This window comes from Gorilla gorilla, chromosome 19, assembly GCF_029281585.2.
Source record: "Gorilla gorilla gorilla isolate KB3781 chromosome 19, NHGRI_mGorGor1-v2.1_pri, whole genome shotgun sequence".
Classification (NCBI taxonomy): domain Eukaryota; kingdom Metazoa; phylum Chordata; class Mammalia; order Primates; family Hominidae; genus Gorilla; species Gorilla gorilla.
The window spans coordinates 80,945,061-81,204,163 of record NC_073243.2 but is presented as its reverse complement, the minus strand read 5'-3'; the positions used below and the strand labels follow the sequence as shown (position 1 = coordinate 81,204,163).

The window sequence follows — 259,103 nt, the reverse complement described above, 5'->3', positions numbered from 1 at the left end:
AGTCCCCACTGGGGCACTGCCTAGTAGAGTTGTGAGAAGAGGGCTACCATCCTTCAGACCCCAGAATGGTAGATCCACTGATGGCTGGCCTCCACCACATGAGTTGAAAAGCCACAAACACTCAGTGCTAGCCATGAAGCAGCTGTGAGTGGGGCTGTACCCTGCAAAGCCACAGGGGTGGAGCCACCCAAGGTTATGGGAGCTTACCTCTTGGATCAGCATGACATGGATGTGAGACATGGAGTCAAATGAGATCATTTGGGAACTTTAAGGTTTAATCTCTGCCCTCTTGGATTTTGGACTTGCATGGGGCCTGTAGCCCCTTTGCTTTGGCCAATTTCTCCCATTTGGAATGGGTGTATTTATCTAATGCATGTACCTCCATTATATCTAGGAAGTAACTAACTTGCTTTTAATTTTGCAGGTTCATAGGCAAAAGGCACTTGCCTTGTCTCAGATGAGACTTTGGATTTGGACTTTTGGGTTAATGCTGGAATGAGCAAAGACTTTGGGGAACTGTTGGAAAGGCTCGATTGTATTTTAAAATGTGAATACATGAGACTTGGGAGGGGCCAGGGATAGGGTAATATGGTTTGGCTGTGTCTCAACCCAAATCTAATCTTAAATAGTAGTTCCCATAATCCCCATATGTTGTGGGAGGGACCCAGTGGGAGGTGATTGAATCATGGGGGTAGTTACCTCCATGCTGTTCTCATGATAGTGAGTTCTCATGAGAGCCGATGGTTTTATAAGGAGTTTTTCACCTTTTGCTCAGCACTTCTTGCTGCCACCATGTGAAGAAGGACATATTTGCTTCCCCTTCTGCCATGATTGTGAGTTTCCTGAGGCATCCCAGTCATGCTGAACCATAAGTGAATTAAACCTATTTTCTATATAAATTACCCAGTGTTGGGTATTTCTTCATAGCAGTGTGAGAATGGACTAATAGAGACACTCTTGGTGCTTGTTTGTTGCTGCAGCAGTTGGATTGTGTTTTGGTGATTGTGTGTGTTTGATACAGTCATGGAAAATTAGAATTTGGTAAACTGACATTCTTTTTGTAATACTGTTTGGCTCCAGTTTTCTTTGGAATCTGAAGTCTGTTGTTGAATGGGAAAGTGAGATGGATTTCCCATAAAAGAACAGGCTTTTATGTTGCTGTTCTAAGCAGGGTTGTATCTGGTTAGTAGGTTTCAGGTGGTATTCTTTTGTGGTGCTCTTTGGCCCCAGTGCTCTTTAGAGTTGGAGAGATTTGACTTTTAAAAATCAAACTGCTATGGAAACTGCTTTTCCCAAAATTTTGATTCACAGACTTCACTGGATTATCTATCAGGGCTAACAAAGTTCAGCCATGTGAACATGTTTACAGACTGGTGAGTTTGTATTGCTATCTCATGGGTAGAGTTCCAAGGTAAAAGCTATTGGATCTTTGGTTCATGTGCATGTATACATATCTAGATGTGTTTATGTGTGTGTATATTTACTTTGTTATATATTGTGTCTACCAAATTGGCTTATAAATAAAAGAGTGCTCATAAATCAAGTAAATAAATCCAAGCAGTTTTCAAATTCATGTTCTTTACCAAACAAGTTGTCTTTAAAATTATTGGTAAAATAAAAATAGAAATGTCTTCAGAATTGTCAGCATACATCTTTGTCTGGATTTTATGTTTGTCTTTGCTAGATATTTTGAGATATCAAGGTTTGCCACAGAAGATTGTAAAACTGTAAACCCAGCCAAAGCAAAATGATCTTTGTGTGACTCTTTTGATAACTAAGTCTAATTAATGTTGTTGGCTTAATGAAAACAGCTGAATATTCTGAGTTATTGGTGAAAATGTCCATGTAGTTAACTTTAAGGTTCTTATTTAGGTGAATACCTGATATTGACAGGTTATCAAATGGTTAACACAAATAAATGATGTGTAAATAATCTAGATAAACTGATAAAATAAATAAAATGTAAATGAGTAAATGCTATAGGTGAACTTTTTGTGTAATTTAAAATCTTAAAATTATTTTTGATGCTCATTAGATGCCTGAGTCTTTTCCAATTAAGAAAGGGTTATGATATGGGGAAATGTGTTTCTAAAAGTTGTGAAATTGTTCTTATCTATAAAATGCTAATGTCTGATAGTTCAGGATTTCTTGCTTCCTAAGGATTCCCTGAAATTTAAGGTTACTAAAGATAAAAATTCTAGTTAATATACAATTCTGTATATAAAATGCGCCAAAGAAAATGTGTTCTTAGTGAGAAAAAGAATACTTTTGACTAATTCAGAAGTTATCTTAAGGTGGATTCAAATTATAGACTTGAAAAGGTTATTTATAAAACAAGGTAGAAAGAAACCAGTAAGTAGAGGAGACAGATGTGAAGAAAGTTATGGATATGAAGTTGTATTTTTAGTAAGAAAGGTCATAAAGAAAATAGAATAATTTTGTATGAGAAAGGATTTTGTACGGTGAATTTTTGTCCTAAAGTAAAATGACTGGTTATTTAAAACAGAAAAGAAAATTTAAGACAAAACAGAAAGTCCAAGCATACCACAGATGGTCTGTGTAAATGATATATAGTTTTTTCCTGTTTCTCTGTGTGTCTATCTTCATGCACATACAGAGAAAATAGAAAGTTGAAAAAATTTAGGTAGTAAAATATTATTTAAAACCTGATAGAAAATTGGAGAAATTTGGCTAATTAACATTGCTTGCAGTTAAAGCTTTTAGTTTTGATGAAGGTAAATTAAGAAATATTGTAATGAAATATATTGGCAGTCAATTCTTTTTTAATATAGTTAAAGCATGAAGCCAGATTTAACATGGAGCCCAATTTCACATACATGCTTGCATTACTTTTTTTCACACTGTATTTACACTTCTGCATAGATAGTGTTAGCACTGAGGTACTTACTGGGCATATACCTAAAGTGAATTTCTTAATTGCCCAAAATGCACAGTGGTATTGGTGGGCTTAAATACATTAATTTGTGTATCAGAAGTGAAATATCTGTCATGTTCGTTTTTTAGGCTCTGGGTGGCACTTTAGCTTCCAAGGTTAACTGAGTAGGAGAAAACTTTGGGGGTGGTTTCCTCTTTATTTGTTTTTGCTTTTAATTTTCATTTATTTGCTGTTTGTTCTACTTTGTGTTTTACATATATATATGTATATATACCTATATATACATACCCATATACATACTAATATGTGTATATATTTATATATATGTAAAACCCATATGTGTGTGTATATATAGGCGTGTATATATATGTATGTGTATATACAGGTATATATGTGTATATATGTGTGTATATATATATATACTAAGCTAAAGGGATAAGTCAAGCTGGGAACTGCTTAGGGCAAACCTGCCTCCCATTCTAATCAAAGTCATTACTCTGCTCACTGAGATAGATACCTATATATAGATATATATACCTATATATATACACACACACATAGATGGGTTTTACATATATATAAATATATTCATATATTTTACATATATTACATAAATATATACATATATATTTTACATATATTACATATGTAAGTATATACATATATATTTTACATATATTACATATATATAAAACTGGGTTTTACCTATATATTACATATATAATTCTAGATATATAAATCTAGCATTCTAGATATATATGAATTATATATGTAATATATAGGTAAAACCCAGTTTTATATATAAGTAATATATGTAAAATATATGTATATATTTATATATGTAATATATCTATCTATATATAGATAGATATATATCTATATATATATAGATAGATATATATCTATATATCTATATATAGATAGATATATATCTATATATCTATATAGATATATATCTATATATCTATATATCTATATAGATATATAAATATATTTATAAATATATATATAAATATAATATATATATAAATATATATAAATATATTTATATTTTAATATATAAAATATATAAATATTTTTATATTTATATAAATATATTTATATATGTAAATAAAATATATATATTTTATATATATATTTTATATATATATTATATAAATAAAATATATATAAATATATATATAATATATATTATATATAATATATAGAAATATATATATAATATATAATATATAATATATAGAAATATATATATAATATATATAATATATATAAATATATATAAATATATTTATATTTATATAAATATATATATAAATAAAATATATATAAAATATATATATGTATATATATAAAATAAAAATAAAAATAAATATAAATATATATTTTTATATATATATTATATATATTATATAAATATATATCTATATAGATATATAAATATATATCTATATAGATATATATTTATATATAGATCTATATATCTATATAGATCTATATATATAAATATATATCTATATAGATATATATTTATATATATATCTATATATATCTATATATATCTATATATATCTATATATATCTATATATATAAATATATATCTATATATATAAATATATATAGATATATAAATAGATATATATAGATATATAAATATATATCTATATATATCTAGAATGCTAGATATATATCTATATATTCTAGACATTCTAGATATATATACATCTCTATACATTCTAGATGTATATATATCTAGAATTCCTAAGTTACCTTTGTCAAGCATGCAAAAACTGATAGAGCACACCAGTCACTTAAAATTTGGTTGGTTTTGCTTACCTCTGATGATCTAGAGAACTACAAGAGCTTTAAGGTTTGTGACAAAAAAAAATAAGACTTATTTTTGGAAGTTCTGAGCAGAGATAGTGTATTCTTCATTTTGTTATTTGAAAAAGTAGGTGAGAAGAAATATGTTTAAATGGTGTTTATTTCCAAGGTAATTTTATTCAATCAATAGTTTGAGTTTGTTTCAGATCTTTTCCTTTAGGTAATGAAGAAAAATTGTGATGTGGGTTCAAAGTTTTAATGTTCAGGAAACATTGGCCTTGTTCTTAAGGAAATTATATTGATTGATATTTTTCTCAAACTAATTTAGTTGTGTTTACCATTATTAAAATTAAGTGACATTCACTTAACTGGTTGAACCCAGGAGGCAGAGGTTGCAGTGAGCTGAGATGGAGCCACTGCATTCCAGCATGGGTGACAGAGAGAAACTCTGTCTCAAAAAAAAAAAAAAAATTAGTAATCTTTGGTCCCAAGCTGTTTATCACTGATGGACCTTCATGTGTGTATCTGAAAACAAAATATGTACAAGTGTTGTACTTGTTTGAAGATTTTAGTGATGAAAGTTATCTAATCAGTTGTCAGTACTGTATCTAGAAACTAGTCTTGGAAATATGTGATGATGGCTGAAATGGCTGAAAAACTGAAAAGAAATTACTCTGTGCTTGTTCTTATTTTGCCTTCTTTTTGTTGTGTGAAAGGAAAATAAATATCGGGGTCCCAAAATCACTAAGCTAAAGGGAGAAGTCAAGCTGGGAACTGCTTAGGGCAAACCTGCCTCCCATTTTAATCAAAGTCATTCCTCTGCTCACTGAGATAGATGCATATCTGATTGCCTCCTTTGGAAAGGCTAATCAGTGATTCAAAAGAATGCAACCCTTTGTCTCTCACCTACCTGTGACCTGGAACCCCCTCCCTGCTTTGAGTTGTCCTTCCTTTTTGGGTGGAAATGTACATCTTACATATATTGATTGATGTCTCATGTCATCCTAAAATGTATAAAATGAAGCTGTGCCCCAATCACCTTGGGCACATGTTGTCAGGACCTCCTGAAGCTGTGTCACGGGCCATGTCCTCAATCTTGGCAAAATAAGCTGTCTAAGTTAACTGAGACCTGTCCCAGATATTTGGGGTTCACAGTTGTATAATATTTAAATGATAGGAGATTATTTATCCTCATATTGAATTTCCAAAACCCATATTTGCATTTGCCATTTTTTAAATGATGGAGATAAAAGTTAGTTGCCTTACTTTGATAAGTTTGAGATAGAACTTATCACATTTTTGATGCTTTTAGTCACAGTTCTGCCACTAGAATGCTAGCAATTAGATATATGTAGAGAGTAACCTAACTACATTAATACTGTGGTTTGAAGTGCCTCAGACAGTAACTCTCAAAACACAAAATCACAGTGTTTTAATTTGTGACATGTTAGAATGATAGGACTTTCTGCAGTATAAATATTCTATTAACTAATCCTTGTGCTAAGGTTAAAGGGCTTTGATTCCTGGGTCTGAAAAAGGCACTGACCCCTGCTAAATCTTGAGCATTGACACCAGTTGAAGCCTCGTCTTCAGATCAGGGAGAAGATGACAATCAAAATGAACTGCTTTTGTGAGACACAGGGCCAGAAATTAAAACCATTTAATCCCTCTAAGTTCAGGGGCATTGAGAAAGAGATGGGCACATGAGACTGTAAGGGCCAATTTTGAGGCATACGATTAGTTCAGAGTTTTTCTATAAATTAAACATTAATATCAAAAGCACGCTGGTGCGAGGCCAGCATCTAGGCCTGTGTGTCAGAGTAACAAGGTTTTCTTGGAGTCTTGATCTGCTCTTTAGTAGAAAATGGTAAAAGGTCATAAAAAGTTTATGGAAAGTATTCCGTCCTCTTTTATATTTTGGAAGAATTTGTGAAGTATTGGCATTAATTCTTTAAATATATGAGAGAATTCTTCAGTGAGGCAATCTAGGCCTGGGCTTTTCTTTGCGGGAATTTTTGAAATTACTATTTCAACCACTTTACTTGTTCAGGGTTATTCAAATTTTCAATTTCTTTCTTGAGTCAGTTTTGGTAGTTTTGTATCTTTCTAGAAATTTGTCCATCACTTAGGTTATCTAATTTGTTGGCATATAGTGGATCATAGTATTCACTTTTATTATTTTTTAATTATTTAATAATTCCTTTAATTATTGTAAAGTCAGTAGTGATGTCTCCTCTTTCACTCTTGATTTTAGTAATTTGAGTCTTCTCTCTTTTTACATGGGTGGTCTAGTTAATGGTTGCTGTCAATTTTGTTGATTGTCTCAATGGCATGTCTTTCTAACCTACTATATGTCTCTCTCTCTCTCTCTCTCTCTCTATATATATATATATAATCTCATGGAGAGGAGAGAATAGAGGAGGGCAATATCTTGTTGACAGCATCTGTTCAAGTCAAGTCCCATTCTAATATCTGATTGAAGAAAGCATTACAAATAAAAGAATCATACTTTAGTATTCTAGTATGAATAAGTAGAATCACAGAATCAATACAGGAAGAGGTGAATCATAGAGCAGATGATGTGATTTGAAGAATTACATGTCGTTCATGGGACTTTAGTGAGATTGAAAATCTCTTACTTCACATTGTGAAATACTCATAGATGTGCCCATGCAATAGAGATCTGTCTTCTTTGAAACTGGACTCTATTTCATAGAAGCTACAAGTGTGTTGGAAAGCATATTTGACCCACCAGACACTGCGGCATTCTCTTTGGGTGTGAGGGGTTGAACGAGATCATTGCGTGGTTGGATGAATGGGGGCTGGCTCTTCAAGGATGTGGTAATAGGCAATGGGTCTACTTGTGTGGCTAAAAACCAAGTTTTAGTATTGATAGACAATTGGCATGCTTTGTTTTATTTAAGAAAAGAAATAGCTGATGTGCACATGTAGGGAAAATATGGGTACAGATGCCAAGAGCTTGAGTGACCAGAGAAGAAACATAGTGAGGGACTAAGGAGAGTGGGATGCTGCACAAGTTGGCAGTGACATATGCCATAGATCTTTGTGTGAACTGAGAGTCCTGGGCTATCTTACTGTGTGTATTGTACCACATAACAGCCTTGCTCCAAATTCTCAAAAAATCTGCAGTAAAATCTATATTAGTGCTACATGTTAAGAGAGAGAACAGACAATAATAACAACCATGTATAATAGAAACTATCCTATCTGACCTTCGCATAGCTGACTCTTCGGGCCTGCTGACCACCCAAGCCACACTGCTCTGACCAGTGGAGTTGTTTATTTACCAAAGACAAATTGTGTTTGTCTGCAAACTTGTTTACAACAGATGTAATTGTTATTATAATTATACAGGTAAGTTAAGTACTAGATCAACTGGTGAACCATCAATATAAAATAAAAATGATCATTTCTATAAGACATGTTTGAATTATTTGAAAAGTAAAGTTGAGGCCGGGCACAGTGGCTCACACCTGTCATCCCAGCACTTTGGGAGGCTGAGGAGTGTGGATCACCTGAGGTCAGGAGTTCAAGACTGGCCTGGTCAACATGGTGAAACCTCCTCTCTACTAAAAATACAAAAACTAGCTGGGCATGGTGGTGGGCACCTGTAATCCCAGACACTCTGGAGGCTGAGGCAGGAGAATAGTTTGAACCTGGGAGGCAGAGGTTTCAGTGAGCCGAGATCGTGCCACTGCACTCCAGCCTGAGGGACAAGAGTGAAACTCCATCTCAAAAAAAGGAAAGAAAAAAATTGTAACAGATTAAGCATGAGAGAATTTTTAATGATTAGTATAAAAACGTAAACATGTAAATGCGCTATTCACTCAGCTTCACAACAGGATATTACTCCACTTAAGAGAAAGTTAAACTATAAATTATTAGATGAGGCCTTATGAAATACAGGGAAAACAATATCAATCTCCAGTAAAAGGAACTATACTAAAAGAAAAACTATTTAGTCTTATACCAACATATTAGAAATGAATGCATATTAAGTAAAAATGTTCAGGTTATGATTTTTTAATGATTTTACTCTTTATCTTATTATTTTCAGTATACTGATCAATTTCCACTTTGATAGGAGCGTTTCTGCAGCAGTAGTTTTTGTTGTTGCTTACTTTGTGCAGGTATTTATTGTTTTATTTATGCGTCACTACAACTCTTGTAAATTGTAGTACTATTCCCATTTTACAGGTGAAGTATCTAAAACTTAGGAAATTTAAATAACCAGCTCAGGCATACAGTTAGAATATACATAGCAAGAAATAAACAAATAAAACAATTTTTAAAAACCTCTGTTCTAAACAAAATTCTTAAATTGTAGTATTCAATTTTTTTAAAAAATTTACTGTACAACAGGGACTAGATTTCAAGGATATGCAAACATTTTAAATATCTATCTGCTCATGATACGAGGGGATGAAGCAATTAAAACAGGTAACCACAATACAACATGGAAAAGGCTAATTACCATTGGAGAGCTATCAATCACATCAGAGATCATTTACAGGGTCGTAGAAAGAACCTGGCTGTGCAAGCCACTCCACTCAGTGCAAGCCACTCCACTCAGCCTCAGTTTTCTCATTTCAAAAATGCAGATAATAATACCTTTGTAAAGGGCAGTTATGAGCCTTAAAGCATTTAGCAGGAACCTGGCATGTAACAGGTATTCAGCAAATGGTGGCTATTATTGCTGGTTGGTCCATGATATGTGCTTTCTTTGTTGTCCTCAGCATCAAAGGTTGATTTTCCTACTTTGCTCCCTTTATTTGATTTCATGCAAACCCGGGCTCTTCTAGTCAATCACCAAAGTCAGTCAATTCAAAATACTAACTATCAAACCAGTCTTTCTTTGGAGGTCAGACACACAATGCACTGAACTTTTCCCCGGTCAGCCACCCGTTCTGGTGTTATGTGGATAGAGCACCTGCACTGTGTCCCAAATTAACACAGTCCTAGGAGGCTGCAAGAGTGGGTGGCCAGGGAAGAGGAGCAAGGCTGCTCACTCTCCAGACTCATTTCAAAAACGCATCTTATTGACGGATGGAGTATATAAAGCAATCAGTCTTCACTGTGGTCTGAGTTACATTGATCTTTCTTTTTTATATTTTGTGAGTTTTTAATTGCCTCTCATTTGGTTAAAAAAAAAAATAGATGTTTTTCACTGTCTGTTTCCCCGTACTTTGCTGTAGTGTTTTTCCCCCTCTTTGTGTTCACACCGATCTTGATTCACTGTTGCTCAGAACTTTTTCTCCTTTTTGGTAATCAAGATGATAACTCATTGCTATGTTTTGCATTCACAGATGAACTAGGATATGAGATCTAAGTGCATATTTTATGATATTTAAAGTTAAAATTATTCAGAAATTTTAAATTTCATCACTTGGCATATTTAAATTTTAAAAATTTAGTCAAGATAATAAAAAAGAATGTCGGAAGTGTCTGCTTAACGCTAACCACAGATTCCAAAGACTTCAACAACTTGAATAGTCTCATTTCTTCAAAAGTTTAGTCATAAAGCATCACTTTCAGTCTTTCTCTGATTAACACTGAAAAAAGAAACCATTGCCACCACTCCTTTCCCTCAACTTTCTAGGTAGATGTTTTGCAATTACAAGAAATGTTTGTTTATGAGGCATTTGAAGGAACCACTATGATGCTAAGTAAGAATTTTAGTTATGAATGCCAGCAAATAATTTGGAATTGCTATGGCTGGAATTGAGGAAGAATTGTGAGAATGTTTATCAAAAGAAAAATGTGAAAGTTCTAAATCGTAATGGAAAGGACTCCAGGCAGTAGAAAGAAGTAACAGCTCATGGCCAAAAAGCTATCAGTGAAAAAATAATTGCCAAAGGGCTACGTTACAGTGAGAGAAAGGCGACTCTTAGTAGGCTTAAAATTGGCAACAACCCCTTAAAGAGCTGAATGAATATATGCATGGACATGCGGCTCACTATCTTTCACTGGCATCCTCGTCATCATTGTCATCATCATCATCATTATCATCATCATCATTGCTAACACATGCTGGGATCTTCATCCTATTTCATTTAATTATTACAACAACCTTATTTCCTAGGAAAGAAAACTGAGGCTTTGAGATTTAAATAATATTCCTGGAGTCACACTGCCATTTTAAGAAAGATGTAAGTTCATATGATTTCAAACCCAGGCTCTTCATGACTACATGAATATGTCTCTGAGAATACAACTTCGAAATTATATGTGTAGGAAGCAGCCAAACCCTAAAAGTTAGTCTGGGCCTTGAAAAGACTCTTCCAAAATCATCTCAGTAAAAGAAAACTCCCCAGTCCTGTGTCCAAGGAAGAGACTCCTTCGGCTCCCTGGCATTCTGCTCTGATGTGGCATAGTCCACTGTGGTGCACATTCTAGTTGCCCCTCTGCTGCATTTCCATGGCCTGTTGGGGACTCACTACAATGGGGATGGGTGGGCAATGACCTGTTCTAATCTGTGTCCTTCAGTAAGTAGGGAGTTCACTGAAGAGAGTCTTGATGTCCGAAACTGCCTGGAGCTTCATTTGAGGTCTTCTAGTTCAATCTCTTATAAAAGTTGACTGAATAAAGAAAGCTTGGGCCGGGTGCAGTGGCTTAACGCCTGTAATCCCAGCACTTTGGGAGGCCGAGGTGGGTGGATCACTTGAAGTCAGGAGTTTGAGACCAGCCTGGCCAACACAGTGAAACCCCATCTCTACTAAAAATACAAAAATTAGCCGGGAGTGGTGGCATACAGTTGTAGTCCCAACTACTTGGGAGGCTGAGGGAGGGGAATCGCTTGAACCCGGGAGGGGGAGGTTGCAGTGAGCCGAGATTGCGCCACTGCACTCCAGCCTGGGTGACAGAGTGAGACTCCAACTCAAAAAAAAAAAAAAAAAAAGAAAGAAAAAAAACTTGGAAGTAAAGCTAATTCGTTTATGCAGTAGTTTAAGTTCATTTTCTTTTGTTGAAGTCAGTAAAACATTAAAAAAAAATGCTACTCATGGCTTTTCAGAGGCATCTTCACATACATGAAAAAACATTACTAAATTACACACACACCTTTCTTTCAGGAAGAATAATCTCAGATCCTCTATGTTTTTATTACTGTGTCATCTCTCAGCCCTCTAGCTATCTGAATGGTTCTTCTCCTCTAACATTTCTCCGAGTTGTTCTGCCCTGGCTTAGTTTAAGATCATGGATTTGGGATGCCAGCAAATGTCTTTCAGCACTGACTCTCTTGAGAGCCCTACCATGTTTTCTGTAATCTGAAAAAGACTCCTGTACCTTCTAGGAGAGCAAATGCACACGCTGATGCCACTTCAGTGGAACAAATCAGAAAAAAGTAATCTTTCAGGTTTTCAGAAACAAGGTAGTTTCTGATTTAAAATTTTCAAATAACGAAAATGGGTTGACTTCAAGTTTTAAAAGCTTGGGTTAATTAATCATCCTGGTTCGATTTACCCTCACATTCTTATTTCAGTTCTCAATGAAAGGAAGCCATAATCTTGAACATGCTTTTGCCCATCTTTCTTCTTCCTTGGTCCCTTCCTCCTTTTTTTTGCAGGTAACGCACAATTGGCTCAGTTCTGGCTGGCTATATCTATTCCTTTCTTGGTTATATTGTGGTAAGTTACTTTGTCAAAGAATCAGTATTTTAACCATTGCAGGCAGCATCTTGATGTTTCCTGATAATATATCAACATGCTTGTTTGAACAACAACAACAAAAATGTGTTCAAGTAGGAAACTTTAGAGAAATTAGGTTTTCCATTTACATAGTTTAGATAGCAGTTCTGTCTTGACACATCAGCTTTTATTTTTGTGATGCACCAGAAGTTCACTTTGTTTTAACCACTTTGAGGTAGTGGTGCTCTGTGAGACTGAGTTTTCAGATAAGTTGAAATTAGTCTTGTTTTCCCAGGCAATGAAAACACAATAAAAGTCTTGAGCCAATTTTGCATTGAAATAAAAATGATTTCCTACACCCCTCTTCTGCTTGGTTTCTGAAGTCCAGTTCACCCTCAGCCTTTTATTTCTGTAGACCCACTACCTTCTGAGCTGTGAGCCCACATATGTTCTAAGTCAGCACTTTGGGCCAGAATCATGCTGATAGCAACTTCTGCTTACGGATACAGTTGGTCTTGAACAAATTACGGGAACAAAGAGCTTTGTTTAATCTGACACTCTACTTGTGGTTTATAGGTGTTAAAAACATTTTTCCCAATAAGGGAACACCCAAAATACATGTAATCAGCCCATTGGCAATTATACAATAAAAATGAATGGATGTATGGTTTATCTGGATAATTTTAGATATTATAAATGATAAGATCCTTCAAAAGCTTAATCGAGTGTCATTTTGAGTTGCATTTCCATATGTCCTAAATAAAGATCATTTTATGTGCAGCAGCATTCAGTACCAAAAACATGATATCCAGGCAATGTTACAATACTTCATAAAACACCAGATAATCTGATAAAATCCTACAAACAGCTTTTTAATTCAGAGATTTGTTTAAAAGTTCGCTTAGATATGAGTCATCATTGTAGTAAAAAGGATTCAATTGGTTATTTGAGAGGAGATGAGTTTACTAAAGTAGCAACTTGATTCTTGGTGATAATGAGTCAACACTCAGGGAGAAAAAAAAGAGGATCATGGAAAAAGATGACACTATCTGAAAAACAGAGGATAGGATTTTGTAGTAGCATTTTCTGTCATTTTGCTCTTGTTTGATTGAAGAGACAATTCTATAATGATTTAAATTCATGTTCCCTCTTGATAAGTGTTTCAGAGAAACCTTATATGATTGAAAATAGGTCAGCCAGTGTTGGTAAGTGATTTGCAATTGTTCAACACATTCCCATCGAAGTAGGTCAGATTAGTGTCCTGCTAAGCACAAGTATATTTGTTTAAAAAGGTGTTCAGTTCTAACAATAAAAATCTATGTAACATTTGAATGAAAACAAGGAGAAAAAATTTAGAACTACATAGTTCTCCCTTTATACTGGTTAAATATAAGTTACAGTCCATTCAAATGGAATCAGGTACAATGAGAAGACCAGGCAGCTGGGCTTCAAGCCAGGATAGAAACAGATAAGATGATTACAATAACAGTAGAAATTGCCTTTAAAGCAAAATATCATTATTGTGGCATCAAATAATTCAGAATTTTAGTAAATCAGGTAACTTAGAAGGAAGTTTAATTAGGTACTAGCAATAAAGAAAACGATTCCAAGGTTAAAACATAGTTAAACCAACCAATAAACAAAAAACATGATAGAGCATGATTAAGAGATCAACTTATTTCACAAGTATTTGCAATTGCTTTAGAACCAACAACATTGATATGTGAATTTAATATTGTTATTTACTGCATTTCACTAACCTATGATGACATTAATTGTAAGGTTCATTTCAATCTCAAAGATGTTAACTTGTGAAAAGAATAATCTTCTGAAAAAATGTCCTTTAATCAGAAAGCACATTTGCCATCCTAGTTCTTATTATCATATATGTTTGATGTTTGAAGATAACAGAATTGTACAATAGAATTGTACTTCTTGGAGACTATTATATTGCTTATGCCATTGCTGTGAAGTTATGAGAGAGGGACACACATGTTGCAAAGCATATGTCTCGTGTGTGACAAATTTGATGTTTTATCACAGGGTGTCCCGCCCAATCTGTGGCTCACACTATGTCCCCAATACTGTTTGGCTGCATTTCCAGAAGCCAGCAACATGACTAGAATCCATGTTTCCAATGGACCCTTTAATTCTTGAGAAGCTGTGGAGGAGATAGAGTGACACTTTATCTCTTTGGTCTCTTCTTAGCTTGTAGCGGCTAATGCCTCATGAGGGAAGGGTGAGCCTGGACACTTACTGCCTAGTTCCAGGTCAGTATTTGGCTGGAAAGAGAAGTTACTATGGATCAGAGGCTATGGTTCTCCTAATTGCTCTTAGTAATGGCCATCACCACTTCATCCATGCAGGCTTGGGTACTTCCTGTCTACTTGGTGGATAACATTTGATTCCTAAAGATGGAGTGAGAATGACATAAAGTTATTTGCCAAGGAAGAGCAAATGTTTACACTTACTTGACACCTGAAACCCTTAGAATGCTAACTGAAGCAGACTTTCCTTAGCTAACTGTAGGTAAATATTATACTACCCACCAACACTGTTGTATGAAAAATTACTGCAGGTAACAAGAAAAATGAGACAAGGAAGACTGTCTTTGTGCTAATCCATGGTTAGAACCTTCCTTTAGGAAGGAATCTTCTTAGAAGAGAAGGAAGCACATAGTAGATGTTTTGGATATCTAGATATCTTACTACTTTTCAATTTCTCATCAAAATAAACATTTTGGGTGACAGCACCTGATGTATCAGATTACGTATTTGTTTAGATCAAATAGCTTTGTCATTGAAGTGAACTAAGATCTGTTCTAGAGCTTCCAAAGAGAAAGAATTGGAAACCTATGCTCTTTTTCATTTCTGAAATGGTTAAAGCATTGCCCTGGACTATAAAACTGGGACTGTGGCTTGGAAACAATCTTTGATATTATCTGAAAATCTTCAAAACAAAATGCAAGTATGGCCGTATTTTTTTTTCTAGCTTATCTGCCATATGTGTATTTTGGCTGTCTGTCTGATTGTGCTCAGATGTGGGTAGTGGTAGGGAGGAAAAAATAATGTTTCTTAACTCTGAGGATAAAAAGACTTCAAACTGTGTGCCTCTCACATCCTTTGGTAATCTGCCCCACATTCTGCACCGTGATGTGGGATATAGATACTGCTAATTTGGTGTTTATTTCTTCGGAGTGGGGGTTGGGGAGTAAAGTAGGGAGAACAAGCATTAAAGAGGAAGGTGTTGCGGATAGGTGGCAGTTTCTGAGCTCAATGAAGAGGAGTCAGGTGCTAACTCTCAAAGCAGAACTCAAGGAGCTTTAATCACTATTATTACTTAAGTAATAATAGGCACTATAAGGTGCCTGCTGTTAGAAGTAACTGATATGGGGTGATCCCAGATCATCACCTTCCTGGTCATTATTAAAATATCAATCTTCACTGTCATTTCTTTTTTCTACTCAGAGGAATGAAACTGAGAGATACCATGTAGGCAGCAATGATCTAAGCAGGAATTCTCAAACCTTCAGCTCAAAGTCATTTGAAGTAAGTCAAGAAGGAGGACATGTTTTGAGGACATTGAAGTCTCATGTTTTACCTTAAAATGTGTGTGTGTGTATATATATATAGTGCTTGATGGCATATATAGGTTTCTTAAAAATAAAAATATAAGGTGGCTGGGCGCAGTGGCTCACTCCTATAATCCCAGCACTTTGGGAGGCCAAGGCGGGTGGATCACCTGAGGTCAGGAGTTCGAGACCAGCCTGACCAATATGGCAAAACCCCATCTTTACTAAAAATACAAAAATTAGCCCAGCAAGGTGGCATGCGCCTGTAGTCCCAGCTACTTGGGAGGCTAAGACAGGAGAATTGCTTGAACCCAGGAGGCGGAGGTTACAGTGAGCTGAGATCTCACCACTGCACTCCAACCTGAGTGACAGAGCAAGACTCTGTCTCAAAACAAACAAACAAACAAAAAAAAAACACCGAGGTTTTCCAATTTCTCTCTCTTTTTTTTTTTTTTTTTTTGAGTTGGAGTCTCACTCTGTTGCCCAGGCCGGGGTACAGTGGTACGATCTCGGCTCACTATATCCTCTGCCTCCCAGGCTCAAGAGGTTCTCTTGTCTCAGCCTCCTGAGTAGCTAGGATTACTGGTGTGAGCCACCACACCTAGCTAATTTAGTAGAGATAGGGTTTCACCATGTTGGCCAGGCTGGTCTTGAACTCCTGACCTCAAGTGATCAGTCCACCCTGGCCTTCCAAAGTGCTGGAATTACAGACATGAGTCACTGCACTAGGCCCTCAATTTCTTTATGTATAAAGATACACATACACCCCTAATTTTACATGAATGTGATATTAAACATGCTATTCGAATGCAGTTTTCCTCTCATTTTTTTTGTTTGTTTGCCCTTTCATGCACAATAATCTTTTATCCTCTAAATTCAGGCTAATAAGTTAGAGTATATCTTACATATTTTTCTATATGCTCACAGAATCATATATAGCATATACACATCTATGAGTGTAGACACTACACACATTCATATATGGAAAGACAAACAAATGCATTTAATTTTTTGTCTTTTATTTTGCAAAAAGAGGATTATATAATATATACTTGCCTGAGTCTAGCTTTGCACACACAACAACAATACATTGTGGAAATCTCTAAACGAACCAGTTATCTCTGAAATCTTACTCTCTTTTTAAATGATAGCACAGTGTCCCATGTGTTATTACAATTAACTCAATTGCTTCCTTTAAGTAGGGCTTTGTTTTCTACTTATTGGGAAAAAAGCATTGATAAATATATATGACCTATATATTTATTAATATATTTATATCTATCTATCTATTGTTTTCCTATGGATTAGATCCTCAGTAATGAGATTTTTGGGTTGAAGACTTCAAATATTTTTGATTTTAATGGGATTTTCTAAGCTTGCTTCCAAAAAGCCTGTATTAATTCACATTTCTACCAGCATGTATTAGAGTAAATATAATGTTTAAAGTACTTGTTATTCAAAGTATCGTTCATGGACCAGAAGCAACAGCCTCAGCTGGGAGTTTGTTAGAGATGCAGGCTTGCAGCCCCATTCCAGACCTATGAATCAGAATCTGCATTTTAATAAGATCTTTGGGGGATCCATATGAACTTTACCATTTAAAAATTACTGTTTTTAAACCACTTGCAATCTGTTAAGTTGGGAATATATTTATTAACTGTCTTCTCTGGAAGGATAATTAAGAAATTACTAACAGTGGTTGACTTTTGGATGGAGGATGGGAACTGACAGACAGACTTGGATGGAAAGTGTTTTTTACTAAATATTTGTATAATGTTGAACTTTTTCATGTGCATGTATTCCTATTTAGAAAAATTTTAAGAACAGCTCTTCGCGAATGTAGTGATTACTTTCCACCCTCAAATCTGCAGGCAGATAGTAGACCGTGGTTCACGTGTCCTCATCACACACTAATGCCCACATTGTCAGTTAGTGTGTTCCAGTTTAAAAAAATGCAGTGGTAAAGGAAAATTCTCCAAGCAACATGGCTTGCTTTTTGAGGATATGAAAATGTAATGATGTCAATGAGGGTTTTTCTGACAGGGAACATTTGACAAGGCAGACGGTGAGTCAGTGTTACAGAACACTTTCAAACTTTCCTCCGCAACATTCCCATAGTTTGAGTTGTGATCACCATCCCACTGTTAAATTTTTAATAACCTAAGACTTCCCCAAATCAGAAAGTTGCACAAAAAATTCTGACTGATTTATCTTCTTGGGATATGGGGGTTCTCAGGTTTGCTGTGAATCAAGGAGTTGGCAAACAAGTATGGAACATCTTGGTTGCAGGGTCCACAATTAGATTTGTTGACACCGAAGTGGGAGTGAGGTGAGTAGGGTAAGTAGTCCTGCTTTTTTAGGTTAGAAACGGAGCATCCTCATCACACGGATCGTTCCTGTAAATCTTCCTAGGACAAGAATTCCCCTTCTACCTCAGTGATGCATTGTACATACAACTTATTCTTAGGAAATATTTTATGCAGGCTAAATTGAAAATATATGCAAGTTCTAAAAGGTCTCTGAAGGTTAAAATATATCTGTCTTTGAAATCTAATTTCTCCAAGAGCCACAACCTTTTGGGTCTCCATAGCTTTACATTAAGAGCAATGATGCAAATTTATTTGGCTCATGTACCCAAACCCACCCATTCTCTCAGGACCACCAGCCTGGAAAATGTTGCCTAACTGTTTGGGGGATTTTTTTATGGGGTGGGGGGAGTTGTACTCATTAATGTTCACAAACATCTGGTTGGCCACCAAATAATCTGCCATTTCTTACTTTTCATTGGCTTTGCTCCCTGCTTTCAGGTACCTGCCACTCCTGCCAGGATTTTTTTTTTCTTCTACAGAGCACCTTCTTTCTCCCAATGGGCATCTGTCTCCAGCTGCAGCTGGGACACTGGAGTTCTAGCATGTGTGTAGGGTGGAGGGGACAAAGCTTGCATGACATTCTTCTGGATGAAGTCAAATAACTTAGTCTCTCTTCTTTAGGGGTATGAAGGGGCCAGGTCCCAGGATGCTAGTGAAACACCACTTTTGGCATTTACTTAACAGGTTCCTCTCTCCTGAGGCCATGGGCATAGGGGGCTTTGCTAGAAGACAAATCCAAGTATCAGAAAACACACTGTGGCCATGGTCTTGTCATAAAATCTAGCTGCTGGGCTCTGTTTTCTTTGATGTTCAAGGTATATTTTGTCTCAGGATTATACCTCCTGCATGTGGGCATCTGAGTCCCAAATTAAATTTATGCTGGAGTTCCTGCTACATCCACAGCCAAAAATCTACACTCAAAAGAAATAATCGTTTATTGTTTGGACTTCTCTGAGCTCTAGTACCTGAATCAGAGGGTTTCATGGCAAAGCAGATACGATCTGCAAAACTCTTGAGGGGCTTCCAGGGGCAAGAGTCCAGCCAGCTGTTCAGTCAGTGGCTCCACAGCAAGGTCAGTCCTACCTAGACCTTAATCATCTCTTCTTGCCCTCTCTAGAGTGGAAATGGAAACCAGTTCCATTCTGCATGGGAGAGAGCAGCACCCAGCCCCTCACAGGATGATGGAGTGAGGAGGAGGTTGCTCTCTGTTCTCAGGTTCTGTGATGCTGCATGCTGCCTTATGCAGCTCAGCTCTGGGGAATGTCTGGTGTGGAAGGTTGGGTCCTGGGACAGAAGGAAGGGAACAGAGGTTGGGAGGAGAAAAAAGGGGATGCTTTCCCTCAATGCTCCACTAGAATCAGTAATGTGGTTCTCAGAAGACACATTTTATTCTCAGTAGAAATCTTATTTTATTCCCCAAAGAATAAAAAAGATGTGTTGGTGGCCATGAAAGGGAACTGTGTGTGGGGTGGGTATGGGGAATACATTTTCTCCCCATGCTCTCTTGTTCCTGAGAATTTCTATGAAAGGAGAGGAGTGCCTTGTGAAGCGAGCCTGGAGCCAATTTGGAAATAGATCCCCCATCTGTGATTTCCAGATCAACAGTTTGATTACTATTGATAGGTGGGTAGATGGTAATCACCATCTCAGTGACCGTAGCCTGAAAATAGTGGTAGGGGAGGGGTGGTTACAGGAAACTGTGCTGGCTTTTCCATTTCAGTTTAGTCTTGCAGATTAAATTGAAAGTTTCACAAAGATGCATTGCTAAACACTTTCTTTCTTTCTTTTTTTTTTTTTTTTTTGAGATGGAGTCTCGCTCTGTTGCCAGGCTGGAGTGCAGTGGCATGATCTCGGCTCACTGCAACCTCTGCCTCCCGGGTTCAAGCGATTCTCCTGCCTCAGCCTCCAAAGTAGCAGAGACTACAGGCATGCACCACCACGCCCAGCTAATTTTTGTATTTTTTGTAGAGACGGGGTTTCTCCATGTTGGACAGGATGGTCTTGATCTCTTGACCTTGTGATCCGCCTGCTTTGGCCTCCCAAAGTGCTGGGATTACAGGCATGAGCCACCGCAGCCGGCTTAAACATCCTCTTAATGCCAAGGAATTGTGGGCAAATGAATCAACAGGTTGTGCAATGTGTTTGCAGGCTTATTCTTGGGGCCTGTCCTACTCTGCCACTTATAGGTTTCTTCAAGGCTCAACTTCATCCCACGTATCTGTGCAGTATCTCACTTCTAATCTTCTGTGTCTAGCGTGGGCCAGAGATGCAGGTGATGGGAAAACAGGCTGTCAAGAGGCTTGTAGCTCTGATTTTGCCAACTGTGCACCCCTAGACTCCCAGGGATCAAATGACTGGCAGCCTCGGAATTGAAGAGCAACAACTAGAGAACTTGGCTGCTGATTGTCTTCCTTCCTCAGATTTTTAAATTTTTTCACCCATATGGTTTGAGTGTCCAGGTTTGCTGGCTGGGGCCACCTAAGGCAGCTGCATGTGGTCGGGTGGCTTATGCTCTGCAATAAGGTAACCAGCTGAGAGGAGAATGGAAGCTAACCTTTGTTAGCCAGTCTGTTGTTCCCTGCCATGTGCTACATCAGTCTGAAGGAAGGGATGTCTTTTTATCATTTATCCTCCAAGAGAGTGCCTTGTGAGGAGACCCAAGGGCCCTGAATGAGCTAGTGGTGGCCCTGGGCAGATAGTTTTAAACTGTGAAGCCTTGACTTGAAGCCTGTCCCCTCACTGCCAAGCCCAGACCTTCTCGGACTTGCTTGAATCTGACCTTGAAAAATTGGTAGGCCACAGGCCATATATACAAGCTCCACAAACGTATTTATTTGATTTACACAAAGCTGGACCACATAGTGTTGTGAAATATTTGAATTGGTTGTCAATACTTAAAATTTAAGAGATTTTACATAAATGTCTGAGTTTCTGGCTTCCCACAGCACTACCCGGTAACATTTGGTAGCAGCCAGTTAATGTGTGACAGCCCTTGCCATGCCCTGTGGCCTCTCCAGCACTGAAAATGAAGGTCAATTGCTGTTTTTGTTTGTTTGTTTGTTTTTGTTTTTTGTTTTTTTTTTTTGAGACGGAGTTTCACTCTCATTGCCCAGGCTGGAGTGCAATGGCTCAATCTCGGCTCACTGCAACCTCTGCCTCCCAGGTTCAAACAATTCTCCTGCCGCAACCGCTCGAATAGCTGGGATTACAGGCATGCACCACCATGCCTGCCTAATTTTGTATTTTTAGTAGAGATGGGGTTTCTCCATGTTGATCAGGTTGGTCTCAAACTTCTGACCTCAGGTAATCCGCCTGCCTTGGCCTCCCAAAGTGCTGGGATTACAGGTGTGAGCCACCGCGCCCAGCCATTGCTGTTTATCATAGTGCTTGTGCTCTGTTTTCTTCTAGAAGAATTAAAAGAAAATCAAAATCTATCTTGTGCTCACTTTTTAAAGTGGGAAGGTTTAAAAATAGATTGAGAAGCCATTTGTGGAAAAATCTAGCCTGCTACATATTTTCTAATTGCCTGCTAAGTCTTCATCATCTGTGTTTGCAGCCCATGTCCCCGTGTCTCATAATCATGCAGTTGAAGAAATTCAGTTCTAGCACATGCTCCTCCGTTGGGCCATTACAAGCAGGTACTAGGCTTACAGAGGAACCTGAATTTATCATGACCCCTCTGCAGCAGAGAGGCTGATTTGGAGGAGCGTATTCTGGGGGCTCATCTGTTCTGCTGTCATCAGTCTAAAGTGTTTACAATGACAAAGAGTTTAGACCCTTCTTGCTGAGCTGGGAGGCTAGTCAGTGAGTGGATGACCCAGGGCAAGGTCAGATGGTCAAACAAAGACCATCTGTGACCAGAAATATGAGACCAGAATCAGGGGGTGAGGATAGGGACATTAGGAACACAGGTGACAAAAGCCAAGTAGCTGCAAAAGAGGTACATAGCTCAAGAAAATCAGGTTTCATAAGCTAAGGCCCCAGTGGCAAAGTTTTTTTGAGACAGTGTCTCACTCTGTCACCCAGACTGGAGTGCAGTGGCTCGATTTTGGCTTACCACAAACTCTGCCTCCTGGGTTCAAGCGGTTCTCCTGCCTCAGCCTACCGAGTAGCTGGGATTACAAGCATGTGCCACTACTGCCCGGGTATTTTTGAATTTTTAATAGAGACAGGGTTTGACCATGTTGGTCAGGCTGGTCTTGAGCTCCTGAGCTCAAATAATCCACCTGCCTCAGCCTCCCAAAGTGCTGGGATTACAGGTGTAAGCCACTGTGCCTGGCCATGCAAAGTTCTGTAGTAGGGAGCAGATGCTCAAAATGCAGAGGGTCAGGAGGCTCAGTCCTTAGCTCAGAGACGCTCTTGGGGACTTTACATGCCTGGTCATACCTCATGATGCCTGTACATGGCCCATAGGTGACAGAGAAGCAGTCTAGTCAGATGGTTAAGGGCAAAGAGTCTGGAGATAGATTCCTTCCTAGGTGAGAATCCTAGCCTTTTGCTGGCTGTGAATCAGGTGAGCTCCTTAACCCCTTCATGCCTTAGCCCCCTTTTCTACATAACGAGGATAGTGATATACTCACCTTTTAAGGTTCCCTATACATGAGGATTAAATGATCTAATTCTTACAAAGTGCTTAGAGTAGTAGCTGGCACATGCAAAATATCCAATAAGTGTTTATTATTGCTCGCTACGTCTCCCAGCTTCCTTAGGAAAATGCAGTCTTTAGAAACATGTTTATCAGCTTGGAGGAAATTGCCCTCTGAAAGAAAAAACAGCAATATATGCATCTTAGTATTTTAAAGGAACTTGCCAAGCATGCACCTGGCACAATGGGCAAACTTTATAAAGGGTAGCTAAATTCCGAAATAATTTGTAAAGGGCTCCTGAAGCATCAGAAAGCTAAATGATGTTTTCCGATTGAGGATGCTATTCCCTTGGATACTTTTGGAGGGAGCATGGTGCAAAGCTCTCCTTAATTTAAAAGGACATTACCGTGAAATGGGCTCACCGTGAAATCTGTTGGGAGAAGAGTGAGCCTCACTCTCTGGAGTGCATGGTGGAGTCTGCCATATACGAGAAGGATGTTGTGGTTTCAGCCAGGTTTGTGGGGGCACAGCAAGGTGAGGCTGTCGCTGTTTTCTCCGTGTGGTTAGTGTGAAGTGAGCAAAGACACAACAGCATGTGTTTGGAGCTCGAGTGCTCAAGGCGCTGCTTTGAGCCCAGTGCGGCCCTTTGGGGCTTTGAACTGCAGCCACAAGACTCTGGTGGCATCTCTTTCCAGATTTGTTTTGAAACAAGCTTGAAAGCAAGATTTCACCCAGTCCTTATGCTAAGATCTGCGAGTGAATGTGCTTGTGCATATTCTTGTCCCTGGCTCAAAAGAATGTTCAGCGATGTATCTAGTAAATAATAGAGGATGCCCTGCTAAGTCTTATGTCTTTGCCAGAGAACACGGCAGAAAAGCTACTGGAGACAGTAGGAGCTATGCCAACAGGCAACATGAATTTGTTATTAAGTCAAATTCAGTAATGTATGAAAGGAGATAAAATAATTTGCAAATGGTGTTGAGGCAGAGTTAGGACACCCTTTGTTTAAGTAAGAAATGGGTAGACACAGCCTGGATGTCAAGCTGCAGGGCTGACCTGTTTAGGATTAGATCAGGCTCCAGGTCCTAAAAGCAGTTGATTATAATAGACTTTGTGGTTCTCATTAGCTTTCATGTAGTAGACTAGAGCTTTTCAGCCTCTAGTAGATGTACCGTCATGGTGCCTAGTCTCATCTATCCTGAGCTACAGGGGGCCAGATGGGGAGAAGAAAAGTGACACTCTTTCTACCTCCACACACTCATTCACACACACACACACACACATGCACACACACACACAATCCTGTAAACATTAGTTCAATTATCTCTATAGATCTAGCATAAGGTACATATAAGATTATAGAAACATCTCTGCTCTAAAGAGTTCATCTCCACTTCCTAAAATTTCCTTTAGTGGGTGACTTCCCTCTTCATTAATTAATTCGTTCCAAATTTATTAAGTATACAACAAGTGCCAGAAGCTATACTGAGTGAAGCTGGGTTAGGTGTTCAGTGTAAGAAAAAGATGAGTAAGCACTGAAAGATAGATTAGAGTCAGGTTCTGAATAACATTCTACGAAATCCAAAATTCATTTAGTAGGGAGGGGTCAGAAGGAAGGGTTTTTTTATGTTTTTCCTGAGACAAGGTTTCACTCTGTTGCTCAGGTTGGAGTGGAGTGGTGCAATTATGACTCACTACAGTCTCAACCTCCCACACTCAAGCAATCCTCCTGCCTTAGCCTCCTGAGTAGCTAGGACTACAGGCATGCACCACCACATCTAGCTAACTAAAAATATATATATATATTTTTGTAGAGACAGAGTCTTGCTCTGTCACCAAAGCTAGAGTGCAGTGGTATGATCATAACTCACTGCAGCCTTGATTTCCTGGGCTCAAGTGATCCTCCCACCTTAGCCTCCTTAGTAGCTGAGATTACAGGTGCGTGCCACCACACCCAGTTAGTTTTAAATTTTTTTGTAGAGATGGCATCTCACTATGTTGAGCAGGATGGTCTCGAACACCTGACCTCAGGCAATCCTCCCACCTTGGCTTCCCAAAGTACTGGGATTACAGGTGTGAGCCACCATACTTGGCCTCAGAAAGAAGGTTTTTTAAGCAAAAATGTGACATGCTTAATCAGAGTTTCAGGAATATTGCATTGAGAGTAGTGTAGAGACTGTATTGGGAAAGAAATTTAGAGGATTGGGGAGAAGATACAGAAAGCAGAGGGGGTCAACTGAGGAGTATTTCAAGTCTAGAAAAAATATTTTGAGAGCTTTTGAAATACAGTAGTGACCGTGGGAACCCAAAGGAGAGGAAAATTGTGAGAAATATTTACAAAGAGTAACCAGTAAAACTTGGGTATGACGGGAGAGAGAGAATGAGGAAGCAAGGACAGCTCTGAAGTTTTGAGTATGGGAGACCAGAAGAACCACAGATGTTGCCATTAATATAGAATGGGAAGTTAGGAGGAGGAGCTCTTCCTGTAGAGCCTCAGAAATGGAGGGGGCTAGAAGGTCATCCAGTCAAGTGCCACATCTGATGTCGGTATCCCCTCTTCTCCCACTTTAATCGTCTGTTAGGGAACCATAGACTGGCCTGGATAGGACAGCAACTAAGTGGCTGGGTATGGTTTTGGGCTCCGAGGCCTGGAGTTCCAGTGCAAGGAAATCTGGGATACTCACAGTGTGATAAGCCTAGTCAAAGTGTTCTAGAGAAGTGAGAGAACCACACATGATAAAGGATAAGCTGAAAGGGCCCATTGGGGAGATAGAAGTTTGGGTAGCACAGCTGAGCAACTGATTCAGTAGAGATGAAATTTCTGGAGGAGCAGGACAAAGAGGTAAAGGACTGGGCTCCTGCCACGGCTGTCAACTTCCCTGCCACAGTGAACCCTGCCTCTGTCAGAATACTTCTGCGCTTTTGGAGAAAGGGAGCTCATAGCTTTCAATGGTCAGCTGAAATCTCTCATGCTTTATCATTCACCACTAGTGTTAGTTCATCCCTGGAGGCCCGGAACAGATGCTTCATCTAAACAGTTTTTCAAATGGTTGGTGATAGCTCCCCTAAATCTGAAGTAAGTTTATCTTCCTTGTCCCCCAAATCTGAAGTTTCTCTTCTCAAAGATGAAGTTTCCTCACTTCAGTCACACATGTATGTGTATAGAACTGACATATATCCCAGTTTATCTGCATAGAGTGCACATATATTAAAGTATGAGGCCATGAACTTTATCCAGAACTGCAGTTGAGGTCTGACCACCACAAATCAGAGGAAAGTCAGCACCTCTGTTATTGGAGCTATTGTATTACCTCTAATTCTCTGAAGATAATGGGTTCTCTTGGGGCCACATAACACAGCCAATTAGATTCATTTGACTTTGAACAAAGCCCTTTGTTTTTATTTTTAAACACTGCTAAGCCATGTTTCATCCTGTGTTTGTGTGGTGGGTTATTTGTACCTGAGCATAGGCAACTGGGTAAGAGGATGGCTTTTGGGGTTAGTATTGGTTTCTTAGTCTGTGTCTGTTTTTTACCAGCTGTGTGACTTTGGGTAAGTTATGTAACTTCTCTAAACCTCATTTCTTCATATATAAATGGCAATCTTAAGGGTACCTACTTCAAAGAATTATCAGAACTAAATGAGATAAGGAGCATTTAGCACAGTTCCCAGCTCACAGTAGACCCTCAATAATACTAGCTATCATTATCTATTGTTACCTAATATTAATATCTCAATCTTGTTAGGTGGGACTCATCCTTCAAGAAATTGTTGGGTCTTCTTTCTCTTAGTAAACATAATTTAATTCCAATCTCTTTTAACTTTGTGTCAACTACAATTCTAATTAACATAAATTCTATACCTCTTTTTGAGTATCTTTGTTGTTGGACTGTATCACAGAGGTGAATAAGACAGACGTGGTCAGTATCCCCTATAGTCATCAGTCCATTGAGAAAGACAGTTAATGAATAACTCATGTATGAATCTTCTGTGTTTGCTAAAGTTATTTCACCAGTTACAAATTCACTTGTTTTTGCATCTAGCCATATTTGTTTACCTCGTTCCCAAGGATATATGGAGATATGAATAACTGTAAAATGCCCCATTGATGTCCAAATGCCCTGTATCTGGAAAGAGATGAGTAGTGACAATGACTCAAATTTGGAGATTATATCTAAGAAGCCCTGCAGGATTTTCAGGCTAGTAGGTAGATGTGTATGAGCTTCTGCAGGTCACTTAAGTCAGAGATGAAGAAAAATATTTAAGTCCTTTACATACCGATGAGAATGGAAGATAAGTAGATGGTTGGAATACTCAAGAGAGAATGGGATGAGACATAGGAAGAGAAAATAAACTACGTAAGGAGAAGTAATTACAGAGGTAAAAGGACAGCAGAGTTTGTAGTCTCTCTTGTAATCCAAGGGAGAATAAAATTTTAAAAACGAGGCAGTGATTAATAGGATACAAATATGGAGATAAATTGCTACCGTGTTTGTTTATTGAAAGGCCATTTAGGACATTTCTGAGGTAAGTTTCAGTGGATTAGTAAGGAGAAAGCAAGATATTTTACAGGTTAAAAAATTGGCTGCAAAGCAGAAAAATAATAGATAAAAATTAGTAAAATTAAAAAGCTGGTTATTTGAAAAGATGAATAAAATTGATTAATCTCTAGCCAAAGTGACCAAGAAAAAAGACAAAAAACGTCTATCAGGAATAAAAAGAGGTCATCATTACAGAACCTACCAATGTTAAAATAATAAGGGAATATTATAAATTTTTTGCCAATAAATTTAGGAACTTAGATGTAAAGGACAAATTCCTTGAAAGACACCATATCTCACCCAAGAAGAAATAGATAATAATCCTATAGCTATTAAATAAATTGAATTAGTAATTAAAATTCTTCCAACAAAGAAAACTCTGGTTCAGGAGGCTTTATTGGAAATACTTAAGGAAGAAAAACTAATTCTACATAAACTCTTCTATAAAATAGAATGAATGCATACTAACTTATTTATGATGCCAGAATTAACCTTCTATGAACACCAAGTATATTATAAGAAAATAAAACTATAGACCAATATCTCTCCCAAACCCAGATCAAAAAATTCTCAAGAAAATATACATATGTAACAAACCTGCACGTTGTACACATGTGCCCTAGAACTTAAAGTATAACAAAAAATATATAAAAAAAGGAAAATATTAGTAAATCAAATCCATTTTTGTACAAAAAGTGTAATACATTCCTGGAATGCAAGACTGGTTCATCACTCAAAATTAAACAAAATAATTTCCCATATGAATATTCTAAAAAAGAGAAGACATATGATAACTTTTTAGATGCAGAAAATAATTATCTGACAAAATTGAATATCCGTTCATAAAAATAACTGTCAGGTGGTAAAGTAGGAGGAATGAGGGCAAATTATTATTTTAAGAAGTCTGACAGTAAAAGCAAACAGAGAGAGAAAGAGAGAAAAGTAACTCTAGGCATAATTAGAGTAGTGTTATGGGAAGGAGATTTCCCCCATATCTTTAAGTCTTGAACAGGTTTATATGCTGAGGGGAAGTGGCCAGAGGAGAGAGACCAAAAAAAGAAAGTATTGGAAATAATGATGGACTAGAGTTTTAGAGGTTGGGGAGGGATTAGGACCTATAGCATGATAGGAGCAAACAGACTTTAAGAGGTTTGGTATTCTGGGACTGAAGGGAAGGACGAGAGAATAAGTATGGATGCAGAGGTTACATGAAGCAGCAAAGTTGGGCACTGTCAGAGGTAAGAGGAAAAGTGAAAAGGCTCACATTGGACATTCTTACAGCTCTCAGAGATTCCCATCTCAAAGGGAGGCAATGTGGTGTGGAGGAAAGAGCATGGGCTTTGGCATTGGTCTCTACTGGAGTTGAATCACAGCTCTGCCTGAGCCTAGTTGGGCAATCCTGTGCAAGTCACCTAACCTCTATGATACTCTGTGTCCTCACCTGTAAAGGGGAAAGTAATAGCAAACCCAGAGCATTGTTACAAGGACAAAATAAGAAAATTATGCAGGCAACATAGCACACCTCATAACCCATAGCAAGTGCTCAGTACATGCTATTCTCATTTCTGTTGCCTTTATAAAGAAAATAGAGGTGGGACCAACATTGTGGGAAATAAAAAAGACATTTGGATCAGAGCTTGTGGGAAATGCAATGAGATGTTTACTAAAGACGTGTGAAAATAAGTGAGTAGTAGCAAGGTCAGATAAGATTGCGGTTATGTGTTAAATAGATCATGCTATGATAAGCAAATAGGGGTAGGAGATAAACGTGCAAACAGTGGAAGAAGTGAGAGAGACTCTGGCTCATGCCCAGTCACCATACCTGCTTCATTCTGATGATGATTAAGACACTCTGATCTGGCAAAGACTGACCAGGAGACCCTTCGTGTGCTGGTTGCCATCCCACTGCTTAGAGGAGTTAATGAGCCTCAAAAGAAAGATTCTACAATTTTCCTATTTAGCAACATTGTGCCACAAAATTATTATGGGAATGCTGCTTGCTCTGCTTCAGTGTTCTTCTACTGCAATGTATTGTCGCCTTGTCTCATTCAGTTCTTAATGAAATGTGGATTCACTTACTGCCTATGTCCTTATGATATTTTATTGATTTGAACTCTGTTTTCAGATATTCTTCTCCTCCCTTCTCTAGAATTACTAGATTACCCTGTTGGTTCACATGTGAATCAGCTAAATTGAAATTTTGTAATCTCAGGTAGGGCTTCTTCTCCATCTCCCAAGCACACGACTGGGTCAGTATCCTCCATTAGCTTGAAGACAAGTGCTCTTGGAGTAGAGCTTCAAGTGAACTTTAGCCCACAAGAAGCAAAATTAGGAAATGTGTCCCTTTGTAGAATTAGAATTAGAATTCCCACTAACAATAAGAATTGTCTTGGGCTGCTCATTGACTTAGTGATCAATTTAAATGTGATTTTCCCACATATTTTGCACAAATGTATCAAGATAGAGTTGCTATGGTTTTTAGTCTTAGGTTCTGGGGCACAGCAACAAAGCAAATACACAAAACTCTGACCTCACAGAACTTACAACTGACTGGAGTGATAGATGAGAGAGTAAATATACTGTAGTTTGTTAGATGTTGATAAGGGCGATGGGAAAAAAAGATAAGAGTAGGGGTAAGATGTGGTGAGTTGCTTCTATTTTGTATGAGGTAGTAAGAGAAGGCTTTGTTGATAAAGTGACATTTGAGCAGAGACCCGGAGGAATTTGTGGGACAAATAATGCAGAGATGTGGGAGGAAAATCATTCTAAGCAGAGAGAATAGCAAGCACAAAGACCCTGCGGCAGGAGTGTACCCGGTGGGTTCTAAGATGGGCAAGGTAGTTTTGTCACTTAAGCAATGAGAAAGGGGAGAACAGTAGATGGGGTCAAAGAGGCAGCGAGGGTAAGATCAAGATGGGACTTGGGCTGGATTCTGGGTGACACAGGACATAGAGGGTTGGAGCAGAAGTGTGACACGGCCTGACTTGCATTATAAAAGGCTCCCTCTGGCTGCTGTGCTTAAAAATAGCCTGTAGGGGGAGCAAGAACAGAAACAGGATCACTGGTTACCCGGATACTGCAGTAATCCAGGGAAGAGATGGTGAAGGCTTGGACCAGACTTCCTGCGACAAAGGAGTAAAGAAGATCACATTCTAGATGCATTTTCAGGGTCTGTCCTACCTGATGTACTGATAGGCTGGAGGTAGGATATGAGAGAAAGAGGCAACTCAAGGATGACTTCAAGTTCTCTGGTCTGAACAGCAGGAGGACACAGTTGCCTAAAGTGAAGGAGGACTTAGAGGAGCAGGTTTGAGGAAGAGGAAAATCAGAAATTCACCTCGGACACGCTGAGTTTGAGATGACTATTAGCCATCCATGTGGAAAATGGGGGGGCCATTAAGACAGAGAAGTTTGGATTTTGGACGAAGGTGGGAATAGAAATTTCAGTGTTGGGAGCCTCTGTAATACCCATGAAGTCATGGAAACCGATGAATCATCCAGGGCTTGACTGCAGATGGAGAAGGCTGATTCCTGGGGCCCTCCTAACTCAGAGGTTGAGCAGAAGAGGAGGATTCAGCCAATGAGGAGACCCACAGGGGTTATCATAGAAGCAGCCCAGCCACCAAGAATACATCACCATTCTTGAAACAGTTTATTGATAAGTGTCATTGAATTTGAGTCACCAACTTATCAAGCGAAAAGATGAAATTGTACATCTATCTATGAAGGAAATATATTCTATTAAGAAATAATTATGAATAGATGATGGGAACAAAGCTTTACTAGCAGTTCAATAATGCAGCCTTCTTCGTGGCTATTGAAATAAACTGGGAAATTTTACTGCATATGGAGCAAGAACTATAAGATGTACCTAGAAGCACTGTGCTGATGTGGAGTTTTGGGGAAATTTTCACTATATCTGCCTTTCATAGGGAGTTTTCATGACTTATTTTTGAACATCTTGTTTTGGGGCCTTCCATTTTCAGAATCACTTCAAAATGCATTCCTGCTTACTTTGGATTTTTACTTTGGATTCTTTTCTCTCTTTATTATGAAATATTCTCCAAGTTAAGGAAGGTTCCCTTTTCAATGCCGATAATAAACTGGTAGGGTTCATTTCTATACTTAAAATGGTAACATATATGACAAACACCACGGTCACATTTAATTTTTGGAAGATTTATTGCAGAATTACAAAAATCACACTCTTTTGTCTTCATTTCTTTTCCTCTGTATGTCTTGAAGGTGATCTCTCTCCATCACTTCCTTGTACATGTTCACTCCTTTGGAGAATTATTTTAATATCCTAAGACAAAAGATTCAAAGAGAAGTTACAAATACTAATAAAGGATGATCAATACTATACTATACAAATACTAATAAATGATCATATACTACATGGCAACCATTAAACAGTTTTTATTTCTTTTTTTCCACTGAGCAAATTTCTCCATTTAGTTTTAATCCCACCCTGAGACTTACTACTTGTATGTTTGGAAAATTATCTAAGATCTTGGACCCTCAGTTTCCACGCCTAATAATGGCGTTGTCATATTAGGTTAATTAACATTTGTAAAAGCAGTTACACAGAACCTGGCATATAATGAATGGGCAAGTTAAAAGATTGTTTCCTTATGAATGAACAAAAAAACCAGTATTCACCCTCTATGAAAGTAAATGCTAATGCTAAATTAATCATGTCTATAGATTTGTAGAATTTTAAAACAAAAGATTACTTTCCTGAAATTGTCTCATTCTCTCATTGAAAAAACATCAGGGAAAGAATGACCTGTTTTACTTTTGCTATACAGCTATCTTACATCTTAAATCACAGATATTTTTCAAAATATATTTAAACTATTATCACAATGTAGAAGGAGTACCAACATGTGAAAAATACAGAAATGCATTTAGGTAGCTTTTAGGTTTTTTTTTTTTTTATTTCACAATTTTAGAGAAGTATTTTAACAATATAAGTTCCTTTTCCTCAGAGCTGAGTTTCAAAGGCTTCAATTTGACTGTGATCATTTTAGTTGAGAAGACATGAGTTTGTTCACCATCTGTGCTGACCCTTGCCAATTGACATATGCACTGCTTCTATCAGTCACTGCGAGGAATCATAGTGAATCATTTTCTTTAGAGATCTTGTTCCTTGAAAACACAGATCTCCTAAAGCCAAAGGTCAATGCTAAGTGAACCAAGTGGAAAAGAAAAGCTGCTCCCCATTGACTTTTCTAGTCTTACCCAGTATAATTCTTCCATTTATTATTTATTTTTTTTAGAAATAGAGTTTCGCTCTGTCACCCAGGCTGCAGTGCTGTGGCATGACCATAGCTCACTGCAGCCTCAATCTCCAAGGCTCAAGAAATCCTCCCACCTCAGTTTTCTAAGTAGCTGGGACTACAGGCACATGTCACCATGTCCAGCTAATTTTAAAATTTTTTTGTAGAGAGGAGTCTTGCTCTGTTGACCAGGTTTCTGTCAAACACCTGGCCTCAAGCAATCTTCCCACCTCAGCCTCCCAAAGTGCTGGGATTACAGATGGCAACCACTGTGCCCAGCCCACTACAATTCCTAATAACATGTCTTCTTTATATAGTATGTTTATAATAACTAATGTCATTTTAATATTATCAAAAGTTAATTTGAGGATTAAGGAATAAGCTAACTTGTGATTATCTGACACTCCATAGCATGGGGAAAATGATAAGCTCCAGATATATTTAAACCAGTCTTAGCTAAATTTATAGCTGAAATCAGGGACCACAATTTTCAGTAGCAGTGAATGGAGAAGAGCCTGTGAAAGCCAGAAAATGTTTGACACTGGTGCTTTGAAAACACAAAGCACTGAAGCAGCTATCATATTTTGTTATAAAGATAAAGGAGAAGCTTAGAGAATATTTTAAAGTCAGGTGCCTTGAAGACAAGAGGGATGAAAGTCTCCTTCAGTTCGCGCTTATAATTATAGGTATGTTATCCTAATGTAATTGGGTCCTGATTCATTTGTTTATAAGATATTTTCTGGTGATATTCTAATGTTAACATTAAAAGATTTCTTGCTATCTCCCATTGAATATAAACCTCAATTATAAGGTAATATGCTTGATTTACATATCTGTTTTAAAGAATGTATAATAATTGAGCCTGCGTTCATCACAAGAAACTAAAGTTATTAAGTTTTTAGAGAAAATTGTTTATTCATTTACATTTATAAATATATATTTATCACAGGAAATTGACTTTGTTCACCAACAACCCAGTTCCAATATCCTCACTGATCTTCTTATATTTATACAAATCATTTTCTTAATAATTTAGGAGCATTATTTGAAAATAACTTTTTTGTACAAGGTCTATGAAAGTGGAAATTAAATAAGTGACTTTAGCTGAATACCTATAATGCCCAGTGCAAAATCTGGAACTTCCACATAGGTATGGACCAGAGGCTTCCTGGGACTTCAGTTTGGACCCTTTATCATCATGGCACTGCACCAGTAAAAGTCCTTCTTTTTTTCCAAAGACAAGACATGTGTGTTCAAGAGATTAGATGCCAGCTCACTAGTCCATCCACATATAATTGCACATGATTCAGAATTATTTCTTGTGCACGGTAACTACTACAGACCAGCAGTAGTAGAAGTAGGTTGGTGCAAAAGTAATTGTGGTTCTTTGCCATCGAAAGTAATGGGAGGCCAAGTGCGGTGGCTCATGCCTGTAATCCCAGCACTTTGGGAGGCCAAGGTGGGCGGATCATGAGGTCAGGGGATCGAGACCATCCTGGCTAACACATTGAAAGCCCATCTCTAATAAAAAAAATAAGGAGAAATTAGTCGGGCGTGGTGGCAGGCACCTGTAGTCCCAGCTACTCGGGAGGCTGAGGCAGAAGAATGGCATGAACCTGGGAGGCGCAGCTTGCAGTAAGCCAAGATTGCACCACTGAATCCAGCAATCCAACCCTCCAGCCTGGGCGACAGAGCGAGACTCCGTCTCAAAAAAAAAAAAAAAAAAAAGTAATGGCAAAAACTGCAACTACTTTTGCACGAACCTAATAATAGTAGTAGTAGTAGTAGTATCTCACATATATTGAGTGCTTTCTATCTTCCAGGAACTGAGTTAAGAACTTTATATGTATTATCTCATTTAATTTGTACAAACCCCCCCCCCCCCATGAGGTGACTATGATAATTGGCCCTATTTTACAGATGCAGACACCAAGGCACTTTGAGGTCACTTGCCTAAGGCCACACACTTCATAGGTATGAACCCAGTCAGTGCAGCTCCAGAGCACACTCTCATAACCAAAAGCCAGTACACCTTAAATACATTATTACAATTATACATACTTATTTTTTTAAATATGTATCTTAAAATGTTGTCACTTCTAAACAAGAACCTTGTAAACATAAAGCTGTTAGGCAACAACCTTCACTTCCCACTGTTTATAATAGCAAACAACATTTTAACCTGAAAAACCACACTCTAGCTTTTGCTCTTCTTATCTTGAAAGATCTTCAGATGACATCACTGTGGTTGAAATGTATTATAAAAATGTGATCTATTTACTTGTACATGGATATCTGAAGCAAAAAATGACAGGACGAGTGCAGTGGTTTGAGTCTTCAAAGATTCTTTTCTCTCCATCCCTTCATTTCTTTTGTTTTTATTTTATTATTTAATTTTTTTTTTATAGCAAAAATGAGAATAGAACACCTTACTGGAAAGGGACCCTTTTTCACTGTAAATATTAGAATGTAGACTTTTCAGGACACAGGCACAACTCTTCTTGATGGACCATCATACAAATGAGTCTCCCGGGTGGTAGTTACTGGCCTCTAATTAGATTCCTTGGTGGAGTGACCAGGAAGAGGTGTGGAGGACTTGAGGAGGGACAGTTAAAGTAGATGACTCAGGTATATCTTAGAGAAGCATTCTGGCAATGAACTAACTTACTAACTAACTCTCTGCTATGAGAATGTCAGGTGCTACAGGTATTGTGAGACTGGTTAACAGAAGACAGACACCCTGCTGCTGGGTGGCTTTCAGCCAGAGGGGTACTGTGCATCAAGGAAGGCTTGGCAAATGTGCAGGCAGAGGTGGTTTTGGAGGTCAGTATGTCAGGATGTTCCTGGAATACAGGGGGTAGGGCCTGAAATGTTAGGTATTCTGCCACACTTGGGACAGTTATCCTCAAAGAGGAACTATGCTGCTCCAAATGCCAGTAGTACTTCAGTTAACATTGCTAGTTGCTGACACTCCTTCAGAAGTGAGGAGAATGTGTAACTTAAAAGGAGTCCTCCAGCACTTTGGGAGGCTGAGGCGGGTGGATCGCCTGAGGTCAGGAGTTCGAGACCAGCCTGGCCAACATAGTGAAGCCCCATCTCTACTAAAAATACAAAAAATTAGCTGGACGTGGTGATAGGTGCCTGTCATCCCAGGTACTCGGGAGGCTGAGGCAGGAGAATTGTGTGAACCCAGGAGGCGAAGGTTGCAGTGAGCCCAGATCATGCCACTGCACTCCAGCCTGGGCAACAAGAGCAAAACTCTGTCTCAAAAAAAAAAAAAAAAAAAAAAAGGAGGGGAGTCTTTTGGATGACAGCTTTCCCGGGAAGTCAGAACACCTATTCGGAAAGGCTAACTCTTGAAGGCAGCCATCTGTTGGCTATTTTCTTTTCTCAAGCAAAATGTCAAATAGAATCTTCTTTGCAAGTTCATCATATTTAATCACTCTGCTCAGAGTGAAGATATTTTCAAGTCATACTGATTTTGTGGGAGTTTTCTTCCCAGTATGAGAGGAAATAATTGTGGCATCATTTTTATGCTCCTACTTGTAATCAGCAATATAAAATAAGTCCTAGTTTACATAATCCCAAAGGATTTTGCAAATTATTTTATTGGTTCAGTGCAAGAGAGCTGTTCCCTGATATGTGGAGCAGGGAATGTAAGCTAAAATGCAGTCTAGAGAGATGGGCCTATGGAACCCACGTTGTGCAGGATGACATCATGGCACAATACCCCCAAGGAATGCTTAGGGATGAAGAAATTAATGTCATATCATGCTCTGCTCAGCAGCCTGTTCATTCTCTCTTGCTTTTCAAATGGAATCCACATTTCCCTTTGTGACATCTGGGTTCTTCGCAATCTGGCCTGATCTGACCAATTTAATGGGATCATTTTATACCTTTCCCAGGCTATTCATGGGGTGGGGCTCCTGCAGTCCTTCTTCCATGCCTTCCCCAGACCTTGCCTTCACCCAGGACTCTGCTGCCTCCCTACCCCAACAGCAAAATCCATGTCGACGTCCCTTTCCCTCTCTCCACTTTCCGAAACCCTGGCCATCTTTCAACACCTAGCTTATTCCTTCTTGGGCAGACTCCCTCCACACTTCCAGCACAAAAATGTCACGTATTGAATTCCTATAATTTTGCACTTGGTTGATTTAACTTGTATCACTTTCTTGCAATTCCTGCATGTAAAAATTATCTTGCAAAAAGGAGTTAAATTTTTTTAGAGCAGTGACCAAATTGTGTACTCAATTTTCTCTCTCCTGTGGAAGCTTATACTACGGGTCTCAGTAGTAGGTGATCAGTATTGAATAGTACCCCTAACAGCCATCATTTCTGTAGCACTTCCCCTGTGTCAGATAGCATGCCAAGTGCTTTACATGCATGACCTCACTTAATCCTCACCACCAGCCTTTGAATATGAATGTCTCATCCCCATTTAACAGACGAGAAAGCCAGGATTAAGAGAAAGTTAAGGTCAGGGAGTTACTGAAGGGTAGACCTGAGATTCAGTCCCATGACCTGATTCCAGAGCCTGTGTCCTTAAATGCTGTAATCATATTTCACTACTGCATAGGCTTTGTGCTGCTAGCTTGTTATCTATCTATCGATCTATCTATCTATCTATCTATCTATCTATCTATCTATCTATCTATCTATCTATCTATGTAAAACCCAATAGCAAAGACTTGGAACCAACCCAAATGTCCATCTATGATATATACACTGGATTAAGAAAATGTGGCACATATACACCATGGAATACTATGCAGCCATATAAAAGGATGAGTTCAAGTCCTTCATAGGGACATGGATGAAGCTGGAAACCATCATTCTCAGCAAACTATCGCAAGGACAGAAAACCAAACACCGCACGTTCTCACTCATAGGTGGGAATTGAACAATGAGAACCCTTGGGCACAGGAAGGGGAACATCACACACTGGGGCCTGTCATGGGGTGGGGGGAGGGGAGAGGGATAGCATTAGGAGATATATCTAATGTAAATGACGAGTTAATGGGTACAGCACACCAACATGGCACATGTATACATATGTAACAAACCTGCACATTGTGCACATGTACCCTAGAACTTGAAGTATAATAAAAAAAAATCAACTTCAGTTATACTAATACAGGCAATAAAATTAATTTTAATATTAATTAATAATTTAATATTTAAAAGGATCAGCAATTTAGAACAAAAACATTTAGGCACACAAGAAGATATTTAAGTCTGAATAGTTTCATTTGTGGGTATAGGAAGGAAACTGCAAAATGTAACTTGTTATCATTGAGAAGTCAAGATACACAATCTACATTTTACCAAAGTGAAAGTGCTTTTATTTTCAACTCAGCAAACCCTTTGTAGTTCAATACAAAACTCACAGGAGTCAAACAAGGACACTTCATGTTAAACTGGTATCTGAGAGGGATGTAATGCTACAGTATGAAAGGGGGTTGGTGTCAGCCTCTGCCTTCCTTAGTCCCTGCTGTTAAAGGCCTGGGACTCGCCATAGTGGATGCACATTTGGCATGTGTGGTCCAGACCTGCTTGGTGGTTATGTGATTTCTGAGTTGCAGTTCTTCCTTTCTTCTGCTGGGTTTGTCCAGTTTCTCTGGGGTTTGTCCTTAGTTTCTCCATCTTGCACATTGTTTTCCTGATGGAAGTGGTGCCCAACCTTTTGCACACACTATCATTTCCACTACATAGATGATGTGTACCTTGCGTGATTAGAGTACAATGAATATGTCAGCACTTGGCTGGAGATCATGGTCTTGGTTAGTTCTCTTTGGCAGGAGGAATCTTATTCTCCAAACTCTTCAATTACAGGCTAGGGTCATTACATGGCAACAATGACAGTCCTAACACTGTCACCCACCCAGCTTTAACTACCACCTATCAACTGTGCCTGAGCTTGCTGCCCTTTGGGTATTTCAGGCTGACCTTTCTGGTCTGATGTGATTGCCAGCTTAGCTTCTCCAGATTCTGGCCTGGCCTGGCAGAGTCCAGCTTCTTTCTCTTCCATGCCAGCTCACATTTAGAAACATCCTAGCATGCCCTGAACCGGAGCCCAACCAAATTAGAGCACTTTGGGGTAATACTCACAGGAAACTTATAGTCTGAATAATTTGAAATCAGGTCTTGAATAAAAGGATGCTTCAAGAGAACAGCGGCTTCAATTGGCTCCAGGTTTTTGGCACCTAGGTCTTGAAATGTTTTTATGAAGCCCTTTAAAGAAGAAAAAAATGAAGTTAATCAACCTCACAATCCAGTAGATGTCAAAAAAATGGTTGTATTTACTAAAGAGATTCTGTATAATTTCTATACAATGACATATTTTGAGAGCAATTCCATAAAAATATGCTCAGAATTGAGGACAACTTCTTACAAAATAATTTAACCAACCTCTGCATAAATGTTCTCTATCTTTAGGTGGCTGGCAAATCTGTTAGAGTCCTGTGCTTCACTTCCCCCTTTGAACACTTTGAGTAGTGTTTCCATGGACATCTTTTCATTGTTTGCATTTTCAGGGATTTCTTCATCCTTCTGTTCCCTTTTCTCCCTGTCGTCTTTTAATTTCCTTTCTTCTCTTGCAGCATTTTCCTCAGGTTCAGGAAATTCCTCAGCTGGACTTGCATCAGTTGAGGAGGTCTGCAAAGTTAAATGAAGAGAACGTGAAGTTAAACTGAAGTTTTTTCCACCAATGGAGACTTTTAGAATATACCAATTTCATAATCACACACTTTTCATGAATGACAGAGCCTACCACAAACTAGCTAACCAGTCTAGAGGGGAATACACTAGCTGCCTTGAAAATCACAAATCTTGAATCAAAATTCAAGACCAGTTTCACTTGTAGTGTATAGAAGCTTGCATAGTGTGGGGTGTGTCCTACACATCTTCATACATTCTTGGGCTGACTACCCTGCCAGGTACTTGTACCCCTGTATATAGATATAGATATATACATGTATATAGATTTTAAACAAGATTTGCTTTTGAAATTGAATGCAATTGAGAGGCTAAGGCAAGTCAATTGCTGTAGCTTGACAGATTCTAAGAGCTTCAGAAACATTTCTTTGGACACTGGAGGATATCCCAACTAAACACTCAGAAGGCAAAATAAAAAACAAATCCAGTATACAAAATCAGGTTGGGATTTTTACTGCTGCTCTTTGAAATTTGGCCAAAAGCCATGAACTCAGGCACTCATGAGTACAGTGAAGAGTAAATTGTTTTGATTTCTTATGTATCAAAAGCCTGAATGTATATATTCTTCTTATGTATCCTACCATTGACCCAGTAGTTACAGAACTAGGAATTGATCCTGAAGAAATATTCATTTGCCCAAATACTTTTGTATATGGCTGTTCATTCAGTGTTACAGCAAAAATAGAAAACCTAAGATTCCAAAAAATAGGGGAGTGGTAAAATAAACTCTATTTCTGCAATGTAATATTACATTGCCATGAAAAATGATGGTTTCGCAGAATTCTTAATAACACAAGAAAACACTCATGATAGAATAAGTGCAAAAAGCAAGCAGAAAACAAAGTAATACATGCAGTAGGATAGTTTGCTTATATATCTATTCTATTGATGAAAATGGAAAGCAGACACATTAAAACGTTAACAGTGGTGACTTCTGGATAGCGGAACAGACAATTTCCTTTGCTTTGTGCTTCTTACATTCTCTATAGTAAATTTGTGTGTATATGTGTCTGCATACATGTGTGTATGTATGTATGTTTCAATATTTGATAATTTGCCAAGAAAGAAAGGAGCATTTTGGCACTTTTGGCTGGCCAGATGTCACAGAACATCTGAGATCTGATCTCCTTTATTCCAACGAAGAAAAAAAATGCTAATTTAGGAGGGTGCCAATGCTGTAAATATTCAATTCAGTACAAGTATCAAGTCTATAGATTGTGCAACTTCTTTCTAAATAGTCATGTAAATCTCATGTATAAAAGGATTATGATGCAGCATAAAATTAAGCCTCTGGTGGTCATATGTCCCTATAAGGAATTTGGAGGGACAGTGGGCAGTGTAATGAAGGCAGGTTACATTTGCTATAGCTCTGTATGGTCACTTTGCCTTAGCTGGGTCTCTATATCCATTGTGAAGTTGGGAATTTAAGCTTGAAAAAAGAAAGAGAGAAAAAAAGACAGAGGGAAGGCTCTAACAGGTGAAGATTTTGGAATCAAATATACATATTTATATAATTTTCCTCCAGGCTTTTGTCCACTTTAAACATTTGGAAATGCTACATGGCAGAAATGTAAAATCAGCTTTAGTATTTCCACCCAGGAATCTTGGGGATTATTGCATTGGCTACCCATCAATAATTTTCCAGGGCAATGAAACAGTTAGTGTAGTGAAATGAACATAGTTGTGATGGAAAACATCTTTCTGAGTGAGTCCAGGATGAATAAATTTCTATTCAGAGTGTAGCATAGGTTCTGTGTACCCAAGATAAACATAGAACCTGTAGGCAAGCAAACAACTAGCTGCTTAGATGAGCAGATGATACCAAAATTAAGCAAAGAAGGAACCTGGGCTCTCTGTAACTATTTCCATAATTAGGGGGAGAAACTTACTTTCCAAAGGCCTGATGTAAGCATAATGGAATAAATTATTTTTTTAAAAATTTAAGAGGTAGCAATGTAAACATTTGAAATATCAGAGCGAATAATCCTTAACTTATTAGTGTCAGAGGACGCTTTTTACATGTTTGCTATTTTTGCTCTCTAGGGGTTGGTATAGAATAGGCTTAGTGGCTCAGTGGGAGGTGAAGGAAGGGAGAGAGACTGAGATTGAACTGAAGAAGTTGGCATGGTCCTGCAGAGAGGGAAACGTGTTCAAGAGGAGGTGGTTCTCTCCAACAGAGTCTCTGAAAGCCGGTGATGTTGAATGTGGGTACAGGAACAAAACCAGTGAGGCCAATTTGGAGAAAAGCCAGTACTTTTGAATGAGCAATTATCAGTGGTATCAAAGCTCTACAAAAGTCACAATATTATCTAAGCAGGGGAACAGATTGTGGTGCTGTCAGGCACTATGTCACACTTGGCTAACTCTCAGGACTCCCAACAAATGTGTCCCCAGAGTGCTACCTGTGTGTCTTCCTGACCATGCATTTCTATCATTCAATCAGCTCAGTCCCACATCTCAGATGGCAGCACAGAGGTCTGGTCTTGGATTAATGTGGGCAAAGCCTCAAAGAGCAGAAGAGCATAGAAATGTATGTGTTTTCTACCCCAGGGCCTCAAACGCTCCTTGCCAAGATGTTTTTACAAGACTTTTGCAATGTGAGAGATTCAAGTTCACAATTTACTAACCCCACGCCATACAGATGGCAGAACGAACCATTTTCCCAAATGTCATTTATTTAAAGATCCACCTAGACTAGGGCATTACTGATGAATGCCTCGCTTTTAAGTTTCTTTTAAATTACCCAAGAAGCTGTGGCTTTAAACAGAAGGCCTGAGCCGCATTGAATAAAATCAGCATGAATAGCAGAAATAGAGTAAAGAATGAAATGCTGGGGAGATTTCCAGTTGTTTGTGGGGAAAGCAAAAGCAGAGATCTGATTGAATGGCTTGGGAGTGAATATGAATCTGCTGGAGGTGTTATTTCTGAGCATTATGGCTTCCTGGCACAGGGTTGCCCAGGAAACTGGAACACATTGGAAATGGCACAGAAATGGAGTGCCACAGTTGGAGACAGTGGGATGAGGAGTGAGTGAGAATGAAGGAGGTGAGTGGCTTCTGTGTTCCAAGTGCTCCTAGGGTTCACTCCAAGTCAGGAACAGGCCTGTGTGTGAGAGAGAGCCCTGTGTTCCATCCCTGGCTCTACCTCCCACCCACTAGCTTAATCTCTGCAGCACAGTGTTCTTGGTTGTTCCTCCACAGTGTCCTTGGATTTTAAAGGAGCTCTTGAGAGCAGCACTCAAGGAGAGCTGCTTCCCGGGTAGGAACACTAGCATACGGTGAATGCAGCACTCAGGGATGGAAGGCATTAAGTGTCTTCCTGTGCTAGCTAGCCTGGCTGCCAGCCTCGGGAGACAGCTGTCTGTTGCTATGGCAACAGCTCTAGCACAGGCTTCCTTTCTCCTGGCCTTTCCTGCTCATCTCAGCCTCCTGGCCTCCGCTGTTGCCTCTGCCTGCCTGGAATGTCTGCTTTCCTCCTCTCTACCATGGAGACTAAACTCCATTCATTTCACTGTCCCTCTCTTCCTTCTTCACTTCTTTCCTGTCCATGTTCACAAATACTAATCGAGCACTAGCTATGTGGCAGCTACTTCAGAGGCCGTGAAGATAGGTAACAAGGTGTCCCAAACTCAAGGCAGGAACCATTTAGCAGTAGAAATAAATAGATAAGTGGTCCCCTGCCTGAAGGCCTAGGTCTCCTTACTTCCCTCCTTTGCCCTCTATAGTCTCTCCTCAACACAGAGATCCTGACTTAGTGAAGCCAGGTGACTGCACCCTTCCAATGACTTCTCATCCTGCATAGAATTAAAGCTAAGGTCCCTGCAGTGGCCCTCAGGGTCCTCTCCCTCTCACTTCCCTTCCCGGTTACTCTCCTTCAGCCTGGTCCTCTCCAGCAGCTCTGCTGGCTAGCCCTAGTTCTCAGAGCACACCAGTCATGGCTGCTTTTGCACTCACTGTTGTCCTCACTTCAAGTGCTCATGCCCCAGGGACCTGCAAGGCTCTCCCCCTCACCTTCTCTGGGCCTCTGTTTATATGTCTCTTCACAGAGAGGGCTTTTCTGGCCACCCTAATGAACATTGCAACCCCTCTTCCAATGCCTGTATTTTCCCCCTGCATTCTTTTTTTTTTCCATAGAATTTATCACCATTCGATGTAGTCTCTGTTTTGCTTATTTGTTTATTGCCTGTCTTCCTCCTGCCTGGAATAATTTTTGTTCACTGCCATACCCCTGAATCAAGAGTGGTCCCCAGCACACATAGGTGCTCAATAAATGTTTGTGGAAGCAGTGAATGTGTGTGTGTGTGAATGTGCTCTGCCCTGCCAGGGAAGTTCTGGTTATAACCTGGGCCTTGCTGCGAGAGTGCTCAGTGTTGTCAGGGGATGCTTCGTGAAAGATGTGGCATTGTTGTAGGCCTTGGATAATGGGGAGGCCTCGGATCCTTTGAGATGAGATGAAGAGTATGCCAGGTGGAGAGAGTAATAAGAGTAAAGACAGAGAGGCAGGAAAGGAGAGGGCATCCACACCTCTTCTGGCTGGCAAGGCCTCACGTTACTCTGCCTTTTATTCCATGCTCCCTCCCTGTTTGGGGCATCATTCATTCTTTTCTGTATGAATGAGGCCAATTAAGAGTCCCTTCAGGAGAGCAAGTTTGGCTTCTTTTGTGTTCCTCACGGGACCATGCAAAAAGCATAATTTACAAAGTGAATGAACTAATTAATTTATCTATTAATGAATGCAATGTTTACTGAGCTCTGTACCAGGCCTTGCCTCAACTTCAGGGATGCAGAACAAAACAGATGCCTCCTCCCCACCAAATTCCTGGTCCACAGGGTGCTTAGAGTCTAGAGAAAAGCAGATCTCAAGGAAGTCATTGCCAGGTGAGGAGTATCTTGTAGGGGAAGCAGGGTGCACCATGGGAACATATAGCAGCGGGTCTGACATCATTTGAGGTGAGGGAAGACAGACATTAATGAGACCTCACAGCATGCTGTGATCTGGGCTTAGATCATAGATCCAGAGTTAGTTTAGGGAACTCCCATCTACAGGGAGATACAGAAACATCCCTGGGAAAGTGGCAAATGCAGTGCCCGTGAATGCACATCATACCTACGTCCTCACTTATTTGGGAATTTTTTTTTTTTTTTTTTTTGATATGGAGTCTTGCTTTGTCACCGAGGCTGGAGAGCAGTGGTGCGATCTTGGCTCACTGCAACCTCTGCCTCCCAGGTTCAAGTAATTCTCCAGTCTCAGTCTCCTGAGTAGCTGGGACTACAGGCACACACCACCACACCCAACTAATTTTATTTTCAGTAGAGATGGGGTTTCACCATATTGGTCAGGCTGGTCTAGAACTCCTGACCTCAGGTGAGCCACCCGCGTTGGCCTCCAAAAGTGCTGGGATTACAGGTGGGAGCCACCACACCCAGCCCCTTATTTGGGAAACTCTTAAACTGGGCTTCTACTGTCAAAGAAGGCAGAATTCTTGAATGGAAATACACACTCCAGGCTGAACTTTCTGCCACTGTGTGTTGAACCAGTTTTTACAGCACACTGGTTTGAAGAGTTGTTAGCTCATTAGATATGTATCTGGCCTCACTCTGGCTCTAGTGGAATGTGAAGGAGATCTTTCTGTCCACACGCTCAGGGCCAAACTTGAGGGTGGCAATTAAGCGTTTATCTCTTCCCTCCCATGAATGCAGTTACAGGAACCTCCCATTCCTTTCAGACTATTCTACTTTAACAAGTATGTGTGAAAAGGGTGGAAGTGTGTCTGGAACATCTGCGGAGTCTCGACTGGGCAGCAATCTTTTCCCCTCTGTTTCTACAAAGGAAAAACAGAACCAAGCATCCCATCAGATGGAGCCACTGCTCCAGCCCCCAAACAACAGAACCAAAAGCCAAGCCAAGAACAAACGGGCACCTAGGAAGCACGTTACCTAGCACCCTGTTGGAGACTATCCCATCCCAAAAGCCAGGGAATGCCAATGCCTGAGAGATCTCAAGGTGAAGGTGAGGTGGCATCTTAATCAGATATTAAGCTTCTTTGTCCTTGGCCACAGGTGATATGAAATGCAGGTTTCCAGTGGCCGGGCTTTGGTCTGAAACACTACCAAGCCACATATATGTGGTGTGCATGTAGACCTGAACCTGTTTCATCTACAGTTTCCATACAGAATCCCAAATGGATTGGGTTGATACCCATTTCTGTTTCATTTATCAGGATCAGCACTCATGCCAAATAAAGGCCATCCTTTACAGAGTAAAGTTTGATTCCACCAAGACACTTTGAATAAATCTTGATTTTACTACAAAAATGTTTGATGGCAATTGGGTCCCCAGGTCTTAATCCAATTGAGTAAGGCTTTGTTGAAGACCTAGTATGTGTAAAGCATCATATTACACACCTAGGAAAATACGGAGATGAAAAGAATAGAGTCCTTGTTGTCAGTTTAGGATCTTCAGGCATCCCCTCTAGACTCTATAGTTAGTCTATTTCTGGAATGCAATTACCTTTTCTGCACTTGGAATGGAAGCTTTGACTTGTTGGAAGACATGAGTTCCAACAGCCACACTGAGGGCCCTGTAGACTCCTTCCACGGTGTCTGGGTGGCAAGCAAAGTAAAGCAGCATCTGTGTGTAGTCAAGCTGGGGTGGATCCTTCTCATAGTCAGCAAATAGCCTAAAGAAAAACTGCACACAAAAAGAATTCCAAAGATAAAATGGGTGCACTGTCATAGTCAGTAGTTAGTCATGGCAATGAAGAATCCCCCCAGGAGCTTTGGAATAAGGTTGCCTTCCGAGGATTGAATTAGTAAAGCTAACATATAATGAATGGTATGAACTGAATAATGTTAAGAAAAAAAGCAGTAAAAGTGGGGCCCTGAAATATTGTAAAAGAAATATTGTGCTAATTAATGCTACTAACATATTTAGGAAATACTGTACTAATTAAGGGTAGTGGGGGACTGCACATTAAATAGGAAAAGAGAGCCACAAGCACAAGGACCCATCTATCTGTCCTCAGCATTCTCCGGACAAACTAGGCCCTGGTCCTAAATATGAGGCTTCTGGTCCATCGGTCTCTGTGGGGAGTGAAAGGAGGGAAAGAAAATGATGCCTAAAGCCACTGGGATTCTAGCCATTAAAAAGTCTTTAAACTGGTTCACCTGCTCTGGACTTCATACTCAAGCTACTGACCCTAGTTGACTTCACATCCAGGCAGAGAGTATACTAAACACCAAATATCAAATCAGCAATTTTCTCACTCTGAATGCCTGAGCTGACATTGACACAGGGTCTTGTGCATTTGGCAGCATGAGGAGTTAGTGCCTGGGAGTCAAATATCCTCTGGGGCCCTCCAAAGCAGAGGCCCAAGCCCTGGAACACATAGGCCACACCCAGGCACATAAGCAGCCCTGTCTGGGGAGACTGCTACCTTCTAGCTTTTCTCAAATGTATATTTATGACCTGGAGAACCTTTTTAAAATGTGAATTCTGGTTAAGTATATGGTGCTGGACCTTCTAAGGTTCTGCATGTCTAGCAAGGTTCCAGGTACTTTTAATGTTGCTGGTTCTGGCTCATACTTTGAGAAGCAAGTTCCTAGAGTCAGAGGGTATTTCCTCTATGTTATTTGTTACCAAAAACCCTTACAACTATGAACAGGTTTAACTAGGCATAAATGAAGATAACAGGTGGGAAAATAATTTCTGATATTTGGAAAATCCAATAAAAATTTAAATAATGTCTCAAAGAAATGAGAGAGGCCAGGCGTGGTGGCTCATGTCTGTAATCCCAGCACTTTGGGTGGCCAAGATGGGCAGATCACTCCAACTCCAACAGAGCTGGAGACCACTCTGGCCAACATAGCAAAACCCCATCTCTACTAAAAGTACAAAAATTAGCCGGGTCTGGTGGCGGGCGCCTGTAATCCCAGCTGCTCGAGAGGCTGAGGCAGGAGAATTGCTTGAACCCGGGAGGTGGAGGTTGCAGTGAGCTGAGATCGTGCCACTGCACTCCAGCCTGAAAAAAAAAGAAGATAAAAGAATAAATAAAATAAGTAAACTATGTAGTGATTATGAAAACACAGAAAAAAGAGCAGGTCAAGGAAAGGGGAATTGAGAGTGAAGAGTGGAGAGGGGCTAGACAGCAAGATTGAGATGAAGTTTGACCAATGACGTGGAGGAGGGCAGGGAGTTAGCTGGGGAAGACATCCAGGGGAAGAGCATGACAGACAAAGGGGCTGCTGAGGCTGAACTCCCAAGGTGGGAGCAGGCCTTGCATGTTTGTTGATCAACAATGAGCAGGTCAGTGTGGCTGAGCAGAATTGGCAAAGGGAGCATGGCAGGAGGTGAAATGAAAGAGGCAACAGGATCAGAATACACAAGGCCTGGTTGGACATGTAAGGATTTGGGCCTTTCCTCTGAGTAAAACACAGAGCCACGGAAGTTTTGAGCAGGGGATGCTGTGATTTGATCTGCAAGCTGGGTGAAGACAAAGCATAATCAGGGAGACCTATCATGAGGCCGTTGCAGTCATCTACGTGAAACTGACTGTGGCTTGTTCCAGGTGATGGCAATAGGGCTGGGAAGAAGTGGTCTCGTTCGGGATTTACGCGTTTTGAAGATAGAACTCTCAGGATTTCCTAAGGTATTGGATGTGGAGTTTGAGAGAAGAGAGGAACTGGGGATGACTCCTGGGTTTTTGACCTGAGCAACTGGAAGGATAGGGTTGCCATTGACTGAAATGGCAAGAGGTTACGGAAGACCTGGAGGTGCAGATCTGTGCAAGTTTCCACAGCAAGTCCTGGCAGCACTGGGAGCAGAGCCAGGGCTTCTGGCCTCCAGGATTTCTAATGTGTCCATTTCTCTCCGATTTGGTATTTCTTATTCTAATCACAGCCAAATAAGTAAACAAACATCTTTTGTTGTTTGACGTTTTATCTTTGCCCACCTTTCTTTAGCAGGTTAACCATTAACCACTGTTTAACCATGTATAGTTAACCTGTTTTGCTTGTTGACTGACACATAGGACTTATTATGTGCCAATCGCTGTTCCAAGAGTACCACACACAGGAACTCCCTCTGCACAACAGCCCCACCAGAGAGGGATAAGAAAGCAAGGCGCAGAGAGGTTGGGTAATGCCATGGATACCTCACAGCTTGCAAACAGTGAAATCTGTGCTTTTATCCCAGTGTAAGAACATTGAGATTTATGTAACTTCTGAGCATTGAGTCTCAGAGACACCCATGGGGAGGTTGGAAAACACCACTTCTTTCACCTTTTCTGTCATATGGACATCACACACACACACACACACACACACACACACACACACACACACACCCGTCAGCCATCTTTGTTCCATAACAACACGTTTTGCTCAGTCTCCACAGTCCTGCCTCTGCTGCTGACTTTGTTCCTTTCCTCCCTGTAATCTTCCAGCAGCAGGTGGGAGCCACCTGCTCCAAAAGTACTAAAAGGTCCTTTTCTGTATTGCTGCCAAGTGAGCAGCTCAAAGATTCTGCCTTTGATTGACATTTCTAAAAACTTCTGGCTGAAAATGAAAGTACTTTTCACTCGGCATAATATTCAAACTGCCAGTTGCTTCCAACTAATGAAGAACCTGTTTATGTTGATGGCAGATTTGTTCATAAAAGCACATACAGACCATTCCAAAACGCTCCAGGATAATTGGTTTTCAGTCCCCCAGTTTCACATTAAAAACAACACACAAAATACTGCCCCTGCAACTGCCAACCTTATGTCTTGGACTTTTGGGTAACTCTCTGACCCTTTCTCTTACCTGCTCTCCTGCTAGCATCTGGCAGACGTGCTCAAAAAATATGCATCCAGTTGAAGGAAATTGCTCCATTTAAGGCTGTAACTGGAATCTTGCTCAATTTTGTACTGCAATTTGGAACTAATGGCTGGCTAGAAATTGAACAATCTATACATTATACAGAGTTCACTGTGATGTCTAAATCTACCATTCAGTTTTTTTCATGTCTTACTGAGGTCAGAGTAGCATTGAGATTTTTTTTTTTTTTGAGACAGAGTCTCGCTCTTTCGCCCAGGCCTGACTGCAGTGGCACTATCTCGGCTCACTGCAAGCTCCGTCTCCCGGGTTCACGCCATTCTCCTGCCTCAGCCTCCTGAGTAGCTGGGACTACAGGCGCCCGCCACTGCACCCGGCTAATTTTTTTGTATTTTTAGTAAAGACGGAGTTTCACCGTGTTAGCCAGGATGGTCTCGATCTCCTGACTGACCTTGTGATCCACCCGCCTCGGCCTCCCAAAGTGCTGGGATTACAGGCGTGAGCCACCGCACCCGGCCGCACTGAGATTTTTAAGGTCTGGCTTTTTATTGTGGCCTCAGAAATAGAGGCTCATAAGATGCTATTATTGAGTATAATAATAATAGTGAGAGCAGCAAGCTCTGATGGGCTATGGGCAATGCTGTAGGCAAACCCTTGCTGTATTAGTCAAAATCAAAGAGAAATGGACATTGGTAAAATGACAAATTTTATCCTAAGCTTTTAGAATTGGAAGGAAGCTTAGAGACAAATGTGTTAAAACTTAGCTAATTTGACAGATGAAGAAGATGAATTCCGAGAGGATGGAATTGTCCAGGATCACATAGAGAGTTAACAGTAAGGCTCTGAGATTCTGGCCCCTGCCTCCTCCCCAGAGCTTCTCTACACTGCCTCCTTAGTGAGCTAACTAAGTCTGCACTTTGGAGAGACAGCAGAGGAATTGAGGGGCAGGGGTGCAGTCCACAGCCAAGTTACACAAGTGGAAGAAAACACAAAGAAAATGATTAGTGCTATAATGCCACATGTTTTAAAGATCTCAGTCATTACCTCTATAAGATGCTCCTGCCTATTAAATGGAAGGGGTTCAAGAGGATTTCCTGGAATTTTTATATCTTCATCTCCTGTAAACCACAGACCAGCCTACATAAAAAATAAAAATGAAAATTATTAAAGTATGTATTTTGCTGAGATGTTCCTCTAAAAGCCACAGAGACTGAGCCAATCTTGTCTCTAGAGCAGTTGTCTCCCAAGTAGGATGCAGAAACCACAGGGGTGTAGGAGAAAATACTAGAACTTACTTCCATTTACATTTCTTTTTATCTCATTCTTATGTAATTTTTATTTTTACATCTTTGATTATGTTCATAATGTATTAGTGCTGTAGTATATGTATATAATTGATAAATAAGTATCCACAGGTTAGGAGTGCTGGCTATTTTTAACGATTGGATCGTGTGATGATGCTTGGAGGCTGCTACCCTGTATTAATCTTGCATTAGTCATATTTTGGAGGAGTCTGTGCCCCCATTAAAAATAGCTCATATTCCTTATGTCCTGTTCATGTCCTATCTGTTTGTGGAGACTTGCATGGTGCTGGTGTACATTGCTAGTTTTAGAAAACTCTTTGTTAAGTAACTGAATGACTGACTCAAGATCTCAGTGAACTCTTGTTCATGACGTCCCTCTGTCTCAGTGTATAACTGACACCAATTAGAACTTCATTTCCGCAATGCAAGCATACTACTTTACTGTCCTAATGGGGCGTTTTTGACAAATCTTATAAAATTTTGACCTAAAGTTATTTTGATTTTTCCACTGAAACAACATTGAGGGGGGAGGGGCAATGAGCTGGCAAGTGCTGACAATCTGTGAAAGGCATGCAGGCTGGTCAAGTCGGCCTTTCCAAATGGGGGTTTCAGAGGAGGGGGACCTGAGGGCGGAAGGGGAGAAGGCAGAGCTCAGAAAACAACTGTTCCTAAAACACAGGTAGTGTTCAAAGAAGTATTGCTGAGTTTCTCTTAAACACAGCATCCAACTTTCTCTAAGAAACTCACACCTTTGGTAAAATAGTTTTCTGGTTTTAGCTCAGCACTTTGGTGAAAATTGCCAACACCCTTTGTTCTTCTCATGTTGGTGCAAAAGGACGTTCAAATTGATATCCTATGTTAATTGCCACATACAATAAAAGCGAAGGTCAGTAATTTCATGAGTGCGCACTTTTAAAAATCTTAAGACAGCTATGGAAACAGAGTAAGTTTTGCTCTGCTGCTTTTGTTTTCAAACAAAACCACCTTAACAAATTGTAAATCTACTTGGAAAATAAATGTAGCAGAGCTCAAATAACTGAACACCTGTCTTGATCAGCCCTGAAAGAGCCTTGTCATAGTTTGTGTTTTTCCTTCTAGCTCAACTCTATGAGCCTGGAAACCTCAGAGCTCTCTCAAAAAAAGAGGCCATGAATTAAGGAAGAAAAAGGAAGCAGGAAGGGGTATGATTGGTGAAATTCATGTGAGATGCCGGCACCTGGAAAGTATCACTCTGTTTCAAAGTTAGCTCCTTCTGAAAGTCTCCCTATTTCATGTCTACCAGCAATGTGAAATGGTGTGAGCAATATAATGACATTAATCAAGTAAGTAATTCAGGCCCCTCTCAGTTATGAAATTTTGTTTTTACTCTTGTCTTACTCAAACTTCTCAAAAATCAGTTGACTTTTCTTGTTCTCACTTCCTAAAGACCCATTCATTTCCTCAACCATCTGCCATCTAACTTCTATACTTATTATTCGACCAAAATTTCTCTAGCACAGGTTACCGGTTACATGCCACCTGCCACGTCCAGTGGCCAACTATTACATACCCTACTGGGTTATCCATTATTTTCCTTGAGTGATCTCATACATTCATAAATTCAATAACCACTTACATGATATTGACTCGTGATCCCTTCTGTATGGGCCATATTAGATTGGACATTTCTCTCTTCATTTCCCACAGATATTTCAAACTCAACTTCTCAAAAATAATCTCATCATTCATCACCCTCTCACCCCAAAGAAAAAAACCTGCTCCTTTCCCTGTGTGTGTATGTGTGTGTGTGTGTGTGTTTTAATCACTGTTCTTTCTACGCCGGGAGCTTAGAGTATTGGACATTGGACCTATTAAAAGCTTTGCAGATGATTCTAATGTACAGCCAAGGATAAGAACCACTGGTTAGGAACTCAGGAGAAGAACAATAAAGTTTATGTAACTGCTTTCAGAACCCTTTGTTCTCCTGGAAGTTCTGACTTTTTCAGATCTTTTCCCTGGGGATGGAAGCCAGGCTTCTGGCTGGGGCTTTGACACTGCCTGTGCTGCCTCTGGGTGCCTAGACATGGGGAGCTGAGAAGCAATGCACTGGCCTGAGACCTGTCAATGTAACATCAGTGAGTAATTCACTTCTTAGGTCACAAGTGTTCTGGTGTTATCAATGCCATCAGGTGCTGGTAACAACCTGCATATACTGCTCGAAAGTGATGGTGCCCAACTGCTCCTTATCCACAGCCTTGAACTTCTGAAGGGTCTCAAGGAGCTCCTCCTCCAAGGGAATGGGCCAAGGCATTGAGGTTACTAACAGAAACTTCCGCCAGTCCACGAACTCGGAGTTGACTGTTAATAAAGATGTTAATTCCTGTAACTAGAAGAAAACAGGAAATATCTTTGGAATATCTACATGAATCTATCTTGATGCTCTACTTGCTCATATTTTCATAGTGAGAGTTTCCCATGAAAGAAGTAGGACTTTTCACTGGCACATAGAATCAGTTCTGACTTTTGTTTCCTTTATTCTACCAACCAATCCACACCAGAGAGCACCTAGAAAGTGTTTCATTTTTTGCTTCCTTGACATTTGTGATTTTTGCTTACCATTATACCATCAATTACACACATCACTCCAATTAACTTTGTACCTTTCCAACAGAGGAGAGACAAAAATTATAGCTGTGCCTGTGCAAGGGCTTTGTGGCCCATGGGAGAATGCTCTTTAAGCATTTTGTTTTCTGAACATTCTTAAGGAAAATGTTATGATGAAAAGCAAGAACAACCAGAATTATCTACTATTACTAGTTAGGATCATTCCATTTGGTAATTTTAGATAGAAACTCACTGGTTGAACATCACAGTCTCTATAATATTTCACTGACAGATCATCACTTATTCTTCAAATATTGAGCATATGCATATTATATGTTTTAATTGGAAGTTCATTCATTTTTCATTCACTCACATTTCATTGATTGCCTACTAAATGTCAGACACTATGCAAGTACTCGTTATTTTAGAACTATTGATGCATTGATCAAATAAGAATGCTTAAAGCTTTACAACTCAAACAACATAGAAGCTTACTTCAGGTTGGGTAAGGTGCATCCAACTACTAGGAAAGTTGTTTGTGCCAAGGTTCAGGGTCACCAAATCGATCAGAATGTCAGTAAATGCTTTATTTCCTATTATGCCTATAATACAATGAAAAATATTTTGTCACTTGGTTTAGGTGATGGTTTTTCTCTTCTTTTGCTAAAATAGAAGCAATGAGTATTTGAAAACTCTCTTTATTCATATTATATAAAATCGTAAGTTTTAAAGAAACAGAAGACATTTTGGAAATATAAAAATTATAATTTCCTGATGCTCTCTCATTATTGTTTCTCAACTAAGTCAAAATGCCTTTTTTGGCTTAGTAATAATTAAATCCAGATTGAGAAAAATTATAAAACTGTATACTTTTTAGTTTAGAGTCTTCTTTGACTTTTCACTCAGAATAGGCTGAATTTTTAAAATATATATATGATTTTAAACTACTTTAAAGTTCATATGGAACCAAAAAAGAGCCCGCATTGCCAAGTCAATCCTAAGCCAAAAGAACAAAGCTGGAGGCATCACACTACCTGACTTCAAACTATACTACAAGGCTACAGTAACCAAAACAGCATGGTACTGGTACCAAAACAGAGATATAGATCAATGGAACAGAACAGAGCCCTCAGAAATAACGCCGCATACCTACAACTATCTGATCTTTGACAAACCTGAGAAAAACAAGCAATGGGGAAAGGATTCCCTATTTAATAAATGGGGCTGGGAAAACTGGCTAGCCATATGTAGAAAGCTGAAACTGGATCCCTTCCTTACACCTTATACAAAAATCAACTCAAGATGGATTAAAGATTTAAATGTTAGACCTAAAACCATAAAAACCCTAGAAGAAAACCTAGGCATTACCATTCAGGACATAGGCGTGGGCAAGGACTTCATGTCCAAAACACCAAAAGCAATGGCAACAAAAGCCAAAATGGACAAATGGGATCTAATTAAACTAAAGAGCTTCTGCACAGCAAAAGAAACTACCATCAGAGTGAACAGGCAACCTACAAAATGGGAGAAAATTTTCGCAACCTACTCATCTGACAAAGGGCTAATATCCAGAATCTACAATGAACTCAAACAAATTTACAAGAAAAAAACAAACAACCCCATCAAAAAGTGGGCGAAGGACATGAACAGACACTTCTCAAAAGAAGACATATATGCAGCCAAAAAACACATGAAAAAATGCTCATCATCACTGGCCATCAGAGAAATGCAAATCAAAACCACTATGAGATATCATCTCACACCAGTTAGAATGGCAATCATTAAAAAGTCAGGAAACAACAGGTGCTGGAGAGGATGTGGAGAAATAGGAACACTTTTACTCTGTTGGTGGGACTGTAAACTAGTTCAACCATTGTGGAAGTCAGTGTGGCGATTCCTCAGGGATCTAGAACTAGAAATACCATTTGACCCAGCCATCCCATTACTGGGTATATACCCAAAGGACTATAAATCATGCTGCTATAAAGACACATGCACACATATGTTTATTGCGGCACTATTCACAATAGCAAAGACTTGGAACCAACCCAAATGTCCATCAGTGATAGACTGGATTAAGAAAATGTGGCACATATACACCATGGAATACTATGCAGCCATAAAAAATGATGAGTTCATGTCCTTTGTAGGGACATGGATGAAATTGGAAACCATCATTCTCAGTAAACTATTGCAAGAACAAAAAACCAAACACCGCATATTCTCACTCATAGGTGGGAATTGAACAATGAGATCACATGGACACAGGAAGGGGAATATCACACTCTGGGGACTGTGGTGGGGTGGGGGGAGGGGGGAGGGATAGCACTGGGAGATATACCTAATGCTAGATGACGAGTTAGTGGGTGCAGTGCACCAGCATGGCACATGTATACATATGTAACTAACCTGCACAATGTGCACATGTACCCTAAAACTTAAAGTATAATAAAAATAAATAAAAATAAAAAAAATGAAAAAAAAAAAAGGTTTCCTACATGCTGTAGGGCCCAGGAGTAAAATATTTTGGCAAATATTAGATAAAAGTGTTCCAAATGCAGGCAGATCACCACTACAATCAAGGTAATACATTTATCCACATCTTGCCCTTTGGATCAGACCATATTTGCTTTTGTAAATCTAGAGAAATTTGAATTGTTAAATTACTGGATTGAAAGTGCTAATTTAGTCACCTAATTGGCTCAGTATTCTTAAGTATTTCATGAAAGACTACTAACCTTTTAAAATCTTTGCTCTTATGAACTAACCTACTTAACTCAATTTAAAAGAGATGTCTACCTTGTTTTTCACTTCAAATTGCATGCACACGCATTAAGAAATAAATAAGAAAACAAAATAAATGAATCTGCTTTAAAAAAAAAAATGTCTGGCTAACCAACACAAAGAGGTACCTTCTAGAACAAGGAGAGACTCCTAATGTGTATCCAGGGATCTTTCAGGTCCAGAGTACATAGCTATTGTTTGTTTTAGGAATAAAAAGAATGAAACATAGACACACTATCCCAAGGTTTTCTTTTTACATCTAAGTTTTTAGCATTTCTAAAAGTCCACATGAACTTTATCATTTCCTCTAACCTCCAGGGAAATGCAATAATCCTTCTAAAATCTCAGTGCTTCGAATCAGATACACAATTTTGAGATCTGGAAGGTAATTTTCTGGGTAGCAAGAGTGAAACCTTTCTTCTTTGATATAATTGGCCATCCAGCAGGCTGTTCAGAAATACATTCTGTATCCTTTTTCATCAAACCCGAGTATCCAGTTTTATAGACATGAGAACATTTTCCCAGATAGCAGAATTTTCAGTGAACGGAGGTTTATAAGATCCTATGTGGGTTTTTAGCTAAGTCAGACATAAATCAGTCATGTTCTTCAAGCTACAGCCATAAATAGAATCTATTGAAACCGTGAAGAGGCTCAAAGTATTTTAAAATTCTTGTAATCTGCAATACATTTCCACAATCTCTAATGGATATGATGCAAAACAAAGTGTTATAAGACAGTACTTACAGTTTACATAAGAATTGTTTACCTGAGGATTTAGCATGAAATGTGAAAACTGTTTTAATATTTGCCTTTGTTACTTAAATAGCCAAAGCATGTAGTGATATGGTTGCAATAACATAATTATATAAACTTATAAATTTTGTTCACAGATGAAAAGAGAAGCTCTCTTTCAATTTGACTCTAAGTTAATTACCTAATGCAACTATCACTTAGAATTATCGAGGAAAAATAATGAATTGTATGCCAGGCCTAAGGGAACTCAGACCGTAATCATAGTCTGGTCACCCTTAGGAATAACTAAAAAAAATGACATCAAAATAACACCATTGTGTAGCAGCATACAGCTCCACCAAAAGAGTGTGAAAGAACACATGAATACATAAGTGAAGTTAGAAAGCTATAGAAGAAACAATCTTGGGCTTTTTACTCTGTATGTTTGGAAGAAGCCAAATGCCTTTTGTTTGATGTGAAGAGAAGTTACTGTTTTACTTTTAAATTTCAGGCTTCTGGAAACCATTTATTTTATTTTATTTTTTACTATGCAAAAGAGCTACATTGCTAAGCAACAAAAATGTCAACATTTGCATATTGCTAATCACTTTCATTTTCTGAGTTTGATGAGCAATCTGAATTAGATCTTGTGTCACCAGTTGAAGATGGTGTTCTTGCATTCCATAAACGGATAGCTTTCCTAGGGTCAAAATTATTAATGTCTGGAGAATTCAACTGAATAATTAGGACATCCGTCATAATTTCAGCCTTGATTTTTGCATGCATATGTGACTTGGTCCATTTCATCTGACTAAAGCCACGTTCTGCTTCAGCTGAACTTGCAGGAAGGGTCAACACTAGGTCGACTAGTGTCAGGATATTTGGATACTTGTGTAAGTAAATGGAATTCACAAAATCCCAGGTCAATTTTGGAATGTTCTGAAATCTAGGAGGGAGGAGAAGAAATGTAAAAGATTGAGACTCCCAAGTTTTACCCAAACATTTATAAATATCCGCCACTTTCCTCAGCTTGCTTTCTTGCTTACCTGGCATAAATCTCTAATTTCAACATGCTCCATTCAGTATCCACTTCACTAAGTTTCACATTGGCAGCTTCTAATACTGGTTCATAATGTGCAGTCAGGATGGATACCTCTTTTTCTCCAAATTCTATAATCAAGATGCCAAAAATAGTCACATATATAAAAGAAACACACAGACCATGGGAAAATAATAGGTTCAAAGTCAGCACATATAGATTACCTTGATTTATCTTTGTGGGCCACAATTTAAAACTTCCAATCACAGTAGCCCTCACCACATTTTGGCTGGCATCTCTGAAACAGCCTTGAAGTCTCTTGATAAGATGTGTTAAAACAATGTTTCTCACAGCACAAATGTTTTCTTTCCCTCTGAGGCAGTTACCATGAAAGTGTGTGGCTGAATCCACCATGCGTTCTTTTGGCCCTAGTCTGGGGAGAAAAGAAATCACCCAAATAACAACTAACAAATTAAATGAAGAAACATCTGGCAGATAATTTCGCAAGTCAAACTGTCTAGTTTGACAGACCTCAGATCATCCCAACCTCTCACCTTGTTTGATACATTTGGAGCATTTCCAGCGTTGACTCTAAAGTGGCAAATATGTCAGCAATTGAGGAATTTCTATTCTTATTGACACAGGACAGAATGCTAAGGACATTCATGACATCCAACAAGAAGTGGGCAAATTTAACAATGTCAGCTTGGAGAAGGGACTCCAGAAGTTCTTTGGGTTTCTTTTGACTGGTGTCACTTTTGCCTCTGCCTGCCTGTAACACAGGTTGGGAACAACATAGTGGTTATCTTTCCCAAAATTATTATTCCAAGGAGCTCAAGGAAAGTATTTTCTGTGATTCTGAAAAAGTAAAATAATACGATATTTCAAAATTACTTACTGAGTGCAGTTGCCGAACAATTGCAGGATATCCCTTGAGAAAGTTCTGGAGGGCTGCCTGTAATCCATGAAGCCACTTCCTGTCTCCTATTTGAGAAAGCATCACAGGTCGAAGGTGAAGGCCTTTGAAGGCAGTTCTCAGAGCACTCTTATGAAGAGAAGAATTGTGATAAAAGTGATAAATGCTGTGAAGGAGGTCTTTGACATCATTGTACAGAGGAATGTTCTGGAACACCGCTTTGTAAGATAGTTCAAGGTGATGTGCAAAGCAATATACAGTTTGTACACATGGTTGTATTTCTCTTAGTAGCAGGGCACCTCGTTGTTCTCTCCCTCTATGCTATGGGTACCATCACTTCCAAAACCAACCAGCTTCTTTGCCCAGTCTTGGCTCGACAGTCTAAGTTGAAGATTTATCTCTAGAGTTTTCTCAATGGCATTTTTTATTGCCAGAGGATCATTTCTTTCTACTGTCTGTACCCCAACAATTTGACAGTGCACCTTTCCTGCATGTGCAAACTGCACATAGACAAGTTCGGCTTCTTTGATTAAACTGTCTATGATTCCATCACTGATGACAGAGAAAAATTTACTTTTTTCTAGTTTCTCTCTTAGATTTTTTCGTTCTACTTCAGCAATAAAGTATGTAAACATTCTTGCTGATTTTTTAGTTCTGAATACTGGGCCAATATCAACACCTTTCATATAATCTAATTTGCACATCCAAATAAAATCTTTGAGGGGACGTCCGGTCTTGGCAATAGCATGGCATGATCTGAATAAGTTCTCTACTCTCCCGAGGGTTACTTTGCTCATGGTCCTCATCATTAGTTTGGTGGTGGCTCTGTTCACTGGAGAGCTACTTGTTGCTTCCATTAATGAGGCCTTGGCTTGAGCCTCGCTGAGATGATGTGCACTGAGAAATTCAGTCCTAAAGTTGTCAGTACCATAAAAAAAATTCACTTGACTTCCCCCTGACTTCACTCCATGCTTATGAAACAAGGCGCAGAACATAAGATTTAATAGCTCATCATATATAAGCCATGGATATTTTTTAAGCCAAATTTTCAAAAATTGATGGCTTCTTTTTGGAAGATAATGGTCAAGCTTCTGCGGCCTTTTCTGCTTTTCGGTGACTATTCACACCATCCGAAGGATTCCTGCCTTTAAAATAACTCCACATTGTTATTTTAAGTAATCACAATTTCTACCCTCAGTTTTGCTTAATCTCTGACCCCTACATTTGCTCACTATTTTTGGAAAAATTTTATGGAGTTCTTATTAATTACCAGGCATTCTGTTAAGTGCTTTAACTAGTTTATATCACAGAATCCTCACAAACCATTACCCCTATTATATGGTTCAGAAAATGCACTGACTATTATTATCACCGTTGTATGGATAAGAAAGCTGGCACACAGGGAGGTTTATTAAACTGTCCAATGTTGCAGTGCTTGTAAGTGGTGGAGCGGAGATTCACCAGTAGCCCGACACTCCACAGCCTGTTTGTACACTTCCCTCTTACACGCGTCTTGTATGAAGAAAGGAGTGCTATGCTCTTCTTCACTTTAGAATCCATTTCTCCATACATAAGAGTGACATGGCTTTTAGCTAAAATTTTCTTCCCTTGGTGAGAGAAAGGAATAATAGAGCATACATGGTAGTGTGTCTGCAAGATCTGCCTTGGACATCCCTTCCCTCCTGCCTAAGTCCTACCTTCTGTTGCAATGCCACAGCAAACTTGTTAATTTACCAGAAAAAAAAAAAGGGTGTGAAGCTTTGAAATCCTTGCCAGGTGGTTTTGTAAAGGAGCTATGCCTCATGCCTTATCTTTTTCTTTCCCCCAAAGGTCTAATTTTTGAGACATATTTGATTATTTGTCAGACAAGGGGACATATATTTATCTGAACAGAAGGATAAAAAACTAAAAACTACACAAAACAAAGTCCTCAAATACCAGTTTCTCCCTGAAGGCAGAGAGCCTAGATCACATATATGTGTCCCTTCTACACATTCTTTGATGCTACTAATCATTAGATTATGTTGTCCTGTTTTATCATATAATAAAAAATTGAATATGTGTTTATTAAAATATTTCATGACATATATTCTTTTTTTTTTTTTGTCAATACTTTATGGTTCTAGGGTTTGACCCCTCTGACTAGAACTAAATAATGTGCTTCATAATGTCTGGCTGACTGCTAAGCACTTGGTAGATGTTTAAGAAAATTAATCTCCTTTCCTACTTGGTTTTCATGATTTCATATCTCAATCTCTTTTAACTGAAAACCTTGACATTAGTTGACCTGCCTCTGCCTTTCATACCTTATTTGGGTCTAACTTCTCCTTTGCTTTTTTTATTTTTTTTGAGATGGAGTCTCGTGCTGTCGCCCAGGGCTGGAGTCCAATGGCACGATTTTGGCTCACTACAACTTCCGCCTCCTGGGTTCAAGCAATTCTCCTGTCTCAGCCTCTTGAGTAGTTGGGAATACAAGCAACTGCCACCACGTCCGGCTAATTTTTGTATTTTTATTAGAGACGGGGTTTCACCATATTGGTCAGGCTGGTCTCGAACTCCTGACCTCAGGTGAACCACCCACCTCGGCCTCCCAAAGTGCTGGGATTACAGGCGTGAGCCACCATACCCAATCTCTCCTTCGCTTTTTAATCAGTCTTTTTGTGGCTCTGGTTAAAATAGACCCCATTTTTGCGATTCTAAATGTTACTGTATTTCATTTAAAATTAGTCTCCTTGTAGTTGACAGCTATTGCCTGCATTTTCTTACTCATGCATTGGGCTACTTGTCAATCTTCCATATTAGGCCAGTTGCACTATGCCTGGGGGCTGCTCACATAATGCTGGTGAATAAATGAATAAAGAAATGAAAAAATAAAGTCTCTTTTTGTTAAAGTCTCTTTTTGTCTCTGTCTCAGAGACAGAGGGTACACATTCAGAACTCTGGGCTGTAGTGGTTAAGCTAGATCATTCAGCAGCATGGTTTTTACAGGAGTTCAAAGGCAGAAGTAGCTACTGCTGCCTATGTGAGTCAGCGTGAGGGTTAGCCCAGAGGCTTTTGAAACTGAACTTTCCAGGAAGAAAAGCAGGGGAAGGGTATTCCAGGCAAAGGGGAAAATGGAGCAGCTGCGCAGATTTTGAAATTGCATGACACATTGAGGGAGCATGGTAGCTCATGGCTGTACTCTCAGCACTTTGGGAGGCCGAGGTGGGAGGATCACGAGCCTAGGAGTTCAGGACAGAATAGGCAACACAGTGAAACCTCATTTCTACAAAAAAAAGAAAAGAGAAGAAAATTAAAAAAACAAATTAGCTGGGCATGCTTGCAGGCACCTGTAGTCTCAGCTACTTGGAAGGCTGAGGTGGGGGGGGGTTGTGTTGAGGCTGTAGTGAGCCATGATTGTGCCACTGCACTCTACCCTGAGCTACAGAGTGAGACCCTATCTTAAAAAAATCATAAAAATTTAAATTTAAATTAAAAAGTAAATTTAAAGTTAAAATTAAAATTAAAAAAATTTAATTTCCAATACTGATTTTGCTAGTTTCAAAACAGAATTTTAGTTCTATGGACAGATTTTCCTAAAGATATTACCTTGAATTCTGAGTATATACTTTCATTTGTCTAACGTAAGTTGTCTGGCTTCAGGAAAATACCTGTGTGTTTCATTCTGAAGACACATTTGAAACTCTACTCATAAACAGTTTTAACAGATCTTAAAGCCTTCTAGATTCACTACTGCATTTCTGCGATCTGAATCTGATCTAGTGGAAAGAATTCACCCATTGAAGGAAGCAAAGGCAGGTGGGGGCCATAGACCTCTTTGCTGTAATCCCTATATTTTGCCACTTGCTGTGATAATTCTGTCAATAACACCTATTCTTCTATATCATTCCCTTCTCTAAGAAATCTTTCTGTACTTCTTGATTTGGGTAAATGTCAGACTAACTTAGACAATTTTCAGATCAAAATACTTACCTGCAAATACATAATATTGTATTTTTATAATTTTCTCAGAGGCACTAAGCCTGGAAAAATCCATAGAACTTTCTAGTTACTCCTTTCAGGCAACCAACTACTCAGGTGCCCTTATTCCTGCCTCTGGGTTCTTTGAGGCTTTGCAGAGAGACTGACAGTGCCTGCCACTCTCTCACACATATAGCCTCTTCCCTGCTCCAATCCATTCTCCATGACACTTGGCTCTAAATGCCTTTGAAAATCCTCTCCTACATGTCCTTTGCAAGCCACTTGAGACTTCACAACCTGACCACAAGCTCTCTGTGGTCCCACCTCCTGCCTCTTTGTTCACAGTTCCCTCAATATGTCATGCAACCTCCAAATCTCCACAGCTGCTCATCCCTTTGCCTGGAATACCCTTCCCCTGCTTTTCTTCCTGGAAAGTTCAGTTTCAAAAGCCTCTGGGCTAACCCTCATGCTGACTCACATAGGCAGCAATAGCTACTTCTGCCTTTGAACTCCTGTAAAAATCATGCTGCTAAATGATCTAGCTTAACCACTACAGCCTAGAGTTCTGAATGTGTCCCCTCTGTCTCTGAGGCCAGTCATTAAATCCATCCATCTCGGCCGGGCACGGTGGCTCATGCCTGTAATCCCAGCACTTTGGGAGGCCGAGCCGGGCAGATCACGAGGTCAGGAGATGGAGACCATCCTGGCTAACATGGTGAAACCTTGTCTGTACTAAAAATACAAAAAAATTAGCCGGGTGTGGTGGCGTTTGCCTGTAGTCCCAGCTACTCGGGAGGCTGAGGCAGGACAATGGCGTGAACCCGGGAGGCAGAGCTTGCAGTGAGCAAAGATCGCGCCACTGCACTCCAGCCTGGGCGACAGAGCGAGACCCCCTCTCAAAAAAAAAAACAAAATCTATCGGTCTCCAAAAGGGGTTCAAAGAAGGGGTCCTTGTCAGCTTCTTAGAGCAATGTTACAGGCCTTGAATAAATAAATGCTGCATCTTTTGAAGAAAAAGAGAGGGTGTAGAATTTGCTAAACTGTTCTCTTCAGGTAGGTTCTCAGCAGAAGCGAAAATAGCTATGATCCAAATCTCTGCAGGCATTTCATTGAGTACCGATGGGCTTACAAGGAAAAAGAGTTCTTATGGCTTAAGTGCAGACAGAGGAACATTGCTAAAGTATTCTAGTTTCAACAGAATCCAAATTGCTTCCATCAGAAAAAGGCTGTCTTCCTTATGTACTTGGCACTTGATGTTTGGAGACAAGATGTACCTAGCCAGAACTTACTGGAGCACACAAAATGAATGTTTTTGTTTGGAATGCTTGTACTCCCTAGGAAACCACATTACTTTATGATTTAATTCTACCAGGTGGTGTGCATTTTTTTGGAAGCACTCAGGGGTAACATTGCAAATGCCTACTAGGGTATTTCCATCTTCAAGAAACCAAGCTAACATTTTGGATAATAGAATACTTTGTATCAATATTGTATATTATATACTAATATGACATTACTATAATTATATAGTCAAGTCACAATGGCTTATATGATTACACTTAAATTGCACATTCTATGTGCTATACTCTTTCTAAGCATTTTACATATATTAATTACTTTAATCTTCATAACAACCTTATTTCAATACATGGAATAAGTATCATTATTATTCTCATTTTACAGATGTGGTAACTGAGGCAGAGAGAAATTTAATAACTTGTCCAAGATCATATGACAGTCTTTTGACAAGAGGTGAACTTGAGAAAGAACTGTTTGACTCTAGCCATCCCATCATAGACTGAGGTGGATAATAAGGGAATTAACATATGAAAATGTTAGCAAAGGGTCTGACACATAGTGACCATGCCAAATTGGCTATTGTTATAATTCAGAAAATATTCACTAGATCTAACTCTGCCGGGAGTACGCTCATAGGAATGATTCCTAGGATAGGTGATGGAAAGAATGGTTTGCTTTCTTTTACTCATACTGTTCTTATGCTTCTAAAGTATGGATCTTTGTTAAGTGGCAGGAAAAATGCAAGTGTAATCAACTGTTTCATTGCATTTTGCATGATCTAATGTGATTATCATGTATAAGGTCATTATTTTTTCTGGTATATTTGTGTCAATAATAATCAATAAATAATATTTTATGTCTAATCATTACCTTTACCAAAAGAGAGGTAGAATCATCATAAGTGGCAGAATTTGACCAGAAAAGGAGTGTTGAATATGTTACAATATATGATCCTTTTCAATTTTATGTTATCTTTAGTAAGGGCTATTTTAATGGAGACTTTTGTTTTCAAAGGGATTAACCAATACTTAGCAGAAAACCCCTTAAGCTTTAGTTCTTTCCATTTACATCTTGATACTATCTAGTTGCAAGTATTTAAAGCATTCAGTCATTGTTCTAATCAAAGATTAAATAATAATCCAATAATTGTATTTGTGTGGCATGATTAAAACATGCAAAGTGTAATTTAGTAACATCAGTGCTTTTTATAAATCTGCTAAAAAATCCTACCATGGGCCTAGTAACATAATGGCTGTTATGTGCAAATAAATATGTATGCTTCCCTCCCAAAAAATCCATCTGTTTTAATATATCTTAGTGAACTTGAAAGTTGCATCTTAGATATTATGGATTGCATGGGCATATATGAAATAATATAGGAAAATGCTTTTATTTCTTGGCATAGGAATAATAGCAAGTTTGAGCAGGAAGTTCTGCAGGATCACACATTTGAAACACACATGTTCAGCCAGCTCCTCCACACTTTCAAACCTGCTATCACTCACTAAGATTGTGTTTTGAAATTACAGAGTTCTAGGGTAAATACAGTGGAAGGTATCATAAAGGATGGTTTTCCATTTCTTGGAAGAAATACAACAAAAGCCTTCATTTAAAAGACGGATGGGTGTGTGTCATGTTTCTTAAGTGAACAATTGCCAAACCGGGGTAGAAAAACAAAAAAGCCAGAGTATACTTTGTGGGGCCAGAAGAGATGGGGAAAAGGGGTGAGTGGCAGTTAATGGGTTTCCTCAGGCAGGGCCATTGTCAATGTTTGGAGCCTGATTTCAAGAGTATCAGTAGAGAACCTCCAATTCTGTGACTCTGGGATGCAGAAAAATGGAGTAATACTTTTCCCTGCCCTCTATAAGAATAGCAAGAATAATAACAATGAACATTACTCCTGTCAATCAAATTCCCAACACTTATTAATTATTTTAGATATACCTAAAAAGCAATATATGCAATACATATTTTTTCAAATGGTATAATTAAGCTAATAGAGAAAAGAGTTTAAACTGTTCGCCCATAGACCATACATAACTCACTTTGAGTCATCACAATCCCCAAATCCTACCGTATTGTATAGCCTTGTAAATTCTGTGGTAATTACAACTGTTATTCTTGCATATGGGTTAATTCTCCAGCTTGGGTGGGAGGAGGTGGTTCCTCACACAGAGAAAGCCTCCTCTTCTACTCGGCTGGAGTTCATGCAGTTGGAGAAAGAAAAGCAGAGCAGTCTCCTAAACATTTCCCAAACATCATGCTCCTATCCTCACGCTTCTTGCCTACAGAGTTTCCAGCAGCTGTTCCCCTAACTGTAAACATTCTCTGTAGCCTTGCCACAAAATCTCTTTACCCTCTTCAATTTCTCCCTCGTTTTGCTCCACAGACTTTTCCCTGACCAATTTCAGGGCACACTGATGCTTTGCATTCTTGAGCACTTGAATAACATTCATACTGTGTCCCAGAAAGAACTCAAACAGTTGTTCATATTTCCTTCCTTTTTGCTTGCCTTTTCAAATTAAACTCTCAGCTCCTAGGGCAAATGGTTTCCTTTTACTCTGCTTTTAAAAAAATAAAAATTAAAAAAAAACAATTCCATTTCTCCCTCCCTCCCTTCCTTTACTTCCTTTCCCTCCCTTCTTATTTCTCCCATAGTCTGAAAATATTTATCTGTTGACATCTTTGTGTCCCAAGGGTTTCTAGAGTTAATCTTCTGAGACACATGTCAAGTTATAGCTGCTATTTTTTATAATTTATTTTTAAACTTTTAGTGGAAATATGAGCTCTGGATTTGAGGTTGGATCCAAGAAAGTATTATGATTAGCATCATGGATACTAGGGTCCCTGCTGAAAGATATATTGTAAGTGGATGATAATTTTCAAAATCCATTTCTACCTATTCAAGTGTCCCCAGATGCCTTTAGTTTTCACCTATTAATTGAGTGATTTCCTCCCAGTCACCAGAGTGTAGGATTAAAGCAAACCACATGTCATGTTTAGAATCCACTTACACATATCTTTTTATTTTATGTGTAAAATAATGGCCTGGATAAAATGAAGAGAAAAAGCAACTCTGAAGAGGGAAGTACATAATAACAGGGCATTGTGGAGCTCACACCATGTAGAAGAGGGTGCACTCTGTCTGACTAAAGGACTGAAGGAATTTCATGGGCTGATTTGTAAAGTCGAGATTTTTTGTACCTGCTGATGGCCATGTTTCCTTTGTGCCCAAATGCTGCCAAACAGCATCTCCGTCCCTCCACAGCTGAAGTGTGGGCTTTTATACCTTGGAGCTGTAAAGCCTGCTCTAGCTGATTTGATGAGCTGACACATCAAAGCGCAAGGTTCACCCAGGCACACACACATACACCAATTTCATCTATTGGGCTTGGCAAGGAAGCTTTCGGACTTAGAGTAATGCTCTTTTTACTAATGATATATGATGTGAATTTCTGGAAATACTGGACTTTTTTTTAAAGTAACATTGTATTACTACTAAAGTCAGTTGACTATGCTACAGGGAAAAGTAATAATTTCCCCATAAGTAGTATATGTTGAAAAATAAAAGAAATCTGCTTATGAGAGGCAACTTAGTTCAGTGAGAAGGGGCAAGAACTTTGGATCTGCAGAGTTCTGAATGATATATGACCACAGGCAAAAAATCTGCTAAACTCCTCTGTGAGTTAGTATCTAGACCTTTAAAGTGGAGATGATAATCCTATGTGATCTGTCTGAATTACTTGTGCTATCAATCGACAGAACTCATTGAAGAATATCTGGAAGTAGGAAAAGGCTGAATAAAAAAAGCCTGTGCAGATGCTGTAGGTCCATGCTGATAAAATGTGAAAGAGATAAAATTGTTGTGTGCAGAAAACATTTACACATACATATGAACAAACCGACTAATTAATTAAGCAAACATTTTCTAACAACTTATTTGATTCTGCTTATGGTCTACAAGCACTGAGGGAAAAGGCCAACATAAAAGGGAAATCTTCTACTGCTTGGTCTCCCCTCACAGAAACACAAACTCATAATCTCAATATAAAATCTAAACTAGAAGTATGCACAAAGTCTTTCTGTAAGCTGCCAGGTGGAGTAATACTCAAATATACAAACTTGTCATCAAGGGTCGGGGAGGACAGGAGAGAGGAATTACCAGGAATGAAATGAGGATCACCACACTGCTCAGGCATTATCCACAGTGGGTACTGCTTGTTTAATCAGGGTCTATGTTGTATGAAACAAATATTTAATAAACTAGAACAAAGCAAGGGCATGTTTTAGTGCCACACGATCCCATAGAGCTGATTTTACTTGTTGGCAAGTGATTGCTGTCCTGGTTAATCTTAACCTTTTTTTGTGCTCTTTTCATGATAATTATTTTTTCCTACCGTTAGGTGCCATATCTAAGAACTGATCTCGAAGACTGTCAAGCTGTTCAATGGTCAGGGTGCCATCTTCTTCCTTTTCTACAGGTGGAGGACGTATCGGTGGGGGAGGATCTGGGAAGACTTTTATATTGCCATTAATGAAGAAGTCTTCTTGGCTTAAATAAAGTTCATTCTGAATTTTTGTAGATGTTTCAATGTGATAGCGAGCTACGTCAGTTAATTTTTCTATACTGAAAGTGGTAAAATGGATAGCGTTAACCCCATGAAAGATACTATTAGATTAATAAAGTTTGCTTATAAGACATATACACAAAAGTAAACAGATTATATAGCTGTTAGACAACTCCATCTGCATGCTTATAAATTTCAATTTGTCCCCAAATCTATTTTGTAAAAAGGCAGGGTATAAATAAATGCAGATTAAATAGAAAATGCATGCTTATTAAACAGCTAATAGTTACACATTTTACACAAAACTGAACTTAAAGAGAACCTATTAAATATAGTTTTTATTAGTATTAGAATATATTTTACTATGTAAGCAAGACTATATCAAGGGTTATATTTAATACTAAGTATGAACCAGAATAAGGTTATATGGCATAATACTCTGTAAAACATGACTATTAGAATTACATTTATTTGGAATTAGGATGAATTATAAAGTGAATCAAGTTCAATAATGTATTTCTAGAAGAGTGGCTTTTCTCTATTTCTGTCAAAGAAGTTTGATGTTATCTAAAACAAAGATGTCAGAATAGCCTCTGTTGCATATAATCCATTGAAATTGCTTTGCTATCTTCATGAAGAATAACAATTCCTAGCTAGATCACATGGTAAAGCAGCAACAGCTGGGAACCACTATGATGCGGTAGAAAGAGTGCTGGAATCTGAGTTCTCATCCTAGGACACTCGCTAGCCACAGATCCTGGGCTCTCTGAATTTCCTTGTCTTTGCAATGGAATCAACAACGCAACACTCCCTAGCTTGTGGTTATTAATGTGAACTCATATACGGCAAAGATTTAAACTGTACTGGGGGTATAGTTAATGACCTTTTAAAAGTTATTTTAAAGGCTAGAGAAGTTTTATACATGAATAAGTGCATTATCGCTGTATTGAAGAAAGGATCTTGTTTATATATTACAATGAAAGTGAGCAACACAGAAAAATGCATATTTGATCTCATTTTATATAATTCATAGGCACCAAATATACCATATACTGAAAATATAACTGAAAATTTAAAAAGTAGCATTAGTTGCTGTCTTTCAAAAGATACTCTAGAATTCAACTCCAGAATGTTGTCTTTGTGAGTGTCCATGTAATACGTGTTAGCCAATTAGTTTATGCTTTTAGGGTGGTTGCGTGCTTGGGGACAGAGGAGGTCACTGGATAGCTGCTGAGTTTACGTGAGTGAGGAGGGACTCCAAATGTGGATTGAGACCCGACCATAACCCGGCACTATACTCTGTAAAACATGACTAGTAGAATAATACCTTTACTGGGCATCAGGATACTAAAACAGATGCGCGCCACCTAGTGGAAGGTTACTAAGAGTAATCTTAACAACGGAAAGAAAAAAGTGCCAGGAAAATAAAAGCAGGATTTGAAGGTCAAAGGGATCTGCCAGCTATTTATTTATTTATTTATTTATTTATTTATTTATTTATTTATTTGTATCACATTTCTAGGTTTTAACTTCTTGTGGCCACAGTTCATGACAGCATCTGTAGATTCACAGGGCAAAGACATATACAATATAAATCTGAGAAATATGAATACATCTGCTAAAATATGCATTTACACTGGATGGCCACATGGATGGGAGCCATGAGTCCCAAAAATGAAGAAGATAGACTTTCATTTCAAAATAGCAGGCAGAGAACAGAAATGAATATTATTACTGTGTGATGCTGATGAGTAACTGACTTGGTTATCCAGTAGCAAAATGATTTTAAGCATTACTGCAGTAAGCTTACTTACTTATGCTTGTGTTTGTATTTTTTATTCTGTTTAATGTTTGTTTGTTTGTTTTACTATGGAGCAATAGTTCTAAACAACTAGGCTGAAGACTTTACAAAAGAACTTCACTATGAGACAAGGACCAGAGAAAACGAACCATAACAGCTGCTTTTTACATGACAGTTGTTGCTTCTAAGAATAATTGCCTTTTGAATACTGTTTGTGTAGCAACTTCTAAGTTTTCAGTAAATGTTTATTGTAAACTGTAGTGCATCTTGGAATCTAGATCTAGGGTAAACTTCTGAAATAGCCTGGCTGGAGTGTTTCCTTGTATAGATGAAGCCAGTGAGGCCCAGAGCAAACAAGCATGCTACTAATTTGTGGACAAGATGGGGCTCCTGGTCTGGACAATCATGACTCACTCTGCTGAGCTGCCTCTTTGTACCTTTTAAGGGTGAACTAACAGGATGAGAGTCATTGCCCCTCAGTAGCAACGAAAGTCTGGGAAGTCTTTGGAACTCAACAGAAAAGTAGAACTTGGGGTTGGTCTTACAAGAGAATCAGTCTAGCTGGTAAAACATTCCAGTGAATGACTTTTTAATCTCCCCTTAATTGGCTCTGACTGATAATAAATCTACCATTGGAAAAGTATCAAGGATTATTTTACTTCTGAAAACTATTTTTAAATTACCTATAATCTTACCTTGTAAAATAAGGTTCTCATTGATTAGTATGACAGCTAAACTCATAAATATTGTGCAAAGTTTAATATAGCAATAGAACCCTTTGATGCATGATTTACTGTTAGAAAAGCGTTAATACAAACATGATAGTAAAGCTCATATTATCTGTTTATACACGTGATTTCCTAAAAGGCCAAAATTTATATTTGTAACTAATTTAAATTTGTAAATACCTTAAAAATCTTCATCAATTTTGGTACTTAGAATACACAAAGCATATTTTCAGAAGGTCATGTAGTACTTTACCTGGCCATTTCATTCAAATACCTCTCACCAAGCCATTTTTCCATGAGTTTATATACATCAACCACCTTTGTTACTAAATCTTCAAGAAGAGCCAATGCTTTTGTCTTTATCAGTTCAAGTCGAAATTGCATGGCTATTTCTATTTGCAAAGAGAAATAAGAATGTTTTAACATATTGCAGTGCATGCATTTACTAATGAACAGATTCACTTTGAAACCACTGGTGCTTCAATTTGTGAAGCTTTAGGTGCACGTTTAATATACCAGAATAGATAAGCTGATATCCATCTCACTGAAAAGCAAAATGTAATATGTGGTAGAGTCATTTGAGAAATTATCTGAACCAAAACTATAATTGAGCTTTTTATCTATTGCACTTTATAGCAATCTACGCTTTGATAAATGAAATGTGAAAACACACATAGGTAATTTCCGAATTTTGAAAAGGGAGTGGGGACCGTGCTCATCTCCTTACTTTAGAACCTGGGGTGGCATTGCCATTGTATTTCTCAGCACCATTAAAATCAGGGCAAACTCCATGTGCCCCTGGGCCTATTACTGATCCTGGCACATAATCTGGTTGGTGGATTTTACCTCCAAAATTTTTCCAGTTTCTCTTTTTGGCTTTTTTCATCATCATCGCCTAGTTTGGGTGCTGATTATCTCTCACTTAAACTGTTGCAATAGCCTCAATCCTACTTTTTCTAACTTTCTTCCCCCACCTCAAATCCAAATCCACCTCCACACTATCCAGAGTAATTTGTCTTACCTGCAGATGTGATCATAATCACTTTACTGCTCATAATTTTTCACTAGCTCCCAGTTGCCACCAGGGAAGAATCGAACATTCTTGGCAGTGCCTAGATAACCCTCCATGGTGTGGCCTCCCCATCTCCCAAGTCGCTCCTTCCCAGAACATGCCTCATGCTCCTAAGCTACTCACAAGCTGATATGCCTCTTACCCCTCTCTCTGCCATGGCACGTAATACTCCTCTTCATTCTCACGCCAATTTTTCCCCTGGAAAAACTTATCCATAGTCTTCCAATTCCGCTCAAGAATTAGTTCCGTTGGTAAGTCAGGAACTCCCTTCATGTCCCCTTTGCCCCATACGCCCACCACCAATATCACATTTTTTTTGAGACAGGATCTCACTATGTTGCCCAGGCTGGATTCAAACACAATCGATCCTTCACCTCAATCTCTTCAGTAGCTGTGACTACAGGCCCAGCTGTCAACAGGTCAACATGCAACAGTGATTGCATTTCTCTTCCTTGAGACTGAGTTTTTTATTTATGTTTGTACATATAAATGTGTGTCTCCAGCAACTATCACAGTACTTGGCACAGAGTGGAAAGTCAATAATCATTTGTTATATGCATAAATGAATTTTGCTACACTAAGGATCATGTATGGAATGAACTGAAAGATGAAGTATACTGAAAACCACTGAAATCAGATGCAGGGCAGGCAATAGGGGAGATGCATCTGTCCTGGACTCGCCTGATGCCACAGTCTCCCTGTGTTCAACTGACTTCAGATTTTATTGTTGGGGTTATAGAAGTGGGTGGTAGTAAGATGGGAAGGACAGGGGAGAGAAAATGAGAGAAACAAGGGATGGAAATCATCCTTAGTAGTTAATAGTCACTGAGTAGTTAAAGGTGTCTCGGCATACCCCATGCCACATTTTTGTGGTTTTGTCATCTTGTATATTGACCGTGTTTTTTTCCCTTAGGATATGTTTGCTCAGTTTCCTGATCTTTTCAGATTTCATTTAGAATTGCATTACAAGACAATTCGGAGAGCCATAAGGAGAATATGTTTTGTGGAGTCATTGCTCCTATAGAGAAGAACACCTGTGAACATAATAGATATAAGACTGGCTCTCCTATGGCCTTTGTTCCCAAAAACTCATTTTCAGGGCCTGTTAGCCTTTAGTTAAAATTTATTTTCCTAATGAGGGACCTAAATTATTCTTCCTGTAATATAAAACCACTTACTTTAGGTAGTCCCTATCTAAACCTGTAAAATCATACGAACTTTCAACATTTTCTTTTTGTTTCTGTTTTATGAGATTTTAATTATTGCTATTGCTTTTTCTAACCCATTCCCAAATTCTTTTTGGTTCTTTTTGAGATCGTGCCATCAGTTAAGACTGATTAGGTAGTGCCAAAACATCTGACTCATGCAACACTCAAATCTAGTCCTCATGTGGTCAAACGAAAACAGTCAACTGAATATTTTGCTTTTCAACCTCTTTGCTGTATGTTCTCATGGACATGGTCTGAGGCAATTGATGAGCCAGTTGTGGGCTGTTTGGCTACTGGTCTCCTTTCTACTGAAAAGCATCATCTTAGTCGTTTCAATAGCTACCTTCAAATTGCAAGGCGGCAAGGTGTTCTTCTTTTATTTTAACCCTCAGTTCATTTTTCCTTTCGATTTCAGCAATTTCCTCCGTTGTTACTATGACAGGAGTTGCTTCTGCCATAGGTGGTGATTTACCTGAAAGGGCAATGAAACATGCTGAGTAAACTAACAAAATACAAAGGTGTGCACATAGTACTTGGACAGAATGAGCACAAAGCAAAATTTGTTAAGCTATAAACCTCTAGTGATTCGGAAACAATGAAACCTTGGTCCTCCCAGCATCCGTGATGAAATATTGAATTTTTCCTTGAGAATTCTCTGTATGGTTCCTGGGCTGGACTCATATAAAAACACCCCATTTGTGTAGTATAATTAAAAAATAAGGTATGTAGCAAGTGCAAAGATGGTTACAGTTTCCAAACATAGTGAAATCCAGAGTTTAGGGACAGAAATTAGCAAATCCCCACATAGTGCTGACCCCATTAGACACCTGCAGAATTACCACTCCATAAGGGATAACTTCTATTAGCAAAGTGTTTCCTAGATCTTCACCAAAAAAGAAGATACGAGAATAACCTCAAGAAGATGTGGGTGAAATGCGGGTGATGGTCAAGAATCTATAATCTCTTTAAATATGATTATTATTTTTTGAGACAGTCTTGCTCTGTCACCCAGGCTGCAGTGCAGTTGCATGCTCATGGTTCAATGCAGCCTCGACCTCCCAAGCTCAGGCAATCTTTCCACCTCAGCCTCCCTAGTAGCTGGGACTACAGATGTGTGCCACCACACCCAGCTATTTTATTGTATTTTTTTTGTAAAGACAAGAGTTTTGTCATGTTGCTCAGGCTGGTCTCGAACTCCTGGGCTCAAGCAGTCCACCTGCCTTGGCCTCCCAAAGTGCAGGATTACAGGTGTGAGGCACTGCTCCTGGCTAATTTAATTATATTTTAATTAGAACTTAACTATAAGTACATCAGTGATTATATAAGAGAATTAGAAAATATAAATTTGTCAGTACTTATCAAAGGATTTACCCATGTGCTATGGCAATATGATTCTAGTTGCAGGGCCCATTTACATAGCTCTATTTTCAGTTCAACTAATCTTTCTTGAGGGTCTGACTTTGAAGGGTTCAAATCTTGTAAAGAAGATACTGTAAACAAAGAAATTGTAATATGTTGCAATAATAGATGTATATGTAAGTTACAGATGAAGGAGAGATGAATCTCTCTGGATTTCTGTTTTATCATCTGTAAAATTAAGGGATCAGACCCCAACAGTTATTCCATCAAAGTCAACAGAAGCACTTCCCTTATTCCTGCCACTTGAGATGGACTAAAGTGGTGCGTTCTTTATTGAGGTAATACTCTTCCCTCTCCTTCAAGTGCCACTGACCCACTCCTTCCTCCATCCTCAGCGCTTTCCTTTAACTCCCATTCCTGGCTGCTTGAATATTCTCCATCTAAGAAGCATCTTCTACGCCCTCAGATGGAGAAGGGAGACCTTGTTCTTAAGGTACCTGTACCTCCCCTAACAAAGCACAATGGTCACATGTCTCTCTCTACTGCAAGACTATAGCTGGATTAGGGCAGGGATTGTGGTTGTGATTTTTGGTTTTGGTTATAATTTACTATTGTGTTCTTGGCATCCATCTAGAGCATTTCACATAGCAGGTGTATAATAAACATATCACAGACAATCTATGAGTGGAGTGAGTTCTGCTCATTTGCTTCCCAGGATTCCACTTCAGAGGGGGAGGGTAATGTTGATGCCAAAGCTATTCATTCCTAAGGTTAATTAGGGATCTCTTTCAAGATGTATTTTCTCAACTGTTTGTTTTCCCTCATGCTACTGAGCCAGGGATTTAGGCAGGAGGCCTCCAGGAGAAAAGGACTTGCCCCTGAAACATACACATAGCTTTTAAAAACATAGCTTTTAAACTTCTCTTTGTTACTGCAGTGTTAGCCTTTCTGCACAGACTTTTCAGATGACATAGTACCATCCTGGAAGTTCTTTTAACATTTCAAAACTATCTTTGAGGTTTATTTTACCCTGAGTACATCTGGCTATTTGGTTAAACAAGTTAGGTGGGCTTGGTATGCAATATGATTTGCCACTAACACCACAAATCATAGAAGCCTGGGTCTCTAGTTTAAACCTAATGAGTAGTATTTTAGTGGCTTAGAGGCTAATAATGTGTCCAGTTAAATGCTCGTTTTCTATGAAGGAGAGGTTTAGGCATCCAGGGTTCTGAGTGCTAAAACCATAAATACCTTTGGGTTTTTTGTCTTCCTGTTTTTTCTTGGGTGGCTCCTTTTTGACTTTTTTATTTGCACCCATCTGAGGAGATTTTTCTTTGGGGTCTGCTGGCTGGTTTTCTTTTTCTTCTTCCATAAGCCTCTGATGAATTTCAGCAGCCACCTGGTTGCGTAACAGCAATATTTCAGTTAATGTCGCATTTATAAAATATGGCAACCATTTGGATGTAGTCATTACTAAATTCTGCTGAAACCTTAATCCACTGTAAACAATTGTGCCCATGTACTCGAACTTTACAAAACACACCCCACCATGTTTTACTTAAGTGGAAACCTGGCCCTGTCCCAAGATGCGGCTTCCCTTCCACCATCTATGTGGAGGCTGCTCACTTTCTCAAGCCCCACCTGCAAATCATCCTTATGTTTCCTCACTGCCACCTCCAGAGTGTCACAACTCCATGGTTATGCAAAAATTCCTTTCTTTTAAATCTCAGACACACATTTATACTTCTCAGTTCCTTTAATCTCTTGACTTCCAATCCAGGGTATTTCTCTGTATCAATGTTTCTTAACGTTTTTTGATAACTGATCTCCTACAGAGTTTTTTTTTAATTTTTTTATTTGCATTCATAAAATTTTAATACTGCAGAAGCATATTTGTTTATGTTCTGGGTGTATGTTTGTGGTTTCTTCATACATATATTCATCACCCTCGGCAACAGCCAATTTTTGGGACTGCATGCCCTGTGTTAATCGGGTCATGGAGAGTTGAATCCTGGGCTTCTATTCTACTTGAGCACTAAATATCACCCCCAAAAGACTGAGTATTTGTGAGGTTGACCCATTCCACAGGCTAACCCCAAGGTTCTTAGCTTCCTCTGCTGGGCTGACTTTCAGCTTCTCTCCATTCCACCAAGCACCTCCTTTCATTCTCACAAGTGTCCTGGCTTGAGATTAGTTGTTCTGTCACCTCATTCTAAGTGCTGAATGGAGAAGCTCTGTCCTTTCCCACCCACGGGGTCAGGAACTGCAGGTATCCCTCCACCTCTCCTCTGTGGCTGGCTCTGCACTTCAGGCAGCAGAAAAACCTTGTCCCATGACAACACAGATGAACCTGGAGGACATTATGCTAAGCAAAATAAGCCAGGCACAGAAAGGCAAATAATGCATGATCTCACTTATTTGTAGAATCTTAAAAAGTCAAAGCATAGAAGTAGAGTGTACAAGAGTGGTTACCAGGGGCTGGGGTGGGCGAGTATGTGGGACAGGGAAAGGGGAGATGTTGGTCAAAGGGTACTAAGTTTCAGTTAGATAAGAGGAATAAGCTCTGATGACATCTTGCCCAGCACGGTGACTATAGTTAATAATAATGTATTGTATATTTCAAAATTGCTAAAAGAGTAAATTTTCAATGTTCTAACCACAAAAATAATAAGTGAGGTAATAGATATGGTAATTAGCTTGATTCAGTCATCCCACAATGTACACAGACATCAAAACTTCACAGTGTACTTTATAAATATATGCAATTATTATTTGTAAATTAAGATTATATATATGTACACGCTTGTCTTCAGGCTTGTGTCACTGGGGTTGTACTTGCAGTTAGAAATACTGGACATTTTGCAATAAGTTCAACTGCCCCTGGGGAGGCGAAGGTTGTTTATGAGTGTCACCCCAAGAAATGAGAACCCAGGAAAGAATCCCAAAGGTAGAAACAACACACACACACACGCACGTGCGCGCGCACACACACACACACACACACAGATATTATGGAGGCAGTAGCAACACAGGGTTTAAAACTCTAAAATCTCAATAAAGCAATTGGTGAAAAATGGGGGTTATTGAGGGCTTATTTAATTATTTATAATTTCTGGGGAGAATGGGGTGAGGGGATGAGAAGACAAAGATTAATGAAGGTGAATAGAAAAATGAATAAGGCATAATCTCTATCCTCAAAGACTATTACAGTTTTGTGGGTGAGATAGACCAGCCAGTTCCCACCTTCTCCAAAATTCTGCCACACTGCATACCCCATGGCAGCATGTAACTGTTCCCAAGTGTTCTATGAGTGTTAAATCTTGCCCCATCGTCCAAAGGGGCCTCGTGCTTCCCAGAGCTAAACCAATCCTACTTCTTTGTATTCTTCACAGCTTTGAGTGTCTGTGCTGTGCTCAAAGGGGATGCCCAGTAGGTGCTTAATAGTCAATGGACTTTCTTTCAAAAGAATCATATTCCACAGAATGCACCCTCAACTTCTTCAATATCAATAGAATCTTGGAGGAATACAGAAAGGTTTCAGAGAGCAAGCAGATTTCTTTGTGTTTTTTTCTTTGTCTTTTTCTTTCTTTCTGCCTTTGCTTTTTCTTTCCTTTCTTTTTTTTATCAGATGCCCTTTTGATAAAAATGAATACCAAATACTGTACTTGCAAGTTCTTAGTAAAGCTGAAAGCCAACTTGCTAAAATTCTTCCCCTAAATTGCAAGCAATTCAATTTTTAATCGGTTCCTGCAAAGCACTGTAAGTTAGCAATTTTCTTCAAAATTGGATTTTTCTCCCTTGTAAACAACTTTGTGATGATGATAATTATCATAATTACCTGCATAATTATGCATCATAATTGTCTGAATTTTTCTGGTCCACTTCCCTCAAAGACCTCTGGGTTGCTATCAAAAATTAATGTAATTCCCAATTCATTCAGCAATCTAGCTTATAAAGCTGGAGAGAACTTTAGACATAATGCCTTGACATTGTGGGTGTTAAAAATATGACTTGTTTCTTTGAAATCACTGCATACCCACTAATTAGAAGAAAGTTTTGCCAAAAATTAACATAGTCTACTAAATGGATAGCTCCTGGTAAAACTGCGGTGTAGAAAAAAGCCTATGTTAAAGTGCTCTCATTTTTAGTTGCACTAATCTCAGCTGGTGCTGTTTGCCCCACAACAATTTAGTGAATCACACCTGTTTCATTAGAAATTCAAAGTTGCCTTAAGATTGTGTGATATCAAAGTCAAGCAGTATTCAAATACGATTGTTAGTAATATTAATTACTAAGCAGTCCATTTTCCTATGCTTTCTATAAGATTTTTAAAAGTCCACAAAGAAAAGGGTACAATGTTTGATACATTTCTTAACGTAGAGATAAGTTAAAATTTATAGCTTCTAAAACACTTTACATACATTATTTCATTGGATTTTTTCAGCCATTCAATAAAGTAAAGATACACTATCTCCAATATTACAGATATAGCCTAAAGAATTAGAGAGGTTAAGTGATTTTCCTAAAATCATATCAGCTTAATCAAGAGGCATAGCTATATGATCCTCCCTTTCTAAGAACATACTATTTTTCAGTGTCATTTTCTCAGGTAATTTTAATGGGATTCATAAGACTTGTAGATTATGTCTATGTTGCTCATTTAACAATAAGAATAACTCATTTTTTTCTAGAGCTTCTACGTCTGGTTTCCCACTTTCTGGTGCTTGGTACTTGTTGTGGTCTCTGCTACGATCATCATTGTCACTAACGTCATCACTAATATTGACATCATTATCATCAGCATAGCAGCAGCAGCACCTCAAGACTATATTGAGGGCTTATTATTATATTATGCTTGATGTGGGCATTATACTAGGTCCAAGGTATACAAAAAGTTTTAGAATCTAGTTAAGTATTCAGACTAACAACTAACAAAATACAAATTACAAAACAACAACAACAATAACAACAACCACCTAGATACTAAGAGCCAAATGAGTAGGAAAGACAATAACTGCTATGAGACTAGAAAGAGCACACGATTACAGATGGCTAGGACTTCAGGAAAGAGACAGTTAACTGGTCAGGAATCAAGATAGAAACTAACGCTGAAGACCTAAAGAAGGTCAAGGGTGTGAGATTCTATGATGGCAAGTGGAGATCATCACACTAACCCCTTCTTCTCTTAGGTCAATAATGAAAAATCATTTTAGTATCCTTATACACATCATATCCCATTTATAAAAAATCTAATACTTATTTTATTTTATCTAGTTCATTTTGCCCATTTAAATTTAATGTAGTTGTAGATATATTTGGGCTATAAATCTACTATCTTCTCTGTACTTTCTATTTGTATTGCTTGTCCTGAATATTTTTTCTGCCCTCTTTTCTTTGCTTCTTTTGGATTGAATATTTTAAATTTCATCTTCCCCCCATGTTAGCTTGGAAATAGCACACACTAAATCACTTAGTAGCTACCCTAGAAATAACACCATGAATTATTGACCAAATAATAGACTTTGAGGAGCCACTAATTCATGGTGTAATTCCTAGGGCAATTGCTAAGAGACTAGTAGCAGAATACATGATGACCAAACTTACAGAGGGGGAAAAAAAGCAGAAAAGAAAAGACACAGAGAAGATGAAAATGAAAGGATGAAAAGATATGACATATAAACAATTTCTAAAAGTATAATTTACAAACAAAAGCACTATATATACAGAAGATTATTTCATAATAAGAAAAGGTTCAATCCACCAGAAAGATTTCACAATTTAAAATCTATATTTTCCCAATTTCACTGTCTCAAATATATATAAAGCAAATTGACCAAAGTACAGATGATCTTATTATAACTCTCTTCATAATTCAAAGGAGAAAACAAATGAGAAACATAAGATTTAAACAATGATATTTAATATATATTTAAAATACATAATAAAATATCAAAATATTTGTACATAAACTATGAAGTGCAATACGTACACTAAACACTTAAATGAATATATTTCAAGTACACATGTAACACTTCAAAAACTGACCATAAGGCAACTTCAAAAACTTTTATGAGAATATGTTCCATGAATAAAATGTAATCAAGCCAGAAAACAACATATTATTTTGAAAATTAAAAATATATTTCTAAAATGCTTTGAATTCGATGATAAAAGTAACATATTAGAAACTTTGAGATGAAGCTAAAGTAAGTCACAGAGGAAACTTTAGAGTAGCAAATGTGTTATGTTAGAAAAAAAAGATTGGATACTAATAAACTATGATCTATCTCAAATCCCTAGGGAAAGAATGGCAAAGTAAACCCAAAGAAAATAGCACGAGAAAAAAAATAATATTAAGAAAAGAAAAAAAGACACATAGTAAAATAAATGAATGAAGTTAAAAGTCAGTCATTGGAAAGCCTGGTATAACTGATAAACATCTGGCTAAGCTGATTTTAAAAAAAGAGGAAAAGCACAAATAATAAACATCAGAAGTGACAAAGTGAACGTCACATAGGCACTGCAAGTATTAACACAAATGCAGGCCATTTAAAATAACTTCATACCCATAAATTTAAACATTTAGAAATGGAAAAATTCTTAGCAAAATAATATCTACCAAAACCAACTCAAGTTTTTTCTAACAAGAAACAAACCCAGAAACATTGCATAATCTATTAAAGGTAATGAATTCTTGGGTGAGAGGAGGGCAACAAAAACTCCTGCTACAAACTTCCTATAAAACTTTAGTTCTAGAAGGCCTCTTAGTGAATGCTACCAAGCATTTCAGAAGAAATAATCCCAACTTCCACAAAATTTTCCAAAGTATAGAGAGGAAATATATCCAGACTCGATTTATTAAGCTAGTATTATCTGGATGCTCCAAGCCATCAAAGATAGCATGAGAAAGGAAAATTACAGAACTCGCTCACTTTCATTATCTCATTCAAAGACTAAAATTCTAAACAAAGTATTAACAAAACAAACCCAGTAATATTTAAGAAAGATGACGTCTCATTAAAATGTTGGACTTACTCCAGGAATGTGATGTAAGTTTAACATTAGAAAATTGGTCAATGTGATTTTTCATATTAACAGAAAATGCAGAAAAAATTATATAATACAGGCAGAAAAAGCATTTGAGAATACAATTCATGAAAAAACCTCTAGAGTAAACAGGATATGAAAAGGAATGCTCATAATCTGACAAATACTTCCTTAAAAATCAGCAGCCAACATTTTTGTGAATCTTGACAAGCTGATTTGAAAATTAATATGGAAAGGCAAAAAAGTTAGGAAAATTCAAAATGTTCTTGGCAGATGACAAGATGGGAAGATTTGCTCATTCAGGTAACAAATAAATGGTATATTGGTGTGGTGTTGGTATAAGCATAGACAAATGGAGCAATGCAACAGACTTACACATAAGTGGTCATCTAATATATGACAAAGATGATAGTGCGGTGAAACGGTGAAAGGGTTTAGCACTACCTATGAAAGCCGAGGTATTAAGTGTAGTATTGTCTACTAACTTTGAAGATAGCACACACTGCTAGATGTGTACCCAACAGTTATCTATGCACATGGGTACCAGTAGACATGTACAAGCATTCATAGCAGCAGTATCCACACCGACACCAAATTGGAAACCCAAAGGTATTATCAAAGCAGGCTGGTTAAATAAATTGTGATACATTCATATAATGCAACACAATACAGCAACAAAAAATGAACAACATAAGATGAATCTCACAAAGAAAGTTGAGCAAAATAAGACACAAAAAAGACAAAAGATATGAGTCCATTTATCTAAAGCTCAAAAGCAAGGAAAACTACACATCAGTGTTTAGAGCTATAGACTTGGGTAATAAAACTCTTAAGAACATCAAGGAAATGATTCCTAAAAAGGCAATATGGTGGTCCCCTTTAGAGAATTCGAAGTGGGTTAGAAATGGGAAGGAGCAAAGAATGACTAGGTAGGTGCAGCCCTTATTCTATTTCTCTCCAGGTAGTGGTGCCATGAGTATTTACTTTAGGTGGGTTCATTAAGTCATGCAATTATAATTCATGCGTTTTCCTTATGTATGTGAAAATCCATACTAAAATGTTTTTCAAAAGAAGCAGAAACAATGAGAGGAGTTATCATTGCTTCTGAGAGGGAGAAAAGAAATAAGTGGGGAGAACAAAAGAAAGAGAGGGAGGAAGAAAGGAAACACAGGCTGCTTGTATGAGAAGGTCAGAGAAAAAGAAGCCTGAAGGCAGAGAGGCCAAGAAGGGACTTGGAAAGCGCCCAGTTGGAAATTTTGTTTGCTGTGAGATCTGTGCTGCAAGGTCCTCTTCTACCACTTTCACAAAATCTTTTGGAAAGTTGATGCTGCTTTCTGTTTGAATGCGATATTTCATGGAAACTCAAAGAAGGCTTGGCATGTTGTGAAAAGAGAAGACATCTTGGTAGACCCAGGACTTGGCAGATGAGGGAATAGCAATTGATCACCTGAGTTAAACTCTGTGTGTATCTTCATGGTGTGGCACTTCTGCTTGGATTAAAGTTATGTGTATGCCTCCCCTTTCCCTTTTGATTTGGGTAGAAATGATATAAGCTTTGAAGTCATATAGACCTAGGTTCAAATTTCATTTGGATATTTACCTGCTAGGAGAACTTGGGCAAGTTTCTTAGCCTTTCTGAACCTTAATTCTCCATCGTAAATTGGATAATAATAATACTTACCCCATAGGTAACTTAGGAAAAATGCCTAGCAGAGGGGTTGCCAAATAGAGCCCTATAGGCCAGACTGTGATTTGCTTGACTCTGCAGAATATTTTTTAAAAATTTTTATTTCATTTCTTACATGTTAAAATTAGTAGTTTTACATAAAAATCTGAATGTCTGGCTTTTCTTGGAAAATTGGAAAATCTGGCCATGCCAGACCTCATTTTTAAATGGCAATTGCATGTGCCCCTGCAAGCAGGGGTGTGACTTCTGCTAGGCCCCAGACCCATCCCTCCTGATTGTCTTACACTTGACCCACCTCATTAACATTTCCTGACTGCCTTTAGGCCCTGCACGTGGAACCAGAGCCCAGCACAGAAAATAACCTAAATGTTGGTTCGTTTCATGATCTCAAATATTTATTGACTGAATCACATTTCTCTATTTCTTTCAGAAAAAAAATGTTTCGAAGGTACAACTTTCTACAGTGCTTGAGAGCATTGTGTAAATTTTCCACTTATAGCATATTACCAACCTTGGTACTTAATGAATGTGTATTACTAACAGAAAATATAATGAGCACTGCTTACCATGTGAGATACTGCTAAAGAAGCCTGCTGCCAGGTGTCCATGACCAACTTTTCATCGGCCTCAAAGTTGGACTCAACGTTTTCTAGGGAGTTATCCATCTTGCCCTTCAGTACTGATTTTGTTTTTGGTTTGGGTGTAACTGTTTCCAGAGAAACGGATATTCGAGGAACTAGAGGAATTCTTTGAGAAACAAACAAGCAAAAGGGATATAAAAATTTTGCTTAACAAAATTCTGTTTTTGTGACCATGTTACTTTGTAAATTTTACTGTCTTGGTTTAATCTCAATTTTCAAAGTTTTCCTGAAAGAATTATTTTAATGGAGAAAAGATTATAAAACACTGCATTCAAATTTTTGTGGTCTAGAACATCTTGTTAATAAGAAGAGACTCAAAGCAAACAACAAAAACCCATAATTTTCAGACTTAATTCTCAGTAATTATAAAGCAGAGGATTAGACAGTGGCCATTATAAAGAAAAGCAACTTTGGAATTTGTTCCAGAGCATACACTTCCCATGAAGGATAAATAAAAAAGTCAGTCGTGAAAAAGCAAACCAAACGAAACTGGGCATCACTTCTCTAAGGTGACAAGTATCATTTGGCATCCCGGAGGGCACAACTGAAGGTAGGACATGACTGTCCATGGCCATACCACATTGAACACACCTGATCTCCTCTGACAGTAACACATGACTAATACTAATGTGAGGTCTGAAAGGGGGTACTGCACAGAGGCAGCTAAGTTTTGATGGTGGGTGGGGGTAGCCTACAGCACCACCCCCACAAAGGTTTTCTCTTTGTTTTATGAAGTGCTGTGGGGACACAAAGTTAAGCTCTCCCTCCCTCTTCCCTTATTGCTGCTCCTGTGTAAAAATTTTTGAGCTGCCTCTGGGAATATCTTATCCCAGAAGGATCCCAGGATCTCAAAGGTTAACAGAAGCAGGGAAAGATCTACAAGGTAGAATGCTTAATGTGACTGGAATCCCCCTTTAGTAATAGAAAGTGCAAAGGGCTACTTATCAGCTTGGGGAAGGAATGAGAAGAGAACATCTCCAAGGATGTCTCTGTTGAAACTAGAGGAGGAGAGTCAGAATCGGTAATCTAGGAACAAGCATTTGGTTTTGTAGACTCAAGTTGCTGGAGAAGAGAGCAGTGATTCAGAAAAATGAATCACTGGTACAGTATCATAGGCACAGTCTACCGTGCCTAAAAAGGCAGCGTATTGAGGATCTGCTACTCATTTACCCACAAATTAAACTACATTTTAAAAATCAAATAAGGCTAAATCACTGTCACTCCAGTTTGACTGTGATTCATGTGTTCAATAAGTTAGGGTAAGGCTTGTGCGATCACTTCTAAATGTTTAATACAGTACAACATGTATTTTTCAACATCTTGCTTTGGAGGACAGCAGTGGTGGCATATAACTTAGAAAAAGAATTTGCATTTAGAATTTATTTACTGGAAAGAACTCTGATGTAGGTAGCTCTCTCACTATTAGTAGGTATAAACTTGAGCATGTCATTTGACTTTATGAGGTTCAGTTCCTCTTGGAATAATACAAATATAATAATTATTATGATAAGTATTCATTATTAACTAAGAGTTATTACTATCATTGTGAATAATCTTATGATACTACTACTAATATTATTATTGCTATAGGGTTGTTGGGAAGAATAAAGCGGACAAAATATATGAAAATTTTTAACATTGTTCTTGTTTCCCTTTATATATGACAGATTGATAGGTTAGTTGGTTGATATATTGATTGACTGATAGTTCCAGTAGGTACCCAAAGCTGTGATTTGAGACTGAGACTGGTGCAGAGCTATTTGCAGGAAATAAGAACTGGATGTTCTTTTGCCAGTTTCATTCTACTAACCAACATCAACAGCTTACCCATTATGCCTAACTTGCTATTGTGTGCTGAGAACAGAATGTACTGCCACTCTCGACATTGAAATTCGGCCTCTTTTGATGGTTCTAGTGGTTTATACTGCCTTTGGATTTTTTTTAATTGTTTTTAATCTCAAAGATCTCTTTCAGCAGCTTGCTGAACATTTTCCTTCTATTTGTGTCAAAAAGAGGGGACACATTTTTACTCTTAGATATTCTTGTGTACACACGGGCCTGACAGGGATGTGATGGGAGTAGATGGAAAAAGCCAGGAGAGAACAGAAATGGGCTTTGGATTGCTGCATAAAATAATGTGTTCAGGCCATCTCAAATTCTTTTTGGAACAAGGGAGGGTAAAAGAAACAAAGCAGGAACATACAATAGGTAATAATCTACATTTATTGAGCATTATTGGGACTCAATCTCATCTTCTGATACCACAATATGGTACTAAATGCTTTGTAGATTTTATTTTCCATAATCTTCACAACAACCCTCCTTTACAGATAAGGAAACTGAGGCTTAAGAGAGATGGAGTGACTTGACAACAAATAAATTGTCTTAATTTATTTACATACAATGATTGAGTAACAGAACTAGGATTCAAACCAGATCTGTCTTACTTCAAAATATATTCATTATCCTGTGTTTAGTTTGTGCAGCTCCTGACACCTGCATTGACTGAGCAAACTGCCTTCAACATAAAATATATAGCTTATCCCCTTGGAGATTTAAATTTAATCTTCAGTGCCTTTATATTATTTTTTTAAATTTGACTTTCTTTTTCCCCTCCTCATATCTGATATAATGTTTTTTGTTTCTTATCGCCTGCCTACTGATTATTAAAAAGGATTGTTTTAATTCTTCACTATACTTTATTTAGTTCAAATTAAAATTCATTTAATTTTTAAGGATTTTGATTTCTATTTTTTAATTGCTTTATTTTAATTCTTACTTTTAGCTCTCTTAAAGTTTTATAGTTGGAAACCATGCCACAGGAATCACCACCACTCCTAACTCTCATTTCTAGAAGACATTTTTCTATCTGTTCAGAATTTCTCAGAGTTTGGGATCTTGCCTTTCCTTTGCCCCTACCCATTGGATCTACAAAAGCAATGACTTACAGACTTTTATATTGCACAGGATTTGCTTGGCTGAAAATAAAATTTTTCTTCTATCCTACCACCAAATTTATTTTTTTGCTGGCAGAAATCTGATGTTAGACTATTAATAGGTCTTTCAGTCACTCTCATAAGGTCATTATCACATACTACTGAGACTTTACTGTTTCTCAATGTCTTTATCGGTAAAAGACTCAAAACACCTTCCATTTTCATTTTCATTTATATAATACAATAGGTACACATACACACCTGCTTTGGTCCTTTCATAAAAGTGTTAGAGGCTCATAATTTTTTTTTTTTTTTTTTTTTTTTAGACGGAGTCTCCCTCTGTCGCCCAGGCTGGAGTGCAGTGGTGAGATCTTGGCTCGCTGCAAGCTCCGCCTCCCAGGTTCATGCCATTCTCCTGCCTCAGCCTCCTGAGTAGCTGGGACTACAGGCGCCCGCCACCACGCCCGGCTAATTTTTTTGTATTTTTAGTAGAGACGGGGTTTCACCGTGTTAGCCAGGATGATCTCAATCTCCTGACCTCATGATCCGCCTGCCTCGGCCTCCCAAGGTGCTGGGATGACAGGCGTGAGCCACCGCGCCTGGCGGAGGTTCATAATTTCTTACCAGAAACCGTTGGGGCCAAAAGTGTTTCAGAATTCAGAATTTGTGTATATCATATATTCCCTAATACCACGTGCAGAGTCTGTGGGATGACTCCGTCATAAAACACATTTTATCTCTGCAGCAAAATGAGTAAATATTCCCTATAAATTGGATAATGTATATTAGTAGTCTTAAGTCAATGACACACTAACGTTAAAAAAAAAACATGTTTGGTTATTAGAGCTTTTTTGGATCTTGGATTTGCAGATAAAGGAGTGTGATTTTTATTAGTGGTAATTAATTTTAAATCACAAATCTTTATGTTCAAAACAATTACAGTGTGATATAATAGCCTGCCTTACCTAAGCTGGCTTTCGGAATTGTCTTTACTATCCAGTTGGACCAAAGGGATTCGAGTAAATCTCTTGTTGTCCTCTACTGGGATTTTACTTTCCATTCCCCAGTAATAATCTTGAAGGAGTCTCTTTGTATCTTGGAAACGGTTCAGTTCTGCCTTTAATAGCAAATGTGAATGTTAATATCCAAGAAAGAACAAGCCAATCTGTACATATTTCCGATAGAAGCCTCTGAAAGCACTACTTTGAAAACATTTAGATTGAAAATAATTTTCTGGAAATAAGAAGGAGCATTAGTTACAAGTCTATATCTAAGATTTTCATTAAAATTAAAGATAACTAGTGACTTTGCATTCTCTATATTTACGGAACATGATTCTATTTAACAAAATGACTTTTCTGTGCCTCTTGACATTGTGACAGTTACAGGATGTATGATGTTTCAAGTAGTGCATGCTATTTACTATTTTAACATTAGCAATTCCTGTGTCCTAGATTCAATCAGCCAATATAGTAGCAAACTTCTTTGTCATAGGTAGCATATGAGTTGATTTGGGAGATAACAAAAAACACTATACATACAAATACAAAATACAAATACAACAAAAAAACTCTGGGTTCTGGTTCTCTAGAACAACTTAACTAAGCTGTGGAGAAACAACAAAGGGCAACATAAAGTTTTTTTTTCTTTCTTTCCTTTACTTTTTTTTTTTTTTTTTTGAGACAGGGTCTTGCTCTATCACCCAGGCTGGAATGCAGTGGTGTGATCTCAGCTCATTGCAACCTCCACCTCCTAGGTTCAAGCGATTTTCCTGCCTCAGCCTCCTGAGTAGCCGGGTTTACAGGGCCCTGACCCCATGCCCTCCTAATTTTTGTATATTTAGTAGAGATAGGGTTTTGCCATGTTGGCCAGGCTGGTTTCGAACTCCTGACCTCAGGTGATCTGTCCACCTCGGCCTCCCAAAGTGCTGGAATTACAGGCATGAGCCACTGCGCCCAGCAACACAGAGTTTAAAGAATAGTTCTCTTTCCACAATTTCCTTTCTTGTTCAATATGTGGAGAAGAGAGATAATTCAGCTCCTCTAGTGCTCACAGCTAAACCCTTCTGCTTGCTTTGCCAGTAAGTACCTTGTGAAAAATGTAGCAACCCAGAAGAGCTGGTGGCAAGGTGAGCATCGGTCATTCCCTTGTTGTGACTCCCTGTCAGCACAGGTCATTTCCTTTTGTGGTATGCATATGCTGAAGTGTGTGCATAGTGAGATTTCGCACAGTGCCAACAACACAAATGTAGAATATGATATTTTTCGACCTGGTCTCCCATTCGGTTTAGGACAATATGGTGTATATCTGTGCTTCTCTTTGTTAGTGTAAACATGACCTCCAGACTTTGCTTTAGTCACTTGGGCTACTTAAATCAGTACCTGAGGGCCTAAATATTGAAGCTCCTGATACAGATGAATTCCATGGTATCTAGTTAATTACAGAAAGCATCTTTGTAAAAAGAAAAACAAAATTGACCTAATGTTCAAAGCCTTATCTACACCAAACCCAAAGATATTTATGAAGGGATCCCTACATTTATCAAACAATTATGTCACCATTTATTTTGTAAAATATCAAGAAATATTCTCTTACTGCCATATTCACAGTTCAGAACAAATAAATGTCTGGTTTTTTGTTGTAGTCTACAACAAAAGACAAGAACAGTTTCAATAAGTCTGTATTTGATATAGAAAAGGTTAAGCCAAATTGCTCCTGGAAAAAGCTGTTTTCTGTGCTATTCGACTTTTCTAGCTAAATGACTGAAACAGGAAAAAATTAATTTGGTGAACTTGAATCTAAGTTAAAAAATAAAAGTACCATTTATGTATTGTCCCACATTATAGAACATTTTTAATAGTCTCCTTGGATTTTAAACACAAATATATTTTTAAGTAGTTTTTAAACTAGCATTTTGAAATTACAAGAAAAACTAAACCTTTTTCTCTTTCCTTGCAAAACAACCAAATTAAGTTTTAAAATATTCATGTATGAACAAATCCTACAGTTTGACAATAAGTGTTTGCACCTCTCATGCTTAGGTTTGGTAAAACAGAGGAGAAAAATGAGTCTTGTAAATTATACTTATAAGAACTTGCAGAATGACACATTTATGGTGAATAGGATCAAATAGAAACCCAATTTGTACAAACTGAATATCGACAACTTTGGAGAATTAAAATAAGTGTGTTGAGGTTATAAACATTATTAGTCATTAAAGCATAGCATTGTATTATTTGGTAAATAAATTTAGAAATCAGGAAATTATTTCCTCCTTAACTTAGAGAACTAAACTATTTAATAATGATTAGGTTTAGTAGAGCTTCTTTTATACAATTGGTTTTTGGGACAGTGCTGTTATCTGTGCCTTAGGCTTACCTTATTATAGTGATTATCTTATATAAAATACTAATTTATTTTTAGAAGGCATAATTTAATTAACTAAATCTGAATAGGATGCCATACTATATCCAAGATTTTCATAAAGGCAGAATCAATCAAAATTCCTGTTACATTTATGATAACTAGTAAACAATATTTTTATGACATTATGATAACTAGTAAATGATATTTTTAATTGTTATGATAACTAGTAAACAATATTTTTAATAGTTATTTAAAACAATATTTTTAATAGTAAACAAGATTTTTAATTGAGACAGAATCTTAGATTTAAAAAGAATTTTAGAAAATCATCTAGCATAGCATTTTCTAAAATACATTTTGTACAAAATTTGTCCTATAGGCAGTTAATGAATACCTTGTTGGGGAAGAAACAAAAACTTCTCAAGGTCAAATAGTGTGGAAATAGAAATAGAAATAGAAATAGAAATAGAAATAGAAAAAGGATTTCCTTCCTGCAGGGCATCTCGATGTCTAAATATGTCGATACACTTGTCAATCTCCCAGGGAGAGGGAAGAAGGCTAGAGTAGATAGCACTTCCCAAAGTCATTTGATCACAGAGTCCTTGTTTTGTGAAACATCTTGTAGGACTAATGTCTACGGAACCCGCTGTGGGAAACATTTATCTAGCTGTCTGTTGTTACCCAATACCACAGATTCTTGATGGCTTTCTCTAGTGTACTTTCCACCGGTCCTCCAAAACCATGTGCAAACTTTTGCTTTTGAGCATCCTGGACAAAAAGCTCATTGCCTCCAAAGTCTGTTACTTGATGGGCTGTTCATTAGGCTCTTTCTTTAAATATTGAACCGAAACCTCCTCTTTTGTAATTTTCACCCCGGGTTTTTATAGGATCCTGTTGATCAGTGCAAAATAAGGCTCTCTTCAGTTCTATGTGGCAAACTTTCAACTATTTGAACAATAAATCAGTGGTTAGGAATACAGTAGACACTCCCTTATCCATGGGGGATAAGTTTCAAGACCCCCAATGGATGCGTGAAACCTCAGATAGTTCCAAACCTTATATACACTATGATTTTTCGTCTGATAACGAAATTGGCTACTAAGTGACTAACAAATGGGCAGGTAGCATCTACAGGGTGGATACACTGGACAGAGGGATGATTCACATTCTGAGCGAGACAGAATGAAACAGTGTGAGATTTCATCACACTACTCAAAATAGAGCACAATTTAAAACTTATGAATTATTTATTTATGGAAATTTCCATGTAATATTTTCGGACTGTGGGTAACAAACTATGGAAAATAAACCTGAGGAGAAGGGGGGGCTACTGTACTGGCTTTGAGGTCAGATGGGCAAATTGTTTCACCTGTGTTTGTCTCAATTTCCTCATTTTTGAAATGAAGATAACAGAACTTACAGCAGGCTGGGTGTGGTGGCTCACTCCTGTAATCCCAGCACTTTGGGAGGCCGAGGCGGATGGATCACCTGAGGTCAGGAGCTCGGGAGCAGCCTGGCCAACATGGTGAAACCGTGTCTCTACTAAAAATACAAAAATTAGCCAAGCGTGGTGGTGGGCGCCTGTAATCCCAGCTACTTAGGAGGCTGAAGCAGGAGAATTGCTTGAATCTGGGAGGCAGAGGTTGCAGTGAGGTGAGATCGCACCATTGCACTCCAACCTGGGTGCAAGAGTGAAAACTTGCTGTGAAGTTTTAATGTATTCTACATGAAAATCTTTAGAATGCTGCCTGGCATGTACATAGTAAGAACTTAGTAAATGTTAGCTTTTATTTACTGCTTTTTCCTCTTTATTCCTTGTTGGTCTTAGATATTGGTTCAGTTTCTCAAGATAAAAGTCCTCTATCTAGGGATTGTTGGAATATTGAGTACTATACCATATACAAAGGAGGTATGTACTGCTCTGAATCAAGAATGATTCATAAAAATTATCTGTTCCCTACGCCTTCATTATTGGTTTTCAGCTATTTCTGCCATAAGCTTTTGATACGACTGTTTATAATACTTGATTTTTGCTTGCCCAAACCAATGTCGTGCGGATGCTATCCAGACTGGTCTAGGCTGCTTAGTCATCTCACTTTAATCTTTGCATACAACCCATGCCATGTGGATCTGTCCTCCTGGTCATGGCCCGGCTTTGTCCTCTGCTTTGGATGACATCTTTCTAACTCCATCTTCTCTTTACAATCCAGATTCCTAACATGGCTGCATGGGGTCTTCACTGTCCTGGTATCCTGATTTCTTGAAACCTCCTACCTGAGTGGCTGCTCCTGCCTCTCAGATTTCTGCTGATATTTCAGACCTTCTGTGGTCTGGCCTATGCCTGACCCATGAATTGTCCCTTTGAAGGCTGGAAGTACCAGCATGTATTGGTCCTTTGAGGAAAAGACATTTACTGAACACCTATTACGCATTAGCTGTAGGGATTGCCAGATAAGTACTCTCATTTCCTGTAGTATCTCTTTATCTAAGTTAATCAATTAAGGATCAGAAATGTACCCTTTTCCATTCTCTATCTTCATTCCTGTTATTTTAGCTTGACTTAGCTTTAGACAGGCTGCTTCCTGACTCTAGGGCCCACCTCCCTTTTGTTAGGGCATTTGCTTTAAGAAAACTTGACATTGTAAATCCTTTCACTGTTCCTTTGAGATGTAAATCTTTTCAAAAGCCTCCTACCAGTTGTACAACCTGGGAAAGAATGTCTTTCTCAAGGACCTAAAAACCATCTCTTTGTAATATAATTAATCATCAAGGAAGACAGGGACTCTATCTCCCAGTTCCTGTGTGAGACTAGGAGCCTAATTTCACTAGGTGCATTGCTTCAAGTCCTAAAACTACCTCCTGTGATGAAGTTCGTAGAAAGTTGACTTTTCCTTCTGGTAATGTCAATTGGCAAACACAGTTGGCTTATGACCCATACCCTCTAACCTACTTCGGCTCTTAAAAACTCTCTAGCCCTTTGTCTTGGCAGAGCTGGGTTTGTGCTTTCTCCCCTATTGCTGACAATAGTGTCGAATAAAATCAGCACCTGTCTTCTAATCTTGCCCTGTGCAATTTTTTAAAATTTAATAGGCTGCAAATATAAGTTAATCGGGTTGCATTGATTATGGTCTGTTTTTCTAGTCCAGTATTGGAAAACTTTTTATTTTCAGGAATCAAATGTCTGCCTGGTCTGATCTTGCCTATGCTTGTTGTGGCCAGGCTGCTTTCCTGGGCTTTCTTTGTCCACTTAAGGGGTCTGCTTTGAGAGTCTGGTGAGACAACTCAGTTGTAAACACTATTTCTACTGTGGCTTTCTACATATCTAGGCCACCTGGAGCAAAGCTGGTGGGTAGTTGCTTGGGATGCTTCCAATTTGGGTGCATATTTGGGCTGGGTCAAAATGTATTATTTCGGCTAGCTTTTTTGGTGAGTTGGAGCTCATACCAGGCATAGTGCTATACCAAAATGAGCCCTGAACAGACCTCACATATTCCCAAGAAAGTGTCATATGAAGGACTGAGGAATGAGGCTGTGAAGGGAAGTGCCTGGGTCATTGTGACCAGCTGCTCTTACCTGCATCAGGGAAAAGAAATGGTTCATTGTCATTCCAAGAGTGTCCTGTAACCAGCTCTCATTAATGATGTCAAGCCGCTCCTGCTCTGCCTCTTCCTTCCGGGCATCACAAATGTCCCACAGGCGGTCTCGCAGATCCTGAACAGAAAAAACAGGCATGGTGGCTATGCTTTAGACTGCTGCTCAAATCACCTAGGTGCAATAAAACTAAAATCCTTTGCCTCTCTTGAAAATGTCTCTAAAGAAATTTTACACCAATTGCACTCCCACATTGTATGTGCTCATTCGACCAATATTCATCTTGAGTCTACTCTGTCAGTCCCTTACGTTTGAAGAGGACCTCACCACATCATATGTCTATGTCTACCAGAAACCCACTACGTTTTACTTTATTCATGAATGGCTATGTTTTATGTGCTTTAATCCTTCCTGAAAAAAAAAATGTGTTTGGTTGAAAAAGCCCTTTCAGTGAATTTTTGGGGGGAAATGGCAATTGTTGGTGGAAAAAAATATGCAGCTGTATTAATTAACATAATTAATTAATATAAACTTGTTAATTAATACTACAGGTGGAACATATTGTTCACCAAAAAATGTTGTCTGAGTTTAATGGGGTGATCTAAAAGTAAGCTTTGTATTAAAGAGATAGGAGCAAAGAGATTGCCGTTGCCAGATACTGGGCAATAATCAAGATGATAAATATAAATATAATAATTTATGACATACTATTTATATATAAATATATAATAAACAGTATGAATGCATTTATAGTATGATGATTTATAGTATAGTAGAGTATGAATATATAATACATTATATATATTTAATAATTTACATATAAATATAATAAAAATAGTTATCACATAGAGTCCTTTCTGTGTGTATCTATGTGTCAGAAAATAAGTCACTATACTTGTATTGGCTCATTTAATGCCTCACAACATCCTTAAGCTAGGTAGTATTATTATCTTCATTTTACAATTGAGGAAACTGAGTCACACAGAAGTTACTTTCTAAGGTCACACAAAGAGTAAGTGGTGGAGCCAGAATACGAACTGGTGGTCTTGAATAATATATACTACTATATTAGGCTTCAGTTACTTTATCTGTAAAATGGACATAATACTACTTACCTTTTGGATATGTTATGTAGAAATAATTAGCTGGTGCATATAAAGCACATGCAATAATTCCTCAATTAATGAAAACTATTATTATCTTATTCATTGCAATGAAATATTTATTGTTTAATAAGATATCCCATTAATGGAACATATACAGTCAAATAAAAATCGACAGTTTTTGCAATAATAATAATTCACTGAGGCCAGGCACAGTGGCTCATGCTTATAATCCCAACATTTTGAGAGGCTGAGGCAGGAGGATCATTTGAGGCCAGGAGTTCAAGACCAGCCTGGTCAACATGGCAAAACCCCCATTTCTATAAAAAATTAAAAAATATGAAAGAAGTCACATGAGGAGGAGCCATGATGGCCGAATAGGAACAGCTCCGGTCTGCAGCTCCCAGCGTGAGCGACGCAGAAGACGGGTGATTTCTGCATTTCCATCTGAGGTACCGGGTTCATCTCACTAGGGAGTGCCAGACAGTGGGCGCAGGCCAGTGGGTGCGCGCACCGTGCGCAAGCCGAAGCAGGGCGAGGCATTGCCTCACCTGGGAAGCGCAAGGGGTCAGGGAGTTCCCTTTCCGAGTCAAAGAAAGGGGTGACGGACGCACCTGGAAAATCGGGTCACTCCCACCCGAATATTGTGCTTCTCAGACCGGCTTAAAACACGGCGCACCACGAGACTATATCCCACACCTGACTCGGAAGGTCCTACGCCCATGGAATCTCGCTGATTGCTAGCACAGCAGTCTGAGATCAAACTGCAAGGCGGCAGCGAGGCTGGGGGAGGGGCGCCCGCCATTGCCCAGGCTTGCTTAGGTAAACAAAGCAGCCGGGAAGCTCGAACTGGGTGGAGCCCACCACAGCTCAAGGAGGCTTGCCTGCCTCTGTAGGCTCCACCTCTGGGGGCAGGGCACAGACAAACAAAAAGACAGCAGTAACCTCTGCAGACTTAAATGTCCCTGTCTGACAGCTTTGAGGAGAGCAGTGGTTATCCCAGCACGCAGCTGGAGATCTGAGAACGGGCAGACTGCTTCCTCAAGTGGGTCCCTGACCCCTGACCCCCGAGCAGCCTAACTGGGAGGCACCCCCCAGCAGGGGCACACTGACACCTCACATGGCAGGGTATTCCAACAGACCTGCAGCTGAGGGTCCTGTCTGTTAGAAGGAAAACTAACAAACAGAAAGGACATCCACACCGAAAACCCATCTGTACATCACCGTCATCAAAGACCAAAAGTAGATAAAACCACAAAGATGGGGAAAAAACAGAACAGAAAAACTGGAAACTCTAAAACGCAGAGCACCTCTCCTCCTCCAAAGGAACGCAGTTCCTCACCAGCAACGGAACAAAGCTGGATGGAGAATGATTTTGACGAGCTGAGAGAAGAAGGCTTCAGACGATCAAATTACTCTGAGCTACGAGAGGACATTCAAACCAAAGGCAAAGAAGTTGAAAACTTTGAAAAAAATTTAGAAGAATGTATAACTAGAATAACCAATACAGAGAAGTGCTTAAAGGAGCTGATGGAGCTGAAAACCAAGGCTCGAGAACTACGTGAAGAATGCAGAAGCCTCAGGAGCCGATGCGATCAACTGGAACAAAGGGTATCAGCAATGGAAGATGAAATGAATGAAATGAAGCGAGAAGGGAAGTCTAGAGAAAAAAGAATAAAAAGAAATGAGCAAAGCCTCCAAGAAATATGGGACTATGTGAAAAGACCAAATCTACGTCTGATTGGTGTACCTGAAAGTGATGGGGAGAATGGAACCAAGTTGGAAAACACTCTGCAGGATATTATCCAGGAGAACTTCCCCAATCTAGCAAGGCAGGCCAACATTCAGATTCAGGAAATACAGAGAACGCCACAAAGATACTCCTCGAGAAGAGCAACTCCAAGACACATAATTGTCAGATTCACCAAAGTTGAAATGAAGGAAAAAATGTTAAGGGCAGCCAGAGAGAAAGGTCGGGTTACCCTCAAAGGGAAGCCCATCAGACTAACAGCGGATTTCTCGGCAGAAACCCTACAAGCCAGAAGAGAGTGGGGGCCAATATTCAACATTCTTAAATAAAAGAATTTTCAACCCAGAATTTCATATCCAGCCAAACTAAGCTTCATAAGTGAAGGAGGAATAAAATACTTTACAGACAAGCAAATGCTGAGAGATTTTGTCACCACCAGCCCTGCCCTAAAAGAGCTCCTGAAGGAAGCGCTAAACATGGAAAGGAACAACCGGTACCAGCCACTGCAAAAACATGTCAAATTATAAAGATCATTGATGCTAGGAAGAAATTGCACCAACTAATGAGCAAAATCACCAGCTAATATCATAATGACAGGATCAAATTCACACATAACAATATTAACTTTAAATGTAAATGGACTAAATTCTCCAATTAAAAGACACAGACTGGCAAGTTGGATAAAGAGTCAAGACCCATCAGTGTGCTGTATTCAGGAAACCCATCTCACGTGCAGAGACACACATAGGCTCAAAATAAAAGGATGGAGGAAGATCTACCAAGCAAATGGAAAACAAAAAAAGGCAGGGGTTGCAATCCTAGTCTCTGATAAAACAGACTTTAAAGCAACAAAGATCAAAAGAGACAAAGAAGGCCATTACATAATGGTAAAGGGATCAATTCAACAAGAGGAGCTAACTATCCTAAATATATATGCACCCAATACAGGAGCACCCAGATTCATAAAGCAAGTCCTGAGTGACCTACAAAGAGACTTAGACTCCCACACATTAATAACGGGAGACTTTAACACCCCACTGTCAACATTAGACAGATCAACGAGACAGAAAGTCAACAAGGATACCCAGGAATTGAACTCAGCTCTGCACCAAGCGGACCTAATAGACATCTACAGAACTCTCCACCCCAAATCAACAGAATATACATTTTTTTCAGCACCACACCACACCTATTCCAAAATTGACCACATAGTTGGAAGTAAAGCTCTCCTCAGCAAATGTAAAAGAACAGAAATTATAACAAACTATCTCTCAGACCACAGTGCAATCAAACTAGAACTCAGGATTAAAAATCTCACTCAAAGCCGCTCAACTACATGGAAACTGAACAACCTGCTCCTGAATGACTACTGGGTACATAACGAAATGAAGGCAGAAATAAAGATGTTCTTTGAAACCAACGAGAACAAAGACACAACATACCAGAATCTCTGGGATGCATTCAAAGCAGTGTGTAGAGGGAAATTCATAGCACTAAATGCCCACAAGAGAAAGCAGGAAAGATCCAAAATTGACACCCTAACATCAAAATTAAAAGAACTAGAAAAGCAAGAGCAAACACATTCAAAAGCTAGCAGAAGGCAAGAAATAACTAAAATCAGAGCAGAACTGAAGGAAATAGAGACACAAAAAACCCTTCAAAAAATCAATGAATCCAGGAGCTGGTTTTTTGAAAGGATCAACAAAATTGATAGACCACTAGCAGGACTAATAAAGAAAAAAAGAGAGAAGAATCAAATAGACACAATAAAAAATGATAAAGGGGATATCACCACCGATCCCACAGAAATACAAACTACCATCAGAGAATACTACAAACACCTCTATGCAAATAAACTAGAAAATCTAGAAGAAATGGATACATTCCTCGACACATACACTCTCCCAAGACTAAACCAGGAAGAAGTTGAATCTCTGAATAGACCAATAACAGGAGCTGAAATTGTGGCAATAATCAATAGTTTACCAACCAAAAAGAGTCCAGGACCAGATGGATTCACAGCTGAATTCTACCAGAGGTACAAGGAGGAACTGGTACCATTCCTTCTGAAACTATTCCAATCAATAGAAAAAGAGGGAATCCTCCCTAACTCATTTTATGAGGCCAGCATCATTCTGATACCAAAGCCAGGCAGAGACACAACCAAAAAAGAGAATTTTAGACCAATATCCTTGATGAACATTGATGCAAAAATCCTCAATAAAATACTGGCAAACCGAATCCAGCAGCACATCAAAAAGCTTATCCACCATGATCAAGTGGGCTTCATCCCTGGGATGCAAGGCTGGTTCAATATACGCAAATCAATAAATGTAATCCAGCATATAAACAGAGCCAAAGACAAAAACCACATGATTATCTCAATAGATGCAGAAAAAGCCTTTGACAAAATTCAACAACCCTTCATGCTAAAAACTCTCAATAAATTAGGTATTGATGGGACATATTTCAAAATAATAAGAGCTATCTATGACAAACCCACAGCCAATATCATACTGAATGGGCAAAAACTGGAAGCATTCCCTTTGAAAACTGGCACAAGACAGGGATGCCCTCTCTCACTGCTCCTATTCAACATAGTGTTGGAAGTTCTGGCCAGGGCAATCAGGCAGGAGAAGGAAATAAAGAGTATTCAATTAGGAAAAGAGGAAGTCAAATTGTCCCTGTTTGCAGACGACATGATTGTTTATCTAGAAAACCCCATTGTCTCAGCCCAAAATCTCCTTAAGCTGATAAGCAACTTCAGCAAAGTCTCAGGATACAAAATCAATGTACAAAAATCACAAGCATTCTTATACACCAACAACAGACAAACAGAGAGCCAAATCATGAGTGAACTCCCATTCACAATTGCTTCAAAGAGAATAAAATACCTAGGAATCCAACTTACAAGGGATGTGAAGGACCTCTTCAAGGAGAACTACAAACCACTGCTCAAGGAAATAAAAGAGGATACAAACAAATGGAAGAACATTCCATGCTCATGGGTAGGAAGAATCAATATCGTGAAAATGGCCATACTGCCCAAGGTAATTTACAGATTCAATGCCATCCCCATCAAGCTACCAATGACTTTCTTCACAGAATTGGAAAAAACTACTTTAAAGTTCATATGGAACCAAAAAAGAGCCCGCATCACCAAGTCAATCCTAAGCCAAAAGAACAAAGCTGGAGGCATCACAGTACCTGACTTCAAACTATACTACAAGGCTACAGTAACCAAAACAGCATGGTACTGGTACCAAAACAGAGATATAGATCAATGGAACAGAACAGAGCCCTCAGAAATAACGCCGCATACCTACAACTATCTGATCTTTGACAAACCTGAGAAAAACAAGCAATGGGGAAAGGATTCCCTATTTAATAAATGGTGCTGGGAAAACTGGCTAGCCATATGTAGAAAGCTGAAACTTGATCCCTTCCTTACACCTTATACAAAAATCAATTCAAGATGGATTAAAGATTTAAACGTTATACCTAAAACCATAAAAACCCTAGAAGAAAACCTAGGCATTACCATTCAGGACATAGGCGTGGGCAAGGACTTCATGTCCAAAACACCAAAAGCAATGGCAACAAAAGCCAAAATTGACAAACGGGATCTAATGAAACTAAAGAGCTTCTGCACAGCAAAAGAAACTACCATCAGAGTGAACAGGCAATCTACAACATGGGAGAAAATTTTCGCAACCTACTCATCTGACAAAGGGCTAATATCCAGAATCTACAATGAACTCAAAAAATTTACAAGAAAAAAACAAACAACCCCATCAAAAAGTGGACGAAGGACATGAACAGACACTTCTCAAAAGAAGACATTTATGCAGCCAAAAAACACATGAAAAAATGCTCATCATCACTGGCCATCAGAGAAATGCAAATCAAAACCACTATGAGATATCATCTCACACCAGTTAGAATGGCAATCATTAAAAAGTCAGGAAACAACAGGTGCTGGAGAGGATGTGGAGAAATAGGAACACTTTTACACTGTTGGTGGGACTGTAAACTAGTTCAACCATTGTGGAAGTCAGTGTGGCGATTCCTCAGGGATCTAGAACTAGAAATACCATTTGACCCAGCCATCCCATTACTGGGTATATACCCAAAGGACTATAAATCATGCTGCTATAAAGACACATGCACACGTATGTTTATTGCGGCATTATTCACAATAGCAAAGACTTGGAACCAACCCAAATGTCCAACAATGATAGACTGGATTAAGAAAATGTGGCACATATACACCATGGAATACTATGCAGCCATAAAAAATGATGAGTTCATGTCCTTTGTAGGGACATGGATGAAATTGGAAATCATCATTCTCAGTAAACTATCGCAAGAACAAAAAAACAAACACCGCATATTCTCACTCATAGGTGGGAATTGAACAATGAGATCACATGGACACAGGAAGGGGAATATCACACTCTGGGGACTGTTGTGGGGTGGGGGGAGGGGGGAGGGATAGCATTGGGAGATATACCTAATGCTAGATGACGAGTTAGTGGGTGCAGCGCACCAGCATGGCACATGTATACATATGTAACTATCCTGCACAATGTGCACATGTACCCTAAAACTTAAAGTATAATAAAAAAAAAAAAAAAAAGAAAGTTACCTGGTTAATAGTTCAAACCATTTTCTTTCTCATCCTCATACTTCACAAAAGTAAGGAGCAAATGAGTTGGGGTTTTGCAGGACAAGATATGAAAGCCAGCTAACCCTGTCCCAATAGGTCACTATTTCCTTACATTCACTCGTTGATGTAGTTCAGCCTTTGTTTCCTCATCATCCCACAGGTCATCAGGAAGGGAGTTGAAATCAGCCTGCCATTGAGCTACAAAATCTTGCTTGTGATCCGGACGCTTTAGAAACTCCTGGAAACTTGTTCTGTAGACATTAATAGAATGAGATAAATTTTATATGTCATGCCTCTAAACTGTAAAATTCTGACTTTGGAAACATTACTTACCTAATCTCATATAAGTAAGCAAGCACAGTATGCTGGTCTTCCCTCAGATGCCTGAGTACTGTTTTGATGGTGTTTATATAGGAATTTTCTATCAGTTCCCAGTAAGGTACTAAAAACAAAGGCATTTCCTGTTAAATGGTAAAGTGTAGAAACTGTTACTTCAAAATGAAAGTTCTTCTGAATAATAGCGTCAAAAGAACAGTCCCAAGCAAAAAGGTCAAGATGCAACTGCAACTACATAAAGCATTCCCTGTGAGACTTCTTGCTCCTCTTCTCTCACACGCCCCCCACTCCAGCAAATTCATATTCCAAATAATCCTCCATGTCTCAGCCCAGATATTATTTATTCCAGAAATTGGGGGCGGGCGGTCGTGGTGGTGGCTCATGCCTGTAATCCCAGCACTTTGGGAGGCCAAGGTGGGCAGATCACCTAAGGTCAGGAGTTCTAGACCAGCCTAGCCAACATCAAGAAAGCCTGTCTCTACTAAAAATACAAAAAATTAGCCAGGTGTGGTGGCATGTGCCAATCCCAGCTACTTGGGAGGCAGAGGCAGGAGAATTGCTTGAACCTGGGAGGCGGAGCTTGCACTGGGCCAGGATCATGCTGTTGCACTCCAGCCTGGGCAACAACAGCAAAATTCCATCTAAAAAAAAATAACTATTTATTCCAGAAATCCTACCCAGATACAACAAGTCTGCAAGGTCACCCACTGAGGTTCTGAGGTTCTCCCTTAGTATCCTGTACTTTTCCCATCATAACACTGATGACGTTAATTGTAACATCATCATTTACTTGTCTATACTCATCTCTAGAATGGCAGTCCCATAAACACAGAAACTGTCTTGTTTACCATTATAAGAAGACTCTTCAAAAAGTTTATGAAACATGCATATTATGAAAAAACTATGCACGAATTTTGAAATTCAAAATTCAAAATTTCAAAATTAATGCATAGTTTTTATAACATGTTTGAACACATCTGAAGATGATGTAGTTTCAGACACTGAGAAAGACGAGGTATCAGTTTGAAAAGAGCCTCTATCTGAGCAACATGAATTCTGCAAAAATTGAAACAAGAACAAACATCAAATTGCTGGTAAAGCTTGGGAGGAAGAATGGTGAAATCACTGATGCTTTACAAAAAGTTTATGGGCACAATGTTCCAAAGAAATTAGCAGTTTACTAACTGATCTTAAGAAGAGACGAGATAATGTTGAAGATGAAGCCTGCAGCAGTAGACCAATCCATATCCATTTTCAAAGAAAAAATTAACTTTTTGTGCCCTCACTGAAGAGGACCAATGATTAACAGCAGAACAATAGCCAACCCCACAGACATCTCAATTGGTTCAGCTTGCGCAACTCTGACTAAAAATTAAAGTTGAGCAAACTTTCCACTAGATGGATGTCAAAACCATTGTGCCCAGATTAGCGGCAGACAAGAGCAAAGCTTTCAATAGAAATTGTTAACAAGTTTTGACAAACTTGTTAACAATTTCTATTGAAAGCTTTGCTCTTGTCTGCCACTAACAATGATCTTCGACAAACCTGACAAAAACAAGCAATGGGGAAAGGATTCCCTATTTAATAAATGGTGCTGGGAAAACTGGCTAGCCATATGTAGAAAGCTGAAACTGGATCCCTTCCTTACACCTTATACAAAAATTAATTCAAGATGGATTAAAGACTTGAATGTTAGACCTAAAACCATAAAAACCCTAGAAGAAAACCTAGGCAATACCATTCAGGACATAGGCATGGGCAAGGACTTCATGTCTAAAACACCAAAAGCAATGGCAACAAAAGCCAAAATTGACAATTGGGATCTAATTAAACTAAAGAGCTTCTGCATAGCAAAAGAAACTACATCAGAGTGAACAGGCAACCTACAGAAGGGGAGAAAATTTTTGCAATCGACTCATCTGACAAAGGGCTAAGATCAAGAATCTACAAAGAACTCAAACAAATTTACAAGAAGGAAACAAACAACCCCATCAAAAAGTGGGTGAAGGATATGAACAGGCACTTCTTAAAAGAAGACATTTATGCAGCCAAAAGACACATGAAAAATGCTCATCATCACTGGCCATCAAAGAAATGCAAATCAAAACCACAATGAGATACCATCTCACACCAGTTAGAATGGCAATCATTAAAAAGTCAGGAAACAACAGGTGCTGGAGAGGATGTGGAGAAATAGGAACACTTTTATACCGTTGGTGGGACTGTAAACTAGTTCAACCATTGTGGAAGTCAGTGTGGCGATTCTTCAGGGATCTAGATCTGGAAATACCATTTGATCCAGCCATCCCATTACTGGGTATATACCCAAAGGAGTATCAATCATGCTGCTATAAAGACACATGCACACGTATGTTTATTGCGGCACTATTCACAATAGCAAAGACTTGGAACCAAGCCAAATGTCCAACAATGATAGACTGGATTAAGAAAATTTTGCACATATACACCATGGAATACTATGCAGACATAAAAAATGATGAGTTCATGTCCTTTGTAGGGATATGGATGAAGCTGGAAACCATCATTCTCAGCAAACTATCGCAAGGACAAAAAACCAACCACTGCATGTTCTCACTCATAGGTGGGAATTGAATAATGAGAACACTTGGACACAGGAAGGGGAACATTACATCCTGGGGCCTGTTGTGGGGTGGGGGGAGGGAGGAGGGATAGCATTAGGAGATATACCTAATGTAAATGATGAGTTAATGGGTGCAGCACACCAACATGACACATGTATACATATGTAACAAACCTGCACGTTGTGCATATGTACCCTAAAACTTAAAGTATAATAAAAAAAATCATAAGAAAGACAAGGTGAAAGAAGAGAGAACAGTTGTGAGTAATGACATTTAATATATGTAAGTTTAATAAATGAGGATATGACAAAAAAAAAGAAATTGTTAATAAGTGAGGTCAAGATTCTAAAGCATTTCTTCAAAGAATTTGTAATAGGAGATGACATGTGGCTTTATCAGTATGATCCTGAAGACAAAGCACAATCAAAGCAATGGCTACCAAGAGGTGGAAGTGGTCCAACCAAAGTAAAAGCAGACTGGGTCAAGAGAAAAGGTCATGGCAACAGTGTTTTTTTTTTGTTTTTTTGTTTTTTTTTTTGGATGCTCCAGGCATTTTGTGAAGTTTCTGAGGGGCCAAAGAAAAATAACATCTGCTTATTATGAGAGTATTTTGAGAAAGTTTGCTAAAGCTTTAGCAGAAAAACAACTGAGAAACTTCACCAAAGAGTTCTTCTCCACCAAAACAATTCTCCTGCTCATTCCCCTCATCAAACAAGACCAATTTTGTAAAACTCTTGATGGGAAATCATTAGGCATCCATGATATGGTTTGGCTCTGTGTCTCCACCCAAATCTCATCTCAAATTATAATCCCCATAATCTCCATGTGTCAAGGGAAGGACCTGGTAGGAGGTGATTGGAGCATAAGGTGGGGTTTCCCCATGCTGTTCTCATGATAGTGAGTTAGTTCTCATGCGACATGATGGTTTTATAAGTGTTTGACAGTTCCTTTTTCACACACACACACACACACACACACACACACACTCTGTCACTTGCCTCCATGTAGTTAATATGTGCCTGCTTTCCCCTCTGCCATGATTGTAAGTTTCCCAAGGCCTCCCCAGCCATGTGTAACTGTGTGAGTCAATTAAACCTCTTTCTTTTATAAATGACTCAGTCTTGCGTATTTCTTTATGGCACTGTGAAAACAAACTAATACAATCCACCTTATATTTCTGATTTGGCTCCATCTTTCTTCTTTTTCTTAATCTTAAAATATCTGTAAAGGATATCCATTTTTATTTAATAAATAATGTAAAAAAGACTGCATTGACTTGGTTCAACTCTCGGGACCCTCATTTCCTTAAGGATGGACCACATTGTTGGTATTATCTCCTACAAAGGTGTCTTAATCTTGAAGCTTACGTTGAGAAATAAGGCTTATTTTTTAATTTTATCTTTTAATTCAATTTTTCCACAAGCCTTTTGAAGTCCTCTCATGCCATCTTTTCTTTAATTACCATAGTGTTTGGGACATAGTAGTCCCTGAAGGAATAGTTATTGAATGAATAAATTGAATCATCACAGGTGACACATTTTGTCTCAGTTAGGAAACTGTCTAGCATGAAGAACACCTAGTGTTCATATCAGTGTGATGATGAGTTATTTCTCCGATTACATTTAGAAGGTTCTTTCATTGCTGTGTGCATAATGAAAATCAGAAAGCTTCTTTTATATTTTCTTTAATAATGCAAATAAACAATCGAAACCAAGAAATAATCTAAATGAATAAAGCTGAGGATCCATATTATATTTAGTATATTCTTGCTGTACTCATTATTCCCTTATTGGCTGCGCATTTATTCACTCAGGGAATTACACATGGAGACCTTAGAGGTCATCTGGGCTAATTTCCTCTCCAATCAAGAAATGCCAAATGCTACAGATACATTATCTAATCTCCCTGTGGACCTCATGTATGTATCAAGCACAGAATTTCAAGGCAGCCTCCTTCAGTGTTGCACAACTCATGTTACTGGAAAACTTTTTCTTCTGTTGAGCAGAAATTTGTCTTTCTGTAATTTCCACTCAGTCCTAGCTATTCTCTTTGGAGAAGGACAGACTACATTCACACTAACTTTCTTATGGCAGCCTGTCAGATATTTGAAGACTGGTAACGTTAGTGAGGAGAGAGTAAGACTGGGATTCAGGATACATGAGATCTGATCCAAGTCATTCTATCATTACTTATGTGTCTTACTTTGTCCAAACCAATGAGTAAAACAACCAAAAATTATTCACTAAGTGGTCACCCTATGTAGGTAGGTACTTTTCTAGGTACTAGAAATTTTGTGGTGAATAAGGCAGAGTTGCTGGCTTTAGGAGCTTATATTCATATAGAAGATAGGAAACAGTGAAGAAGTATTAAGTAATTAGGAAAATCAGTAAGCAGGTAAGTAGTAAAGACCTAGGCAACTTAATTAGCCAATAAAAAAGCAATTCATGGCTGGGCGTGGTGTCTCATGCCTATAATCCCAGCACTTTGGGAGGCCAAGGTGGGTGGATCTTGAGGTCAGGAAGTTGAGACCATCCTGGCCAACATGGTGAAACCCCATCTCTATTAAAAATACAAAAATTAGCCGGGCGTGGTGGCATGCACCTGTAGTCTCAGCTACTTGGGAGGCTGAGGCAGGAGAATCGCTTGAACCTGGGAGGCGGAGGTTGCAGTGAGCTGAGATTGCACCAGTGTACTCCAGCCTGGTGACAGAGTGAGACTCTGTCTGAAAAAAAAAAGAAAGAAAGCAATTCACATACTAAGTGTTGTGAAGTGACAGAGGTGCTGCTTTGTTTAGCATGGTCAGGAAAGGCCTCTTCATTAAGCAGCATTGCAGTTGGCATTGAGAAGAAGGAAGATTTAGGGCAAGCTTGTCCAATCCATGGCCTGTGGGTCACAGGCAGCCCATGACAGCTTTGAATGTGGCCCAATATAAATTCGTAAACTTCCTTAAAACATTATGAGATGTTTTTGTGATTTTCTTTTTTTCAGCTCATTAGCTACCATTGGTGTTAGTGTATTTTATGAGTGGCCCAAGAGAATTATTCTTCCCTTGTGGCCCGGGGAAGCCAAAAGATTGGACACCACTGATTTAGGGGAAGAGCACTCTGAGCAGAAGGAACAGCAGATGCAAAGGCACTGTGGTGGGAATGTTCTTGGCATACGTAAAGGAGAGAATGCAGGCTAGTGTTTGCAGGGCTTGGTGAAACAAAGTAGGACTGGAGAAAGATGACATCTGAGAAGTGGGTAAGACCCAGTTTCTGAACCATTCCCAGATTCTATCCCTTCCTCCCTCTTTCCCTATGTCATTGCCTTCCTTCAAGCCTTTATTAGTTCTTGTCTAGAGCAGTATAGGGGCCTCCAAACAGGTCTCTGTGATTCCTTTCAATATCCTTGAATTACCTTCTATTCTTAAAACAATGAACACTTATTTAGAACCTACTTTGTGCCAGATTCTGTTTAAAGGGCTTTATGTGGACTAACTCATTAAAGTCCTACAACAACTTAAAAGATATGTTTCTATTACTCTTACTATTTAAAGATGAGGCAATTGAAGCAACAGAGGTTAAACAGCTTGTACAAGGTCATGTAGCTGCTGAGTGACATAGCTGGGATTTGAACATAGACCAGTCACAATCCACTTTTTTTTTAAACAATTCACTGTACTGTCTCTCTGAGTTACTGTAGTGAAAATTATTCCAACATGTTACTTTCTTGCTGAAAAACATTCCATGGTTTCCACTACCATGCAGATGAAGTCCAATCACTTCAGCACAGATTTTAAGATCCTTCTAAATCTGGCACCTGCCTTCCTGTGAACTGCCTCCTAAAGCTGTGTCCTTAAACCTTCTGCTCCTGATGCACTGAGACAATCTCTCAGACTGGGAGTCTCTCTTCCTATAATATTCCCTACACAGTGAACTCATACTTTAAAAGGTAATTTGCAGTGAGGGCCTTTTTTTGATATTCTAAATAAAATGTATTATTCCCTCCTCTAAGTTGTTGTGACAGTTTACAGTCTTGTTATAGAGGAAACTACAAAACTGTGTTGTAATCCCAACACTTTGGGAGGCCAAGGCGGGTGGATCACGAGGTGAGGAGATCGAGACCATCCTGGCTAACACGGTAAAACCCCATCTCTACTAAAAATACAAAAAACTAGTTGGGCGTGGTGGCGGGCGCCTGTAGTCCCGGCTACTCAGGAGGCTGAGGCAGGAGAATGGCATGAACCTGGGAGGCAGTGCTTGCAGTGAGCCGAGATCATGCCACTGCACTCCAGCCTGGGTGACAGAGCGAGACTCCATCTCAAAAAAAACAAAAAACAAAAAACAAAAAACAAAAAAAAACCTGTGTTGTAATTGGTTGCTTACAGAAATTCCATTTGTCAGGGGGGATATGTTCCCAGACCCACAGGGGATGCCTGAAACTGAAGATAGTACTAAACCCTATATGTACAATGTTTTTTCCTATGCATATGATATAATTTAATTCATAATCAGGCACAGTAAAATATTAACTAATAATAAAATAGAACAATTATAACAATATACTATAAAAAAAGTTATGTGATTGTAGGCTTTTTCTTTCTCTTACTCAAAATACCTCATTGTACTGTACTGTGGGTAGTTGAAATCATAAAGTGAAACTGCAAATAAGGGGCAACTATTGTTTATGCCTCTGTCTCCAAGTAGACTGTGTCCTTGGACATGGCAATTGCAGCTTGCTTGCTTTCATGTTCCCAGAACTGAGTACAGCATTTGCACATAATGGGTGCTCAATAAATGTTAATATGGATATAACCAGGCTCATTTGAACCCAGTTTTATCATCATATTAAATTTTTTGGAGACTGTATGGCTCCAGATAGTTCTAAAAGCCTAAGATCTTATGTCTAACCATACCTTAAGGGTTCATGTATCTAAATTAAACATTTACAGTTCTTTTAATGCCCCTCTAACATTATTTCAACACCCTTTCCTGACCTACTTCTCTCTCTGGTTTCTAGTTTGTCATAATCTCTCTTAAAGAAAGTGATATCCATAGTGGTGCTAAAGACCATTTTTAAAAAGCACACCACTAAACCTCCCTCCTGGTCAACGTCAATCCATTAATCAACAGTGTGTGCATGAAGAGTTGCCTCCTAAGAATGGGTCGAACTGAATTAATATCCTGCTCACAGCCCTCATTTCTCTACAATGATTTCGTGAAGAAATTGTCAAATACTATTTTGAACTCAAGAGATACTACGTCTATGGTACTCCCTGATCCCCATATCCAGCCTTGCTCTCAAGGCTAGAGCAGGAATGGGTCAGCTCAACAAGACTTATTCTTGCTGTGCAGGCTCCAAATGATCATCTTTATAAGTGCTCAAAAGTAATGTGTTTAATAATTTGCTCTTAAATTACAACAATAATTAATGTATAAATTATTGGTCTGTATGTTACTAAGTCCCACTGCCTTTTCTTAAGTATTTAGGCATTTGCCTGCATCTAGTTTTCTGGAATCCCCTGTACCCTCTGTGATTTCTGTGAGTCATGGATAATGTAATATCTGTAGGTTCTTCCAGCCCCTGAGATGTAATTTTTCTGGTCTTGGAACTTGAACTTACAGATGTAATGAGGTGCTCAGAGCTGTACTTTGCAATTAAATAGTTTTCCCTTTGTTAGAGAACACAAAATCATAGTAGGAATTCAGTAGCCAAGGCAGTATTCTCTGGAGTTTCAGAGACCCTCACTTTACACAGGCATCATCCAAGTTCCTGAGAGGAGCCTAGTAATTTGCTCACACAAGCAACAGATACATCTTCAAGTACCACTGGTCAGGTCTTCTGTCTTTTTCCAATTTGACTTCCTCTCTGTCACATTTCCTTCCATAATGAGTTATGAAGCTAAAAGAAAATGTTCTAACTATCAATACTAAAAAATCCAATGAAGCTTGCTAGAGGGAAGCCTCAATTATCTTTCTGTTCTCTCTATAGGAAAATGAGCTTACAAAATCATTGTCATATGTAAAGACCTGCAAAGATAAAGAATAACAGAGGGGTACTGGGCACCTAAAAAGTGTTTGTGTGCTTGTCTGTTTCTTCCAGTTATAAAAATATTTCTTAACTGAATACAAATCAGTTCTAAATAAATACTGACTTCATGACTGACTCTGTATTTGCAATTTTGTGCTTTTTTTCTTAAAGAGGGTCCACCAAGTCTTTAGGACTCACAAAACCTTATTACTACCGTTGATTTATTTGACTTCATTTCTTTTCTCATTTAAGATGATTTCAGGTTACCCAAGCTGGGTTTCCATTTTCAGTCTTCTATTATCTTCTTAGACAATGTAACTACAAATCTTTTCATTTTTGGCATTTTGGCAGAGACATCTACACATACCCTTGACTGTATTCTTTCAATGTTCGAGTGCCTACGATGGGCTAGACACTCACTAAATTCCTATCCTTTCATAATTTTCTCCAATTTTTTGAGTATCCCCCGCCCACTGCTCCTCTCCCCTGTAAAATGCCCTGGGATCACATTAGTTTCTTTGGTACATAATTGGGATTTTAAGGGCAAATTTTCTTCTGATTTGAGCCCATCCATTTCTCTTAGAGCCTTATTCCTGTTTAGAGGCCAATTATGATTTCACTATAGGTTTGAAATATGCTTTCCTGATAACTAGGGCACATGTTTCTTATGTTCTGCCAGATCCTTCCTTTACTATTACACCTCCTTTATTAGTACTTTCTCCTAAATTATTGATCATTTCCATTTACCTAACTGTCCATGTTTGTTGGTCAGTACTAAATTCGAAGCAGAAGTCCTCCACAGCCCCTTCTATATTTTGAACGTTGAAATTGTCAGCAAGGCCAGTAGAGAATTGATCAAAAGCTATGCTTTAATCTGAGTTATACTTTTGGCCATAGAGTCCTATGTCTGTCAGCCTCCTGAAGGAGGACAGGTTTCCATACTCAGCACACATGGCTCTGTGGCCCCTGGGCCCAGTTTCAGGGAGGAGTGCTGCTACAGGTTGGTTGAATGTGAGTGAGGGCACTACATGGGCCACATGGCCCGAGGCATGGCTGCCTCTTTTCGTGGAGTCCTGGCCTTGGGAGGCTGTTCTTGTGACTCCACAGGCTGGAAGCAAAGACCTCTCACTCTAACTGCCTTCTGTGTTCTCTCTGCACCTTCCCTTGTGGCTGGCAAGGGGAAGAGATCCCAGGATCTCCTCACATTTGGCTGCTACCTGAATGCTATATGGAAGCAGCCTCTCTTTTCAATCTCTCTCCCACCATTTGTCTGTTGAAGTAAGGTTTACCTGGGGCCCTTAGAAGGTCTGGAAACAGGGTTACCAGATAAAGTACAGGATTCTCAGTTAAATTTGTTGTTTAACTGAAATCCAAGTTGAACTGGGCATCTGTCTTCCCCTTCCTTGGCAGGTGTATTAGTCCATTTTCATGCAGCTGATAAAGGCATACTTGAGACTGGGAAGAAAAAGGTTTAATTGGACTTACAGTTCCACATGGCTGGGGAGGCCTCAGAATCATGGTGTGAGGTGAAAGACACTTCTTACATGGCAGCAGCAAGAGAAAATGAGGAAGAAGCAAAAGCGGAAACCCCTGTTAAGCCCATCAGATCTCGTGAGACTTGTTCACTATCACGAGAACAGCATGGTAAAGACTGGCCCCTATGATTCAGTTATCTCCCCTGAGTCTCTCCCACAACACGTGGGAATTCTGGGAGACACAATTCAAGTTGAGATTTGGGTAGGGACACAGCAAAACCATATCAGCAGGTAAACTCGGCAGTTCACGTGTGGGGAGTCCAGAGTGGAAACGAACTAGACTGGGCATGTTTTGCTGTAGCAAAAGGTGTTTGCTACCTGGCCTTACATAGGAAATGAGAGGTCTGTGCTGCACATCTTCCATGTCCCTCCACACCAGTTTCCTTCATCTTGCTTAGTGCCTGGGGAGGCTAATGTACGTAAGTACTTCAGGAAACTCCCTCGCCCTCCATCTTCTTGGCCAGAGTATTTTTCTGCTCCTGTTTGCAGGGTCGCACTGCATCCCTCTGGGGAAGGCCACAGCTCTTGTCAGATGGCCCTCTAAGAGCAGAAGTTCTCTTGAGGCCCAAGGATCTACTTCCTTTCTGCACCTCCTCAGCCTAGGGGCCATAGTGACCCCCAGCTGTCCCTTGTTGGAGGGGAGGGAATAATCTAATCCTTGTAGGTTGCCATACTTATTGCCTTCACATGTGTAAATAGTCTTTTATTCTACTCTCCTCAAATTATCATGTTTTCTATAGAATCCTGAATGCTGGAAGATCTACATGGAGCTGGTGCCATATTTCAATGTTAATTTTGTTTTAAAAAAAGTCCTGTTTTTTATTTCTCTCTTGTCCTCTATAGATTTATTTCTTACAAGGGCTTCAAGTTTTGGAGTTAAGGAATGAATTTAGGTGTTTTTGCCCCTCATTCCCCATTACTTACCATATCGTATCATTTTAATTTTATCTCATCCCTAACACCCACTTCTATATCTTGCTTCTATGGTAAGTTTTTGAACCTACATATATATTAATATTAATATGTATATTAAAGTAGCTTCTGTTTGGCTGAGTGAGGTCAATTACATACCTCCATAATTATGTCACTTAATGTTCTCAATTTTAAATATTTTCTATTCTAATTTCACTCTCAATGCTAATTAATCAATTAGAAACCTATCAGGAATCTGTTACATACTCTGTACTGTGTTTGTGTTGAATACATTGAATTATTCCATGTTCCTACCCTCGCCAAAGAGTTTATAATTTAATTGAGAGAGAAGACATATCCCTAGGAAAGCTCAATAATAACAGCAACATCACAATTGTTGCATTTCATAATTGGGTCTCAAATGCCTGGCACAGATGGTTGCTACTGAGCTCATCAGAGTAAGAGATCATTGGGGACTGGAATGAGGGAGAAGGAGACCTTGTCTTTTAAAAAGCTCTTTGCTGTTTAAAAAGTTTCAAAGGAAGGACCATTCTGTGGACTTTCTGAGAATTCATCTGTCAAGCCAACTAAAAATAGTAGGTGGCAACTGGGCCTTGCGAGTTGAGCTAGGCAGAGCTTCCAGCGCTCCTCTGAGACATCTCCTTGCCTTACACCAGCATACCCATTAACGTTCCCAGGTCAGATAGCTGTCTGTTCTTTCATGGGTTTAGTTAGCTTCAAAAATATTCTTCTACTTCTAAAAAGTCGAAGGTTAAACTTCATTTAAAAGCACTGTGATGGGGATATTAAAACATGAATAGAAGGCTAGAAATTTGCTGGATATGTGTTCTGGGGAAGTCATTCTTCCAGGAATCTGCATCTCTGTGTGTTCTTGAGAAGAAAATTGTTCCTCACAGAACCCATTTGTTCCCCCCATTTTAGCACTCAATAGCAGTTCAAAGCATGACTCAGAAACTCAAGTAGGAGAAAGGATGAGATATGGGTCATTGAGTAGTCTCTAAAAAAAATCTCAGATGGATAGATATATATTACCTGCTGTAAAAGGCCTTCAGGATGTTGCAAATGACAGTGTGAATCTTACTATATGCAGGAGAAAGAATGAATTCTGCCAGCTTGATTCTAAATGGCCATACCTCAGGAACTGGTTCATTCACATAGACCCATTCTTCTGACCCTGGCTTAGGTGGCTGTGGCACTATTGCAACAGGTGATGTATCTGTAGAGTCAGCAGGTGATTTCTTTACTGGTACTTTTCCTCCTGATGATTTTCCTTTAGGAGAACCTTAAACATGCATATCAAATTATTCCAATACAAGTACATGAAAGGGACAGAATTCTGGTGGATGAATACATCTATAATTACCATGGACTTCAGATGATTCATTAACTACTTTTTTAGCTTTTTTGAGGAGTCTTACAAAAAACCCTTATTCTCCACAGCCCCCAAATTAACCAATAATATTAATAATAGTAAATGTTTTAAAGCAATCCAACCTATCCAAGTGGCTAATATATTTGATATTTTATTTTCATCTCTGTTCTTGCTTTCAGAATGAACATGTGACTTTTATAAAGTTTAGACTCTAGAACAAACTGTATTCCACTTACTATTTCAAAAACTGGCAAATTAAACTCTCCACCTTGAATGAGAAAGAAGGTAGCTAGAACACGAGTGGTGCTCTTGGTATCCCTTGGAGACCAGGTAAGAGGGCAAAGAGAAAGGAGGATGTTATAAGAGTCAGCTGGAGTAGGTGAGGGATGCAGGGGAGGAGAAGAGGGGCTGTTGTAGCCCCTGAACATTCTCTGCACATGACACAGCGTTTCTGTGGGGAAATTATATTTCTTGCTACAGTTAGGGAATAAAGATGAAGGTAGTTGCTGTGCCATAAGCCTGGCAGAATCAAGTCATGAGAGAAAGCAAAAGGAAAAGAAAGGGAAGCAAAGGAAGGGGAGGGGAGGGGAGGAAAGAGGGGGGGTGCTTGGGAAGAAAACGAGAAAGAGGAGGTCTAATTTTCAATTCAGAATCCAAAAAGGACATTCACTTCACTTTCCCTGATAACACCAAGAGGGGAATCTAGATCTGTTAAGTGGTGCCCTATGGTATGAACAACCTTGGTCCTTAACTCAGAGAGCACTAATATTCCCTGAAAAGATCAAGTTATTACAGTTTGGAAATTCACTCCGTTTAAAATTCCACTTACCTTTAGATTAATTATTGAAATTTTTAGATGCAGTTTACAGACACCTGTAGAACTAGGAGCACTTTCTTCCTCCAAAATATATCTTTAATGAGTATTATTTAATGATAATGCTGTTTAGAAACGCAAATACATCTTCCACTTTTATGTTAGTTAAAAATAAGTAGATTATAAGTAGAGGAGAAATTGTTAATTATATCTTGTGGGCAGTTTAGGTGATCTCTACTTGTATATTTAAAAACAGTATCTATTATCTATAGATCTGAAGTTATATCTAAATTATATAAAATTTAGAAAAATTTAAGAAAGTCTTTGTTTAGGCAGTAACTGACAATTTTCACAATTTGATACATTTTTCTATATAATGATTTTCCTTTGACCTGAATCTCTGGTGAAGTACAAATAATAACTCTATGACCAATTTAAAATGAATTTATCTAAGCAAAATTCCTAAGAAGAAGAACTTTGTAATGATAAATTAGAGACTGGAATGAGTTTCTTTTTCTTTTCTTAAATATCATGATCGTTCAGTGAAAACTGAGAGAGTCAGGGAATATTTCTGGACTATTGTGCTTTGATTCTGTACAACTTTTGTGTAACTTTTAACAATGAAAATGCTGAAGGGCAAAATATTTGAATGAATAAAAATGTATCTCTGCGTTAGTGAATATTCACTTTTGAACAAAATCTTTATCAACATCTTAAATGTAACAAGCTGCATTACTTTTTAAGTACCATCCATGCAACCATATGAAGGCTTCATTTTCTAATAAGATGTTTGCTTTCACTTGTAGAGTTGGATCATTGAGTCCTCAGTATAACTATTCCTCATGCTCATGGATGAAAGGTTTGGAAAATAATCTATGGATTAGCATATGGTGAAGGTACATATTACCAATTTTTTTGTTGTAAGAACCTGATAGTATCACACAGAAACCCATGGCACTGCAATGAGTATAAATAAAAATAAAATGCAGTAAAAAGAGAAATTCAATTTTAGAACACTGGATTTTAAAAATCAATGTATAAATAAAGAAATAATCAGAGACAAAGTGACACAGCAGTAGGTTTGAGCAAAGAGATAATAATAGGAACTCAGTGAAGGTCTGAGTAATTAAAAGTCAAGAGCTGGAACCAAAATTTACAACTAAGAAAGTAAACAGTTAATTCTAAGATAAGACGATCAATTGATGAGAGGACATTAGGAAAACCAGACACTTTCAAATTAAATTGGCCTTCCTCAGGGAGGTGAAAGGATTGGGAGGTTAGAATTGTAGGAGGGAGGAAAAGATAGGGAAAGTCTGCTTTATGTGTTTGTTGTTGTTGTTGTTGTTGTTTTCTTTTAAGAAAGGCATTATTTTTACCTTTCTGTTGCAAAATATATCCTCTAGGACTTAATTTAATTAACAGCTTCACTAGATAGAAACCAGATCAGTTAACAGTGATGGCTTTCTTATTGCCTTGGGGGTCAACCATGTTCAGCAAAAAACAACTTTTTATTAACAGTGCTAATGGCTGCCTGGGCTGCCAACAATGGCAATCAAAGTGGAGATTTCGAGTGTCTTAAGTAAGATGAAAATTTTAGCTCAGAAATGGACCAGACTGAAGCAACATGACCAGGAAGAGAAGAGGTCCAGTGTTAGGCAAGGAGCCAGAGACTGAACATGTGTTCTCAGAACTCACGGTTGAAAAACTATTCTGAAAAAGCTCATGGAGGGAAAGCTTTCTCTGCTTACTGTCTTAAAATTTATGCTGTTACTCTGTGTAGAGCTGGAGACACAGAATGTGGACAACTACAAAGTAATGAGACTGGCTATCTGGGTTGCTTATAAAACCTAATTTAGCACCTTTATAATCAATGACAAGAGGGAACTTTCCAGGTCAGCTTTGCAAAGGATTCCCCTTTCTGCCCTCTGTCTTCAGTAACTTGGTCTGGGGCCAATAATAATAGTCCATATTTATTTACAGTTTATTCTGAGCCAGACCCTGTACTATTTACTTTTTTGCACGTGTACTTATTCTCTATAATAGCCACATGAGTAGATACTCCTATTACTCCATTTCACAGATGAGGAAATTGAGGCATATTAAGGTACAGTAACTTTCCAGAGGTAACCCATATATGGTAAATGGCAGAGCTAGAATTTCAGTCTAGGCAGGCTGGCTGTAGAATCCATGCTTTTGATTGTCATACTTCATTGCCTTTTAGTGTCTATTGATGTAGTTCATATTGATAAATGTTCTTTTGATTCATACTTAGAAGTTTGCAAACTCAGAGAAGTTCTTATACTACTATTTACTTGGCTCATTGATTTTAAGATTATTTTTATTTATATTGCATACCAATTTTCTTTTTGGTAAATTTCTGGTAAAATTTTTTAAACTTCAGTCTGATAAACAGATTCATTAAGAGACTCGTACTTAAGAGCAGAAATATTATTTATTTAATTTATTTAAACAATTGTAACATTATTGAGGCAAAAGCCAGGGAAGTTATGAGCAATTTAGTGTGCAAATTAATGTGGGAGGATAGATAATATTCTCCAAAGAGTGAAGAGGCTTTTTGTTTTCTTCTCATAGGTTAACAGTTCTTAACAAAACACTTCTTTATTCATTTTGACTCTCAATTTCCTCATCTTTGACATGGTAAAATGATAATTTCTACTTCATAGATGATTGTGAGAACTTAATGAGATTATATATGTAAATTATCTTGTGTAGTGCCTGGTACATAAAAGGTACTTTATAAGAGGTAGTTTGTTATTATGCTTATAAATTGTATTATAAAAGAAGACTATGGTTGAATTTCGCTACCAGAACCGTGATCAATCATAAATTAATTGCCAGCTTTTGTATGTGTGGCATCAACCTTCCAATGAAACCCAACGTATTTTGCATTTGCTATAAATCTATGACGACCTTGCATATTGTGCCACATACTGTCCTCTGTTAAAGGTCTCAGGTGATAAAAATCTATTTTAGAAATGAATCCTGTTAAAACTTAAACCCATCATACTTCCTTCATCACCTTGTCAGGTTGTTCTGATTAAGGAGTCATCACAATAAGCATTGTGTCTTTGAGCTGAATGTGCTAATTTCCTCATTTCAGGGCTTTGGATTTTTATTTCTATTTCAACAGCATTATTATAAACATGTTTTTTATCATAATCTAACTTAAATATTTGGAGGAAGAGGTATATTATAAATAATACACCAGAAATCATTGAATGTTTCTGGTTTTCCAGTGGCTACATTAGAACAGTCAGCCTTGGGCTCCAGTAAAGTAGTTCTCAAATGTTAGTGATCATCAGGATCCTCTAGTGGGCTCGTTAAAACACAAAACTGCTGGTCCCCACTCCTGGAATTTCAGATTTAGTAGGTCTTGGGTGGGGCTGAGTATCTATATTTCTAACAAGTTTCCAGGTGATGCAGATGCAGACGCTGCTGGTCCCAAAACCATACTTGAAGAGCCTCTGCTCTCATAGATGATCTAGTTATTTCAATTTCCTTTCACTGTTGTCTTTTTTCCTCTGTTCTTCCAGATCCTTCAAATTAAATGGCATTAATGAGACAGCCAGGTGGGAGGGGGTCCCTGGACCAGCCTGCTCACTGGGGTGGAGCCTTGGGAAGTTCATGCCATTTGTGGTGGGGAGGAGCCTGGCCCCTCTTTTTCCTGTGTGGAACCTGGGATTCAAACTGCCTGGCCCTGCAAGAGTTCCTGTTTCCCTGTTTTTTCCGTTTTAACCCAGTAAAACCCTGCTTTACTCACCCTTTAAACCATCTGTGAGCCTAAATTTTGATGGCTGTGGGCAGACAAAAACCCCATTTTAGCTGAACTAAGGAAAAGTCTTGCAACATTTTTGGCACCCAACATGGGACTTGAGAAGCAGTGAGTGAAATGGGGACTCAAAACCATGGAATACTATGCAGCCATAAAAAATGATGAGTTCATGTCCTTTGTAGGGACATGGATGAAATTGGAAATCATCATTCTCAGTAAACTATCGCAAGAACAAAAAACCAAACACCGCATATTCTCACTCATAGGTGGGAATTGAGCAATGAGATCACATGGACACAGGAAGGGGAACATCACACTCTGGGGACTGTTGTGGGGTGGGGGGAGTGGGGAGGGATAGCATTGGGAGATATACCTAATGCTAGATGACGAGTTAGTGGGTGCAGCGCACCAGCATGGCACATGTATACATATGTAACTAACCTGCACAATGTGCACATGTACCCTAAAACTTAAAGTATAATAATAAAATTAAAAAAAACTTAAAAAAAAAACAACCTCTCACTGTTGCTTCTAAGCCTTTTCATCCTTGGACTTCTGAGGGTGGGGGAAACCAAGTCCCCAACCCCCATGAATCCCAGGTCTTTTCATGGCCTTTTCATTTTTTCTACTGGATAGATCGGTGAGCATCAGCTCCCTGATGCTCCCTGCCCCATGCCAGGGCTGGGACGCATGGTCCCAGGGTCCTGACCAGCTGGATGGCTGGTTCCCAGCCACAAGCCACCACAGCCTTCCCCTTCCCAGCCAAAGGGTTTTACTCCATTGGACAGTAATGGAACACATCTCCCTGGTGGAGGAACAACTTGCATAAGAGTAAGAGGTTCTTTCCCAGACATTTTTAAACTGTTTTTTTTTTCTTTCCTCTTCTCCACCCTGTCAGCAGTTAACCTTTAAAGTTTTTACCCCCCTTTACTAGGCCAGGCCCTCAACTAATACTGTTCATATTTTCTGTAAAGCTTTAATTCTGAAAAAGGATTTGTGGGGCTAGTCTTGGGCTGTGGCCAATCTTGTGTGCTTTTCATGTCTGTATGGTTTGTGCTGCAAGCCTCCATCTTGCTTTACATCCTAGGGGCATAACCACTTGGCAAGGCTTTGTTTAGCAATACTGTGTTAGGGGATGAGCCCTCTCTGGTTCAATGTCTGCATGTTTTCCTAACTCTGTCTCTTAAAGGACCCCACCCAGCAACTGGATTTTCTTCTGCCTGTCTATGTATGTACTGTGTGTGATGTCTGTGAAAAGATCTCTAACTAATTCAGCCTAAAGAAAGACAAGCACTTGGATCAAATACTTTTTTTAAGGGAAGTTAAAAGCTGCGGTACCTTTCATTTCACGTGACTTTAATCTTTAAGAAGTAAAAACAGCCCTAAAGACTATTGGTAAAATCCAGGTCAGATGCAAGTTTTGCTAAGTGTTTTAAGGTTACAAACTGCTTTTTGGGTTTTGAGAACTATTTGACATGCGGCTTCACAATTGGTAAGGTCTGGGCACATATGGAACTAACCACACCCTTAATTAAGAAGGCAAACCTTGGCTACACTTAGCCCACAATTAAAGCAACTCACCAAGCTTTACCTTAAAGTTAAAATTGATAGGAGTTAATTGAAACTACTAGAAATAGATTTACATGCAAGATGTGTAAGAACAGTAAAATGTGTGTTTTAGTAAACAGTTATAAGAAGGCATGGAAATGTAAACCTTTGCCTAGGGTTATAGGATTGTATTGAGTGAAATTAGGAAAAAGCTGAAGGTTCAAAGAAGTGGTAGAATAATTGTGGAAATTAATCTTGCAGAAAAGGTTCTCTGTGTGAACATATTAACTAAATTCCAAAAAGGGTATTATATGGCTTTCCTGTAAATTGAACACTGAAATAAAAGCATAACAAGGTTTTCCTAAGGCACTAATCTGCTCTTTGGCAAAATTTGTAAAGGGATATAAAAGGTTTTTGCTTCTTTAAAATTTCTGAGTCATCATTTTGGCAAAATAAATAGTTTATGGTAATCTGGAATTCTATTTAATAATATCAAGTGCTTTAAACATATTTAAAAGGCTTCCCAAAATCAAACTTCAGTATCAAAATTATCTTCACTGGCACCTGGCTTTTTGAATACTTCAGAGGGCCCCTGAAGTGTCCAGAAAAGAGAGGTAAACAGGATTGTTTGACAGGTTTAGGTACGTGGGATTGCCAAAATGATGCTCAATCTTCTTTAGGTTATATCTTGATGAATAATGCTAATATATGTTCCAAAACTGTACAAAATTTCTAAAATTCTAATGTCTAAGTATATGCTATCAATCATAATTAAGGTTGTTACATTAAGTTATTGAAAACCATGGAGAAAACCAAACTTCTTTGTCAATCGTGTTTCTAACTGTAACTACCCTGGACATTTTGCTATCCACAGACAATTGTTGTCTTGTTTTAATCCTTTTCACAGATAGTTTATAAAGAGCTATAGAATTTTAACAGATGCTCTCAAACACAGGTTTCTGATAACTTTGGAGATTGTGACACTGGAACAAAAAAACGTACAGGACTCATGAATTGCTGAAATGTTCATAAATATCAAGTGAAGCAAGAACTAAATGGACTGAACTCAGAAAGCTGAAGCAAACTTTTTGACTTTGCTTGTAATATTGTTGATCCTTATTTTGTTTTTCAGAGTCAAGGAAACTTATTTTGACTATTTATGGCCTTTAATAATTAAGAAGTAAGCAAGGTATACTCCTATGATCAAAATTTGGAGCATGTTTGTTTCTCTCTGCCTGGTTCCTCCAGAATTTAGAACCTATCTATGAGTATTCTTATGGCAATATAGTTGTTTGCATCAGTGCAATAAAAATCCATTTTTCTTTTGCAACAGGACACAATTGGAGAAAGTGGTTATTTTACCTAGGCTTTGACTGGAAGGGTATGCTTCCCTTTAAGGAGTAAATCTCTACTTGCAGAGCCAATAAAAGGCTCATACCTTCATCTACGCAGTCCTTGTACAGGGTTCCTGACCTGTGGTCAGTAAAGAATGTCACTCTCTGGCTGGGTGCGGTGGCTCACACGTGTAATCCCAGCACTTTTGGAGGCCGAGGTGGGTGGACCATGAGGTCAGTAGTTCCAGACCAGCCTGGCCAACACAGTGAAACCCTGTCTCTATTAAAAATACAAAAATTAGCTGGGTGTGGTGGCATGTGCCTATAATCCTAGCTACTTGGGAGGCTGAGGCAGGAGAATTGCTTGAGCCTGGGAGGTGGAGCTTGCAGTGAGCCAAGATCGCGCTACTGCACCCCAACCTAGGTGACAGAGCTAGACTTCATCTCAAAAAAAAAAAGTCACTAATGCCACTTTCTAACAGGTTCAGGAGCTCCAACTTTATCTTGGGACCATAAGAGAAGAGGGCCACCCACCTCACAGGTATTTGAGGATACAAACCCATGGTTGGGTTTGGCTTTAAAAGGTCTTATCTGAGATTCCTTGTGGAACAGACTTCCATCAAAACCAATCCAAAAGGCTTATACAGAAATAATTATTCTTGCTGCACTTTATGCAAATAATCAGGCCAAGTATAAGACTAAAATCTATTTTGCAAACCATTCAGTCCTGTGATGATTTTTTAACAAAAATGAGGATGGGAGAGAGAGAAATCATGTTTCAAAACTTACACATTTGTCGTTAAATTCTCAAGTCATTAGTTGTTTTTAAGTTTTCACCTACATTTTAGACTAACCGTGCTTGCTCCTGTGAACCAACCAGCAATTTCTGGCTCCAGGTCAAAAAGAACAAAAGGGATGAGTAATGTAAAAATCTGGATCGATATTCTAGCTCTAAGCAATTATCCTGCAAATCCTCTGAGGTGATGGGAATAAATAGGATGCCCATCACTCAGAGGTTTCCTTTTTGGGAAAGTAAGACCAAGGCAGCTAACCAAAGCCAAGCATCATGCACCCAAATCTTAGTAAGCATAACTATAGCTACCAGTTATCTGGGTGTGTCACAAGACATTCTTTCCTCTCCCTTGTTGGAGGAGGACTCAGTTCCACAGTGTCACCTTAGCATTCGGCTTATGATAAGGAGTCCATGTAACTCCCTGAGACACATTTTTGTCCCAAACTCAATTCCAAGCTTTGGGTCAAAGCCCTAGGCAGGAAAACTGGATCTAGGGGATTCAGGGGCAAATGACAACAGAGGTTAAAAGGCACAGCAAAACTGAGAGTGGCTGATTCCTGCTGATTAAGCCAACCCCAAGCTTCCTGTTTCGTGGATAAAGGTCACGTTAGTGTCCATGACATAAATGATATCTAGGAAACTCCAAGGCTACTGGCAGCAGGGGAGATAAGGCATACATGGGTAAGAGCAGATAATTCCTGTTCTCTAGGCCCTCCCTGCTTCATGGGTGCAAGGTGCTTTGGCACTCATGGTGGGACCTGCCAAAATCACTCAGATGCAAGTATGGAAGAGGGAAAGTAGACACACTTCCCTCTCCCTCATGTACCCTGGTTATTTGCTAGGAAGAAATGGGAACCAGGGATGCCTGCTCCCCTCTTTCTAGATGGGTGGCCATTCATCTTCACTCTGTATTCCTTTCAAATGCATCCTGACCCTCTGGGACTCCTTTAAAAGATGCTACTTTTTTCTTTCTCCTCCTCTGTCCTCTCTTCACAGATAGGTAATTGCGTCTCTGTACTATGGGACACTCCCCTCAGATGCATCCTCCAAACTTGAAAGAGTTTATTTCCCAAGCCTTAAACTGGTTGGCTTAGGATTGGGCTTAGGGGAAGGGAACCCAGAAGCCTGACATGCCAGCAAAAGAGTAGAGTTTTTTTAACCAGTTGGGGTTTTGGCCTACCTCTCCCTGTGCAAACTGGTAAAAGGCCTCAGAATTTTTGAGCTGTCCTTATCCCTCCCCTTGTTTTGTTTTAATACATGTTTTCTAATAACTCCATTTGTCTGCTCTTGCCTTCAGGCCATCAAACTATAAACAGTCATGCAACTGGAGCCTCTGACAATGGCCCCTTCTACTGGGAACCCTTAAATAGGCCTCTGAGGGAGCTCTGACTGCCAGTCCCCCAAAACGGCGCCCCCTGTCAGCAGGAAGCGTTAAGATCGGTCTTATTCCTTATCCTTAATCTAACAACAGTTAGAGAGATGTACTTCTTTAGAGAGGGGAATGAGACAACCAGGTGGCAGGGGGTCCCTGGAGAAACTCCAACCAGCCTGCCCACTATGGTGGAGACTTGGGAAGTTCACATCATTTGCGGTGGGGAGGAGCCTAGCCCCTCCTTTTCCTGTGTGGAAACTGGGATTCAAACTGCCAGGCAGGAACGGCTCTAGTGGAGGGACTCTGGCCTTGCGAGAGTCCGTGTTTCCCTCTTTTTTTCCCTTTTCACCCAATAAAACCCTGTTTTACTCACTCTTTAAGCCGTCTGTGAGCCTAAACTTTCATGGCCATGGGATGGACAAGAACCCCGTCTTTAGCTGAACTAAGGAAAAGTCCTGCGACATTAATGCTTATAACATTGATACTAAATTTATTATTTTAAGTGGCTTGGTAGCACCTACAATAATTGACCCTGTAAGACAAATCAGAAGGCAAGCACTGGAACAATACTAACACTAATACATGTGGCAAAGCATCGGAACTAAAGATGGCATGATTTCCAAGTGTTTGTTCCAGAGAACTCTGGTCCCAACAGATATTCCTCCAAGGGAGAAGAATTCTGCAGCCAAAATGCCCTGGGATCTTACATATGGTGTCTCCTGCTCCCTTTGAAATGCACATTGTTATAGAAAAAAAATCCTGTAATTAAAAACATTTTAACTTGATGTAACTTGGCATTTTCTGAATTTAGTTGATTATTGAAAACTTTCTTCATTTGGCTCCTAATTAACATCTCTCCTGGGTAAGGCTATATGTTTGAAAAGCCATTGTTTAATGAAGAAACATAATGGGACAGTGGCAAATGAGTTCAAGAGGAGGTGAAATCTTTTTTAAGAACACTCTAAGTGCCATTGTTAATGGCATCTCAGTGTCAAGACTTGGGAGGGAGAAGGGTAGAGATTGATCTAATATGCAGAGAAGAATATAAATGAATCAAAGACATCGACAGCAGGAATTAATAAGTTTGAAGAAAGGAAAAAATAAATGGTTCCTCAACTAAGAGGCTCTTTAAATATAATTGGTATCAAATGGCCCGTGAAATAAACAGATGAACAATTAATGGTGCTCACCTGCAATGGTGTTAATTTGAAATATTAAGAAATAAAATCATTTCTTTCACATGAAGGAAGTCCAAAACCACATGATTTATATGTAACATAAAGATGTCTAAATCTTGAGAGTTCACCTATTTCAAATATTATTTAATGCAATATGATAGTAAAATAAAAGCAAAAAATATTTGGAAGTCTTTGTAGTTAATTCGAGCTAACTACATGGCTCCAATGTATATATTTTGCTGTTGAACTTGTGTTTGCTTATGAATTGTTTGGAGTCCGTATGCTTTTATTAAGGATGCTCTTAGAGCATGTGTTAATTATGTCTAATTTGATGCTTTGGTACCTAATATACATGTCTTTTTCATTTCTATTTTCGATGATTCTATAATGATGCTTCATTTGCTTTTTTCATCCTGATGAGAAAAAAGGGATGAATAATGTAAAATATGAAAATTATTCTATTAGTAAACAAGTGAGAGCTGAGCATAAATTATAGCCCTTAAAATTTTAAGTAAAACTTTTATCTCAGTGTTAACTCACCAATTAGCTCTAGTTATACAAACCCAACATATCATATAATTAGAGAAGGGTGAGATTCTCTTTGAGAATCACGGTTATGATTCTCAAAAATGTTTGGACATTTGAGAATGTCCAAACATCTATTTTAGCACGTTATGTTTTGAACAGTACACACTCTTGGACTGCAACAGCACTGGCAATTTGTGATGAACAGTTTAAAAAAGACACATACTTCATGACAATGCCACTTGAATGAACCTGGAAGAAGTAAATTGCATGCATGCATACTGCATTTCAATCTTTAATTTATTGCTACAGCAGCTTCAATATGAATCTAACTGATACGCTTTTTAGAGCCTGGGATTTTCTTTCACCAGCTATCAATTACTTTAGATAACTGATATCCTCAACAGAGCAAGACTCTGTCTCAAAAAAAAAAAAAAAAAGAAATTATATCCCCCTATTTCACAGAAATAAAGTAAAATAGAAAAAAAGCATAAATGAAACTAGGGTCAGGAAATATATAACTTAAAATAGAAGTTCAAAATCAGGAGAGGAATTAGAAGGCAGACATGGAGATCTAGGTCCTTGCACAGATACTAAACCTGAGCCATGAGTTTTTTTCTGAACTTCTAGTCAGCCAAAACACAAAGGAAAATGCTCTCATTTTGAGGCGCCCATTATCTAATCACCCAGAGGAAGAGACATTTTCCTGTCCCTTGATTCTGAACGAAATTTATCACCTAGGATTTCATATAGGGGCCACGGAATGATGTAGTGGGCATAACATTCCTTCAGAAAATATAATACCAGGTTATTATTGGTATAATAAAAGTTTCACCTCCACTGCTATGTTAAGCTGTGGAGGACTTTTTTTTTTAAACTGGAAGTTTTATTTCATTTCAATGGACATTAAAGTTGGCCTACTAAATTAGAAAAATAAGGAAAGTCATTAGTGAGTTTTGAGTGAAAACATAGTCTTCAGAAAAACTGTTCTTAACAAAATTCTTTACAATAAATAATTATATAAAAACTTAAAATTGGCCAGGGGTGATGGCTCAGGCCTGTAATCCCAGCACTTTGGAAGGCTGAAGCGGGGAGATTGCTTGAGCCCAGGAGTTTGAGACCAGCTTGGGCAACATGCTGAAACCCCATCTCTACAAAAAAATACAAAAATTAGCCAGGCATGGTGGCATATGCCTCTTGTCCCAGCTACTCGGGAGGCTAGGGTGGGAGGATTGCTTGGTCCTAGGAGGTCAAGGCTGCAATGAGCCATGATCACACCACTGCACTCCAGCCTGGGCAACAGAGTGAGACCCTGTTTCAAAACAAGAAACAACAACTTAAAATCAAACATTATTGTTTCATAATCAAACATTATACAGAAGAAAAACTTTGCAAGGCTGATATTTTAGAGATAGTGTCGCATGGATAAAGCCATAGGCATTTACAATTAACTGAAAAAGGCAAGCAATGCAACGCCACCAGATTAATTTAAGTTGTAAGATACCTGGGCAGTAGGGAAGCAGTCAGGGACAATAAATAAATAAATAAATAAATAAATAAATAAATAAATAAATAAATAAAAATAAACCCAAAAGACAAACCAACCTAACCTAAAAACAAGCTGGACTTAATAGCTTGCATTTCAGAACTGAGGCCATGGAATTGTAATATTAAGAAAAAAAATACAAAGTAAATACCAAATACGAATGTCAGGTCAAAAGAATTTTCAATAAAACAACATCAATAAAAATAACCTGTTAATGCTCAAATAGATAACTTAAAAGTACCTGACTGTTAAAAAAATAGTTACAGAGTACATATCCAAATACCATAAAAGGGACACCAGCCCTCATAAATAGGCTTTTAAAAGTTCACTTATTGAGGGTGTATGCATGACATAAATTTTCCAGGGAATTTATGACTCTTTAAAAAAGCAGGGAGTGGGGTTGGGGGTGGGGAAAGTAACTCAAAGTTCTCTAAAATATTTGCAAGGTTCTCTTTACTCTTTGATGGTTGAAAAATTCTCTGAAGAAACTCAAACAAGTCATAAGAATTAAAATCCCTTGCATGAGATACAATTTAGAACAAAGTAAAACCATTAAAATCCGTTGCCAGTATGTAGTTACACCAAGAAGTTACATCAAGCTGTAAACATTTGTTAATTCAAATTCACATATATATAAAATATATAATACTATATATAATATATATACTATATATAAAATATATAATATATATACTATATATAAAATATATAATATATATACTATATATAAATATATAATGTATATATTTATATATACTATATATAAAATATATAATATATATACTATATATAAAAATATATAAATATATATATATATATTTTTTGAGACAGAGTCTGTCACCCAGGCTGGAGTGCAGTGGTGCAGTCTTGGCTCACTGCGGCCTCCGTGTCTCCCGGATTCAAGGGATTCTCCTGCCTCAGCCTCCTGAGTAGCTGGGACTACAGGTGTGTGCCACCATGCCCGGCTAATTTTTGTATTTTTTTAGTAGATATGGGGTTTCACCATGTTGGCCAGGATGGTCTCGATCTCCTGACCTCAGGATCTGCCCACCTCAGCCTCCCAAACTGATGGGATTACAGGCATGAGCCACTGCGCCCAGCCCCAGTTCATATTTTTAATTGTTTATAAATTACTGGCTTAAAGGATTACAAAAAAATGTAGACAGGTCTCAAAAACTTCAAGAGTTCCACTAAAAATAGATGGCAAAAATTAAATGTTCTGCTTTAGTTAACAGTATTGTACCAAGGCTCCTTTCTTAGTTTTGTAAATGTTCTAAGGTAATGTAAGATTTTTATTTTATTTTTTACCAAAGTGCTTATCAGTGAAGGAAATTCAATAAGGGGTCCAAGGAAACTTGATTCAGTATGTAGCTTTCTGATGGCACAGCTTAGCCCAAGGATAACAGCTAAAATATCTCTGATAAATGGATATTCTGTATATTAGATATTGTCTAAATTATCCCTGCAAGCATCACTTTTCTCAGCAGGGCCTTTGGTAAGCGCCAGGATGCAGAAAGTTTGCGACTATATTCTTTGGCAAGGGCTTATGATTTACAAATGCCTGAGAGAAGTGGTCAATGTATACTACTATACAAATCTAGCTATTTTCACTGAGATAGTTATAAAATGCAGAATTACATGTAATTATATCTATTTTTATCTGCTGTACCTTTTCTTTTGAGTGCGGTCTCACCTTTCTTCCCTTTTCCTTCCTGAAGAGATTCTTCCTTACCATGTGGGGCTTCTAAACAAAATTCAACACACAAAAATCATTGATGATTTACTTCAATAGCCTGGGCTATATGATTGTAAGCAAGCTAATGCTATTTCCCATAGGTAAACAGTTACATTTGTGAACTGCATAAAATGGCTCAGGTCTTTACTTTGAGTTAAAATTATCCTGAAGACAGACTATGGGTTGAAACTTCTGGAATGATAGCTCTAATAGCAGCATTATTCTGTCACACTGAGATGTTTAGTCCTAACTTTAATATAAACATTTGGTAGTGGATTTGATCATAAACTCTTTAATGGAACTAGCTGTGGCATTTTTAAAAGATAATCACAAATCCATTTGGAGCATATGGCTGTATTTGGATTTATTTCAACTGAATGTGCCTATACAACAAGACAACTATATCTGTAATAAAAATGATGCCAAAGCCAGGTACAGTGACATGCACCTGTAGTCCCGGCTATTGATGAGGTTGAGGCTAGAGGATGGCTTGAGCCCAGGAGTTTGAGTATGGCCTGGGCAACAGAGTGAGACCCTGTCTCTAAAAATTAAATAAATAAATAAAATAATAAAATAAAATAAAAATAATGGCCAAACACTTTGAAGAAGAGGTAAATAACCACATTATTTTGATATGTTGCACCCTTGAACTTCTCTTGGTCACACGCTTGGTTGCCTTGTGACTTCTACATTTTTCATTGACTGTAATTGTAATACAAAGAATAATGTGAGTATATTTATCTTAAATTCCCTGGGATATAGTTCAGAAATATATTGGAAGGGAGAAATTGGAAAACTGATGATCTGGAGATGCCCCAATTAATGAGTTTGTTCCTTGAAAAAAAATTCACTACATCCTGCATTATTTACCAAATGATTTTAATTATTTTCCTCCCTGGTCCTGGGCTATAGTTTTCTCCTTCATTTTAAAGGATGAACCAGTATGGCAATTGAAATGCCTGTGATGGAGACAGACTCCCTTTAACCTATTTTTTTGTATTTAGAAGTGATAGTTATAAGAATGTATAAATGCCTAGCAGATTTCACTTACATTTAAATATCACAGACGTGATAACCAAGATTACACAGAAATAAGACAGGTGACTTTGTTAATCTCTCTAAATGAATATTTAAAATTCCAAGTAGTTGACCACTAAATTTGGAAGAAAGAGGGGGGATGATAGCGAGGGAGGGAGGGAGGGAGGGAAGTAAGGAAGGAAGGAAGGAAGGAAAGAAGGGAGGGAGGGAGGGAGGGAAAGAAAGAAAAACCTAAATAGAAGTATAGGTAGTATTATTCTATTGTGCCATACTAAGAACTAATTCTCAATTAAATAGTGACAATTGATACTGCATTTGATAATAGACCCTTCAATGGAACATAACTATGGAGTTTTTCAAATTTAATCCCAAGTATAATGGAAGCAGATATAAAATATGGAACTGAATAAAATATAGAACAATTTTTTAACAAAATCACAAAATTTTTAACAAAATAACAAAACAATTTTTTAACAAAATTTTAACAAAATAACAAAATAACAAAATTTTTTAACAAAATAACAAAATAGGATTCAATGTACTATGCCTACTCTAGCCCTTTCTAAAAATTTCGTTTGGTTTTTTAGTGAATAATTCCTCTTTTCATCTCAACTTCTGCTGAAGATTGTAATTAGATGTTTGAGTAGGGCATGTTGAGAAGCCTCAGGCTTTCAGTTCTAAAAATGTTCCATTTTGGAAAATTTGTAAATTATTTACACAAAACATTTTAAAAACCTGTGATAAATGTTCCTCTCTCAAATTGCCTAACCAAGCTTCCCTGAGCTGCAGGGGCAGTGCTGTCTGCTTTCCTGCCCTATCAATGTCCATCACAGTAAGGTTGAGTGGCAGCAATTAAGACTCTGGAGATTAACCTTTCTAAACATTCTTAAATATCAGGCACTAGCCTTGACCTTGGTGGGGAAAAAAAGACAAGTACAACCACTCTTTAAAGCAACAATAGATTTATTATTTCTTCAATGCACAGTATTCAAGAATATAATTATAAAATAGCAAACAAACTTCAGAAACTTAAAGACTGAGCTGGTCCTGATCAGAAACACTAGAGTCTGGTTTCAGGAAATGGCTCAAATACATAGATACTCTTGACTGGAGCAAGCTGAGGAGGAGCTTTAACCTAGAACCATAGCTATAGGTTAAAGGACCATATTCGATAATTCTAGGCTCACCTGACCCACTGTGAAAACTGTCTTCCTCAGTTATTTTTCTTTTCTTTTTTTTGGAGGTAGAGTTTCACTCTATCCCCTAGGCTAGAGTGCAGTGGGGCAATCTCGGCTCACTGCAACCTCCGCCTCTCAGGTTCAAGCAATTCTCCTGCCTCAGCTTCCCAAGCAGCTGGGATTACAGGCGCCTGCCACCACGCCCAGCTAATTTTTGTATTTTTGGTAGAGATGGGGTTTTGCCATGTTGGCCAGGGGGGTCTCGAACTCCTGATTTCTGGTGATCTGCCCACCTCAGCCTCCCAAAGTGCTGGGATTACAGGGATGAGCCACCATGCTCGGCCTGTCTTCCCCAGTTCTAAAAAGCATTTTAAATATTTCCATTTTCCTCCAGACCTCTGAATTGTTTTTTGATTTCCTAATGAGACAGCAGGGAAACGGTGTATGTTTAATTCATGTCTTTGTGTTTTATTGTTGACATGATAAAAACATTTTTTAGGATGTGTGTATTTTGCCTGTAGTTAATTTCTAATTTCCTGGAGCAGAATGGTCTTTAATATATCATAATATATCTTACTAAAGTCTTCAAATGTCTTTGTTTAATATGAATAAGTTTAATTTTAAAAATTCAGACCTATCTCAAATCTCTGTGAGGCAGAAAGACTATAGAGTTTAGAAATGTGGTCACGACACAGTATCAGAGATACTTAGGTAGACATGGTGTAACTGCACAGTCAGCCATTTATAAAGCTGAAACTAGAAACCAGAGCCTCATTTGTTTTATATACACACACAAATGGATACCGACACTCTACCAATATCATGCATTACAACAATTAAGCACTTCACTTTTGTCATTATATTCATTGTCTGCCACTTAATGCTAGACTTATGGTCCATAGCGGTTAAGGATCTAGAACAAACTTAAACTAAAAGTGTTCTCTATCTAGGCTCTTTATCTCTGTGTCCATAAATATATGTTTACTGAGATGGCAGGAGCTTGTTTCTATACTTTTATAATCACATAGTCCTGAAGATTTACAATTACATATAAATTCTAGTTCTAATGGTTGCTGTTAATTTGTTCCCTTATTCTGGTGGAAAACCAGCTATACTCATTCTTATTTTATTAAGATGTTCTTACTCATTACATAAATGTAACTCTATAGTTCAGCACACAGACGTGTATCCTCTTGATCTGCCTGAAGTTACCTGTTACTCTGTGCCTTTTCCTCTTCTCGTCTGTGGTCTTACTCTAATCAGTAGACCTAGGTGTGATGACTCCATGTCTCCTCCTACATGGCAAAGAAGTTGGGCTTTGTAACAACTACGCTTTTAGTTACTCCGAGGGCTTTTCCACTTCCATCTGAGTGTAAAGCTTTGTTTCATATGATTGAAGTTGCCCGAAGTCTGAATGTAGATAGACTATAATTTATAATTCTTTACTGAGTAAAAATAAGAAACTGAAAACAGGATTATAAATCATTCTGTCAATCACCTGATTGAGGTTTTCCTTTTGCAGTAGGAGTTTTTGAAGGCACATGGCTTTGATGAATTTCCTTCTCTTTTTCTGGTTCAGGAGGAGGAGCGGGAGGAGGTGTAGGAAGTGGAAGCTCAGCCAGGGAAGCTGCTGCTTTTTTCTCAGCTTCCTTTTCTTCTAATTTCTTCTCAACTTCAAAAGGATGATAAGAATTGACCTTCATTAGAGACTCCAGACATCTACTATTTCACTTGAACTAAGAGAAATCTAAATTAATATAAAACAATCTTACGTATTTAAAGCTAATTCATGCTTTAGGGCTTTCCCTTAAATCATCTAGTCCTTAAAGCTAAGATGTCAAGTCTTCTCTCCCTCGTCAGAAATATGGTTGCCCTTGCCTTTTGACGGCAGTGGTGGTAATGTTGATGGGTAGTGGTGGTGATGATGGTGGTAGTGGTGATGGTTGTGGTGGTATTAATAACAGTGGTGTTGACTGTGGTGGAGGTGGTGATGGTGGTGGTGGTGCAGGTAGAAGTGGTGATGGCTGTGGTGGGGACGGTGGTAGTGATGGTGGTCGTGGTGATGGGGATGGTGGAGGTGGTGGTGGTGATGATAGTGATGATGGTGGCAGACGTAGGGGTAGTGATGGTGGTAATGGTGCTGGTGGTAGTGGTGGTGGAGGAAGAGCTGGTGATGGTGGTGGAGGTGGTGATGGCTGTGGTGGGGATGGTGGTAGTGGAGATACAGGTGATGATGGTGGTGATGGTGGTGGAGGTAGAGGTGGTGATGGTGCTGGTGGTAGTGGTGGTGGAGGTAGAGCTGGTGATGGTGGTGGAGGTGGTGATGGCTATGGTGGGGATGGTGGTAGTGGAGATAGAGGTGATGATGGTGGTGATGGTGGTGGAGGTAGAGGTGGTGATGGTGATGGAGGTAGAGGCGGTGATGGTGCTGGTGGTAGTGGTGGTGATGGTGGAGGTGGTGATGGCTGTGGTGGGGATGGTGGTAGTGATGGTGGTGTTGGTAGTGGTAGTGGAGATAGAGGTGATGATGGTGGTGATGGTGATGGAGGTAGAGGTGGTGACAGTGATGGAGGTAGAGGTGGTGATGGTGCTGGTGGTAGTGGTGGTGATGGTGGTGGAGGTGGTGATGGCTGTGGTGGGGATGGTGGTAGTGATGGTGGTGTTGCTAGTGGTAGTGGAGATAGAGGTGATGATGGTGGTGATGGTGATGGAGGTAGAGGTGGTGATGGTGATGGAGGTAGAGGCGGTGATGGTGCTGGTGGTAGTGGTGGTGATGGTAGTGGAGGTGGTGATGGCTGTGGTGGGGATGGTGGTAGTGATGGTGGTGTTGGTAGTGGTAGTGGAGATAGAGGTGATGATGGTGGTGATGGTGATGGAGGTAGAGGTGGTGACAGTGATGGAGGTAGAGGTGGTGATGGTGCTGGTGGTAGTGGTGGTGATGGTGGTGGAGGTGGTGATGGCTGTGGTGGGGATGGTGGTAGTGATGGTGGTGTTGGTAGTGGTAGTGGAGATAGAGGTGATGATGGTGGAGATGGTGGTGTTGGTAGTGGTAGTGGAGATAGAGGTGATGATGGTGGTGATGGTGATGGAGGTAGAGGTGGTGATGGTGCTGGTGGTAGTGGTGGTGGAGGTGCTGGTAGAGGTGATGGTGGTGGAGGTAGAGGTGGTGATGACTGTGGTGGGGATGGTGGTAGTGATGGTGGTGGTGATAGTGATGGTGATGGTGTTGGTGTGGTAGTGGTGATAGTAGGAGTGGTGATGGTGGTGGTTGGCATGGGGGTGATGAGGAATATATGTGTATTTGTGTGTACGGAGCAGGTATAAAGGGTTAGCAAGTGGTGTCAAATGTAAAAGTGATAATATAGAAGTAGCTAATAAAGATGAGGAGAAAAATAAAAGATTGTTTGAAAATGTCCAGTGGGAAAGCAAAGTGAACAAGTGTAAAAAGACGGTAAAGGGAAATGTAATACAAGAGGTGGGGTGAGGAGGAAATGGAAGGGGAAAGAAATGTGTATCACTAACTTTAAAAAGTGAATACAAAGCACTTAGAATACTGCACAGTACATACATCTTCAATTAAGCCTTAGCAATTCATTCATTCCTGCAACAACCATTTATTGAACCTGAATTATGCCTTGAAGAAAAGGAAGGATGACAAGAATAAAGTAAAACTACTACTATTTCTAATGATAATAATTATAATAATATTGCAAACAATAGTTCTGATTGCTGGAGATACAACAGTAAAACAAAACAGAAAAATCAATGGCCTTATGAAGCTTACGTTCTAGTGGTAGGAAACAAACCATAAATATGATGAATAAGTTAATTTATACAAGAGTTAAGATGGTGATAAGTGCTATGGAAAAAAAATAGAACAGAGTAAGGGAGATCAAAGTGTTGTGGGCAGCTTCTTAAGTTTTAGATAGACTGCCAGGGTAAGTATGCCCAACCATAAGGTGACATCTGAGCAAAGACATGAAGCAAGCCAGGGAGTGAGCCTCGTGTATTTCTGGTGAAAGAGTGTTCCAGTCAGGGGAGATGGTTAGCCCAGATGCCTGGAGGGATGGAACATGGCTGACTGGAGTCTTTCTAGGCTCCCATCATTGTGATGACCCTTTGCCTTGCATGATGCAGTTTCACCTTTCTTGGCACACCCCCCATGACTGCCCAGTCTTTCCATCCCTTCACACTGCGGAGGCCCACAGCTCTACTCAATGTACCACTGGCGATGATTGCCTATGTTCTTGCATGACTATTTCTCTTTACATGTGCTTACTCCACCCTTAGATTACTCTCTTCAATTCAGCAAGCTAGGAGGCTTCATTCTATTAGATGTTCTTTTGAAGTGGAAATTAGGGGTTTTAGTTCTGACTTAAGTTATTCATAATTATTGCTTTAAACATCCAAGAATTAAGACAAGTAGAAAAGGGAATTGCCTGTTAAGTCTCTTTAAGTCCTATCTCCTTCCCCACCATCAAGTATATATATGCTGCCAGACTCTTCTGTGCATATGTATTTAATACATAATTATGTACACTTTCCTTAAAAGAGACTATTTCATATGTAACCTGCTTTTCCCTACTTAACAGTATATTGTGGTCAGAATATAGAAGTACCACATTCTTTTAGTTTTTTAACTTAGTCGGAAAGTTTAATACAGAGCACTGGGCTAGGTGAATGTTTATTGTTTTAATTATTAAACATTTGTTAATTACCTGTTTGAAATATAAATCTTAAGTGATAACTGAGTCTATTAATGTAGTCAGTGAATATTAGAATGCAAACTCTTTAGGAAAATGTTGAAGTTGAGTCTAATAGTTGGCAAAAACAAACTGATTCTAACCCATAGCTTCAAGCCTTTATGAGTTAGAATTGGTTTGTTTTTGCTTCCCAACCAAGACTCTGTAAGATTGCTATTCTGTCAAATGACATGTTAAGCCTCTTAAAATACTATATGATTATTTTTTGTTTGAAAGGTTCATGCTGGTAGTTTTTGGAGTAGGCATTTAGATGTAGGAGTTTGTCTTTCTAAGTATGAGCTCCTGGATTTCCATGGTGATTGTGGTTTATGTCTATGGGCTATTTTAATGTTAGTTAACTGGCACATTATGGGAGTTAGGTCACAAATTTAGCGACAGGAGACAGTATGCTATCAAGGCAACTTTAGAATCCTTTTGACACTATTAACTTTGACCATTTTTTATTATACCAAGAAACAGCAGTTGCCAATATAATTTGGGGTAATTGATAAACAAAAAGGAAAGATTTATTTTTCAAATCTTGTCTCTAAGGTAAAATCCCAATGGAAATATGATATTGGACTGAAGTTAAAATCTCTTTCAATAAAAAGCTTCAATAATAGTACAAAAAGTTAGTGGGCAATTATCATTGGTTGAATGAAATAGGAAGGAGATCTGTGCAGTTTTATGTGGGTAAGATAAAACATGAAAGCAAGTTAATATATAATTAATAATCAATTTAATAATAATAAATAAACTTATAACAAAATAGGTGGATGTGAGAAAAAATTGCCTGGTGTGTCCATCCTAAAAGAATTCACACGGTTTCTTTATAATGCTAAAGCTAACAAAGTAAAACCTTTACCTTTATCTACAATATCTCTAATTTTCATTATTTTTTACTTAAAAATATCTAATTAACAAATAAGGATTGCAAATATCCAGAGAATAAAATGTGAATTAACATTTAAATTTAACTCTGCTGGGTTTTTTGTTGTTGTTTTTATGTGAAAACAGTGCTTTCAGAGAGATGGTTTCTTTTTTATTAAAATAAGAGAGAGAAAAATCTTTTATTCAGAAACATATACAACAGAAAGCTAAAGCCAGAGGCAGAATATACTTGTAGATAGTATAAATCCAAAGATAAGAAAGAACTTTTCAATCACATCTTCATTTCCTACCAAACTCATTAAAAACCACACATTTTAGTTGCCTAAACTCAAAACTATAAACAAATGTAAATACCTTTATTCTTTTTTTTTGCTATTTCAGTCGTAAGAATTTCTTTTACTTTTTCACATAAAGATTCCTTATCTATTTCAGCATTGATTTTTATCAAAATATTTTCTGGCTCTGAAAACCATTGCTCCAATAAAGGCCAGTTGTCCAAGAAGCCTATAATTCTGCAAAATCAAAATATGATATGAATATCTCATACTGATCAAAAGATTAGAATGACATTAAGCATAAATTATCCGACATGCGTAATGAAAAGACATGCTGCCAATATAATTGCATCTGAAAAAGAAACAATGTTATTTATTTTAGATTAAAGAAGAAATTACTTCATGTCATCAAGACATATTTTTTGAGATGTATGAGAGTAAAAGAGGAAAATGTCGTTGATTCAGGAAAACTTTTAGTATGAGTACAGGTCTCTAAGTGAAAAACTGAGAAAACATCATCTGTGCTCATAGTAGAATAACTCTGAACTCTCTTCGGATGGTAGCTACAGCCTGATGCACCTAGGCCATCTATTTTTTTCTCAGAGATAGAAATTGAAGAGATCTTTGAGTAAGTATAGATGGTTTAGACTTATATACTTTACTCAAAAGTGTTATTGGAATAATTCTTGAAACTGTTTTTTTCTTCCTGGAGAGTAGACAGCCTTAATGTAGCTCAAATTACTCTTCCCTGGTTCATTTCATATTGTTAAACTTTTCAGGGTTTCATAAAATTGTATAATTTTGTCTAAATTTCCCTTTGCAATGGCAAATTGCACACAACCAGAAGAATAATTTTATTTTAGCAAAATAGAAGTAGTTTACACTCCGATGCCTAACTTTTTGAAGTTCCACCATCGTCACCAGCATTTCCTTAATGAGTGCTGAATCAGGATTCCATATAATTAACTTATAAGTTCATGTAGCCATAAAGGGAAGTATTGCCTGATTTAATTCTTCTTTTTTTCAGACTATAATGACTTGCCCTCTAAATATGAAAGCTAGCACATAAATATTTCACTTATTGTCAAAACTACTTAGTTTTCTTTTACCTGTAAAAGATTGAATGCTAAGAAATAGATATTCTTCTAGATCTGATGATTCCAAAGTTGTTGTCAATCTATTTAAAAAGCATGAAACAAGAAGCAGAGCATTTAGTTAAAAACTAACCTATGTTGTATCTGGTCTCTTAAATTTTGGTCTCCATCCTTATCTTGGTTTTCAGCAGCCACACGTTGACTGATATCTTCGTGAGCAGTTTTATAGGACAATTCTTCAGCTATGGTATAAAATTTATTTAATTAGATAATTTTCAAAACCAAAGTTGCTGCTTACTGCTAAAATATACTGATGAAAGATGCCAAACAGATACGGTCCTGTATTTGGTCCAGTGTTACTTAAAAATATTTTAAAAGATGTTGAAAGAGTATAGTTTTGAGATAAGAATTCGATTGTTTTCTTGGAAATTGGGGAAAATAAGTAAAACATTAAAGAGAAGCTGTAGTTTCAGTGTAGAGGATCTCAGGATTGTCTATGATAGATGAGAATGAAAAATGATGGGTCATCATGAATAACTAACTCGAAAAGAATAGGAAAAATTAACACAGTGATGTAAAAATTAAGATGAAAGAACAAGGTGGCTGGAACGTCAAATATGCATACAAATTATTTCTTGAAATTATATGCAATACAATAAAATTATTGTTTCTTTCTAGAATTTATGATCTCCCTGTAGAATACACATAAAGGAATAGACCCGAAGAGACCAAAACCAAACAAACAAAAAAACCAATCTCAACAGCTCTGATTGAGTCCTATTCTGGATTAATGGTACAAAGTCCAGAATACTTACCAATTTAGAATAAATAAAAAATCATAAAGAGGAAAGAAAGCCTTGAACCAGATTAAAAGAAATTAGAATTACTCAATGCAAGAGAACATTGAATAGCGAATTAATAGAGTTCGAGCAAATGAAGAACCCTCACAGGATATAGTAATCAGTTGTTCTTCATCTCCATTCATAACAGAACAAGGTGAAATGAATTTAGAATACAGAATGATGCTTTAAAATGATTCATAAAACCCAAGGATCACATTGGAATAGGTAACTGAAGAAAACTGTGGGAGTGCTCTTATTGGGAGATGCCCACGCACCATCTCATGGTCGCTACTTCGCCGCTGTCAGGACTTCAGTGCATGGATCAGCATTCCTCTCTCTCTCCAACCTCCCAACCCCCGAGCCCCAGGCAGTGCTCCTTCTGCTTCCCTTCACTCGTGGTACTCTGTACCATGGCCAATGAATTTTGTGATCACCCTGAATGGCTCCATCTTTGCAATCCTAAAGACCTATACTCCTACCACAAACTTTCCAGCACTCCTGTATAGTTGATGAATCTCTTTACTAGCATCCAGCCCCTAAATTCCTACCTCCTTTTTTCCAAATTTATCTGCATTATCCTGACTTCACTTTATGCTTTCTAGCAAACCTAAACTGCATGAATGAACACTTCAAGTTCTCCCTGCCTCTTAACAACTCCAATTTCTGTGTCCTTTAGCTGTACAGCCTTAAATGATATCATTTTTTTAAGACTTATGCTGGTAGGCATCTTTGAATAAAAATACACAACCTTTATTCTTACTAATTCCCTAACTAAAAAAATCAGTTGAGCTCTTTCATATATATATATGTGGACCCTTTTCTAAAATAAATAAAGAGATAAATAAAAAAAAAAAGTAACAAATATCCTGTGACCATGGCTTTTTTTTTTTCTTTCAGAGATAAACTTCTTGGGAGTTATCTCCACTCACTCTCTATCTCTGTCCCTCCCACTCACACCTCAATACACTGCAATCCTTCCTTCTTTCTCCCACCCTCCATGAAATGGCTCGCATACCAGTCACCAAAAATGCCAAAGGACACATTTCAGTCCTTATTTTGGCTTCTCTGTAGTACTTATAGGTAAAATTTAGTGTACAATTCTTAAAAGCTGTTACATATATTATGTCATTTTATACTCAACAAAAACTTGTAATTGGGATTGAGATTCTATAATTGGCTCCAAATTGCGCAGTTCATAAATGGTAGCGAAGGGATTTGATTCCAGGCAACGTGAGTCCAGGTTCTGGACTTCTTTTTAATTTTTACAGTCTTTGTTGCATTATACTTGCCAAAAACCGCATACACTAATATACATCTGCTTGAATTAATGAACCGAAGACAGTCAGCACCCAGCAACCAGATATACAAACATTATCAGTCCCAGAAGCCCCTTTCTGTTCTTCTTCAGTCACCATTAGCCACAAAGGGTCAGTATTTGATGCCTGAACTCAAAACCTGTCTGTACCTCTCACCAGATGTGAACATTACTGTTCTGTCTCAGGCTGACCAATGGCTAAACAGTGGAGGCAGCCACCTCTTCTTCCATTCCAATGCAGCCTTTTACTCTCACAATGGCCATTCCACCTTCTTACATCCCCCAGTCTCCTGTCCATTGGCTTTGAGTCTGGATCATTTACCTCAGCCCAGCCCTGGCAGGACTTTGTAGCACAGGTGGCTTTGGATGTAGTTGTTTCTCTGTGAAGATGTTCTTCAGGTTTCTCCATAGACCCCAAGCACTGCAGAACCGCATGCTGCACCCAACCCTAGTGGCTAGGCTCCCACTCAGCCCAGGATCCTGCTGGTCTGGAAGGGGGACTGGATGACACATTTGCCTTGAAGATTTGTCCTCCCTTGGCTTATGAGACACTACTCTCCCAGGCTTTCTTCTTCTCCATTAGCTGCTGCTTCTAAACACTTATTCCTTTGCTCTCCCCACTAAATTATGGTTATTATCTACAGAGCAATGCAATTTTTTTTGGAGACAACGTCTCACTCTGTTACCCAGGTTGAAGTGCTGTGGTGTGATCATGACTCATTGCAGCCTTGAATTCCTGGGCTCAAGTGATCCTCCCACCTCAGCCTCCCATGTAGCTAGGATCACAGACATGTGCCACAATGTTGGGCTAATATTTTTATTTTTTGTAGAGACAGGGCCTTGCCATGTTGCCTAGGCTGATCTCAGACTCCTGGGCTCAAGTATTTCAAATCATCTTTTTTACAGTGTGGAAATTGTCTCAGCTGAACCAAATTTATTTTCATTTCTAAGAACACGAATCATTTGCATTACTATCAATTTCCTACTATTTATAGAGTTATAGAAGAGTTGAGTCAAAACCAGGGAGAGGCACAGACCCCTATAGAATCAGGTACCCCCAAGGGTCCAAGAGGCAATATTCAGCCTTCTAGTAAAATGATGTGAAGGCAATCATTTGTTGATTTCAAAGTCTTCCATCATTTTTCCCTGATGTATTTACCACATGCTTATCATCATGTGCCAGATTCTGTCCTAAGCATGTAGCTCTGATCTCATTTAATATCCATAACAATACAATGAGCCATTTTCTCATATAGGTTGTGACACCGAGGCTTAGAACAATAAGGTAACTTTCTCAAGGTCCAATACCTTATATGTAAGAAAGCCAAGGCTCAAGAATTAGTGCTTTTACCCATAAGTATTTAATTTGTGGAATAAAGGATATTTTTCAAGGTTGAAAAACAGTTAAACTATGATTTTTTGCAGGAAGATTCAACCCCATCATGTGAAGTTTTCAGCCAACTGATACTGCTCTTTAGAGTTAATACTCAGTCCAAGAAAAGGATGTTATCAGATCCTTTCTTACAGCCCAGATATGGTTTATGACCCTGAAGAGGGTGACCCACCAAAACATGCTAGACAGTCACAAAGCACTCCTCCATAAGTGCACGTCTCAAAAAAACACGCCAATGCCAGGGGAACTCCCAAGTTGATGGAAAGGTTCAGTGAGATGCTTGCAGTTGGACTGGAATTCACTAGTTCCCGGCTTTGCCCACAGTGCTGAATGCTAACAGTCAAAGCAAGAGGCAACTGTGCTCAGCTAGATAATTATTTGATAGGCTGAAGTGGATTATTTTGTACTCACTTATAATTGTAAATGGGAGTATTCACTGATTCAAAGAACAAATAAAGAGTTTTCGTTGTAAAAAGAGTGTCAAAAAAGGTGTCCAGCTTACCTATAATATCATTCATGCGACTCATTGAGGAAGTATCTGAAACATCTAATAATATGACAAAATCAAATGCAGGAGAGGGAAGAGGTATTTCTTTGGAAGTCGCAGGATCAATAGCCAATGTGGATTTTTGTGCTTTTTTTCTTTCCACTTCTGTGAGGTTTCTATTGCAGCCTGTAAGAGCTTCTTCCAGAAGCTGTGCTTGGTTTAAAGTCATTGGAAAACCATCTAGGATACAGTCTTGATTCACAGGTATCTCGCTAAATTGAAACAGGACAACTCATGAATATTTTGTTAGACACAAGTACTTTGGAAATACTATGATGAATCTTTCCTTTTTCTTTCAATTCCACAATAACTTCCTACTGCATGAATTTCATTACTTCATAGCTAAAAGATTAGGTTTACCGATGTGCCACAATCACTCCCTTGCTTAAAATACTTCTGTGGATACTGTGCTGCCCTCCAAATCTATTCCAGAGGCTTTAACACATTAAAATTAACTGGCCACACCTGTATTAGTCCCTTTCCATGCTGCTGATAAAGACATACCCAAGATTGGGCAATTTACAAAGAAAGAGATTTAATTGGTCTTACAGTTTCACATGGCGGGGGAAGCCTCACAATCACAGCAGGAGGCAAGGAGGAGAAAGTCACATGGATGGCAGCAGGCAAATCGAGAGCTTGTGCAGAGAAACTCCCGTTTTTAAAACCATCACATCTTGTGAGACCATTCACTATCATGAAAACAGCATGGGAAAGCACCGCCCCCATGATTCAATCATCTCCCACCAGGTCCCTCCCACAACACGTGGGAATTATGGGAGCTACAATTCAAGATGAGATTTGGATGGGGACACAGTCAAACCATATCAACACTTTATTTCTCTATAACTTGTTATCTCTTACAATTTTGAACCATTTACTTCAAACAAACTCATCTCCTCAATGTTATATGAGTATGAACTGCATTTTCTATATTGTGTTCACAGACTGTTCCTCCTTTGCACCTCAGTTTCCTAATTTATACAATGGGGTAACATAACATACCTCGTAAGGTAGTTGTGAGGATGAACTGAAATGATGCATTTTAAAAACTCAGCACAGAGCTTAGCACATACTGGATACTTGTACTGCCAACCTGGAGAGCTCTTCCTATCCCACCCAAGCCTGTGTAGAGTCACAGTATCCTGATCTGAATTTCTCTGACTTCCACTTTGCCATGCAAGTGGTTATATTTCTCTGCTTAACACAAATTCAAGTGAGTCTTTTTAAATCTGTTAGATTATAGGATGCTGAAGTGCAATTGGGTTTTTGCACTCAGCACAGTGTCCTCTTTAGAGAGTGGGTGTTGAATAATTATTGTTTTAATTTGCAGCTGGAAAACAAGGTGAGAAAGGCGTAAACTTTGACTTTGTTCTTCTAAGCCCTTAAATTATGCAAAATTGTGTTTTTGGCCTTTGGATTAAAAGGTATAATTTCATTTATTTCTGTCAGAACTCATATTAAACAATGGAATCCCCTTTCCAAAGGTTTCTGAGTCTACTTTGGGGCCTGCATGTGATCCTTCCAATAGTGTAACAAGGAAGGAGGGGGAAAACAGAAGTTAAAGGAAATTTCATTATTGTTCAAAGTCATGAAACTAAAAATCACCCAAATCCAATGATCTTTCCACAGTATCAAGCTGTCTTCAGGTCACTGTCTATATTTCTCTCATTAGGTTATTAAGAGCAGGAAAAGACTTCATTTTGGTTTTATAACTCGTCCAGAGCTCGGTGAAGCATTCTGCCTAGAATACATTTGTTGATTCATGGGCCTAAGATGGGAAAGAGAATTTCCTTGAGTTCCTTCGTCCACCCACAGTCACAGGAGCCACTTCAGAGGAAGGGGGAGGTGAGGGCTACCCTTGTTCAGCTGTAGTTTGAGGACATGAGATGATGGGGAGTCAGGAGACCTGGACTTTGGCTGGGGCTATACCACTAGCCAGACATGTAACTGGAGCACCTCACTGAACTGTCATGTGCCTCCCTTTCCTTATAGAAAAACGATAGATTTAGACTGGATCAAAGATTTCACACTGATGACTGTCATCTGGAGGAGCCTCAGGGGCAATGAGGATGGTACTGGTGGAAGGAGGGTAATGGAGTTCTGACGATTGGGTGTGGAGGTTTCAGTTCCACTGAAACTAAAGTGAAGAACTGCTTTATATCTGATGCTTTTCATATACATTTTTATTTGGAGCAGAAGCAAAGAATCCCATGGCTGAAACATGCTTTATCGCCACTTCTGGGAAATGTTACAACTATTAGAGTGAGGCCCCTCCTAGCTCTGGGCAGCCCTGTGATCTGATTTCTAGACATATCATCATTGAGAAGCAACTTAAATTTTTAATGTCATCTTTTAAGAAAACACTAAGGGGAAGTCCATTCCAGATGCAGAGTGGAACTCTCAGCCCTCCTTCCTCATCTCTCTTGGTCTCACTGTTTCCACATCCCACATCTCACTACTCAGTTCTGCTTCCTCACCTACTCTAAGTTGTCTGCAGCTCTTTCTCAGGGGGCTTTTTGACAGTTTTCTCCCCTGCTGGCCTTCTCTCTTTATTACATTTGTCAGCCAAGTCTCTATGGCTTCTTTTTTCCGTGTGGTCTGTGACCACACAATTGAGTCTTTCCCTTGGCTTTTCCAATTACCCAATTTCTCATTGAATTCCCCACAGGTAATAGAACCTGACTTTATTCACATCTGGGTAAAAGAAGTCAAGCTTGGTATGGGAGAAGAAGTGGAATATAGGCACGTAAGTCACAAAATAAATCTACCTTTTCATTGCTGTATATTTTCATATACAGATGAGTGAAATGTATGAGATATTAAAACAAAAAAATCCATATTATTCTTTATACATCTTTGTGTGATAAAGAATACACTAAATAGATGAGAGGAAGAAAAATGCAATACATACTTAATAGCATTTACCATGATGTCAACAAGCAGCACATCAGGAATGCTCTTTCCTTTCTTCAGCAACTGTTCTGATTTTGCACCAAGCTGAGCACGTGTAGTGAGCTGGGAAAATAAACAAGAAATGACAGAAGATGGCTAATTTAAAAGTCAAATTCCAAACGTTTGGAGGAAAAGTTAATTAAATGACCAGGCTCTCTGATGATGACACTGATCATGTGGCACAGTTCGGGAGTCAGGGAAGCATTTCAGGAAAATGTGTGCACAGAATTTGAGGCTCTTCCTTCGAGCCTCCCTCCCTTCCAAGATCGTACTCTTCAGTTGCAGCAGCTCTTGCATCCCCAAACTTAATTCTCTAATACCTTAAATCAGAAAGATTGAGCTCTCTGCTTGGGCTCTAGCCACTCATGCCATGCAGACAGGAGCATGCCCTCTAGGGAAAACCCATATAAACATGGCCCTTGACCAGTGAAGTTCTCATCTTTCCATGGTCAAATTCCACAGATTTTCTGCCTGTTGTTTGCTGCTTCCTTGTTTGATGTCTTCTTTTAGCCCTCAAATAATTATCTTTTATATTTTGCCTAGTGTTTATACTTGTTATTTGTAGGTTAGTCCAATACAAGCTACTCAATATCACTGAAACAGGAACTTCCCTAGAGTCTATTCTTAGCTCAGCCACCAGAGTGAGAATTTTATGTCAAATGGTATGGCTCTATTCCAAACCCTGCTAAAATTCTCCCTTTTACTCCAAATGTCCTAATAATTGCCTGAGGCCCTGACTGACCTGATTCTTTTCCTTTCTCAACCATGTCTCTAACCTCATCCCTTACTAAATACTCTCTGGCCCCGCTGGCCAGGCACCTTCCTGCCTCACTATTCTCATGGCCTGGAACACTTCCCCAGATCCAGTGGGCTGGTTCTCTCACCTCTTTCAATCTGCTTAAGGCTCCCTTTCCCAAGGAGGCCTGCCCAATGTCATAAGGTGACCAACTGTGCCTCTTTTGCTGCCCTTGGCCTGTGTTCCTGCTCCCCTTCCTCCACTCCATGTTTCCTTTTCTCATGACACTCATCATCATCTTCAATATCATATTTATCTCTATGTTCATAGTTTATTATGTCTCTCTCCATTAGAATGTAAACACCATAAGGGCAGAAAATCCTGTCTTTTGTATTCACTGATATATCCAAGTTATTAAAACAGTGTACAAAACAATGTATGCTCTTGGAATTGAATTGAATATGGAATTTGTGAGATTTTAAAATCAATAAATGTAAATACAAAAACATACTTTCTGCTAATTCATATTTCAAATTCACAGAGTAAAAATTGTTAAGTCCCCTTTTCCTGTTTTTTCTGAACCCATTTCCCTTCCCATTGCTCATCTTGTTTACAGTTTGGTGTATATCCTTCCAAAACTTTTTCTATCTTTAAGCAGTTTTGAAACCTAAAATATTATAAAACTGTTTTTCATGATGAGATGCATAATAAAAAAATCAAATATAATACAAAAAATAAAATTCCACTTGATTTAGTCTGGTCATTTTATTTGATGACCAATTAGTTTCCATTAGGAGAAATAGTGAGTGAACTGTTGTAAACAGTTTTTCAGGAATTAATAAACAAATTCTGAAGAGTCACCAACAAGAGTAAGGATAAATTCTGGAAAAAATATTTAAAGGTAAAGAGGGTATGAGCGAAATAAAAGTCATAAATTAAATGGTAAAGATGAAATGAATTTGGTCTCAGTCTACAAGTTTTAAAAGCACAAGTTTATCGCCCTGGCAAAAGTGAAGAATAATTTCCACTGCTTTCAATATAAATATTGAGAATACAAAGAATGCTAAGTAAAGTCGGGTGAGCTAATATTATACCATCAAATTAACTTTGAAACCAAAGAAGAGCACATTGCAATTTCATTGCATTTGAAGACACTCCAAAACACCATTAATCATGACAGGTTTTAATATGCTAGTAGCTAAAATTAGATCATAATACTTACTTTTAAGAAACTATCACTTGATTTGACCTCTTCAGCTTTTGGTGTTTTATCACCATTAGCACCTAGCAATAGGAAAAGTGGTAAGAACAAATTTCTGGTATTTACACCTAACAACCAAAGCAGTATTTGACCATCTATGGTTTTGGACATAAGGGTTATCAGATCCAGCTATGCCTGAGATGCTCAGAGGAAGGAAGTAATAGAATCACCACAGCATAGCTTTTACCTTCACTCACACCATTAAGATCCTGGTCACTATGTGTCTTGGTGTTTCCCCTCCCTCCCTACCTCCCTCCCTTCCCCGCTCCCTTCCTGCATGATCTGAGCTCATAAAAATATCATTAGGAATACTTTAACATAGTCGGGGTTCGCTTTTCAGAAGACGGTCAAGTTTTTCAAAAAAATGTTAAAATGATTTTTTTTACACTTTTATTTTCCTGGATTACCAAGTTACAGATAAACATCTTAAAAGCAGATGACTCTAGAAGTCAGAGGTGTTTTAAGTTAAATTCTATGAAAAAAAAAAAACCAGAAGTTTTAAGAGTTTGTTTATAATTACTTAGACTAATGTATAATAGAATATGTAATAAAACACTTATAATAGTTTTAAAAATCAACTAAAATTATCTCTTAAGAAACAGATAACAGGAATAAGGGACAGATAGTGTCCTCTTAAGAAAGGCAAGTCCAACCTCTCTGGAGTGTTGTATGCTCATAGTAAACGTGGACATTGTTCAATGGTAATGGCAATAATAATGATAGCACAGGAGGAGCTCGGCTTCATGCTAGAATACGAGGAAGCTATTTAATAAGACAAAGACTTCACTAGCACATACAGGAAAAAATATTTAATACTTAAAATTGTTTTCCTTCAATGGTTCTACAAAGGATCTGAAGGACTGCAGCCCAGATCCCAAGGGAGATAACTTTTTGTTATGTTTGGGAAACTTAGTTGTACTGGTAGTGCCCAAGGCTGAGAATAAACTTAGGAACCACTGTGCATACAGGTTAAAAAGACCAGCCCCTACAGCCTTCTGCAATACAATAAACAAAGCAGGAGCACGTAGAAAGCCCCAATTGTACTCATACACCCAGTCTTACACACAGGTGAGAACAAGAAAAGACTGTCTGTCTCCTTGCACAGACAGGAAGAATGAGGATGATTTATCCTGGATTATTTCATAATGGCAGCAAAACTAATCAACTATTCGAAGGAGGCTGAAAAGATTGCCTTGTAATTTTCACCTTATCCCCAGCTGTAGGCAAGAGTGATCTTGCTCCCTCTGTCAAATGGCCATATGTAGACAACTATGTAAAACTCCCCTTGGTTCCCATTTATTTCCCTGAAAGCATGTTTGTGCTCACATATATGTGCTCTCATTGTTTCTCTCTCTAATGTAAATAATAGATGATTTGTTTTGAGATCTTACTAAGTATTGTTTCACCTTCTGTTTCTGGTAATACTTCATCTGAAACTGGACCAGCTGAAAATACATGTTGTGGATCCTTTGGAGAGAAAACACACACAGGGAAGGATTTTACCATTGCTATATTTTAATAATCCTCCTAATTTTATATCTATAAGTAAAGGTTTGAGAACAAATACAATACTTTTTGTCTATAACATTAATGATTTTAAAGGAGATTAAAGTTTCAGTCCTAAATTCTTATTTCCAGAAACAAACAATATTGAATGATAATTGCACTTATAGAAATACAGAGCAATCTGTGATGTAATCTGTCTTTTGAATGGTCTTCAATTACTATGTAAAATATGCCAACTACTATTTTGAAAAGATAGTGGAAACTGAGGAAAGGGTAAAGTTTATGGAAAACCATCTTGAACAATCCTAGAGATGTCAGTCACAGCCATAAGGTAATTTTTTTAAATGTACATTATCTATTACTTTATTGATTAAAATATAAAGATATTACAACATGAAAGAAGAGATAGCCCACCATAAAGAAAACTTCTCCCAGTTATTTTCAGAATTAATTGTTAAATGATATTTATTTTTGCAGGCTATGCAAATGATCTGGATCAGATTATCAGCTAATTTATTCAATTGCAGAGGCAGCATAAGGTAGAGAGAGGAAAGAGTAGTGGACTTACAATCTGGAAACTTAATCATAGAGAAGCTATTGACAAGCCTTCTGACTACAAGCAAACCAATTCACGCTTAGGGTCTTTACTGTGTGCTCTGCAGAATGAAGGAGCTGGACTACATCAAGGATTCTGAAGGTGGGGCTACATTTTCCTATTCACCCCTCCACCCCAGGAATCTTCATGCAATAATGAAATGAGATGCAATATTGATGGGAATATGATACAGGTAAACCTTTCAGAGAGCCATCCCCCAATTGAGATCTACTCATATAGATCAGGTGTCAGCATACTACAGCTCATAGACCACAAAGGCCTGCCGACAGTTTTCATACAGTTTCTGAACACAACTTAAGCAGCCGACCACTGTGAGACTGGAGACAAAGACAGGAGTCCTCCTCTACCTCTGTACCTGCTGGGATTCAACACCTGCCTCAGCCACTGCCCAGGGCCAGCATTGGTCCCTGACTATACACTGGGGACTTTGATGTTAGCAACTGCCAGAAGCTGAGTGGGAGGATCTCGGTCCAGGAGTTGGTGGCTTCTTGAGTTCCCCTAAAGCAATCATATGCCACCCTCCCAACCTCCACAATTCAATCACTTCACCCACCCCCACTTACCAGCTAGTGGCTCTTTCCTTGGGAGAATGGCTCCAGCTGATGGCTACTAGACCCAAAGGGGGCCCATCACACAAGACAGTCCACCCAGACAAACTGGTGGGAAGCAGGAGTTTTCTCTATTGTTATACAAGTACCCACATAATATCCTCGATTTTACCTCTTGGCCTAAAATTTGTCCTAAATATTTAACTTAAATATTTATTCTCTAGACTTTTGCAGAACCTAAACTTTTACTCTCTGGGTCTGTACAGAAGAAACTTCTGGTCTAGAGAAGACCTTTTAAATTCCATCCAGCTCCAAATCTCTAATGTACTAGGCGCAGAAGAGAAAACTAGAATCACACTTGCCTGGCTTTCTTTAATCTCCTCTTGCAGAACTGGTAGAGCATCTTCTTCATCTTTTTTCTGAATTGGTAGAACCTCACTGACTTTTTCGTTGTCATGAAATGCTTGGATAGCTTCTTGGACAAGAGTGTCAATAGAAAGTATCTGTATAGGAAAGTCTAAAGTACAAAAGATAATTTTATAAATAGCTTTTCCTTTGGGAAATGGAAATTGTTGTCTTTATGTGCTGGTTTTGCCCTACAACACTGTCTTTCAGGCCCACTAGAACAGTCTTTTGGATCAAGTTTCTTTTTTGTTTTGTTTGGTTTGTTTTGTTTGAGATGGAGTCTCGCTCTGTCGCCTAGGCTGGAGTGCAGTGGCATGATCTCAGCTCACTGCAACCTCCGTCTCCTGGGTTCAAGCAATTCTACTGCCTCAGCCTCCTGAGTAGCTGGGATTACAGGTGCATGCCACCACACCCAGCTAATGTTTGTATTTTTAGTAGAGATGGGGTTTCACCATGTTGGACAGGCTGATCTCAAACTCTTGACCTCAGGTGATCCATCCGTCTCGGCCTTCCAAAGTGCAGGGATTACAAGCATGAGCTACCGCACCCAGCCGGATCTTCTTTTTAAAAAACGTGATAAGGCCGGGCGCGGTGGCTCATGCTTGCAATCCCAGCATTTTTGGGGGCTGAAGTGGGTGGATCACGAGATCAGGAGATTGAGACCATCCTGGCCAACATGGTGAAACCCTGTCTCTACTAAAAATACAAAAATTAGCTGGGTGTAGTGGTGCGCACCTGTAGTCCCAGCTACTCAGGAGGCTGAGTCAGGAGAATCGCTTGAACCCGGGAGGCGGAGGTTGCAGTGAGCCGAGATTGTGCCACTGCACTTCAGCCTGGGCCGACAGAGCGAGACTCTGTCTCGAAAAAATAAATAAATAAATAAAAATAAAACAAAGATAAAAATTGTGATAAAATTCATAAAATATAAAGTTAAGCACTTCCACCATTTAAAGGATACATTTCAGTAGCACACATTCACAATGTGTGCAACCATCACCATTATTTTGTTCCTGAAATTTTTAATCACCCTAAAAGGAAATCCTAAATCAACTGCTGTCACTCCTCATTCCCCTACCCCTGACTCTGGCATCCAATAATTCCACTTCTTTCTCTATGGATTTGCCTATTTTGGATATTTCATACAAATGGGCTCATACATTATGTGACCTTTTGTGTCTGGCTTTTTTCACTTAGCATAATGTTGTCAAGGATCATCCATGTTGTAGCATGTATCAATATTTCACTCATTTTTATGGCTGAATAATCGTAGCCTGGAAAATTCCAAAACTTTTGATGATAAGAGATTTCCCAACATATCAGCAGTGCTTCTTGTATGTTTTTTATACACATAGACATTTGCAGCTACAGTCAGTGTAAATAGGATCTAATGGCAGGGAGAGTAGGAGAAGAAATTCTACCTTTTTGTAGAGACCTTAAAATGGTAGTTTTTCCACTTAATGTTTTCCCCAATAAGCATCCTTTAACAGCAAATGAAGGTAATTCAGGTGTTGTTGATTCCGCTTGAGGAGGAAGAGATTTTTCAACTAGCCTGTGAAGAATATGGCCCAGTATGCAATTGGTGGAGGGTGGTAAATTGTCAACCATTTCTTCTGGTAAGGCCCACTCTCCAACCATGTTCTGTAAAAATAACAATCAAATAAACAGAAATATTCTGAAAAGTGGAATTTAGGCATATGAAATCCTTAAATGTTAAAAGTAAATCCAAATTATAGCCAACAAAAGCCAATCAATACTTTAATTATATTATAAAAATGAGTAATAACATTAATAATAGTTTCATATTACAGGGCAGAAAAATACTTTCTACATAAAAGCAAAGAAAAAAACTAAAAAATCTTAGCTTATGAAAGTGAGCATATAAATTGAGGCATTTTGTAATCTAGGTTGAACATTAAGACATTTAAATTGATGTTATCACCAGTAAGCAGATAAAAGACAGTAATCATTTCTCTGCTATCTTATGCAAGTATTAAATTTATTTTGTAATATTTTAAAGTAATAAAAGAGAATTTTCATGCTCAATATCTCTAAGTCTACCGTGTTTAACTCCCGCTTTATTCAGGCTTCTTGATGAAATGATCAAATGATTAGATGGAGGGAAAAAACACTATATGGATCACATTCTCTGACTTCCATGTAATATAATTGGAAGTTGATTTTAGAAATATAGAAAAAATAAGTATTTAAAAGGAAAAGCATTATTTAAAAATAATTCTTGTATGAAAGAGTAAATTGAGATTATAAAGTCTAAAAGGAACATTAAAACAACAGATTTATTAAAAATATGGGGTCAGATCAAACTGTACACATAGGAAAATGCCCCTTAGCCTAAAATGCCTTGATTGAGGTGCAGTGTTCAATAAATCAGTAGAGTGACCAGAGTAAATAATAATCTACTGAATATTTCAAAATAGCTAGTAGAGAACAATTCAAATGTTCCTAGCATAAAGATAAATGTTTAATATCACAGATATCCCAATTACCCTGATTTGACTATTACATATTTTATAAATGTATCAATACATGTTTTTATTATGTATCAATAAAAAATAAAATAAAAAAGAAGGAAAATAAACAAAGTAGCCATTAAAATAGGGAATAAAAGTAATTTTAAAGTAATCAAACTAGGAAGAAGAAACTTGTAAAAATAAAAACGGAAATTAATAAATTGCAGAGTAAAACTATCCAGATACTCTTTATTGATAAAATTCTAAAACCTATCCTTATTAATAATGGATAATGAAATTTCTACTACTTTGACACAAAAGAGAAGAATAGTAAGTATCAATATTGTAACATAATAGGAAAAAAGGTAACAGCAGACACATGTACCCTCTGTTGTTCATCATAGTACTATTCACAATAACAAAAACATGGAATCAACCCAAGTGCCCATGAAGGGTGGAATGGATAAAGAAAATGTGGTATATGTACACCATGGAATAGTGCATAGCCATAAAAAATAATGATATTTTGTCCTTAGCAGCAATATGGGTGCAGCTGGAGGCCATTATCTTAAGCAAACTAATGCAGAAGCAGAAAATCAATACTGCATTCTCACTTATAAGTGGGAGCTAAACATTGAGTACACATGGACATAACGATGAGAACAGTGAACACTGGGGACTGCTAGAGGGAGGAGATGGGGAGAGTGCAAGGGCTAAAAAGCTACCTATTGGGAACTATGCTCACTAGCTGGGGACAGGTTCAGTCATACCCCAAACATAGCATCATGCAATATACTTCCATAACATTTGTGCAATACACCTCTGTAACTATCTGTAACAAATGTTACAGAAGTATATTGCATGGTATAATTTTAATAAAAGCAGGAAGCGGGAAGAAAAAGAAAATGTTAGGTACAACTATAGTATAATAAATTTGGATTTATAACTGTATGGTAATAAATGATATTCTAAGATAGTGCAAATGAATAAAATGAAATAAAATCTTTGAAAAGATAAAAGCCATGAAAGAAATGAAAAAGATGCCATAGAACTATACTTATTAAAATTGAAGACACTAATGGTTTACAGAAAAATTTTCTTTCCTTAACTGAACAGAAATGTAAATGTTTAAAAGTCTTCTAGAGTACAGAAGAAGACAGAAAGCTTTCCTGTTTATTTGGCAAGACTAATATAACCCTTATACAGAAAATATATCAAAGATAATTGACAAAAACAACATCCCAAAAGAAAACTACAAGCCAATCTCACTTGGAAATATTTGGCACAAATCATGTATACAATACTAAAGTCAACATAATATTAACAGACAATGAAGATACTAATTGACATTGACTGCATACTATGTAGCATATACTGTTGTTTTCATGCGTTATCTCAAACGATTCTCACACAACTCTTACACAAGTATTATTATTATCTTCCTGATTTATAGAAGAAAAATCTGAGTATTGCAACGACTAAGTTATTTTCCCATGGTCATAATAAAGAGTAATGGCAAAATCTAGATTGGAACCCGGGCAGTCAGATCCCAGAACATGTACTCATATCCAGTATATGATGTTGACTTTATCCCACCATGACTGAATAAGAATTATTTCATGAATCCAAGGAAGGCTAAATACTAGAAAGCCTATGTACTATATGCATTAATAGGTTAAAATAAAAAAAAAGCATATGATCATTTTGACAGTGAAACAGCTGATAAAACTCAAAATTTATTTCTGATTTGAAAAATACAAGAAAAATAAACAAAATAAAACAATATCTTAGTAAATTATGAATTGAAGATAACTTTCCTAACACTCTCTGGATCAATGGTAAATCAAAATAAACTACACATTTTTCCATTAAAGGCAAGAACAAGAAAAAGTTGCTCATCATGAGTACTATTAGTCACATTATTTGGGAAGTTCTAGTCCGTGCAACAAAATAAGAAAAAGAAAGAAGCAGCACTGTCTCTAGAAGTAATAGTGGCTGCTGAAGAGCAGAGTTCCTGGTGCAGAGGGGGCAGCTATAACCTGAACTGCTGCTAGTACTCTGGGGTGGTGGTGGCAGTGACAATTTTCTTGTCAGACTTTGCTATGATGGTTCCGGTGATTTTCTCTGGAAGTTTAACCTTGAGCCTACTTCTTGAGCTCACCTACGGATTCTTTGAACCATCCACCATATTTTGAGTATTTTCTTTTCCTGCTTATTCAACAAGAGTCCATTTTTTTGCCTGCAAATTTTTTGCTTGCAAATTTTTTTGCTTGCAAAAATTTTTTGCTTGCAATTTTTTTTTTGCTTGCAATTTTTTTTTGCTTGCAAAAGCTGACAAAATCAACGGAATTAACAAAAAATGTATAGAGTCTGTATATAGAAAGCTTCAAAATTCGACTATTAAGAAAAATGACTTGAATAGAGGGTGAGATAAAAAGGTTCAAAATTATAAACCATTTAATTCTCCTCCAAATTAATCTAACTTAATGTTTAATGACAACAAAAGTGCTAGTGTCATTTCCCCCTAGTTATCGCTCAAAGGTTGATATGACAAATGATTTGAAAGTTAAAGTGGACCTGGTGCGGTGGCTCATGCCTGTAATCCAAGCACTTTGGGAGACCGAGGTGGGCAGATCACGAGGTCAGGAGTTCGAAACCAGCCTGATCAACATGGTGAAACCCTGTTTCTACTAAAAATCCAAAAATTTGTGCCACTGCACTCCAGCCTGGGTGACAGAGCTAGACTCCATCTCAAAAAAAATGTTAAAGTGCAGGAAGAAATATAATGGGCAAAAAAAAAAAAATCCATTAAAAATACTTTAAAAGGGAAGTAATGGGAGTGTTGCCTTGTAAGTTACGAAAGCACTTTTTAAAAATATGGTAATGAAAAGAATGAGTTGCAGGGACAGAATATTCACTGTGCAAAAATATAGATTCCAGAAACAGATCTAATTATATGTAAAAGTTTCGTATGTAATAAGGTTTATACTTCACATTAGCAGCGAAAGATTATTTTACAACTGGTGTTTGAATAACTAGTTATATATTTGGAAAAAATAATGTTAGATATCCTTATACTTTCATAAAAATAAATTGACACCAGAAGAATGAATGACATAAACAAGAAATCTAACAGCATCAAAATTTGGGTGAACACTTATGTGCTCCACGTTTGTTTTTCCAAGCATAACACCAAAGCTGAAAACCACAAAGGAAAAAGTTGGTAGTTTGATTATACTCTATAAAAATAAAATCTTCTGCACATCCTCAAGCACACACACACAAACACACATAACTCACTCACACACTTCAAAAACAAAAAACAAAAGCAAAATATCTGCAATATATATATGTGTATATACATATATATTTGATGAAAGGTTAAGGATTTTAGTGCATAAAATATGTAATCAGAAAAAGAAAAATAACAGAAAAATGGTGGAAAGGCTATAAATGGGCAATTTTGACAGTAGAATAAAATGGTCAATGAGTTTATAAAGAAATGTTCAAGTTCATAGTAATAAAAGATATCCAGATAAAGCAATGATGTACCATATTTTGCCTAAAACCAAAAGATTGAGTCATATTTCTCATTCACCACTATTGAGAAGGTAAATTAGTATATTGATTTATTGTGTTTTCTAAAGTGTCCAAAATTGCTGTAATAGTTCTGTCATAACAATAAAAGTAATTAAGACATACAAGTCAGATAAGAATTAAGATTTTTTATTTACATACACCTATAGGTAAAATGGTATTTTTCTGTAGTCACTTGAGGATCTTTAAAAATTATCTTCAGTGCACATAAAATATATTTAGTAACATGATTATGTAATAATTTCATTACCTAGATATTATTCCATTTGCACTCTATCAAAGACAAAGAATAGAAATACATGTAATTTATATTTTAAGATTGTTTGGAATTCGTACATATAACCTATTTATTAAACTATTCAAACTTCAAAAACCCCAAAATATTGTTTCAGCAGTGCAGAGATGTCAAATCATAGTGGAATACTGAAAATTAGAAATTCCAAGATACATTAGTATTTTTTTAATCACATAAGTCTCCTCAAAATTGTATCTCAGATGATCAATTCTATTAGCACTTGTATTATGTCACTGCCCCTACTCATCTTAATGTAAGTCTTTTCAGTCCAAAGATCAGGGATAGAGAAACATAAGCAATGCCCATTTGGGGAGATAAAGGAACTCCCTCATCAAAATAGGTGCTTGTGAAATCCAAAGAGGGAACCAAAACAAAAGACAGGGTACATTGTATTTCATTATATTTCTTTAAGAAACACCAGCCAACTTCTGCTAGTCTGGATTGCCTTAAGTCAGTTAGATTTTTTTTTTTTTTTGAGGAAGGTATGTGTCTTTGTCTTGTGTATAATTTAGCTTGTTTCCTAACCATTTTCTGGAGGGGAACTCTTTCCTAGTTTAAAAATTATTGGCCAAATTTGACCACTAATTTGAACGACATTTTTTTCATTTTAGTCAAATAGATGATGTGTGGTTTATAAATATTACTACACTATCATTAAGAAATGTGCAAGTCACCTTTTTGGCTTATAAATAAATGCCCATATTATATTTTTAATCCTTAACTCTTGATTAATATGACAAAGTGGCCCTTAGTAACAGATTAAGTCTACAAGTGGAGTTATTTATTTAAATAACTTGAAGTAAGAAAAGTTTGTTTAGGCCACTTTTGACAATATTTCTATAATTATGCTATGTCATATATAAATAAGTATATCCCCGTGTTCTTGCTTTTCTTTCATCAGTATTCTTTTCATACCCATTATCTGACAAAACACACTTACTCAGAATATAAGTTGTCAACTTTGGTAAGTGCTATGAATGGCTTGTCTGGTTTGGTGCCAGAATTTCTGATATGAGAACACTGCAGATAAGAAAATACTTTTTGAAACAAATTTTTAAAACCCCAAAGCACTCGTAGTAAGTTTTTCTTTAAAATTGGTGTAATGTAGTTATACATAAATTTTAGTGTATTTAGTATATAAATATAATCCTATTTGACTGCCACTTCTATACATACTACCCTGTATTTATAAAAAGTATTTGTTTTAGTTTACTGCCTTTGTTTTTTCTAGGAGCTCTGTGCATAATAATAATCCGCACTGTTCAAAATTAGCCAAATACTAATTGGATCTGCAAAATTATTTGTTGTACTATAATTGATTACTTGCTTCTGCTTTCATTCATTGGAATTATTTATACTTCGAATTACACAAATGGTGATTATTTTATGTAATGTGGCCAATTAGAAACTAACCAAATAAGAAAACAGAAGCTATAGAAATCACGTAATTTTACAATAAAAAAGGTGATAATTCCAAGGCCAATTTGAAGTGGAAAGTTGTCAATATTGTAATGATTTTGAGCTGTGCAGTCACTTAACCCTTTTTAAAGGCAACAGTCTTAGGCTTAAATCAGATGACTTGAGTTTCTATTATATAACGCTTCTGCTACTTGCTTGCTTTGCATCCTCATTAATTCATCTTTGCAGCATAATAACAATATGTATTTCACCAGATTGTTGTAAAGATTAAATGAAATAATGCTTGTGTGAGGAGCCTATGTAATCTCTGACTATAAACAGTTTAGGAGTTCTCAGGCAGCTGCTGGAGGCATGTAAGAGCGCCACATCCAGCTGCACTCCAATCTGAAAGGCCTGCTTCCTCACAAAAAATCCGAATAGACCTCTTCCATCACTAAGCTAGCTGTAGAATGTGGCCAAACACAATGGAATAGGATGTCACTGTGAAGAGAACAGAATGCTTAGGTTAGAAGAACTGAAGCCTGACCTGTAGAGATAAGCAGATAAAGGATTTGGTGGAACACATTGAGCAGAATCACTGTCAAAATAAAGCCTATGAAGTTCCTAGCAAAGACCAAAAATAAAGGCTGAGTCAAGGTAAGCATCTCAAAGGTGATGAAATCAGAACATGATGAGTGAAAAGAGATCAGAAGAACTGGAGAAAGAAGAAATTCAGACTAGAATGATGGTTATTAGTTTAACTACAATGAGCTAAAGAGCTTTACTAGTTCACTAGTGATGAGGAATCAGAAATTTTTATCAGATCTCTACTTTACATATTTATTATCTATGTAGATATGATTAAATTATTTATATAATAAAACATATATTATTTACTCTTTCAGATATTGTTGTAAATAGACATCTGACTATTAGGCCCAGACTCTGATGCTCAGAGTGGGCAAAACCAGGTAAATATCACATGGTATAAACAATTGCTTTAACGAGATACTCTTCCTGTGTTGATGTACTAGTCCTTGATTTATGTAAACTGTCATGAACATGCAGGAAATAATTATTAAGCTGTCTTGATTTTAATAGTATTTTAATTGTACCTGCATAACTACTATCAGTATGTATTTTTGAGAAGGTGTAAGTATAAGATTCAGGATCCATCAACACCTAGGAGGTCTGACTCTCCCTGTGAATTTTTGTCTGCTTACACACAGAGATCATAAAATTACAACAGAGAGGAAATAGACTCTGCCCGTGGTCAAAAGTCACAGCCTGTTCACTAGCACTGGTTTTTGCTTGTTTGTTTGTTTTGAGACGAAGTCTCACTCTGTCACCCAGGCTGGAGTGCAGTAGTGCGATCTTGGCTAACTGTAGCCTCCATCTCTCGAGTTCAAGCAATTATCCTGCCTCACCCTCCCAAGTAGCAGGGATTACAGGCATGTGTCACCATGCCTAGCTAATTTTTGTATTTTTAGTAGAGACAGGGTTTCACCATGTTGGTCAGGCTGGTCTCGAACTCCTGAACTCAAACGATCCACCCGCCTCAGCCTCCCAAAGTGCTGGGATTACTGGCATGAGCCACAGCACCCGGCCCACTAGCACTGTTTTTATTAATTGACCTACACTGACCTTTCCAGAACTTGAATTCTGAATTCCTGGAACCATAGTATCCACCATTTTTATAGATCCCATCTTTACAGATCACATGGGCCTACCACTCTGCTGTCTAGCCTGGATCCAAAGCACTCACATGCCTCTCTATATCCTGTTGTAGGAGCCTAATGGTGACCTGGAGTTCTGATTCTGGTTACTTCCAGTCTCTCATATCTTTTTAGTTTTTTGTGGCCTAATGTGTCCGTATTCTTGGTCTCCTTGTTATGAATCATGGCTAATAGAATCATGAGTATTTACAAACAGAATCTGCTTGGAAGCAAACATGCTTGAATGTGGGTTGAGTTGCACACTTCAAGGGCAAGCTTAAGCTCCCATGTGTCCACTGGATTCCCTTCTTGATTGTAACGTTGCCCAAGTGATTGTACGATGCTGCCGATTACCCCTGTAAAAACCACATGCATCTCATTCTCATTCTTGCCACTTCTAAACATCCATGTTGGGAATGGAGCTTCCTCATTCACCCTTTCAAAAAGTGGGGAGAGCTGGCTTACTTAGATCAGTTTGAATAAACAGAATCTGGGCCTTTGGAAAAGTTTGTCAGTGCATAAAATCTCAGAGCACCTAGCACAAAATTCAACAAACAAATAATAGAGTTACACCAATAATACTTAGTAGAGACATTCAAAGGTGGCTTTTTTAGAGGAGTGGTGCTAGTCTGAAGGTACATATAATCCAGTGTTTGTCTTCATGGATCACTAGAACTTCCCAACATCTGCATTGCCTGACATGTCCCAGATGTTCCCAATTTGGTATGTTCTAAATATTTCAGAATTAAATTACTGATACATTTAGAAAGACAAGGCAAGTGCCTTTTCCTCTAAGAGACAGAAAGGACCTTCTAAGGGGATACAACACTTACACTGTTTTTGATACCTGCTAGTTTCCTTGGGTTTCCTGAAATGCAATCTTTTTTTAAACCTATATTTGATAAGACCCAACAACAGACAGATTATCTTGCTGTAGTGGCCAAAGGACTTAGGGCAGAAGCTTCTAATAAACTGACTTCAAGACATTCCATATGTAGTGACCCCATAAAATGAGGCTATGACCCTTTTAGAGGGCAGCCAATGTACTGTAACTCTACCATGGCAAGACATTCAAGCTGCCTTGATCTACGGCTAGCTTTCCCTTGGCCTACCACTCTGCAGGTGTGCTTGGCTGGCTTTTCCCTTGGCACACCACTTTCCCTTGGCACAGCACTCTGTAATACTTAAAGTTAAGACTTGTACTAGCAGCCTCAGAAGTAGTTGTAGCCATTACCAATCCTCAAATTTCAGGGAAATTTGAATTTATGTTCATCATGATGGACCTTTCTTTAGCTATTCAAGACGTCCAGGAAGTCCTTTTCACCAGACATGTCCATTTTTATTGGTCTGAACCCCTGTAAAGCACCCCTAAAGCTCTCTGGCTTCTCTTGGAGCACAATTACCACCACTTGGACTACATATTCTAAGATAGTGGCTTTCAAACATTTTTGACTAGGTCTCCCCATAAAACAAACAAAAAAATGCATTCTACATTGTGACCTAGCATTTCTGTACAGGTAGATATAAAATGCACAAAAAAATTTTATGAAATCCTTATCATCACTACTTGTGATATGCTTTATTTCCTATTGTATTGTGTTTTATTATATTTATTTTGTCCTTTTTTAAAATAAATACTGGTTGTGACCTAAATTAATTTCACAATCTGGTTTCAACCTCTTTTGGGACAACAAATAATAAAAGATATTTCATTGGACAAGATACCAGGAACTCTCAGTTCTAATCTCATGTCTATAATTACCATCTTGGGTTTATTTTTTAGATATCTTCAAATAGGGAGAGTAATTCTTAATTTTATACTAACAATCACTCAACTCAGAGAGTTAGAGAGTCAAAGTATATTTTTAAAGTAATACAGTTCTCAGTATAATTTCTCATAATTGGTTATAATTAAAGGCCAGCTCACTCATATGCTAGATCTTATTTGTATTATTAGATCTTAGTTATCAGTTACTTATTTTCTAGCACTTTGGAAAACTGTATTTTGTACAATTGCTGTTCTTAAATTTTTTTATAATGTGAATCTCTAAAACCTCTTATCAACAGGTACATTATTATTATTCAAAATGCAAGAAAACTTTAGGCTTATTGGAAAATAGACAAATTAATAGTTAAATTGTATCCAAAGAAAAAGTATTAGTTAGTGAGAGGTTAGGTAATTTATTAACTCAAGCCCAAACACCGTGGGCAGAAAATGATGTCTTAACCAGGGACAAGCCGATTGCCCATTTATAGCATTTTAAGTTGTTGCACTGTCTACATGTTTCCATTGGAAGACTATTAGAAATAACCAAGATTGATATCTTCAGAGGTTATTGAAAAAGTCTGGATGCTGGAAGTGACTCTTAGTAAGGACACCCAAACACACTTCCTAAGCTTAGTTTGGTCTACAGGCTTGAAATTTAACGAAGCCATGGAGAAAATACAAACATAGAAGAGTCTAAACTCACAGCTTATAGGGTTAGGTCCGTTTTGCATTAATACCTTTAAATCAACTGATGTCTACTCATACTTCACAAATCAACTGAATTTCATCCCTTCCAATGTGTCTCATAACCTCCTATTCGTATCCACACAGCATCATTCTCTGGAATGGTTTTTTTCTCATCCCTACTAAACTGTGAACAGTGGGAGGGAAGGATCTCTGTCTTATTTAACACCTAGAATAGTGCTGGTAGAAGTAGGCACTCAATAAATATCTATTTATTGAATCAGTCAATCAATCAATACTATAGGCTCAATATATGTGAACGGAATAAATGAGTGACTAAATTGAAATTCAAATTTAGTAATTTTAACTAAGTACAAAGATGACTTAGGCCCCCAAACAAGATAGGGATAACCCAAAATTAGGGACAAGATCAGAAAGTATAATCCTCATAGACAGAAGCTAGCAAAAATCCACATACCATGAATGAAATTAGCTAATACAGGAAGCATCTCCCGAGGTAACAACCTATCGTATGATTTAAAGTGTGCATCTCTGTTAAATTAAGGCATCTCTTTTTTGTTGTCAGCAAAAAGCATTTCATTTAAGATGTAATATATGAAAAACAGTTTATTAATTTGGGTCTTTCTAACAAACTATGCCAGAGACTTAACAGGGAGGAAAGAGATGTTGTAATGGCATTTTTAGGTATAAAAACAAATTAAAGTATTTCAATTTTCTGATGTTTTATCTCAGAGGAAATATGGAGGATATGTCTTAATTTTTTAAATAGAAATATCCCCAAATCACCTAAAACAAATGGGTAACATCACTTAGGGAAAAATAAATCCCTTGAGAACATTGACTATATTAACATTACCAAAAATCCTACGGTTGTAAATAGTTTTTCCAAGTGAATCCATGTTTGGGAAGAGATCTGTCACACTTGAACATGGGTAGCAATAGATTAGAGCTGGTCAGAAATTCAAATAAGTAGCCTGAAAGATGCCAGAAAACTAGGCAGGAAATAAGTCAGGTTTAAAACAGTCAGGAGATGGCAGGTCCTAAAAATCCAAGCACCTGGGCTGAGTCCTGGAGTGGGGAAGAGCAGCCCATGTCAATGGGTACGTACAATCTGCTCTATGGCAGAAGCTGTTTGTGACCTGGTTAATTTCATATTCCTAACTGGGTATTTGCCTTGGGTGTCCTAGACTAGTATGAGCCAGCTGTGTTCCACATGACTGGCAGATGAGAAAAACAAGCTGCAGATGTTCTAGCTCTGTTTGTGGCCTCTATTGCCCAGAGCCTCCTCACTTTGCTTCCAAGCCTTTAATGTGTGTCCTGTTCTGTTCCAGTTCTGCCTAGCTTCCAACCTGCCAGCTTTGTTTTCATTTTCTAGTCTGGTCCTCACCCAATCTCAGTTTTGATCATTGGCATGCTCAAAGGACTTGGCTTGATCCCGCCTCTGTCTCTTCCTGTTTCTGGCCACATCAGGGAAATTATCTTGACTGTCTTGGTTCCAGTTCTAAGAATTAAACCCCTGGCACTGTATCTCCTGGCTGACCTTCCGGCTGGGTCTGTCCTGGTCACCTACCAGAGGGAATAAAATACTACAGAAGTATACCTATTGCTAGGGTAGAATGAAAAGTCTAGTGGCTATATTCCAGTTACTGTGCCTGGGGAATATGGCACTCAGAATGAAGCCATACTCCATGGGAAAGTAGTAAGGTAACACTTTAACTTTTAGAGCCTCTGTTGTCATCTCTTCCAGGGCTTTCTGTCCTCCAACTACCCCCAAACCCTGACGAAATCTGGAAGAACTGCCTAAATTTTATTCAGATTTAAACATTTGTAATAACTTCCCAGGTTTCTTAGAAGAGGCAGAAAGTGTGGTTATTTATCTTCCCTAAGGGGAGTTCAGCTGTGTAATCTGGCAACCCCACAGGGTTTCTTGAACACTGTATGGGACCTGTTTGATAGCCAGGTGACAGTGGAAAAGATTGATGCTGCCACATACTGCCTTAGACAAAAAGGCAAAGAGAAGAGAGGATGATTAGCTGAAGTGCAGCTGAATTCTGTCTTCTCATCCAGGAGCTGTCATGGAATGGGCTCTGCGTTGGGGCCCAGTTTCAAGAAGGCCTCAGAACAACTTTGGAAGATGAATTGATCCTGTTGCATGAGCCTTGAAGCCTTGTTAAGTCACTTGACCTCCAGTCAGGTCAGCGTATGGTTAGCTACCCGGACACATCTTTCTACCAGACACTCTGGCCTTCAGATTCCAGAGGAGCCAGTGGGCAGGGGTGTCTATCTTTCACTGACATTGGCAGGGTGGGTACACCTCTAGAGAGAAGGTCACATCTCTTGCCAGGAAATGCAGAGTCTGTGCAATCGAGGGAAAGGCAGAGGTTAGCTCAACTTCATCTGCCATGTGGACCCCCATGCTGAGCTGAAGAGTGTTCTGGTTAGAAGCAGATTGTGGGTGGCCAATGCCTTGCCTAAGGAACTATATCATGGTTAATTCTGGATCATCAGGAAATCTAATGAATTTGACCTGATTCAATAATGTCTTTCACTCAGTAATCTGATCACTTCTGTTCCAGGAGTAGCCTTCCTCAGTCTGCCCTAATCTAATGGTACGAAAACAGGCATGTTTAATTTTAGCCTATTGCAAAAGAAGACCCAGGGCAGTAGACTGCATCTACCTTATGCTTGTTTTTGGAGGGAAATCTACACTGGCCACGGTCAATACTCGGCGTGTGACAATGGCCACTGTCAAGGCCTGCAGGCCCACGCTGGAGAGAGCCTGGCACCTCACGATGCAATCCAATCACTCCAGCTTGTCACATATTCAGAAGTTCAGAAAGCTCAGCAGTGACAGGTTTATTTTTTAGAAACGCTGAGCTACAAATTACTAATATATCAGGCAGCCAGAATCACTGGGCTGACTGCAGGTCTGATTACCATGGGTAACTGACACTAAGCCATTCCGGGAGATCCTCTCTCTTAAAAAGTTACATTTCAGTGCTGCTGAAATTCCGTGACCAATCAGATGCAAACAATAGGTAGGGGCTTCTGATTAGCACTCTGATTTCCAGCTGTGCTCGAAGTGACTCAGGAGATCAGTGGAAAAGTAGTTCAGTCACCCCAAAATGATAGGTTCCTACTCCTTGTTCCATTCTCTATCCCTGGAAAGCCACCATGGCCCTTCCAAGGCATTGAATGTGGCACACTGAGAATTACAGCAGCCCAGTGCTTTTCAAAGCACAACTGCCTGGGTCAAACAAACAAACAAACAAACAAACAAAAAATAAGACTCTAAGGTCACTGCATTGCTCCCCAAGTGCCCTTGAGACTGAATCACCCTGGACTTCATATCAGATTTCTCCCTGTTCTGGGGCCACCAAACAATTCTGATGGTGGTGGCTATCCTTATCAAAACAGTAAATGTCATTCCCCAACTGCTTAAGCTATGCTTTATTTATCAGTGAGGTGGTAGCCTACCTCAGGATCACTTTTATAGTAATTTCCATGGTCTTACTATTTAAAGGAATGTTTCCAGAAGTATCTACATCTGAATTCACCTGTCTACTGCTATTACCTAGCCAGGGATAGTAAGAAAGACACTTTTGGTTGGAATTTCTCTGGTGTCACAAAATATATAGGCATTATGACTTGTTCTGCCTACCTTGTAACTGCAAAATTCACACAATATTTTTCCACATGGAATACCCTCTTCTATAATGACTACTGCCACCCTCTTTATTTCACTGCTAAGATTGATACCTCAAAGAGGTATAAGCCACCCCCAAAAAGCTTAGAGGTGACATTGATCAATGTGTCAAAGACTACTATAGGCCCACTGTACCAAATAATATGGCTGACAAGTCCTGACACTGGACAGGGGTGGTGGCGTGGGGGGGGTCTTTTAGGTGGGAGAGTTTATGGTTCTCAGTCCTACACATCTGAGCCAAATTAAAATTTAAATACTTTCTTGGATCCATTCAAGTTTTCAAGATCACAAACCCCATTGTGTTCTTCCTATATTTATCTGTTAAGACATAGCTTTAAAACATTTTTTTTTCTTTTGAGTCAGAGTCTCACTCTGTCACCCAGGCTGGAGTGCAGTGGCACGATCTTGGCTCACTGCAACCTCCGACTCCCGGGTTCAAGGGATTCTTGTGCCTTAGCCTCCCAAGTAGCTGGAATTACAGGTGCCCGCCAAAATGCCTAGCTAATTTTTGTATTTTTAGGAGAGATGGGGTTTCACCATGTTGGCCAGGCTGGTCTCGAACTCCTGACCTCAAGTAATCTGCCTGCCTTGGCCTCCCAAAGTGCTGGGATTACAGGTGTGAGCCCCCGCATCCAGCCTATAGTTTTAAAATTTAAAACTTTATAGCCAACTCTAAAATCCTAGCTGGTAATTCCGAGGAATTGATTGAATGGAAAGTGGGCTTGATGCATAGAAGCTGGCTCCTGTAGTTGCCAAAGTAGGTAGAGAACAAACCCAAAACTCAGTGGTAGAAAGCCCAGAAAAGCCCTGACCACCTTCTCTTTCCCTGGTCCCACAGAGGAGGGAGCTTGGAAGAGGGCTGGCTTCTCTCTATGTGATCAAGAACAAATAAAAATGAGTGGTGGACAATCACTCTGATCTTATTCATGTCAGGCATCCAGGACTCCTCTCTTTGGCTTTGTCCTTCTCACATCCCATTCCACTTCTGTCTGGCTGCCAACTTTTTGGAAACCATTTCTCAATTCTGGTCTAACGTCTTGAACTTGATACCTTAATTCAACAATTTCTACCATGGTTTTCAAATGAACTTACCTTGTCTCCAGTGTTAATAATTTGAAGCCAAATACCTTTCACATGACCCAAGTTCATCTTCTATTCCTGCTATTCCATAGACACAAGTCCCAGACCCCTATCAAGCCCTCTGAACTCCTTGACCTACAACAATTAGAAAATAGCCTTGTTTCTTGATAACCACGGACCTAGGGCAAATAGAGCCCTCTTTGAAAACTAATACATTGATGTTCTGCTCTGTAAGTTAGAATCAGTGTGCTTGATTACTACAAATAAGAATCCTGGCTAACACGGTGAAAGCCTGTCTCTACTAAAAATACAGAAAATTTGCCGGGTGTGGAGGCGGGCTCCTGTAGGCCTGTAGTCCTAGCTACTGGGAGGGAGGCGGAGCTTGCAGCCAGCCGATATTGCGCCACTGCACGTCAGCCTGGGCGACAGAGCGAGAGCGAGAGCGAGACTCCCTCTCAAAAAAAAGAAAAAACAAAAAAAAAGGAATCCTACCCAACCAAGATACAATGAGGCTTAGTCTACAAAAGTCATAGCCTTACCATTAGTGAAGGAATTTAGGGAGTTAGAGGTAACACTGTAAACAAATGGAGAAAAGAAACTGCAGGTATGAAATGGCACACTCTTAAAAACTAAACTAGAATGATATGAGAATATTTCTTTCAACATCAATCTTCCTTCCCAGCTCCTTTCTATTTTGGAGGCTGATCATGATTCTTATTGCCTATCTTGAGAAATGTTTGTATTTTAGGAAGTGCTGATGTCTTAATTCAAAGGAATGATATTGTGAGGCATTCAGTGCAATGACAGGCAGAATTTTTACAATAGAATAATAGCCTTAGAGAATATCTCAGCCTTCATCACATAAGCAAGTGCTTACTCTGTCCACTTAGAGGTCAGCTGTATTCCTCCATATCTGAAAATAAAAGATGAAACCATCATATTTTTCAGGGCCCTCCAGTACTACACAATGCAATTATATACATTTATATTAAAATGAATAATTAGAATTAATGCTCAGGTTCATCAATAGAAGCATCTTCATAGTCAAAAGACAAGAAAATTAAGACTTCTTGGCAAGAAACAGAAGAGGCCATAAAACAAGCAACTTCATGTGAAATTAAAAGTTCCTATACTTAATTAGTAAGTTTCCATACTGTGACATTTTGTAAGTATCCTGAATAAATGCATATATTATGGCTGAATGTTTGTGTCTCCCCCAAATTCATATGTTGAAGCCCTAACCTCCAATGTGATTGTACTTGGAGGCTAGGCCTTTGGAATGTAATCAGGTTTAGATGAGGTCATGAGGGAGGGGCTCCCATGATGAGATTAGTTTTCGTAAACCATCATTCTCAGCAAACTATCGCAAGGATAAAAAACCAAACACCGCATGTTCTCACTCATAGGTGGGAATTGAACAATGAGAACACATGGACACAGGAAGGGGAACATCACACACCAGGGACTGTTTTGGGGTGGGGGGAGGGGGGAGGGATAGCATTAGGAGATACACCTAATGTTAAATGACGAGTTAATGGGTGCAGCACACCAACATGGCACATGTATACATATGTAACTAACATGCACGTTGTGCACATGCACCCTAAAACTTAAAATATAATAATAATAAAGAATTTGGAAACACCAAAAAAAAAAAAAAAAAAAAAAAGAAAAGAGAAGAGCTCACTCTGTTTCTCTCTGCCCTGTGAGAACACAGCAGGAAGGCAGTCTTCTGTGAGCCAGGAAGAAAGATCTCACTGGGGAGTCAAACTGGCTAACACCTTAATCTTGGGCTTCTCAGTCTCCAGAACTATTAAAAATAAATTCCTGTTGTTTAAGCCACCCAGTCTATAGTGTATTATTATAGCAGCCTGAGCTGATCAATGCAATGTATATGTTTTAAATGTAAAAAAGTGATCGATTCACATGCCCTTAACATTCATCTACTAAAATCTATCACTGTGCTTGGGTCAATTATCCAGGGATGTCTTTGGGCCACACAATTCAGATGAGACAGGAAAACAGAGAACTCCATGGCTCATTTAGTCCCATATTTCTATTCTTTGGTGGAAAAAGACCTGGTGGTAATAAAGGTCATTGTAAAAAAACTGGGGGATAGTTATCCATACATGTGCTGTAGTGACAGGCGTACACATGTTAAACCATAACGTATACAACCACATCTTAAAGTCCAGGTGACGGAAAATCATAAGCCAAAAATAATGTTAATAAAAATGTACATTATAACACACACTGTAGGGTTAATCCAATAACCACAACAAACTCACCTGATCATGAACTTAAACAGTAATTTGCCATTAAAGGCAAAAAATAGCAGCAATTAAAAATCATGAACAACTTAAGACAACATGGATGATGTGCTGGAAATGAAATATCCTTCCCCCAAATTATAGAAATTCCAAGTATAACTTGGTTATGGGCATGCACAGTAGAGCTCTCAAAATGGTTGAGTGCTTTGTGGCAGGGACTTCTTAGAAAAATCCAAATCTTCAGGAAACCATAGCCATGAGCTAATTTTAGTTTATGAACACTAAATTTTAGTAACTCTTAAACTCATTCAACTAGTAATTGCTTGTAAGCAGCTTAGTAAAAGTGAAACGCTATGAATTGCAACTCATTTGCTAGTAAGACCCACAGAAAGGATTTGCATTAGGGGGAGTTTGAGGTTCACTGGCAGGAGTCCACTGCATGATTGAGAACCACTAGCTGCTGTGTGGGGCTGTGCTGCCAGCTGCACTAGAGGAACCGGGCCTCCTGGCTTAGCCTGCTATCCATGGTCCGTTGGGCTTTAAGGGCCCTTCCTCACTTTCTACTAAATAACTCAATGTTGTTATGCTGTGGTAGTTGCCTAGGAACCCCAGAGAGGTCTGGCTGCTCCATGATGCTGTTCTTACCTCTTTCCTGGGAGAGAGAAATGTTATTTCTAGCCACTGGGGTAGAGCTCCCTCACATTCAGTCATTCTCACATAAATAGAGTGTGATGATTTAGGAAATAATGTTAAGACATGAGTCAAATTTTTGGCAGCTACATATGACATGTACATAAGCAAATATCTGTTTTAATTGCAATTTCTAGGTACAATATTTAAAAATTTTAAGCATAATAGCTTATTTGAACAGAACACGGGCTTCTAAAAGCACAAACTCAAAACTGGGAACTGTCAGTTCTTTAAAGGTAGAGGGTATGGACATCAATTAAGTATGCTAAGAATATAAACTTTTTGAAGATTAATTTCTGAATAATACATTTGCTTGAACATAATGTTCATTATAATGTTATTGAACATTATATATAATGAACATTATTATGTTCAAGCAAATGTATTATACTATTATACTATCATTCTTTATTTTTAGATCTTTGGTCTCTTCAAGAACTTGTCCTAAATGTTCCTACATACAAGTAAAAAATAAATGTTTCAACTTGTAAAATATATTATCTGGCTTAAATAGTCTATCACAAGAGGCAGCGGAACAATGCATCCTGGCTTATCTAAAAGAAACAGTTGTCCACGTTTGTCATTATTAAATTTGTTCAGGAGTTTTAATGCAAATGTATTACTCAGAAATTAATACATTTGCTTGAACATAATAATGTTCATTATATATAATGTTCAATAACATTATAATGAACATTATGTTCAATAACATTATAATGAACATTATGTTCAATAACATTATAATGAACATTATGTTCAAGCAAATGTATGAATTTCTGAGTAATACATTTGCATTAAAACTCCTGAACAAATTTAATAATGACAAACGTGGACAACTGTTTCTTTTAGATAAGCCAGGATGCATTGTTCCGCTGCCTCTTGTGATAGACTATTTAAGCCAGATAATATATTTTACAAGTTGAAACATTTATTTTTTACTTGTATATAGGAACATTTAGGACAAGTTCTTGAAGAGACCAAAGATCTAAAAATAAAGAATGATAGTATAATAGTTTACAGCATATCCTAAAACCTGTATATGGCATATTTTCCATTATGGTGTTGAAGGAAGCTTGTGAAAACATATTATAAATCCTAAGGTAATTTTCATTTCTAGAAAAACAGCAAAGTCAATACACAAAATAAAGTACATTGCTAGATGCTCACAAACTCCTAACAAAAGTTTACAATTTTCTGCAAAAGAAATGCATCATCTGCTTCAGGATGTGGGTAAGACAAGCATGTTCCTGTGGTAACCATTTCTCATACAAGGAAAATAGCTAAAGAGACAAAAATCTTTGCTAAGCTGCAGCCTACTAGGTCTCCTGATTTGTAAGAGCAACAAGAATAGAGATTGAGCTGTTTAACAAGTAATTTAGAAATAAACATTCGATGAACCAGTAAAGTCTGTCAAATAAAATGACTTTTAATTTACAATGGAAAGAAATACCTTAACATAGGTTGATACTGTCAAAGCATTTTATTACATGGCATTATACTTTAGGTGGATGGATGTAATAGGTCTAGTATATTTTACAACCATACAAAACAAACATCCACATATATCTTTTAAGGTTCTAGTCAATCCTTAATAATAATTCTCTTAGTGCTACAAATACAGATTCATTTAATTAAAATATAGTATACATTTAATTTCTCATAATCTCATATTTTTCCTTATCTTTTAACCACAAGGTTATCTTCTTGTAATATTTACTTGTTAGTGTTATTTTGCACTTTTCTTTGTTCACTGTAATTCATTCATTTTATTCACTCTTTGTCCCACAAACCTTTGTTGAGTATTTACTATCAGTGAATAATTAGGTCAAATCATCTTTTCATAGATTTTTTTCATGTTGCACTTACTGACCTTCCGGAACTCATTTTGTAATTTTTCTAATAAAAAGCCTCACTCCTCATTCCATTGCTGTTGATCCACTCAAAACTTCTATCCAAAAGCTATGATTGTTATACCTTTACTTCTAAGGGTGAGATGGAGTGGGATAGGGAGAGTAGGATGGTGAGGAAAGAAATGGATATGTATTATATGCATCCAACATGAAGTGCACTCAGCTAAGTGTTTAACTCATGTTATTTTAAATGAAGTAGGTATAGTAGTATTCCCTTTCCATTAATTGAAAAATGGAAATCTATTAGCCCTTAATGAACTGGTCACCTAAAGTCGCACAGTTAGTAGTTGGCAATTTCAGTAATGTAGCTCTAGTCTGTCTAATCTCAAAGGCTTTACAACAGTTCTTCTAAAAATCACAGTTGGCACCCGATACTTTTTATTTCAATCTTTGAATAAAAGATTGTTTGAATCTATGCTATTCATAAAACCCAGACCTCCTCCTCTTTCATTTTGCCTGTAAAAAAAATCTATTATTTAGATCGATTACAAAAGAAATACTTTTTAACAATGGTTTTTGAAGCAAAAGTACACAGCCCATACAAAGAAAAATGCTAATAAATAAATTAAAGCATTTTAAAAATTCTGAAATCTGTCTACCCAGACAATTACTATGCTTGATGGTTTTTCAGACCACTCCCCTAAGATTACTAGGAACAATAGATAATAGCTTATGTATAGTTTAAGCATCTAAAAAGTAGTACAAACATACAAATTAAAACAAGGGAAAATGCAAACAAAACATGTCTTTTTATTAGTAGAAATGAAATAAGGAATATCACAAAATTAATGTTAAAGAAAAAGGATTTATTATGTAGCATTCTAATTATTTCATATCAGTAGGTACCTTATATTCTTCATAATCATTGGTATCTAGCAAGTCCCTTTTCTCCAGTTCTGTAAGTTGTTCTCTTGAGGGGTTAGCAGGTAGTGTCTTAACAGAGGCTTGTTCATATATGGGTTTTGCATTAAAAAATAGTTCCTTCCAATCATGCATCAACTTATACGGAATCAGACTATCACACAAAAAAAAGGTAGAGATGAATCAATGGTTAGACAAATATAGATTTTTAACATTGGTATTTTTATTATATTTATGTAATTAGCTCACTTTCACCAGACAGAAATAATTACTGAAAACTGATCTTAAAGGTTACCATATGTGCAATGACAATAAGACTAATATATATGAGATTTTTCTGTTACAAATCATTTACAAAATGTAAACCTACTGTTCTCTTAAAGGGGCCTTAAAAAGCACTCAGTTTGTTCGTTTTGCACAGGAGGACACTGATAGTAGAGCATTTAAATAATTTCCTAAGGTTGCATAGTAAGCTGATATCAGAGCTGAGAATTAAGGAACCTAAGTGTTCCGACTGTACTCACTATTTTTAGATATATTGTTCTGCTATGAAACAGTCAATAAAAAAGTGAAAAGAACCAATGGCATAAAGTAACAATCATTCTTCAAACCCACTAAGTTCCAGACATTTTACTAGCCATTAGAAATATAATAGCAAATGGAATACCTGGCCTTAAATAGCAGACTCTGGGAAAGAAGGGCAAAAAATAATTGCATACATAAATGAAAGTTTTGAATAAGAATTATACAATGGGAAAGTACAACAGTATGACTCAACTTAACTTGTTGGTTCCAGGAAGGTCTCTTTAAAGAAATGACTGCTAAGCTGAGGCCTGAGGAATGCTTAGGAGACAACAAGGACAGAGTGATGGGAAAATGGTTTCAAGACAAGATGTGTGAAATGTCCTGACATGATCATAAACAGTTGGACTAGAACTTGAAATTACAACTTAAAAAGTAGTATTTCATTCTGATTCATGCTACAACATGAATGGACCTTGAAGACATTATGCTAAGTGAAATAAGCCAGACAGAAAAAGGACAAATACATTATTCCACTTATATAAGGTACCTAGAAGAGACAAATTCAGAGACATCAAGTAGGATAGAGATTATCAGTGGCTGGGGATTGAAGGGGATGAGGAGTTATTATTTAATGGCTACAGACCTAACAACTTTTCCTGTTTAAAAGGCTGTGTGTTCAGGGGTCTTGAACTCCTGACAAATCTCATATTCAGGTACTTCTCCCTTTTGCTTTCTCCACCACTTATTAGGGCTTTAAAAAGCTCCAAAATTACCTGTTTCTTCCTAACAACCTTTTAATATTCTCTTTCAATATGACTTACTATGACATTTGTAGACATTCTATGGCTTCATGATTGCAACCCACTAAAGTAGTCCATGTATTTTGAAAAAAACTATAGAAGAAAAAAACCTCAGCTATCTGACCTTTACTGTAAAATTCTTTTCACATTAAATGTGAAAATAAAATCCTTAAAGGATATGAGGATAGAAACAGATAAAATGGCAAAAGTAGGAACATTTTTAAAATAGCTTCTCTAGTCATACCGAATATTGGTCTCCATGTTCTTGCCAAACTTCTCCTTTTCCTCAAGATTCTGACCTTGCCATTCCCTACCTGATCCGCTGAGGCTCCTGAATAAGAAAATGACCTGCTATGGCTTCTAGGGCCCTGAATATCTTCCTTGTTAGCTGACATTATTAAGATTCCACGCATACTTTTGGGCTAGCAATTCGGTTTTCTCAAAAGATTCAAATTCTGTCAGCTCACTTCAGATAAACCTGGTCTGGTGAATCAATTATTAATTCAAAATAAAACAAGTGAGGAAAAAAATGCTATTATATCAAAAAAATGGCTGCTTTAGAAGCAGTACTATACTTTCCATTTTAGAATGAGCTCTTTTGACTTTATATAAGTTAGTCTGGAAATTCCAGCTATGTGGTCTGCCTTTTTTTTTTTTTTTTTTTTCTTTCTTGAAACAGAGTCTCACTCTCACCCAGGCTGGGGTACAGTGGTACGATCTCCGCTCATTGCAACCTCCTTCCCCTGGGTTCAAGCAATTCTCCTGCCTCAGTCCCCCGAGTAGCTGGGATTACAGGCGCCTGCCACTGAGCCCAGCTAATTTTTGTATTTTTAGTAGAGATGGGGTTTCACTATCTTGATCAGGCTGGTCTTGAACTCCTGACTTCATGATCCACCTGCCTCAGCCTCCCATCCCTTTGCTCACAGAGATAGATGCATATTCTGATTGCCTTCTTTGGAAAGACTTACCAGAAACTCAAAAGAATGCAGCCTTCAGTCTCTCACCTATATGTGACCTGGAAGCTCCCAGTGGGTGGGCCTTGCTTTGAGCTGTCTCTGTCTTTCTGGATAGAACTAATGTACTTACTTCTTGCATATTGATTGATGTCTCACGTCTCCCTAAAATGTATAAAACCAAGCTGTGGCCTGATCACCTTGGGCATATGTCGTCAGGACTTCCTGAGGCTGTGTCACAGGTGCGTCCTCAACCTTGGTAAAATAAACTTTCTAAGTAACTGAGACCTGTCTCAAGTTTTCAGGGTTCACACTTAGTAGTCTCTATGAATCATTTATCCCACTTTCATGTTATTCTATTGCTATTTAAATATACTTTGATTTTTAAAATTAAACTTTCTATTTTGAGGTAATTGTACATTCACATTAGGTGTAAGAAATAATATGGAGATCCATATACCCTTTACCCAGTGTCTCCTGATTGTAATATCTTGCAAAACCACAGTACAATATCACAACCAGGATATTAACATTGATACAGTCCAGATACAGAACCTTCTATCACCACAGAACCCATCATGTTGCCCTTTCAGAGCCACACTCACTTCCCTCTCACCTCCATCCCATTCTTAGCCCCTGGCAATCACTAATCTGTTCTCAGTTTCTATAACTTTGTCATTTCAAGAATGTTATGTAAATGAAATCACAGAGCATGTAACATTTTGAGACTGGCTTTTTCCCACGCAGCCTAAGTATCTGGAGATTCATCCAGATTGTGGCATGTATTAATAGTTTATTATTTTATATTTCTCAGCAATATTCCGTGATATGGATGTATCACACTTTATTACCTGTTGAGAGATATCTGGATTGTTATCAGTTTTAAGCTATTACAAATAAAGGTGATATAAACATTTGTATACAGGTTTTTGTGTGAATTTAAGTCTTAATTTCTCTAGGATAAATGCCCAGAAGTGTAACTGCTAGGTTACGTGGGAGTTGCATATTCGGCTTTTTAAGAAATTGCCAAACTGTTTTCCAGAGGGGCTGTACCATTTCACTTTTCTCAGCAGCAATGAATAGTGGTTTTCTCCAGATCCTTGCCAGTATTTGGTGTTTTCATTTTTTAAAAAATTTTAACCATTCTTATAGGTGTGTAATGATACATCATTGTGATTTCAATTTGAATTTCTCTAATGACTAACAAGGGTGAATTTTTTTACATGTGTATTTGTCATCTAAATATCCTCTTCAGTGAAATGTCTTTTCATATCTTTTGCCTATTTTTGAACTGGCTTATTTTTTATTGTTGAATTTTGAGATTACTTCATATATTCTAGATATTAGTCTTTTGTGGGATAGGCAGTTTGAAATATCTTCTCCTATTCTATACATCCGTTCATCTTTTTCAAAGCAAAAAGTTTTAATTTTGAGGAAGTCCAACTTATAAAGTTTTGTCTTTTGCAGAGCAAAAATTTTTAATTTTAATGAAGTCCAATTTGTCAAGTTTTCCTTTTATGGATCATGCTTTTGGTGTCAAGTCTAAGAACTTGTTGCCTAGTCATAGAACCCAAAGATTTTCTCCCATTTTTTTCCTCAAAGTTTTATAGTGCTATGAGTTACATTTAAGTCTATGATCCACTTTAATTTTCATAAAAGGTGTGGAAAAAGGCATGTATGCATCTTAAATAAAAATAGTCAGTGAGTAAATCAAGTCAGTAATCAAGGTCTCCTGGACCCCACCTTTTAGTGTTTTCATGAATCATTTTTCTCTCTCTTTACTTATCATCCTAGTATCTACTTTATAATCTTATCCTTCCTCATTCTCTATCGTGTCTCTACTGTTATTACAAAAAAAATACTTACTTATTTGTCAACATTCGATAGTCTGCCACTTTAGTGGACAAATCAACTATTTGATCCAAAATTTCTGCACATACTGAATAATGCTTTTCATAACGAGCTTGAGCTCTTTCCACCGCAATCTGATCATGAAATCTCTTTTCTTTAAGGAATTGTTCTTCAAAGTCAATCTTGGCTTGTTTTGCCAAAGCCTAAAAAGGCAAAAACATATTTTTAAGTCACTATAATTGAATCAAATAAAAATAATGTCATCATTTCAATGGCCAAAAGGTCTTTCAGTAGAATGAAACCTCTTCTCACACCAGGAAAAAAATTAATCATGAATGAACACTTTTTCCTTAATACATTAGCACTTAATGCAAAGACAATATTGGAAATATCCTACTCTTAGCTTATCTTATCAACAAAGCATAATACAGTCAGAAGTGATCTAACTGGGGAAAGCCCAATGTGGATTAATGAGGAATTGGATCTTAAGCCTTCAAAAAGAAGTCCTGAGTTCACCGGTTGCAAATAGGGATCAGAGAAAAACAGGCAAGTCTGTGCCAGACCCTAAGCATAGCTGACCCCTCACTCCCATCTCCAGAGTGCCAATTTGGACACATCTGCTATAGCCGTTGCCCTCTGTCTTTCAATGGGAGAGTTCTATAATACTGGTTTATACTTAGAAAACATTTTAGAAAGTCCCAGATTATACTGGCTTGAGAATATAACACATTTGCCAACAAATGTTAAATGTGTTAATTACAAACCCTCTACAGATACAGCCTTAATGAACTGATGGCATTCATTTGTAGGAACATCTATTTATGTAGAAAGCAATGAAACACTTAGCTTGTTATCGCCCTCTCCTTAGTGCATTATTATTTTGTTTAGGGAATCTTTTCTTCACACAAGGTACAAAGGTTGAACTCAGTCCAGCCAAGCTGAGGATAACATAATACTTAATAAGTGGGATCCAAATGACCAAATATTGCTTTTCAGATAGCTATGCCAGCTTCTTCAGAAATTCAGTTACATGCTAGCCTGCTCTAGGAAAAAGACTTCCCTCCTGTAACAACCCAGTGAGTATCAAATGGAAGTAAACTTGGGCTTTGGAGGAGCTATGGTCGAGTTCAAGCCCTAGATTTTACATAGAATTCAAGTTCTAGCTGTGAGACCTTGGGCAAGTCATTAGTCTCCTTATGTCTCCATTTCCTCAAAGTCAGGATATTAATAGTACTTAGCATACCCCAAAAAATTACCAAACCATCTCATCAGAACAAATATTTCCTATTATGATACTATTCATAAATGACTAGATGTGTGACAATGGATTGCTGTGTAAGGTCCACCATTTGTTTTGCTATTACTGTTTTATTTTGTGTGCTTATTTCACTTTTGTTGGGAAAGGGGTTAAGCTGGGTGATCACTAAGGTCAGTTCTGTACATTTGACAGATTCAGGAATTACATCAGAGTTTGTTATTCTTGTATTATTCTGTATACCCTGTTTTCATGGAGAAAGAGTACAATTTAAGTACAAAGCTTTATGGCATGATTCATGAAGTGAAGAATTCAGAGGAAAAATGAATCTAAGAGAGCAGAAATATCCAATGAGAATTCATGGAAAGAGTGACACAAAAAATGGATCATGAGGTTGGTTTACTACAGAGTTCTCTGAAACACATGGAAATATTTAGGATGTGAGGAAAAAAAACCTTTAAGGGAATGGTAGAATGTTCTTACCAGTAATAGTATAGCTTTCAACCCTGGTTGCTGCCATTGCCTGTCTCCACATCTCCCTCTCTCTCTTCCTCCCTTCCTCGCTCCCTCCCTCCCTCCCTCCCTCCCTCTGTTCCTCTCCCTCCCTTCATCCAGCTGTCTAGTCTTCCTTCACCTTTTCTATATCTACCATCAATCCTCTGCCAAAGCCACCATAATTTCCTGTCTCATTACAGCTAAGTGGGTTGCAGCCATAAAAAGAGAAGGAGGAAAAGGAAAAAGGAAGTCTGTGGGAGGTAGTAAATCTCAGTGGTTATGAGCCTGGACTCTAAAATCTGATAGAGCTGACCTTGCTCCCTGCTACACCACTGAGAAGCTGTGTGACTTTGAGCCTTCTAGTCTTCAATTTCCTGATGTGTTAAATGTAAATAAGGATGGCATCCACTTACGGTCGTTGAAAGAATTATATTATACATGCTTGTAACAAACATAGTACAATGCTTGACTCAAAGTAAAGCTCAAAAAACATCAAATATTATTGTAATGAATTTTCAATAATTATAGTAGGTAGCACAGAAATTTGAAATCAGGAACTGTCTTAATATAGAACAGTTTTGCAATTGTCTCAAAGGAAGAGATTAGCAGATTTAATCTAAAAACAAAACAAAAACCCTCAAAAAATTGAGAGTGAAAGAAAAACACAAAGTTCTCCTCCCTCGTTTTCTTTCTCTCTCTCCTCCTTCCTTCCCCTCTCCCTCTCCCTCTCTCTTCTTTCCCTTCCTTTCCCCCGAGATGGAGTCTTGCTCTGTCATCCAGAGCTGGAGTGCAATGGAGTTATCTCGGCTCACTTCAACCTCCGCCTCCTGGGTTCAAGCAATTCTCCTGCCTCAGCCTCCCAAGTAGCTGCGATTAGAGGTGCACACCACCACACCTGACTAATTTTTGTATTTTTAGCAGAGACAGGGTTTCACCATGTTGGCCAGGCTGGTCTTGAACTCTTGTCCTCATGATCCACCTGCCTTGGCCTCCCAAAGTGGTGGGATTACAGGTGTGAGCCACCATGCTCAGCCTTTCCTTTCTTCCTTCCTTCCTTCTTTCCTTCCTTCCTTCCCCCGTCTCTCTTTTCCCTTTCTTTTCTTTTCTTTTTCCTTCCTTCATTCCTTCCTTCCTTCCTTCTTTCCTCTTTTTTTTTCTTTCTTTATTTCATGAGCAAGAGCAAACGTGGTACTGCCCTTATGGACTTAACATGCCAGTGGGATAGGCAAACAGTCAAAGAGCCACACAAATACATGTATAATTACACACTATGACAAGTGTCATTAGGGCAAGACCTTGGGGTATGAGGCCTGACCTAGACAAGAAGGGGCATATGCATGGAGCTTTGAAAACAAGTATTAATTGGGTGAAGGCACTTGGGAAGAGGGGCAAAGTAGAAGAAATGACTTGTTCAAGGATCTGAGAGCAAACCAATGTGGCCAGAACCCAGGCAATGAAGGGGGGCAATGAAGCCTCAGAGGGGATTATATGGGAGACCAACAAAGGCTGGAGCAGCCTCCCCAAAGTTTCCTGTGCCACTGAGGGTAGCATGTTGGCTGCAGTAGCTGAGGTCTCAATAGCACTGGGCTTGTACCTGATGACTGTAGTGTTTCCAAGATGGCTTGGCCCTTATAACCTGGGGCATTGTACATTCTGTGTGCAGAGGTAGGATGAAAGAGTACAACTTAGGGTTGATTTAAGGAAAATAAATAATGTTATATTCTTACACTCTCCAGTTTTTGGTCACCAATTCATAACCACTAAAAATGGATGAAGGAAACCACTGCAGTAGTAGTACTGCAGTAGAAACCAGGGGTGGTAGTGTAGACATGGAGGAAAATAGACACAATGAAGAGAAATTTAATACATGAAAATGATAGCACTCAGTGGATATTTTGGGTATGGAAGAATAAGGGTGAAGCAGCTTTCAGGTGGGCCCTGAAGTTTCAGGCTTGTACAATTTGATAAATAACGATGCCATTTGTTGAGCTATGGAACATTGAAAAAGACTAATTTCATAGCAAAGGTCATACATTTGGCTTGGAACATGTTGAATTTGAAGTGTCTCTGAGACATATGACCACAGATGTCAAGGAATACTAAAACTATGGCCCTTCATCTTGGAGGACAGAGGCATAACTGCATGGGTCATCTGTCTATTGCAGTAAATACATCACCATGGTTGTGGATGAGATTGTCTGAGAAATAACATAGAAAAGAATATAAGGAAGTCAAAGATGAAGCTTTGAGCAATCTGTTAATAAATGTTTTGATATAAGGGAACAATGAGCCTGTAAAGACAACGACCCTGCTCCTGAGAAGGAGCAGCCAAAGAAGTAGAAACAAAATCAGTATTTTCCACAGCAATACTTAATAGAAAGTAGCCATGGAATAGCAAATAAATACTATTAAAATAAGTAATACAAATATTATTAATACTCTGTGAGCATAGTTAAGAAACCTTAAAGACCTTAATAGATTTAAAAGTACTTTTAGAATGTGCCATCTCCTCCCACTCTCAAATAACAATAAAAATGACAAGAACAATAAAAACTAAGAACAAAGCTGGAAGCATCACACTACCTGATTTCAAACTACACTACACTACACAGGGCTAGAGTAATCAAAACACAAAAACAGACACATAGACCAATGGAACAGAATAGAGAACCCAGAAATAAGACCACACCTCCAGTCATCAGATCTTCAACAAACCTGACAAACACAAGCAATGGGGAAAGGATTTCCTATTTGATAGATGGTGCTGGGATAACTGGCTACCTATATGCAGAAGATAGAAACTGGACCCCTCCCTTACACCATATACAATAATTAACTCAAGATGGATTAAAGACTTAAATGTAAAACCCAAAACTATAAAAACCCTGGAAGACAACCTAAGTAATGCCATTCAGGACATAAGCACAGGCAAAGATTTCATGATGAAGATGCCAAAAGCAATTGCAACAAAAGCAAAAATTGACAAATGGGATCTAATTAAACTAAAGAGCTTCTGCACAGCAAAAGAAACTGTTGACAGAGTATACCGATAACCTACAGAATGGGAGAAAATTTTTACAAACTATGCATCTGACAAAGGTCTAATATCCAACATCTATAAGAAACTCAGACAAATTTAGAAGAGAAAAAACAAACAACCCCATTAAAAAGTGGGCAAATGACATGAACAGACACTTTTCAAAAGAAGACATACAAGTGGCTAACAAACATGTGGAAAAAAAAGCTTAACATCACCATTAGATACATGCAAATCAAAACCATAATGAGATACCATCTCATACCAGTCAGAATGACTATTATCAAAAAGTCAAAAAACAACAGATGCTGGTGAGGTTGTAAAGAAAAAGGAACACTTTTACACTGTAGGTGGAAGAGTAAATTAGTTCAACCATTGTGGAGGACAGTGTGGCAATTCCTCAAAGATCTACAGGCAGAAATACCATTCAACCCAGCAATTCCATTACTGGGTATATACCCAAAGGAATATAAATCATTCTATTTTAAAGACCCATGAATGCCTACATTCACTGCAGCACTATTCACAATAGCAAAGACATGGAATCAACCTAAATGCCAATCAATGATAGACTGGATAAAGAAAATGTGGTATATATACACCATGGAATAATATGCAGCCATAAAAAGCAATGAGATCATGTCCTTTGCAGAGACATGGATTGAGCTGGAGGCTATTATCCTCAGCAGACTAATGCAGGAATAGAAAACCAAATATTGCATGTTCTCACTTATAAGTGGAAGCTAAATTATGAGAACACATGGACACACAGAGAGGAACAACACATACTGGGACCTTTCAGAGGGTGGAGGGTGGGAGGAGAGACAGGATCAGGCAAAATAACTAATGGGCACTAGGCTTAATACCTGGGTGATGAAATAATCTGTACAACAAACCCCCATGGCACACATTTACCTATGTAACAAACCTGCACTTATACCCCTGAATTTAAAATAAAAGTTAAACAAATATATATATATATATATATATATATATATATTTATTTATCTTGGTATACATATTTTTTGGTATATATGTGTGTGTGTATATATATACACACTTTGGTATATGTGTATATATGTGTGTATATATATACACACTTTGGTATATGTGTATATATGTGTGTATATTATATATATATAATATATATACCAAAAAAAACCTCCTTTCTTCACATAAAAGAAGTAGTAGAATGATAATGCTGTAGGGAATAAAATGGATTTTGTTTAGTTAGTGAATGATATAATACTGGAAATAAGAGGTGACTGTTAATTTGGCAAACTGAATTCAACATTTATTGATTGATTTATTCAGCTCCTACTTATGTACCAGCTACTGTTGGTGGAGGAGTTGATAAACTCAACATGTATGGATGAAAGCCATAAAATCCAACCATCTCTAAGGGAGAGATGCCAAGGAACTAGATAGCTCTGCTGTTGGAAAAGGTAATCATGTGTGAGGAAGAAATATAATTTTTTCAGATGCTTCAGAACCTCACAATTTAGGTCTCTCAGGCTTTAGCAGGCCCAACTGTTCCGGTCCTCTGAAGTTAGTTCAACCCCAGTTCAAGAAAGAATAGATGATCCTTACCACCGTGAGACCAGTCCAGCTAAACATACTTTGCTATTTAGCTGAGCTTGTGAAATAAACATATTTTTCAAATAGGCACTTAGAAAGATAAACACATCATTTCTAATGTAAGTAAATGCCACTCAATCTAGTCAAGTCTATTGTTGCCAAAGAAGAGAGATGAAACAATCATCCAGATAACTCAGCTCTTGAAGCCAAAGAAGACATTGAGGTCAGCATTCATTCAGCTCAAATTCATGGTGTATGGTTCTCTCTCCCCATTCCATACCCACCATTTAGGCTACGCCTGTTCCACAAAGGCAAAAGCAACACTCTCCTCCCTGCAAAATATGCTACTTTCCAAATGATATTTCTAAAAATTGCATAATTTTGGCAAAAGTTACATTGCACTTTCATGGGGTATCACAGTGGAAGCTATGAAGCTAGTAAATAAAACACTGCCCTCCTGTTTTCTATAAGGTTTCTCTTCTGCCCAGTCTGGTTTTGTGAATATCTTATGACAGTAAAGACAGGCTATCTAAAATGCCACTCACAGGAGTTCTCTTCAATCAAATGTGGACTAACGGATTAAATAAATCTGAAACATCCCCAATAGGAAGTAGACAAGAAGTAATCCATATACTCCATTAATAAAATCAATCTATTTTTTTTTACTAGAACTCACATATACATAAAGTTTGGAACAAAAATAATCTATTAAATAATTAAAAGATTGGATATTTTGATTTTCAGAATTGTAAAAGGGCCGAGACACAATGATACCATAGTAGCAAAGAGCACAGCTAGCAGCCCAGATGTGAGTTTCTGTATACCATTCTCAACTACAGTGCACCACAGTACCCTAGATAAAGCATTTATTCTCATTCTGAGGAAGGAATAGAATAATATGGGCCTGAGGAATCTCTTTTTTTTTCAGAAGGCAAGGAATTGTTGATTAAAGACTAATGGTGTCTAGTTGAAAGGAAGCAGCTTAAAAGTTCTCTCACTGCCTGAGGATATTCACCTAGAATAACCAATACCAGTGCCTACTCTAGTAAACTTAGTGAACTTTTAAAGAAAAAAAAAGTATCTAAAAAAAAAAGCAATGACTCAAGGAACTGAAAGTTAGACTATCACCATTCTTTTTGGCAGCACACTTCATACTTGAAGAAAACAGAGTGACATATTTAAGATATTCAAGGAAACAAAGTGTGAACTAACCATTTTATATACAGCCAAACTTACAATCAAGTATAAAAGGCACACACTGTTATAAGAACTCAGGGAATATGGTTTCCATGAGCCCTTCCTGAGAAACCTATTGGAGAAAGAGCTTCAGACAATCAAAATGACTAGAGAGACATGGACATAAGGGTTGGTGGTGAGCATTAAGTACTTAGCTACTTGTAGAACCAAGATTAAAAGAAGACAGTATAGTACTATGTAGCGGCTACACGCCCTGTTGATGGAGTTATACAAAAATAAAAATGGGCAGATAACAGGTTGATCATACAAAAGAAAATCTTATTAGATGATTGGCAACAAAATATAGCTTTGTTTACCATGACTTGGTAGAAAGGAACAAAAGGAACCTCAGAAAGATTTCTAAGGGAGATAGTATTTACCGCTTCTCGATCAAGAGCATCCTGGAAATCTTTAAGTCGTCTTTCCTCATGTTGTTTTTCTCTGAAAATTCTGTTTTGCCATAAAACTTCCTTTTCATGCCGAACATGCATGAGCTGCACGGCAATCCTGCGCTCCTGCTGGGACTGCCGCATCAGCCGGTTAATCAGCTGTTCCTCCCGATAAGCCTCCTGAAAACACCAGGGGAATTATTTGTTAAAGTGACGTCCAAATTTCCCACTGAGCTACGAAGCCTATACAGAAACAATCTACAAAAGGCACAATGTTCATCTAAATCAATTTCTGTCATTTGACTTAATTTGAACATGGCAAAAAAAAAAAATCATGCTATGAAATGAGGATTTCCAACAAAAGTTGGTGTTTAGAAACATTATGGCTTTGCAACTCACAATTACTTTAAACAAATTATTACTTCATTCAAAACATTATTAGAAATAAATTAGGTGATTTTTTTTCAAGGTTTTAAAAACAAGCAAATAGCTAATGGATACTAGGCTTAATATCTGGGTGATGAAATAATCTGTACAACAAACTCCTGTAACACGAGTTTACCTATATAACAAACCTGCACATGTACCCCGAACTTAAAATAAAAGTTAAAAAAAAATAAGTGCTATAACTCTAAATTTAAAAGCATGTTTTCAGAAGGTTGGGATTATGCTGTACGCATTTTAACATAACTACTAGTTGTAAAACAAATGCAGGCATTGTCAGCTGAAGACTGCAGATCTGATTAGTTCCCCGTGAGGATATCACAATACCAACGTGAGGAAAAGCTATTAATACAAACTGACAGAATGTGAAGCCTGGAGAAGAGGCTGGGGGAAATGACCTACTGCTTATCTTATCTGAGTGGTCATAATCTGAAAGAAAAACTAGATAGATGTATTCTTGGCTGTTTGAGGAGAATAGAAAGGCGACCAGTAAATGAACAGTGGAAAAAACTGGGAATTAAACTGGGAATCAGAGGACCTGGTCATCATAATAGGCTGGGTGGCCTTGGGCAATTAACTCAGTTTCTCGGGCCTATTTCTCATCAGGTAAAATTATGGGTTTAGGTGGAAGATAATATCCAAGTCCCCATCAAGCTCTCTCACTCTTTCAAAACAGAGACATCATGTGGAAAGAGGAGGTATCTATGGTACTCAATGGGGAAGACATAGAAAAATATCTAGAGACCAGAACTTACTCTGGTCTACAACCACTATTTAATTTTCCAAAGATGCCCAAGCAGCTCTATAGAGGAATAGGGCACTGCAGGAAAGACCTGACAGCTAAGTATTCAAGGGTCTTCCAGTTAAGAAGTGAGGGAAGGGCCTGGCGTTCAAATGCCAGTTCCAAAGAAATGGCATAGAAAAGATTCTTAGAAGGCAGAGGTAACTGACTTGGGGCAAACCTTAATGGGCCAAGATACTAGCCATATGACCACAAAACCAGGTGGGAGCCAAACTGTGTTCCCAGTTTGAATACACTGAAATGCCTATGAAGTACTTTAACAAGCCCAAAACTAAACTCACTAACTCCCCTTCAGACCTGGTCCTCTCCCCATATTTCCCCATCTCAGTTGATGATCCTACAATAATCCACTCTGTGATCTAAGACATTAGGGCCATCCTAAGTTCACTCCTCTCTCATCACTCCTAATACTCAATTGTTCAAGAAGTAGTCTAGTATACCTCCTAGGTATGTTTTTAAACCACCACCCCGATTCCATTCCATACCCAGTGACACCACCCCTATCTTGAACAACATCAGCCCCTCCCTACCAATCCTTTTCTTACCATTCCTACTCTCAAAACCTATCCCCTAAAAAGTCAAATTGATTTTTATAACTTTAAATCTCATCATTTAGTTCACATAATTCCACGTATTTATCAATCAGTAGGCAAGATATCAACTTGAGCACAGGTCTCTGGCTGTCTCTTCACCAGCCAAACTAAAACAGGAATACCTAAATTCCAGGGAGAAACTGGAACAACTTGAAAGCTAGGGAAGATATTTTGAGGCATTTCTGATGATTAAGTGCAAATGGCACCAGAAGAAAACATTCAGGGTTGATGTGGGATTTATGTCATGCTTGTGAAAAGCAGCAAGTAATTGAAGGAAGTAGAATTCCTAGCCCTGACATATACCATTTTTCCTCTGGAGGAGAGGAGAATGGATGGAAAAACCAGCCATTGTACACATAAGAATTTCCCATTCCACCACTGTGGACCAGCATCTCTTGTGTCAGTTGCACAGGAGCCTGGGCTCACTACATTCCATAGGAAGGAGGTGGTAGGAATGGAGGGAATGCAGCATATGCTTCAGGCCTGGTTCTAGGAATAGCAGCTCACCCACACACAGAAAAGCAGCAGCACAAGATGAGGTTCCTGTGATGGAAATATATAGAGCCCTGGCTCTTTTTTAGGCCCCTTAGGTTGCTGGATTTCCAAACTGGTAAATATACCTCCAACTCTAGTTTTGAAAAGTCAGTGTTAATAGCATCCTAGTGGAAAGTGAGGAAATCTAGAAAGAATTCATTTATTCCATTTTCCAGGCAAACGCCAGACCTAGATTACAAGCAGAAAAATAGTGAGAAAAAACCTTGCAGCCAACACACAAGTACTTTGGAACATACATAGAAATGTGTTCAAAATTTCATTGCTAGGTAATGAAACTTGAAATGGGTAGTTATTTTAAAATTAACTTTTCAACTATCTAGTTTTCGTAATTTGAAATTCTTCTAATTAAAAGGGAGCTAACCAAACTGATTGAATAAAGATATAATTTGAAGAAATCAGAATATGAAGAAATAACTTTCTAGCACAAAGAGATGTGCAGAGCTATTTTTTTGAACTTTCACTAAGAAAGAAGTGGAATCCATGAATAAATTTCACTTCTTCATATTTATATGAAGCCTTTATTTCCTTTCAGTGAACAAGCAGACCAGACGTGTGTAGGTGAATAAAAGCATCTTCAAATGGTCTTTGTAGACATGCAGATTTGTCCTATTTACATTCACAACTGAAATCACCGTCCACCCCAAGTTTGTTCCTCTCACCATCTTCCATATCTCAGCAAATTACACCTCCAGCCATCCAGGTGCACAACCTAGAAATCCAGTTTTTCATCCCACTTTTTCACTTTCCCTTGTTTAATGAATCAGTAAGTCTTATTGATTTTACCTCCAAAATAGCTCTTAAAGCTACTTCTTTCAATCCCTATTGCCACTACACTACATTTAAACTGGGATAATCTCTTACCTGAATTACAGCAACAACAGACTTGGATTGCCCTTCTGTAATCTATTCTCCAAACTAAAGCCAGAGTGATCTTTCCACAGGCAAGTCTGACCTGGTCACTCTTATTCCGCTTTGCATTCAAACAGGAAATCACAAAATCTCCTATTTCTTTCTGTGTATCTTACAAGACTCATCATAATTTGGCCTCTGGTGACTCCTGCCAGATGGCATGACTTTCAGTTAGCTAAAAACGCTGAGCTTTCCATGTGATATTCCCTTGTCTGGAAACACTCACCTTCCACCACCTTTCCTGGAAACTGCTCCTAACCCTGACCCCACCACGACCATCCCACCTTCAATTAGCTAACTCCTGACTCTTTATCCATGCTTCTGCTATTGTCCTCCAGACACTGTCTCCTGAAGCAAGCCAGGTGGACTTCTCTAAGTGTCACTCGCCCTAATCCCCCTTTCACCTTCACAGCACTTTCACACTCCAATGTACTTGCTGTTTGTAGATGCTCCTATAAACAGAAAGCTCTGGGAGACAGGTGTCTTGTTATTCTTGCTCTCTGTCATATCTCTGGGCCTATCACAAGTACTCAAAGCATAGAAGTTCAATAAATATGTGTTCAATGTAAGAAATGATCAGTGATTCTCAAGCTGCAGTGGCGTCAGGATCACCTAGACAGCCTGTTAGCACAGATCACTGGGCCCCACCCCCAGAGTTTCAGTTCTGGTCTGGGGTGGGGCCCAATAATCTGTATTCCTAAAAGTCCCAAGCAATGCTGGTGCTGTTCGTCCAGGAACCATGCTTTAAGAACCACTGGAATAGACTGGTGAACAAAAGGAGAGGATGAACAACTTTTTCATATTGTTTTCATTAAACCATTCCCTTTTTCCTCTAAAAGTAACAATAGAGTACACATGGCAGATACAGATTTTAGGTTCCTTTTAATGTATTTTTTATTAAGGTAAAGTATACATAACATAAAATTTACCATTTTTAAAGTACACATTTGTCTTAATTACATTCACAATGTTGTACAACTATCACCAGATTTTAGATTCTTTAGTAAATAGCTACTTTTTTTCCTAGTATATTTGCTATTATGATGAGGATGTGAAAGTGACATTTGATGCAGAGTAGCAGACAATACATATATAAACTACATATTATGTGTATAGAAGACTACATTTTGTAGAATTCCCAGCACTATTACTTAACCTTCATCTAAATATCTTACCTCTTGTGCTTCGTGGGCTATTAACTGGTCCATTAACAATTTCCGCCGTCTTTTCTCCCTTTGCTCTCGTGCAAAAGCATCTTCTTCAAGGCGCTTCTGGATTTTTTTAATGTACTCATCATCTGAGTAAGTATTTAACAAATTGGTGGTTGTCTGGCCTGCTGTATCTAAAGAAGTCTTGGAAGCACTAAGAATAATAGTTTTTATTTTAGATTTTTAAATAATAATGTGATCCCATGCCACTATCTGTGACTATGGAGAAAGACCTCAGGAGAAGGATCCCTTGAGTTCACTGTTAATTTATTAATACAAGCATTGAAGAAAATATTTGAAATCAGTGTGATACCAATAGCTTATCAACAGATCCCATTTGCTTCACCCCATTTCTAAATTCTCTGTGAGGTCCTTATCATAGCCTTCTTTCAAGGCCCATCAGCTTTTTGTTCTTTCACCTTTTTTTTTTTTTTTTTTGAGATAAAGTTTTGCTCTTGTTGCCCAGGCTGGAGTGCAATGGCGCATCTTGGCTCACTGCAACCTCCGCCTCCTGGGTTCAAGTGATTCTCCTGCCTCAGCCTCCTGAGTAGCTGGGATTACAGGCGTGTGCCAGCACGCCAGGCTAATTTTGTATTTTTAGTAGAGACAGGGTTTCACCATGTTGGGCAGGCTTGTCTCGAACTCCTGACCTCAGGTGATCTGCCCGCCTTGGCCTTCCAAAGTGCTGGGGATTACAGGCGTGAGTCACTGCGCCCGGCCTTACTTTTTATGATTTTCATTCTAACCGGAAATTCTGGATTTCTTTTCCTCTTCTCCCTGCTGGCTCTGGGCCTCTGACCTCCCCTGTTTTGAGTCAAAAATAGGCAGACTATTGATAACCCAAGTGTCAGGGAAGGCACAGCTCGCAACAGCAGACCAGGCACATTAATGCCAGGTCACTAGAGAGTACTTCTATGTACAGATGGTTCCATCTACTACACTCTTCCATCATCTACGAAAGTGCAAGTTACTCTATCAACTCTCAGATCAATTTTTGACTGCTTAGAACAGTGGCTGAACACTTATTGAAAACACAGCAGTTGAAAGTTGGCTTGCTTACCATGCCACACATGTAAGCACAGGTCTGACTGGCTTCTTGCTCATGCCCTAGAGATTCAAGTGAGAAGACTCAACTCAGAGCTCTTGTCCTATCTCATGTCCAAAACGTAAAGGATCAGGAAGAACCCAGTGGTCTTCCCAACAGAAAGTTAAGCACATTCAATTTAGTGAGTCAAATGGGGGCTTGGTAAATAATTCATAGATTCATTCCAAATTTATCATTAAAAGATACATTTTTATGTATACAAAGATCAAATAATCATCAATTCTTATCTGTATCCTCTTCAAAAAGTAAACAGAATAATACAATAGTACAAGGTATACCATAATGTTACTTGCCTAGAAATAATGAATTTTTATATTATGTATAATCATTGCTTTTGTTACAAGTAATTAATATATTTGGTTTACAATATTACTTATAATCTTATTATTCAAAAAATAAGGATATATTATTAAAGTGTGTAGAGACTTGTCATCAATTCTGATATAGACACAAGTACTCTGATAAAAACATAGTTAACTCATGTTTAATTTTTAATGATGTAATACCTGCATATTTATAATATAGACCATATTGTAGTATAGGTCATAATTTGGAGGCTTGCTGCTCCCAGCTGATCTCCTAGTGAATAAGAGAAGTATCCTATTTTTCTTCTGCCTGCACCTGTGCCTAGCATGCCTGGCAAATAGTTGATGTCTGCTAAATTTCAAATAATGTGCTAAAAAACACCATACATACATAAAAATCAAACTAAAGTTCCAATCATTTTATCAGCTGGGGCTCAACCTTTGATTGTATTCTGTCACTGAGAAGAGTTGAGCACAAATTATGTAGGTACCAAGCACTCAGTAAGGCCAAAGACAGAGTTTAACCCTATCTATTTATTAAGATTTAGTATTTAATTGTGTAGCATAACACTTTTAGATCTTTCATCAAAAATCTTATTATATTTGTACTTAAGTGTGTTGTGTAAAAGCTCCTGCCCTGGATTGAGCATGGGTTAATAGCTCTCTCAACACAATATTTATGCTGTCAATAATATACTTAACAAATTGCTTCTCCTTTATCAATTAGTCAACCCATCCATCTGTTGTCTTATTCCAATAAAGGTGAAAAAAGCTACACATTATGTACTTGAATAAATATTCATTTTACTAGATGTAGGTTTCTTGAGGGCAGTGATTATATTTTCTTTTTATCTGTTTGCTTGCCAGACCTTCATCTAATGTAATAATTGTATGTGTATAATCTATTAGTAGCAGAAACCTTGGTCAAATTTGTATTTCTTAAGAAGTAGTTGCTGGGAAAAGCCTCTGACAAATATATTAACCCAAATACCAAATTACGGCAGCCAATAACCCCAGCTAAAGAAACAAATAGCAGACAGGATTTATTATTCATCTAAAAAATGAAAAATGGAGGAACCTTGTTACATGGGGAAAAACCAGCCATGAGGGCTCTTGCATTGCTGGCATGAGACATTATTTCATTCTTCCACAAAAGAAAAACGATGGACTTTGAGGCGGCATCCAGAGAAACTGTTCAGGAGCAGGCTATGAAAAAGGCAGCTGCAGAAAGTGCTCCTGAGGTTCAAGTTGGGAGATTGTATTGCCTTCTGGAGTCAAGTTAGTGTGAAGTTTTTCAATGTGCCCAGAACATTCTTGATTCTAAGCTAAGATTCAGCATGAACTAAAAAAGTAGTGATTAATGAAATGGCTTAAGAAGGGTGCTATATCGTAACCATAGCCTCTGTTTTCTTGAAAAGTTTGCTCTAGGCCAGCACTTCCCAGCATTTTTCTTTTTAAGGCCCAAAGAGAAAACGAACTTTGTGCAACACATTGGAAAGGATTTAGATTCTCAGATGAAGCTGTTCACAGCCACAGGTAACTGGCCCAGGGACTTCAGCTGCCCCAGGCCTTCTCCTCCTGCTGTAAGTGAGGGTGTCAATATCTCAGATGCCCTCTGCTGGAAATCTTTGGCAGGACCAAGTGAAGGCTTCTGTGAAGAAGGGACCTGACACTACTATTTCCCTCCCTTTTCTCTCAAAATAGAACCCCAATTTTATGCAGGGAAACAGTGTGTCCAGTTAAAGACTACGTTTCCCAACTTCCCACTCTGTCAGGTGTGGCCATGTGACTGAATGCTCTCCAATAAGATATAAGCAGAAATGTTATATGGGACTTCTGGGAAGGCTTTTGAAAGAAGCTATTTCAGACAGGAGATATCTACTTTTTTGTCTGTCTTCCTTCCTGATATCTGGAACATGGGCCAAGTGGCCGGAGTCCCAACAACCATCTTGTATCATGAATGTAACCTTGAGGATGAAAACCACACAACAGGACAGTGAGGCAAAAGAAAGGAGGAGCCTCAGTCCTTGATAACCCTGGAGCTACAGCATACACTATGGGCTGCTTACCTTCTGATTTCTATTACATGAGAGACAAGCAGATTTCCCTCTAATTTCATTCACTGTTGTTTTGGGGTTTCTGAAACTAACTGATAGAGACCTAGGGTCTGGTTGGGTTGGCAAAGGCAATAGGGAGCAGGTAAATGTTTGCAGCTGTAATGTACAGGGATGATCTTTAAGATATTTAATAACTGACATGGCAAGGACACTAACCAATAGACACGGATACTGGTGCAGGGCCTGGGAGACAGTGCTGTACTTCATCTTAACTATGGTTGCTAAACTGTGTGGAAATTGAGGGGTCCCAGGAAAGGGGCAGGCCAGGGAGCTACAGAAAGTAGCATTCACCAAGTAGCAAAGTATTCAGTAGTTTAAGATTGTCTTTCTGGTGGACACCATCTGTTTATCACCACAGAGCCTATGGTTAGAGAGATGGGTGAAAGAATGAGAAGAAATTGGTGTTTTCATGGGCCAAGGTCAGGGTAGGTGTGTGCTAGGGTTCAAGTGGTGACTGCATGGATGAGGAGACTTGGATTATGTTGTTTTTACAGGTCAGGATCAACACTGATAAATGGGAGTGGGAATCAGAATAGGGCATCAGGAGTTTCTGCAGAGGGTAGGAGGAAAGGTAATGTACATGAGTATTCTCCATTTTGCTTAATTTTCTTTCTTACACCTGACTTCATCATTTCTTCCTTATGGCTCTGATTTTCCTTGTTCCTCCTCATTTGACTGTCTCTCCCTTCCTTCAGGAAATTTTAATATGAAACTGAAGTGTGTAATTTTTTTCTGCTTTTCTTTAGAATTAGTACCTTCTTTAACAGAGATTTATCTCATATTTCGTAAGATGTAAATGCATACAGTTTGGATCATTTCCATTTAAAAATATAAAAAAACCCAAGTTGTTCCTACATATGTCATCTCTAATGAATTACTTTCTGTGAATCAATGACCTCTCATAGAAAACAAAGTGTGAAGGAGCTTTATCTTTAGGTAAATGAAGCCAATTAATGAGGAACTTTGTTCAATGGACCCACCAAAGTGACTGTCTTAGTGACATTTGTTCAATGAACTCATTCACTCAACTTCTTACTGCTGGTCTCTATGCTAACTGCTGAGGATACAGCATGATATAAACCAAACTAGAGTCTAATAAAGGATTTACTGTGACAAATTTAAATTAGTGGTACCTTGAAACAATTTTAGTGAATGTTTAAAAAATATGTGTGAACTTAGAAGAATAAACATAGCACAGAAAAATAAATCAACTTTACATTTCGTAATAGTCTCTTTCTCTCAGATATTTATAACAGTTGCTAACAATCTGAACTTTAGCTCATTTATCTTCCCTAATTACTCTCTGAATCAAGATTCTTTGGAGTGAAAAGATCCTGGAATAGCTCTTCCGGATAAACTATTTCTAAATATTCAAAAGCTATGTGTAGAACAGAATGCGGTTTTGTAATTCTTTTTTTTTTTTTTTATTATACTTTAAGTTTTAGGGTACATGTGCACATTGTGCAGGTTAGTTACATATGTATACATGTGCCATGCTGGTGTGCTGCACCCACTAACTCGTCATCTAGCATTAGGTATATCTCCCAATGCTAAGCTCACATCTCACCTTTCTTTTGCTTGGAGATCCTTTTTTATTAATGCTTCGAACTTCTTAATTTCATCAGCCACATCCTTTAAAGAAAATTCATCATCAGTTCTCTGCCTCTAAAAACCATTGAAAAATCTTCATTTATCACATTCATTCAAGTTTATAAAGTGATATGTACTACTAATTCAAGGTAATTAGGATATGAAAAGCTGCATTCTAAAATTTTTTTTATAATTTTGATTTGTTGCTTTTAGACTGGGCTAACTATACCTAAAACAATGTGAAAATTGCCTCCCCTGAATCATTCACTTCATGATTTTGACAGGGCACCAAAGGGCATTTCATTAGAATAAAGATTATCAAAGAGTCAGGACATACATTTTTGGATACAAATATTTCCTTTTCTTTTTTCTTTCTTTTTTTTTTTTTGAGATGGAGTCTCACTCTGTCGCCCTGGCTGGAATGCAGTGGCGCGATCTCGGCTCAAGGCAACCTCCACCTCCCGGGTTCAAGTGATTCTTCTGCCTCAGCCTTCTGAGTAGCTGGGATCACAGGCATGCGCCACCACAACCGGCTAACTTTTGTATTTTTAATATAGACAGGGTTTCGCCAGGTTGACAAGGGTGGCCTCAAACTCCTGACCTCAGGCGATCCTCCCGCCTCAGCCTTCCAAAGTCAAATATTTCTTTAAAAATGGTTGTCCTGGGTGTTTTAAACATTCCTCATGCAACTTTATTCACACTATTAATTAGTTATCTGAAGTTTAACTTTAGGTCATCTTTGTGTTTTACAAACACTTTTTAAAAAACTTTAATCAGGCCAGGTGCAGTGGCTCACACCTGTAATCCCAGCACTCTGGGAGGCCAAGGCCAGTGGTTTGCTTGAGCCCAGGAGTTCGAGAGCAGCCTTGCGGACCTGTAGTCCCAGTTACTCAGGAGGCTGAAGCAGGAGGATCACTTGAGCCTGGGAGGTTAAGGCTGCAATGATCCATGATTTTACCACTGCACTCCAGCCTGGGCAACAGAATAAGACTGTGTCAAAAAAGAAAAAAAACAAAAAAAAAAACTTTAATCAACTCAGGGACATATGAAAGGTAGATACTGAAATGGAGTCAGATAAAAGCCTCTGTAGGTGCTAATTTTAGAATCCAAGTACAGAATATTTTGTTAGTATTTAAAAAACAAAAAAAAATGTGAATTAATGTAAAATTCAATGGATTTAGGAATCAGAGAGATCTGTCAATCTCCGCTTTACTACCACTGGGTAAAACATGTCAACTCTCTGGGTCTCAGTTTCCTCATCTACAAAATGGGAAAAATAATACCCTACTTAGAGAGTTATTTACAAATTAAAGATAATGTGAAGTGCCCAATCCACAGCTTGACATACAGCACATGTTCAATAAATGGTAGCTATTAATCATCTTTATAGGTCACATGAGAGAATATAAACAATCATTGTAGCAGTATGCAGTGTGAATTGCAGGAATTTGTATCAAACTGAACTGTAACATTGCTCTCCTGTGAAATATAATGAGATTGCATCTTACTGAAATGATTGACAGTTGGTGTGGTCTAGTAAAATGTCACTGGTACAGGTATCTTAAATTTAAATATACTGATAGCAACAAGTCACTTAACTTTCCTGGGATTCATAGAAAAATAGTGTGGCATGATGAGGAGGAATCGAGTAAAAGCATATAGTAGGAATGGCATATGTATGCTATGTGTACCTTGACTGGCCCCTGCTGTACCCATGGCAGTTATGACCTGCTATGGTTTGGATGATTGTCCCTGAAAACCGCATGTGAAATTTGATCCCAGTGTTGAAGGTGGAACCTAATGGGAGGTGTCTGGGTCATGGCGGTGGATCCCGCATGAATAGACTGATGACCTCCCTGGGGGTAAGTGAGTTCTTACTCTGTTAGTTCCCATGAAAGCCGGTTGTTAAAAAGAGCCTGACACCTTCTCTCTCACTCTCTTTTTCCCTCATGAATAGATTGATTCCCTCCCTAGAGGTGGGTTCTCACTCTATCAGTTGCCATGAGAGCCGGTTGTTAAAAAGAACCTGGCACCTTCTCTCTCCCACTCTCCCTCCCTACACCCTCTCTCTCACTTTCTCTCCCCCCATGTAATGTCTGCACATTATGGCTCCACTTCCCCTCCCCCTTCTCCTTACTAAGGCGCTCACCAGATACCCAGTCTTGAATCTTCCAACCTTCAGAACCATAAGTGACATAAACCTCTTTTTCTTTAAAAATTACCCAGCCTCAGGTATTCTTTTATAGCAACACAATGGATAAGACATGACCCATTACAACAGCACCCATTCTGACCTACTTTGTTATTGACCACAGAATCTTTTTCAACACAGGAGTCCAGACTGCCATTTAATAGGAGTTTGCCATTGCTGGCCTAAAGCTACATGCTTCGTTCTGAACAAATAACAATATAAAATAAGTTGAATATGCATATAGTGGAAGAATTCTAAATGAGAAAGGACAAGGTCAGAGATAATTTGGAAAGCAAATGTGAAGTTTTGGAAAGTCTCTCTATATGTTTCAGAGACAGACTATTCTTTAGTTAAGATAAACACAGCACAATATTAAAGGATTATCACTTACTTCTGCCTCTTTTTTCTTTTTCATCATTTTTCGGGCCTCGAGTGCTTTCAAAGTACGATTTGATGCAGGTTTAGGAATCTGTATAATAGCTGCTTGGATTTTGGCCATTATTTCATTTTGTCGTCTTCTGTTTAAGTATTGCTGAATATCCCATATACATTAGTTTAGTGATTCAGAATAACAGAATAGGCAATATAATACACTCATAGGTACAAATATATAAAATTTATCTATTGAAAATTTCAGAACCCAGCAATTAGCCAAGAGACTAGGTGTCATAACTGTGTAATATTAAGAAGGAGGTGCCAATATGACTTACTGTGAAAAGCATGATATTAAAACACAATTCTGGAATCTGCAAATCATATCTATTAAATGTCTGTATTTTAATTCTGTGTGCTGATACTAAAAGGACAATAAAGATGTCTCAAATATAAATAAGTGTATAATTCTTTCCCAATCCTACTGTCATGACCTTACCAAGCATGGGAAGAAAAAAATTCTATCTCTGAAGATGGTTCAATGAGAAAATTCTATCTAGGAGACAGTTTCTAGGAGGGCTCCTGGGAAACCCAATAAAAATCACAAACTTCCCCAAAACCCAGTCACACTTAAACAATGAGTTCAAGGGCAACCTCAAAATTGAATTAACAATAAATTATATGATACAATTATTGGATCATCTCTTCTGTATGTAGGCAGTAGTTATTTTAAGAAGACTATAAGCAGGAGAATGTATTTGAAAAGAAAAAGTGACTGAAAAATCAGATAAAGTATTTTAAAAGTAAATGATTTAAGAGGTAATATGTGAAACTAATCATGACTTTACTACTAATACATTATATTAGAACTAATATGATCATTAGCTCCCATGTCCAAAGATAAAAAATTTCAACTTACCCTTAAAAAGGCATACATTATAGACAATTTTCTTCATTTCATTTTCCAAAATATGAATATTTATTTAATTGCAATATGTTTATCTTTTTTTCTTAAGAAGACCAGGAAGACAGAGTCTTCCTTTTGCCTTATTTGTTCCCTATGATCATTTTGAACATAATTTATTTCAGAATATTTAATGGTATCATATTTCCTTTTTCTCAACATTCTTGGAGACTGTCTGCATTAGGCTTGGCACTAATAGACAGGCTGGTTCCACATAAATTAGAGTCACAGCAATTGGTCTCAACTTAAACACTACTTTAAGAGTGCTTTCTCTCTTTATCATGTAACACCAAAGGGGAATATAATCCTTTATTTACCCTCTGGCAAGTCATATAATTACATGACTGCTTTACATTTTATTATATATAAACTCCACTCCAGTTAGTCCACTCTTCTTGAAGCTACAAAAACGTTCAATTCTGAACTCTGAGGCAGGTAGAAGTAAGCATCCCCGTTTTTACAGTTGGGGAAATTGAAGCTGAGAGTTATTTAGAGGCTGGCTCAATTTTAACCAGCTTGCAAGTGATCTTCCAGTTTGTCTGTCATCTTTCCATTCTTCCCTACAAGGAGCTGACTACATTCAGAATATAATTTCTTATCATTCCAAATAAATCCATGAATTTAAAAAGTGATTTTACAGTGCAATGGGAAGAACTACATAATTCTTTTGCCTGTAGTTTACACATTCCATATACCCAGTCACCTGAAATACTCTTAAAAATCTTTAATGATTTCCTGTACCATTATTCTCTCACCCACAAAGGCACAGAAGATCATTAAAGAGTTTTAAAGAAATTTGAGAAGGAGCAGAGAGTTAGTCAAAGCAAGAAGCAAGGGCCAGAAAGAAGTTAAGAGTTATTCAAGGTGATTGAAAAGGTAAGCAAGCAAATAATTACCTCACATCTCCAAGAACAGAGAAATGGGGCAGGACTGAAGGTTGCAAAAGAGGAGAAAGCGAGGGGACATTGTCTGATCTATCTCCCTCAGTGGTGACAATGGTCATGTGCCTTCGACCAATGGGGTAGCTAGTAGCAACCCTCCATCACTAAAGCAGCTGAAACATTGATTTCCACCAGTGAAGGTAATGCAGTTGTCTTGCCACTCCAGAAGATGGCAGTTCTTGTTCTCAGCCACAAGTAGAGGTGAGAGTCAGCAAGAGTCGGGATGGAGAAAAGGAGCAGGGGAGAGAGAGAAAGGGTGAGAGTAGGGCAGGACAAAGTCATGCATCAGGAAAGTGCAACTTGTGCTCCACTACTATTTATGCAATGTGTACTATAGGCATAAATCACAAACTGCATACTATGCACTAATGAATTTCTGAAAAAATAGTTCTATAGAACCTTTTTGATATCCAAACATCTTTGCTCTTCCTTGAGTTTTTGAAATCTTTCAAGTTTCTCAAAATGCAAGTGGGCAAGATCTTCTTTCACGTGTTTATATTTTTCTTGAAACCTGTATGTAATCCGCATCAGATTGAAATCAGTTTGACGTGGTATCACGTGTCTAAGTCTCTAAATGAAAAAAGCATTTCAAAAGATTTTATTAGACGATAAAGAGTACATTTTCATTATAAGCACAAATAAAATTTGTCTTCAAAATGAAATTCTTTAAATTACTATTGTTGATAGTTAAGCTAAATTCAAGCCCCATTCCAATTACTCATATTCTTAATTGATGTAAGCACAATTATAAAAACATTATCCTTTGTGGTTCTTCTTACAAAATAGCCTCATATATACTTTTATAGTTAAACTTTTTACATTGAGTTTAATTTTCAATAAATGGTATTTATATTCTTGGAAATAAATTTTATTTTATTTTTTTTGCAAAAATAATTTCATTAAACCAATTTTAACATATAAGAGATAATATAAGAAGCTAGATTCTTCCCGTTGCTTAGCCACTCCTTAGTAAAAAGTGAAGAAACATTAAAATTTCCTAGGTTTGTGCTTCAGCTTTACCACTTACTAGCTGCTTAAAATTGGGCAAGTTACCTAATCCATCTGTGCCTTAGTTTCATCATCTGTAAAATGGGAATAATGAAAGTACCTATCTTTTACGGCTGTTGTGAAGATCAAGTGAGATAATATTCATAAAGCACCTGAAACAGGGCTTGGCACATCACTAGGCATGCCGTTTAATAAATTTCAACCATTATTAACATTACCTGCATCTCTTCTCATCTAGTATCAAAGAAGACGGCATCTCTACTTCTTTCCTATGATATCACCTCTTCCACATGAACCATCGACTGCATATTCCTCTGTCCGTCCCCAGAGGGCCTCTTTCCATCTGGTCCTTGTACCATTTTCATCTCTCCTGTCACAGATTCTTTTTCTCAACTGATAAGTGGCCCCAGTCTCTAGGTCCATAAAACAAGCAATCTCATACTTCACTTGAGCTTTTCTCTCCTACTGTTCTCTTCTTTATACCTCCACATTTCTTGAAAGAATAATCTATGCTACCCTCTTCCTCATCTCCAAAGTCCTTCTCAACTCACTGCAATCCATATCACTCTAATGAAACATTTTTCTCTCCCCAATATGTAAGCTCTAAGAGGGTTGGGGCTTTTCCTGTGTGTTTGTTGTGCAAGTGCTTGACAAAAAGTAGGAGCCCAATAAATGTTTGTTCAGTGAATGAATTATTGACGCTGGAAGTTCACCCATGACCAACATTAAATGAGCTAATAGGCACTTGTTTGTCTTCATCTACACAGCTCTTATAGCACTTGCCACTGTTGACTGCTTTACATTTTATTATATATAAACTCCACTCCAGTTAGTCCACTCATTTTCTTGAAGCTACAAAAACATCCAATTCTGAACTCTGAGGCAGGTAGAAATAAGCATCCCTGTTTTTACAGTTGGGGAAATTGAAGCTGAGAGTTGTTTAGCAGCTGGCTCAATGTTAACCAGCTTGCAAGTGAAGGAGGCCGAATGCAATATTAAATTATTCATATCAAGACTAATCTAATTTCTAGCTCTCAAGGAGTGCTGAGTCCATTCTGCTACCAGACTTACAATGATATCCATGAAGAATGGACAAGTATAAACATGGAGATAGCCCTCATATCTATTACATCATTGCTGCTTCAAAATTTAAATTTAAAAATATAATTCTATCCATTGATATTTACTATTTTGCATCAGTGCAGCACTCATGATTATTCCAGAGGCCTGTAAAAGTTAACGCACTTCATTTACCATAAGGAATTGCATAAAAGCTGGAGAGAACTGTCAACTAAAAAGTCATATCAATTAGTCAGTAACACATTTAATGAGTACTTACAACATTTGAAGCATTGTACTAGACATATTCATCAAATCTGATGTACTAAAAATCTGGTAAGGTCATATGACAATAAGTAATGACTAGTTAGCCAACAATATCAGTATCAGAAGGGTAAAACCAAGAGAGTGAGAATTACTTATGCTCTAGAGTTCCAAAGGAAGAAACCATGTGTACTGAGCTGCACAGTAGATGAAGAACAGTTTGGGGAAGAGGAGAGATGAGAAGGGTGAGTTTGGGTGTGAGGGAAGGAAGAGCAGGAATAGACAGTCATATTTAAGGACAGACTGTCAATTAACATAGAAGAAAGAAATACCATGCTGAGGACTAGAAAGAAGTAAAAATAGGTTTCTGAGCAGAACTCAATAAAAGTAAAATTTAGGGAAGATTCATTTAGCAGTTGATTGACTTATCCAGAAGATTGAGAGACATTTTAGCAGGTTGCTGCAGTAGTTGATAAGAAGATCTGAGCAGATATGATGGGGTAGAAACAGGAAGAGAGGGGCAGGCACCAAAAGTATTAGGCCTGTAGTCCCAGCTACTTGGGATGCTCAGGCAGAGGACTGCTTGAGCTCAGGAGTTCGAGACCAGCATGGGCAAAAGCAAGGCCCTGTCTCTCTAAAACAACAACAACAAAAGGTACTGGAAATTAGGAAAAGAGTTTGATAAGCTATTGGCAATATGGATAGGATAGAGAGAGACAACAAAAATGGCTAAATAAATTCAAATTATTAATATAAAATAAAACCCAAGTATGGCCAGTAACATACATAAAGGATATATATGCCTAATGAGGCTTCTTTGAGAATTCAATATCATTGTCATTTCTCTTTATCAAATTTTACACTGTGACATGCTTATTATGCTTTTTTATGTACCTACCTCTTGAAAAGTATCACTTTTCATGTTTTGAAGTCTTAAATTTGTCAGACGTTGCATGGTTTGCATCTCCACTCCAGTCAGTCCACTTTTCTTCTTTTTCTGAAGAGCAATGTACAATTGATATAACAGCTTTGTTGCCACCCCAGGCTTTTCTGTGATGATGCCATGGGCCACATTCTGATCAAACTGCACACCCAGAAGGTGAAGTGTTGGCTCCAAGCGAGAAAAATTATTAAGTTTGGCACTTGAAACCCTGGACAGTAAATATTTTACATAATTAGACATTAGCATTAAATTAAAGACAGACAACAAATATCAGATGTATTATCATTATCCAATATTTTGAATTATTTCATGTTCTTTTAGCTGTATCATTCCTCTCTAAAACCACTCTAATGTAAATATATTGAGATTTTTTATTGACCATGTCTACCTGAACTCTACGCATTCATTTCTTTTAAATGGCTACACTAAAATTTTTCTGCTCTAAATTGACAATAGGATTCCTTCAAAAGTAAATACAGAAGTCACAACACCTAAACTTGATATACTGTTCCTAGTGTACTATTTCTCAAGAGATTGCATTCAGGTAGTGGCTCTAAATCTTTTGTTTTTGAATCACAGATACCTTTGAAAATCTGACAGCTATGGAACCTTTTTTACAGAAAAGGAAACATACATTTATACATACAGACAAAGCGTGTATAACATCATATAGCATGTTTTTGAGCCTCTTACAGTCTAACCTAAAAGCACCCATCTTCCAAAAAGATGCGGCGCTCAGGAAATATAAGAGTGATTTCTAAATATGAATGAGGAGCCAGCATCATGAGATGGCCAATGTCAACAAAAATAGTGATGCAATATCTTGAATTCATGTTCTGATCATGTGGTGTAACTTACTGTCCTGTTTCCTGTGTACTAATAACTCTTTTAACAGAAATATTTAGCAAGATATATTTAGTGTATTATGCAGCATCAATCAAACTTCAAATAAAATATTTTAAATTAATAAAAGAGAAAAAGACCTTGGAGGAGACAAGAAGAGATAATGCATGCTACAAGAAAACCTTCTCAGCATGAGACTAAATATACTTTTTTAAAGGTCTTCTCAGGTCCAGTTTTGCAATCTGTTTCTCCACAAATCACCGTACAGTTGGAGATACAACATTTGTCTAAAATGACTCAGGTAAAGCAGACCATGTTTTGAGGAATATGATTGTGAAAGAAGGTAGTTAAATCAATGACATGTGCTTCCATTCTCCAGAAAGGCATCTATCACCCCTTTTGATCTTCCATCACAGTCGTCCTTTCATGCCCTTCCCATTCTAGGAGTCCTGTGTGCTTTGCTCACTACACATAATTAGAAAGATGTGAACTGAGAGCCATCTGTCAGAGCTTTGGTCTGGGTTATAACCTTGGGCTACAGATTTTAGGGGCATGCTAATTCAGGAGGGAGAGTCCAAAAGCAAACATTACCCATTTCCAAATTCTGTCAAAGCTTAGCCCTGCACTCAAGAAAAAGAGAGAAGAGTTTTCTCTTTCTCTCACTTGTATCATGTGGCTCCCAGAATGCAGTTAATAAGCCTGTTAATGTTATAATTCAGTTACCCACTAGGGTTTAAATGTATTTTATGAACTTGCCAAAGTACACAGGTCTAACAATACTTCTCTTTGGAAGCTTATTTCTAATCAATCAAATTTGGGGAACAGAACTTGTGTGTAAATTGGTAGAAGCCTACTCTTATTAAAGCATGGGTAGAATCAGAATGATAGGATAATCAACAGTTGTTTTTTGAACACAGAAAAACCACTGGGACATCTTTGCTCTGGAGACAGAGCATATGAGGCAAATGATGACCTCTGAGGGACCTCTCTACCAGCAGTCCTTGCTTGCTAAGAGGCTACCTATCTCCTTCCCTTCTTGCCATCTGGTGAGGGAATACCTCTTCTTACAGGTAAGTAGTAGCTGCCCTCCGAGAAATTGTCTTGACTATTTACTTTAAAAAAAAAAACAAATCTTCTCGATTTTCACTATTTGTGAAGGAATAAAAATATTCAAAATCAGGGAATTCTTTCAGAGTTAGATCAGTATTCTTAGAATTAAATTATTTCCAAGATGAATAACTTTATTTACAAAATATATTTCCAGTTTACATTTTAAACTAAAGAAGCTAAAAGTGTTAGATAAGATCCCCAAATCATGAGCCCTGGCACCAGTTGCCTAAAAATTAGGCTATGACAAAAAAGGGATTATTTTCCCCACCAAATATACCATTACAAAGGTCATGCCCATAAAATCTACTGATCCTTGTCTTATTTAAAAGACCATGTGCCCTGGGGAAAAAAATGGGCTGTTCCAAGAATTGAAGATGGATGATATTTGGTTCTCAACACAAGTAGGACCCTCTTCCCACATTAGGGAATGCAACGACTCTTGGCGAGAGAGAAAGTTAGTCCTTTGTAGTATATGACAAGCAGGGCTGTTACAAAGGACACACACCTGTCCAAAGGTGGAACAAGAGTATGAAATCTACCCTCTGTTCAGATTGTTAAGCCTTGTCCCTGGCATGAGACTGCTTCATCCAAAATGGGGCTCCTTTTTCCTTGTAAAAAGGCCTTTGTGTTCATGAAGGCCTGCATTTTTACAGTCATTTCCAGCCAGATGGGGACCCTTTTTCCATTTCACAAAAGGCCCTCTGTGGTCCTGCCAATAAGAGCCACTTTGGTACACCTGAAACACTCATCTGCGATCTGGTCAGGATGGTCCTTTAACTTTTCCATGGTTAGAGCAGATATACTCTCTGATATCCCCCATTTATTCATTGGAAACAATATTATGAGCCTGCTATGGGCCAGGACAATGCTTGGAGCACAAAGAATAAACACACGCTGCAACTTTCAGGATCTTCCCAATCTAGTTGAGGAGTAAACATTCATTTATCATTCATTAAACGTTGTTTGGGCTCCTTCATGTGGCAGGCACTCTGATAAGAAGTGATATATAAATAAAAAATTGTAACTTGATAATGATAATGTAATAAGGAAAGGGATGTCCAAAGTTTTATTAGAACAAAGAGAAAAGGGAGACTAAATCTACTAAGAAAGTAAAAGAAGAGTTTAGAGAAGGAGTAGATTTTTAGCTGGCACTTCAGAATAAATACAAGTTTCTCATGGTAGAAGTGAAAAAATAACATTAATTTGCAAAGGTGCAAGGCATAACAAAAACATATGATATGTATGTGGACCAGAGAAGCTTTGGTTAGGATTCTCGGTTGATGGGAAATGTAGCTGGAAAGGTGAATGAGGGTCACACTGAGAAGCACCTTATAAGCCATGACCTTGAGAGCGACAGAGAGACTGGAACACTTGAATTTCTTAAGCTGATGGGGATATCATGCCTAGAGATATGAGTGTAGAGTTTTAGCTTCATGTTGGGAAGTCTAAACAAGGTCTTTATCTGTAGAATTTACTAGGAAATGTAGGCATTCATTAATTTAAAAAACACTGACTGAAAGCTAAATATGCACCAGGCCTATGTTAAGCCCTAGAGATATAAAGAAAAATAACCTAATACCCCTAACTTCATGGTGTTTTGTGCAACGTGAAACACAGATAAAGAAACCGACAACGAAGTGATCAGTATTATAAAAATTAAATGTGTAGGCTGAGTTTCTAACTTTCATAAAGGGATAGACAGCAACAACAACAAAAGGATTGGACATCTGGTTACGTGCAAGTCATAACACATCAATCTATATGTATAAGAACTCCTGAGAAATCACAAAAAAGAAAACGAGGGCATGGACACTGACCTACCTACCCTGGCATTTTTATACCTTGGAGGGTAATCCAGCTTCTAATGGTGGCAGCAAGGCTAGGTACAGAGGGAGCAAAGGGCTGAGAGGTCAGGCAGAGGGGGCAGCTGGGGCTAACAACGAATTTATATGCCAAGTACTTGAGGAAGAGATGTGTGATATGAGATGTAGGTATGGTTTAGGATGTTACCCTGTATACCAGAAGCTCAAGAAATTAGATGGGATTAGCAAAAAAGGGTTTATTTGGAATGACAGTGTAGTTCTAATCTATGGCTTCTTTCGTGTCATAGAGTTACTATATGTACAACTAGGATAATCTGGATTATGAAAGAATAATTCACCTCTAGCATGGAAATATCAGAGATTCTTTTGCTCAGAAGTCTTATAACACAGGTGCAGCTTCATAAAGGCCTATCATTTCAGACAAACAAAATAAGAAGTACTTGAGCAGGAAGTATCAGGTTAAAATATTATGGATTTGAAGTAGATCTTCGTAAATGGCAGAGTGAGAACCTCCAAAAATCGGTTCCTCCTTAAAGGCAACAATAACACTGATAAAAATTGTAAAAATCAACTTTTTCATAACTCTGGAAATTAGCTAAAGGCTTGTAACAACTCAAGGAGCATTTATTTAAGAAAAGCTGCTTAATAGTGGTAAGAAAAGAGAGCTTTTTGTCATTTTAGTTTGCTCCACGTCCACGCCTCTCTCCCTAGCTCCATGGTGGCTATGAAAACCAGCAGCAGACTTACAACCATGGCAGCTATAAAAACCAGCAGTTTAGCAGTCATCAAAGCAGACAAACAGATTTGAAGCGCCTCCAAAGTCCTGTCTTCAGAGTGTTGCTTTTCTTTTCTTTTCTTTTCTTTTCTTTTTTTTTTTTGAGACAGTCTCACTCTGTCACCCAGGCTGGAGTGCAACGGCGCAATCTTAGCTCATTGCAACCTCCATCTCCCAGGTTCAAGTGATTCTCCTGCCTCAGCCTCCTGAGTAGCTGGGAATACAGGCGCCCACCACCATGCCCAGCTAATTTTTTGTATTTTTAGCAGAGATGGGGTTTCATCATGTTGGCCAGGCTCATCTCAAACTCTTGACCTCAGGTGATCCACCCACCTCGGCCTCTCAAAGTGTTGGGATTACAGGCATTAGCCACCACACCCGGCCCAGAGTATTGCTATTTGACTACCCACTAGTGTTGTGAAAATCCCCATTTTCAGGCCTTGTCATTATTTGACCTGATAGAGCTTACTCACTGAAAAAAGTCCTATCCCAAGGGTGTTAGGAAAAAACAATCATAGCAATTATTTATAATCACAGTTACCTGAGACAGTAAAACCAGTTGGAGCAAAGAAGAGCCTGGCCAAAAACTTAAAAGGAAGACCTATGAATGAGATGTCTGTTAGGGACTCTGAGGCCACATGCATGTGTAGGAATGTATGGATGCCTAGGAAAGACATGAGGAGGTCCAAATCTCTCACCTTTGGCTGACTTTGAGATGTTGCACAAGCAGGAAGTAAAGGCTAAGGGAAAATTGTAAACTGCCAGAGCATTGAAAACATGCCATAATCCACTCATAGAGTTTCTTAGCAAAGGAAAATGTATTGGTCCAAAGTGTTAAAAGATATCTCTGTTCAACTGCTGACCACTAAGCTAATCAACTAGAGACTTCAGTTGCAGTATACAAGAGGGAATATAGACTTTACAGAATTAGTCCAGGAGAGCTACTAAACAAACAAACAAACAAACAAACAAAGCAGAAGCAGCAGCAACAACAACAAACCCTGGGAATATGTAATAGTCTGAATTGACACATTATATTATTTTAAATGTCCAATTTTCAAAAATTATGAGACACACAAAGAAACAAGAAAGTATGACCTATACACAAGGAAAAAGAAGTGAATAGAAACTCCGTGGGGAAGTCTTGGACAAAGACCTTCAATGGCCTAGTATAAATATGTTAAAGAAAGGAAAAGAAACTATGTTTATAAACCCTATTCCTGTTTAGAAAAAAAAAGTGCAGCTCACTGCCAGTGCTTATTTAATTTTACATAAACACTCTATGAGGCTGAAGCAAATCTGACAAATTTTCAATGTGAAAATAAAATATAAAGACTGTTCTTGGAGTTATTTCTAAACAGAGCAAACATCAGAATCATCTGAATCATCAGAATTGTGTATTTTGGAAAAATTGGATTCACCAAATAAATCTTTGGCTAACAATTGTTGGAGAACAGTGTTAACATTATACATAGGAATGCTATGTTTTCTAGGATTTGACATTTTTGGTGATTGAGAATTACTACATTTTGTAAATGGAAATACCACTGCTAAAAACTGAATCCTGTAAATAGAATGATGTCTTTTGTTTCCAAAGTCAATATACTAGAGCAATGCAAAAACAATAATAAAAGCAAGATATTTCATGGTAAAGTTATCTCAGGGTAAATGCTACAGCTGCAAGCACTGCCAGCTAGTGTTCTCAGGGTAAATGGGAAAATGGTTAAAGTTAAAATAAAGTATGAGAACACTGTTTCAACAAAAAGAGAGTATCAATACAGAAATAGAAATTAGAAAAATAGGAACACAGTGAAATTCTGAAGTTGAAAAGTACAACTGAAATAAAAACATTCACAATAAGAGTTCAACAGCAAACTACAGTTGGCAGAGGAAAGAATCTGAGATCTGAGAACCCAAAGACAGGTCAACTAAAACTATTCAGAGGAGGAAAAAAAAGCATGAAGAAAAATGACCAGAACCTCAAAACACATACATCCACTCTAATCATGAGAAAAACATCAGAGAAATTCCACCTGAGGGAAAATCACTTCGCTAGTATTCTTCAAAACTGTCAAGATCATCGAAAATAAGAAAAGTCTGTGTGAGAAACTATCACATTCAAGAAGAATCTAAGGAGATATAATATGATATGCTTGATGGGATCCTGGAACAAGAAAGACATTAGGTAAAAAATTTAAAAAAAACCTAAATGGCATATAGATTTTATTTGATAATAATATACAAATATTGGCTCATTAATTGTAACAAATGTACCACACCAATGTAAGATGCTAGCAATAGGTATGAATAGATATGTACAATATAGGAATTCTCTGTATTATGTCAATGATTTTTCTGTAAATCTAAAACTATTCTATAATAAAAAGTTTATTTAACAATGAACAAAGCTTCAGAGACCTACAGGACATCACCAGGCATACCAATATACACATAATTGGAGAATGACACGGGAGAGAGAAAGAAAGGGGACAAAAAGAATCTTTGGAGAAACAGTGGCCAAAACTTCACAAATGTGATGAAAGATATGGATCCACACATCCAAGAAGCTCAATGAACTGCAGTAGGTTAGTCACAGAGATATCTACACCTAGACATATTATTGTCAAGTTGTTGAAAGACAAAGACAGAGAGAATCTTAAAAGCATCAAGAGAAAAAGAAGACATCAAATACAAGAGCTTCTCTATAAAATAAACAGCTGACTTCTTGTCAGAAATTAGGGAGGCCAGAAGACAGCTGGAAGACATGGTCACAGTGCTGAAAAAGAAAAAACTGCAAATCAAGAATTCTATGACTGGTAAAAATATGTATCAAAACTGAAGGATAAACAAAAACTAAGATAACTCATTGTTAACATACCTGCCCTATAAGAAATACTAAAGGGAATCTTTAAGTCCTAAATGAAAGGACAATATACAGTAACTCAAATCACATGAATAAATTTTAAAGCACATCAGTAGAAGTAACTAAATAGAGTAACATAAAAAATAGTTTAAATATATTTTTGTTCGTAACTATTTTCTTCTCCTTATCTGATTTAAAAGTTAAGTGCATATAGCAATAATTATAAAACTGACTTGATGGGCTTAAGATGTAATTTGTAGGACAACAATAGCACAAAAAAGGAGGAGACAACTGAGCTACACTGGAGCAAATTTTTTTCTTTACTAATTAAATTAAAGTAGTATTAATCTGAATAGTTTGATTTAAATTAAAATATTAATTGTAATCTTCATGAAAACTAAGAAACTGACTCAAAAACTAAGAAAACTAAGAAAATGACTCAAAAAATACAGTAAAAGAAACAATAAGGGAATTAAAATGGTATTAGAAAATATCTAACACAAAAGAAGGCAGTAGTAGAGCAGTAAAAAAGACATAAGACATATACACAACAAATACCTAAATCACACACTTAAATCCTCCTCCATAATTATATTGTAAATAAATGGATTAAATAACTACAATTACAAAGAGGGAATTGACAGAATATACAATCCAATCATATGCTTTCTACAAGAAAATACACTTTAGATTCAAAGACACAAATTTATTGAAAGTAAAAGGATAGAAAAACATATATCAAGCAAATAATAACCAAAACAGGACTAGAGTGACTACAGTATCAGGCAAAATTGACTTTAAGAAAAAAAAGTATTACTTGATAATAAGAATATTTTATATTGTTAAAAAGGTCAATCCCTCAAGAAGACATAACAATTATAAACATATATGCATCTAACAATGGAGCCGCAAAATACATGGAGCAAAAACTGAAAGAATTAGAGGGAGAAATAGACAACTCAACAAGAATAATTTGAGACTTTGGTTCCAACTTTCAATAATGGATACAGCAACTACGCAGAAGATCAGTAAGGAAATGTAAGACCTGGATAAACACTATAAGCCAACTGGACCTCACAGATATATATAAACACTTTAATGAACAATAATAGAATACACATTCTCTTCAAGTGCATATGAAACATTTTCAAAAAGAGAATATACGTTAGACCATTTTTAAAAACAGCTTCAATAAGTGTTGCAGCTCCTTTAGAATTTGTCTTGCAGGTTTTATAGGTTTTACCAGAAAACTTCCCACCAAAAAAAATTTCATTAAGTTTAAAGAGATTGAAATAACTGTGTTGTCCAATGACAATGTAATTAAATTAGAAATAAATAATACAGCAAATTTGGAAAACTCAAAAGTATGTGGAAATTAAATAACATACTCCTAAATAATAATGAATCAAAGAAGAAACCACAAGGGAAATTAGAATATTATTTGAGATAAATAAAGAAGCAAAATGACATACCAAAACTTATGTGATACAGCTAAATCAGTGCTTAGAGGGAAATTTATAGCCATCAATGCAAATGTTAAAAAAGAAAATCTCAAATAAAAAAGTTAACTATCCATAACAAGAAACTACAAAAAGAAAACTAAACCCAAAATAAGCAGAAGGCCAGAAATGACAATAAGAACAGAAATAATAAAGTAGCTGATATGGTTAAGCTTTGTGTCCCCACCCAAATCTCATCTTGAACTGTAATCCCCATAATTCCTACATGTCTAGGGAGATACTTGGTGGGAGGTGATTGGATCATGGAGGCAGCTTCCCCCATGTTGGTCTTGTGATAGTGAGTGAGTTCTCATGAGATATGATGGTTTTATGCGGGGCCCTTCCCACTTTGCCACTCACTCTTCTCTCTCCTGCTGCCTTCTGAAAAACGATGTGTTTGCTTCCTCTTCTGCCATGATTGTAAGTTTCCTGAGGCCTCCCCAGCAATGCGGAAGTATAAGTCAATTAAACCTCTTTCCTTTATAAATTGCCCAATCTCGGGTATATATTTATAGCAGTGTGAAAATGGACTAATACAGTAAATTGGTACCGGACAGAGTGGGGTACTACTATAAAGATACCCGAAAATGTGGAAGTGACTTTGGAACTGGGTAACAGGCAAAGGTTGGAACAGTTTGGAGGGCTCAGAAGAAAACAGGAAAATGTGGAAAAGTTTGGAACTTCCTAGAGACTTATTGAATGGCTTTGACCAAAATGCTGACAGTGATACGGACAATGAAGTCCAGGCTGAGGTGGTTTCACATAAGATAGTATAGTATTTGCATATAATCTACATACATCCTTTCATATATTTTCAATCATCTCTAGATTACTTATAATACCTAATACAATGCCTGCATATTACTTCATTCTTGTAGATTCAACGTAGTACTCAGTTTGTGACAAATACAAGTTTTGCTCTTTGGAACTCTGTGAAATTTTTTTCCCAAATATTTTTGAATTGCAATTGCTTGAATTCATGGATGTGGAAATCATGGATACAGAGGGCCAACTATATCTGAGTTGTTTCTACTTTTTGGCTATTAGGAATAATCTGCTATGAACGTTGTGTTATCACATGGATAGGTTTTCATTTTTCTTGGGTATATATCTAGAAGTGGAATTGTTGGGTTTGAGAGTCTATGTTTACCTTTTGAGGCACACCTAAACAGTTTTTTTAAGTGCCTGAATTAGTTAAATTCACAATAACATTGTATGAGGGTTTTGATTTCTCCATGTCCTTATCATCACTTGTTATTTTCTATCTTTCTGCCTATAGCCATCCTGGTGGGTATGAAGTGGTGTCTTGTGATCTTGATTTGCATTTTCCTAATCACTAACTGATATGGTTTGGCTCTGTGTCCCCACCCAAATCTCAACTTGTAGCTCCCACAGTTCCCACATGTTGTGGGAGGAACCCAGTGGGAGATGACTGAATCATGGGGGCAGGTCTTTCCCATGCTGTTCTCATGATAGTGAATGGGTCTCACAAGGTCTGATGGTTTTAAAAACAAGAGCTTCTCTGCACAACCTCTCTCTTTGCCTGCTACCATCAATGTAAGATGTGGCTTGCTCCTCCTTGCCTTCCACCATGATTGTGAGGCCTCCCCATCCATGTGGAACTATAAGTCCAAAACAACTTTCTTTTGTAAATTGCCCAGTCTTGGGTATGTCTTTATCAGCAGTGTGAAAATGGAATAATACACTAATGATGTTGAGCATCTATTCATCTCCTTATTAGTTATGTGTTAGCTTCTTTGGTGAAATGTCCATTCAGATCCTCTGCCTATTGTTAAATTGGATTGTCTTTTTACTATTGAGTTATAAGTGTTACTTATATATTCTAATAGCCACACGGAGATGAGGAACTTGTTTGGAACTGGAATAAAGGTGATTTTGCTATGCTTTAGCAAAGAGACTGGTGGCATTTTACCCCTGCCCTACAGATCTGTGGAACTTTGAACCTGAGAGAGACGATTTAGGGTTTCTGGTGGAAGAAATTTCTTTTCTATTTTTTTTTTTTTTTTTGAGACGGAGTCTCGCTCTGCTGCCCAGGCTGGAGTGCAGTGGCCCAATCTCGGCTCACTGCAAGCTCTGCCTCCCAGGTTCATGCCATTCTCCTGCCTCAGCCTCACGAGTAGCTGGGACTACAGACGCCTGCCACCATGCCCGGCTAATTTTTTGTATTTTTAGTAGAGACGGGGTTTCACCGTGTTAGCCAGGATGATTTCAATCTGACCTTGTGATCCACACGCCTCGGCCTCCCAAAGTGCTGGGATTACAGGCTGTGGTGGAAGAAATTTCTAAGCAGCAAAGCATTCAAGAAGTTTGCTGCAGGCATGGAGCCCTCATGGAGAACCTCTGCTAGGGCAGTGCAGAAGGGAAATGCGGGGTCAGAGCCCTCACACAGAGTCTCTAGTGGGGAACCACCTAGTGGAGCTATGAGAAGAGTGCAACCGTCCTCCAGAAACCAGAATGGTAGATCCACGGACAGCTTGCACCATGCACCTGGAAAAGCCACATACACTCAACACCAGCCTGTGAATGCAGCCAGGAGGGGGGTTGTACCCTGAAAGCCATAGGGACGGAGCTCTCTAAGGCCATGGGAGCTCACTTCTTGCATCACTGTGCCCTGGATGTGAGACATGGACTCAAAGGAGATGATTTTGGAATTTTAAAGTTTAATGACTGCCCTATTGGGTTTTGATATCTGTAGAGGGTCCAGGAACCAATACCCCAAGAATACCAACGGAGGATTGTATCCATCAATTGATAAATAGATAAACAAAATGTGGTATGGTATATCCATATAATCGAAATTATTCAGAAAATAAATAGAAATGAAGAAATACTGATACTTGCTAACATGGGTGAACCTTGCAAACATTATCCTAAGTGAAGAAGCCAGTCACAAAATGTCACAAATTGTGTGATTCCATTGATATAAAATGTGTAGAATAGGCAAATCCATAGAGACGGAAAAGTAGATTAGTAGGTGCCAGAGGCTGGGTGTTTAGATGGTGGTGATGGTTGTGAAGATACTAAATATGTGAATATATTAAGAAACACTGAATTGTATGCTTTAAAATGGTGAATTGTGGTACATAAATTATATTTCAATATAGCCACTAAAAACAAAACCCATTATGAATTTTTTATTAGTAGTTAAGTTCTATTTTATATTTTTAAAACACAAATAATAATACTAACTGTCCACCCAAGGCACTATATGTTGTTTCACTTCTCTTAAAAGAAGGAACAGGCCGGGCGCGGTGGCTCACGCCTGTAATCCCAGCACTTTAGGAGGCCGAGACGAGTGGATCACGAGGTTAGGAGATCGAGACCATCCTGGCTAACACGGTGAAACCTCGTCTCTACTAAAAAAAATAGAAAAAAAATTAGCCGGGCTGGTGGCAGGCGCCTGTAGTCCCAGCTACTCGGGAGGCTGAGGCAGGAGAATGGCGTGAATGCGGGAGGCGGAGCTTGCAGTGGCCGAGGTCGCACCACTGCACTCCAACCTGGGCAACAGAGCGAGTCTCAAAAAAAAAAAAAAAAAAAAAAGGAACAATCGATTAACAAAACAGGAAGTAATCTGGTGTAAATAAATAAGTCCCATTTAGAGATGAGGTCTTGCTGCAACCATATAACAATCTCTCCTTTGTACTCTTGAGACAATAAAAAATGTATGTGCAAGGAAGGAACAGTTTCCATATCAGTGGTCTGCTTGGGTGTTCAAGGTTTGGAAGGGATCTTATGATTCATGATTCTTTGAAGTTAACTTTGGAAAATGCCAAAGAAATTAACTTTTCTTAAAAGTAAAGAGTAGTCCAGAAGTGGGGGCGCACGCATGTAATCCCAACACTTTGGAAGGCTGAGGCAGGAGGATCTCTTGAGCCCAGGAATTCAAGACCAGCCTGGGCAACAGGGCAAAACCCCGTCTACACCAAAAATACAAAAATTAGCCAGGCGTGGTGGCATGCACCTGTAGTCCCACCTATTTGGGAAGCCGAGGCAAGAGGATTGCTTGATCCCAGGAGTTTGAGGTTGCAGTGAGCTATGATCACGCTACTGCACTCCAGTCTCAGTAACAGAGCAAGACCTTGTCTCAAAACAAACAAACAACAACAAAAAGGAATAATCTCACTAACCTGCTGTCCAAAAATTCTGAAAAATCATCCTGAAGTTCAAACTTGTGTAGAACTTCTCCAAGTAGATAGCCACTGGAAAATGCCTTTGCAAATGACTTGGGACCTGAGTTTCAAAACATTGAGATAAAAACCATGAACACAATGTTGCACATAGAGCTAATGATCTCTTTAAATATACATACACTAAAAACTACACAATTTAACTGGAACTCAAAATGCCATGAATGTATTTCTAGAAACATATTTTAATAACCAAAGGAAAAGGTTGACATTTAACAGTAGATATTTTATAAAGATTCCCAAATAAATATAAATCAACAATTGATGAAATACAAAATTTTGAAGGAAAAGACAACGGATAAAATTTTTTTTAAAAAATGCTACCAAAAAATTTATAAATAACATTAGATCTAAAAACTAGCCTTAAAGATATTTTATAAAATCATACTCTAATACTTTAGTTACTCACACAACCTATGATGATAGCATATTTTGGCCAAGTGAGATGAAAGCTAACTTCTTTTAAACAAATACCTCATTTTAACCTGCAAAACAATGGAAAGTTTACTAAAGCCATTTGCACCTTCTTAAATAAAACCTCCTGAACATAATCAAACTTCTCCTTCACGGTTCAGAGGGGACACTATGGCCCAGTTATTGCCCTATGCAATTACTGAGAGATAGCCCAGGGGAAAACTGACTTTAGAGCCAGAGATATCTGTGCTGGAATCTTGGCTCTGCCCCTTACTAGCTGTGTGACGTTGGGCAAGCTGCTTCATCTTCCTGAGTTTCAGCCTCATGTCTAGAACAAAGATAACCATATCTATATCTTATCTCAGAGAGCTATTTAATAGCTCTCTTTTGCAGCAGTGTTTGAGAATTGCTGGGTGCCATGCCTGCCACATAGTAGGCACATAATGATAAGTGCAGAATTTTATTTTTTGATGGAGTCACTGTATCGCCCAGGCTGTGGCCTGATCTACAACCTCTGAATGCAGTGGCCTGATCTACAACCTCTGACTCCTGGGTTCAAGCGATTCTCCTGCCTCAGCTTCCCGAGTAGCTGGGATTACAGGCATGTGCCACCACACCCAGCTAATTTTTGTATTTTTAGTAGAGAGGGGGGTTTCACCATGTTGCCCAGGTTGGTCTCGATCTTTTGACTTCATGATCCACCTGACTCGGCCTCCCAAAGTGCTGGGATTACAGGCATGAGCCACCGTGCCCAGCCGAGAAAAAAATTTTTTTAAGTGTTCAATAGGATTTACTTTTTTAAAAAATGTTCTTAGTTTTGAGTTACTTGTATTTTTCTTATAAAGTAAAATATATAGACTTACATGATATTTAAGGATTATATACAAAATAAATTATATTATCATAGGCCAAAGCTATCATCTCTCAAATTACTTCAAAATCCTCCACAAATATTCAACCTGCTTCCATCAGGTTAACATATAATATAACATATTATATTAAATATAATATTTTAACATCGGTTAAAATATTATATGTCATTGCAGTATCACAAATTCAGTTTTGCCAGATTGTTCTATTTTACCTGTCTGACTAATAATGAGGTGGCTGATTGACGGTGAAGAAATAACATTTCTTCATGATTTGTAGAAGCGATGCTTGGTTGTGTGGTTGTAGGAAGGTGAGCTAAGTTGCTCCATAACAGCCACTGCGCAGTCCTCACTCCAAAGATTACACCCTATCATAATACTTTTTGCATGTCTGATACCAGACCACAGTTTTCTCTAAGACTTTCTTAATATCTGTTCTCAAAACCCTTTGTACTCAGAGTAATACCTCAATCCTTAAGTTGAGTCAATACAATAATAAAGGTAGTTTAAAAAGATGTCAATGGTTCCCACTGAGTCTATGTACTCAGGGTGAGCTCTTGAACTGTCTAGAATTAGAATCTATTAATTATGGTTACATAATTTTTATATGCAATAGAAAAAATAAAAGGTAAAAAACATTAAGGGGAAACAATGCTTTTGTCTATGGATCACTTTAGCAACAAGTAAAGAAATGAAACTTTTATAAGCCCTAGGAAAATGAAAGCTTCCAATCACATAACCTTGTGTTCAGCTATAGTTCATGTGAGAACAGACACATTGCATCTATTCTTAAAGTCCACAGTCTGGCACCTATTAGTGGATTTTAGTAAACTTTTCCACAAACAGACCAGTTTTATCATCATTTTAAAACTATTCAGGGCAGAATGATCTCACTCTAAACCCACGATACATTCCTTCAGAGTTGATGGTTTGATGCCCTTCCTATCAGTCATATCTGTCCTTCCGAAGCTATGTCTTAATGTGAAACACTGAAGCAACTCTTGAGAAAATATACTTAGAGAACAGTATGTCCTAAAGCTTCCAGCAGGAGAATTTGAAATTCATGGCATACCTGAGCTCTATAACTCAGCTAGATCTATTGTACCGCCTGGAACACCTTACAGCACAAGTTAAGCTTGAGCTTCATAACCTAGGCACTGAATTTTTCCGACTTTAACGCGACACCATTTGAATATCATAATGCCTTTCGATGCTACTAAAATGAAGATTGGCTTGATCTTATACTAAACGTCATCTGTCATTCAGCAAGTGTCTTCCAGCTTCATACCTCAGTAGTCTTTAAAGCAACTGAAATCCAAAGGGTTCCTTCTGCTCCAATAGGCAAAAGTGTGCCACCTCCTCCTGTGTCACTGCGCTTTCTCCTTCCCTTACAGACCCCAAAGCTCTCGTTGCCACCATGACCCTCAATGTGCCACCCAGGGTGCTCTAGCTGTGTCTTTCACCTCTTCTGTCTGTTGCTTTCTTCTGTCTGCCTCTTCCCTTCTCTCCGCCCTAGCCTATCCCTATTCTTCCCTTAGGTTTCTAAAGAGCCACTGGACGTAGAACCATTGTTCATCTATGGATGTATCTGTGTCTTTCTATTCCTACGCCATCAGGGTCTTGTCCCAATTTTTGGCTTATTGCTTTCTGTTCAAGAGCTGTTGCTATGTTACCTTCAGGTAATCTCTTTCCCTTCCTGCCTCCCTCTGGGGTTTGCACTGTGCCTGTTGTTCACGTTGACTGAATGCTGAAAGTCTAGCCCAGGAATAACTGGGGAATACTAAATTCCTTTCCTTCATCTTCAATGTGGCTGACAAATGGTCTGTAGCAAACCATTTTCTACAAAAAGGTCACCAGAAAAATAAAATCATTACCCATTTCCTTTGAAATGGCATGGCATATTAATAAGGCAATTATGATATGGATAAAATAGAGGTGTTTATAGTATAAAGGTTAAAGAACAATAGTAAACACTTAATGTAATTCATTGTCAGAGTAGTTTATAAAAAATCAGTAAGTATCAAAATATCTGTCTGAAGCTTTTTATGCATAAGACACTTCAGATTTACCATGTGCCACATCAGCAGAAACTAGAACAGTGAGTGACGAATACAGCAAATGATAAAAGCAATAAAGGGGAAACTTGGAGAAAAAAATTAAAAGAAAAAGAAAAAAGAACACATATAGGAAATTAGACGAAGAAAGAAAAAGCTGAAGAAAAAGTGTATACACTAGGACTAATACACTAAAACGTATAAAATAAGAAGACAGGGCTGGACACGGTGGCTCACGCCTGTAATCTCAGCACTTTGGGAGGCTGAGGCAGGCAGATCACGAGGTCAGGAGTTCGAGACCAGCCTAGCCAATATGAGGAAACCCTGTCTCTACTAAAAATACAAAAAGTAGCTGGGCATGGTGGCACGTGCCTGTAGCCCCAGCTACTCGGGATGCTGAGGCAGGGGAATTGCTTGAACCCAGGAGGCGGAGGTTGCAGTGAGTCGAGATTGTGCCACTGCACTCCAGCCTGGTGACAGAGCAAGACTCCGTCTCAAAAAATAAAAGAAGACATATAGGAAGCCAGAGACAGAGAGAGATTAAGAGAGAGGACAAAGGTGATAGGGAGAGAGAGAAACAGTGAGGAAAAAAGAAAAGGCAAGAAAAAGCTTATTTTTTTCTCTTTGGTTTGTCATGTTCTTCTTCCCACAAATGTCACTGAATACTATGACTAATTGCAGGACGCCCACCTCTATAAACTAATTTGCACTAACAATTGAAATTTTGTACGGGGAAAAAGAGGCAGGTTGACTCCAGAACAAGGAACAATGAAGGAATATGATAAGTAAATAAACCATGGGAGCCCAGTGACAATCTTCATCCTAAACCCAAAATTACTTACATCTGGGATTAAAATTATTTAGCAGCAACTCAACCCTGCCTCTAATCTTCTCAACCCTGCCTCTAATCTTCCAAGCCACATGCCTGGTCCCCATCACTAAAGTTTCCTTTTCTAATAAATCTTTGATGCAGGCCTCTGTGATAATGTTAGGCTGGGACAGCAGGTGAAATGATCTATGTGCCTTTCCATCAAAATGGCCCTTAGCCAGCTGGAGGAAGTGCAGAAAACCATCCACATTCCACATGGTGATAAGGAGAGCACAGGTTCTGGAGAAAGATTCTCTGTTAGACTTGTGGCTCATTTACAAGCTGCTTCACCTTGGGCAACTATGTAGCCATAGTTTCTCATCTGTAAAAATGAGAGAGTGATGGGGTCTACCTTATAAGAGTAGTTTTGAGAATTAAATCTTATATGTAAAATGCTTAGCATACTGCCTGGACCACAGTAAAAGCTCAGTGATTATTTTTATTGTTATTATTACTGTGTTCTAATTTAAGAAAACAGGTCATATTAATTACACAAACTGTATATAACAGATCCTTAATGATTACAGTACAAACATTCGTGTTTAAAACACAATTCAGTACTCAGAAAGCAAATATTTGGCAATTCCTGGCATTCATATACAGGTCCACTCTTTAGGCCTGATAGGCTATAACTCCCCCATTGGTCTGGGGAAGCACCTGTACTTAAACACAGTCTATATCTACAGCAAAATATTTAAATAGACACATCCAGTGAAATAAATAAGGACTAAACAGCCTTACGGCATTTCTGGTCAGGTTTTGCTGCCAAATGAATAATGTACAAAGTTGCAGTTTTCAGAGATTTTTGGATTCTAGAATTTTTTAGGTAAGGGACTGCAGACCCATACCATTTTATGCTCAGTGGCATTTACTTCTCCTTTACTCGAGTAGGAAAGATCGAGCCTGCACTATCAACTACATTTAAAAAGCCAAGAAAATTTACTTTCATTTGAGATAAAAAACAAAAACAAACAAACAAACAAACAAACAAACCCTGCTGAAGGCTTGGAACTGGCATGGCCCTATCAGGCTGTGGTGTTCCTAGAAACCGGCTGGGTACTCACAGCTACGCCTTGGCATTCTCCAGCTGAACATAACCAATTTCACAGCACACCAACATCAGACTCTGTGACACTGATGGATCAAAACAAAAACAAAATCCCTCTGTAAACATGTCTGAGCTCAGACCAAAACAAGAATATTGTCCAAAACACAAAAATAACCAAGTATGTCCCTATTCTGGCCAATAAGAATGATTGCTGCTTCTCTAATTATAGCTTTGCTTTGATCATTTTTCTCACCTTCTAGATAATATTTATTAAGATACCCAAATCATCAAATTGCCGATGCTTCTGAACAGGATTTAAGTCACAGCAAGGCACCACTTCCTGGAACCCTCAAAAACACCTAACACAAGTCCAAGTCATTTCTAGCACCTTCTTACTGAGATGCCCTGCAGTCCTCATGGTTCATGTTCTCTCTTGTTACAACAAATCTATCAATCTAACTTTGTTCAACTACAGATGTGTCCTGTGATCTTTGGCAGGGGATACTGACGTTTTCTTTCCTTTGGTAAAAGAATAGGATTGTCAGTCTTCACAATTTTATCCTTTGAAGGCTTTATCATAATTGAGATTTACTATCTGAAACTAAATCTTAATTGCTATATTATAACCCTCTTTAATTGTGAAAATATTGAGCATCAGTCTTTTCTTGAAGCTCCATTTCTTAAAATTTTTGCTTCGATTTACACAATAGCCTTCTGCTACTAGACTTGCTATATTAATTTTTAGTCAATGAAAGCCAAGTTTTAATCAAGAAAAATGCTGCGAGGCTAGCCAGGAAATATCAAAATCTGTTGCTTTACGTCAGAAGCAATAGATTTTCTAATGATTCTGAGTGTTTAAGTATGAGAAAATGTGTAAGGTTTAGACTCCGGGTTTAAAGAAGACTAGAACTAAAAGGCAGCAGGCCCAGAATCTCCTGCTAACTTGCTACTACCTAGGTGCATAATCCTAAACAATGCTCTTAACACACCTGATTAGATTTCCTCATCTGCTAAAGAAGAATTAAATGATGTCCAAGATTATTTTTCAGATCTAAAGTTATACGATTCCATAATATGGTAAGGTTACCACAATACATTATGAACTATTGCATAAAAATAAATATTCGATGGGATTTTTTTATATCTCTATCTTTTCTTAAAATAAACTATGATCCTTCTGAAAATATTAGGACAAAAGACCAAATCAACAAAGTGTCGTTAATGCATGAGAGGATACCCCTCAACTTTGGGACAAAGAGTTGAAAATATCACTCTCCAAAAACAAATGCTACTAAGATTTAATATAAAACGACAAGATTAATCATTTATGGAAACCCACTTGGAAAAAACCCAAACTCAATTAAAAAGGAGCATAGACTGTCTCTTAAAACTCACAAAAATATATCTATTTAATTTTTTATATATCATGTAAGCAATGATTAATATATCCTAATATATTAATTAACCTTATTTAAAATAGGAATATGCCTTAACAGTAGAACAATTCACAACTATTGTAATTTCAGAAGCTTTTGGTAGTAGAAGTAACATTGGAAAATACTATTGAACAGTGTGGCTTCCCTAAGTACTGTAGGCCAGAGGGGCAGGAATTCTGACTCTAATCTAATCTAATTTCACCTGTCACTGCTATCTAGATGAAATACCTCTAGATCAGAAAAAGTAAAACACAGCACATATTAGCTTTGACTGCCCCTCCAACAACTGAACCATTATTTAGCCTCATAAGGCAGCAAATGCACAGGCTTGGCATTCTCTCCTGTTTCTTTGTCCCAACAAGCAACTATGGGCTGGGCCACTTCTAAACAAACAATAATTCACCCAACTTTGCCACTTAACCATCTAGGAATTAGGTTATGCCCTATGATATTATAATAGGCTGAGATGGCTGAATTTTTCTATTTCTTGTGACTTCAAATGAAAAATAATCCTTATAAAAAGAGCTCAAGTGAATATTTGAGAGTTACTTAAACATATATATTCATGCCTAAGTTTAAAACTTTAATGTACAATATAGGACCTAAAAGCATAAGTTCAAATTCTAGCTCTACGACCTACTAGCTGTAAGACCTTGAACAAATTACTAAGCCCTCTCCTCCTCCTGACTCACCTGAACATCCAGGGCAATACCTCTTAGGGTTGTTTTTAAGATTAAATAAGAAAATCTATGTAAAGGGCTTAAAACAAGGTATGGTATACCCACATAAATGCTCGATAAGGGATAACTTTCATTATTTATTATTATTTCATTTGTAGACTTCATTTGAACTCCATATAACTTTTCCACAAGCTCCCACAATACTTTATTATAATATGCTTACGCTATTTCAACTAAAGTATTAAACCTCTTTTTCTCCTATTTTGTCATGTGATGTTTGGCTTCTTTTGATCTTTCATCTTTAATGCTATATTGAATTTTCCCTTCAAATTACAAAGGCAATATAAACAACAAGCCAGATAACAGAGATATATAAAGAAAAGCTACCAATCTCCCACTTCCCCAGGGTAATCCGTATAACACACTTGTTTATATCCTTCCACACTTTCCTCTATGCTTACGCAAACCATAATATGAAAACTCATGTGTAAGTCAATAGTCCAGTATATGTCTTTCCATACTTTTCTTCATGCTCATATAAATGTCCATATTCATAAGTGTGTGTTTCCTAATTGGCACAAATATATAATTATACTAGTCACAATAAGCTCTAACTTTTGGTTTTTACTTGACAAAAATACATAAATATCCTTTAAGCCAAAAGTTATAGCAGCTAACTCATTCTTTGTAATAACTGCATAACAATTCATAGTATGAATAAAGCACCATATATCCAAGCATTACACTTTTGAAGGATACTCAGATTGTTTCCAATTTTTATTTTTGCCCCTGTAATTCGTGTAGCAATAAACGTCTTTGTTCAAATATCCTTATATATTGGTGCTTTTCTTTTTATTTGATAGATGCTGAGAAGTAGGATTTAGCATTTATGTCCAAAGTGCTATTTTAAATGCTTTACATTTAATATCCCATTTAATCTTGATACAACCAGATGAGGTATCATTATTATTGCTGTTTTTAAGTATGATGAAATTTAGGTAAATAACTTGTCCAAAAGATTACCAAGCAGTCTAACCTCCAAGTTCTTGCTCTCTACACTTCCCTTACCCAGAAATTGCCTGATTACTTTCCCCAGAGGTTGCACCCACTCACAGTCCTTCCACGATAGATTCTACAAACCATCCAAAGCCTTCCATTGTGCACCACAGAACAGTTTATCTAATGATGGGGCAGCAGCAGCAGGAAATGTGCTTCCTTGAGTGCACAAATCCTAGCTTGTTGGCTTACAAACACAGTTAAGTGTGTTCCCAAAGACCTTTTACAATGTGGAATCTGGTTACCTCCTCGAGGACTCTCTCACTCTATCTCTCTTATAGTAGTTGAGATTAAAAAATTAATATGTTTTGCTAGTGAATGGAAAGCAGAATACTCCATTAGAACGGGGCATCTCTGCTAGCTTCCAGATCTACACTTCAGGAGCACAGACACCAGGAATTTTCTATCCATAGCCTAAATGTTGTTAAAATTCTTACTTAGTCTTCAGCCCTTTTATGTTTACAGAATGAAGTCATTCTTCCTCCACTTCTCAAAACCTAACTTCCCAAAACTAATTAAAATTACAATGGCATCTACTGTTTTTATTTTATGTATCTTTATTAATTTCATTTATTTCTCCTAAAAGTATTTCAAAATGTTGCAATAGAGTCCTGGGGACTTCAGCAAAGGGTGTTTTTTGTTTGTTTGTTTGTTTTGTTTTTTGTTTGTTTGTTTTTTGAGACAGAGTCTTGCCGCGTTGCCCAGGTTGGAGTGCAGTGGCGCGATCTCGGCTCACTGCAATCTCTGCCTCCCGGGTTCAAGCGATTCTCCTGCCTCAGCCTCCCAAGTAGCTGGGACTACAGGCACCCGCCATGACGCCCGGCTAATGTGTTTTTAGCAGAGACGGGGTTTCACCATGTTGGCCAGGCTGGTCTTGAACTCCTGACCTCATGATCCACCCACCTCGGCCTCCCAAAGGGCTGGCATTACAGGCGTGAGCCACCGCACCCGGCCGGGTGTGGTTTTTACTAATAAAATAAATGAACTAAATTAAACTAAGCAATATGTAACTGCTTTTCTTTTAGAAGAGTACAACTTAAGGGCATGATATTTTATTTTGGCTCCTATGGTGAGACAGGAATAAGAAACAATAAATGCTAAATATTGTCTTCAGTCCATCATATTTTAGCAAATAAACAGTTGGAGACACAATGGGATAATCGTAGAATACCAGGAAATAATTTATTGCAGTTCACAGGGAGTGCGTAGATGGTTATTTGACAAAGAAAGAGTCTGAGGTTTATGCCTCAAGAAATGCAACAGGAGATGCTCCGTGCTAAAGATCCTCATGCTGAGAGTATTAATAACTACTTTGCACCCACAGAAACACTACCGATCTAGCAACTTCTGTAGATAAGCTAAGGTTGAACTGGCACCACTGCCTCTCTGGTAGCAAGCTGGTGTTAAGCAAGTTCTTCTGGGAAAATGGACTGAAATGACTTGCCCTGAAAACCTCTTCCCTTGAGCCAAAAAAAAAAAAAAAAAACCAACTGAAAAATGAACTCCTACTGAAGAATTACAGGGCAGTCAAGGAAGCTGCCAGCATGTAAAATTGTCTCTGTGGTTGTCAGACTTGGAAACTTTGGGTGGCAACTGGATGGTTAGGATAAAATTAGGTTGGTGAATAAGGTCAGCTTTGGGCAAGAGCCAATAGTGACCAGAAATAGCTAGTTTGTGATATGGGGCTTAAAATTTACTAAAATTTGTAAATGTTAACATATTCTACATTAACTTATTTTTCACCCACCCTCCCCTGCTGGTCAGTTAAGTATGGAAAGCATTATTAGGTCCATTTTATAGAGAAGGAAACACATTCAGAGAAGGTATTGTAACTTGTCCAGTGGCTTCATATTTCATCGACTAGCCACCACACCATGCTTCTGCTTCTGGTGATGTGAAGGAGGCATCGTTAGGGTCAGACTACAAAGTCCAGCAAAGTTCCCTCTCCACAGAAGCAAAGGAGACCTTCCTAAACCCTCTGATTGCCTAGAACCACATCACAAAGTCAGAATGCCTGCGGGTTGGGCCCACTGTGACAAGGGTAACTCGAGAGCGGCAGAGTGGGGACGTGACAAGGCCTTGCCCTGGCTGGGGTGAGCTGTAGGGAGGTGGCGGGACGGACCTGGGGCACCGCCGAGCCGAGTTGCTCACTGTGGGGTGCTGCCGGCTACGCAGGTGCCCCACCTGTGCAGCTCGCGCCCTGCCCGCCACCTTCCCTGAGTGCGCTGCGCTGCGCTGCGGGCTCTGCGCCCCGCTAGTCCCTCAGACGCTCGCCCCTGGCCGTGTTCACTCACTCACGGTCCGGGACACCTTCAACTCCTTGTTGAGCCACTGGCACAGGATCTCCGACATGGTTCAGCCGGTGCCTCAGACCGCAGGCGGGGGCTAAGAAACTCGCCAGGAACCAAGCCTGCCAGCCTGCGTCCTCCTGTTGCCAAGGGCAACCCTTTGCTATGGAAGCGTATCCAGGCTGGAACTAGGCGAAAGGCCTTAGAGAAGAGGGGACCCTAGGACTCAGCCGCAGAGGACAGAAAATCGTGTTCCGCCACCTGCTGGCGGGTAAGACCTGAGCGTGCGCCTGCGCAGGAGGAAGCCTTGGGGGCCTGTGAGAGAAGTTAGGGAGCAGTGGGTGTGGGGAGAGGCGAGGCGGGAACACTTAGGGACACAGCAGGAGCTTCTTAGGTGAGCAGAAAGTAAAACCAGAGTCTCCGCAGGGCTCCGTGGCTCACGCAAATAATCCTACCACTTTGTGGAGGGGGTGGCGCTCGACTGAGCCTGGGAGTTCAAGACCAGCCTGGGCAAGGTAGCAGAAACCGTTTTTTTCTATAAGAAATTAGGCGGCCGTGGTGGTGTGCGCCTGTGGTCCCACCAGCTCAGGATGCTGACGTGGAAGGATCAACCCAGGAGGCGGAGTTTACAGTGAACCGAGATCGAGCCACTGCACTCCAGCCTGGGCAACAAAATGAGACTCTGTCTCAAAAAAGAAGAAGAAAGAAGAACAAGAAGGAGAAGGAGAGGGAGAGGAAGAGGAGGAGGAGAAGAGGAAGAACAGGAGGAAAAGAAGAAAGAGAAGGAGAAGAAGGAGAACAAGGAGAAGGAGGAGAACAAGGAGAAGGAGGAGAACAAGGAGAGATCAAAGAAGAGGAAGAAGAAGAAAAAAGAAGAGGAAGAAAAAGAAGAAGGGTATTTGGGGTATCCATCACCTTGAGTATTTATCATTTATATACGTTGGTAACATTTCAACTCTTCTCTTCTAGCTATTTTGAAATATACAATGTATCATTGCTAACTATAGTCACCCCAGTTGCTAGCTAACGTTAGACCCTATTTCTTCCATCTAACTATAAGTTTGTACCCATTCACCAACCTCTCTTCATTTCCCCTTCCCACCCTCACATCCTTTCCAGTCTCTGGTACTCATAATTTTGTTCTCTATCTCCAGGAGATCAACTTTTTTAGCTACCACATATGAGTAAGAACATGCAGTATTTGTCTTTCTGTTGCCTGGCCTATTTCATTGAACATAATGGCCTCCAGTTCATCCATGTTGCTGCAAATGACCTGTTTTCATTCTTTTCCATGGACAAATGGTATTCCGTTATGTATATATACCATTCTTTCTTTTTCCATTTGTTCGCTGATGGACACTTAGATTGATTCCATATCTTGGCTATTTTGAATAGTTCTGTGATAAACATGTGAGTGCAGGTATCCTTTTGATATACTGACTTCTTTTCCTTTGGATAGATACACTGTAGTGGAACTGCTGGATTTTATGGCAGTTCTGTTTTTAGTTTTTTGAGAAAACTCCATACTGCTTTCCATAGTGGTCATACTAATTTACATCCCCACCAACAGTATGAGTTCCCTTTTCTCCACATCCTCTCCAGCATCTGTTGTTTTTTTTGTCTTTTTAATAATAACCATTCTAACTGGGGTAAGATGGTATTTTATTGTGGTTTTGATATGCATTTGATAATTAGAGATGATGAATTTTTTCATATACCTGTTGGCCATTTGTACCTCTTCTTTTGAGAAATGTCTATCCATGTCCTTTGCACACTTTTTAGTGGGATTGTTTGTTTTTTTAGTGTTGAGTTGTTTGAGTTTCTTGTATATTGTGGATATGAGTCCCTTGTCAGATTAATAGTTTGCAAATATTTTCTTCCATTCAGTGGGTTGTCTCTTCACTCCGTTGTTTCATGTATTGTACAGAAGCTTTTTAGTTTAATATAGCCCCCAGTTGTCTATTTTTGTTTTAGTTGTCTGTGCTTTTGAGGTCTTATTCATAACATTTTTGCCTAGGCCAATATCCTGAAGTGTTTTCCCTATGTTTTCTTCTAGTAGTTTTATAGGTTTAGGTCTAACATTTAAGTCTTTAATCCATCTTGAGTTGATATTTGTATGTGGTGAGAAATACTGTTCAGCTTTACTCTTCTGCATATGGATAGCCAATTTATCCAGAACCATTTATTGAAGAGAGGGTTCTTTCAACATAGTTCTTGGTGCCTCTGTTGAAAATCAGTTGGCTATAAATATGGAGATTTATTTCTGGGTTCTCTGTTCTGTTACATTGGTCTATGAGTCTATTTTTATTTTTTTATTTTTATTTTTTTATTTTTTTTTTTTATTGATCATTCTTGGGTGTTTCTCGCAGAGGGGGATTTGGCAGGGTCACAGGACAATAGTGGAGGGAAGGTCAGCAGATAAACAAGTGAACAAAGCTCTCTGGTTTTCCTAGGCAGAGGACCCTGCGGCCTTCCGCAGTGTTTGTGTCCCTGGGTACTTGAGATTAGGGAGTGGTGATGACTCTTAACGAGCATGCTGCCTTCAAGCATCTGTTTAACAAAGCACATCTTGCACCGCCCTTAATCCATTCAACCCTGAGTGGATACAGCACATGTTTCAGAGAGCACAGGGTTGGGGGTAAGGTCACAGATCAACAGGATCCCAAGGCAGAAGAATTTTTCTTAGTACAGAACAAAATGAAAAGTCTCCCATGTCTACCTCTTTCTACACAGACACGGCAACCATCCGATTTCTCAATCTTTTCCCCACCTTTCCCCCCTTTCTATTGCACAAAACCGCCATTGTCTTCATGGCCCGTTCTCAATGAGCTGTTGGGTACACCTCCCATATGGGGTGGTGGCCGGGCAGAGGGGCTCCTCACTTCCCAGTAGGGTTGGCCGGGCAGAGGCGCCCCTCACCTCCTGGACTGGGCGGCTGGCCGGGCGGGGGGCTGACCCCCCCACCTCCCTCCCGGACGGGGCGGCTGGCCGGGCAGAGGGGCTCCTCACTTCCCAGTAGGGGCATCCAGGCAGAGGCGCCCCTCACCTCCCGGACGGGGTGGCTGGCCGGGTGGGGGGGCTGACCCCCCCACCTCCCTCCCAGACGGGGCGGCTGGCCGGGTGGGGGGCTGACCCCCCCCACCTCCCTCCCAGACGGGGCGGCTGGCCGGGCAGAGGGGCTCCTCACTTCCCAGTAGGGGCGGCCGGGCAGAGGCGCCCCTCACCTCCCAGACGGGGCGGCTGGCCAGGCGGGGGGCTAACCCCCCCACGTCCCTCCCGGACGGGGCGGCTGGCCAGGCGGGGGGCTGACCCCCCCACCTCCCTCCCGGATGGGGCGGCTGGCCAGGTGGGGGGCTGACACCCCCACCTCCCTCCCGGATGGAGCGGCTGGCCGGGCAGAGAGGCTCCTCACTTCCCAGTAGGGGCGGCCGGGCAGAGGCGCCCCTCACCTCCCAGACGGGGCGGCTGGCCAGGCAGGGGGCTAATCCCCCCACCTCCCTCCCAGACGGGGCGGCTGGCCGGGCGCGGGACTGACCCCCCCACCTCCCTTCCGGACGGAGCGGCTGGCCGGGCAGAGGGGCTCCTCACTTCCCAGTAGGGGAATGAGTCTATTTTTATACCACTACCAAGAAGTTTTGATTACTATAGCCTTGTAATATAATTTGAAGTCAGATATTGTGCTGTTTCCAGCTTATGCTGTATTAATTACTATAGCCTTGTAATATACTTTAAAGTCAGATACTGTGCTGTTTCCAGCTTTGTTCTTTATGCTTAGGATTGCTTTGGCTATATGGGCTCTTTATTGGTTCCATATGAATTTTAGGATTGTTTTTTCTATTTCTGTGAAAATGATCTTGGTATTTTTATAGGAATTGAATTGAATCTATAGATTGTCTTAAGCAATATGATCATTTTAATGATATTCATTCTTCCAATTCATGAACATGGGGTGTCTTTCTATTTGTTTGTGTCCTCTTCAATTTCTGTCATCGGTGTTTTATAATTTTTCTTGTAGGGTCTTTCACTGTCTTGGTTAAATGTATTCCTAGGTATATATTTTTATTGTACCAGTTGGAAATGAAATTGCTTTATTTATTTATTTGTTTATTCATTCATTGGTAGAGATGAGTTTTCTCTATGTTGCACAGGCTTGTCTTGAACTCCTGGGCTCAAGCAATCCTCTGCCTTGGCCTCCTAAAGACTTGGGACTACAGGTTTGAGCCACTGCACCTGGCCTTGATTTATTTTTCAGCTATTTCAGTATTAGTGTACAGAAATGCGACTGATTTTTGTATGTTCATTTTGTATCCTGCTACTTTATTGAATTTGCTTATCAGCTGTAAGAGCTATTTGGTGGAGTTTTTAAATTTTTCTAAGTATAAGATTATGTCTTTTGCAGAAAGGAACAACTTCCAATTTAAGTATGTTTTTCTTTCTCTTGCCTAATTTATTTGTCTAGGACTTTCAGTACTCTCTTGAATAAGAGTAGTGAAAGTGGGCATCCTTGTCTTGTTCCAGTTTTTAGAGAAAACGCTTTCAACTTTCCCCCATTCAGTATGTTAGCTGTGGGCTTGTCATATATGGTCTTTATTATTTTGAGGTATGTTCTTTCGATGCCTAGTTTGTGGAGAGTTTTTATCATGATGGAATGTTGAATTTTATTGTGTTTTTTCTCATCTATTGAGATCATCACATGGTTTTTGTCCTTCATTCTGTTGGTGTGATGTATAACATTTATTGATGTGTGTATGTCAAACCATCCTTGCATCCCTGGTATAAATCTCCTTTAATCATTGTGTATTATCTTTTTGATGTGCTATTGAACTCAATTTGCTAGTGTTTTGTTAAGGATTCTTGCATCTATATTCATCAAGGATATTAGCCTATAGTTTCCTGTTTGGGTTGCATTCTTATCTATTTTTGGCATCAGGGTAATACTGGCCTCAAAGAATGCATCATGGAGAATTCACTCCTCCTCAATTTTTTAAAGAATAGTTTGAGGAAGATTGGTATTAGTTCTTTATACGTTTGCTAGTATTCAGCAGTGAGTCCATCTGGTCCTGTGCTTTTGTTTGTTGGGATAATTTTTATTACTGATTCATTCTCTCTAGTTGTTATTGGTCTGTTCAGGTGTTGTATTTCTTCCTGATTCAATCTTTCTAGGTTGAGTGCTTCCAGAAATTTATCCGTTTACCCTGAGTTTTCCAGTATGTTAGCATATAATTGTATATAATAGTCTCTGATAATCATTTATATTTCTGTGACATCAATTGTAATATCTCCATTTTCATTTCCTGATTTTATTTGGGTTTTCTCTCTCCTTTTATTGATTACTCTAGCTAATAATGGTTTATCAATTTTGTTTATCTTTTCAAAGAACCAACTTATCATTTCATCGATCCTTTGTATTTCTTTTTTATTAAAGTCCCTATTTTGTTTAGTTCTGCCCTGTTTATTATTTCTTGCCTTCTGCTAATTTTGGATTTGGTTTGTTCTTGCTTTTCCTGTTCCTTGAGGTGTGTTGTTAAACTGTTTATTTGAAAATTTTCTACTTATTTGATGTGGGCATTTATTGCTGTAAACTTTCTTATTAGTTCTGCTTTTGCTGTATCCCACAGGTCTTGGTATGTCGTGTTTCCATTTTCATTTGTTTCAAGAAATTTTTTAACCTCCATCTGAATTTTTTCATTAACCTATGGAAGTTCAGGAGCATGTTGTTTAATTTCTGTGCATTTATATGATTTATATGGTTTCCAAAGATTCTCTTCATATTGATGTCCATTTTTATTCCACTGTGGTCTGAGAAGATACTTAATATGATTGCAATTTTTAAAAATTTGTTGAGACATGTTTTGTGGCCTGACATACAGTGTATCCTAGAAAATGTTCCATGTGCTGTTGGGGGAAAAATGTGTATTCTGTGGTAGTTGAATACAAAGAGAGTCTTGATTGAAGATTTTTTTGTTTGTTTTTTAAAGAAGCCATATTGAGGCTCTTGTTCTAATGGCAGCAGTTTTGTCATTGATTTACAAATAGTTTTAGTTGCTATATTATATGGGCTACCCTTGCATTAATAGAATGCATCTTATTCCTTTTATTCTCAGACCTGGTATAGGACCTGACATGCAGCTAGCATTCAATAATTTTTATTGGCAATGGTGGCAGAACTAACAATTAGGATTATTAACATCTCTATATTGTTTTGAGAGGTGAAATTTTATTAAACTACTTTTCTAGTCAGTTTTACCTTTCAAGTAATTATTTCAAAATTGTATTTTGACAAAAACTCATCCTTGGCATGCTGAATTCAGTTTTAGCAAAAATGTGGCTGGGTTCATTCAGCGAAAATCCCCAACCCTGGATATCTGATCAGATTCTAATCTCCCACTATTCCCAGGACTTATCAGTCTGGCCTGCCTTCAGCAAGAAGAATCCTGTCAAGTCATTCTAGCTAGAATCCCCCTGATCCTGATGTTTCCTCTTAGTAATTTTTTATCCACTGATCACCACCCTGCTCTTTGGCTATAAATCCCCACTTTTCTTTGTATTTGGAGTTGAGCTTGATTTTTCTCCCCTATTGTAAAACCCCACTGCAGTGGTCCCTTGAATAAAGTCTTTCTTACCCTCTTTAACAAGTATCAGAAAATTTTTTGTTTAACAATTTCTAAAGGTTTAGATGGAATAGCAGAAAAAAGTATGTATACATATATATATATATAAAATCTATGCATCATTTTATATGTACAATAATATAGAAGTAATTGTATGTTGTAAATACAAGAAAATTCCTGCAATGGGACCTGGATACACCAAATTATGATTCTTTTCAACCATCAACACAATAACAGTAATGTCCAACTAGACCAATCTCTCTTGAGATTGATCTGAAGTTAATCTCGGTTTCCCGTTGAATAAAAACTTAGTACCATTACTAAGTACTTAGTGCCATTTCATTCTTGGCTTTACTTCTCAACATCCCATCACATGAGTTTCCTTGGTATCTCTAATGTGTACACATTGTCATTTTGGTTTGATGGTTCTGTTTCAAATATGTTCTTATAGTAAACTCAAGTTTCTTCTCCAGAGAGCTGTCTGCCTTCCTATATCCATTTTACAGAACTAACTAATTGTATTTGGTAACAATATCTCAGGAAGTGAGAAGTCCAAGCAGGATATGATCTTATTCAGAGTGATTATCTTAACAACTTATGGAAAAACATGGATTATTTTGGTTGAGGCAAAACGGCCTAATCAACCCAATACAGCAGGCAAGGCTACAGTTGGAATTCTGAGAGAGCTTTATTGCCAACGAAATTGGAGCCTGATATATTCAATGTGTTTCACTCTAGAGTTATTCAAATAAGGAAGATTATAAGATTCTACAAAGCCCCTATAGCTTGGAGAATATATGTCCTGCAGCTGTGTCTACTGGAAGCACTGAATCCCTGAGCATGCTTCTAAGGGGTGGATACATACCGTGCGGTGGCCTCTGAGGCAGTTCTGCTTGTTGTCATCCTAGTAGTATGTTTAAATTGATGACCAGAGCTAATTTAATAAGAGGTTTCCAGCTCTACTATCAGTCAGTAGGACCTGGGGGATTGAAGTTCATGATATCTAGGTTGCTGAGAAGATTGCTGTTTGGGAAGGGCATAGACAATAGAGCACCAAACTTCACAGCAGCATTGGTAGAGAATGACTGAGCTCATAAACACTGGTAGATATGTGTGGGCTATAATTCTCACATCAAGTGAAATACTTCTGTGCCTATCTATAGGAATTGTTTGGTTGTTGTTTGTTGTTTGTATCAGAAGCTATTTGTGCTATTCATCTTTGGTATCCAGCTTGGAACAACATAGTCTGCCCGTATGGTATTTTGGAAAAAGAGTGTCTATACAGGATTTGGATAAATGAAGATGCAGATACTTTACAAAAAGATAAAAGGCAAAGTCATTCATTTTACAAAAAATGCACGATACTCATTTCAGTTCACAAAACATCCAACTTGAAAATGATCTGACATTAAAATATTAATAAAAATGTGCTATCACTGAAATACATGCATTTTACTATGTAAATTCATATTAACTTGAAATTGCTATTTTTTTATTTATTTATTTTTGAGACAGAATCTTGCTTTGTTGCCAGGCTGGAGTGCAGTGGTGCGATCTCAGCTCCGTGCAACCTCTGCCTCCAAGGTTCAAGTGATTCTCCTGCCTCAGCCTCCTGAGTAGCTGGGACTACAGGCACGTGCCACCACGCCCAGCTAATTTTTGTATTTTTAGTTGAGATGGGGTTTCACCATGTTGGCCAGGATGGTCTTGATCTCTTGACCTCATGTCTGCCCCCCTCGGCCTCCCAAAGTGTTGGGGTTACAGGCATGAGCCACCACACCCAGCCAAGTTTAAGATTAAACCTACTGTGTGCCCATTAAACTCTCAACTGTGGACAAGGTTTCTAGCACTGCCCATGTTAATATTTAGAATTATTCAATGATATGTTTGTTCTCCCATAAGGAATCAGCTGGAAGAGATTGAAGAAACTGACAGTTTTCTTTCTCTTCCTGAGATGGCTTTCTTGTGGTTTTTAATAAAATATTTTAGAATATTTGGCCCCTTCACCTGATTGTAACTACCACAGCAATCATAAAACTAAAAACTTTCTTTTTTAAAGCATCACCTGTCATTTTAATTATAAATCTTTATTTCTTTTTTGTAAATACTCAAGTAGAAATTATAGTTATTTTGAGACCACAAGTTGGATTGGAAATGTATGCTTTATAATAAAATGCAATTCATTAAAAATATACCTAGCTCTTTTAAAAATTAATTATTATTATTAATTATTATAACATTTTTTACACCAATGCAACAATCAACACAAGATTTCCATGACCAAATGTTTGGGGGGTTTTCTCCACATACCAAGCAGTGGACAGCAGCTGGGTGTCCTCTAATTCACTTCAATTTTGGTGGTGTCTTCCTGGAGATAGCCTTAGATCTCACAGGTTGAGCGCTCATCCCCACAAGAATGCCTCCCCTTCAGATACCAGTACTGGGTCTAAGCCTCTGAAACTTCAGACTGAGCAGTTTCAAGCTGGTCTTCTCATGGCCTCCCTCTTTGGGCTTGATTAATTTGCTACAGTGGCTCAGAGAACGTTTACTTATGTTTACTGGTTTATTGTAAAAGGTATTATATTAAAAAGGATACAGATGAAGAGTTGAGTAGGGCAAGGCATATGAGAAGGGGTGCAGAGCTTCCATGCCCTCCACAGGTATGCCAGCATCCAAGAAACTCTACATGTTTAGCTTTATGGGAACTCTCCTAACCCTGTCCTCTTGGGCCTTTTATGCCATTGGATAGGCATGACTGGCAACCCTGTAGAAATGTGATTGAACAAAAAGAGTATGATTTAAACTCAGAAGGGCCTGTCCAGATTCTTTTTGGCCTCTCTGTGCAGCATTCCTTCCTCCATGGTATGAGAGTCTTATGACCCATAGTCAGATTAGAGTCCTGCCTTGGGCAGGTGAAAGGAGAGGAGGAGAAGGTAAGAGAGGGAGGGATTCTATTTACTTTAACAAGGGCTGTGGAGTTACAAGCCAGGAACTGTGGATGAAAACCAATATATGTAAATTATAATATCACACTTTCCTCTCTAGTATGTCCTGTGCAATGGTTCCAGTTTATATCCCTAAAGCCGTGCACTAGTCCTTACCCAGATACTTCCATGAACTCCACTGGAGCAGCGTTTACCTACTGTGGGGCTTAGCCTTGTAAAAGTTAATGTAATTCCTTCAGTGAGTCATGCCAGAATCCTTCACAAATGAAGCAATGTAGAATGAAATTAAGTAAAAAATATCAAAGGGCATTTCAGATAGCAAGGGTAAATGCATATGTGGAGTATTTGGAAACATGTTTGCCTTAGTTATGTTTGTACATATTTGTGTGTGTGTGTGTGTGATTAAAGGGTGGATGTGTGTATGTGGTTTGCATGTGGGGAAAAGTATTTTTTTCCTATGGGTCATCATCAATAAAATTTGCAACCCACTGTTGGAGGATAAAGACCCCATTGAAAGTAATCCATGATCTAGCCTCAATTCAACCTTAACTATAAGCCACAAACTCATTTACACATCCTGTTCACATTCCTTTCTCAGGTCCCAACTTTCCCATCTGAACACCTGTCTTTCGTCCTCCCTCTGCAAAAAAGACATCTGAATACATGGATGACTTTTCATTTTCACATACCCAGAACCTAGAACAGTGCCTGTCCAAATGCTCACTCAGTAAATGAAACAGCAAGAATCCGTGCATACCAACAGGACTTTTAACACACGCCACTCACTTTAACATCTATGTATTATGTTGCACAATTTCTTGTTTGTTTGTGTGTGTTATTGGATGATTCCAGTCCTTTGTACTTAGAACAATGAGGATCACAAAAAGACATGTGACCATGGAAACTGACTGCTTTTTTTCTTTCTTATTGTTTTTGAGACAGAGTCTTGCTTTGTCACCCAGGCTGGAGTGCAGTGGCATGATCTCTGGTCACTGCAACCTCTGCCTCCTGGGTTCAAGCCATTCTCCTGCCTCAGCCTCCCAAGTAGTTGGGATTACAGGTGCCTGTCAGCATGCCTGGCTAATTTTTGTATTTTTAGTAAAGATGGGGTGTCACCATGTTGTCCAGGCTGGTCTCAAACTCCTGACCTCAGATGATTCACCAGCCTTGGCCTCCCAAAGTGCTGGGATTACAGATGTGAGTCACCGTGCCCAACCAGAACCTGCTTTTTTTCATGTTCTACTTTCAGTTATGCCATGATGAAATAAGGTATATTAGACTTCCCATCCTACCATGATTAACTATAAAACAGAAAAAATATGTAAAGCAACTACAAATAGTGCACAAATATGTCAGCTTTCTTCCTGGGGAAGTTTTTTGACTGTGGCTTAAAGAAGTAGACACCAAGCAGAGAGCAAAGATCTTTCTGGGTGGAGGAAGCAAAGATTGGAATGTAAGGCTTCTGGAATTCTGAGGGTAACATAATGGAGAAGAGGAATGTAGAATTTGGGAGGTAAGATAATGCAGAAGAGGAAGTTATGATGAGAAGGAGCTCTAGAAATTAGCTTGGAGTCTCCTTGAGTCTTTAACCAAATACAAAGCTGCCCATGCACAGGAGAATAGGAAGCTTATTGAGATGCTGTATGCCGTATAATGCTAGGAATCACTGGAATTTCAATCAGACTAAGTGAAGAAACTTCATTGAACATTCAGAGTATTCGTGTAAAGACCCAGAGAGAAAAAGGTTTTTTTCTTTCTTTTTATTATAAAGGTACTTTAATCATAGTGTAAGGGCTAACAAATCCTAAAATAAAATTTTTAAAACTCTAGCGAGATGAAGCTGATTATCCAATAAATTAATTTCCTGCCAGAAGAAAAATCAAAATTTAAAAGAAAACAAAAAATTTTAGACTCTTAACAATGTAGCACCCATAATGTCAGACATAAAATCAAGAAGAAAGAACATATGAATCATAACCAGGGGGAAAAATGGTCAAAAGAAATAGACTCAGAGATGACACGGGTGTTAAAATTAGCAGACAAAGACAATAAGCACTATAAAAATATTATAAATATTTTTAAGATGAAAATTAAGATATAGTTGTAATGTATGAACAGCTGTGAAATGTAATAGTGCAATGGAAGCTATTTTTAAAAAGATGGAAGGTCTACATCTGACAAATCTTTCATCTGAAATGTAAAATTCATTGAATGGACCTAACAGCGGATTAGAGATTCAGAAGAAAAGGTAAATGAACTTGTAGAAAGACAACAGTAACTATCCAAACTAAAGCACAAAGAGTAGGCAGTCTAAAAATAATAAATAGAACTTCAGTGACCTGTGGAACAATAACAAATGGTCGAATGTGTAATTAAAGGCCCAGAAGAAGAAAAAGAAGAGATTGAAGCAGAAAAAAATTTAAACACATAATAGCCAAGTATTTTCTAAATATGATGGAAAATATATATTAAAAAACCAAAAACTTGATAAAATCCAAACAGGAAAAGCACACAATAAAACTACAAATAGGCACACTGTCAAATGTCAAGTTCTTAAACTGCATAAAAATAAAGACCAGTTGAAAGATTAAGATTGCAGAAAAGTGAAGAGAAAGACTTAAAAGTACATAGAGGAAAAAAGACATTGTGAGAGCAATGAGAAGAATGACAACTGATATGATAAAGAACAATGCAGGCCAGGAGATAGTAGCTTTAAAATATTGAAGAAGAATAAATTAATACTATAATTTCATACCCAGCAAAAATGATCCCTCAACAATTAAGGCAAAATAAAGACATTTTCAGATAACAAAGGCTGAGGAAATTTGATATATGCATTGTAAAGGTGGTAAACTCTTCAAGCTGAAGGAAAGTGATACCAAATAGAAACTCATATCAACATAAAAGAAAGAACACTACAAATAGGTAGTATATAAGCTAATATGAAAGAGGCATGTTTTACATGGCGGTGGACAAGAGAGAATGAGAGCCAAGCGAAAGGGGTTTCCTTTTATAAAACCACCAGATCTCCTGAGACTTATTCACTACCATGAGAACAGTATGGAGGAAACTGACCCCATGATTCAATAATTTCCCACTGAGTCCCTCCCACAATACATGGGAATTATGGGAGCTACAATTAAAGATGAGATTTGGGTGGAGACATAGCCAAATCATATCAATGATATAGCTAAAGCTGATGAAGAAAATTATGGGAAACTAAGCAAATACTCAAGCCAACAGAATGCAGGAAAGGAAAAAAATAAAATAAGAAAAACAATACACAAGGAAAAAAATGAGACAATTATAAAATAAGTAGCATATTATAGATTAAACCTAACTAGAGCAATGAATCTATTGTATATAAATTAAAAACTCTAATTAAAATGCATAGATTACCAAATTAAACTTTAAGAAAATCAATGCCCAACTACATATTTTTGAAAGAAATGTAGTTTAAATATAAAGACACATATAAATTAAAAGTAAAATTACAGAAAAAATATATAATGTAAACATTATAGCCAAATATTTATAGCATTGTTCATAGTAAAGTATCATTTATAGCAATATCATTCAAAGCTGAAGTAATAATATTTCTGATAAAGTAGACTTTCAAACAGGAATTACTAAAGAGAAGCACTTCATAAAATTAAAAAAAATTGATCAAGAATACATTATAATCCTATTGCCATATACCTTGTAACAGAAGCAAAAACTGGCAGAACTAAAGGGAAATTAAAATTATATAAATTATAATTAATAATAATTTTGTTATTTTATTTCAACAATTTTTAGGGAACAGGTGGTTTTGGTTACATGGGCAAGTTATTTAGTGGTGATTTCTGAGATTTTGTTGGACCTGTCACACGAGCAGTGTACACTGTACCCAATGTGTAGTCTTTTGTCTGTCACCCCCTTCCACCCTTCTCCCTGCGTCCCCAAGGTCCATTATATCATTCTTATGCCTTTGCATCCTCATAGCTTAGCTCCCACTTATAAGTGAGAATGTACGATATTTGGTTTTTCATTCCTGAGTTACTTCACTTAGAATAATAGTCTCCAACTCCATTCAGATTTCTGCAAATGACATTATTTTGTTCTTTTTTATGGCTGAATAGTATCCCATGGTGTATATATACTGCATTTTCTTTATCCACTTGTTGGTTGTTGGGCATTTAGGCTAGTTCCATATTTTTGCAATTGTGAATTGTGCTGCTGAAAACATTCATGTGTAAGTACCTTTTTCATATAATTACTTATTTTCCTCTGGGTAGATACCCAGCAGTGGGATTGCTAGATCAAATGATAGTTCTACTTTAAGTTATTTAAGGAATCTCTACCCTGTTTTCCATAGTGGTTGTACTAGTTTACATTCCCACCAGTAGTGTAAGAGTGTTCTTTTTTTTTACCACGTCCACACCAACATCTATTATTTTGTGATTTTTAAAATTATAGCCATTCTTGTAGGAGTAGAATCGTATCTCATTATAGTTTTAATTTGCATTTCCCTGATAATTAGTGATGTTGACCATTTTTTCATGTGTTTGTTGGCCATTTGTATATTTTCTTTTGAGAATTGTCTAGTCATGTCCTTTGCCCACTTTTTGATGGAAATATTATTTTTTTCTTGATGATTTGTTTGAGTTTCTTGTAGATTCTGGATATTAGTCCTTTATTGGATGCACAGTTTGCAAATATTTTCTCCCACTCTGTGGGCTGTATGTTTACTCTGCTGATTCTTTTGCTGTGCAGAAGCCTTTTAGTTTAGTTAGGTCCCATCTCTTCATTTTTGTTTCTGTTGCATTTGCTTTTGGGTTCTTGGTCATGAACTCTTTGCCTAAGCCAACATCTAGAAGGCAACTCTTTGCCTAAGCCAACATCCAATGTTATCTTCTAGAATTTTTCTGGTTTCAGGCCTTAGATTGAAGTCTTTGATCCATATTGAGTTAATTTTTATATAAGGTGAGAGATGAAGACCTAGTTTTATTCTGCTACATGTGGCTTGCCAATTATCCCAGCACCTTTTGTTGAATAGAGTGTTCTTTCTCTACTTTATGTTCTTGTTTGCTTTATCAAAGATCACTTGGCCATAAGTATTTGGCTTTATTTCTGAGTTCCCTTGGTCTATGTGGTCTGTTCCATTGGTCTATGTGCCTATTTTTATACCCGTACCATGCTGATCTGGTAACTAGAGTTTTGTAGTATAGTTTGAAGTTGGATAATGTGATGCCTCTGGATTTGTTCTTTTTGCTTAGTCTTGCTTTGGCTAGCTATGCAGGCTCTTTTTTGGTTTCATATGAATTTTAGGATTTTTTTTGAGTTCTGTGAAGAATGATGATAGTACTTTGATGGGAATTGTGTTAAATCTGTATATTGCTTTTGGCAGTATGGTCATTTTCACTGTATTGATTCTACCCATCTGAGCACGGGATGTGTTTCCATTTGTTTGTATAGTCTATGATTTCTTTCAGCATTGTTTTGTAGTTTTCCTTGTAGAGATCTTCCACCTCCTTGGTTAGGTATATTCCTAAGTGGTTTTTGTTGTTGTTGCTTGTTTTTTGTTTTGCAGCTGTTGTAAAAGAGATTGAGTTCCTGATTTGATTCTCAGCTTGGTCGTTGTTGGTGTATAGCGGTACTACTGATTTGTGTACATTGATTTTGTATCCTGAAACTTGACTGAATTAATTTATCAGATCTAGGAACTGTTTGGATGAGTCCTTAGATTTTCTAGGTATAAAAATTATATCCTTGGCGAACAGTGAGAGTTTGATTTCCTCTTTACTAATCTGGGTGCCATTTATTTATTTCTCTTGTCTGATTGCCCTAGTTAGGACTTCTAGTACTATGTTGAATGGAAGCAGTGAAAGTGGGCGTCTTTGTCTTGTTCTAGTTCTCAGGAGGAATGCTTTCAACTTTTCCTCATTCAGTGTGATATCAGCTGTGAGTTTGTCTTAGGTAGCTTTTATTACTTAGAGGTATGTTTCTTCTGTGCCAAGTTTACTAAGGGTTTTAATCATAAAGGGATACTGGATATTGTCAAATGCTTTTTCTGCATCTATTGAGATAATTATATGATTTTTGTTTTTAATTCTGTTAATGTGATGTATCACAATTATTGACTTGTGTATGTGAAATTATCCCTGCATCCCTGGTAAAAAATCCACTTGTTCATGGTGTACTATCTTTTTGATATGCTTTTGGATTTGGTTAGCTAGTATTTTGTTGAGGATTTTTGCATCTATGTTCATCGTGAATATTGGTCTGTAGTTTACTTTTTTTTTGTTATATCCTTTCCTGGTTTGGTATTAGGGTGATATTGCCTTCATAAAATGCTTTAGGGGGAATTTCCTCTTTATCTTTTGGAATAGTTTCAGTGAGATTGACCAATTTTTCTTTGAATGTCTGATAGAATTTAGCTGTGAATCCATCTGGTCCTGGACATTTTTTTGTTAACTTTTGTTTATTACTATTTTAATCTTACTACTTGCTGTTGGACTGTTCAGAGTTTCTATTTCTTCCTGATTTAATCTGGGAAGGTTGTATATTTCCAGGAATTTATTCATCTCCTCTAGATTTTCTAGTTTGTGTGCATAAAGGTGTTCATAGTAGCCTTGAATGATCTTTTGTGTTTCTGTGGCAGCAGTTGTAATATCTCCTGTTTCATTTCTAATTGAGCTTGTTTGGATTTTCTCTCTTCTTTTCTCGATTAGTCTTGTCAATGGTCTTTCAATTTTGTTCATCTTTTCAAATAACCAGCTTTTTGTTTCATTTGTCTTTTGTGTTGTTTTTGTTTGTTTGTTTCAATTTCATTTAGTTCTGCTCTGATCTTTGTTATTTCTCTTCTTCTGCTGGGTTTGAGTTTGGTTTGTTCTTGTTTCTATAGTTCCTTGAGGTATGACTTTAGATTGTCTATTTGTGCTCTTTCAGGCTTTTTGATATAGGGATTTAATGCTATGAACTTTTCTGTTACCACTGCTTTTACTGTTTCCTAGAGGCTTTGCTAAGTTTTGTCACTGTTATCATTCAGTTCAAATAGTTAATTTTCTTCTTGATTTCATTGTTGACCCATGGATCATTCAAGATCAGGTTCTTTTCTTTTCTTTTTCTTTTTCTTTTTTTCCTGAGACAGAGTTTTGCTCTTGTTGGCCAGGCTAGGGTGCAATGTTGCGAACTTGGCTCACTGCAACTCCACCTCCTGGGTTCAAGCGATTCTCCTGCCTCAGCCTCCCAAGTAGCTGGGATTACAGGCGTGTGCCACCACGCCTGGCTATTTTTTTATATTCTTAGTAGAGACAGAGTTTTGCCATGTTGGCCAGGCTGATCTCAAACTCCTGGCCTCAGGTGATCCACCTGCCTCAGCATCCCAAAGTGCTGGGATTCCAGGCATGAGCCACCACGCCCAGCCAGTTTTCATGTATTTGTATAGTTTTGAGGGTTCCTTTTGGAATTAATTTTCTGCATTATTCCACTATAGTCTGAGAGGACACTTGAAATAATTTCAGTTTTCTTAGATTTATTGAGACTTCTTTTGTCACCTATCATATGGTCTATCTTTGAGTATGTTCCCATTCTCAATGGAAATGTTCTCAAAGATAGACCATATGAACGTATAATAGGTCACAAAAGCAGTCACCTATGTGTGTGCCAATGAAAGAAGTGTGCCAATGAAAAGAATGTACATTCTGCAGTTGGGTAGAATGTTCTGTTAAAATCTGTTAAGTCCATTTTGTTCTAGGGTATAGTCTAAGTCTATTGTTTCTTTGTTAACTTTCTGCCTTAATTGCCTGTCTAGTGCAGTCAGTGGAGTATTGAAATTTCCCAGTATTATTGTGTTGTCATCTATCTTATTTCTTAGGTCTAGTACCAATTGTTTTATAAAATTGGGAACTCCAGTGTTAGGAGCTCCCAATTTTATAATTTAGGATTATAATATTTTCCTGCTGGACCAATCCTTTTATTGTTATATAATGTAACTCTTTGTCCTTTTTTTTTAACTTCTGTTGTTTTAAAGTCTGTTTTGTCTGATATAAGAATAGCTACTCCTGCTCACTTTTGGTTTCCATTTGCGTGGATTATCTTTTCCACCTCTTTAGCTTAAGTTTATGTGAGCCCTTATATGTTAGGTGAGTCTCTTAAAGATAGCAGATACTTGAGTTGGTGGATTTTTATCCATTCTGCCATTCTGTACCTTTTAAGCAGAGCATTTAGGCCATTTACATTCAATATTAGTATTGAGATGTGAGGTACTGTTCTATCCATTGTGTTAGTTGTTGCCTTAATACCTTGTTTTTTCCCCATTGTTTCATTGTTTCATAAGCCCTATGAGATTTATGTTTTAAAGAGGTTCTATTTTGGTGTATTTCAAGGTTTTATTTCAATTTGAGAACTCCTTTTAACATTTCTTGTAGTGCTGGCTTGGTAGTGGCAAATTTTCTCAGCATTTGTTTGTCTGAAAAATACATTATCTGTTCTTCATTTTTGAAGCCTATTTTCACTAGATACAAAATTCTTGGCTGATAACTGTTTTGTTTAAGGAGGCTATGGATAGGACCCCAATCCCTTCTCACTTGGGGGTTTTTGCTGAGACATCTTCTGTTAATCTGATAGGTTTTCCTGTATAGGTTACCTGATGCTTTTTTGTCACAACTCAAGATTCTTTTGTCTTGACTTTAGATAAGCTGATGACTAAGTGCCTAGATGATGATCTTTTCATGATAAACTTTCCAGGTGTTCTTTGAGTTTCTTGTATTTGGATGTCTAGATCTCTAGCATGGCCTGGGAAGTTTTCCTTGGTTATTCCCTCAAATAAGTTTTCCAAACTTTTAGATTTCTCTTCTTCCTCAGGAACACCAGTGATTTTTAGTTTTGGTTGTTTAACATAATCCCAAACTTCTTGGAGGCTTTGTTCATTTTTTAAATTCTTTTTCCTTTGTGTTTGTCTGATTGGGTTAATTTGAAAGCCTTATCTTTGAGTTCTGAAGTTCCTTCTACTTGTTCAATTCTACTGTTGAAACTTTCCAGTCTATTTTGCATTTCTCTAAGTGTATCTTTCATTTCCAGAAGTTGTGATTGTTTTTAATTTTTGATATCAATTTCTCTGGAGAATTTTTCATCCATATCCTGTATTTTTTTTAATATTTTAAGTTGGTTTTCGCCTTTCTCTGGTATCCCCTTGAGTAGCTTAATAATCAACCTTCTGAATCCTTTATCTGTCAATTCAGAGATCTTCTTGGTTTGGATCCATTGCTGGAGAGCTAGTGTGATCATTTAGGGGTGTTATAGAACCCTGTTTTGTCATGTTACCAGAATTATTTTTCTGGTTCTTTCTCATTTGGACAGACTATTTCAGTGATAAGGTCTGAAACTCAAGCCCTGCTGTTCAGATTCTTTTGTTTTACAGGATGATCTCTTGATGTAGTGCTCTTCCCTTCCCCTAAGGATGAGGCTTCCTGAGAGCTGAACTGCTGTAATTGTTATTGCTCTTCTGGGTCTAGCCACCAATCTGGACTCCCAGGCTCCCCTTGTTGATGGTGGGGACTGTCTGCAAAGTGTCCTGTGATGTAATCTGTCTTCAGGTCTCACAGCCTGGATACCAGCACCTGCTCTGGTGGAGGTTAGAGGGGAGTGAAGTAGACTCTAAGAGTCTTTGTTTTTTGTGTTAGCCATTTTCATCCTGTTGATAAAGACATACCCAAGACTGGGCAATTTACAAAAGAAAGAGGTTTAATGGACTTACAGTTCCACATGGCTGAGGAGGCCTCACAATCATGGTGGAAGGTGAAAGTCACATCTCACATGGTGGCAGACAAGATAAAAGAGCTTGTGCAGGGAAACTACACTATATAAAACCAACAGATCTTGTGAGACTTATTCACTATTGTGAGAACAGCACAGGAGAGACCTGCCCCATTATTCAATTACCTCCCACCAGGTCCCTCCCATGACAAGGTGGAATTCAAGGTGAGATTTGGGTGGGGACATAACCAAACCATATCAGTTGTAGATATGTTTCGTGTTCTAGCTTTCTCAAATGCTGGTTATGTGAGCAGTGAAGTTGTCATATGGGCATACTCGGGACCTCTGGTTAGCCAAGATGTTGCAAGCAGTAGAATTAGCTCTTGTTTCCTTCTTCCTGGGATCATGGTTATTCTGTAATGAATTTCTGTAATGTTCTGAGCTGGATGGCCTCCAGCCAGGAGGTGGCACTTTCAAGAGAGCACACCAGCTGCAGTAGTAGCAGGGATATCTAAACTTGCCCTAAGTTGGCCAAGGTAAGTATTTTGGTTTCTCAGGCAATAGGTGGGGCTATAAGCCTTCCAAAAGTTTCTGTCTTTTGTGTTCAGCAACCAGGGTGGGTAAAGAAATGCCACCAGGTGGGGACAGGGTTAGGTGGGTCTGGCCTCAGATTCTTCTTGGGCAGGGCTTGCTGTGGCCACTGAGGGGGAAGGGGAGGTGGTTCTTGGGTTAATGGGGTTATTTTCCAGAGGGGATTATGGCTGCCTCTGCTATGTTATATAGTTCACCAGGGAAGTGGGGGATAGCTGGTAGTGAGAGGCCTCACCTAGGTCCCAGGCAGTTGGCAAGGCTCATGTCACTCTTGCAGTGCCCTGCTCAGACCTTGCCCCAGACCCTGAGCTTCCCCACTGAGAAAGCAAGCACAGCTTCCAAACATCACCTGTCCCCATCTGCCCACACTGTCAGTGGTGGCCACTGCGCTTGTATCTGCAGCAGTTCACATATGACCTCCAGATTCTGCTCAAGAAAATTTGTACCTTGTCAAAACTATTACTAATTTCAGTTGGAAGCTTCTTTAATCCTGCAACTCCTCCCTAATTCTGCTGGCTGTCTCCCTCGAGGGCCCCTGTGAGATACAGTCAGAGATGGCTTCCCTGGGCTCAGGCTGGAGACTGGGAGCACCTACAAGGCTCTTTCCACTGCTGCTTCTACTTTTATATTATGCACGGCTCTCTAAATCTGTTTCAGCTCTAAGTAAGGTTAAATCCTTCTCCCATAATCTGGATTTTCAGATTCCCCAGTGGGGATATGTGTTCAGTGGCAGGTTTCCCCCTCTCACTTTGGGAACTCACAGTTTTTTCTGTCTCACAGAATTTGCAACAGCATGCCACTTCTTTCAAAGGATCTATGAATTATTTTGATTTTCCTGGTATGTTCCTGCAGAGGTTCTTGGAGCAAAAGTTCATAGTGCGAGTCTCCACACACTGTTCTGCCCATCCAAGTGGCAGCTGCACATTAGCCCTGTGTCCTACCTGCCATCTTGTCCTCAATTTCTAATATTAAAATTATATAAGATTATTAGAGATCCTAACACTTAACTCTCAGTACTTGATATGCTAAGTAAACAAAGCTTTTATTAAGGACATAGAAAACTTAAAAAAACACTATATCAGCAATATTAACACAATTAATATTTATAAAACACTATACCCAACAATATGAATTCAAGTATACAGGGAACATTTTTAAAGAAAGATTATATTTTAGGTAACACAATAAATCTCAAAAAATGTAAAGCAATTGAAATCATGTAGAGTGAGTTCTCTGATCAAAATGGAGTTAAATTAAAATGAAAATAGAAATATATCTGGAAAATTCCCAAATACTTGTACATTAAGCCATACACCCTTAAATAACCTATAAGGCAAAGATGAAATCACTCGTAAAATTAGAAAAATTTTAAATTAAATGATAATAAAAACATAGCAAAGCAAAATTTGTCAGAAACCATTTAAACCATTGATATGGTTAGGCTTTGTGTCCCTATCCAAATATCATCTTGAATTGTAATTTCATAATCCCCATAATCCCCAGGTGTCAAGGAAGAGACCAGATGGAGGTAATTGAATCATGGAGGTGGTTTCCCCCGTGTGGTTCTCAAGATAGTGAGTGTGTTCTTATGAGATCCAGTGGTTTTATAAGGGGCTTTTCCCCTTCGCTCAGTGCTTCTCCTTCCTGCTGCCTTGTGAAGAAGGTCCCAGCTTTCCCTTTGCCTTCTGCCATGATTGTAAGTTTCCTGAGGCCTCCCCAGTCATGGTGAACTGTGAGTCAATTAAACCTCTTTCCTTTATAAATTACCCAGTCTCAGACAGTTCTTTATAGCAGTATAAAAATAGACTAATACAGCCATGTTGAGGAGGAAATTTATTATTTCACATTGTATATGAAAAAAGAATAAAGGTATAAAATCAATGATATCAGCCTTCAATTTAAGCAGCTAAAAATAAAAAGCAAATTAAACACAAAGTAGCATGAGGAAAACAAAGAAGAGTGTAAATCAAGGAAATTGATAAAAGAAACCCAATAGAAACAATTTTAAAAATCAAATGTCATTATTTGAAAAGATAAAATCCTAACTATACTTATAAAGAAAATAAGACACAAGTTACTAGTGATAGGAATGTAGAGAAGACATCATTACAGCTCCGTCAGACATTGAAAGCAAAAATAAAACCTTTTGAAAACTTTTATACCAATAAATTTAATGATGTAAATAAATTTCTTGAAAGTTACAAACAACCAAAGCTCCTTCAAGATGAAATAGATGAGTCCTTCCTCATACTACTTTCTAACCTCCCAGGTTCTTCTAATAATTTTTCCACTGTATCTTTCTTTAGTTAAGATAAGCAGATCTGTAACAGTATTCCAGGCAGATGCACCTATAAAGCCCTCCATAAATATGTATCTGCTGGCCATCTTAGATCCTTTCAAAACAAGGCTCACAAAGCTGTACCAGATTATTTAAGCCACACTCATGTTTCACTCATTGAAGTGTCCTCAATGCATAGTTTAGTAAGCACTTAATTGTAGATCATCAAAGTATTTAATAAACTTTTCAGGCATCTGAAGCAGCCCCTTAGGAAAATCAACAATCTCTCAAGCTCAGAAGTCTTATCTTTACTTCTTTTGTAGCCTTCACAGCCTTGATCACAGTGCACATCACAGCTCTAAAGGTTCCATAAACTAGTTCAACCATTGTGGAAGTCAGTGTGGCGGTTCCTCAGGGATCTAGAACTAGAAATACCATTTGACCCAGTCATCCCATTACTGGGTATATACCAAAGGACTATAAATTATGCTGCCATAAAGACACATGCACACGTATGTTTATTGCGGCACTATTCACAAAAGCAAAGACTTGGAACCAACCCAAATGTCCAACAATGATAGACTGGATTAAGAAAATGTGGCACATATACACCATGGAATACTATGCAGCCATAAAAAAATGATGAGTTCATGTCCTTTGTAGGGACATGGATGAAATTGGAAATCATCATTCTCAGTAAACTATCGCAAGGACAAAAAACCAAACACTGCATGTTCTCACTCATAGGTGGGAATTGAACAATGAGAACACATGGACACAGGAAGGGGAACATCACACTCTGGGGACTGTTGTGGGGTGGGGGGAGGGAGGAGGGATAGCATTAAGAGATATACCTAATGCTAAATGACGAGTTAATGGGTGCAGTACACCAGCATGGCACATGTATACATATGTAACTAACCTGCACATTGTGCACATGTACCCTAAAACTTAAAGTATAATAATAATAAAATTAAAAAAAAGAAAAAAAAAGGTTCCATAGGATCATTGGCCCTGCCCCTTCCCACACACCACCCACTTGGAGAAGCAGAGCTATTGGAGGCTGGCTGTTGAACTACACAATAGTACAAGTAGAGCTAGGGAATATATAGAAGTTTAGGCTGATTGTTTGATGGCCATAAAACACGTAAGATAAAAGTTACTTTTTATTTTTCTCCCTACTGTAAGTCTATTTTTTCATCATTCCAGTGTTCCTTCTAAGAGAGAAAAAATATCTGATTAATCAAGACTCCCAGGTGTGTTTTACTTAACTCAAATTTTACTGAATGCTAAAACTTACAGTAGAGGAATACAGGTATACCTGCTTATGGTGCTTTGCTTTATTGTGCTTTGCAGACATTGCATTTTTCACAAGTTGAAGGTTTGTGGCAAACCTGCACTGAGCAAAGTCTACAGGTACTGTTTTTTCAACAGCACATGTTTACATTGTGTGTCTGTGTCACATTGTGGTAATTCTCACAACATTTCAAACTTTATTATTATTAGTATGATATCTCTTTTGGTGAACTGTAATCAGGGATTTTTGATGTTACCATTGTAATTATATTGGGGCACCACAAACCACACCCATATAAGATGGCAGACTTAATTGATAAATGTTGTGCGTGTTTTCCACAGGTCAGGTTTTTCTCAATTTCTCTCCCTCATCTTAGGCCTCCCTATTCCCTGAGACACAATAATGTTAAAATTAGGCCAATTAATTACCCATAAGAGTTCAAATAAAAAGGAGTCAAATAAAAGGACGAGACACACTGTCATTTTAAGTCAAAAGCTAGAAATGATTAACCTTAGTGAGAAAGACATATCTAAAACTGAGGTAGGAAGAAATCTAGGCCTCTTGTTGTCAGTTAGCCACTTCGTAAATGTAAAGGAAAAGTTCTTGAAGGAAATTAAAAGTGCTACACCAAGTGAACCCGGGAGGCGGAGCTTGCAGTGAGCCGAGATCGCACCACTGCACTCCAGCCTGGGTGACAGAGCGAGACTCCGTCTCAAAAAAAAAAAAAAGAAAGAAATACATTTTGTAAGATGAATGTTTATACACTGATGGTAGAATGTAAACTAGTACAACTTCTATGGAAAGCAATATGGAGATTTGTTAAAGAACTAAAAGTAGATATACCATTTGATCCAGCAATCCCACTACTGGGTATCTACCCAAAGGAAAAGAAGTCATTATATCAAAAAGACACCTGCACACATATTTTTATTGCAACCCAGTTCATAATTGCAAAGATATGGAACCAACCTAAATGCCCATTGACTAATGAGTGGGAATGTATATATGCACCATGGAATACCTACTCAGCCATAAAAAAAACAAAATAATGTATTTTGCAGCAACTTTGATGCAGCTGAGACCATTATTCTAAGTGAAGTAACTCAGAAATAGAAAACCAAATGCCATCTGATCTCACTTATACTTAAGTAGGGGCTAGGCTATGGGTATGCAAAGGCATACAGAGTGCTATAATGGACTTTAGAGACTCAGAATGGGGAGGGTGGAAGCAGGGTGAGAGATAAAAACTACATATTGAATACAATGTACACTACTCTGGTGATGAGTGCACTAAAATCCCAGATTTCACCACCATACAAGTCATTCATGTCACCAAAACCCACTTGTACCCCAAAAGCTATTGAAATAAAAAAAGTTTTAAAATAAGTACATTTTGTAAGGCTAAAGCTATTATAGATAGCGATTCCTGTGATGGATCTGGACAAAGTAAATTGAAAGCCTTCTGGAAAGGATTTACCATTCTAGATGCCATTCAGAACTTTCATGATTCATGGGAGGAGGTCAAAATATCAACATTAGCAGGAGTTTGGAAAAAGTTGATTCCAACCTTCGTGGATGATTTTGAGCTGTTCAAGACTTCAGTGGAGGAAGTAACTAAAGATGTGGTGGAAATAGCAAAAGATCTAGAATCAGAAGTGGATCCTAAAGATGCAAATGAATTGCTGCAATCTCATGATAAATCTTGAACGAATGAGGAGCTTCTTCTTGTGGATGAGCAAAGAAAATGGTTTCTTAAAACAGAATCTACTTCTGGTGAAGATGCTGTGAATGTTATTGAAATGACAACAGAGGATTTTGTTTAGAATGTTGCATCAACTTACTTGATGAAGCAGTGGCAAGGTCTGAGAGGATTGACTCCAATTTTGAAAGAATTTCTACCGTGGGTAGAATGTCATCAAAGACCACATGTTATAGAGAAATCATTCATGAAAGGAAGACTCAATTGATGCAGCAAACTTCATTGTCATCTTATGTCAAGAAATTGCCACAGCCACCTCAACCTTCAGCAAGCAACACCCTGATCAGTCAGCAGCCAACAACACTGAGGCAAGACTTTACACCAGCAAAAAGATTATCAGTCACTGAAGGCTCAGATGATTGTTAGCATTTTTCAGCAAGAAATTTTAAATTAAGGAATGGATATATTGTTTTAGACATACTGCTATTGCACACTTAATAGTAGACTACAGTATAGGATAAACACTACTTTTATGTGCACTAGGAAACCAAAAAACCATGTAACTCACTTTGCAACATTCACTTTATTGTGATGGTCTGGAGTCAAACTCACAATGTCTCTGAAGTATGTCTGTACTAAATCGATCAACTGGTTTTATAAACATTTTTGAAAGATTTCTCAACCATGCAATCCACAACTGTGTTCATTTTCTGTGTGTATTCTCCAAAATGTGCATTTCTATTTTAACATTTACAGTGACATTTTGAAGTGCTATCTCTGCAGTGTTTCAGTTTTCTCTTCTTAATACAAACTTAGATGTTCATTTTTAAGATTAACATAACCACTAGAGAATGGAAGGTTTTTGCTCCACTGGAGTGCTTACTGGAAATGTAACGACCTTTTGATATGTTAGCTTCAATTTAAACTGTCATTGGTCTTTTGAACTTCATCTGTTCACATTTTTAATTTTTTATTGGCACTTTTTTAAACATGTAATAAAAATATTTACCATTTCATAATCATTTTACTGGATTACTAAAAAGTCTATACCATAGACATAATTCATGTAGTATTTTCATTTCAATGAAAATCACATTACCAATTTCATAAGAAATATGAAATTAGAGGTAAAAAAATCTGATATCTTAGCAGAATTTCAGTCATGTATATCCTCCATGAAATAAGCTAAAACTACACTATAGTTACAATCTCTCTGGATTAACTTTTTAGCTTCTATGGGGGTGGGGGGAGGAGCTTCTCTGAATGGCCAAAGCAAGATTATAAAGTTGAATTTCTATGAAATGGCTTCTAAAACCAGAGTGAAGGGAGTGTGTGTCCCATGTTGGGCAGCAATTTTTCTAGACTCCTGGATTTTACCAGCTAGTAATATTCCAAAAGCAAATTTGATGTCAATTAAGGTTGCAAATTTTCTTTTTTGTTCTTGCAAGTAAGAACGTACAAACAAACACTAGTATCTTCTCCGGCTATTATGTCACATAAGAAAATAAAATTACACTGAAAGAAGTAAGAAGCCCTAATTTTGAGAATGAAGGACACTTCTTGAAACCAAAGAATAGGCTACGTGAAAAACCTACATTTTATCATGACAGTCTTGTACATGTCTTTATAGATTAAACTCATTGTTGCCAAACTCTGTTTTAAAACATGAAACCTAGGCAGCACTACTTGGATATGGATTTCCAGTCTCCATGGTGTTTACAACCCTTCATTGCAATGTTGGAGAGCTAGGTGTGTGTGTGTGTGCACGCGCACGCGTGTGCACATTCTGAATACAAAGAATCTGTGGTTGCCCATTTTTGGAGGGTATCATCTATCTATGTCCTCTAAGAAGAAATACAGAGTTAGTTGTTAGAGGATTTTAAGGCTTCCATGGAGATTACAAATGTTAAGTGAATTTGAAGATCTTTTATAGAAAGCATAGAATTGATGCCCACAAACTTTATCTAGGAAATTCCACAGTTTAGGAGAGCATTGTCCTTACTATGTCAAATCCTCAAGGAGGAAAATGTTTGCCTTTGAATTATGTACCTCCCGAGAGACTGCTGAATTCGTGTAATACTAATGTAGACATTTCAATCATGCTATTTTGAATGGTATCAGGAAGCCAAATCCGAAGTAAGTCCTATATTTTCTTCTGGCTACTGGTAGTTTCTATTCTACATTTTTAAGTATCTTACTTGAGCATGTTACTGAATTATCAAATCCTCTAAAAGTTTGAGAAGACTAGATCAAGCTGTATCAAAAAGAGATGCAGACATTTAAATGAAGCATGAAGTTAACTTCCATTTTCTTACTTAGTTATTATCTACTCTATTTCACCAAGTTGATAACAGGTCTGCACAAGTTTTTATTCTCAACCACCCAGATGTGAGAAAGGCCACCTATGATGAAATTATAATAAAAACACATCTATATTTGTTAAGACATTTGATACAGTTGTACCTAATCAGTTTTGAAAAGTAGAACTCAATGTTCAAGTACTATTAATTTGATATCTCTGCCAGATGGATCTCATTTCAGATTAAATTCCCGCTAAGCTCACCAAATAATTTCTATTAAAGACACTTGGGGAATCTTCAAAGACAGGGTAAGATTTTAATTGCTCCTAGGAAATTAATGATTGTAATGTATGCTAAAATAGTGATGATGTGACAAGCAATAATTATATTAACTTCCGTTACTTTGAAAGTACCTTTATGTCATCAGTCAAGGTAGAATTTTTATTCTGACAAAAGGTTTATGAGGACAAGTCTGCTGGGTATGAATACACATAATTTGTCAGTCAAAAGGTGGAAATATTCTGTATTAGGAAGTCAAGTCCAAAGAAAAATCTGTATTTGCTTTTCCATACTAGCTACTAGAAATTTCCATACCATATTCTTTGATATATGAATATAAATGTTTGTGTGCATGTGTGTATATAAAACTGCACACAAAGTGTAAAAGAGGAAATCACTCTGTTCACTTATAGTGCAGGTGGAAAATGCATGAGTATTTAAAAGGACAGTTGCTTATAAACAGAATAGGCCACCATTATGTAAAAAATCTTTGAAAATAGAAACCCAATGCTTATCAATTCATTGTAAAAGCTGCTTTTCTTTGAGTCTTCAAAGCTTCTGGAAATGAGGAGCCCCCTATTACCATGTGATCATCAGAGACTGAAGGGATCACACCTCACACTTTATTTCAATTACACCAAGTTACCTGTTAACATCTTAGGAGCAGTCAGCAGGTAGGGGGTGCAGGAACTCGTAGATCGAAGAGCTAAGCATAGTGAAAGAGACAGTGATTCCAGAAATGGGAAATAAAAGGGGGGCTGATAAGGGAGGTGGGGAGGGGACAAACTTTCATTCCTTTCAAAATTTACATAAGGTTAAGTCTGACTTTTAGGGTGCAATCTGGGGCAAGGGTAGAGTAAGTCCTCATTTAACATTGTATTGGAAATTGCAACTTTAACCAAAATGACATATAATGAAATCAACTTTAGTAGGCTAATTGATATAACTAAGAGTTAGGCTCTTATGGCATATTTCTGGTAACAAATCATCATCAAAATTCTAAATAAAGACCAAAATACTTCTAATATTAAACACTAAAATACTCGTGAGCTTCATATGTTTAAGAAAGATTAATAAAAACCAGTAAGATTATTATTTACCCACTTATGCTGGTTCAAGGAGACAGGTGGCCAGAGTGTCTCTTAGAAGCTCAGGGTGTCAGACAGGAACCAGCCCTGGACAGGATTGCCATTCCATTGCAAGATGCCCTCATACACAACCCCACTCACTCAGACTGGGATGAGGTAGCCATGCCAGGTCACCCCACGTGCACAGCTTTGGGATGTAGGGGGAAACTGGAGTACCTACAGAAAACCTATGCAGACATGGGGAGACCACGCGCACTGCATACACACAGTGGCCCCAGCCAGGAATCCATTTTTTTTTCTTGTCAATGTCATAAAGAAATGACACTAAATAAATTCACGTTATTCAAAGACCTGCTGTATTACAGAAAAGTCAAAGAAGTTCTAAAGAAGATATAATATTAGGACTCCCATAATTGCTATTTGTTTTGAACCCTCATCAATTATTCCATGCAGTGTAGGTTGGGAAGAGATCAAAAAGAACTTCTGACAAGGAATGGGCAGAAAAACTCAATAACGAGGAATGCAGCCTCCCTCTCTAATATAGCTACAAATATAAGAGCAAAAGATGTGGCAAGAGAGGTTAACGTCAAGAAGCAAGTGCAGAAAATGCTGTCAGTTTTTTAAAAATTCACCCAATTAAAATGTGGTTTGACTTTTAGATATCTTACTTATATTATGGACATTTTTAGTGAGAGAAAAAGCCAAAGACAAAAAAATTGATATGGGTGAGTTTCTTTTTGCAAAAACATCGGTCATGTAATTATCATCAACAAGAACAAATGCCAAGCAACTGAATTCCATTACATAACATGAATTCTTGCTACTCCTCACTTTCTTAGTGAATACACCACCTGCTCATGTTTCCTCCTCCAAATCTCCCAAAGCTAATGCATTGGCAGTTTGTCATCCAGAGATGGCTGAGGTGGTTTCATTTCTGTAGCCTAACCACATTTAGGCTTGGAAGCGTTTTAAAAAGAAGAGCAGGAGAAGGAAGATGAAAGGGAGCAGGAGGAGAATAGAGAAGAGGAAGAAGAAGGGTGAGAAGGATGAAGTGTGAGGGAGGGAAGACAGAGAGAAAAATAAAGAAGAAAGTAGAATGAATAAAGATTATGTGATCCATAACCTCTGGACTTATGTGACATTGAGGCATGGAAGTTAATATGCTAGATTTTGGTGATCCTAAATGTAGGATATTACAGAAAGAAAGTCACTTTGCTAACACAAAGAAATAGTAAAGAAAACTTTGTGTGCTTTTTTCTATTTAGATCTCACACTTAAAATGCAGTTAGAGAAGAAAGGGCATTCTTATAAAATAATGTTTCCTTTTGTTCATTTAACTATGATCTAATATTTTTATAGGTATTATACTATATATTTTGTTTTAATTAACTTGAATTTCATGAGAATGCTAGAGAAGTATTTTAATTTGGTACCTAATTTATCAGTAGTTTGAAGCACTAACATTGAAAAATGCTTTAGCTTTAAAAGTTTTTAAATTTAAGTTTTAATATACACTTTTGGTTAGGAATTTAATGGTTAGGATAAAACCGCAGACATAACAAAACCTCCAAAAATATATAGCCTAACTGCTTGGTTGGCTATTACAAATCCATAGAAATTGTTACTGTGAGTTAAAAAGACTTACAGCTGAGTTACAATTTGGGAGCAACTGTTAGAACCGAGAGATGGAGTTAGATAAGATCTGTGAATATAAGCAGTATACCTTAGAAAAACAAGAACTTCAAGACTAATTATAATGAAAAAAGTATGGGTAATTACATTTCCATCAGCAGCAAACATGTATATAGAGAGAGTAACAAAATGCCAGGGATGAGGAAGGCTTTTTGTGAAGTTAAGCCGGTAATACCAAAGTTGGTGTTAAGTTTATACTGATGATTTCTGTCAAGTGTCTAAACTGTATGGGGAAATAAATTCCCTATTTCATGTGGCAAAGAATAAAAGTTGCCCCTTATTTTACTGTTTCCAAAAATTATGACTTGATGTGACTGGTAAATGCCTAGACTTATGTCTAAGGGTCATTTGGTAAAGGGTATATAAAAGGATGAGTTTAGGGGGAATTGGAGAACAAGAACAACGTGCTTCACAAATACCTCGGAGTTTTCACCACAGTGCAGACTGAGAGCTGGGGCATTTGAAAACCAGGTGAACACAGACTTCCTAGGAATTCAGATACGAAGAAGAAATAGATTAAATGTGATCATGCAGATGGTTGGATCAGTAAATATTTTAAAACCCACAGAATTCAGTAACTGCATTAAAATAGACCTGCTACCTAGCACTAAAATTTATTATATTTGCCCATTTGGGCATTGTCCCTAAGAATGTTATCATCCTTATTAGAGTTGATCACACCTCTTTAGACTTCAGTTTCCCCATCTGTATGTTGAATGAGTTGGACTAGATGACTTCTAAGCTCCTTTTCAACTCTAAACCTTAATAAGTTTATTAGTTTTTACTGAATTCAAGATCACACTTGGAAATGCCTTGGTCTCATTTGTTATGAGGAAGGTATTGGAAATAACAGTGTTGGCAGCCATAGTAACAACAGCAACAAAAATGCCCTGTTGAATGTGTTAATTAGTTTGATTTAGCCATTCCACAATGTATACATATATCAAAACATCATGTTGTACACCATAAAATATGCAATTTTTATTTGTCAATCGAAAAACAAATTTTAAAAAATGTCCATGACCTCAAAAAGGGGCAGAAAGGATTAAAACAGTCATAGTCCTTACTTAGTACAAATAGGGAAACTCATGGAGGCCAATCTCGCACTTGATAATATAGAAACAAGAAAGTAGTTGAGAACTTGTGTTCTAGCACCTCATACAGACTTCAGGGCTCTTGGAAGAGGATCTTAAGTTTCTAACACAATCTTTGTGATTTGCATTGTTGCTGAACATTACATCACTGGAGTTAAAGTTAAATGTTTTTGAGGAAAACCACTATATTAAAAATCACTTTAAGTAGACTTAAACTACTACTATTGAGCTGGTCCATGATTACTTATTTGCTAGAACTTTGAAAAAAAGTGTAAGGGGTGGAATAATCACCCCTTAGATTGTTCAATAATGTGCAATAATCCTTCCTTAGGTCAGTATTTCCTACAGTGAGGTGTATAAAATACACAATGCAGGGAGGTATAGAAAAGGTATAAGTTCGATTGATGCCTTTTCATCTGATACTTCAAATTTTTCTATATTTTAGTTATTTTAAATTATGCACTTTATTTAGTGGTAGATTATGTCTAACTTGTATAAATAAATAAATAGAGAATAGAGAATCACTGATTTGTTTTTAATTGATGAGGTGCAAGCTCAGAAAAAAATTAAATTGCTAATTGAAAAGATTGTCTTTTATTCACTCATTCAACAAACATTTATTGAGCATCTATTCTATTCTAGGCATTATGTTAGTCTCTGCAAACCACTAAAGAGAAAACATTGACAGATTATTTTAAGGTTAGAAGCATTTATTGATGAATAAAGGAGGATTCTTCTAAGAATTATAGTGGGCAGTGAAATATTTTTGGAAGAAAAACTGTCTTAGTCTATATTTGCCTGTCTTTCCAGATATCAGGGTGCAGTTTGCCCTGTGACCTCAATTCTCTGAGGGGTACAAGAAAAATAACTGGTTTTCAATTTGTGCAGTGTTTTCCTTGTTGTAAGACTGGAAGTGACATTACCAAGATTTTTACATGTTAGAGGTAAAACCAGAAGCCCCAAAGTGAACTTTTAATAAAAGAGATATGATCATGTCACCTTCTTGCTTAAGCCTGGGATATTTGTGTTTTTGTTGTTGTTGTTTTGTTTTTGTTTTTAAGCATAAACAGAATAGAAATCAAAGTTTTTAGCACAGCATTCAAGAACTCACAAGATCTTCCCTGAATCTACCATTTATCTATGCCCATCACTACAACTATTGTTCTTCACTTGTTCTGCTTCAACAAGCTATCATATCAAAATTTTACATATCTTTCAATGTCCACATCAAATGTCAACTCTCCTATAAACATTTCACCTGCACCTATCTTTACTAATAGTTAATCTTATTCTTTTATGTTTTATGGCATTTTATTTATATATCATTTTCAATTAAGAAAAATAGAAACGGGATCTCACTCTATTGCCCAGGCTGAAGTGCAGTGGTGCAATCATAGCTCACTGTAACCTTGAATTTCTAGGCTCAAGCAATCTTCCTGCCTCATCCTCCTTCAATTTTTTACCACAGTATGCCTTTAATTTTTGTTATTTGTGCATGTTACTGCTGTTCTTACTAGATTACAAGACCCTTGAAGATAGCAACTATGT

The 259,103-nt window shown here is 38.0% G+C and overlaps 2 protein-coding genes and 1 non-coding gene across 4 annotated transcripts; 1 reads left to right on the top strand and 2 right to left on the bottom strand.

The window, feature by feature from the left end:
• Positions 1-31,592: 31,592 nt before the first annotated feature.
• Positions 31,593-226,366, bottom strand: SPEF2 (sperm flagellar 2). Of its 2 annotated transcripts, none has more exons than XM_055367707.2 (37): positions 225,950-226,366; positions 215,171-215,273; positions 202,065-202,317; positions 199,235-199,405; positions 196,950-197,090; positions 194,345-194,409; positions 189,218-189,404; positions 184,731-184,919; positions 176,765-176,952; positions 172,606-172,774; positions 151,576-151,795; positions 150,115-150,269; positions 148,474-148,549; positions 147,044-147,105; positions 145,045-145,148; positions 142,089-142,345; positions 138,170-138,278; positions 137,022-137,179; positions 132,533-132,706; positions 128,753-128,827; positions 113,942-114,090; positions 101,723-101,850; positions 101,502-101,640; positions 93,850-93,987; positions 87,876-88,027; positions 83,900-84,080; positions 75,851-75,998; positions 73,584-73,712; positions 71,214-71,352; positions 68,261-68,490; positions 53,628-53,734; positions 52,732-52,914; positions 50,290-50,382; positions 45,941-46,120; positions 39,125-39,370; positions 38,825-38,947; positions 31,593-31,740 (listed from the first exon to the last, which is right to left on the bottom strand). In XM_055367707.2, exons 1-37 carry the CDS (start codon positions 226,005-226,007, stop codon positions 31,651-31,653), a joined length of 5,469 nt encoding a protein of 1,822 aa, XP_055223682.2. In that variant the 5' UTR covers positions 226,008-226,366; the 3' UTR covers positions 31,593-31,650. The 2 variants fall into 2 exon arrangements, with proteins under 2 accessions (XP_055223682.2, XP_055223683.2); XM_055367708.2 differs by having other exon boundaries at positions 31,595-31,740; positions 128,777-128,827; positions 148,489-148,549.
• On the bottom strand, positions 57,195-59,160 carry LOC129528089 (zinc finger protein 862-like). The gene is made up of 5 exons (XM_055367709.2): positions 58,587-59,160; positions 58,243-58,460; positions 57,913-58,121; positions 57,696-57,819; positions 57,195-57,595 (listed from the first exon to the last, which is right to left on the bottom strand). Exons 1-5 carry the CDS (start codon positions 58,686-58,688, stop codon positions 57,250-57,252), a joined length of 999 nt encoding a protein of 332 aa, XP_055223684.2. The 5' UTR covers positions 58,689-59,160; the 3' UTR covers positions 57,195-57,249.
• LOC115931322 (U7 small nuclear RNA) lies at positions 210,717-210,778 on the top strand. The gene has a single exon (XR_004067830.1). It is a non-coding gene; the product is annotated as a U7 small nuclear RNA (small nuclear RNA).
• Positions 226,367-259,103: the final 32,737 nt, after the last annotated feature.

Excerpts from the sequence above, each read along its gene's own strand:
- LOC129528089 (XM_055367709.2), bottom strand. The coding sequence starts at position 58,688 with ATGCTTTCTCAAATAGGAGACAGGAAGTGGCTTCATGGATTACAGGCA. Across the intron at positions 58,461-58,586 it reads TTGTTCGGCAACTGCACTCA|GCAGGCAGAGGCAAAAGTGA; the intron begins GTAAGTAATTTT and ends CCTGTGTTACAG. Across the intron at positions 58,122-58,242 it reads CTCCAAATGTATCAAACAAG|ACTAGGGCCAAAAGAACGCA; the intron begins GTGAGAGGTTGG and ends TTTTCTCCCCAG.
- SPEF2 (XM_055367707.2), bottom strand. The coding sequence starts at position 226,007 with ATGTCGGAGATCCTGTGCCAGTGGCTCAACAAGGAGTTGAAGGTGTCC. Across the intron at positions 145,149-147,043 it reads CAAGTGATAGTTTCTTAAAA|CTCACTACACGTGCTCAGCT; the intron begins GTAAGTATTATG and ends TTATTTTCCCAG. Across the intron at positions 68,491-71,213 it reads TATTTGAATGAAATGGCCAG|TATAGAAAAATTAACTGACG; the intron begins GTAAAGTACTAC and ends TACCACTTTCAG.